The sequence below is a fragment of the Rhinatrema bivittatum genome, chromosome 15, assembly GCF_901001135.1.
Source record: "Rhinatrema bivittatum chromosome 15, aRhiBiv1.1, whole genome shotgun sequence".
Classification (NCBI taxonomy): Eukaryota; Metazoa; Chordata; class Amphibia; order Gymnophiona; family Rhinatrematidae; genus Rhinatrema; species Rhinatrema bivittatum.
In genome coordinates this window covers 20,470,813-20,759,170 of record NC_042629.1, presented here as the reverse complement: position 1 = coordinate 20,759,170, position 288,358 = coordinate 20,470,813, and the positions used below count along the sequence as shown (strand labels likewise).

Here is a 288,358-nt window from a genome sequence, read left to right as displayed (position 1 = left end):
CCCTTTTGCATGCCACTAGCATGCACTTGTGCAGAAAAAAAATTGTGGGTCAGTAAACACTTTTGTACATGCTTTTTTCCCCCCACACACAAAACCCTTATTACTTTCAAAAGGGAAACTTTGATAAAATAAGGAAAATAGAAAAAAACTGAAAGGTGCAGCTACAAAGGTTAAAAGTGTTCAACAGGCTTGGACATTGTTTAAAAATACAATCCTAGAGGCGCAGTCCATATGTATTCCACACATTAAGAAAGGTGGAAAGAAGGAAAAACGATTACCATCATGGTTAAAAGGTGAGGTGAAAGAGGCTATTTTAGCCAAAAAAAATCCTTCAAAAATTGGAAGAAGGATCCATCTGAAGAAAATAGGATAAAACATAAGCATTGTCAAGTTAAGTGTAAAACATTGATAAGACAGGCGAAGAGAGAATTTGAAATGAAGTTGGCCATAGAGATAAAAAACTCATAATAAAACCTTTTTAAAATATATCTGAAGCAAGAAACCTGTGAGGGAGTCGGTTGGACCATTAGATGACCGAGGCTCTTAGGGAAGATAAGGCCATTGCAGAAAGACTAAATTAATTCTTTGCTTCAGTGTTTACTAATGAGGATGTTGAGGAGATACCAGTTCCAGAGATGATTTTCAGGGGTGATGTCCGTGAACGAAATCACTGTGAACCTGGAAGATGTACAAGGCCAGATTGATAAACTAAAGAGCAGCAAAGCACCTGGACCAGATGGTATGCATCCTAGGGTAATGAAGGAACTCAAAAATGAAATTTCTGATCTATTAGTTAAAATTTGTAACCTATCATTAAAATCATCCATTGTACCTGAAGACTGGAGGGTGGGCAATGTAACCCCAATATTTAAAAAAGGCTCCAGGGGTGATTCGGGTAACTATAGACCAGTGAGCCTGACTTCAGAGCCGGGAAAATAGTGGAAACTATTCTCAAGATCAGAATCGTAGAGCATATAGAAAGACATGGTTTAATGGAACACAGTCAACATGGATTTACCCAAGGGAAGTCTTGCCTAACAAATCTGCTTCATTTTTTTGAAAGGGTTAATAAACATGTGGATAAAGGTGAACTGGTAGATGTAGTGTATTTGGATTTTCAGAAGCTGTTTGACAAAAAGTCCCTCATCAGAGGCTTCTACAAAAACTAAAGTCATGGGATAGGAGGCGATGTCCTTTCGTTGATTACAAACTGGTTAAAAGACAGGAAACAGAGAGTAGGATTAAATGGTCAATTTTCTCAGTGGAAAAGGGTAAACAGTGGAGTGCCTCAGGGATCTGTACTTGGACCGGTGCTTTTCAATATATATATAAATGATCTGGAAAGGGATACGACCAGTGAGGATATGAAATTTGCGGATGATACAAAATTATTCAGAGTAGTTAAATCACAAGTGGACTGTGATACATTACAGGAGGACCTTGCAAGACTGGAAGATTGGGCATCCAAATGGCAGATGAAATTTAATGTGGACAAGTGCAAGGTGTTGCATATAGGGAAAAATAACCCTTGCTGTAGTTACACGAGGTTAGGTTCTATATTAGGAGCTACCACCCAGGAAAAAGATCTAGGCATCATAGTGGATACTTTAAAATCATCAGCTCAGTGTGCAGCAGCAGACAAAAAAGCAAACAGAATGTTAGGAATTATTAGGAAGGGAATGGTTAATAAAATAGAAAATGTCATAATGCCTCTATATCGCTCCATGGTGAGACCGCACCTTGAATACTGTGTACAATTCTGGTCAGCGCATCTCAAAAAAGATATAGTTGCGATGGAGAAGGTACAGAGAAGGGCAACCAAAATGATAAAGGGGATGGAACAGCTCCCCTATGAGGAAAGGCTGAAGAGGTTAGGGATGTTCAGCTTGGAGAAGAGACGGCTGAGGGGGGATATGATAGAAGTCTTTAAGATCATGAGAGATCTTGAATGAGTAGATGTGACTCGGTTATTTACACTTTCGAATAATAGAAGGACTAGGGGGCATTCCATGAAGTTAGCAAGTAGCACATTTAAGACTAATCAGAGAAAATTCTTTTTCACTCTACGCACAATAAAGCTCTGGAATTTGTTGCCAGAGGATGTGGTTAGTGCAGTTAGTGTAGCTGGGTTCAAAAAAAGGTTTGGATAAGTTCTTGGAGAAGTCCATTAACTGCTATAAATCAAGTTGACTTAGGTAATAGCCACTACTATTAATTGCATCAGTAGCATGGGATCTTCTTAGTGTTTGGGTAATTGCCAGGTTCTTGAGGCCTGGATTGGCCACTGTTGGAAACAGGATGCTGGGCTTGATGGACCCTTGGTCTGACCCAGCTTGGCAATTTCGTATGTTCTTATGTACATCCCCGTTATAGGGCTTTGCACGGGAAAATATGCGTAGAAACCCATGGCAGCTTCGGTGCACCTTATTATATCAGCCCCATAGAGATGAAACACTTCTTTATATCTATCTTTCTCTCTCACCCCAAAAAAACATTAATCACCCTCTCCAGTGCACCCCTTTCAAACCCCATCCTTACCCTCAATCTCCCATCTAAATGTCTTGTTTCCTTATCTCAGCAAAATAGGTAGACAGATGCGCACACATACAGTGCCTCACTTCCATCTAACAACAAACACCTACCTTAATTCTCAAATGCGCTTATGGGGCTTTGAGCCACTTGCTGACAGAGAGGTTGCCTGGTCACTTTGGAACCAGTCTAAAAACCGATTCGTCGACATGAGACTTTATGACATCAGACTCCTTTGATTACATATTGAAATATTGAAGTTTTCTTATGTACTAGAACAAATTGCAGATTCCTTTTCATCTCAGGGATTTTGCTATTTATGCTAATGAAGTGCTCTGAGTTACAGTTTGTATGAAAGGCAGAATGAATAATCTATACTATGACTTTTTCTTTCCGCCATGTGGAAACTGAAGCAGCTCCAATGGAGACATTTATTATGGAAAAAAAAAGGCATTTAACAGGACTTGCTTAGTGCAAAACTACTTCCCCGTCCTAATGTCCTGCAGGCCTATTGTATGTATCTGATCTTTATCAGATAATTTACAGGGCCATTAGCAGTTTCTGTACAGGTTAACAGTGTGACTATTAAAAATGTCGCCAAACACTTTGGAAATGCATCATTTCCCTTTTGTATGATAGCTTGGATTATTTTAAAAGCAATTTTGTATGTATACATATATAATCAAAGCTTTCCAAAATGAACTGGCCAATAACCACAAACCCAAAATCATGGCTGTGTCAATAAATATATGTTAGCTGTATTGTATTTATTTATTTTATTTTAGAGTTCGCCTTTCGACACTTCAAAGCAGATTCCATTCAGGAACTGTGGGTACATGCTGGAACATATTTAGTTTAGTTTAGTTTGGATTTGACATACTGCCTTTCCATAAAATCAAAGTGGTTTATAATTCAAATAAATATACAATTCAAACACACGGAATTACAATATAAAATATAAAATAAAACAAAAATTGAATAATACATAAAACAATCACAATATTTATTATTCTATTCTTGCAATGCACAAGTAATAAAACAAAAAATAAAAATGCCTTCCTTACTTGCTATTTATATAAATACATAATAGAATATAACTTCCTTTCTACATGCCTATTATCTATTTGTCTTTCTGTATATATGCACACACAGGCAAGCATGTTATGGTTTCATTTTCTGTTCTACATTGTGTTATACAGTGGGTTTTTTTTTTGTTTAACCCTTCTCTCCCCCCCCCCCGCCCCCCCACGATTGATAGTACAATGCTGATTTCCAGTTTTGTATAGATTTGCATAATCACTGAAAGATGTTCAAATATTCAGATGCTGACGATATGAGACTAAATGCCTGAAATTTTCTGATGATTTCACTAAGGAAGAGTTTGCTGGAATTTTCTAGAGAAACTGCACAGAAACACAGTCCCCACAGACTCCGTATGAAATCCTGACGGTGCAGGAAAGGTGCAGCTGCTAGCTATTCATCACCTCAACTTTGCTTTCCCTCCACTGGTGGATCATTTTAATGAGCACAATTCTATCATCAGATGGGGAGCAGCTTGCTTTTACTTGCTGAAACCATTCATTAACCCACCACGCTAAACAGTTGTCATATTTATGCACTTTTATAGCATTTCATTTTTCTTTGTCCGTCAGCCAATTAGTAATGTTTTGCTTTTCCAAACGTGGCTTGATGGAACACATTGGGTACTAAGCATTATCAACGGCTTATAGTATACAGTACATTGTAAAAATGTAAAAGAAGCGGAGCGTTAACATAACAAAGAATAGTAACACACATATTAATGAAAAAGGAACTGCAGTGTCTTTGGTTAAAAGTACTCCATCACAAGGAATCTCTCATGAACAATGTTATTTAAAAATCCCATGTGCCACAGTGCTTGCTGTTAATATTTTTTAACCCACTTGGCAGGTGGAAAGTATGAGGGTTAAATTCATGGAAAGCAGGCAGCAGCAAATGAAATCCTCATGCTCGTTCTTTAGTCCCACTCCATCCTGTCACTCCTGTGCTGCCACTTTTCCCTGCTTAAGACCTGGAGCAATTTTGAAAGGGGCTTTTACCCATGAAGATCCCTTTGAAACTTGCCCCCAACAAAGAGGGTAATCTTAAAAGGAGCGTGCGTACACTCACACATGCTCGTATCAGCCTGCAAGCAAAGATATGTTAAAATTTTAAATTGTGTGTGCACTTGCGCGCATAGGGCTGGATATTAAGAGTTATGCGCGCAACCCGGCGTGCACAAATCTACGCCTGATTTTATAACATGTGTGTGCGCAGCCACGCGCATGTTATAAAATCCAGGGTTGGCGTGTGCAAGGGGGTGCACAATTGTGCAACTTGCTCGCGCCGAGCCGCACAGCCTTCCCCCGTTCCTTTGCGACTCGCGCAAGCCCCAGGACGTGCGTATGCCCCGGGGCTTGAAAAAAGGGGCGGGGGTTCCGGGGGCGGGGCTGTGGCATGGCCGGAGCCTCCAGGCACAGCGGCACTTTGCTGCTGTACCTGGGATCGCAGGCCGGCCTACGCCTGTCTGGAGGCAGGCGCAACTTATAAAATAAAGGTGGGGGGGATTTAGGTAGGGCTGGGGGGTGGGTTAGATAAGGGAAGGGAAGATTGGGGGGGGCCGAAGGAAAGTTCCTTCTGAGGCCGCTCCGATTTTGGAGCAGCCTCGGAGGGAACAGGGGAAAGCCATCGGGGCTCCCCTAGGGCTCGGCGCTCACAAGGTGCACGCCGACCCCGGATTTTATAACATGCACGTGGCTGCGTGTGCATGTTATAAAATCGGGCGTAGATTTGTGTGTGCCGGGTTGCGCGCACAAATCTATGCCCGCGCATACGTCTTACAATCTGGCCCATAATTTGCAGCTTTTTACAATCCATGTTGCTAGCTCATGGCCCACATATATATATGTGGCCATTTTTGCCCAAGCGATGTTTTTAAAATCAACCTCAATATTTAGAAGGAACCCCACGCTCTCCCATAGAGCCCCTTTGGAGGTGTATCAGAAAAATGCAATAAGAAATTATAGTTTTAAAAAAAAAAAAAAGGATAATTCCTGGGCTCTGAATGTAAAAGTCATCAAATATATAACCTATTCTCCAAAGGAAGCCTGTATGGTTTAATTCAAAATTAATTTATTTTGTGATACTAGCAATGTATTATTAACATAAATAGATATTTCAATCTATCAGGTAGGTCAAACCACCTTAGAGGAGTGGCATGCTACTCAGAAGAAAAACAGATAGTAGACAGATACCTCATGAGAGGCTTCTACGAAAACTAAAAAGTCATGGGATAGGAGGCGATGTCCTTTCGTGGATTACAAGCTGGTTAAAAGACAGGAAACAGAGAGTAGGATTAAATGGTTAATTTTCTCAGTGGAAAAGGGTAAACAGTGGAGTGCGTCAGGGATCTGTACTTGGACCGGTGCTTTTCAATATATATATAAATGATCTTGAAAGGAATACGACGGGTGAGGTTATCAAATTTGCAGATGATACAAAATTATTCAAAGTAGTTAAATCACAAGCAGACTGTGATACATTGCAGGAGGACCTTGCAAGACTTGAAGATTGGGCATCCAAATGGCAGATGAAATTTAATGTGGACAACTGCAAGGTGATGCATATAGGGAAAAATAACCGTTGCTGTAGTTACACGATGTTAGGTTCCATATTAGGAGCTACCACCCAGGAAAAAGATCTAGGCATCATAGTGGATAATACTTTAAAATAGTCAGCTCAGTGTGCTGCAGCAGTCAAAAAAGCAAATAGAATGTTAGGAATTATTAGGAAGGGAATGGTTAATAGAACGTAAAATGTCATAATGCCTCTATATCGCACCATGGTGAGACCACACCTTGAATACTGTGTACAATTCTGATCGCCGCATCTCAAAAAAGATATAGTTGTAATGGAGAAGGTACAGAGAAGGGCAACCAAAATGATAAGGGGATGGAACAGCTTCCTATGAGGAAAGGCTGAAGAGATTAGGGCTGTTCAGCTTGGAGAAGAGATGGCTGAGGGGGGATATGATAGAGGTCTTTAAGATCATGAGAGGTCTTGAACGAGTAGATGTGACTCGGTTATTTTCACTTTCGAATAATAGAAGGACTAGGGGGCATTCCATGAAGTTAGCAGGTAGCACATTTAAGACTACCCCTGTTAACATGTATTTTCAAGCCTTTTTGTTCAAATGTAAACCGGTATGATGTCCCCACTAATACCGGTATATAAAAGTTTCTTTAAAAAAAAAAAAAATTAAGACTAATTGGAGAAAATTCTTTCTCACTCAATGCACAATAAAGCTCTGGAATTTGTTGCCAGAGGATGTGGTTAGTGCAGTTAGTGTAGCTAGGTTCAAAAAAGGTTTGGATAAGTTCTTGGAGGAGAAGTCCATTAATGGCTATTAATCAATTTTACTTAGGGAATAGCCACTGCTATTAATTGCATCAGTAGCATGGGATCTTCTTAGTGTTTGGGTAATTGCCAGGTTCTTGTGGCCTGGTTTTGGCCTCTGTTGGAAACAGGATGCTGGGCTTGATGGACCCTTGGTCTGACCCAGCATGGCAATTTCTTATGTTCTTATACCTCCAAATTCTGCTGATCTATTCATCCCTATCACTAACTTTGCTAAATTCAAATCATTTCCGAATCAGTTTTGTGAATCTTTTCAACATCCCCCCTCACCCCCAAGAAGCATCAAGATTTTGCATACTCTTTTGGAATTATTAAAAACTTTGTTTGACCTTCCTTCTCGGAAGGTCAACAGTTGCAATCTGCCTCTCCAAAGTATAATCACACTAAGCACTGCACTGTGATTTACAATGGGAACTCTGCTACACAAAACTGAGCTCATTTTTTTGTTTGTAAACTGCTGCACTTACAACTCAATTCACAGGCTGAAGTGGGATCTAAAGCTGAGATGCAAATGTGGTTTGATACTGGTTCCAGATTCCATATTTTTTTATGCATTTCACTATTTCCGTGGCTACAGGCCTCCAACACAGCGACCATTTGCTGCTATGTCGGAGGATCGCATGCCAGCAGGCTGCCGGCGCGCACCTGCGCCTGCCTCCAAGCAGGTGCAAAAGGTTTGAGAAGAATTTCGGGTGGGGGGGTTAGAGTAGGCCTGGGGGAGGGGGGAAAGGTTAGGGGGAGGGAACGGGGGAAGCCCATGGGCATCAGTGCGTGCAAGGTACACTAGTGTGCACCCCCTTGGAGGTGCTGACCCCCAATTTTATAACTTGCACGTGCCAGCAACAAATTCCTCAGCTTAATTGTACACTGAGTGAAAAATGAATTTAAGCAAGGCAATATCTACATTAAACTTTGAAATAATGTTCACAGTCTATATAAACTAAAAGTTACCTGGGTGTATTATATGTTATAATAGGTTGATCCATGTTGCCGCATTGTGGTGATTTTCTTTACCTCGCTTGCCAACATCTAATCTAGAACCATGTTCTCTTCACCTAGATCAGAATTAGCTTCTTATCTCTCATGTCTAATCCACAAAGCCAACCCATGGAAGTCTTTTAAACTTTTATAACTAGGCTCCTAGGAATTCTGCCTTACAACATATGGCTGCAAAACAGAATGGTGTCAGCCTCAGGGCTAGCCAGTGCCATTTTGAAAAAGTGGACCAGTGGGACAGAAATAACTGGGGATCAGTCCTGCCCCATTTCAACTCCATATGAGAAATGGATGGGGTAAACTGTCTGAGGAGAATCGAGGGATAGTGGAAGGCCTATACAGGAAAGTAGGTGGGAGAGGGAGAAGCTTTTTAACTAGTTGGTGATGGTAGGGGGAAACAGACATTTTGTTTTATTTTTCCAGTTTTGTGTTTGTTTCCATCAAGTAAATAAAACAAACTTTCAACAATAAAAATAATTCTTAAAAAATGAAGATCAGAAAATTAACTATCACAGTTTACCTATTCTCTTCCCTACCTCCTCTTTTGGTTTTGTACTGAGCTGAAGCCCAGTTTTTATACCAGACACATATACACAGAAAATATACTTGAGCTGTCCACAAATGTGCAGTTGTCATCAGGGTGCTTATATCATTTGTAAGCTTAATTTGCCTGTTTACTGATGCTGTGTAATGATGTATATAATGCGATAATATGAGATGCAAATGCATTTACTTTAAAATGGTGGTAGAATGCAGTCATAATGCAGAGTATGTTTTCATGACATCCAAGGTGTGAAATCATAATGTAAGAAAGTGATTTATACAGCTTCTTTCATAAGTGCCACTTGTCAGATACAACTCTAATCATCAGTGAAAGGGGGTGGGGGTGGGAACAAGAGAACAGGAAATTAGAGCAAAACTCCCCCTCCAGAGATATGCTTGCTCTCAGCATCAAATAGCAAGATATAATTTTCTATTATTCAGCCAATGGAAGAAATTTTCCCAGTTTGAATTGCTTGGCTATTCTCATTCCTTTTTCTTCTGCATAGAAATGAGATGTATTTCTTGTTGCTATTAAATAAATAAATGAGCATTAAAAGGCATCATGTCATGTAGTATAAAATAATAGAAGAAACAGCACTTATAGAAAGCTGCAGCACAGTTTTAGAGGGCACAGTGGTATGTCTGAATTCAAAATTCCATCCGTAAGAGATCATTTACCATGCACATCTTATTTATATTAAACTCAGTGGTGGTGGTGTTAGGAGCCAAAACAGTGACAGAACTGAAGTATGTGGATGCAACTTTGTGTGTGGAGGATTCAGGGCCGGTGGAAGCACTAGGCGAACTAGGCGATTGCCTAGGGTGCCACGGGTTTAGGGGTGACCCAGCAACCACCTACTGCTTCCATCGGACCTGCTTAGAATTGTGAAAAAATGTCCCGATTCCCACCACTGGTGGCAGCTGCAAGACCCAGGCAATTGGACCTCCTTCTTTTAGCCCTCGAGAACCAGAAGAGGAAATGTGCTGTGGGCCCGCATGGCCAAGAAGAAGGATGCCCAATCGTCGTAGCTGGAAGGAGTGGCCAGAAGAAAAGACTGAGAGGGTCAATTGCAGCTTTGGCCAGCCGCACGGTAGGAGAGAGGCAGAATCGGTCGGGCTGTGCGGCTGAAGATCGGCAGCATTCAGGCTGGCCCACGCAGCAGGAGAGAGACACCAATCAGCCAGGCTGCATGGCAGGAGAAAGGCAGGATCGGCTGGGCGAGCTGCAGAAAAGAGGCAGCATCTCTGCTGAACGAGGAAGACAGTGGAGGCCTCCTGATGCCTTGGAAGTCCAAGAAGAAAGCTGCTGCTGCTGCCTACACCTAGGATGGAGAGTAAAAAATATATATGCGTGTGAGCATGTGTGAGTGCATGTGTATATGGGGAGAGAGAGCATGTGGGGGGGAAAAAAAGAGTATGTGTTTGTGAGAGAGAGCATGTGAGGAAGAACTAGTGTGTGGGGTGAGAGCCTGTGGGGGGGGAGAGAGAGCATTTGTGTTTGAGAGAGCATGAGGGGGAGAGAGAACGTGTGTGTGTGAGAGAGCATGTAGGGGAGAGAGAGAAAGTGTATGAATATGTTTGAGTAAACGAATATGCCTGTGTTGGAGGGTGTGCATTTGTTTATTTATTTATAGCTTTTTTTATTCCGATGTTCGTTTGCACATCACATCGGTTTACATTGAAACTGGTGGAGAATAAAAATTATATAAATAGCGTAAGAGGGGAAATTACATCATAACAATATTTTAAACATTTCAGGGCAGAAATGTTTCAGTTAAGTTGAGGGAGATGGGCTGAGACTTCAAGGTAGGCAGTGAATAGGAACAACATAACAGTAGACGATCCTGAAGGCGGAAGTGAGGTCAGATGTATCAGTGGTTGGGGCAGGCAGAGAACAGGAGAATCCAGAAACGGACCAGAGGTCAGGGCAGGTGGCTAGCAGAAGAGACGGTGAGCAGGCAAGTGGTCAGGGCATGGTAGACTACGCAGAATCCAGGAATGGGCCGAGTCAAGAACCAGGAGAGCAAGCTGAGAGAACGAGGAGCCGGAACAGGGAAATGAGTGGGAACAGGAACACATGGAACAGGAGCTGGGTCAGGAACATACAGAGGAGGCCTGGATCAGGAACATATGGAGCAACCAGCAGCTCAGAGCAGAGCAAGACCTGTTGCTGAGGCAAGGATGGGGCAGCAGGGGCTGCCTTAAATAGCGTCTAGGGTCGAGGTCAACATCCGGGGCCGCAGGAAGTTTTCCTGCCATGGCCTCTTTAAATCTAATTGAGAGCCACGCGTGCCTAGCAACAACAGAGGCCGGTAGTGCAGCAGCGGCAGGGTTGGCTCCCCGCCGCGTTGGGGGTAGCGACAGCGGTGTCTCGGACCAGCTCGGGGGGTGAGTGTGGCCAGCTGTGAGGTTCCGTGGCTGGCCACCGCAACAAGAGGAGGAGGGAGGATAGGGGAACTTAGTAGTTAGGGGAAGTGCCAACGGATGACAAGGGACATGGCTGGGACCTCTTCCTTGGCAAGAAGACTAGCAAGTAGAATTGATGGACATTAGGTCAAGGTTGGGTCTTGACAAACCTGGCCAGTGGGTCTACAAATAATGAGAGTCATTTTTCAAATCATGTTATGGCATTTTCGCATGCGTTAACACGTTTTTGCATGTGAAAAATGCCTTAACACATGCGATAAGCGCCATAAAAGGGGAGAGACTGGGGAGGAGTCCAGGGCGGGATTTCTGAAAAAGTGGGCTAGCTTGATGGACTCTCTGATGTGTAACATCAAGCTAGCTTGTGAGAACATTGTACAAATCTCATCTTTGTGTGAGTTTTCTCACTCCAAAGGACATCAAATCTTGACAAGAGGGTACTGTTCTGCTCATACATCTCACTCTGCCTTAAAAGTGGCCCCTAACCCCTACACTACTACCTAAACTCACCTCGAGTTACTAGGTGGGCCTTCTATAGAGAGATTAATAGCTTACTACTACAAGGGTCTTGTAGACAGGTTCTCTCATATTTTCTGTAAATGATGTTTATGATGCATGCTTTTTTCTGTATTGAATATATTCTGCGCTCTTGTTTTTATGTCCAAATTTTATGTATTTATTACATATGCTTTATTGGGATCCACCTGGAACTTTGGACAAGAGTGGAATATAAATATTTTAAATAAACATATATTAGATTTCCTTATTAGGGTATCTAATAAATGGCTGCAGCTATTATAGCCAAGTTTGTGTTTCTTATTAGTGGGTGGTACCCTTCTTGGGAGGAAGGCAGCCAAGTGGGTCATGGATGCCCCAGTTACGTTAGCAATGATTTGGAAAGGAATGGAGAATAAACTTAATGCCCCTGTATAAATCTACAGTACGACTGCACCTTGTGTATTGTGCTTAGCTCTGGTCATACCATTTCAAAAACTAGATATAGCTGAACTAGAAAAGGTGCAGGGAAAAGTAACAAAATAATAAAAGGGATGGAATGGCTCCCTTATGAAGAAAGGCTAGAAAAATTAGGGCTTGTCAGCTTAGAGAAGAGATAACTGAGAAAGGATATGATAGAGGGTTATAAAATCATGAGGGGTGGAAAAGATAAATAGGGAATATTTATTTGCTCTTTGAAATAGTACCGGAATATGAAATTGACTGGTGACAGATTATAAACAAATTGGGCAAATTATTTGTGGAATTTGCTGTCAGAGGATGTGGTCAAGGCATCTTGCATATCTGAATTTAAAAGGGATTTAGACAAGTGCCTGGAAGAAAAGTCCATAATCAATTATTAGCCAGCTTTTCTTGGGGGAAAGCTTATCCATGTGAGAGGCAACACGAAATGCGTCTATACTTTAAGATCTAGCAGGTACTTCCGAGAGATTTGGATTGGTCCATGTCAGAGACAGGATGCTGGATATGATGGCCTGACCCAGCATGGCATTTCCTATGTATAAATTGCTATTTGGGTCAATTGAAGGCAAAGTGGCTTGCCAAAGCTGCATTAGTCAGAGAAGTGGGGTTTGAACCCTGGCTTTTCTGGTTCCCAGCCTTCTGCTCTAATCACTATCCCACTCTTTCACTCTTGCTTAGGATACGCACCAAAATGGACCACAGGGGAAGGGCAAGGGAGGGAGGAAACAAAAATTGGAGAAGTGTCTGTGGCAGCACAGTAACAGATACCAATGGACAGACTGGGTGGACCCAAGTGGTCCTTATCCGACAACAATTTTCATGTTTTCAGTATCAATGCATCCAGTACTGTAAACAAGATAACTTGTTTCCTGGGCACTGTCTTAGTAATGGGGGCTGTGAGGGAGTTTCCCCAGAACATTAAGAAAGGTGGAAAGAAGGCAAAACGATTACCGGCATGGTTAAAAGGGGAGGTGAAAGAAGCTATTTTAGCCAAAAGATCTTCATTCAAAAATTGGAAGAAGGATCCAACAGAAGAAAATAGGATAAAGCATAAACATTGGCAAGTTAAATGTAAGACATTGATAAGACAGGCTAAGAGAGAATTTGAAAAGAAGTTGGCTGTAGAGGCAAAAACTCACAGTAAAAACTTTTTTAAATATATCCGAAGCAGAAAGCCTGTGAGGGAGTCAGTTGGACCGTTAGATGATCGAGGGGTTAAAGGGGCACTTAGAGAAGATAAGGCCATCGCGGAAAGATTAAATGATTTCTTTGCTTCGGTGTTTACTGAAGAGGATGTTGGGGAGGTACCCGTAATGGAGAAGGTTTTCATGGGTAATGATTCAGATGGACTGAATCAAATCACGGTGAACCTAGAAGATGTGGTAGGCCTGATTGACAAACTGAAGAGTAGTAAATCACCTGGACCGGATGGTATACACCCCAGAGTTCTAAAGGAACTAAAAAATGAAATTTCAGACCTATTAGTAAAAATTTGTAACTTATCATTAAAATCATCCATTGGATAGCAAATGTAACCCCCAATATTTAAAAAGGGCTCCAGGGGTGATCCGGGAAACTACAGACCGGTTAGCCTGACTTCAGTGCCAGGAAAAATAGTGGAAAGTGTTATAAACATCAAAATCACAGAACATATAGAAAGACATGGTTTAATGGAACAAAGTCAGCATGGCTTTACCCAGGGCAAGTCTTGCCTCACAAATCTGCTTCACTTTTTTGAAGGAGTTAATAAACATGTGGATAAAGGTGAACCGGTAGATATAGTATACTTGGATTTTCAGAAGGCGTTTGACAAAGTTCCTCATGAGAGGCTTCTAGGAAAAATAAAAAGTCATGGGATAGGTGGCGATGTCCTTTCGTGGATTGCAAACTGGCTAAAAGACAGGAAACAGAGAGTAGGATTAAATGGGCAATTTTCTCAGTGGAAGGGAGTGGACAGTGGAGTACCTCAGGGTTCTGTGTTGGGACCCTTACTATTCAATATATTTATAAATGATCTGGAAAGAAATACGACGAGTGAGATAATCAAATTTGCAGATGACACAAAATTGTGCAGAGTAGTTAAATCACAAGCAGATTGTGATAAATTGCAGGAAGACCTTGTGAGACTGGAAAATTGGGCATCCAAATGGCAGATGAAATTTAATGTGGATAAGTGCAAGGTGATGCATATAGGGAAAAATAACCCATGCTATAATTACACGATGTTGGGTTCCATATTAGGTGCTACAACCCAAGAAAGAGATCTAGGTGTCATAGTGGATAACACATTGAAATTGTCGGTTCAGTGTGCTGCGGCAGTCAAAAAAGCAAACAGAATGTTGGGAATTATTAGAAAAGGAATGATGAATAAAACGGAAAATGTCATAATGCCTCTGTATCGCTCCATGGTGAGACCGCACCTTGAATACTGTGTACAATTCTGGTCGCCGCATCTCAAAAAAGATATAATTGCGATGGAGAAGGTACAGAGAAGGGCTACCAAAATGATAAGGGGAATGGAACAACTCCCCTATGAGGAAAGACTAAAGAGGTTAGGACTTTTCAGCTTGGAGAAGAGACGACTGAGGGGGGATATGATAGAGGTGTTTAAAATCATGAGAGGTCTAGAACGGGTAGATGTGAATCGGTTATTTACTCTTTCGGATAGTAGAAGGACTAGGGGACACTCCATGAAGTTAGCATGGGGCACATTTAAAACTAATCGGAGAAAGTTCTTTTTACTCAACGCACAATTAAACTCTGGAATTTGTTGCCAGAGAATGTGGTTCGTGCAGTTAGTATAGCTGTGTTTAAAAAAGGATTGGATAAGTTCTTGGAGGAGAAGTCCATTACCTGCTATTAAGTTCACTTAGAGAATAGTCACTGCCATTAGCAATGGTTACATGGAATAGACTTAGTTTTTGGGTACTTGCCAGGTTCTTATGGCCTGGATTGGCCACTGTTGGAAACAGGATGCTGGGCTTGATGGACCCTTGGTCTGACCCAGTATGGCATTTTCTTATGTTCTTATGTTCTAACACCTTAAAAGACTGGTCCCAACTATCTTGCCTGGGCCTCCTTAAGAAATGGCCTCGCAAAGGATTCTGGTCCAGGGAAGGCTCCTTTGCCCAGGAAATTAAAAGTCAGGATGCAGAACGGTTAGAGGGATTCCAGGATGAGGGCAGAAGATGTGTATGCTAAGACACAGGGGCGGATTGACCTATTGGGGGATCGGGCATCCCCCGGTGGGCCGGTCTACCTGGTCACGTGGTCTCGACCGCGTGGGTCTTCTTCAGCCCAGCCTCAACGCCTTTCAGCCAGCCCTTGCCGGAGGCCAAGCCGGCGGGGGCCGAAGAAATACAAATCGAGGCCGGCGCAGCCCGAAGAAATGAAGATGGGAACCTCCCAGCCAGTCCCCGCCGGAGAAATTAAAATCGAGGCCGGCGGCGGCCGAAGAAAAGAAGATGGGTGCCTCCCAGCCAGCCTCAAGCGGGGGCTGACTGGGCGGCACCCATCTTCTTTTCTTCGGCCTCCGCCGGCTTTGATTTTAATTTCTTCGGCCTCCGCCGGAGACAGCCGGCCCCCGAAGGTCGGCGGGGGCCGAATAAATTAAAATCGAGGCCGGTGGCGGCGGCGGAGGCTGAAGCAAAGAAGATGGGCGCTTCCCAGCCAGCCTCAAGCGGGGGCTGGCTGGGCAGCGCCTATCTTCTTTTCTTAGACCCCCGCCGGCCTCGATTTTAATTTCTTCGGCCCCCGCCGGCCTCGATTTTAATTTCTTCGGCCCCCGCCGGAAACCAAGAGGGCTGAAGAAATTAAAATCGAGGCCGGCGGGGGCCAAAGAAATTAAAATCGAGGCCGGTGGGGGCCGAAGAAGTGAACATCGGCGCTGCTAACCGCCGACCAGCTGTTCAACCTTGGATCGGAAGGGTGCTTCTGTGTATATGTGAGAAAGGAACGGGGTGTGTGTGTATGTGAGAAAGGAATGGAGCTTCTGTGTGTGTGTATACGGTATGTATGTGAGAGAGGAATCTGCCAGTTTAAAAAAAAAATCTTTTGTGCTAGTAGTGCAACTTTTGAAAAGTTGGATGAAAGATTAAATTACTGAATGTTAAGCATCCCTCTTCTAGAAAATAAAATTTAGCAAAGTGGGTAGAGACAAATACTAAAGGAAAAACTATTTAAAATGTTTATCTCAGCAAAATCACAAATTTAAGATACTGATGCCAGGTTTTGTTTTTTTTTAAGCATAATTTAAGCATGAAGACTAGAATAGTTTCAATCTGAAATGGTTTTGCTATTTTTTTTAAGCCTATAGAAAATGTCAACTTCCCATTTAAAAGGGAAGTTGACTAAGGATGTCTTTCGGTTCCATATCTCCCACATGAATAATCATACGACTGATAGTTTGAAGAAAGACACTTGCTTTATTGCCTGGAAGCGTAAAACAAGAGAAGCTGTACTGTGTGGGTGGCTGTCCCTTGGGAGGACAGAACCTGAAGGAAGGGTGTCATTTCGCCTTTTGATAGGAATGTGGTTTTCTTATTTAATGGTTGGGATCATCACTTTCACTGTTAGTAAAAGTGAAAAATGCTGCAAGTCTGAAAGCAAGGTGCTTCTGTGAGTGTAATGTGTATGTGAGACAGGGAGAGTGCTTCTGTGTGTGTGTGCAAGAGAGATGGAGCATGTTTTTGGCTGGCTTGTGGCTGTGAGATAGAACATGTGTGTAATTGAGAGCTTGTGTGTAAGTGAAATAGAGAGAGAGCATGTGTGTGATTGAAAGCCTTTGTGTAAGTAAGAGAGAGCGAGAGCATTGTGTGATTGAGAGAGACTGGCCAGAGAGGTGACATGTGTATGTGTGAGACTGATCAGGGAGATGACTGGTATGTGTGTGTGTGTGTGTGTGTGTGTGTGTGAGAGAGAGAGAGAGAGACTGGTTGGGGAGATGACTGGTGTGTGAGAGACAGAAACTGGTCTTGAGGGTATGACTGGTGTGTGTGAGAGAGAGAGAGAGAGAAGAGTGTGGTTGTGGTCTCTAAGGAAGAGGACCATGAGGACAGCTTCAGCAGCTACTGCTGCTTCTGGCATCGCCTGCAAGGGAAAGGAGTAGGAGAACTGCTGGAGAGGGTAAGTAAAGGTGGCTTTTTAAGTTCATTTTTCTTGATTACCATTTTAATTATTGGGTAGTATGTGATGTGTCTGCTGTTTGAAATATTTTATTGGTGTTTGGTAAAGGTTTCAAAATTTCCTTGAGTCTAATTATTGGATATTCTATTCATCAGCTGTTTTGAAATTATTTTATTAGTATGATTTTATAATTATGATTCATGATTTATATATCTTGATTTTATTGATTGTTTCATGAGGAATGGTGACATTTTTGTTTTTCATTGTTGCACTGTATAGAGTCTGGCATGATACGTTTTACAGTTCAGTTTTTGTCTGCACATTTTTATTTATACTTTATGTGGCTTTATTCTGTATTTGGTGAGAGTTTGTGTTCTGCATGCAAAGACTGAGATGAAGCATTCTTTTGGCATGTGGTTTCTCTTTAGGGATCTGTAGTAGCTTGGCCTGTTCTGTTTTCCTGATAGGAGGTGTATTGATATTTTAGATTCTGGTGTAATATTTGTAGTATTCTTTTTCACAGGTGGGGTTGTTATTCTTTGAGTTTTGGCAAATAGTACTGTATTGATACGGGAGGACCATGCTGAAATATAGGGGTGTGTACATATATATGTAAATTAAATATGTAAATTATTTTGTATTTGTAATTGGGTACCCATGGGCCAGTATGGAGAAAAATCCCCCGGGCCACTATTTTCCCTCAACCCGCCCCTGCTAAGACAACATGTTTTTTGACTGTTGTAAGGACTGATAAGGTAAGCAGTCTTTTTCTTGGGTGATTTCTGTTTGTATGAATAAAAGTTGTGAGAGGAATCAGGCAGAGTTTTGCCTCCTTTTGTCCTCCTGGCTGCTCCCTAGGTCTGGCCACTCCCTAGCTATCACAGGGGCTATATGTGCGGTGTTGGTTTGCAAACCTGAGCAAAGTGGGTGTATCCAGATTCATCTCTCTGATGACCATCGCAAAAGTTTGATTATTAGAGACATCCTTTTTTTATATATATATATTTGTAGTGTTTTTCAAAAATTTTGCTCATTCACAGGTTTAGGAGCCAACAAAGCACAACAGACACTCCATAGTTTAGCTGGAAAATGTGGTTAAACCAACAATGAAAACCACATTAAAGCTCTTGTTATTTTCCATTCTGAGTCACCTTGATCAAGCACATTCCAAACCTGGAGGTGAAAAGAGAGCATTTTATTTAAGAATGCAAACATTTCATATTGTTAACAGGGCAGGATTCAAACATGATTTCTGTTCTCAGCGGAGTGTGTGACTAATGCTCTTGCTAGCAGCACCTGTTATTCTGATCTGCAATTAGTAGCAAACCTTGAGCCATGCTGTTGATTTACTAACTTTTAATGCGGTCTGCTGGGTGACTGGCTGGCACACGTTTCCACAAGAAGTCCGCAGGAGAGGGCTGAAGCCGTTAATCTTAGTTTTGTCAATGGAATCCGTTCAGAAAGAGAGATTTATGTACAGTCGCTCTGCGTTTGTTGTATCCCTGTGTGTGAAACCCTATCAAGCCACGCTTTATATCCTATGTCCAGATTGCTGTTTGCTATGAAAAAAAAAAATCTCAGCTCTTTCCCCCTTTTGCTTGCCTTTTGTTGTGCTTTTTTTTTTTTTTTTTATAATCCTTCACTTGCTTTTATTTATCACCGGCTTACCCAGTTTAGTTTTGTCACACTCCTTTTTTTAGTCATGGAGCATTGCTACATTACAAATGCAATTAAACCTTGGATGATGCCGCGGCGTTTGGCTAACACGCTCCCAGCTTTAGTTGAAAAGCTTCCGATATTACCATTGATATCGGTACTTTCCCCATTTATTGGCGTTGTCCAAACTAATGCATAAGTGTTGCATTAATTACAGGAAGCATCCAGCAATGCTGCTGAGGGCTTTTTTTTTTTTTTTTGCAGGTTTAACAGAGAATGGGAGGCTGATGCCTGCTCATGTTTTAAGGGTCATTCATCACACATGTCATGCTGAAGCAGCCAGCTGTCTGAGGAAAGGTTCATTTGCATTTCATCAATTCCAATTCCCCTCCCTTCTTCTCTCATCTACCACCTCCTCTCACTAAGCCCCCTCCCCTCTTTTTTTAAGTATATACTCTTCAAAAGCAGCTAGAATTAGTATTTCATTAAGACGTGTTATTTAACTACAGCTCTGAGTTTCCAGCCTTATTGATCCAGGGGCAAAATGATATGCGATGTGTGATAAATTATGTTGACTAAATTCAATCCTACAAAACCAGAGACTATTTGTTTTATTAATGACATACTTTCTATATGTTGTAGAAAATGTCGCACCAGCAGGTTTAAGGGACATTGGTATACACACTGTTCTCATTTGCCACATGACTCGATACAGCCAGAAAACCACATGGGAAATATGAGGTAGCCAAGCCACCTAGACCTTCCTTTCTGCATAGGGCTGGTGACTGAGTAGTATCCTGGCATGGATATGCAATTATCAGAGATCGGTTATGTATTTTCTCTGGAGCCAGTGCAGAGAAAACCTCCCAAAATGGTGTACAATCTATACCAAAAGTTCTCTGAAATTAAATTTAAGGACCTAAATATGTATTTCCTAGGAGAGAGAAGACAGGGTGGTTATGACAAGTATCTCAAAGGTATTAAGGTGTCAAAGGTCTCACTAAAATCCAAATCCACCCACATCTAAAGCCTTCTTCTGCTTCAGCTCTCTGGTCACCGAGTCAAAGAAATGGATCAGATTTGTCTCACAAGACCTATCTCTGGTAAAACAATGCTGCCTCGCATCTTGTAATCCATTGGATTCTAGAAACTGCACCGTCCTCTGGTTTTAGCAGTAATTTATTCATCACAGAGTTCCATTTACTTTCATTTTTCTGAAGAGGAACCAGATCCACCTATCTCAAATTCTCCAGAACTACTCGTGACTTGAAAGAAGTATTGAAAAGGTCAACAAGCAGAGCTGCCAGAACTTCTCTAAATTCCCTTAATACCCTCGGATGCATCTCATCCAGCTCCATCACTTTATATACTTTTTTTTTTAACCATCTCCCCATAAATAGCTTTCTGAAACTCTTTTGAGGTTTACCTTGCTTTCAATCCTAATTGTGTCTATTTTCTATGGTCCTACTACTGGACCTTCCTTAGTGAACAGAGAACAGAAATATTTGCTAAGCAATTCTGCTTGCTCCTCATCATCCTCTACAACATATTCCTCTTCTTCACATCTCACAATGCCACTTTTGCACTTCCTCCTATCACTAACCTACACAAAAAAAAGTATCTTATTCCCCGTTTTACCTTATTTGCTGTTTTTTCTTCCATTTGAATCTTCACTCTCCTCACTATTTTCCCAGCTTACATAGTAACATAGAAATGACGACAGAAAAGAACCAAAGTGGTCCATCCAGTCTGCCCAGCAAGCTTCTTATGATAGTATCTGCTGCACCGTGCAGGTTACCTCCATGTTTCTCTTAAGTGAAGCAACTGTTTCTCCATGCAGTTATACCCAAGTCTTATGATAACCCATAAAAATGTAATGCTAGCAGCATTTTTACTGGGTGGTGAGCCTTTTTGAAAATTCAGACAATGCTGCTTGACGTGCTTTTCTTATGAACTTGCCATAGAAGCAGTCCTGTATTTTTTCCCTTGTGTCTGTATACCAGTTTCCCAGACCATAAAAGGTTGCTGTCTGAATCCAGTTTCCCTTTTGCCCCTGCCATTGAAGCAGTGTTGGAGTTGCATCAACGGTATGAAGGCTTATTGGTTAAGGGTAGTAACCACCATTACCTGCAAGTTACCCCCATGCAATCTTTTCCTCATTTCCATCCTCTAGCTTTTAGGGATCCACAGTGTTTATCCCATGCCCGTTTGAATTATTTCCCTGTTTTCGTCTTCACTATCTCCTGTGGAAGGGCATTCCAGGCATCCTCTCTGTGAAAAAATATTTTCTGACATTGGTTCAGACATCCTCCCTGAATTTCATTTCATGAGCCCTAGTTCTACTGATTTCTTTCCAATGGAAAAGGTTTGTGCTTCATTAAAACCTTTCAGGTATCTGAAGGTCTGCATGATCTCCCATGCACCTCCTTTCTTCCAGGGTGTACATATTCATATCCTTCAGTCTCTCCTTATAGGTCTTCCAATAGTGACCCCACATCATTTTGGTCGCTATTCTCTGGACCGCCTCCATCCTGTGTCGGTCTCTTTTGAGATAAGGGCTCCAGAACTGAACACAGTACTCAAAGTGAGTACTGAGTTCAAGGGCATCATAACCTCCTTTTTCTTACTGATTATTCCTCTCTCTATGAAGCCTAGTATTTTTCTGGCTTTAGCTTTCACCTTGTAACATGGCTTCACCAGCTTCAGATCACCAGACACTATTACCCCAAGATCCCTTTCTTGGTCCAATCACATCAGTCTTTCACCCCCCATCATATATAGAGCTCTTTTGGATTACTGCATCTCAGATGCATGACTCTGCACTTCTTGGCATTTAATTCAAGCTGCCAAATCTTTGACTACTCTTTTCATTCTCTCTGCACCTTCAAGTGTGTGGACTCTGTGCAGATCATATTATCATCTCCAAATAGACAAACTTTACCTTCTATTCCTTCTGCAATATCGCTCACAAAGATACTGAACAGAACTGGTCCCAACACCGATCCTTGTGGGACTCCACAACACAGTTCTCTCTTCAGATTCCATTTACCATTACATGCCGTCCCCTATCAGTCAACTGGTTTGTAAACCATGCCACCACCTTGGTGCTCACTCCCAAGCTTCTCATTTTATTCACAAGCCTCCTTTGCGGAACCGTATCAAAAGCTTTGCTGAAATCCAAGTAGATGATATCGAGCACTCTGTCTTGATCCAATTCTCTTGTTACCCAATCAAAAAAAATCATTCAAATTTGTCCGACAGGACCTTCCTTTAGTGAATTCATGCTGCCTCGGGTCCAGCAACAGATTGTAGATAGTTCAATATTCTTTCTTTCTGCAGCATCTCCATTAATTTTCTTACCATTGAGGTGAGGCTAACCAGCCGACGGAGCGCACTGTACTGTATCGCCAAACAAACCAAAACAAAAATACCTTACTCAGTAAGGGGAGGAAAATGCGTGTCCAACCCGCAGCACCTAATAGCACCCTCAACATGCAAATGCATGTTGATGGCCCTATTAGGTATGCCCACGTGATACAGTAAGTAAAATGTGCAGCCAAGCCACACATTTTACTTTCAGAAATTAGTGCCTACCCAAAGGTAGGCGCTAGTTTCTGCCGCCACCGGGAAAGTGCACAGAAAAGCAGTAAAAACTGCTTTTCTGTGCACCCTCCGACTTAATATCATGGCGATATTAAGTTGAAGGTCCCGAAGAGTAAAAAAAGTTAAGAAAAAAAAAAAGAAAAAAAATTTTTTAATGGGCCGGCAGCTGTCAGGCTGAAAACTGGATGCTCAATTTTGCCGGCGTCCGGTTTCCGAGCCCATGGCTGTCAGCGGGCTCGAGAACAGACACCGGCAAAATTGAGCGTCGGCTGTCAAACCCGCTGACAGCCGCCGCTCCAGGCTAAAAGGAGGCGCTATGGACACGCTAGTGTCCCTAGTGCCTCCTTTTGCCTGTTTCTACCGCACCACCTAATTTAAATACTGAATCGCGCACACCGGCAAGTGGCCGGTGCAGGCACCGGGAGAGCAGGCGTTCGTCCGCTCTCCCGCGGACTTTACTGAATCGGCCTGTAACTTAGTGCTTCCCAAAGCTGTCCTGGGGATCTCACAGCCAGTCAGGTTTTCAGGATATCCATAATGAATATACATGAGATAGATTGTATATACTGAGTCTCCATGGTATGCAAAAATTGTCTCATGCATATTCATTGTGGATTTCCTGAAAATCTGACTGTGGGGTGCCCAGGACAGGTTTGTGAAGTCCTGCTTTTACAGTATCAACAGGGGTTAGAGAGATGTGGAGAAAGTTTTGTTTTTTTTTCTTTCTTCAGCAGATAGGAGTGATCAGTGTGTGCTTTTTTTTTTTTTTGCTCTGACTGGAAGTACAGCACTGCAGACTTCTCTTTCTCAGCATGTGTGTGCCATTTGGTGAAAGCACAGTTCATACAGTAGAGCAGACTGTTTTGTTTCACAACAAAAATGACAGTCTGCTATGTGTGTGCCACATTGTAACACTGAAGACCCCCAGCCAGTGCCACTAATCATCTGCATAAAACTGCAGCATGTGTTGCCTGTGGCAAGATTAGGGAAGGAAGGAATGTAAGAGGAAAGCCTGTTTCTGTACAGAGAATAAGTGCAAACACAAGCATCACATATGATACTGGTGATTGTAATGGAAGTCATCCAACTGAGACAGAGAGAGAGAGAGTTTAGCAGAACGAAAGCAGATATTTATTTATTGTATTTATATACCGCTTATCAGTAAATCTAAAACAAACATACTATCAATCACAGAACACATATATAAAATCACAATGTAATACAATTTACATCATTACAAAATATTGGATGAACTACAATTCTAATAAACAGTTGCACTCATCTCTTTATGCATAACCATTATTTTTTAACCTCTCAATACTTACCTACCCACATATTCCTGAAATATTTCATTGATAAACCAAGTTTTTAATGCTTTTCTAAATAATTTATAATCTCCCAGAAGACGCATATTCTCAGGCAATGTATTCCAAATTAATGGTCCGGCTACTGATATGGCCCTAGCACGAGTTGCAGTCAAATGAGCATTTTAATAAAAAGAATCATCAAAAAGCATGTATTTGTCAATCATACACAGCTCTCATTGTAATCTAGCCCTCAACCCAGACTTTACACCCCTGTGAACACATCTGTGCACTAGGCATAAGATTTTAAACTTAATTCTAGCCTCCACAGTCAGCCAATAGAGGTGGCAGAGAACAGTTATAATATGGTCGTATCTTCCTACCCCACATAACACGCTAACAGCCGAATTTTGAAGTAATTGTAGAGGCTTAATAACATTCTTTAAGCAAACCCAAAAGAAATCCACCTTATTTAAAACCAATGTTTGTAAAACGAATCTACAATCCTTACTTTTCAGATATGGTTTCAGGCGATGCAATAGCCACAATCTAAAATACCCTGTTTTTACCAAATTCAAAACATATTCCTTAATCAATAACCCAGTCAATCTGGGCCCCTAGATTGCACACCACTCCAGATATTTTAAAATCAACCCCATCAAACAAAAAAGTCGGAAGTTCACTTATCTTCAGATCTCCTTTAGTTAACACAATTATTTCAGTCTTACTTAAGTTCAGTGATAGACAGTTCTAATTCAACCAATTTTTAATTATCTGGAGATAGGATTTCAGATTGCCTAAGGATTCCTCTAATGATCCCTTTATTGGAAACCAAAATTGAATGTCCTCTGCAAATAACCTAAACTGTATGCCTAAGTCTTGCAGAGCATTACACAGCAGAGCAATATAAATATTAAATAATGCAGCAACCAGGGCCGAACCTTGTGGCACATCCCTCAAGCTATCTATCTATCCAGTTAGCGTGGCAAAGTAAAGTTAAAAGCTTGAAGAACAGCTGTCTGCTCCTATCTCCTCCTGCAAAGTTGTGTCTCGGGGCAGAAGGAAGGCAGAGTTGCTCAAGAGTGAGATTGGCAGTAGGGGGTCAGTGGCACTAGAAGCTAAAAGCAGTACAGCATAGCTGTGCATCTCTGTTTCTTCTGCTTAAGGTCTTTGGAGATTCAAATGTATCATATCTAGGATTTCCAGAGTCAGAGGATATTGAGCAGCTAGTCACTGCGGAGGTTTGGGGAGTCTAGATACTAGTGAACAATCCAACAAGCAACCAGAGGAGACAGCAAGTGATATTTACTGGGGCTAAGGGCAGCCCCTCAGGATGAGTTCATTGAAGATAGCATGACTGATGCCCCCCCAGCCTTTCCTCCTCATCATCCACTGTCAAGCCCAGTCCCAGCACCCAAGAAGTCGGAGAGATCCTACAAGACATCAGAAGTGTAGAAACACTTTACAGTTAGGAATGACCTAACTGTAAAGTGTTTTGCAGAGGAAAGATACTGAACCATCTTACAGACAATGGCATGCAGCATCATTTGAAAAAAGAACACTGGTTAATATTGGTTTCAGGGGAGGCCATCAGTACTAGTCTGCCAAGTCTAGGGTCTCTGTCTTCCACAGTACTGTAGCAGCAGAAAAGGCAGAGAAAAGAGGAAGTCTCTCTCCGAAGCTGACCCCTCTCCCCAGTCCTTTCCTCCAGTGAGATGAGAGGTAAGGGGGCAAGGTTATTAGGCACCGTCACACACACACACACACACACACCTCAGTAAGCCAATGCCCTATAGTTTTTGCCTTCAGCACCTTGCTGTATTGTTTCTAGTTGCCTCTGCTGCCTGGTCCATTACCTGTGCCTGCTTCTCTCCTGGTCCAGCTCCTTGCTGTGCTGTTGTACCACTGTTGCTGCCCTGCCCGTCTCTTGGTTATCCTTTTGTGCTTTGGGAAAACCTTCTCCCTCACTCCTGGTCCAGCTCCTTGCTGTGTTGACCTTCCACTGTTACTGCTTGATCTGCTTCTTCCCCTTTCATTCCGCCTTGGAAAACTCCTGCCACTGATGCTACCACTTTGCCCCTCTCTCGGTGCTTTGTGGTGTTCATGCCATGGTTTCTGCCCTTTTTCCCCCATTCTCGGTGACTTGGTGTTTTAATGCCATTGTTGTTGGTGCCGTTGATCTCTCTTTTGATGCTTTGCAGTTTTGATGCCCACTCTATGCTTTGGGGTGGAAATGACGCCATGCTTGCTGTTACCCATCATCCTATGCTTTGGAGTGTTTACTTATGCTAGTGTCCTTTGTAACTCATGTGGAGCCTTTGGTGGTGGTTGCCACCATGGGTGCTGATTTGCCCATTTCCTGATGCTTCTGCTGCTTTCTCTATTAGTGCTGTAGGGTATTCCTGCCATTGTTGGTGTTGCTTTGCTGATCTTTTGCTGCCTTAAGTATTCATGCCACATGCTCTATGCCCCTCTTTTATGCCACTGTTGTTGGTGCCTGTTCCCCTGCTTCTGGAGACTTAGGATGTTCTTATCACTGTTGATGCTTCTTTGCTTCACTCACAATGCCCTGGGGTTCTTGATGTGCCTCTTTGGGTTTCTTTGTACTGTCGTGGTGCCTTTGGTAATTCATGTTACTCTCTCCTGCACTGCTGCCTGCCTGCAAGTTTCACTAAACTTAGACAGAAATCCCCAGTTTTCGAGCCAAAATAGGATGCATTGACTTAAATGGAAGACAAATGACACACAAAAAAATCCAAATACGTTTTTGAGCCCAACCTGAACAAAACAAATCACTGAGCCAAATGAACTAGTCAAATGAAAAAAAAAATGTTCATGTACATCTCTATATTTACTCTGAGCTCTGGACTGCATCCTCTTCACCTCCCTATTTCTAAGTAAATTAGGGCAGAGATAACTTGTGGATCAGTGATGCATGCACACTGTTCCCCCCCATCCCCCATGCACTATCTGCTATGTAGCAGCATGGGCCAGAAGTGTTTCCAAGAATAATTGGTCTTAGTTTTAAAATAAAGCATGTTTATGCAGTGACTTCTTATAATCTTCAAGCCTTTGAATCTCAATCTAGCTGACATTTCCAGCTGTAGGAAGGAGAGGGGAGGGAGATTAAATTTAGCAGACAAAATATGACATTATACCAGCAGCATACAAACAAACTATTTTCTGTGAATCAGAGCTCACTGGAGGCTACATGAATATCACCTGGTCCCCCGCTGCTTCTTGAAAGAAAAGCGAGGAACTATTTAAAAGATGGCACAAATTGAAACTAATAAATTAGGTTGCTCCTAAAAGAAATCCCAATTATAATGCTAAAAGCATGCCATTCTATGCACTCTAATAAGGTTTAGAAGGCAGGCTGCTAAGTAGCCATCCTCAGCTCCATTCCAATGCCCTTTGTGTTCTTATCTACCCAGGAGCAGCACACAGTCCTCCTTTGCACTAACCTTTGGCACTCCACCACCGAAGGAAAATGTGTGCTTTTCTCTCTTCCCATGGATTTCTTAATTAGCATCACCTGTGGTCTGCTTCATTTGCAATTGAACCATCAACAAAACACACCTGGTTTGGTATCAGCAGGTAGAACAAAGCTCCGAGTCTCTCAAGGCTCATGGGAGTCCATCTGTGTGTGCCCTGCAGCAGTGCTGTAGAGTAGACATGGCTAAATACCCATCCTCATCAGCAAGCATTAGCTGTAGCCTCTAATCCCAATAATTGTTTCCTTGAAAATGAGGGACTAAAATAAATACCAGCATCCCCATCAAATCCACAATGGCTTTATTCTTTCCTTGGTTAAATAATGTATGTATGTATGAAACCATTTTCTAATAAATTACTCTTCAAATACAGTACAGGGATTTTCAGGTGAGAATAAAAACAAAAGAAGGTACAGTTTGGTGATGCAACAAATTATTTTATATGATATTTTGCCAAGTATGGATGGCCAGTGAGATCACATGTGGAAAATATTAGATTTCAGAGTCGTGATTCCCTCCTAGCTGAATGGCTGTGTTAATGGCATTCTAAAGCAAAAATAATTTATTAAAAAAATGTAGGAAATGAAGACGTCATTAAGATGATGATTGCTAGCAGTACAATCTATTGATTAATTAGTGGTTAAATTTGTGCTAATGGACATAACTTGTACCAGCTGCCAGGTGCTAATCTGGTATCTGGTGCAGAAGTGAATGACCAAGATGGAAGCTTCTAGTTATTAGAAAAGAAAAATAGTCTCCAAGTTAAAAAAAAAAAAAAAAATGTACCGGTATACATATATATCCAGAATAAAGCAGACTTGCTTACCTGTAACAGGTGTCACAGGACAGCAGGATGTTAGTCCTCACATTTGGGTGACATCACAGGATGGAGCCCGATCACGGAACACTTTTGTCAAAGTTTCTAGAACTTTGACTGGCACCAACTGGGCATGCCCAGCACGGCACTAACCCTGCATCCAGCAGGGGTCCCCGTCCAGTCTCGTCATATAGTAAAAAGTACGTGTGAAAAATAAAATAAAAAAACATAAGCAAACCCAACTCTGCGGGATGGGGGGCAGGTTTCGTGAGGACTAACATCCTGCTGTCCTGTGACAACACCTGTTACAGGTAAGCAACTCTGCTTTCTCACAGGACAAGCAGGATGGTAGTCCTCATACATGGGTGAGTACCGAGCTGAGAATGCCTGAGGAATACACCAAATGCACCCAAAAGACATGCAACAGACACAATAACAGGGATGGAATTTGGTAAGGGGGGTATCCTGAAACCCTGAACGGGTTGGTGGAAGGATGTTGGGTAGTTAAACTGAAAACAAGTTGCGTAGAACAGATTGGCCGAAGGTAAAATCTTGTCTGCCAGCCTTATCTAAGCAATAATGGACTGTGAAGGTATGGAGATTACTCCAGGTAGCAGCCTTACAAATATCAGCAAGCGGCACTGAACACAGGTGTGCTTCTGATGTCGCCATGGCCCTGATAGAGTGTGCTTGCCTTTCACAGGTTTGCAGCGGAATGCCTGCTTGCTGGTAGCAAAAAGAAATACAGTCCGCTAACCAGGAGGAGAGGGTCTGCTTTTCCACAGGATTTCCCAATTTAATGGTGTCGAAAGAAACAAACAATTGAGTGGATTTCCTATGGGCCGACATGTGGTCTAGATTGAAGGCTAGGGCATGTTTGCAGTCCAAGGAATGCAGAGCCTGTTCTCCTGGGTTTGAATGGGGCCTGGGAAAAAAAGTTAGGTAGGATAAGAACATAAGAAATTGCCATGCTGGGTCAGACCAGGGGTCCATCAAGCCCAGCATCCTGTTTCCAACAGAGGCCAAACCAGGCCACAACCTGGCAATTACCCAAACACTAAGAAGATCCCATGCTACTGATGCAATTAATAGCAGTGGCTATTCCCTAAGTAAACTTGATTAATAATAGTTAATGGACATCTCCTCCAAGAACTTATCCAAACCTTTTTTGAACACAACTACACTAAATGCACTAACCACATCCTCTGGCAACAAATTCCAGAGCTTAACTGTGCGTTGAGTGAAAAAGAATTTTCTCCGATTAGTCTTAAATGTGCTACTTGCTAACTTCATGGAATGCCCCCTAGTCCTTCTATTATCCGAAAGTGCAAATAACCGATTCACATCTACTTGTTCAAGACCTCTCATGATCTTAAAGACCTCTATCATATCTCCCCCTCAGCCGTCTCTTCTCCAAGCTGAACAGCCCTAACCTCTTCAGTCTTTCCTCATAGGGGAGCTGTTCCATCCCCTTTACGATGATGGATGATTAATATGAAATTCCAATACTACCTTTGGTAAAAACTTAAGGTGAGTGTGGAGCACTACCCTGTCATGCAGAATTTTAGTGTAAGGCGGGTAGGTAACTAAAGCCTGCAACTCACTAACTCTGCGAGCGGAGGTGATAGCGAGAAGAAAAACTACTTTCCAGGTGAGATAGCAGAGATCACAAGAGTGGAGAAGCTCAAACGGAGGTTTCATGAGCTGCCCCCAAACCATGTTAAGGTCCCATGCAGGGGCCGGAGGGTGCAGTGGAGGTTTTAAGTGGAGCAAGCCTCTCATGAAGTGTGTAACTAAGGGTTGTGTTGAAGTAGCGACATCCCCCACGCCCTTATGAAACACAGCTACTGCGCTGACATGCACCCTGATGGAAGAAGTTTTCAGGCCTGACTCTGACAGGTGCCAGAGATAGTCCAGAAACTTCACTGTGGAACAAGTGAAGGGGTCTATGGACATGGAAGTGCACCAGACAGTAAACCTCTTCCATTTAGAACGATAAGACCTTCTCAGGGAAGGCTTTCGTGAAGCTACCAGGACTCGGGACACTGACTCTGAAAGGTTAAGAGGTTGGAGTATTAATATTTCAACATCCAGGAAGTCAGAGATATGGCCTAGAGGTTGGGGTGGCACAGGTATCCTGAGTTATCAGAAGCGGATCCTTCCCCAGAGGAATGTGACGGCATATGGATGGGTCCTGGAGGACTGGGAACCACACCTGGTGTGGCCAGTGAGGGGCTATCAGAATCATTATGACCTTGTCCCTCCATAACTTCACAAGAGTCTTCGATATGAGTGGAAGTGGAGGGTACACAGAGGAGACCGCTGGCCCACGAGAGGGCAAAAGCGTCTCTCGGTTGCGAGTGGTGGCTGCGAGTTAGAGAGCAGAGGTTTTCTACTTTGCGGTTGTGGACTGTCACAAAGAGGTCTATGTGAGGGTAACCCCAACATTGGAATATTGTGTCTGCTACTGTGGGGTTGAGAGACCACTTGTGCGGATGAAACGTGCAATTCAACTTGTCCGCCAACACATTGTCCACGCCTGGCAAGTAGGTGGCTGTGAGATACATCGAGTGGGAAAGGGCCCACACCCATATCTGGGCAGCTTCCTGACACAGGAGGTAGGAGCCCGTTCCCCCTTGCTTGTTGATATACCACATCGCCACCTGATTGTTGGTTTGAATCAGGATAGCCTTGTTCGAAAGGCAATCCTGAAAAAACCTGGAGGGCATATCTGATCGCCCGAAGCTCCAGGAAATTTATCTGATGTTTGGCTTCCTCTGGAGACCAGGTTCCCTGAGTCTGTAGGTCACCAACATGAGCACCCCACTCTAGGTTGGAGGCGTCTGTTGTCAAGGCAATTTGAGGTTCTGGAGCCTGAAATGTAAGGCCTTGAAGTAGATTGTTGCATCCACCAGGCGAACGACAGGCGGAGCTGTGTGGTAACTGAACAATGTTGGACATTGGTTGACAAGCTTGAACCCACTGGGATTTTAGGGTCCACTGCATTACTCTCATGGCTAGGCGGGCCATCAGAGTGACATGCACCATGGACACCATGTGATCCAGCAGTATGAGGAAGTGACGAGCAGTTGAGGATACTCAAGTCTGCAGATGACACGCCAGAGAGGCCAGGGTGAAAACCTGATCCTGAGGAAGGAAGGCTTTCGCCTGTATAGTGTTTAGGTCGGCCCCTATAAAGGATAGGGAATGGGATGGAACTATCTTGGATTTGGGATAGTTGATTAGAAACCCTATGGAGATCAGGGTATGGAGATGCAAGGACGCCAATGCGGCTTGTTGAGTCTGAGCCCTTATCAACCAATCGTCGAGATAAGGGTAGACATGGACACCCTGACTCCTGAGGAAGGCTGCGACCATGACGAGGCACTTGGTAAAGACTCGTGGAGCAGACGCTAGGCAGAATGGTAGCACACGGTACTGGAAGTGACGAAGGCCAACCAGGAATCACAGGAATTTGCGATGAGATGGAATAATTGATATGTGTGTGTATGCGTCTTGGAGATCCAGAGAGCACAGCCAATCTCCTCTTTGTAGAAGAGGAAGTAGAGAGCCCAAGGTTACCATCTTGAACTTTTCCCTTTGTAGATACTTGTTTAGGGCGCGAAGGTCCAGAATTGGACGAACGCCACCTGACTTTTTTGGGATGAGGAAATACCGGGAATAGAACCCCTGCCCCTGTTGGGAGAGGGGCACTGGTTCTATTGCCCGGGACTGGAGGAGGGTTGAAACCTCCTGTTCTAGAAGGGGAGAGTGGTCGGACAATCCCCACATCAGCCGAGGTGGGGAGTCCGCCGGTACAGTCAGGAAGTTGAGGTGGCAATCCTGAGAGATTACCGCAAGCACCAACTGATCGGTGGTGACCGTGTGCCAAATGTTGGTGAAGTGGCACAATCGACCGCCGACCGGTACAGATGGAAGAGGAGGTTGGCATATGCTCTCCAGGGAGGAGTCAAAACCCTGACACTGGTCCTGGGTGAGGAGCTGGCTGGGTCTTCTGAGGTCGGGATTGCTTGGACTGACCTTTTTGATAAGGCTTGGAAGGGCGACCTCGGGAAGCCGGAGGATAATACCTTCTTGGTTTGTAGGCCGGCCGCTTAGAGTCTTGCCTAAATGTCCTCTTGGAGGTGGATGAGAAATCAACAGGCACTGAAGAAAGTTGACGCAGTGTTTCATGTTGGTCCTTTAGTTGCGCCACAATCTCCTGGATTTTGTCTCTGAAGAGATTATCACCAGCACAGGGCAGGTCAGCCAACCTGTCCTGTACCTCTGGTCTTAAGCCGGAGGATTTCAACCAGGCCCACCTTCTTGCACTAATCCCCACTGCGGACACCCTAGAGGCAGTGTCAAATATGTCATATGCAGCGCGGACCTCATGTTTGCCCGCATCCAGGCCTTTTTCAGCCAAAGCATTAAGCTCATCCTGGAATTGGTCAGGTAAATATTCAGAGAAATCCTGAATCTTCTTAAAAAGGTTTCTGTTATACTGGGTCATGTATAACTGGTAGGAAGCAATGTGAGATATAAGCATTGAGCCATGAAAGATCCGTCTGCCAAAAACATCTAGGGATTTCTGCTCCTTCCCTGGAGGTATGGAGGAATGAGGTTTGGAACGCCGTGCCTTTTTCTGGGCTAATTCCACAACCACAGAGTGATGATCCAGTTGTGATCTTTGAAACAAAGGAGCTGACTGTACAAGATAGGTGGCATCCATCTTACGGTTGACAAGTGGAACCGAACCTGGGTGCTCCCAATTTCTCTTTAGAAGATCAATTAGGATTTCATGAATAGGAATAGATATGATTTCCTTAGGAGCATCAAGAAACTGGAGTACTTCCAGCATCTTGTGCCTTGAATCCTCTTCTGTCTGAAGCTGAAATGGATTTGTCTCAGACATTTCCTTAATGAAGTTAATGAAGGACAGATCCTTTGGAGGAGAACTCCTTCTCTCTTCAGGAGGAGAGGGCTCTGAAGGGAGATCATCTGTATCCTGGGAAGATTCATCAGTCCAAAGATCATAAGGTTGATCACCAGCTCCCTGAGGATCTTCAGAGGGGAGAAATGGCGTTATTCCTGAAGGGCCAGGCCTTGGCACCTACTGCATCGGAGGCACCGATGGAACCGGCAACATCGATGGATGAGTCTGTGGCAGAATTCCAGACGGCGGTATGGATATCTGTGTTTCTTCGCCTTCCGATGACAAAGGTATCGGCGTTGAAGGAAGAGGACATACCGGTGTCCTTGGTTCTAGCGGTGGAAGGGCACCGATCAACACATCCAGCCTACCCAGTAGCAGTGCGAGCACCATGGGAATCGGATCGGTGACAGGCTCGGGCACCGCTACCGGTGTCGATGGAGGCTGGAAGCTCTGTAGTGCTTTACCGATGGCCTCTTGGATCATCCAATCCAATTCCTCACAGAAGCCTGGGACATGTAACCCCGGCTCCAGAGTAGGATGCAATAGAGGCATAGCCAGAGGGTCCACCGGTAAAAGTGGAGTCACGGCTCGCTGCACCGATGAAGGTGGGGAACGCCTCGGTGACCTGGTCACAGAGGAGGATGGGACCTTCTCTGGATGGGCTTTCTTTGTTGGGGGCTCTGTCGATGCTGATGCCAAGGGCTTGCCTGGATCAGCGGACTGAGCCTTCCGATGCCGGTGTCGACGCTTTTCACGATGTTCTCCTCAGTTCTTCTCCTGAGGCGATGAGGAAGAAGTCAACACCTTTGGAGTAGTCTATGCCGGTAGGGCAGCACCAGTGTCCCGTTGCTGGCGAGAGGTCGATGGCACCGGCTCAGACGAAATCGAAGCGGTCAATGGAGTTGGGGGTTTTGGATGAAAAAGAAACTCCATCTTCTCTAAGCGGGCTTTATGGCACTTCGGCGTCATTTGGGCGCATTTGGTGCAAGTTAGGGTTTTCATGGCTGAACCCCAAGCACAATACACAAACTCTATGCGGGTCTGTGATGGACATTGTCCGAAGACAATCGGGGCACCGACGAAAACCCGACGCCATAGCTTAGACAAAAATTTAGCCACAGTGTGGTCGATGGCTGGTAGGCCCCGAATGGAAAACTCAATGGGAATCGACCGCAAATGAGAGTAAAGCCTTACCTTTTGACCGCGGAGTACGGATATCGATAGCGGGACCCCTATAGGGTAGAATTTTTTGAAAAATTTAAAGAAGTTCCATGAGGAAAATTCCTGTCAGGAATCTCTAGAGAGCTCCTTAACCCGCGTGGCTACTGCTGCGCGGGAAAAAAGAGACTGAAGGGGGACCCCTGCTGGATGCAGGGTTAGTGCCATGCTGGGCATGCCTAGTAGGTGCCAGTCAAAGTTCTAGAAACTTTGACAAAAGTGTTCCGTGATTGGGCTCCATCCTATGATGTCACCCATATGTGAGGACTACCATCCTGCTTGTCCTGTGAGAAAAGAGATTTTGTATGTGAACCCTCCACAAAGTCCATGCATTTGGGGCTATATGGCTACTGCTGCCATCGACGTCCTGGCCAGTGCCTATGACTATATATGAACACATTTCATTCCAGATTGAATCAGGTGGATAAAAAATACAGAATCTGTAGTTTAGGGGTGCCAAACTACTCCCCTCAATGGCCATAAATATACCTGGTTTTCAGTATATCCCCAATGAATACACACGAGAGATTTTGCATGCACACTGCCTTAATTTTATGCATATCTATCTTGTGTATTCATTAGGGGTACCTTGAAAATCAACAGTTTGCAACCCTCACAGACTGCAGTTGGACACTCCTTGCTGTAGGTGGCTATCTTGTCCCGTATTCCACACACACTATTGGCAGGGGGAGGCTTACTTTGGTGAACAGGAGCTACAGACAGGCCTGGATTTCAAGATATGCACAATGACTATGCATGAGAGTTGCATACAATACTGGCAGTGCATGCAAATCTATCTCATGTGTATTCTTTGTAGATATCCTGAAATCCAGGCCTGATTGTGGCTCTCGAGGACTGAAGTTGGCCACCCCTGTAATATGGGATCTGTGGTCCTGGCAAACAAACAGAACATGTGCATTCACTCATAGACTACCACTAGTCCCTCACTTAGTAGAAATAAGAAACACACTTTGCTGTGCCACTGAATAGCTATTACCTACTGCCTGTCCCCTCTCAGCATTACACTGTATACGGTACTCAAATGAACTGTACAGTCATCTCATTCTCCATTCAAAACTTGCAACAAAATGACTGTACTGAATGTAAAAACTGAAGCTTTTGCAAATAGAAATACTTCTCTAGTATCCTCAAAACGTAGAAAAAAGGGGGGGGGGGGAAGCTGCTAATTTAAAAATATAAATATAAAAAAGTAAAGGATGATAGTCTTTCCTGACAAAAAAAAAGAGAGTATTGAGCAATGTTTTCTTGCTGTGAGCTTCTAGAATTTGGCAGACTCATGCTTTCAGCTGGCACAGATGCATTTTGGAAGAATTATTGCATTCGTCAGCATTTTACACCATGGCAGTTCAGAATGAACAATGCCAGAGCTCAACCACATGAGCACGTTCAAAACTTAGGAGAAGAAACCGAAAGGCACAGTATTCTAAATGGAGAATCACACAGAGTAAGAACTGAAAGAATGCTCTAATTCACCAACCTTCACTGGTAAGTAACATATCCAGTTCTGCCAGGTAAAAATGGATGAGATGTGAAATCCAATGGCATCCAAGTAATTAGACTCCTTAACATACTGCATCGTCAGTCACAATGTCCCTTTGCTTATTGCTAATATAGGTTCCATTAACAAATGGGAGTTTCAAGGAGAAATGCAGATGGAGAAAATATAACCCCTTTGGCATGGAGTATCTCAAAACTAAATAGCTCTCATTACGTTATACCCAAATTGAAAGAAAGAAGCTGGATTATCACAAGCATCCCTCTCAAGCGCCAGCTGCCATTAGCAGTGAGATACGAACAGAGAGAGTTTGAAGTGCCAAACTGTGATCTGCCTAAACAGAAATCTTAATCGAACTTTTTACCTGGCACCAGTTGGCCCTGGATATTAGCTAGTGGCATGCATACACAACGGTACAAGGATTATAATGCGACTCCAGTGTTAGCAATTCAGTTTGATCCCCTCATGCCTGTAATTCTACTCACCGGACAAACAGCGAGCCATTTTATACATGGACTACTGGCTTAAATATTCTGTTATTCTTCCTAAAATAGGAAATTACTGCAAACCTTTATACACATATGCATAAAGAATACATGCACATACATAAACTGCTCTATAGTAAATACACTTTCTCAGCTAGCAAACATAAAAAAGGAAAACTATCACATAGTATTTTTTCCCTATACATGTATAACCCGAATTCCAAGTTTAAGGCTGGATAAGGAGAGGGAATCACAGGAGAAAATTAATGAAATAAAATATATGCTAACAACATTTAGGGGTTGATTTTAAAACCTGCACGTGGTTCCTGGCGCGCACATGGACGCAGTTATTTTATAACATGCGTGTGTTGCCGCGCAAGTTATGAAATACATTTCCTGTGCACACATGCGTACCGGATTTTAATATCTACATGCGCATGTGTGGGAGGGTTGCGACTCGCCCACGCAGGATTTTAAAAAACATGTGGCGACGCGAGAAGGCCTACTCCAGTTCCTTATCTAACCCTTTCTCCCTTTTCCCCTCTCCTCCCCAAACACTAAACCTACCCTAACTCCTTTAAATTTTTTTGTTTTAATACTTATGTGCTCTAAGGAGCAGACGTAAGTTGTATGCGCCGGCCGGCTGTCGGCATGGGCTTCCCCAGGACAGGGCCTAATGGTCGCTCTCCTAGTTGGCCCCCGGCCCCCCCTTTCACTAAGTCTGGTACTTCTGTCCGTATCGGGAGATATGCGCATGGCCAGGCTGTTTTTAAAATGCGTTCAGGATGGCCATTCACATATCCCCCGGATTTTACACGCACCGGGCTTCAAAAATTTGGGCGTAATTCTTCAACTTGGGGAAGAATAAACAGATGGAGAGAGTGTCTAATTATTCTTCCCCAGGTTGAAGAACTACGCCCAAATTTTTGAAGCCCAGTGCTTCAGGTTTCTACTTCGCATTTATTCTATCACAGTCTCACTTTATTTTCACCAGGCACACTGGACATCGGTGTATATATATTCAGGAGATATGAGCATACTTAGGACTGGATTTTCCTACAGCGCACAGGTTTTTTAATTCTGCGATAATGGGGGGGCGAAGCAGGGGGCAGGCCTGTGAAAGCCGGCAGCGATCACACCACCAACGAAGTTTCCGCAGCATCCGCCCGACTCCGCCCCTATGAAGCTATCACACGCGAAAAGTCCCTTTTCGCATGCGATGCAATAAGAAAACGACCCCCTTAATTAGTATTGTTGTGCATTAGTCTTGAGTAGAATATTTTTTCTTTTGGTATTCTTGCTATTTTGCTTGTGGGTTAGATTTTCACTAGTACAACGAAAGAAAGCATACAACAGAAAACAGCAACATATTCTTTGTCTCTGATATGGCTCAACAGTTTGCTGATGGGTTTCTTTGTACACTGATAATTTTTCAGTCATGGCTAAAGGCTTAGGCTTCTAAAAGATTCTCCTTTCATTTTTCTACATCAGAAAATGTGCATGTTAGGTGATGCCAGTCCCCAACTGACTTCTACAGCGCTTCATATGCTGTGTAGTACTATAGAAATAAATATTATGTGGGAACAACTTAAGTAGTAATTGTCCATTTTCAGGTATTTGGTTATTTGCATGGATATGCTTTGATGAGGATACATCTGTAACACAGCCTATACGTTTTTTTTTTTTGGTTTTTTTTTTTTTGCAATCTCAGGATAATGCGGGAGTTAACACTGATGGTTATTAGCAGAAACTACAGTTTGCATTCTTTAAAAATAGAAGAAGCAGCAGTAGAAGAAATGTTTCTTGAGGGTTTATTGCCAGGAGCCAAACCCCATCAGCCATGGAAACTGAGTTTGAATAGAGACACTGGTAAAGAGGAAGGCCTAGAGCAGGGGTAGGCAACTCCAGTCCTAGAGTACCAGAAACAGGCCTGGTTTTCAGGATATGCACAGTGATTATGCATGAAATATACTGGCATACAATGGAGGCAGTGCATGCAAATGTACCTAGTTGTTTCAGGTAGGTGAATGACATACTATTACAGAATGCACAACTCCTAGGGCCAGATTTTATAACATTTGCACGGGCGTAGATTTGTGCGTGCAACCCGGCGTGAACAAATCTACACCTGTAAATCCAGGGTCGGCGTGCGCAGGGGGGGTGCACAATTGTGCAACCTGCGTGCACCAAGCCGAGCAGCCTGCCTCCATTCCCTCCAAGGCCGCTCCGAAATCAAAGCAGCCTCTGAGGGAACTTTCCTTCCGCCCCCCCCCCCCCGCCCCTTCCCCTCCCTTTCCCTATCTACCCCCCCCCCCCCCCCCGACTTTTACTGAAGAAGTTACTTGCGCGCGCCAGCTCTCCATCCCCCGGTTCAGTGGCTGTTCCGGAGGCCTCAATCCCGCCCCCCGGAACGGCACCCCGCCCATGGCCCTGCCCCCGGAACGCCCATTTTTGTCAAGCCCCGGGACTTATGCGCGTCCCAGGGCTTGCTTGACGCACGCAGGGGGAGGCAGGGGTAGTTTTTCGGGAGTTGCGTGCATATCTTACGCACGCAACCCTTTGAAAATCTACCCCCTAGTGAGCATCATGGAGGAGAAAGAAATAACTAGAAAATGGAAGGTGGAACTGTTCAACAACTACACAAACTAAAATAATTGAAACAGACTTTTTAAATCCACAGATGAAAAATTCTGAGATTTAGCATATGGTGTATATTCAACATTGGCAAGATGCCACGCAGTCTTGCCATGATATATAGCATATACCTTCAGAGTTCAGGAAAAAAAAACCCTGAAGATTTAGTAGCCAATCAAAGTATCCTTTAATCTTACTGCAGCATTCTGGTGGAACAGAGTGAAGTACTCTCTCTCTGTTGTGAGTGCAATCTGCTGCTCTTAATTTGCAAAGCAAAGATGTCAAAATTTAACATAAAGCTTTTGATTTTTTTTCTCTTTTGTATATCATGTAAAAAGTTCAGGATTCAAAACAGAAAAACCTGCACAAGTTCACTCTATTATCCCTGCTCTTCATGATTCATCTGCCATAATTATTCCTATTTGAGTAGAATTCCAGAGGGATCAACTAAGAATCCATCCTACACTGTTTATGAAATTTCTCTCTTACAGATCAAAAACGCTAAAATATCAAAAGCTTCCCTGCGGTTCCAATTAGGAGGTACTGCAAGTAGGCTACACAAACCTCCTGCTTTGTAAACCACAGCAGATTCATTTTTAGACCAGCAACACATTCTCCCTTTTTTGCATGAATGTCTGCAGCACAATGTAACCTAGTTAAAATTATTCTGAATTTTGACAGACAGATCAATGATATGTTAATAAATCATCAGCTGAGGTTATGGAGCCTTAGAGATAAGTTGTATGTTATTGATGTTGGGCAACCTTTTTAAATCCCTTGAAATTAAATCATAACCTTCATTTTCTAATATGTCACTTGTGCATAGACATATAGCATAAGATAAGCAAAAATAAGTGTGCCCGTACAAAACTAAACATGGAATTAACGATATAAAGGGCACGGATGATTACAGAAAAGCACTAACTTTTTACCTCTGAAGAAGCAAGTCCATCTAGAAAGTCAATGATGTGCATATTTGGGAGGAAAACCGTTTATATGGACAGCAGGTATCATTCCGAAAAATGTGTGTTGGGGGAGGGATATTCAAAGTTCTTACTGAGAGAGAAAAGGAAAAAACTCACTGATATCAAAAGCCGCAGTGAAAAAGATTACTGACCAATAACAAAGGAAACAGTATTCAAACGATTTATGAGCGCCATATTCAAAAGCCATTTAGACAGATACCGTAAAGTTTATCCATCTAAATGGCTTATCTGGCTATACTCTCAGGGGGAGTTCTGGGTGTTATCAGGAGGCTTTCTGAGGAGAGGCAGAGTTAGCTGCATACCTTCTGCGGCAATCTCTGGTCAGGCTATAGGGCTTTCCTAAAGTTAGCTGGTTATACATAGCTGGCTAACTTTAAGATAGCCAGATATGTTCAGTAGCACGTCCGCACCGCTGAATATACCTTGCTGGTCTAAAAATCTTCCCTTTCTCTCTCTCTACTACTCCATCTGGTTAAAATCTGTCTGCCCCAAATCACTGTACGCACAAATTCAGCTAGACAATAGTGGCCAGTTGTATCATGCCTAAGTCAAGGTTTTCTAACTGACAGGGTCATTCATCAAAATGCGTTATGGCGCTAACGCCCACGATAATGCCATAATGCATGTAATAGTTGCGGTAGCACATAGTGCAAATGTACATTTTTCAAAGGGGTGGGATTGGGGAAGGGTTTGCGCAGGATTAATGAAAATGAGGGGCATTGTACATACACTATCGCATGTTTTTAACACTAGAAATAACTACACCTTTTTTTTCTGGCATTAAACTGTGCGATATGCCAAAATGGCCATAATGCAATTTGCGATAAGATTGAAAATTGCATTTTGGACATTTCTGGGCTTGGGGAGAAGAAGAGGAGTGGAGTAGAGAGCGAGAGAGAGAATCTTTTTATAAGGTCTTCACAGAAGTCAACTATTTATAGGAGGGCCAGCTAATAACTCAAGGTGAGGTTTTGGTGGTGGTTTAAGGTTTTGGGGTCAGTTTTACATGCAGAGTGAGATGTAAGAACAGCACAGTACACCTCAGTGAAGATTTGACGTCATTTGGAGTTAGGAAAGTCTCACAAAGATGAGATTTGTACAATGTTCTCTCGCCCTAGCTTGATAGTAGTCCGGTATAGAGTCAAGGTGTGAAAACTTTAACTGTGATACTACCTATGCGAAGCGCTAACATAGTGCACTGTGCAGTAATTCTAAAATTATCATAGACACGCCCCTTTCTCTTATTGCGGATGAATCTAGGGGTGAGTCATTTAGCTCGATATTCAGCCAATTTGACAGAGGGGGTTTTTTTTCACTTGATTCACAATCAAGCTATGGAATTTGTTCCTGGAGGACAAGGCATCTAGCATAGGATACATTCCTGATGAAAAAGTACATAAACAATTATTAGCCAGGTAGATTTGAGAAAGCCATCACTTATCCTTGGGACTAAATAACAAGGAAGTGGATCTATTTTTTGGAATTTGCCTGCGGCTCCCTAGTGATCCAGATAGATCACTGCTGGAGACAGGATGCCGGGCTCCATGGACCTTTGGTCTGGCCCAGCATGATACATGTTATATTCTTATGCTCTTAACCAGCTACATTTCTTCCCCTGAGTATGGCCACATAAATGGCTCCCCTAAATCTAGTGGCACAAGTTCTGTGCAGTCAGATTTAACTGGATATTCAGCCACAATTTAAGCCAGTTAGCTGCAGCTGAATATCCAACCAGTAATTTTAACTAGTACCTTTGCCACTCAGCAGTTCTTTTAATATCTACCCCAAAGTCTTAAGAGACATCTGGGGATTACTCTAAGACTTGTAGTAACAGTAACATCATGTTACAATGGAACTTCACCAAGATGGCTAGACTTTGTTTAGCCATGTTCTTTTATTGGAAAACAAATATTGGTCTGCTCGATGCATCTCATCCTTTGCTTGTAAATTCTTACATCTATGATCTTGTTCACACTGCTGGGATGTTTATTTTACAGACACCATCTTTATTCTTAGAAATTAAAACCATACTGCTTTTATTTAGTTGACCTTAGTTAGACTTTAATAGTCTCACAGTAGATCTCCTATATAAGCATTTCTAGTAATGAAATCCCAAACTGATGTATCCTCTTCCGGGATAGTTGTTTATGGTGTTCATCCTCTTGAAAACAAATGGAAAGCATGATAGATCTATAGTGCAATTATAGAACATCAACATCAATATTTTCCTCTATGAGATCTTTTAAGAGTTATGATGTTTTTGGCAATATCAAAACATACACCAAAATCCACCATTTGTATTTAAACACTTTCAAAAGAAGCCATGAGAGCATTTAAAAAATATGTCACAAAAAAGAAGCTATATCAGAAATGGATGGGGTCAGCATGGACTTAAGCACTTATCTTGTCCACAAATGTACTATAAAGCAATCAGCAACCTTTTTACCAGATCACAGAAAAATACAAAAAAAAAAATTTATTCAGCAAAAGTTGATTTTTGATTACCATACTCTTGACTTGATAGGGATGAGTTTGGCATTCTTCCACACAAACCTTAAAGGAAGACTAGAGTTCATAGTAGCGTGAGTCATCACAATGCTTTTTTTTTTTGTTTGTTTTAAATATATAGGGGTAAATATTCAAAAGCCTTTTAAATGGATAACTGAAAAGTTATCCATCTAAATGGCTTAGCCACAATATTCAGTGACTTATCCGGCTAAATTCTAGCTGGATAACTCTTTATCCAGCTGGAATATAGCCACATATGTCAGGGGCATTCCGGGGAGGAGTGGAGTTAGCTGGTCTGAATATCACAGTTGCATATCCCAAAAAGTTAGCCGGATAGGTGTATCTGGCTAACTTATCTAGCTGCTCAGCAGCTGAATATGGACCCCTTAATATTGTATTCTAAATAGCACATATGAAGCCTCATGGTGTTGCTCACATGAAAACACAACAAAGCACTCTGGTGTGAAAGAGATGTGCCTTCATTCATGCATAGCAGGGATTCTCATGTCTAGCAGACTGGTCCACCAACCAGTATATTTATCTACCTGCTGCATTCTACTTAATTACAAAGGCACAACAGTCTAATTTTTTTCCAGCTATAAAGAATTCCCTGGGCTTTTTTGCTTAATACACCAACCCATTGCTTTGTTTTTATTCCCCCAATTGTTTTTCCTGAGGAGTGATACATTGCAGCATCTTCCCAAGCTGATGCTGAAGCACAGTCATCAATCATCCCAATCACTGGAAGGAAGGGCCTTATGGACTGGGAGTAAATTATGAAGCTAGAGAGTGAGAGCAATTCCTTTTGCCAACACAGCTATTTTATATTATGGTTTTCTCTCTCTCTTTCTCTGTTCCTAGTATCCCTTTCTTTTACCTCAGTTTCTGAACTCAGATTAAATGGAAAGTAGTAAAAGCAGGTTCATTATTCTTATAATCTCATAATGTATATTAAACAAGTGCAATCAATATGAATGCATTTAACAAACCTGCGACCGATTTATCAATTTCTTGGGTCCTAGTTATTCTAGCCAGGCATAGAGAGAGTTATACAGTAAGATCTCCTTTACTTTTTCAATAATGCAATACATTAAAATGCAAATCTACTATGTATATACTATAAAGGCCATTTGAATTAAAATATATTAAATGGATATATCTATTTAAAATTTTAGTTTCATAATCCTTCAATTCCAAGCAAAGGTCCTACACCCTCTTCAGCTAAAACAGAGGCTCCATTTTCTTTAACCAGTGAAAAGAAAGAATAAGAATCAAAATAAAATCTTCCTAGATAATTTTTTGTCAAAAAAGGGGAGGGAGGAAGGGACCAATTAAAGAATACTCTGTGTGTGTAAAAAGATAGACAAAATAAAAGATATGAATCTAATAGAATACAGGTCTTCTGGAAATTTTGCATGCATCATGCTCAGTCATTAAAACATAATAAATGACTACATGTAAAATTATTAATAAAGCTATTTAAAGAATTATGTACTGTATATTTTAAAGTGAGTAAGCCTCTTATTGTATAGAAATTTGCTATACCAGAGGGCAGGGGTAGCTTATCACTTTGAGTGAGTGTATCATAGGGCCTTATCAGCAGCTGGCAGGAGACCTTTTAAGGTCTACAATTACAGTATAGATAGAAGGAAGAATTGGAGGAGGTTGAAATGCATGCAGAGAAAAGGGTTGTTTACAGCAAGGATCTGAGTTATCACTGGGGTTTGTTTGTTTTTTGTTTTTGGTTTTTTTTACCATAGTGCCAGAATGGGAGAAACCTCTTGATAAATTAATACTGCCTACAGCTACGGTTATGGCAAAATCATTTGACAATTTATTTATTTTAACTAAGCTGCAAACTTTTTCCAAGAATTGCTGCTGTAGTGAAGCATAAAAAGTTTGGTAAGGTGTTAATTGCAGCAGGAATTTACTCTAATCAGCTTGTTGGGGGGTCAGTGGGGGAAAGCCGCTTTACCTCTGGTGCACAATCTGCTGGTATCGGATGGAAGGCTGCCATGATTTGATTCATCACAAACGATTTAAATATGGCTGAACTAAAGGAGCCCAGTCTTCTTTCTATCAAATTAATTGCATAAAAATGTTTACACTTTCTGTTCTTGGCCTGTTTTCACAAAGCCAGACAATGACGAAAATAATATTGCATTAATATAATACTTACTAGGCTAATACCTTTATATATGTTGTTGCATAAAACATCAGAATGGTTTGGCAAAGCTAAAATCCTTCTAGTACCTTGGACTGTAACCCACTAGAGCAACAGGTTCTGTGATCTTGCTCTTTATCAGTATGATCCCATTTGAAAACCTGCTTTTGGGTGGTTTGTTGCTTGGCCTCATGGTCTCAAAAGGGCTCTGGATCCTTGTAGGTACAACAGTTTTTCTATGGCTTGTGTGAGAACAGAAAGGCACACCTAAACCGCAAGGCTAATGTTTATGGAAAATCCCAGGTAAATCAATATTGCACCTACAATGAGTGCCTTAAGGATAGCAAGGTCACCATAGTATAGAAAGAGATTGTGCTTATTCATATGCCTTTGAAATCCTGCCCCATCAACAAAATAATCTCTGTTTTAGCTTAGGGGCTATCCTTTTGTTGAAATTAGAAGATTTACACTATCTACAATTATGGATTTTATTTATTTAAAATGATTTATATGCAACACTTTCTTAAAAATCAAGGCATATAAACACATTCATAAAATGGTCAAAAACCATAAAAACATGGGAGGAGTAGCCTAGTGGTTAGAGCAGCAGACTAGGAACCAAGACCAGTGTTCAAGTCCCACTGTTGCTCCTTGTGACCTTGGGCAAGTCACTTTACCCTCCATTGCCTCAGGTATAAACTTGGGGCTAGATTCATCAAACTATTGTATGCCTATTTATCGTAATATGTGCTCTCTTAGCACTTCACATAGATATTACCGCAGAGTGCGATAACTTTTTTTTACTTTGCGGTAATACTACAATTATTGCAGTTCCTACAACCATGGGAGAGAGAGAGAGAACGAACCTAGCTGTAAGGCCCTTCTAGTAGTTAGCTATTTCTATCTCTATAGGAGGCCCACCTAGTAACTGGAGGTGAGGTTTAGGTAGTAGTGTAGGGGTTAGGGGCCACTTTGACATGCAGAGTGAGATGTACGAACAGAACAGTACATTCTTGTCAAGATCTGATGTGCTTTGGAACAAAGATGAGATTTGTACAATGTTCTCTCAACCTAGCTTGATGGACTCTCTACCTGGGTAATATCAAGCTAGGTTGAGAGAACACTGTACAAATCTCATCTTTATGTGAGTTTCCTCACTGAAGGACATCAAATCTTCACAAGAGGGGGGGGGGGCGGAGACAAGATGGCCACCGCTGTAGGACGCTGTTTTACTGCTCTGCATCCTATATTTCCTTGAAAAGTCTTTGCTAATATAATTTTTCCAATAATGCTTCACAAGAGGAAGGGAAAGGTTAGAGTCTATCCTCCTGACCTACCTGGCCTGTCAGGGCAGCAGTACATGACTGACTTTGTGATTCCAGGCACTCTGATGGGGGCTCTAAATGCCGCTGCGGAAACCTCGAGAGGAGTGAGACTTTCGCCTGGCGAGATTACTCTGAGTCCACCTGACCCTCGAGGACCGCTGTGTAGCTCTCCCCTCGGTGCTGTTGGTGGGACTGCGTTTGCTGATCCAAATGTGACTGTGCAGACTCAGCTTGGAGGATCCACCGATATTACAGGAGTTGGGACAAGATTATCGGGACTATCACCCCCGGGCGATGGACGCGAGACTCTGGAGAGGGGAAACCTCGATATGGGAGCCGACTCGCCAGGAACACCAGGCGCGAAACCTCGGCGGAAGGAGGTAGGAACTGATATTTTGGATCCCTGGGAGTTTAAAAAACCAGCGGAAATAACATTGGAGTCCCTTTGGGATCTAATGATGGTAAATGCCCAGACCCTCAGAGAGCAGTCTCAGCAGATGGGCAATTTCGACAAAAGACTGGATACGGTGGATAAAGAACAAAAAGGAAAATTCCATGAATAAGCTATGGTTATTCAGGATATTTCTGCTAATTTAAAATGGGTTCAAGATTTAAATACCTCTCTTATGAAAGATCAAATTACATCTCAAAGAAGACTTGAGTCAATTGAAAATTATTTGCGACATATGAATGTGAGGGTGGTAAATTTTCCAAAAGTAATGGGAGAACCTGCAATAGTGACTTTTAAAGATATATGATTGAGATACTAAAGATTCCTGTAGAATTGTTGCCTTCTTTTAAGAAAGTTTTGTTTTTACCTGCTAGAAGAGATATTCCCCAACTACCTCTTGGGGATAATAGGGTTGACTTAGTAAACTTAACAGAGTAGCTAGAAAATACAAATGTGGAAGTTATAGGAAGGGCAGTTCTTTTTTCCTTTTTCACCGAAACAGAAGGGGCACAGCTGATGAAAGCATATTTTCAAAATATAAAGACTCCCTTTATGGGAGGAACAGTTAGGGTCTACCCAGACCTTTCCAGGGCCACCCAGCAGCGGAGGAAGATGTTCATAACAATGCGCCCCGAGGTTTTGGCCAAAGGGGCAAGTTTCCTTTTCGGTTTCCTTGCAAATGTGTTATAAAGTCAGCTGGTAATACATATATTTTTTTTATGCCCGATCAATTGAGACAGTTTCTGGAGGGGGGAACATAAGCCATGTATAAAGGGGGCATATAGTATGACAGAGGCCTAATACAGCAGCTATGTTATATAATTTCCTTTGTTCTCCTTTGATTTTCTCCTTGTTCCTCCTCCCTTCTTTTCCAATGAAAAGCAGAAAAAAAGATTTCACATAAGTGTATTAGTAAATACATGTGGATGTATGTATAATGTTTCAGAGAATTAAGTTTCTGTATTTCCTTACAAGGTTGCCTTGTTATAATATTTGAAAACTAATAAAATATAAATTAAAAAAAAAAAATCTTCACAAGAGTGCTCTGTTCTGTTCGTACGTCTCACTCTGAATGTCAAAGTGGCCCCTAACCCCTACACTACCACCTAAACCTCACCTCGAGTTACTAGGTGGGCCTCCTAGAGCAGCATAAATAGCTGCTTACTATGGTGCCACCCCCAGATGCGGTCTCTCTCTCTCTCTCCCCCCCCCTCCTCCAATCCTTCCCCAGCCTAAAAATGCCCAAAACACAATTTGCGTTATGGGCATATCACACAGCTTAACGCCAATGAAAAAGGTGTAGTTATTTTCGGTATTAAAACTGTGCGATATGGCTTTGCAAAGTGCGAAGCCAGCCCACTTTTCCAAAAAAAACCCGCCCCCAACTCCTCCCCTTTTAAAAATTTGCATCGCAGCATGCGTTATGGTGCTTTTCACGTGCGTTAAGGCATTTCTTTGCATGCAAAAATGCCTTAACGCATGCAAAAAGGCCAAAGCGTGAGTTGGAAAATAACCCCCTTAGATTGTAAGCCCTCTGGGGATAGGGAAATACCTACAGTTCCTGAATGTAATCTGCTTTGAAGTGCTGAAAAAAAGTGTGAAAAGCGGAACAAAAAAAAAAATCACAGAGATCCTGGCCCTGGATGGAACAACAAAACTATCTTAAAGCCAACCAGCTATCTATACCTTTCCTAACTAAATTGTAACAGATCACTAAGTATTTGTTAGCATGTCAGTAACCATATAATATTGTATGAGCCAAGAAAATTGTATAATTGTACTGTACGATTTCATTTATAAAGAAAATTATAGTAAGTATTTCTGCATTGTTCTAAATAGCCAAGATAAGTTTTATACAATGAAATAATAGACAGTCTTTCTTTATCAATTCTAACAACAAAAAAATCAGAATTCTGCTAAAATTACAGGAAATATCAATTCCATATCCATTATTGCTCACTATTTCAATCTCTCATACATCTCTCTTGATTCTATGCCCTTTTTTTTTTTTGGTTATTGCAACTATTGTTACAAGAGTTTTAAATTCTCCACACTCAATGCTTTCTGATAGGTATGTATTGTACCACTTTGACCTTTGAAATGTTTTGTAATTGTATTGAATGGTCTTTCCATTCCTTTGCCCGGTAACGCTTAGCTGTAAGGAAGTCCATCAAAATACAGAATAAGTTAAAGGTCACCATGGGATACCAGAATAGTGCAGTTTCGCCAAATATAGGCATCAAAATTCTAAAACATCATTCTTCTGACGGAAGGATGGTGACAGGAACAGAAAAGGTGACAAGAAATCAATAACCATATATAACAAAGACCATAATGACTGAGAAGAAGAGAAACATTTAAAACCATTTTCTTTTGGTTCTGAAATATAGGAGAGCTGCTTTATAAATCAGAAAAGTAATTTGGGGATGCCATCCTGAGACATTTTGCAACACCTGTCTCCTTCATTATTTTCTTTACAGTTATTTCTTGCTATCATCTTTTCTTCTAAACTATAGAAAGCAATGTGCTACAACAATACGGAGTCAATTTTAAAAGGACTGCACCGGTTTTATAACATGTGCACGACGGCGCACGGATGTTATAAAATACAGGTCCAGTGTGCACACGTGCGCCGGATTTTCATGTCCAGGCGAATGTGCGAGCGGGTGGGGCCTGGTCTGTGCGTGAGTGGGATAGTAGAAAAATACGCGCAGCGACGCAGTCGGGCCTCCCCCCCCCCAGTTCCCTCCTAATCCTACCCTTCCTCCCTCTTCCCCCTAACCTAACCCTACCTGTCCCTACGTAATCTCTGTGCGCTGGCCGGCTGCCAGCATGTGCTTCCCCGGGACAGTGGCTAATGGCGCTGTCCCGGCCCAACCCCTGCCCAGACCATGCCCCCGGCCCGCCCCTTTTGCAGGGCCCGGCACCTTTTTGCGTAACATGGGTTACGCACATAACTGGGCCTATTCTAAAATGCGCACAGCGTTGCCACACACATAACCCCTGTTTTTTATGCACGTGGCCCTTTTAAAATCGGGCTGAAAATGAGGAAGAGAAGGAAGAAAATAGAAAAACTGGCAAAATCTACACTCCCTTGACTGCTTATCACAAACATGCATGTCACAAAGAGAGAGAAGCTAAGGAATCAGAGTTAATATAGGATCTGTCTACTAGGAAACCCACTTGATACCTCCCTCCTACAGATCAGCAAACAAAGGAAAACTATTGGGGAAAAGCACTAATATAGTGGGAAAAACAGTTATGTGGATCAAAAGTGACAAATGGGAAAGGAGAGGTGGACTTAAACATAAAGATGAGAGGTTGACAATGGCAGCACGGGACAGTGAATGAATTACTGGCAAAATGGCTCATGGTCAGCACAGAAAAGAATGGAGAAACAGATTAATGTAGATTCTATAAAACAGAATCTGAGTGTCACATGATGATATCAGAGGCTTCAACTCAGAAAAACTTGACCCATCCACTGGAAACTGTAAAAAAATAGGGGGTGCCTCTAGAGCTACAAACAGGCCTGGTTTTCAGGATAACCATAATGAATATCCATGAGAAATATTTGCATGCAGTGGAAGCAATGCAAGCAAATATGGCTGGACAACAGCTGTTCAGAATACAGGTTAAATCATGGTTCTCCACTATGTTAACATTAAAACCTTATCTTACCGATAAATACCTTATCTTCTCCTAATCTAGCATGCAGGATAACAGTTTTGGTTTGTAAGTTCTTTAAAATGTTCATTCACTCAAGGCTAACCATTCAGGAAATATAAAAAACAAATAAAAACCAGTACCTTTTAAATATAGATCACCTTCTCATATGAAAATACCACCATAGTGACAGGCTAGTAGATGGTAGTTTTCACTTTTAGATTGCCCCTAAGAGTTGGCATTTGCTTTAAGTAAACTGCTCGTCAGTTAGTTTTATTATGCACACTGTATTATTGTACCCTCCATGGATCTTTTGCCAAAAGTGTCATTGAAATCCATCAGATAATGAAAATGTTTGAAATTGGTCGGTGGCATTTGGACAGAGGTACAGTTTATGTAAAGCTCAGAAGACTGGTCTTCAAAGAGAAACTATATAGAAATGATGAGGATGTGGGAGAGACACCAGACAGATATGATGTTAAGTACTAAGGAAGAAGAACAATGCAAAATAAAAATGTACTGATTTTAGGTATTGGGGGCAGACTGCTAATCAGATTAATTAGTTTGTAACAATGCAAAGGAGAAGTCATTGATAACACAGATGACTCTAAAACATGGCCATTCCACAAGCGAGACATGCTGCAGGCTGCCAAGAGAATTGTAGGAAACAGAGAATGGGCAACCAGAGACTAAGGCAAAGAAGGAAGAGACCTGGTAAATGATACTGAATTAGTGATCATAATCTTCCAAGCACCATCTCAGTCTTGGATGAAAAGGCATTCCAATTTTAAGGAATCACACACACATCTCTAACATGGAATAGTGGGGTAAGAGGGGAATTTCAGAGACATGGAAAGGAGAAGCAGATAAGATTTAAAAACATCATAGTGAAAGAACACAGAGTCTGCATTATGGCACAGTTCAAGAAGTTGGATACCAATTAGTAAAGGGATGAAGTAGATAGAAACCAAACCATGAAGAGTGGAAGAGACAAAGGCAAGGAGTTTAAAGTAAGAGCAAAGGAGAGCCAATGAAGAGAGAGACAAGAACTGAGTTGAAAATGGTTCTAGCTGTGGTGCCAAGATAATAAAACATGAGTTTAAAATGTGTACTAAATTTGAAAGCATGCTTTCTTTCCTCACTTACAGGCCGATACAGTACAGTGCGCTCCGGCGCATTTGGACGCATGTTTTGGACGCGCTAGCTTTACCCCTTATTCAGAAAGGGGTAATAGAGCGTCGAAAACACGTGTCCCCCCGAAACTAATAGCTCCCGCAACATGCAAATGCATGTTGATGGCCCTATTAGTGATTCCCGCGCGATTCACTAAGTAAAATGTGCAGCCAAGCTGCACATTTTACTTTCAGAAATTAGCGCCTACCCAAAGGTAGGCGTTAATTTCTGCCGGCACTGGGAAAGTGTACATAAAAGCAGTAAAAACTGCTTTTCTGTGCACCCTCCGACTTAATATCATGGCGATATTAAGTCGGAGGTCCCAAAGTAAAAAATAATTAAAAAAAATTTTTTTTTAAATCGGCCCGCGGCTCGAAAACCGAACGCTCAATTTTGCTGGTGTCCGGTTTCCGAACCCGTGGCTGTCAGCGGGTTTGAGAACCGATGCCGGCAAAATTGAGCGTCGGCTGTCAAACTCACTGACAGCCGCCGCTCCTGTCAAAAAAGAGGCACTAGGGACGCGCTCGTGTCCCTAGCGCCTGTTTTTACCATAGCTAACCCCTATCCCAACAAAATGGAAAAAGTGCACTAGACAGGTTTGTGTGTGTAAATCGTGTTTCAGTACTAATAGAAATGTGTTAGATGAAATAAGGTGCTCTAAACTGAACACATATTCTTACTCACATGTGCAAACATTTTTGTGATAGTATGCCTTTTTAAACTCCCTATGCATTTCCTTATAACTAGCTCACTGCATTGGGAATTAATTCATTCTTCAGAATCAGGCAGATTCAGTAAAAGTTGCGGGAGAGCGGGGAGTGCCCGCTTTCCCGGCACATGCACAGGCAACGAACAGAACAGAGCTCTCTTGTGAAGATTTTTTTTTTTTAATTTATATTTTATTAGTTTTCAAATATTATAACAAGGCAACCTTGTAAGGAAATACAGAAACTTAATTCTCTGAAACATTATACATACATCCACATGTATTTACTAATACATTTATGTGAAATCTTTTTTTCTGCTTTTCACTGGAAAAGAAGGGAGGAGGAACAAGGAGAAAATCAAAGGAGAACAAAGGAAATTATATAATATAGCTGCTGTATTAGGCCTCTGTCATACTATATGCCCCCTTTATACATGGCTTATGTTCCCCCCTCCAGAAACTGTCTCAATTGATCGGGCATAAAAAAAAATATATGTATTACCAGCTGACTTTATAACACATTTGCAAGGAAACCGAAAAGGAAACTTGCCCCTTTGGCCAAAACCTCGGGGCGCATTGTTATGAACATCTTTCTCCACTGCTGGGTGGCCCTGGAAAGGTCTGGGTAGACCCTAACTGTTCCTCCCATAAAGGGAGTCTTTATATTTTGAAAATATACTTTCATCAGCTGTGCCCCTTCTGTTTCGGTGAAAAAGGAAAAGAGAACTGCCCTTCCTATAACTTCCACATTTGTATTTTCTAGCTACTCTGTTAAGTTTACTAAGTCAACCCTATTATCCCCAAGAGGTAGTTGGGGAATATCTCTTCTAGCAGGTAAAAACAAAACTTTCTTCAAAGAAGGCAACAATTCTACAGGAATCTTTATTATCTCAATCATATATCTTTAAAAGTCACTATTGCAGGTTCTCCCATTACTTTTGGAAAATTTACCACCCTCACATTCATATGTCGCAAATAATTTTCAATTGACTCAAGTCTTCTTTGAGATGTAATTTGATCTTTCATAAGAGAGGTATTTAAATCTTGAACCCATTTTAAATTAGCAGAAATATCCTGAATAACCATAGCTTATTCATGGAATTTTCCTTTTTGTTCTTTATCCACCGTATCCAGTCTTTTGTCGAAATTGCCCATCTGCTGAGACTGCTCTCTGAGGGTCTGGGCATTTACCATCATTAGATCCCAAAGGGACTCCAATGTTATTTCCGCTGGTTTTTTAAACTCCCAGGGATCCAAAATATCAGTTCCTACCTCCTTCCGCCGAGGTTTTGCGCCTGGTGTTCCTGGCGAGTTGGCTCCCATATCGAGGTTTCCCCTCTCCAGAGTCTCGCGTCCATCGCCCGGGGGTGATAGTCCCGATAATCTTGTCCCAACTCCTGTAATATCGGTGGATCCTCCAAGCTGAGTCTGCACAGTCACATTTGGATCAGCAAACGCAGTCCCACCAACAGCACCGAGGGGAGAGCTACACAGCGGTCCTCGAGGGTCAGGTGGACTCAGAGTAATCTCGCCAGGCGAAAATCTCAGTCCTCTCGAGGTTTCCACAGCGGCATTTAGAGCCCCCATCAGAGTGCCTGGAATCACAAAGTCAGTCATGTACTGCTGCCCTGACAGGCCAGGTAGGTCAGGAGGATAGACTCTAACCTTTCCCTTCCTCTTGTGAAGCATTATTGGAAAAATTATATTAGCAAAGACTTTTCAAGGAAATATAGGATGCAGAGCAGTAAAACAGCGTCCTACAGCGGTGGCCATCTTGACTCCCCCCCCCCCCCCACTCTTGTGAAGATTTGATGTCCTTCAGAGTGAGGAAACTCACATAAAGATGAGATTTGTACAGTGTTCTCTCAACCTAGCTTGATATTACCCAGGTAGAGAGTCCATCAAGCTAGGTTGAGAGAACATTGTACAAATCTCATCTTTGTTCCAAAGCACATCAGATCTTGACAAGAATGTACTGTTCTGTTAGTACATCTCACTCTGCATGTGAAAGTGGCCCCTAACCCCTACACTACTACCTAAACCTCACCTCCAGTTACTAGGTGGGCCTCCTATAGAGATAGAAATAGCTAACTACTAGAAGGGCCTTATAGCTAGGTTCGTTCTCTCTCTCTCTCCCATGGTTGTAGGAACTGCAATAATTGTAGTATTACCGCAAAGTAAAAAAATGTTATCGCACTCTGCGGTAATATCTATGTGAAGTGCTAAGAGAGCACATATTACGATAAATAGGCATACAATAGTTTGATGAATCTAGCCCCAAGTTTATACCTGAGGCAATGGAGGGTAAAGTGACTTGCCCAAGGTCACAAGGAGCAACAGTGAGACTTGAACACTCCCCGCTCTCCCGCAACTTTTACTGAATCTGCCTGATTCTGAAGAATGAATTAATTCCCAATGCAGTGAACTAGTTATAGGGAAATGCATAGGGAGTTTAAAAAGGCATACTATCACAAAAATGTTTGCACATGTGAGTAAGAATATGTGTTCAGTTTAGAGCACCTTATTTCATCTAACACATTTCTATTAGTACTGAAACACGATTTACACACACAAACCTGTCTAGTGCACTTTTTCCATTTTGTTGGGATAGGGGTTAGCTATGTGGTTGGGAGTTCTTAGTAGCTGATGGATGAGTAAGCCGAGTTTCCCAAAGAAGGGACCTAGGACAGAACTCTCTGGATCAGTGATCCTGGATTGGGGTACCCTAATACTTAGCTCACAATTTTTTTAGGCTTGTACTTCTGAGTCAGAGATAAATACAGTTTAAATTATATTTCTAGGAGTCATATTAGTCTATGGTTCTGTTCATGCATGGTCCAGAACCTCGAGTTGCTGGATACAGTGATTTCCCCCTGAAGCTGGGGCAGACCTGAGTGTATGATCCCCTCAACTAGGTACTCCATATTCATAACCATGCTGGCAGAGCACCATACACTAACGTTAGCCACCAGAAATGTGAATTAATTTTACTCTAACTCTGATCCAGGAGTTAAGTTTCCAGAACTAAAAAAGCATGATTTAAGCCTTCAGGACTTGAATGTACCACCCTGCCTTTGTTTACATACAGGTCAATACAGTAAAGTGCGGCCGCGGTTACCCCGCTCCTAACCCGCTTTCTACTCACTTTCCAGCCGCGTTAGCCCTTCCTGCGATACACAATCCCCTTTAACTGATTCTTACCGCCTCTTTAAATCACCGGGTAACCCTTCCGCCCGCGGCATGTATATTAGATGTAAACGATCAAATTAGCTATTCCCTCCCATACAGTAACGCGCGCCCCGACTATCGCTTTTTTACCTTGACGTTTTGCCGCGCGCTTAACCTGCTAACTTACCGCCTACCCTTACCCCCTGCGTTAGAGGCAGGGGTAAGGGTAGGCGGCAAACTTTCCCCCAGCCCCCGCTCACCTGCCCTGGCCGCGTCAATGGGTGCTGGTCTCCGGGGCAGCCGCAGTCCTCTACCCCTCCTCCCGAAGCAACAAAAGCGGAAAAAATCTAAAAAAGCGAAAAAGCAAAAAAAAAAAAAAAGGAGCAACGAAGTGGATGGTTCTCCTACGCTCGGGATTGCCAGTCCTCTCTCCCCTCCTCCCGAAGCAAGGCTGCTTTTCGCGCAATCTCGAGCGTAGGAGAACCGTCCACTTCCTGGTACCTGTCATTTCAAATGTCATTTGAAATGACATTTGAAATGACAGATACCAGCGTGTCCGTGAAGCGTTAGGCCAGTGCACCCAGGATACTGTATAGCGCTCTATACAGTAAAATGGGTTGCTTGGGCCTAACGCTTCACGGACGCTTCTTGGACGCAGCTTGCATTTGCAAGCAATTTAAATACAGTATCGTGCGGTAGGTGAGCCAGACTGTGCGTGCGGCAACCGCGGGTGCGCCCAGCACTAACACAGCTCTTCCTACCGCTCCTTACTGTATCGGCCTGATAGTATTTACATAGAGGTGCGCTAATTTGCACGTATATATTTTTGTATACTATAATCCTTATTAAATTGTGAGTAACGTTACATGCACAAAAATGTGCACACATTGATTATGTAGACTCAGTCTAGCTCAATTTTATTATATTGGCCTCTGTGGTATTAAAAAGCTGGAGAAAGATGTATTAGAGTGAGGTAAGAATGGGAAGGTGAACACTGCAATAATTAAGGCACAAGAATAAAAGCATAGGCAAGAAGCAAAGCTGATAAGAGAAGAAAACTGACACAAAGAATAATGCAAAGACTTTATTCATTAACATCCACCATGAACATGGTCCCTTTTCTCACCTAATAGAATAATACTCCTAATCCCTTACATAAGAATGGCATTTCAGGCATGAAAAGCACTTATTTTTGGCCACTTAGAACATGAAGACACACTCTCCTTGACCACTAGCAAACACTACAAAATGAATGCATCTCAGGCAGACTCATTTTGCTGTAGAATGAAACCAGCAAATGCATCACAGCTCCTATATAAAACAAAAGTCCACTGGAAAATCGCAAACCGTCTGCACAATTTATTGGTTATTGCCTAGAGCACCAAGTCCAAGCAGAAAATACATTCCTTTGACATAGAATTATAGTGTTTAAAAACAAAACTCTACACCTGCAAGAAAAACTGATGAATGGAGAAACAGATCCAGTGAATACTTTATCAACCACCTGCCACTTTCTGCATTGCAACCAATAAAATCTCTCTCATTCTGACAAGTGGCGCATCATTAAAATATATACCCTTGCTGCAGCAACCAAACATGGTCAGCTAATAGCATCATATATCAGAAAGTGACCTAGCAAAAAGACACTTTAAGAATGTTTCTGGAATCCTAAACTACAAACCAATGAAACAAGATTTTGTAATAGTAAAATCTATATATTAGAATGAAACCTTCTTAAATAGCTTAACAAGTTCAAGCTTTTGATTATCATGCTGAACATGCATACATGTGCATTGTGGGGGCAATAATTTAAGTGCTTGCATTGGTACAAACACCATGTGTATTTTTTTTTTTTTTTTTTAGTGGTGGAGTTTGCATCAGTAATCCAAGCTAAAATATGAGGGTAATTTTACTTTGACTGTTGCCTCTGGAAAAATTACCTGCAGAGGTTTGCGCCTGCCTTCTGTGCAAGCAATGTTTCCACTGGAAACTACATGTAGTGTTGTGTAGCTTGCCCTTCCTGCCCACCACATCTCCTGTTCTTGCAGAACAACATGGGTAAATTTTGCCCATATTGAGAGTGGGGAATTTTAAAATAATTTTGAAAAATTCCCTCTATATAAAGGTGCTGAAGGGTGTTCTCAAGCTAAATATGCTTCATGCTATATACCATGTATGCATTTTGATGAAGCAAGTTTGGTTTTGATCCTATTGTCTGAGAAAATTGTACTTGCATTTTTTGAAAATTCCATTGTGGAAGCATATCCCAAAATAAGCAGATTCCAAAATAAAATGTATGCATTATGTATGAAGTTCTGCCATGCATGCGTCAAATGAAATCCTGACCAGGCCTTCAGTTAGACCTTTGTTGTTGGATAGACAGAGTAATCCATTCAGTGTTTCTAGGAAGGCCAGAAGGGGCAGGTTAGCTGTTTTTCTGTAACTGAATGAGCAAGAAGTCTGCTGCCTGTGTAAAAAATCTATATGATTCACCTTCAAAACGGGGACACATCAGCTACCACTTTGTTTATAATTTCTTATACAGAGAATATGTCAATGCAAGCATCTGAAACTCAGCTCTCACTCCCACATGCATGCCGATGCAATGCAGTGGGCTCAGCTGAGCGCACTGTTTAACCAGTGGTTGGACGCGGGTTTTGAACGTGTGTCCACAACCCCTTATTTTATAAGGGGATTAGCACGTCCAAAATGCTCGTACAACTACCCCTCTCCCCCCCCCGTGACACTAATAGCGCTCATCACATGCAAGTGCATGTGATGAGCGCTATTAGTGATTCTTCCCCAATTCAAAAAAGTGTCTGATGCGCACATATTTATCCTCAGAAAGTAACGCCTGCCCAGAGCAGATGTTAATTTCTGAACAGCCAAAAAGTGTACAGAAAAGCAGAAAATACTGCTTTTCTGTATTTCCTCTGACTTAATATCGTGGCAATAATAAGTCGAAGGAACAAAAAGAGGACATTCTTTAAAAAAAATTTTTTTAAATTGCCAGTGGTCAGGTTAGGAAAAGGGATGCTTAATGAGCGTCCATTTTCCTAACTTGTGGCTGAGCACTCTCCTGGGCACCCACTGCCGAGGAGGCACTAGGGGTGCACAATTACCCCATATTAAATTGGGCGCCCCGGAGTGCTCAATCGGCGCGCATTGGGAGTGCGGGCGCTCAATCATGAGCGCCCGTTTTCTCCGAATCAATATTGCATTGGCCTGATGGAGACTTTTGACAATTAATTCAAATGTTATAAATACTGAGTTTAGGAGAGATGGGATTATGAAAAGCAAACGGAAATTAGGTACAGATGAGTAAATCTGCATTACATTCAATCCCCAATCTCAAATCACAGGTGTCCAAAGAAATCTCCAAGTTACCACTTCTAACACGAAAGTTAAATTCATGCCTGATAACTCCAATATGGGAAGATATAAGTGAAATCCAATTCAGTTCTAATTTTCATCTCTGGCTTGATTCAATTAAATGGGATGACAGAAGTTGCTTGTTTTCCAGGTACAGTAATTGCCAAGAGTTACCAACCTTCCATACTAAGCACAAGAAAGCAAACAAGTATTTTCTAACAAATAAACCAGGTCATTCATTAGAAATGTGTATTGTACCAGCAATCGTTTCCGGTTTCGTTTTTGTAGAACCACAGGAAATTGTTTCCCGTGGTTCTGACCGGTGTTTTTTTTTTGGCTGTCCCGATCTGAAAAACAAAACAAAACAAAACAAAAACACCCCACTCCTTCAGATTTAATTATTTACAATCCCCCCCCCCCCCAACCCCCCCCCCCCCAAAATTGCCTAAAGTACCCGGTAGTCCAGCGGGGGTCCCGGGAGCGATCTCCCGCTCTCGGGCCGTCGGCTGCCAGTAAACAAAATGGCACCAGTGGCCCTTTGCCCTTACCATGTGACAGGGGCTATCGGTGCCATTGGCCGGCCCCTGTCACATGGTAGGAGCAATGGATGGCCGGCGCCATCTTAAAAAATGGCATGGGCCATCCATTGCTCCTACTATGTGACAGGGGCCAGCCAATGGCACCAATAGCCCTTGTCACATGGTAGGGGCAAAGAGCCATCAGCGCCATTTTGATTAGTGGCAGCTGACGGCCTGACAGGGGGACATCACTCCCGGGACCCCTGCTGGACCACCAGGGACTTTAGGCAAGTTTTGGGGGGGGGGGGGGGGGAGGGTGGGGGATTGTAAATAATTAGAGCTGGAGTGGGTTTGGGCATTTTCTTTTCTGTGTGCCCTTTCTCCCCCCCCCCCCCCCCCCCAAAACCACACGAAATTTCGTGGGGTTTTCCTATCATTTTCTGGGACCTCCGATACATGACAAATTATGAAATATCGTACGATATTTTAATTCATCATAAAAACGATGCACATCCCTATCATTCATCAAATGGTGCTAGGGACCGAAATTGCATTAAATGATGTCTAAATTGCGTTGGGCACACGGTAAATAGTGTACCACAAGCTAGCATGCAAATTTTAAATTTAGTAAGCATGTGGGAGGAGTTAATGCAAATGAGGTTGTCCTACTACTTTCCACGATAGAATAATGCAGACAAATGTGGAATTTAATATCAGAAATAACTAGACCTTTTTTTTTGGGGGGGTACCAGGGGAAAGAACTTTTTATCGTGCGTCTGTGGCTGTTATCGCAGATCACGGCTATTACTGTGTGCAATAAAAAGAGGTATTCTATCAAATTCACCTACCAGGCCCTCCTGGGCCAATAAAAACACCTGTTCTTACCTGAACTGTCTTCCTAAACCCACAAACAATGTATATGGCAAGTTTACTTGCTGGGGGATACTGTATGCTTCAGGACGCTCGCCATAGACAACAACAAGAGTTAAAACCACAAGAACAGGCAAGGGAATTTCCAAACCCTCCTAGGGAAGTCCCTGCACTGGAGGCCGTGCCACTGGCCCCGCAGGGAGAGAGTCATGGGCCAAAGCAGCATTTGTCATGCAGGCTGGTCGGCAGAGAAGATACAGGGAGTGCATCTTTCTTCCATGCGCCTCATTGCTGGGCATGACAGAGGACTATGTGGTTTGCAGGTATCGGCTCAGCTATCAGGCTATCCTGGATTTATATGGATTACCTCATGGATCTGTACTTGGACCAGTGCTTTTTAATATATTTATAAATTATCTGGAAAGGGGTACGATGAGTGAGGTAATCAGATTTGCGGATGACACAAAATTATGCAGAGTAGTTAAATCTCAAGAGAATTGTGATAAATTGTAGGAGGTCCTTGTGAGACTGGAAGATTGGTCTTCCAAATGGCAGATGAAATTTAATGTGGACAAGTGCAAAGTGATGCATATAGGGAAAAATAACCCTTGCTGTAGTTTCACAATGTTAGGTTCTCTTAGGAGTTACCACCCAGGAAAGAGATCTAGGCGTCATAGTGGATAATACATTGAAATTGTTGGCTCGATGTGCTGTGGTGATCAAAAAAGCAAACAGAATATTAGGAATTATTAGGAAGGGAATGGTGAATAAAAAGGAAAATGTCATAATGCCTCTATATTGCTCCATAGTGAGACCACACCTTGAATACTGTGTGCAATTCTGGTCACTGCATCTTAAAAAGGATATAGCTGCGCTGGAGAAAGCGCAGAGAAGGGCGACCAAAATGATAAGGGGCATGAAACAGCTGCCCTAAGAGGAAAGGCTAAAGAAGTTAGGGCTGTTCAGTTTGGAGATGGCTGAGGTGGGATATGATAGAGGTCTACAAAATCATGAAAGGACTTGAACAAGTTAATGTAAATCAGTTATTTACTCTGTCAGGTAATAGAAGGACCAGAGGGTACTCCATGAAGTTAGCAAGTAGCTCATTTAAAACAAATCGAAGAAATTATTTTTCACTCAGTGCATAGTTAAGCTCTGGAATTCATTGCCAGAGGATGTGGTTACAGAAGTTAGTGTAACTGGGTTTAAAAAAGGTTTCGTTAAGTTACTAAAGGATAAATCCATAAACTGCTATTAACTGTGATCTATCTAATGTTTGGGTACTTGCCAGATATTTGTAACTTGGATTGGCCACTATTGGAAACAGGATACTGGACTTGATGGACCCTTGGACTGACCCAGTATGGCATATCATGTTCTAAATCAGAGGGGATCTGGATCCAGTCACATAAAGCTCCCATGCTGTGCATTACCATATTATTGGCCACCCTGCATTTCATGGCAAGAGGCTCATTCCAAACGACTGTAGGGGTCGTGGGGGGAATGTAACAAGTTATTTTTTCCCCTGCTGTCTGGACTAGGTCATAGCAGCTGTATCTGACCGCATGAATCGCTACATAGCATTCTCTCAGGACAGGCAGGAATTGATGGAATTGAAGAGAGATTTTTATGCCATTACTAACTTTCCAATGTTCTGGGGGTTATTGACTGCACTCATGTAGCCATCATACAGGGAGGAGATGTACCGCAACAGAAAGCACTTCCATTCCATCAACGTGCAAGTGGTCTTTGAAACTCAAATGTGCATTTTGGACGTAGTGGCCAGGTACCCTGGAGCCGCACACAATCAGGCCTCTATGAAAGTTTTGAGGATGGTCTCTACGGTGATGTTTGGATCATAGGTAAGAGAGATGCTTCTTTCTCTATTCCCTCTCTGGCTATGTGTTTGCAGTAAATGGCATGGACATTGGGGGGTGGGGGCTGTGGGGGATGTAACAGCATCGCTGACATGACAAGTGGCTTGTACAGTTAGGTCTGCATGCCATTGCGCTAAGGCCTGGCTTTCTCTTCCCATGCTCCAGAGGCCTGTTAATTTTGTGAAGCCATAAAGCTTGGGGGGCGAGCAGCCACTACATACTTTCTACTGGTTCACTGGTTCCAATTCTCCCATTTGGACCAGTAGAACTCTTGCAGGTGAATCACAACCTTTAAGTGTCCACACTGCTGGTACTTGCAAATCAGGTATGACCTGTTAGTGATAGGTCAGCCAGGAAGTCAGGCACAGTTTGTCTTGCCCATCATACAGGTAAACCAGAAGCAGCAGTCGCTGCATTTTTGGGCTAGCATGTTCCATGTGTCAGGGCTGAAAAATTTGTATCTGTCGAGGACATACTGCAGAGTAGCCAAGAGCTTGCACATTCAGACCACGAGGTAGAAGATTTTCTGCTAGGACAGGTATGGTAGCTCTCGACATATTGGCCACATGATTGCCGAACAGCATGGCATAGGGGCAGATTTTCAAAGGGGTATACGCGTAAGATATGCACGTACCCCCCGAAAACCTGCCCCAACCTCCCCCTGCACGCGCCGAGCCTATGTTGAATAGGCTCAGTGGCGCGCAAAAGCCCTGGGGCTTTGCTAGGGGGGGTGTGGTGCCGGCCCGGGGGCGTGGCCACGGCCTCCGGACCAGCCCCCAGACCGGAACATGGCGCGCCGCAGCAGGCCCGGTGCGCACAAGTTACGCTTGCCTTGGGCAGGTGTAACTTTTCCAAAAAAGGTAGGGAGGGGAAGGGGCGGGGGGGTGGAAGGAAAGTTCCTTCTGAGGCCACTTCGATTTTGGAGCGGCCTCGGAGGGAACGGAGGCAGGCTGCGTGTCTCGGCGCTTGCAGGCTGCCGATTTTGCGCAGCCTTGTGCACGCCAACCCCGGATTTTAAAAGATATCCGCGGTTACGCGAGTATCTATTAAAATCCGGCGTACTTTTGTTTGTGCCGGTCTCGCGAACAAAAGTACACACGGGCGTAGTTTTTAAAAATCTACCCCATAATGTTCCAGGAATCCATTGATGATAATCACGTCTTCCAGGCTGAACTTCACCCTGAGACAAACGAATCCTGCTGCCTGGCTGCCTGAAGGGTGTGCCACTTCTGCTACTGGAGAGGTGTCCTCCCTTTCCTCACTCTTGCTCCCAACTCCTCTCCCCCCTGCACCTGCCCTACCAACTCCCCTCCCCTCTACCCTCGCTGTCTATCTCTAGTCTGTTGTCTTCCTCCCACCGGACTCACATTCCTTCCCCCTTCTGCCTCCTCCTATCCCTTGCCTCCTCCCTGTCCCTACTTCAACTCCTCCTCCTTCCCCTAGCATTCCTGTCTTCGTCCTTACTCCTCTCCTTATGCCTCCCCCTCTGTCTCTCATGCTCCATCCTCTCCACTCCTCAGCACCACGCTTCACCACTCCTCCTCATCTTCACATCGCGCCTCATCACTCTTTCTCCTCACCTTACCTCACCACCATGCCTCACCACTACTCCTCCTCCTGACAAATACAGACAAATAGGACAAACTGATAAACATTTTCACTCAAAGAAGACAAAAGACCAAGGTAAAGGGAAACATGAGAACAGATGACAACGCACTCAGGAAATCATAATGCATATAAACTCTTACTCCCAGTAATCCACTTACCAACTTTCCTTTCTTCTCTCCAACGCCTGACACCCTCAGAGGCAGCTGCAGGAAGCTGGTATATATAAACTAAAAAAAAAAAAAGTGCCACGCACAAATCAGTGCACGACACGTAAAATGGTGCGTGACAAGCCATCACTGCGCACGATGTACTGACACAACGTGATAATTTCCTCTGCAATGCGATACACTGGAAATTAGCCTAACCACTCTCACTTCCTGGGGGGGGGGGGGTGCTGTTTCTGCTATAATTATAACAATTTGATGAATCTAGGTCAAAATTTGGATTACACAGTATCAAGAGAACACATTTTTTAATTTTTGGAATCCTTGAATCTACAAAAGGAAAAAGGCAATGAAGGAGCAGCTGGTGGGGAGGTTGTTAGGCCCTGCCAGTGGGATAAAAAGACCAAGCAGAAGATCATTTTTGTGCGGGTAAAAACCAAACACAATCCCCAGGCAATTTTCAAAAGCCCATTTGCATATGTAAAACTGTTTGAAAATTAGGCCCAAAATGTGTAAACATGTATGATATAAATTTGCAGTGTTTGATTTTCTTGTTAATATTCTTTTTGATATATGTATGGCACATTTCTAGTCAGGAGATTTTCTTGCCTCAGTTGTAGATACTCAATAAATATTAATAATAAAATGCTATAAGTAATACATATGGTCCCTGACACTAAAGATTTTGCAATACAAATAAGACTAGAGAAAACCATGGTAACCAGAGTATATCATTTGATCGTAGGACTGCTATGTTTAGCAGATGGAAAAACTAGAAACAATCAACAGGGGAAATTTGTCATTTTCTGCCCCTTTTTGTTTCTAATGTGTATATTTCTGTATGTCTTGAATTTTATCCATGGGAAGACACTGTTTTAAGTTTAGCTTTAACAGAATATGAGGGGGAAAGATGGAAAATACAAAAAAACAATATAGAATGACTCCCTAAAGATAGAAGGAAAAGATTAAGGTATACAAATTTACAATCAACATTAATCAAGAGCCAAAAATTGCAAGTTTGAAGGAAAGGGGAAAATTATTTCAGAAAAATCTCTGTTCAAAATAAAATGTAACAATTCAGAAAGTACTTAATCACATTTACCTTTCTCCCTGCCTTGCAAGTACATAAGCACATGAAGACTCAGCAGTTGAGAAAAGAAAAGCAGGAAACTGTATTGGTTTTTGTAGGCCCACATGGAGTAGGTAGCAGGAAAGCAGGTGGCTAGAAAAGGTCCACCACATTGACTCTGTAAGGGAATGTCTTGGGCTCTAAATAGAATTTAAACATCTCAAGAAGGGATCTGTGTGGTCTTGAACTTGGTTTATTCATAAGCATTTGATATTATGTCTTTTCCCAAAAAGTAGGCTCAAGGCAGATTACATAACGTAACAAGGCATCACTGCTGGATAATTTTTTTTTGTTGGCCCTATACAAGGTTCCCTGCCTGCAAAAAAAAAAAAAAATCTGCTTCTTCAGGACCAATTCATCTCTTAGATCATTGCAATTCTGTGATAGAACTGTGAGGGTTTTCTGGAGCTCTCTAAAGCATGAAGACAGTTGACAAGTCAAAAGCCATCCAGCATTTCACAGCTTGATATGGGAAATATGATTTTTTGATGACACCACTCATGTCTACCAGTACCCCCAAAAAAATATGTCAGAATAATAAAATATTGCTGTTCGAATAGCTTAGATGTTATCCACACTTTTTATATTTATTCAGAGTCTTACTTAAATATATATTGTAAAGCTGAATGCTTATTAGTGTTCCAGGGGTAGAGCAGCATTAGCATAAACAAAAGTACAGTGTCATGAACATATGACAGCAATATTACAGTAGGTTAAAAGTATTGTACAAAAGATAATAGTGCATATAACAGTAAAGTCCAGTGGTTACCCTGTCCAATATTTTGTGACAGGAAGAATACAAACGGCTTTATTTAGTATTATCTTGTAGGGATGTGAATCGTGTCCTCGATCGTCTTAACGATCGATTTCGGCTGGGAGGGGGAGGGAATCGTATTGTTGCCGTTTGGGGGGGTAAAATATCGTGAAAAATCGTTAAAAATCGTTAAAAATCGAAAAATCGAAAAACCGGCACATTAAAACCCCCTAAAACCCCCCCCCGACCCTTTAAATTAAATCCCCCCCCCTCCCGAACCCCCCCCCCCCCAATAACTTAAATAACCTGCGGGTCCAGCGGCGGTCCGGAACGGCAGCGGTCCGGAACGGGCTCCTGCTCCTGAATCTTGTCGTCTTCAGCCGGCGCCATTTTCCAAAATGGCGCCGAAAAATGGCGGCGGCCATAGACGAAAAAGATTGGACGGCAGGAGGTCCTTCCGGACCCCCGCTGGACTTTTGGCAAGTCTCGTGGGGGTCAGGAGGCCCCCCACAAGCTGGCCAAAAGTTCCTGGAGGTCCAGCGGGGGTCAGGGAGCGATTTCCCGCCGCGAATCGTTTTCGTACGGAAAATGGCGCCGGCAGGAGATCGACTGCAGGAGGTCGTTCAGCGAGGGTTCCGGCGCCTCGCTGAACGACCTCCTGCAGTCGATCTCCTGCCGGCGCCATTTTCCGTACGAAAACGATTCGCGGCGGGAAATCGCTCCCTGACCCCCGCTGGACCTCCAGGAACTTTTGGCCAGCTTGTGGGGGGCCTCCTGACCCCCACGAGACTTGCCAAAAGTCCAGCGGGGGGCCGGAAGGACCTCCTGCCGTCCAATCTTTTTCGTCTATGGCCGCCGCCATTTTTCGGCGCCATTTTGGAAAATGGCGCCGGCTGAAGACGACAAGATTCAGGAGCAGGAGCCCGTTCCGGACCGCTGCCGTTCCGGACCGCCGCTGGACCCGCATGTTATTTAAGTTATTGGGGGGGGGGGGTTCGGGAGGGTGGGGGATTTAATTTAAAGGGTCGGGGGTGGGTTTTAGGGGGTTTTAGTGTGCCGGCTCACGATTCTAACGATTTATAACGATAAATCGTTAGAATCTGTATTGTATTGTGTTCCATAACGGTTTAAGACGATATTAAAATTATCGGACGATAATTTTAATCGTCCTAAAACGATTCACATCCCTATTATCTTGTGATGTGTGCAAAAGCTGCCCCAAACCTTGGCTATTCATTGCCTTGCTGCGCCACTATGTTTGATGTCAACTTTCTAAATACCATCAAGTTAATAGTGCTTGCTGTAGCCTGAATTTTTGTAAACAGTGAGACCTCATAAAATGTGGCGGGCTCACCGTGTGAGCGCCCGAAACGCCACTTTCAAGGTAGTGCGGTGATAATTTTTTGATGCTAAGGTGAAAATCCACCATTGTTCGCGTGCATTCAAAATTTGATTGATATCGCCTCCCCGAATGTTGGGTACAATGTGCTCAAGGATAGTCCAACGGAGTTGGTCAAAAGTATGTCCGGATGAAGTGCAGTGGGTCACCATGGGTGCCTCCATGTTTAGAGTGTTCAGACGGCTCCGATGTTCAAAAAGCCGAGTTTTGATTTTTCTGCTAGTTCTGCCAACATACACGAGTTTGCAGGGGCACTGTATTAGATATACCACGAAGGTAGAATTGCAGGTTGTAACTGATCGTTTGTAAAATATGTAGCCCGTCTTGGGATGTTGCCAAAACGGTCCCTCCATAGTGATGGACACATGTTACAGTTGCCACAGGCGGTATGTTTTCCTTGGAAGCTGGTAGTATTATATGGAGTGACAGCCGCGTGCACTACAAAATCTCTTAAGTTTTTACTCCGCTGGTAAGCAAACATCGGGAGTTCAGTGAATATATGATGTAGCTGAAGGATATGCCATTTATCTGTGTGTGTGAGTAGCATCAACATTCCCTAATGGCCTTAACGATTCTGTTGAATGGACATCGCTCCTCTAGTTATTCCATCTGTTTCAACTTAATTACTTTGACGTCATAATTAATTGTATCCGCCTATTGCGGTAGGTATATAATTAATGTGTAAAATGGCGGATCCGGCTGCCCGAGAAAAGCTGCAGCCTAGTAGCAGAGCCAAGCGGCAGTGTCTGGGAATCGTAGGTATTAAACATTGTGTGATTTCATTTAAAATGCAGTTTTGCAAGGAATTGATTACCTTGTTTTTCATTTTCCAGTAGTGGCATTGTGCGGCCCCTGAGGAAGCTTTTGACAGAAACACGAGCCATGTCGGGCCAGTGCCAACGCTCCATATCCCTACTGCATACTCCGCTTCAATACGCTACGATAAGTGACACGCTATGATACTGAATTTTCACTGCCTTACCTTGTAGCAAACTGACACAAGTTGCCATTACCCCATTGTAAATCTTAAACAGAGAGACCGATGATTTGAATTTCTTTGACGGTGCATTCGAAAAATTATCACCGCACTACCTTGAAAGTGGCGTTTCGGGCGCTCACACGGTGAGCCCGCCACATTTTATGAGGTCTCACTGTTTACAAAAATTCAGGCTACAGCAAGCACTATTAACTTGATGGTATTTAGAAAGTTGACATTATAAGATTCCATCATTTGTTTTGTACAGATTTTGTTTTCTACTATGTTTGATGGCATATTCCACCTATGCCTAAAAAAGAGGAGGAGCAAGTAGAGAGAGACTCATGAAGAGAGTAAATACTCATCCATTCAGGTGCTAGCTTCTTCTATTATAAATTTGGGCCTGCGTGATATGGTACTTGGGTATACAAAATTAGTACTGCAACATCAAGTTGAATAATGCATTTAGCCATGATGTGGCTATGACAGACAATGGAGCATGTGTATCCTTTTTAGGGGTATGCTTGCAAAAACATGTTTCATTTCTATTTCATTTCCTTTTAAAATGCTGTATTTGTTTTTATTTTGTGTTTTTATTTTTGGCAAATATAGCACGCTTAAAATAAAAAACAAATATGGTTCTTTTTTTTTTTCTGTCATTTCAAAATGTCACAAAACAGAAATTGTCAACATTTCCTATGTCATCTCTAACAACAGCGCATACCAGATTATTTTCACGGCGTAACGTTTGACTAATAAGCAATGATGTTAAAACTAAGAACAGGCCTAAAATCAAGGAACTCACATTTTGAGAGCTTTCTTACCTCCCAGCGCATGGGCATACGGGATTTTTCCCAGAGTAATTAGAAGCACAGAGCCTCACCACTTTCTGTACCCACGTTCCACAGCAGAAATTGGAAACGTCTGCCTTATATTTGCATTTTTTTTTCATTATCTAGAACCTGAAAGAAAATTACTGATGTGCACTTATTTACATTTTACAGCATAAAGCATAGTAACCGAATATAAATCAGGTTTTAGATTTCACAAAAACTGTGCTTTTTCATGTAGATAATTAAATTCCTGTGTCTCTGGAAAAAAAGGTCATCCTCTTGGGGTAACATTTAGTAATTTCTCTAGGGCATTTCTTCTTATTAACCGCAAATTACCGTTTCATAAGCTTTTGAGCATGGCCTTCACTATCTACCCTAAGATACTGTGTGGAAGATTTTGAAAATCATAATCAGACATTGGAATCCATTTTAATAAAGTTTGCTTTATCACCAATTAGCCCTATTTGGTGCCTTTGCACGAACAACTTAGCTCAGCAAAACACAATACTGTTACTCTAACAGATGTACGTTATCACAGATATTCATATGTGGGCAGGATTGAGGGGAAGCAATAACTTCTGCAGAAGGCTCTCTATGCACTGGTGCTTCTCCTTGGGGTTAAAATGGAATATCTCCTTGTTAAATCTATATGTTAGAAAAGTAAACAAAAGTAAGAGAAATAACTGATCTGGTTCTCCAAGGAGGTGGCTGATAGAATTAAAGCAAAAAGAACAGTGTTCAAGAAATATAAAGGATCCCAAAATGAGGAACACGGGGAAGAGTATCTGGTGAAACTGAGGGAAATGAAGAAAGAGATCAAGAAAGCTAGAAGTCAGGCGGAAGTAAGGATTGCCAAAGAAGTGAAGAGAGGTGACAAAATATTTTTCAGGAGAAAGGTCTGAAGTGGTATAGTGAAATTGAGACAAAGATCAATGGTGGAGAGAGACAAAGAAATGGCCGAAATAAACAATACTTCATTTCGGTGTTCACTAAAGAAGACTGTGAAAAAGGCCCGTCACTAGTTAAAAAGATTGTGGATGGGGTGGAGTAGACGAAACTCCATTTACAGAAGAGAATGTTTGGGAAAAGCTAGGAAGACTGAAAGTGGGCAATGCAATGGGGCCGGATGAGGTTCATCCAGGATACTGGCAGTTCCGCTGAAGGACCTGTTCAATAGATCCCTGGAAACGGGAGCAGTGCCGTAAGATTGGAGAAGAGTGGTGGTGGTCCCGCTTCACATGAGTGGGAGCAGAGGCTGGAAACTACAGGCTGGTTAGTCTAACTCAGGGTGCTGGCGCGGTGCTTCGAGGCAGGAGCAAAAGGAAAAATAAGAAAATTTGGGATAGTTAGAATAGGGGGAGGGGGAGGGCAGGATAGGGAATTGGAGTGGACTGGGAGGGCTGGGGAAGGCCACAATGAGTCGCCGCACGTATTTGCTTAAGTTGACCCCCCCATCTCGTGAGCGCCGACCTGGCATTTTATAACATGTGTGCGCCAGCACGTGCATGTTATAAAATTGTGCGTGCTGGGTAGTGCGCGCACGTTTTGAAAATCTACCCCTAAGCCTGATACTTTTGATGCAACTCCAACGTTGCTCTCTGCTTCCATGGCAATGGTTAAGGGAAATTGGATTCAAATAGTATCTGAGGGCCCTGAATTTTACAGTCTGATAAACTGATAAGCATGGGGGTAACCTGCACAGTGCAGCAGATACTGGCATAAGCTTGCTGGGCAGACTGGGTGGATCATTTGGTCCTTTTCTGCCGTCATTTCTATGTTTATGTTTCTATGTTTAAAAGAGAAGGGTTAAGGATGAGTTTCTGGGGCTGCCCTCCCAACCTATTTCCTGCTTTTCATATATATAGATTGGTATTGGGGTACAGATTTAACTCCTTGCAGATTTACTCAGTTAGGCATGGTGATCCCTATCTTCAAGTAAATTCCACAGCTTTAAATCTTGTGCCTTGCCTCAAACAAGAACTCTTTTTTGTATCTGTATAGCACTGTGTACACCTTGTAGCAGTCTATAAATGTTTAGTCATATTAATATTGAAGAAATCATCTTCTATAGATAGCCATTCGTCCTATAGGGAAGCAGCAGTTTTCTAGAGCTATTTAATTGTATAAGCCTATATCATGATTCATTTTGTTGCATTGTTGTAATGCCATTACCACAAATAACAACAGAGTCCTTGTGCCTCATGGCACCTGAAACGATGAGAGATAAAGTGATTTTTCCAAAGTCACAATAAGTGGCAGCCATCCATTGTCTTCTATAATCAGTATGCATTAGGATATATCATTAAATATAGAGACATGTTCTGCACAAGGTCTGTCAACCACCTTCAATACATTTTTACTCAAACATTTGAGCTGAGTGACACATACAAAGGGGCGTGGGCAGGACCTAAGATCAAAGGTTTAGGACTTGATAAATTGGTGATGATCTCGCTGTGGCAGGTTTTTTTTTTTTTGTTTTAAAGACATTTCACAAGGGAGATAGAATTAAGCCAAATTCTTTTAGCGATGGTATTACTGTGAATCTTTTGTGCAGATCAGCAGAGTTGTTATTTAACAGCATGAATATAGTCTTGTTTATGTCATGTTTGTGATTTGTCTCTTACTTTTATGGCTAATTATGAATGTTGTATTGTTATCTGCCTTGAATCATAAAGAAGTGCAGGTCATAAGTAAAATAAAATAAAATAAATCAAACTAAACACATTTAAAAAAGAAATGAGCAAAAAATATTATTTGGTGGTATGAAATATGTAGCCTGGTATTGACCTTCAAAAGGAACTTGTTAATCCACTTAGATAGTAAAGCTATGTTATTAATAAGCTAGCATGAACTGCTGCTGTAGGACCTATGAGCTTTTCCTCTCATATGTGTGACTAATTAATGAAAATTTCCTCTGGCCACATTTAAAAATCAATGACCAAGTGAGAGCATTGTCGGTTTGTATTTCCTGCAGAAGAAAATGTACGTGTTCTACACCCCTATATGGCTATCACAAACAAGAATTACACTTGTATAAATTCACATATTAAATGAGACACAGACGGGCATCTGAAGCATGCTTGTCTTAATTTCAGATAGGATATAGCATATTTAATAACTAGTTTATCGCTCTTACACATATCCTGCTACCTAAATATCTTCTTTTAGCCCTTGATAGCAGAAAAGATTTTCATAGAGTCTAACTGTATTTGTGGTCACTTCTCATGATCTTTGGGAAAATAGTATATCAATATGGAAAACTTTAGTCTTGGCCTCATGAGCAGTAATAGCAAAACGCAATTGCTGAAAAGCGAAATGTTTATCATATTGAGCACCTGTTTACTGCAGACCTCATGTGGATGATGACTTCTCTCTCTCAATCTCTCTTCTTCTGCTGCTTGACATGTAAAGGATTCAGCACTGCTGCTAGAACGTTTGCTAGGAATTTTTCCCACCCTGCTGTGGTGCTGTAGCTATAGCAACAATTTGACATGGTATTTTTGAAACAAGAAATGGAGTTCTTAGATGTTAGGAGAGACACCATCAATCCACCTTACACCCAAAAAAACTCAGAGCAGCTGTCTTAAAGCATGATGACTGGAGGGATTATGCTGTCGAACAGCGAGATGAAAACAGTTTGTTTTCAATGGCAAGCATAAAGAAAGGAGAAACCACAATGTGCATCATTGTGTTGTACCATGGAGAAATAGCTTTTATTTTGTAATAATATCGGTTCACATGCATGGAACATCGGTCATCCAAACAGCATCTCAGAGCCTTCTTTCTAGTGGCAGTACTTCAGAAACATACCTGCACCCACCTCACAGGGGCACATTTGGTACCCAGATTGCATGAAAGCTTTCAAAGGAGAGAGAGAAAAGGTTAAAGGTTGAGGGGTATTATTATTAGCCAAGTGCAGAGGAGCAAATCTGGATGCAGGGAGATAACAGTCACAGAGAGTGTCAATGGCAGAACTAGGATTGTGAATGACTGCACAGGGAGACAGAGGTAGTTGGTCAAGGTCACCGTCAGCCAGTGAAAGAGCAGGACTTTAACAAACGCCCCCAAGAATCTGTATGCTGTTTATTCCATACAGTTCCTAGTTTATGATATTTAATATTTTACCATGCAATTAAATATACATGTAGTCTCACATGTGTTGTTCTGGTGGCTTCCATAGCATCTATAATACATAGGCTGTACACACTATGGGCCAAGTTGAAGGTCGAGGCTCCTCTGTCATGACAGACTTTGCTAATGATCTAATGTAAAAATTTCATTCCAACTCTTATCAGTATGGATATGAAGTCAATACTTTACATGTATTAAACTGGAAAGGCCCAAACATTACCACTTCAAATGCACCTTCACGTATTCTAATCTAGAGTACTATGGCAGTAACATATCATTATTATATTAAAGTTGTGCAATAGTACAGCAGTGTTCAGTTCATGTAGTAAAGGATACTACATTTTCCCAAGAGAATGGGATCTTGACAGTTAATTATTAGGAAAAAAGCCTGTCCCTGTACTTTGCTACTCTGTAATTTAGACAGCTTAAATAAGCATGTTTGATACCAGAGCACAATTAAACAAGTTGCGCTTTTGCTGGAATATTAATGCAGTGCTGGGCACAGGGTGAAGCATATTGTCAAAAGTGATCTAGAGGCTCATTGTTCTACAAGAAACTGGAAGCAATGAATCCATTATCATAACAGTAAAATGTTCTGACACATTATGCATAGCTTTTAACCAAATGACAAAATAAAGTTTGAACAATTAAAGGGACACTGTCAATTCATTCTCTCCCCCCCCCATTACAGTTAAGTACGCCCAACTGTAGTTCTAAAATATGCTTTCAAGTACATTTCATATTCTTCAAGATGCAGATGCTGGATGCATTGTTTTTCTAAAACATATTTTCCACTTTACTGCTATATTCATTCTCATCTGTGTGTTCACAACTATGGCCAGCATGGATCAGAGAAGGATCAAGTCAAACACTGTGATTCCTGAACCTTACTGGCTAATGATCTATGATCCTACCCAGAGATTTTAGAAAACACAATTAGGGAATCATTGTTATAATCAAATATGGTTGTGGATCCTGGATCGTAATGAGAGCTGACTCCACCCACAGGGAGGAGCCCTGTGGGGACTCACTACAATGGGCATGGCCTCAACAGAGACGGACACAGATGAGAGAGACTTCATTATACTGGAATCGTGGGAAATACCCACAGCATGGAGAGAAGACACAGTCCAGAGTAGTAAGGCAGCTCGCTGTAGATATTCCTGGTAGTGGCCCGCAGAGCGGGGTATGCCAGGAACTCCTCTCACGATGGTACCCCTCAGGATGGATCCGATAGTGGCCCGCAGGGCGGGGAATGCTGTGTGTGGTAGTTCAGAGAGGTGTAGAAGGTCAGCAGAGCGAAGTAGATAATGGTACTTACTCCGGCGTGTAGAAGGATAGATGGGATGAGCACGGTAGTGGCCCGAGGCATGGGGTACACAGGTGGTTCCGTCAGCTAGATGGTCGAAGCGATATAAATACTCACAAAGCTGAACTAGCTGTGTCATGGATAGGATGACAGGAATCAGGCAGGAAGGCCCTCTTAGGAGCAGATAGCCAGAATGTAACAAGGCCCCCGAGGAGCGGGTACCTAAAGCGTTCAAGTTCAGGAAGCAGTTCACGTAGTGAAGCGAAGCATCTCCGAATGGAGTGGAATAAGCAGGAAGGAAGTCCTTGCTAACTCGTAGGTAGCTTGGTCTGGATGGGTTAAATACTTCTGGCGGGTGATGTCATGAGGAGGGGACGCCCCCAAGGTTCCCCCCCATGACGTTGATAAGAGAGGGCCTGGCGTGCGCGCGCGCGTGCCCTAAGTAATCCCCAACTCAAGATGGCGGACGGGATCACCCACGCCGTCCCGGGGATGCCGAGGAAGGCGGCGTTTGCAGGCTGAGGCCGCCACGGCCTTGAGAATCGCTGTAGCAGGGAAAAGAGAGGTGAGCAGCAAAGGTCGCAGCCGTCTGTGATCGACAGGCGCAACAATCATTTTGGTGAGATTAATACAGTAGATAAGCAAGCCTCAACTAGAGGCTTGCTTATCTACTGAGTGGTTCTCAACCCTGTCCTGGGGACCCCACTGCCAGTCGGGTTTTCAGGATATCCACAATGAATATGCATGAGAGAAAATTTGCATGTTATAGAGGCGGTGTATGCAAATTTTCTCTCATGCATATTCATTGTGGATATCCTGAAAACCCGACTGGTTTGGGGGGGGGGGGTCCTCAGGACAGGGTTGAGAACCACTGCTCTATTTAAAGCAGATATATAAAAACCTGATGTTTTGAACCTTGGAAATCTGGAAGTGATTCTTATTAGGATATCATTCTGACCTTTTTTCAAGTGGTGTTTTGATTATTCAGGAGTAGGAAATGAAATTTCTAATCCCCCCATCCCCTCATGGACTGACAGTTTTAGAGATCCCACCTGGTGATTCATGAATCAATATCCAAAGAAGGTTCTAGTTAATGCCAAGTGACTTTCCTCATTTCTAGCAAAAATGTCCATCTAGAATTAAGCTAAGCTTTAATTCCCTTTTCATTGATCAGTGGGAGAGCTGCTGCTATTTCAGTCTGCCCACAAATATGGCAGTTATTGTTTCGCTTGAAATAGCAAATACTTACATTCATTTTTGCTAGTAACTGACAGTTGAAATGAGCAATTCATATTTCACTCGAGCAATTGTAGCTATTTAAAGATTTTGAAAACTCTTCTGACTCAACTACTGTCAGGTTTGGTGTATGGGAGGGTAAGAGTATAGTGATAGGAGTATACTACCATCCACCTGGCCAAAATGATGAGACGAATAATGAAATGCTAAGAGAATTCAGGGAAGCTAACCAAATTTGACAGTGCAGAAATAATGAGATTTCAATTACCAAGGAGAGTCCAAAAGTTACCCAAGAAAGCGAGCAACCAAACCAAAAACAATGGGAACTGTAGAATTATATCTCATTAGTCACTTTCAGATACTTGAAAGGTTTTAATGATCCAAAAACAACGACAAACCTCTTCCGTAGGAAAATAATCAGCAGAACCAGGGGTCACGATTTGAGGCTCCAGGGAGGAAGATTCAGAACCAATGTCAGGAAGTATTTCTTCACGGAGAGGGTGGTGGATGCCTGGAATGCCCTTCCGGAGGAAGTGGTGAAGACCAGAACTGTGAAAGACTTCAAAGGGGCGTGGGATAAACACTGCGGATCCATAAAGTCAAGAGGCCACCAATGAAGAGTGGGTGACTCGCCAGAATGATGGCTATTGACACAATACCCTTACTAAATAAACATACACATGCTTACTGTGACTCCTACATCGCTCTAAGCTTCAACAGCAAGAGGTAATGGAAAAAAGGATTTGCACTCATAAAGAGGGGAGTAGCTGGCTTGTTACGGCGGTTACTACCCCAAACCAAATATGCCTGATACTTCACTTTCAATGCATATACAGCATAGCTCTCTGCTTCAATGACAGGGGAGAAGAATAACTGATACTTCACACATCCAGCAGAGCTCTCTGCTACAACGGCAAAGGAGAAGAAAAAGGGTTCGCACTCAAAACGCGGGGAGTAGCTGGCTTGTTACGGCAGTTACTACCCCAAACCAAATGTGCCTGATACTTCACTTTCCATGCATATCCAGCATGGTTCTCTCCTGCATCGGCATGGGAGAAAGACTGATACATCACGCATTTCCAGCATAGCTCTCTGCTTCAAGGGCAGGGGGAAAAAAAAAACAAAAAAAAAAAAACCTGATGCTTCACGCATATCCTGCATAGCTTCAACGACAGGGGTGAAGAAAAAAAAGGATTCGCAATCACAAAGCGAGGAGTAGCTGGCTTGTTACGGCGGTTACTACCCCAACCAAATGTGCCTGATACTTCACTTTCAATGCATATCCAGCATGGCTCTCTGCTTCTACAGCAGGGGAGAAGAAAAAAAAAAAAAACCAACAAGAGCTGTACAACATAGTCTAGGTAAAACAAATAAGCATGGGTGTAGCTTGCTTATCGCGGCGGTTACTGCCCCTACTACCCCTAACTAATCAAGCTAGATATTTCACTTGCATGCAGCTCCATCACTGCTCTCTACATTAATGGTGGGGGTGGAAGGGGAATAGAACAAGGAGCTAAGAGTAACAGATAAGAATGAGAGAAAAAATGTGTGAGGCTTGCTGGGCAGACTGGATGGGCCATTCGGTCTTCTTCTGCCGTCATTTCTATGTTTCTATGTTTCTATAGTCAAGAAAGCCTAAATGAAGGTGTCAGCAAGCCAGACGTTGCATGTTTAAAAAAAAACAACTGGTCTTCTCAATCATTCACCTTCATTAAAAAATTGCTTTATTTCAATCTTCAAAAATTTTTTTATAAAAAAAATGAATGTCTTTTTTTAAAATTATTTTTTACTTTTTTATATATATATTTTTCATTTTTAATGTATCTCCAGTCCATAGAGAATGTTCAACAGCAATCCTTTATATAATCACTGTAGAAAACAGCCCAACATGGCCGATGTTTCGCAACAACAGTGCTTCTTCAGGGGTATATAAAGCATCATTACACAAGAAGGAATATTTGCCTGGAATTATAATATCAAAAGTCCTTTACAAAAGGTGCAATACCAACAATAAGAAGCAAAAATACTTATCTTGTAGATGGCTACCATTTTAATCCGGACTCAGCAACTCAACCATCTCTTCACAGGACGAAGGAACCGAAGCCTGCGTAAACATCTCTTTAAAAACGTAACAGACGTGGGACGTAAGCCACTGACGTCACTAAGATGCAAATGAAAAGTGATAAGAAATCATCGTATAATACTTCAATTTAAAAAGGATTGTTGATGTTAATTCAAACAAGTGCTGATATGAGAAACCATAAAAAAGTACTCTTATTAACCCAAAACCACATGTAAGTTTAGATCAGCATTTAGACCATTAGGAATTACAGTCTTAAATCTATAGATCCAATGTAGTTCTAACTGTAGCAATTGCAATTCTCGATTTCCCCCTCGCCAATGTTCCAGGACTTGATCAATGGCACAAAAAAACAAATCTTCAAACTGTTGTCCAGCTTGAATGCAATGAGAAACCAAGGGTTCATCCGCCCGAACATGCTTAATATTGAAGCGGTGCTCAATCATGTGGGTTTTTAATATTCATTTGGTTTTCCTGATGGATTCGGTAAGGAAGCGACCACTGGTTCACATCAGCCCTGTCTGTTTGGTGTCTATGTCAGTTATAAGTTTTTTGAATTGAAATCTGGTTTCAAGATTTATCTGAAACACTACTACTTGTCTGTCAACTATGGTCATTTATTTGAAAAAAATGTCCTTGTGACTTGTTGTACATCGGGAAAACCACCCATCTGGTTTGATAGCCTGTACACCTCCCAGTTATCCAAGACCCTTTAAACCCCTCCAAAATGGCTCATTATTTGGGGTTTTTTTAAAATTACATGCCATCCTTAGCATGTAAGGTTACACGGCAGGGGGGCTCAGCATGCACCATATCGCTAAGTATTTACATGAAAATTTCTGGTGCAAGTCCTGAAACGTCCATGTACCACCTAGTCCACGCCCATGTACCACCTAGTCTACTCCCCTTTTTGAGTTCTGAGATGTGCACATAGTGGCACTTTTAACATCCGCTCAACGCATGCAAGTCTGACATTCACACATCTTCTAATTTTGGCGTGCATTAGAACATAAGAAACATAAGAACATAAGAAATTGTGCCATGCTGGGTCAGACCAAGGGTCCATGAAGCCCAACATCCTGTTTCAACAGAGGCCAAACCAGGCCACAAGAACCTGGCAATTACCCAAACACCAAGAAGATCCCATGCTACTGATGCAATTAATAGCAGTGGCTATTCCCTAAATAAACAATTAATAGCAGTTAATGGACTTCTCCACGAACTTATCCAAACCTTTTTTGAACCCAGCTACACTAACTGCACTAACCACATCCTCTGGCAGCAAATTCCAGAGCTTAATTGTGCGTTGAGTGAAAAAGAATTTTCTCCGATTAGTCTTAAATGTGCTTCTTGCTAACTTTATGGAATGCCCCCTAGTCCTTCTATTATCTGAAAGTGTAAATAACCAATTCACATCTACCCGTTCAAGACCTCTCATGATCTTAAAGTCTTCTTTCATATCCCCCCTCAACCGTCTGTTCTCCAAGCTGAACAGCCCTAACCTCTTCAGCCTTTCCTCATAGGGGAGCTGTTCCATCCCCTTTATCATTTTGGTTGCCCTTCTCTGTACCTTCTCCATCGTAACTATATCTTTTTTGAGATGCGGCGACCAGAATTGTACACAGTATTCAAGGTGCGGTCTCACCATGGAGCGGTACAGAGGCATTATGACATTTTCCGTTTTATTAACCATTCCCTTCCTAATAATTCCTAACATTCTGTTTGCTTTTTTGACTGCTGCAGCACACTGAGCCGATGATTTTAAAATATTATCCACTATAATACTTGGATCTTTTTCCTGGGTGGTAGTTCCTAATATGGAGCCTAACATCGTGTAACTACAGCAAGGGTTATTTTTCCCTATGTGCAACACGCATTGGATATTTAAAATTCACCTTTCAGGGAATAGCTACTGCTTATTACTGGAATTAGTAGCATGGGCTCTATTTAATGTTTAGCTACTTGCCAGGTACTTATAACCTGGATTGACCACTGTTGGAAACAGGGTGCTAGACTTGATGGATCCTCGATCTGACCCAATATGACAACTTATGTTCTTTTGTACTGTGCTGATCTTGTTGCGAATACTATGTACCAGTCTCACTTATACATATAAAGCCATCATGAAGAACAGGAGCATGGACTAGGAGAAGGAGATTGTAGAAGAACAAATGGCCAGGCAGCTGGTTCTATGCAAGAGCATGCTGAAGACCTATGTTGATTACCAAGATGGGCCGGGGCTGGGGATGCTACAGGGGAGGGTGGCAAGAAGGATTCTCAGTCATTGCTTAAAGGCAACATAGGAAGACTGGACATACCATCCATTTTTCATGCTCAACTTTCTAGTCCCTTCACCTCCTTCAGAAATAACCTGTGCTGATCCCTTGTTTGTTTTTTTTAATTCTGATATGGTCCTCGTCTTCACAGGGAGGCTGTTTATGCATCTACCACCCTTTCTGTAAAGAAATAATTCCTTAGATTGCTCCTTAGTCTATCCTGTTTTACTGTCACATGGACTTCCTCTGTCATATTTTAGGTTTCTATGTACCCCCTACCGCTACAAAATGAAAGTTCTCTTTTTTGAGACCACACAAAATATTCTTTACTATGAGAAAGAAATTAATGTATATAGTGCATGTTTTGTAACGTTTTCTAATAGCCATAATAACCTCCAGGTCAGGCATTTTCTGTTAGTTAATGATGGGCTTAGCTAGGACCCCTAGTTTTTCACCTTGGATCCTCAGCTCTTCCAGTCATTAATTAACAGCCAAGAAGGGCTCTCCTGCCTGCGATTATTCTTCAATTATCTTTTCCACCCTCCTAGCTTTTCAATTGTAGTATATAGTAGATTTCTATTTATGAATAATAAACTCCACTCCTCATTTTATTAGCGTTGTTGCCATCTTCCAATGCACACATTTATTTTTTAATTGTTACATTTTCCTAATGTCTTATGGCAGTGGGGCACTCTCAATTACATCTAGTCTGAGTTGTAGCTTCAAGCTATATGTTTTTGCGTTTTATTTTTTAAAGATTGTACAAGAAAAAATGATCATCTCTTCTACTCATTGACCATATTTCTCCTGTTTATTTTATTTCTTTATTTTAAAAATTTGTATGCCACATTGTCCTAAGGTCTAAGCAGCTTACAATTAAAAACATACATCGTCGCATGCAAAAATTCACTCAGACAATACACAAATCAAAAAATATAAACTTTAAAAATTATATAAGCAATCCTAAATTAAAGGGAGGATATTTTAGACATATTCTAAATGTTGCGTCGAAGGTGGACCCTTGGGCTGAGGTGGGGATGACGCAACCCATAGGCAGGTGGAGTGGGTTGAAGCTAGAGGCTGTTGGAGCTTCACCTATACCAGCCCTCGTTCCCCTCAGGTTGAGCCTTTGGGTGCCGGGGCCGGCAGGACTTAGGTGGGCCTTGAGGTTAGCTAGAGATGGAAGGTGATTCAGCCCAGAGACAGCAGCTGGAAAATGGCGTAGTCCTATCCTGGACAGGATTCGGTACTGGAACTCAGGCGCCAAAGGAACAATAAGTAACTTGAGGTGATCAAGCAAAAGAAGGACTAAGCCTTGTAAGTCCACATGCAGAGGATAGGCGAGGGGAGGCGTCACTGACAGGCGAGGATTAGAGCTGGCGGCAAGTGGAAGTTGTGGCAAGCAACATAGAACTCTGGACACAGGAAAGTCTGTAGCATAGTTGTTCAAAGCAAGAGTCAGGACATGGAGAAAGCAGGTGTAGTCAAATCAAGGCAATGGTCAGAGCACGAAGAAGGCAGACGTGGTCAGGCGTAGCGAAGGTCCGGGGCTGGAGAGAAGCTGAAGAGTAGTCGGGCATAGCGGAGGTCCGGGGCTGGAAAGAAGCTGAAGAGTAGTCAGGCGTAGCAGAGGTTAAATCCAAAGAGTCAGTCCTACACATAGACGAAACCGGAACAAGGAGAACAGGAACCAGGAACCACAGGAAACAGGAACACAATGAAGAGACGATTCTCAGATCAGCAATGAGTACTCTGAGTACAAGGAGACCTGTTGCAAAGGCAACGCTATGGAGAGAGGCCTGAGCTTTTATACACTGAAGAGTCTGACGTCAGCATCCGGGTCCACGGTCAGGTTACCGCCACGGGCCCTTTAAAAGAACAAGTGATGTGCGCACGCGCGCCTAGGAAGGGGCGCGGTGCTCATGGCGGCGTCTCTCCGCGGGCCATGCAGATAGGCCCGATGAGCAGGGACATCTTGGCTGGCAACACTGGGTAGCGTGGCAGGGCCGGAGGCACTGGAGGGAACCAGAGGTCAGAGCTGGCGGCCCACTGCCGCCAGTGATGAGGAGCCAGGAGCTGGAGTCCATCTGAAAAGGTGAGAGGGCCGCACCGCAGGGCTGCAGTGGGTGGCACACATAACACTAAACTCATCCCAAAACTTTCAATTTCCATTTAAGGCTCTTGCATATATTCATGTCTTAAAAAAAAATGGCATGTACTATGCACATAATTTATTTTATGTCTGTTTCCTGTAAATATACCTAGCCTGCCATTATTGCCATGCAATGCTGCTAATAAGCCCTCCTGAAATAAATGGGGAATTCAGTGACTAGGGCAGTTTCATTTCTTTCTATGATATCAATGCATATCTATTTACTTATAGCTAATCTCAGAACCAGACCCTATTGGGCTACAGCGTTATCTGCCTTCATCTGGGCTTTCCCCCACCTCCTATTTCATAGTTTCTTCTTTCCCTCCCAACTCAGCTCAGACATTGCAGTGACAATCCTTAACCAGAGACCACAGAGTACAGCTCCCTTCTGTGCGAGTGCACCTCGGATCTTGTCAGTAGGGGTCAGTGTAGCATGACGACTGGGACTCCTTCACCTGCAAAGGACTGTGAATGTTGACTCTACTAGCATCACACAAAAAAGCTGAATAGTGAGAGGGCAATCTCCTCCAGTACTCAAGAGTGTGATCCTTTCTTTATCACTCTCAGCTGGTGGTATCAGTCTGCCATAATGGTGGGACTGAGTGGCAATGTCAACAGCAGACTGATAAATTCAGCCTGTGCAAAGAGAGCCAGGCAGTCTAACTGGTGCATGCGGAAGGCATTTTTTATGCATGCCGCAGGAAGCTCACAGACCCAACTAGATCTCTGGCATACTGCCATGCTGGTAATACTGAAAATTCAAGGCAGAGGCTATTATAAAAAGGCTCAGAATGCAACATACGTTTTTTTTTTTCTTCCTGAGCTTCCACAAACTGTGCTGCCTTCCCACAAGGGAGATACAACACTTTTTTTTTTCCCTTTAAACCTTTTCAGCAAAATCAAATGGCACTCAAGGACTGATGAAAGAAATGTCCTGGCTCAGAGTGACACTATCAGTGGCTGTTTCAAGGGGACAGAGAAAAAAGCAGATGTTTTCCATCAACAGCTAATACTGAAGTGCTACCATTACTCCCTCCCTAACCACAAGCTGCAGGCAGTAATCATCTACTCCCTTCTTTTGCTTTCATAGGCACTGCACCATATAATAATTCAAATTCCATCCATTGACACAGCTTGCCTCAGCTGTTGGCATGACAAGTTGTCTCGTCTCTGAAGCCCGAGCAAAGTTACATCAGACATTTTCCAAGCAACTGAAAAGGAAATCGGAGTTTCCTGATGGGCTTGTATTTTCTTGCAGTTGTCTCCATTTTAACATTTAAAAACCAGGCTATCAAGAAATGGCTACTGAAGTCAAACAGGGCCGGCACCTTCTAATTTCACATTGAGTAAATAATCTCATCATAGAAGTTCATGGACATCCTGCCTTGTACAGGGCTCCCCTGCACACACACATCTGCTGGAACAGAAGGTGTCTCATTTTAGCATTTTTTCTTCTTTTTTTGATGTCCTGCCAGATCCACCAATTTGATTTTTTTTTTACTGGGAATAACTGTGTACTTAAAAAGATGCAGTGTTGTAATGCTGAAATTATTTTAAAAATACCTCCCCTGTTGATTTTAGCCAGAGCCTGTTATTTGTTCTATCAGATTGTAAGCTTCAAGGAGCAGGGACTCTCTCTTTCTTTTATCTCTTTGTACAACATTGTGCATATCTGGTAGAGCTATTTCAAGAATCTATAGACGCACAGTCTCTCAGATCGGAAGGAAAATGCCTGCTCAAGATTCCTTCTGTTAAAATAGTGAGACTTGATTTAATAAGAGACAGAGCCTTTCCCTTAGCAGGTCCAACCTTCTGGAATTCTCTACCTGACATCAGAACAATTTGTAGTATAAGCCAGATTAAGAAGGCCTTAAAGATTTACCTATTTAATCAGGCTTATGACCTAGATGAGGTGCCCTTAACTGGCCAGAACTTGGGGAAAATATAGGGAAGAGTTGTGTATCTTCCCCTGCAGGTATTCACTAAGATATACTATGAATACCCTAACTTTCCTTCCCTTCCCCTTGACATTCCAGCTGGAAGTCGGAAGAACACAAGGAGGCAGACTGCTGGACTGCAGGGGTAAGAGCAAAACCCCCAGCAAATAACTCACTGACGATTCCAGTAGGGAGTTACCCACTGAGATAGGGCCCTCAGCCTGCTTGGAACAGCTGAAACTGAGAGCGAATCCCCCAGGGAAGAAATCCAGAAACACTCCACGAGACAGGAAGCCGGGGTGCCACAAGTGTAGACTCTTGTTGAACAGGATTTCTTCACTGGCTTGGAAACCCTAAGGTACCAGGGCAGGGTCAGTGTGATCTAAGAACAGACTGCCACGATCCTGGCTTAGGTAATAATACTTCAGCCATGATAACATATACTTTCCCCAAGGAAGCACATGATCCAGTAAATGGAACAATCGTTGCATGAACCAGGACCCCTCTGTCCGCAGACAGTTATCTCTAAAATGGGGAAGCATAGCTTGCAAACCACTACAACCAAAGAGCAGCACCTCTGTTGTGAGGTCCCTTGTCCCCCAACTCCCTCAGCGATGGATATGGCGATAGGTTGAAAGGCATGCTCACCAATTAGATGGTCAAACCTCTCTCACTGAGGTAGGATCCCCTGAGGCAAGAATGACTGGCTATAGTGATCCTCATCAAAAAATGCCTATTGAGCTCAGCAGGTATAAAAAGTGACTCCTGGATGGGAGAAAACTCTAATCTTCACTGGGGATCTACTCTAGAATGGCTCCCTCACAAAATAGACATGCTGTGCCTTAGGACAACCTAAGGAGAGCGCTACCACTCGACCGGCTCTTGGAGTCGGTCGAGGAACTGAGCGCAACCACTTTAGAAGCAGTGATATCTCTTCTCTGGGAAAAGGAGAATGAGGGACACCCCTTGTAGGGTTGGACATCTGGGCATCCAGAGGGAAACTCATAAGAGTTGCCTTGGAACCCAGTCGAATCTCCACTTCTTGAAGGGACAGGAAAGCAATGGGAATCGGGGCCTCCCAATCCTGAAAATCCTTTCAACTCTCCAGCTGAGTTACAATCACTGGTCATTGAGGGTCAGAAGTGACCGATCTGCCACTGGCAGCTACCCTCAGATGGGGTAGGCCAGAAAGGTAATCAATGGAGGGATCCCAACAAAAATGGTCCAGTGACTGCCTCTGCATGTCCGCCGGTCCTGGCCTACAAGAGAGTCACCGATTCAGACTTGAGGCTCCAGTTCTGTGATAATCTGCAAGGGACAGAGCCCCAGGGGCTTCCCCACAAAGGAGATTTTTGACACGGGAGGGGTCGAAAGACATATTCCTCTTCTGAGGAAGGAGAAAGACGTATTCCTCTTCTTAGGATGGAGAAGACTCCAGACACTACTCTCCTGGTGTCTACTCCCCTAAGTTTCGACCAGGAATGCAGTCCTATGTCAGTCCTGTGGCTGCGGCGCATGACCTGTTGTGCTCACCATGAGGGAAACAGACACACATGCACTCCCATACAGTAGAGGGCAACTGGAAAAATAGAGCCCTCCACTGTAAAAGCAAACTGACTAGTACTCATACAGTAATATCCTATCCTATGGATAGTGGCCCTCCTATGAGCCCATTTGCCATACTTGTGGGTAGAATCCCACGGCACAGCAAGGACTGAGCACCAACTGTTAGTCATTGGCTGCATGCTGCCAAAAAGCAATCACAAAGTGTGTGATGAAGCCTTCCTCGCCAGTGCTCCTCGGCACTTTGTGGTGCAGAACTGACACAACGATGGCAGAACTCTGGCATGGCTGAGTACTGCACAGAAAGGAAGAATGCCACCTGCCATCAGCCAAGATGCTTGGAGCAGATGCCCTGCCACTGCCATACCAGACTGCTCATGATGCGCTCCACTGTGTCACTAACTCTCAGAGGAGTAAATAGGAACATTGTGATGGCACCATCCCCAGTACCACTGGAGCTCTGGTTATGGCATGATGGTTGGTGGCATTCTATGGTGTCACCCCTTCAGTACATGATAATGCTCCAAGAGGCTGGACCCAGCCCTTGAAATTGCATCAGGAATGGCTCACTGCTGTTTCCCCTTATGGAATGACAGCAGTGGTCCATGGTGACCGATGGTGCCCATGGTGCTCTGTGGTCATGTCCTGTAGCATCCGATCACGTCCACTTTTTCCCACTGTGGTGATGAGGCCTGTAGGGCTAATAGTGCTCTTGTGCTCACCAACCATGGATCACATCTGCACTCAAGGTTTCAACGGCGCTTGACCACGTCTTGATCAGTTTGACAGTATATAGCACCATAGGCTCCCGCGGACATCAACAGACCAGCGGCACAGATAGAGACCCCCAGTGCGATGGACCGGTGGCAAATGAGGATGCAAGGGGTGCTTGCAGGCAGAGGCTCTGCGGCACCAACACATTTAATTGATGCACAAAGGAACTGATAACTGCCAGCACCATTAACGGTTCCCCTCAGCTCACCTATCCATTTGAGGGCATCAGTGCTGTGAGCTTGATGGCATCCCTTGCCAGTGGCTATGGCTGACAATAGCCTTGCTAGCACTCATTAGTAGAGATGTGAATCGGTACTGGATAAGGATGTGAATCGTTTTTTGACGATTTAAAATATTGTCCGATATATTTTAAATCGTCAAAAATCGTTAGAGCCGCGATACAATAACAATTCCCCCGATTTATCGTCAAAAAATCGTAAATCGGGGGAAGGGGGAGGGCGGGAAAACCGGCACACTAAAACAACCCTAAAACCCACCCCGACCCTTTAAAATAAATCCCCCACCCTCCCGAACCCCCCCAAAATGCCTTAAATTACCTGGGGTCCAGAGGAAGGGTCCCGGTGTGATCTTTTACTCTCGGACCTCCGCTGCGTTGTAGAAATGGCGCCGGCGCTACCTTTGCCTTATCATATGACAGGTCAAAGGTAGCGCCGGCGCCATTTTGTTTTTTGTCCCCCGACGTCAGGAGCGTAGGAGATCACTCCCGGACCTCCGCTGGACCCCCAGGGACTTTTGGCCAGCTTGGGGGGGCCTCCTGACCCCCACAAGACTTGCCAAAAGTCCAGCGGGGGTCCGGGAACGACTTCCTGCACGCGAATCGTTTTTCCGTACGGAAAAACGATTCGCGGTAGGAGATCGCCGGCGCCATTTTGCGCAAAATGGCGCCGGCCGTACGGCAACACAATTCGACTGCAGGAGGTCGTTCTGGACCCCCGCTGGACTTTTGGCAAGTCTTGTGGGGGTCAGGAGGCCCCCCAAGCTGGCCATAAGTCCCTGGGGGTCCAGCAGGGGTCCGGGAGCGATCTCCTACGCTCCTGACGTCGGGGGACAAAAAACAAAATGGCGCCGGCGCTACCTTTGACCTGTCATATGACAAGGCAAAGGTAGCACCGGCACCATTTCTACAATGCAGCGGAGGTCCGAGAGTAAAAGATCACACCGGGACCCTTCCTCTGGACCCCAGGTAATTTAAGGCATTTTGGGGGGGTTCGGGAGGGTGGGGGATTTATTTTAAAGGGTCGGGGTGGGTTTTAGGGTTGTTTTAGTGTGCCGGTTTTCCCGCCCTCCCCCTTCCCCTCCCCCCCACTGGACCCCAGGTAATTTAAGGCATTTTGGGGGGGTTCAGGAGGGTGGGGGAAGTATTTTAAAGGGTCGGGGTGGGTTTTAGGGATGTTTTAGTGTGCCGGTTTTCGATTTACACGATTTACACGATATTTAAAAAACCCAAACTGTGATGATCCGATTCCCTCCCCCTCCCAGCTGAAATCGATCGTTAAGACGATCGATCACACGATTCACATCTCTAGTTCCGGACTCGTTTCCGGTATCGGGTTCATAGTAAAACCGCGGGAAATCTTCATTCGCGGTTTTGAACGCTTTTTTTTTTCGGCTGTACGGAGCCGAAAAAAACCCCACCCCAACCCTTTAAATCTCATTATTTAGAATTCCCCACCCTCCCGACCCCCCAAAACTTTTCTAAAGTACTTGGTGGTCCAGCAGGGGTCCTGGGAACGATCTCCCGCTCTCAGGCTGTCAGCTGCCACTAATCAAAATGGTGCCAATGGCCCTTACCATGTGACAGGGCCTATTGGGTACCATTGGGCGGCCCCTGTCACATGGTAAGAGCAAGATGGCGCTGGCCGTCCATTGCTCCTGCCATGTGACAGGGGCCGGCCAATGGCACCGATAGCCCCGTCACATGGTAAGGGCCATTGGCGCCATTTTGATTAGTGGCAGCCAACGGCCCAAGAGTGGGAGATCACTCCCGGGACCCCCGCTGGACCACCAGGTACTTTAGAAACATTTTGGGGGGGTTGGGAGGGTGGGGGATTCTAAATATTGAGATTTAAAGGGTCGGGGTGGGTTTGGGGGTTGATTTTGTGTGTCCTTTCTTCCTGGCCCCCCAAAACGATAAGAGAACCCCACGAAAATTTCGTGGGATTTTCCTATCACTTTCGGGGACCCCCCCGATTCATGATGGATGAGAAAATATCATATGATATTTTCATCCTTCAGAAAAACGATTCACATCCCTACTCATTAGCACCGATGGTGCAGGAATCCAAGCAGGGCCTCCAAAGCCCACCAAGATTGACAGTATCCATAGTGCCCAATAGCTGTAAGCCAGTGATGGAACAGCAGAATGCTCCTCGGTGCCCTGTCAGGACACTGCAAGGAGCATGGAGGGCACCAGACAACTGTTCCTGGATGCCTCAGCATCCCAGAGAGCCTTGAGTGGATGGCAACCTCGGCGCTTGATCTGTCCAAGGCCAAAACACCTGTTGCCCGAGGGCTTCATTGGCATATGAGGGCTCTCAAGAGCCCTGTCGGTCAATGGCCTCGAGGATGACCAGGGGACTCAACGGTGATTCCAGTGCCTCATTAATGGTGCTCGACATCGTTAAGAGTGGCAATGAATGACATTGGTGGCCAAACCACCCGATGGCCTCCATGGTGTCCCTGTACATCAATGGCATCAATGGTATCGAGGGAGCTCTGTACCATAATGGCATTGAGGTGAAGGCATCGAGGCCACGCACCTCAGTAGCATTGAGGGCTGCAGCAGCAGCATCAACGCCACATACCTCAATGGCATTGAGAGTGGCCACGCATTTAACTTTATGGGATCAAGAGCACTGATGGGATCAAGAAAGTCGATGGCCTCAATTGCATCGATGGCAATGATGGTGGCTCTGATGGCATTGAGGGGGACCATGGTGCTCGAAGCAATCCTGATCCCCAACAGTAGAGGTCACTGCCACTATTCCGCCACATTGAGGCCCAAGGCGCTCGATGACTTCAGTGCATAGAGACAATGCCTACGGCACAGAAGGCCCTTATGGCATCAAGGGAGGTAACACACCTTGATGGCATTGAGGGCGCCCCGGCACCTCGACGGCATCCAGGGTGACCATGGAGTTCAATGGCAGTCCTGGACTCCAATGCGGTCCTGACATTAACTTGTCAGATCAACGGTGCGCTAGTCACAGATGTGCACAGGCAACCGTTACTGGGCTTGGCACCGAAGGTGCGGAAGCTAGTTGCTTACCCAGACTCTCTCTCAAGGAGATTGCACTGTTATCACAAGCAAGCAGGAGGGGAGGCTACGTCGTCCAGGGCTACTGCCCATGGAGACTAGTTTCTTTGAACAAGGGGAGGATGCGCTCTCCCTCCACCCCCCCACAGGAATGGTGTGGTCCTCAATCTCTTCACTGTCTGAACCTCCATCGATGCCTATCGATCAGTAAAATGACATGGAACTCCTGCCTGGGCAGAACTCAGGTGAGTCCCCAGGCTCAGCGGCCTACACGGATCACCCACAGACTGCATTCAGTCAGTCCTGTCAGCACCTGACAAAGGTACAAAAATAGACAGAGCAAGGAGAGGACACATACTAAACTGCAGATACAGTATTTAATAAAGGATAGCAATAGACTCTGCCAGACTGCACAGCGCTTAAGGTCCGTCATGTGGCTGGCAGACAATGGAAAGAAGAGGAAAAAGGAAACAAAAAGAACTACATTAAAGGAAAGGAAAGAAAAACAGCTGCAGCTCTAGAGAAAAACACAAAAACTGTGAGGAGAGAGCAAAGCTGAATACCATGATGCACACGGCTCCTGTCTGTGACTACACGGCTCTGCAGAAAAAAAGAGACTGAGGGACTCTGCCTAGGGGGCAGGGTGATGACTACAGCTGCACATACTCAGTAGGGCATATTTGAAAGTTCTAGAATCTTTGAGATCAACGTTCCAGACCGAGACTCCAACCAATGATGTCACCCATGTGTGAGGACTGCCATCCTGCTTGACCTTGGAGAAGGTCTTTTTCTGCTTTCACGTTTCTATGTTCTATGAGCACTTTGTGACAAAGTCACAGATTGTTGTAGGTTTTGATCTAGATCCTAAGGTTTACTGTGGAATGTACAAAGTTCATGTATGAACAAGTCTGGATTTTTTTTCTAAAAGAATATTACAAATAATACCCACCCGATATATATATATCTTACATAATTACTATAATTACATACTGTATTAAGAACTTAAGCAATGAGATAGATATCACTCATTGTAATAAAAAGATATAGTTTATTATTTACAAAGATTATGTATGGATTCTTGAATCACATAAATTAAAAACCACATTATAGGCTGTGCCTGAAGGTTAGATATGAAAAAAAGTCCAAGCCAAAGTATGTGAAGCTGAATAATGAATAAATAAGATACAGTCTAAAACAGGAAGTAGCAAAATAGGTAAGAGATATCCAGCAAATATGATTTTTAACGTAGTTTCAGTACAAAATTAGGAAATGGAATTTAGTCATATAATGCCTCTGTGCTAGTCATTGGTGATAATATTGTGTTCAGTTATGGAGGCCATACCTCAAAGGATATACACAGAGGGCCGGATTTTAAAAGCCCTACGTGCGTAAATCCAGCTGGATTTACACGTGCTAGGCACTCGTGCGCTGGCTCACCTATTTTGCATAGGCACCCGGCACGCGCACAGCCCCGGGACGCACGTAAGTCCCGGGGCTTCGTAAAAGGGGCGGGGAGGGGGTGTGTCCGGGGTCAGGGGGTGGTTCGAGGCGGGACCGGAGGCATGGCGCCGGCCCGGGGGCATGGTCAAGTCCTCCGGACCAGCTCCCGGGTCAGGTGATGGCGCGCCAGCAGCCCGCTGGCGTGTGCAGATTTACGCCTGCTTTTGGCAGGCGTAAATCTGCCAACAAAGGTGGGGGGGGGAAGGTGCGGGGGGATGGAAAGAAAGTTCCCTCCGAGGCCGCTCCGATTTTGGAGCGGCCTCGGAGGGAACAGGCAGTGCGCGCAAGTTGCACAAATGTGCACCCCCTTACGTGCGCTGACCCCGGATTTTATAAGATATGCACGGCTACGCGCGTATCTTATAAAATCCAGCGTATTTTTGTTCGCGCCTGGTGCGCTCGCGTAAATTTATAAAATCTACCTAACAGTAGAAGTAACCCAGAGAAGAGCTAACAAAATGGTGCAGTCTGTGCACCATAACCTCTATGAAATGAAAGTTAAGGATCTAAATATGTATGCCTTAGAAGAGGTGGGGTGGGTATGATACAGACATTAAAAAATCTCAAATGTATAAATAATCCGCAAGAAGCAATCATTTTCAGAAGAAAGTTCTAGAGCACGGGTGGCCTACTCTGGTCCCCGAGAGCCACAAACAGGCCAGATTTTCAGGATATCCACAATGAATATGCAAGAGATAGATTTGCATGCACTCCCTCCATTTGTATGCAGATCTATCTTATGCATATTCATTGTGGATATCTTGAAAATCTGGCCTATTTGTGGCTCTTGAGGACCAGAGTCAACTACCCCTGTTCTAGAGTAAGGGCCAGATTTTCGAACCTATGCACGGGCGTAGATTTGTGTGCACAACCCAGCGCGCACAAATCTATGCCTGATTTTATAACATGTGCACACAGCCGCGCACATGTTACAAAATCCAGGGTCGGCACGCGCAAGAGGGTGCACCGAGCCCTAGGGGAGCCCCGATGGCTTTCTCTGAGGGAACTTTCCTTTCGCCCCCCGCCCATCTTCCCCTCCCTTCCCCTATCTAACCCATCCCCCAGCCCTACCTAAATCCAGCCCTACCTTTATTTAAGTTGCGCCTGCCTCTGGGCAGGCGTAGGTTGCGCGTGCCAGCCAAGTGCCAGTGCGCGATCCCCCAGCCTAGCAGGCCTTCAGAGGCCTCTGGCCACGCCCCCGCCCCTTTTTTTAAGCCCCGGGACATACGCACGTCCTGGGGCTTGCGCGCGTCACCGAGCCTATGCAATATAGGCTCGGCAGGTGCTGGAGTGGTTTAAAAGGGTTACGCGCGCATGTTATAAAATAGGGCGTAGATTTGTGCGCACCGGGATGCGCACATAAATCTTCGCCTGCGCATAGATACGAAAATCTGGCCCTTTGAGTAGAAAAGATTGAGCTTCAAACTTGGTATGAGAGAAGAATGCTCAGCTGGATTTCAGGTTTGTGAATTGTCCCTGGGACATCAACAAACTCACCTATTGGTATAAGACTATGGTTGATTAATGAGCATTATCTGTTCAGTGGGCATTTTTATCCCACTCAAAGTGGGAAAACCATGTTGGGTTATTTTTAGAGCTCGTGTTTTTTGGTTGTTTTATTTATTTTTGGCATATCATTTTTAGTATTGTTATTATATACACAGTTTTGGGGGTTTTTTTTACATTTTATAATTTATTTCTTGGAATTAAATAAACTGTTTGTAACTGATTTTCCCTGGGCATAAGAAATGCAATATGAGACTTTTCAAGCCACTCTTTTCAAAACTTTAGTAAACCATAGCTGAGAACAACAAAAGTTTTATCAGGGCATCTGACACACCTGGTGTTTCTTATTAATGCTCTGCTGTACAATCTCTGTGGTTGAAGCTGACTTTTCTAATCAAATTGATACAAGCCCTAAATACATAGATCTCAAACTCTTTCCATAGTGTTCACCTTGATAGCTGCAAGACATTTATGATCATCTCACAGAAACTGAAAAAGTGATTCTGACATCAAAGCTCAACTGTCAAATATCAAGTGTTGAATCTCGGATGTTTGATTGTTAAAGAGTTTTGGTGCCCGAGACAGTTTTTGTCTTTGATGGGACCTGGGGTCTTTCTTTTTGCAATGTTCCCAACATCTTACAGAAATGCCTTAGGCTGCCACAAATGCACTGAGGTCAATGATGTCAAGCCTGGGATATTGGGGATCACTGGCCACTGTAAGTGGATAGTGTTTTACCATCCCATCCATTTTTTTTTCAGATTAGCTTTCTTTCTATCAGAGGAGGTCAACATAATTGAACTTGGGATTCTGAAGATTTATAGCTGCTGAAAGTGTCTGGTATTCTACCATCATAACCATCATCATATCCAGCTGTACCTCTAATCAATGGTGTTTATTTTGAATTCTGTTTTATAAATTACCTTGCTTGCTTTAGAAGTTTAAGTAAAAGATTCAATGCTGGGTTATATATATATATCTATATATATATATATATATATATATATATATATATATATATATATATAGATATATATATATATAGGCATTCAATAATCTAGAAATGTATAACTGCACCTGGTGTTCCCAACAGTAAATTTTTGTAATTAAATTTATGTGGAAGTTCAGCTTTAAAAAAAAAAATGTTTTGCAAGTGTTTTTCTCCTATGATGATATAATATGAAATTATTTACAGATGTGAAAATTAATTTCAGGGTGACAGGCAAAGCTGTAATACTACTGAAGAATACAAGAAAAATCCATCTTGAAACTTTAATTAAAAATTAATATGGCAGTTACAAATTACCAAGGGGTGAATGTGTCATTCAAAGCCTTTGCACTTAATTTCAAAGAAAACATCTCAAAACACAAGAGACTAACATATCTACCTGTTCATAATTAACAGCCAATGATATACAGCAATTTTCAGAACTTTTCCCTGTTAGAAGATTAAACTGAAATCATTTCACACTGAAAGGCAGATTGTTATGTCGGTCATTATGTTTCTTTGTTAAATAAAATGTTCAAACGTCCCAAGCTTATGTAGGAAAATGAGGAATAGCTCGACAAGTTTGACACACGGCAGCTGCGATGGAAGAAGGGGCGGCCTGGTTTAAAGTTTACCAGCTAAAGATCTCTCTGCAGCAATTTCCCATTTACACACATAGGGAGTGATTTTCAAAAAGATCTTGCTGCATACCTTCGGGGGTTAGAGGGCTCTACCCGATATTGGAAAGCATTTCCCCCAGCAGAGTGGCTCAATAGAAACAAAGTAGACAATAGCAGTGAAAGATCGATTGACCTTTTCATTCTGCTCATAATTTCTTCTCCACACTGCCAAGCATGTATCTCAAAAGCCATCCATAGAGCATGATTGCCTGTATTTGTCAGTTTCCTCCAGTGTATTCAACTCTTCTAGGTAGCTGAGCAAGCAAGATCCACTTTCTAGTTCACAGCCAGTGCTCCTCCCCTCCCATCTCCAACTACAAAGTCCCATAATGAAGCAAACAGCTACCATGAGCAGCAAATCTCCTACTTGAAATATTAGGGATGAATTTTAAAGCGCGAGTGTTCATGTGTGTGCGGTTCCTGGCACACGCACATGAATGTGTCTATTTTATAACGTGTGTGTTGCAACCGTCCCTTCCTGATGGCTTCACTCCGCTTACCTTTCTTTCTTTGCACCTCCTCTCGCTATGGATGGACGCCTGGCTGCCGCGGTGTCTGCCTGCCGTCCTCTCTGGCGTCCCCGGACCGGCTTGGGCGCTGCTTCCCGCCATGCTCCGCTGGTACCTTAGGGCGCGCGCACCGCACGGCCCTCACTCTTATTTCCTACTTGGTGCGAACCTCAGGGGCATCCCCCTGTGATGAGGTCATGCTGCCCGGATATTTAAAGCCTACGATGTTTGCTAGCCTTTGAGTTAGCAAGGGGAATCTTACAGATGGGATTCACCGTACCCAGCTGCTCTGCCTCTCCAATCTTCCATTGGACTCTTAACGCTGATGGGGTACCCGCTCCTCGGGGGCCTCACTTGCTTTTCAGGTCGCTATCAGGAAAACGGTACTTGCTCCTCAAGGGCCTATGTTCCCTGACTCGCTGCCTGCTCCTACCTTCTCTTCTGCCTGGAAGGATTTGCTATCTTCAACACCAGTGAGTACTACCATCTTCACCTCAGAGCTGTTCCCTGGAACCAGGTACTCGCTCCTCGAGGGCCTGCCTCCGTTCCAGCCCTAGTGCCCTCTCCTACATGGAACCACTGTGTGAGTACATCACCTTCAAGCCTCTCAGCTCTCAGGGATCAGGTACTCGCTCCTCGAGGGCCTGCCTCCGTTCCAGCCCCAGTGCCATCTTCTACGTGGAACTGCTGTGTGAGTACATCACCTTCAAGCCTCTCAGCTCTCAGGGATCAGGTACTCGCTCCTCGAGGGCCTGCTCTCCCTATCCTGGGGTTCTCCATACTAGGGCTTTGTGCTTATTCCACTGTACTCATTATTCTCAGTTCTTTCCACTACAGCACTGCTACCGGAGGAGTCGCTGTTCCAGCGCCTGAGGGTTACTAGCTCAGCCGGGCTACTTCTGCTGCTCACCACTGCCACCTCTGGTGGCTTCACCACATTGTCAAATAAAAGATCAATCTCTGTGTTTGTGTGTCCTAAGCTGAGCCTGACCTATGGCCCCTCACAGGACTTCCCCCCGTGGGCGTGGTCAGCTGCCACAGTGTCCAAGAGTCCACCCAAACCTCACTAATTATAACAGCGTGCATGTTATAAAATAGGATTCCCGCGTGCACATGCGCACCGGATTTTAATATCCACGCGCATGTGCGGGTGGGTGGACTCCTCTGTGAGCAGTGGGGGTTGATATTTTAAATTACGAGCAGCTACGCGAGTAGAGCTTCTCCAGTTCTCTCCCAGTCTGCTCCAATAAAGGAGCAGACTGGGAGGGAACTTCCCTACCCCTAACTTTCCTCCCTGACCCCTAAACTAACCCTACTTATCCCCAATTTTTTTATTTTAATATTTACTTCTCCTCTGGAGCAGAAGTAAACTCTGCGCGCTGGCAGCTGGCCAGCGCACGCTTCCCCAGGACAACATCTAATGGCGCTGGCCTGGCCCACTCTCCGGCCCGCCCCTTTCTTCTGGCCCAGCACTTCTGTACATACTAGGGGTTATGTGCTTGGCTGGGGCCCAATGCGGTCAGCACATAGGGCCTGGACACACGTGTAACCCCCGGTTTTTACGCACGTAGGGGTTTTAAAATCCGGGCTTTAGTCTCCTAGATCTCTGTAGCCTTTCTGGATGGTGCACCAACACTACCAATATAATATACCAACTCAGTCAACACAAGGTATGCAGCCTAGCCTGATAGACTGACCCAGCTGATTTTAGAAAGCATTTACATGGTTAAAATTGGGTTTTAACATGTAAAGGCAATTTACCCATATAAGTGGGCTTTTGAAAATTGTAACAATATATGCTATTGAATTGTCCATAGAATATTCACATGTAAGTGCACTTTACACAGAAAAATGGCTTTTTAAATTGCTACGATAGTACAGGGGCAGATTGGCCTGTCGGGGGATCGGACTTCCCCTGGTGGGCAGGTCGCTGCCATTACGTGATTTTTTTTTTTTTTTAAACTTCCCGGCTGAAGGGGAAATTCAAAGCATTGTGCAGGAAAGCTACGTGCTGGGCAGGGGCAATTTTGACAAGAATGGCCTCATTGTGCAATCCTGCTGATGCAGCCAGCTCGAGTTTCCAGTAACAATGTTATCACTCCCCTAAGGGATTAGTAATCACGAGCCTCTTTGCAAACACACCTGGTTAAATTCAGAGAGCAGCCTGGGCAAAGTCAGAAGCAGATCCTGCAACGTAGACGTATGTTCGGGAGTTCCCGCAGTTGACCGCTCCTGATGGCAGCCCCTGCTTCTCGGCTTGAGGAAATCGGACGGTAAGGTCTTGAACAAGTACTGCTGGTGTATAGACTATTACATTGCTTTATATTACGATGATTGTGTGTGGATGTCGATTCAATCCTTTATAAACATAAGGTCCTGAAACAAGTACTGCTGGTAAAGCATCTGGTCTATTACATTGCTTTGTGATATAATGATTGTGTGTGTGTATGTCAATTCAATCCTTTATAAATAAATTCTTCTTTTATATATCCTGACTGCAATCTTTTTGGGACCTCGTAGATAAGTGGTCCCAGACAAGGAGTATTCCATATTCCTTACACCGGCCAAAGACAAGAAGAGGGTCTACTGGCACTGTGGCCCAAAGAGAAACCTGTGGGCAGGGCCGGTGGAAGCACTAGGCCTGGGGCGCCGCGAGCAGTGGTATCCTGAGGGGATCCAATGCCCCTGGGCGCAGGGAGGCTCATACGGCGCTGCAACAGGCAGATTGGCAGGACCGTGGTGAGGCTCACGTCACCACGGCCCGAAGAAAAAGATTGCGTTTAAACACGCTGATGCTCCTCCTCCTTCCTGCCTGTGCAATCCCGGAAGTAAATGTTGCCGGAGCCGCATGGGCAGGAAGGAGGAGGAGCATCAGCGCGTGGAGAAGAGGAGCAGCGCTTACAGGCCACCGCGAATCCCAAGTCGCAAAGGCCAGAGAAGAGGAAGAGGCCTGGTAGCAGGGCTGCCGCGTCCTGAGAAGATCAGGGCCACTGCAGAGCCCATCCTGCGGTGACCCGCGAAGAGGAGGCCCAGAGGTAAGAGAGAGGCTGAGCGTTTGTAGAGTGTGTGTGTGTGTGTGTGTGTATGAGATGAGTTGAGAGATTGTGTGTGAGAGTGAGGACCTGAATGTTTGCAGAGACAGCATGCGAGAGCCTCTGTGTGTGTGAGAGAGACAGCATGTGACAGTGAGAGCCTGTGTGTATAAATGATTGTATGAAAGAGCGCATGTGACAGAGAGAGCCTGTGCTTGAGCAAGACAGCATGTGGGAGTGAGAGAGAGCCTGTGTGTGTGAGAGTCAGACAGCATGTGCCAGTGAGAGACTGTGTGTATGAATGATTGTATGAGAGAGAGCATGTGAGAGTGAGAGCCTGTGTGTGTGTTTGAGGGAAGAAGATGGAGAGAAAAGAAACAGAAAAAAAGACAATATAAAAGGAATTGGCAAAAAAAATAAGAAAGGGAAGGTGGAAATTAAAAGCCTGTGACCAACCAATTAGAAAACTAAGATCAGACAGCAAATGTAAAAAAATAAATTACTTTTTAGTGATTGGCACATGTAATCTTTGGGAATGTGCAAGAGTAGCACTTTCTCTATGCGGATCTCACAATGTATGAGATCAGCATGGAGAAAGTGGAAGCCCACAGGGCCTGCACAGAGGAGGCAGCAGAATGCGCTTCAGTGTTAGTAGCAGCTATTGGCACCTCCCCAATAGCCATGTGGTAGCAGTGACAGTGGCAGCAGAGGAATGAGAGAGGTTCAGAGGTTGCTGGCAAAAGAGAGGAGGGGTCTGCCTTTAGTGTGTGCATGTTTGTGAATGGGACTCTGCCTGGGGTCTGTGTGTGTGAGAATGAATGTGTGCATGCTTGGGGGATGGGGAGGGAGTGGTGTGAAAATGAATGGGAGCCTGCTTGGGGGTTTGTGTGTGTGTGTGTGTGTGTGTGAGAATGACTGGGAGCTTGCCTGGGTGTGTGTGTATGTGAGGGAGCCAGTGAGTATGAGAGCATGAGTGTGTATGAGAAAATTCAAGGGAGTAAGAGTTTGTGTGTGGAAGGGGAGAGAGTGTCTTAGAGCCTGAGAATGTGTCAGTGTCAGTGAGAGCGAGAGATTATGGTGGATATAAGAGCATGAATGTGTATGTATGTGACAGTGTATGCGTGAGAAGAATGGACTTGTATGTGTGAGAGAGAGAGAGGATAACCTCCTAAACCTCGACAATATCAGGGTGACTAGAAATCAAGAGCTCCCACAGAAGGGGACAGCAGGGGCTTTTTAAAATCCTTATTAGTTTTAATTATTGAATATTATTTAATGTCTGCTCTTTTTGAAATATTTTATTGGTGTTATATACAAATTTTTGAAAATTTCCCTGAGTTAAATTACTGCAGGTTCTATTCATCAGCAGTTTTGAAATATATATTTTTAGTATGATTTTCCTATTGTGGTTTTATAGTTCTTGATTTTATTGTTTGATGTTTTATGAGGAATGATGGTATTTTCTGTTTTCCATTGCTGCATTACATACAGTCTAACTTGCTGTGACTTCCAGTTCAGTTTGTGCATTTCTGTGTATATTTTATGGTCCCTTTATTCTGTAATTTGGTGACTCACCAAACTGTATGTGTAATTGGGTACCCATGGGCCAGTATGGAGAAAAATCCCCCGGGCCACTATTTTCCCACAATCCGCTCCTGCGATAGTATACTACATTTAGATGTGTAACTCCTTTGAAAATTACCTTCTAAGATGATAACTTTAAAACAAGTGCCCGGGTGCCCATATATACATGTATATGGATGCGTGGCCAGATGCGCTGAAATTTTATATCCTGAACACACTTATGCACACATTATAAAGTAGGCCTGGCGAGTGTATGCGTGCTCCTAATTTTAAGCATGTACACGCACAACAGAAAAAGCAAATGTTGCTTACCTTAACAGGTGTTCTCACAGGACAGCAGGATGTTAGTCCTCACATATGGGTGACATCACAGGATGGACCCCAATCACAGAACACTTTTGTCAAAGTTTCTAGAACTTTGACTGGCACCTACTGGGCATGCCCAGCATGGCACTAAACCTGCAGCCAGCAGGGGTCTCTCTTCAGTCTTGTTTAAAGCTACAGGAAGTGCCGAAAAAATAAAATAAGAAAACGTAACGAACTCAACACACCATGGGGCGGCGGGCGAGTTTCATGAGTTCTAACATCCTGCTGTCCTGTGAGAACACCTGCTACAGGTAAGCAACATTTGCTTTCTCACAGGACAAGCAGGATGGTAGTCCTCGCATATGGGTGAGTACCGAGCTGAGGATGTCCGAGAAATGCACCAAATGTACCCAAGATATGCAATAGGCACAAGTATTGAACGGGAAGGCGGAAGGGTGATGGTACGTCAAGTTGTAAACAGGTTTCGCAAGACATACTGGCCAAAGATGGAATCTTGTCTTCCGGCCTTGTCTAAGCAATAATGGGCTGTAAAAGTATGGAGAGAACTCCAGGTGGCAGCCCTGCAAATGTCAGGAAGTGGCACCGATCGTAGGTGTGCTACTGAAGTCGCCATGGCCGTCACAGAGTGTGCCTTAACACGGTCTTGAAGTGGAATGCCTGCTTGCTGATAGCAAAAGGATATGCAGTCCGCTAACCAGGAGGAGAGAGTCTGCTTACCCACAGGCTGCCCTAATTTGGTGGAATGGAAAGAGACAAACAATTGGCTTAACACTGCACTTCGCGTACATGTCCCACAAAGAAACCTGAGATCTGCAAATAAGGCTCTACTAACTGTCCCCTCGGTCAAATCAGCATGTCTCACGCAAGTAAGGGAAAGAGCAATGTCACTGGCTGGTCCCGTACTATGGAACACCATGCTACTTGAAATAAGGCTGCAGAGAAATTTGAAAATATTCAAAACTAATCTGAAAACCTGGCTTTTTAAACAAGCTTTTTATAAAGATAAAGAGAAGGAGAAAAACAGTTGATGGATATGGTCGCACCCAGATAGAAGTTATTATTTTTAACTTACAAAAGCAAATTAATGTTAAAATCAAACCGCCTAATATGTTCCTAACAAACAGGCTTAACTTACACACTTAGTTTATTATTTTAAATTGTTACCGTACTATGATGGCACATGATTAATTTGTTAGTTATACCACCCATACTTTTCATTATCGTGCCCTTTCTGTAAACCGTTGTGATGGCTATTTAACTTGACGGTATAGAAAAGTTTTTAAATAAATAAATAAATAGAGTGCTTTTCCTGTGGGCAGCTGTACGGTCTAGATAGAAGGCTAGAGCCCGTTGGCAGCCAAGGGTATGCAGAGCCTGTTCTCCTGGACTGGAGTGAGGCCTGGGAAAGAAGGTAGGTAGTAAAATGGATTGATTAATGTGAAAATCCGATACTACGTTAGGCAAGAACTTAGGGTGAGTGTGGAGTACTGCCCGGTCCTGCAGAAATTTAGTGTAAGGCGGATAGGTAACTAGGGCCTGTAACTCACTAACTCTGTGAGCAGATGTGATTGCCAAAAGAAAAATCACTTTCCATGTGAGACAGCGAAGATCGCAGGATTGGAGAGGCTCGAATGGTGGCTTCATGAGCCAACCCAAAACCAGATTGAGGTCCCAAGAAAGGGCCGGAGGGCCTTTCAGAAAATGTGTTAGGAGGGGTTGTACCGAAATAGGAATGTCCCCGACACCTTTATGGAAGGCGGCCACTGCACTGACATGCATTCTGATGGAGGAAGTTTTTAGACCTGATTCTGACAAGTGCCAGAGATAGTCTAGAAACTTCATGATGGAACAAGTAAAGGGATCAAGGGATTGAGAAGAACACCATGACATAAACCTGTTCCATTTGTAGAGGTAAGACTTTCTCGTGGAAGGGTTCCGTGAAGCAATCAGGACACGGGAAACTGGCTCCGAAACAAATTGTCCACTCCCGGCAAATAGCTGGCCCTGAGGTACATCGAGTTGGAGAGGGCCTCCGCCTATATCTGTGCAGCTTCCTGACACAGTAGGATGGAGCCCGTCCCTCCCTGCTTGTTGATGTACCACATGGCCACCTGGTTGTCTTTCTGAATCAGGATGACCTGATTGGAAAGGCGATCCTGAAATACCCTGAGAGCATATCTGATTGCTCGAAGCTCCAGGAAATTGACTTGGTGTTTGGCATCCTCTGGAGACCAAGTTCCTTGTGTTTGCAAATCGGCCACATGGGCTCTCCAGCCGAGGTTGGAAGCATCGGTGGTGAGAATTATTTGAGGGTCTGGAGCCTGGAAGGGCAGGCCTCGGAGGAGATTGATCTGATTTTGCTACCAGGCTAGAGACTGACGGAGTGAGTCAGTGATGTGGACAGTGGTCGACAGAGGTTAGACGGACTGAGTCCATTGTGACCTTAGAGTCCACTGCATGACTCTCATGGCCAAGCGGGCCATTGGGGTAACCTGTACTGAGGACGCCATGTGTCCCAGTAGGATGAGGAAGTGGCGTGCAGTCATGCGGCGCTGAGACTGTAGCTGGTGTGCGAGGGAGATGAGAGTGAGAGCTCGCTGTCAAGGCAGAAATGCCTTTGCCTGTAAGGTGTCCAAGTCTGCCCCTATGAATGATAAAGTTTGAGATGGGACTAAACAGGATTTTGCATAGTTGACGAGAAATCCTAGAGAAATCAGATCGTGTAAAGTAAGATGTAGGGAAGACAGAGCAGCTTGCTGAGTGGGAGCCCTGATCAACCAATCATCTAGATAGAGGTAGACATGAACCCCTTGAGTCCTAGGAAAGGCTGCTGCTACTGCGAGGCACTTGGTGAAGACTCGTGATGCAGATGCCAGGTCAAATGGGAGCACTCTGTATTGATAGTGCTTGGGGCCTACTAGAAATATCAGTGGATTGGCCACTGTTGGAAACAGGATGCTGGGCTTGATGGACCCTTGGTCTGACCCAGTATGGCATGTTCTTATGTTCTTATGAAATCTCAGGAACCTGCGATGAGATGGATTTATCGCAATGTGAGTGTACGCATCTTGGAGATCAAGAGAGCAGAGCCAGTCTCCTCTTTACAGAAGAGGAAGGAGGGAACCCAAGGTTACCATCTTGAACCTTTCTCGTTGGAGGTACTTGTTGAAGGCACGAAGGTCCAGAATTGGACGAAAGTCTCCCTGTTTTTTGGGGATTAGAAAGTACCGGCAATAGAATCCTAGGCCTTGTTGAGAGTAAGGTACTGGTTCTATTGCTCTGGACTGGAGGAGGAGGGAGACCTCCTGCTCCAGGAGTAGTGAGTGTTCGGATGTTCCCCACACCGGTAGAGGTGGGGAGTCTGGAGAGAAAGTTCAGGCGATAGCCTTGAGAGATTATGGTAAGGACCCACTGGTCTGAGGTGATTGTGTGCCACCTGTTGTTGAAATGGCACAATCGACCTCCCCCTGATATTTGAGGCAGTGGAAACTGGCTGCTGCTCTCTATGCAGGAGTCAAAAACCGGAAGCAGGGCCCAGCTGAGGAGCTGCTTGCGGCTTTTGTTTACGAGGTTGACGAGACTAGGCCTTTTGGAAAGGTCTCGTGGAAAGAGTCCTAGACTCTTGTGGATAGGACTTCTTTGGATGGAAGAATGAATTTTTAGTATCCTTCCTGAAAGGCTGTTTAGAAGAATACTCAGAGGGTATCAGAGAGAGCTGGCGAAGGGTCTCATGATGGTCCTTGAGTTCCATCACCGCCGCTGAATCTGTTCCCCTGGGGCTTCACTAGGGGGGGCGTGTTGGGAGTGTGTCGGGGCCGACACGATATTCGGGGTGTTCTGGGGGAGTGTTGGGGCGTGGTGCCGGCCCAGGGACGTTTCGGGGGCGTGGCCGAGGCCTCCGAAACGGGTCCCGGGCCGGGGAATCGCGCGCCAGCAGCCTGATGGCAGGCGTAACTTTTAAAACACAGGTGGGGGGGTTAGATAGGGCCAGGGGGGGTGGGTTAGGTAGGGGAAGGGAGGGGAAGGTGTGGGGAGGTGGAAGGTAAGTTCCTTCCGAGGGAACGGGCAGCGCGCACAGGGCTCGGCGTGCACAAGGTGCACAAATGTGCACCCCTTGCGCCCGCTGACCCCGGATTTTATAAGATATCCGTACTTTTGTTTGCGCCTGGTGCGCGAACAAAAGTACGCACGCGCATAGATTTATAAAATCTACCCCCCTGGGTTTAATGTATACTCTGTATTTTTTTTCTTTACTTTGCTATCTTTTGTTTTAGTGTTTTTCTTTAAGTTTTTCTTTTTATTTACTTATGTTTAATTGATTTTATCTCCTATTTTTATTTCTTGAATAACCTTTGTAAACCATTTTGGTCAACTTTTTGTTTGTGAAAAACGGTATAGAAATGTTTCTAAATAAATAAATTTAATTTGACCTCTCTAATTGTTTGACCACATTTTACAAGAAAAGATTCAAACCATTTAAATACACAGACTGATATCCCTATACCCTGCTCCTCATCTCTCAACATCTCCCTATTAAACCCTTTCTTGCTAATGATCCTGCCTACAAAACACTCCACTCCACTCACAGCACTGCGCCAGAAACCTTAGGGTTCAGATTGACCAGCAGTTGAACCTAAAAAAACACATCAACTCAAGGAGGGTTTCTTCAAACTCAATGTTATGAAAAAATTGAAGCCTCTGCTTCATGCCAATGACTTCCATACAGTCATTCAGGCCACACTCTCATCCAAAATGGATTATTGTAACTCCCTCTTCCTTGGCTTACCTCATTCCTCCATAAAACCCCTCCAAATGCTGCAGAATGCAGTAGCCAGAACTATCTCCAATGCACATGAATACAACCACATCACCCCCATCTTGAAAGACCTCCATTGGTTTACCGTCCCAGCCCGTATCCTCTACAAAACCCTCACTACTATCCACAAAGCCATATACACACACAATTCGAATTGGCTTGATGACCCCTTCCGCCTTATATGCCCTAATCGGCCCACCAGAACCTCCAAAGCAGCGACCCTCCATGTTCCCTCGCTAAAAAAGGCACACTTCACATTCACGAGAGAGCGGGCCCTCTCCATTGCTGGACCTACGCATTGGAACTGACCAACCTCAGGCTAGAGTCTTGCACTGCTAAATTCAGATCCCTATTAAAGACGTGGATGTTCAAACAAGCCTTCCTCCAAAACCCTTAGCAGTCCCTGCCTAATCACCACCTTCTACTCCTTCAGCAATTTCCCTATCCTGTACACAATTATGCTAGCACTGTACATAGTTATGTTAGTTATGTTAGCACTGCACTTGCACGTGCTTTGCCCATTGCGATTTTGCCCCTTTCTTTGCTTTTCTTTGGTTTAATATATCCCCTCCCCACTACCTGTTTTTTGTAATTTCCATTCTATAGTTTTGCTGTAAACCGATATGATGTCTCTGCGAATATCGGTATAAAAGACTCTTTAAATAAATAAATAAATAAATAAATAAATAAATAAATAAATAAATAAATTCGTTTTCAATGGTTTAGTGTGTCAAACATGGCCAAGATGTCCACTAAGATTAAAATATACTTAGTGGACATGTCAAAGCTGTGCCTGGACACATCCAGAGTTATTAAAAGAAAAGTTTTTGCATTGTGATTTGGACAGAATCCAGATTAATAAGTATCAAGTATCATGGTCATCTAGAAAGTGTTGTAGGTGTTTTAAAACTGATTTTTCAATGATCTTGGAAAGAAAAGAAAATGATGAGATTGGTGTTTCTACTGCTTTTTTCAAAAGTTTGGGTAGGGAACCTTCAGTCAAGGAGGAATTAACCAGTGTGGAAACAAAATCAATAGAATCATTACATATCTTCTTTAAGATATTTATATTGCAAGGGTTCAGTGCACATGAGGAATTTTTAAAAGTCCGGTCCGGTTTATAAATATGTTCCAAATCTTTCTGATAGATAGGAGTAGCAACACGGAAAATTGTGAACATCAGCAGAAAAGGTAGTACATATAGTCTGATGTCTCATAACTGATAGATGCCACTTTGGCTCAATCTAAATAACTTTTTGTGAGACACTGAATTGTATTAAATACAGGACTTGCTATTTACCAGCTGCTTGCACCTTCTTATTATAATGTTTTCTTTGTAATTTCAGTACAGTATCCAATGGCAGAACTCCTAATGCACTTGGTGACCTTCTCTTCATTCCCATGGCAAAACTTAAGGGCATCTTTATTTTGGAACAAGAAAAACATTTAGCTTGAAGTAGCTTTTAATTGGGCCATTTGTAAGGCCAATGGCTACCAACGGCTGAGGTCATACTTGTCCATTTTCTACCTGAGCTAAATTCAAATCTCCATGTTATAAATCTTGTGGTTTTGCAATGAAACTACAACTGACCTTTCTACATTGCAGCATCAAAAACACAGTGCCATTATAAATTAGCAATGCTCTCACAATAAAAGGTCAGAACATTGCATTAGTATCCACACTGAAGTAATCCAATTGAGTTTTAATGTTTCTTAGAGAAGATTACAGTATATTTGCTGTGTCATCTCAAACTATATATATGACTATCACTGGCTTGTGGCTACTTTTACTGTAATGAAATTCTTAAATCATTCTGATAATGGTGCGTCCCTTCGTCCCCTGTGTACAAGACTCTTAGAGTGTGCAGCAAAAACCTGAGAAGACTTCTGTAAACAAGTCTTCATAAAAAATATAGAAAACAGAGGCATTTTTGCATGTAGGCTGGGTGGGGAGGACAAATCTCAAAGCCATTAGTGCAGGTACAAAGATTTCCCTGCCTAAATTGGCTGTCTGAAAACAGCCCTGCCTTAATATGGCTAAAAATAAATGCATTATTAATTAGCTTATGATTGTTCAATCTGGCATAAAATTTGTAGAATCCCTTCTTGAACACAGTTTTACTGTTTGCATCCATGATATCCTGTGACAATGAATTCCATTGATTAATTATATGCATTCTTTCTTTAAAATTGTAAAACGAAAAGTTGTAGGACTCGATTCACTCACATTCATGACTTTCAAATCTTATGTTAATAAACACAACTCAGAAGCCCTGAATATTTCACTAACACTAAAAACTCCAACTACACATGTTTTTAAGATGAGTAGACCCCTGCTTATTTCAGTATGCATGAGTCTCACACTATCGGGTTGATTTGAAAAACTCCCGTGCATAAAATCCTGGGATTATGCATGCGGTTGGGCCTTGCGCGCTCTGTGCACATTTTAGAAGGGGCCCAGCTGTGCATGTTACCCCTGTTACGCGCACAAGAGCCAGGCCTCTTCCAAGGGGCAGGCCTGGGGGTGTGTTGGAGCAGGGAGGGGAGGAGTGGGGCTGGGGGCAGGTTGGGACAGCGCCATTGTTCGCTCTGCTGGTGCGCGCAACTCACTTCAGCTCGAGAGCTCAAGTAAGTTGCTCAACAAAGGTAAATTAAAAATAATTGGATTTAGGGGATGGGGAGCAGAGGGGAAGGTAAGGGAGGTTAGGGTAGGGGAGTAAGAAAGTTCCCTCCCAGTCTGCTCCTTAATTAGAGTGGCCTTCCCCAGTTCCCTCCCAGTCCGCGATGCGTTTCCACACGAAAGTTGCTGAAATCTACCCCCCTTGCGCGCAAGGATTACAAAATCCAGCGCACATCTGCGTGCGGCCTAACAATTTTATAAGATGCGCGTGCCGGCGCACTCATGTTATAAAAATCGGCACATCCACGTGTGCACACTGGGAAGCGCGCACACACTTATTAAAATCTAGGGATGTGTTTCGTTTAACGATATCGGGTTGGGCTTCGGATTGGCCGCTCTGCGAAAAATGTTGTTTTGTTTGGCAATTTTCGGCGAAGTGCGTTAGTGTGCACTAATGCGCATTAACAACCAGTTAGTGCACACTATCTCAGCATTAGTACGCAGTACACTGGCCAAGATAGTGCACACTAGCTAGATGTTAATGCGCATTAAGGCTCGATAGTGCTCGCTAATAGGTTAGTTAGTGCGCACTAGCAGGTTAGTTAGTGCACCCTAATAGAACTTACAGTGCACTAAGTATGTGTTAGTGCACTGTAACTAATGTTAGTGCGCACTAAAAAAAATGCAACTGAAAAAGTAAAAAGTATCAATTCAGAGGAGTTCATTAGCTAGAAAACAGTGCGCACTAATTGGTATTACTGCGCACTAAATATGTTAGTGCGCAGTAACTCCGTTAGTGCGCATTATCACAAAATATGAAATTTCAGCACATCTGATCCATTATGATTTAGACAATATCATTGACATTGTCTAATTTGTAAAAAAACCGAATGCACATCCTAATCTACCCCTATTTCTTTACAGCAGTGGTAATGATTCCCAGCCTTTAAGGGCTGCCAGCAGGTAAGGTTTTCAGGATATCCCTCATGAACATGCATGGGGTAGATTTCAATGCACCTGCTTCCATGGTATGCAAATCTATCTCACGTATATTCATGAGGGATATTCTGAAAACCTGACCTCGAGGGCTGGGAGTGAATACCATTCCCTGGTATTAACTGAAGGAAATGCTTTGGTCATATTCAGTCCATGCCATCAGTTCAAACAAAAAATAAGATGCTAAAAACACTTGCCCGTGCACTACCTCATTTAGATATGCTAAAATATGTTCAGAAGCCCAACTTTATTGAAATAATGAGGAAACAAGTATAAATAAAATAAAAATATAAATCTTTATCATTTAATGCTCAAAAATCCATTTGAAGGTATATCACAAAGAATGCAACACAGGAGTTGGGGGAAATGCCTTATGTATGTTGAAGTCAAATTAAAATAAAACAAAGTGGGTCTTTGTATAAAATTGGCAATATTATAATATTGGTATAATATTGGCAAATATTATAGAAAGCCTGCAGTGCAGTTTGTTCAGAAAAAGTGGATTTTCAGAAGGCCAAATATACACACAACTGCCTTGACAGACAATAGGTACTATTGTAATGTTGCATTTATAGAAGTAGGCCATTGGATAATCTGAGTGTAAAAGGTGAACTCCGGCAAGTGTAGACCTTAGTAGAGAATGTCAATGAATTATCTGCGGAAAACTCAAGTTTAAATACAAATAGTCCAGATCAGTGAATACAAAAATTAATTTCACACAATCATTTTCTGCTCTAATCAATATCCAAAATGTAATCTTGTAAAAAAAAATAAAATAAAAAGCAAATGTTGCTTACCTGTAACAGGTGTTCTCACAGGACAGCAGGATGTTAGTCCTCGCATATGGGTGACATCACAGGATGGAGCCTAATCACGGAACACTTTTGTCAAAGTTTCCAGAACTTTGACTGGCCCCTACTGGGCATGCCCAGCATTGCACTAACCTTGCAGCCAGCAGGGGTCCCCCTTCAGTCTTGTTTAAAAGCTACATGCAGTGCTGAAAAATAAAATAAGAAAACGTTACGAACCCAACCCCGCGGGGCGGCGAGCGGGTTTCGTGAGGACTAACATCCTGCTGTCCTGTGAGAACACCTGTTACAGGTAAGCAACATTTGCTTTCTCACAGGACAAGCAGGATGGTAGTCCTCACATATGGGCGAGTACCGAGCTGAGGATGTCCGAGAAATGCACCAAATGTACCCAAGATGTGCAATAGGCATGAGGACTGGGGTGAAATTTGGTCGAAGGCATCCTGAACACTAATGCGCAGGCGGAAAGGTGTTGGTATGTCACGTTGTAAACAGGTTATGAAGGACAGAGTGGCCAAAGATGGAATCTTGTCTTCCGGCTTTGTCCAAGCAATAGTGGGCTGCAAAGTAGTGGGCAAAATAGTGGGCTGCAAAATAGTGGGCCACAAAACTCTCAACCACTAATCATGCCTTTTGTACATAGCATTTAATTTATTTATACCGTTTAACCGTTTATTCTTTCCTATCTCTTCCTTCTTCTCCAAGTTCTGCTACCCTTGTTATTTGTAACTGCTCCTTCGGTCACCACAGTTCGAATTGATGTATTTAATGCACTCCCGTTCCATGTAAACCAGCAAGATATGTTTTCATGATTGCCGGTATATAAAAACCTTAAATAAATAAAAAATAAATAAAAAAAGGTGTGGAGAGAAGTCCAAGTGGCAGCTCTGTAAATGTCAGGAAGCTGCACCAATTGTAGGTGTGCTACTGTAGTCGCCATGGCCCTCACAGAGTGTGCTTGAACACGGTCTTGAAATGGAATGCCTGCTTGCTGATAGCAAAAGGATATGCAGTCCGCCAACCAGGAGGAGAGAGTCTGCTTACCCACAGGCTTTCCTAACTTGTTAGGATGGAAAGAGACAAACAATTGAGTGCTTTCCCTGTGGGCAGCTCTACGGTCTAGGTAGAACGCTAGAGCCCGTTTACAGTCAAGGGTATGCAGAGCCTGTTCTCCTGGATTAGAATGGGGCCTGGGAAAAAAGGTAGGTAGTATGATGGATTGATTTAGATGAAAATCTGAAACTACCTTGGGTAAGAATTTAGGGTGAGTGTGGAGTACTGCCCGGTCCTGCAGAAGTTTAGTGTAAGGCAGATAGGTAACTAAGGCCTGTAACTCACTAACTCTACGAGCTGAAGTGATTGCCAAAAGGAAAATCACTTTCCATGTGAGATATCGAAGGTCACAGGAGTGAAGAGGCTCAAATGGTGGTTTCATGAGCCAACCCAAAACCAGTTTAAGGTCCCAAGAAGGGGCTGGAGGACGGAGTGGAGTCTTGAGGTGAAGCAAGCCTTTCAGAAAACGTGCTAAAAGGGATTGTACTGATATAGGAACATCCCCGACACATTTATGGAAGGTGGCTACCACACTGACATGCATTCTGATGGAAGACGTTTTTAGACCTGACTGATAAGTGCCAGAGATAGTCCAAAAACTTTGTGATTGGACAGGTAAAGGGGTCAAGGGACTGAGAAGAGTACCAAGACGTAAACCTGTTCCATTTGTAAGAGTAAGATTTTCTCTTGGAAGTCTTCCGTGAAGCAATCAAGACACAGGAAACTGGTTCAGAAAGGTTAAGTGGTTGAAGGAATAACCTTTCAACATCCATGCCGTCAGGGACAAGGCTTGAAGATTGGGGTGGCGGAGGCACCCGTCATTTTGAGTGATCAGAAGTGGGTCTTTTCCCAAGGGAATGTGCCTGCGAAGAGAGATCCTGAAGTATTGGAAACCACACGGCGTGGCCAGTGAGGTGCTATCAGGATCATGGTTCCCTTGCCCTGACGTAAATTCGAGAGAAGAGGAAGTGGAGGGAATGCATAAAGTAGACTGCTTGCCCACGAGAGGGAGAATGCGTCTCCTGGCTGATAGTGTTGGCTGCAAGTGAGAGAGCAAAAGTTCTCTACTTTGCGGTTTTGAGGAGACGCAAAGAGGTCTATTTGAGGATATCCCCATTGTTGGAAGATGAAGTTCGCTACTGAGGGGTTGAGAGATCACTCGTGCGGTTGAAAGATGCGACTCAGCTTGTCTGCCAACACATTGTCCACTCCCGGCAACCAGGTGGCCCTGAGATACATCAAATGGGAGAGGGCTTCCGCCCATATCTATGTAGCTTCCTGACACAGAAGGAAGGAGCCAGTGCCTCCCTGTTTGTTGATGTACCACATGGCCACCTGGCTGTCCGTCTGGATCAGGATAACTTGATTTGAGAGGCGATCCTGAAATGCCCTGAGAGCATATCTGATTGCTCGAAGCTCCAAGAAATTTATTTGGTATTTGGCTTCCTCTGGAGACCAAGATCCTTGTGTCTGCAGTTTGGCCAGATGGGGTCCCCAGCCGAGGTAGGAAGCATCAGTGGTGAGAGTTAATTGAGGGTCTCAAGCCTGAAAGGGCAAGCCTTGGAGGAGATTGTTCTGATTTCTCCACCAGGCAAGAGACTGATGGAGTGAGTCAGTTACATGGACAATGGTCGACAGGGGCTGAATGCTTTGAGTCCAATGTGACCGTAGAGTCCACTGCATGACACTCATGGCCAAACGGGCCATTGGTGTAACTTGCACTGAGGACGCCATGTGTCCCAGGAGAATGAGAAAGTGGCGTGTAGTCACGGAGTGCTGAGACTGCAGCTGGTGCACAAGAGATATGAGAGTGAGAGCTCGCTGTCGAGGTAGAAAAGCCTTTGCCTGCAAGGTGTCCAAGTCTGCCCCAATGAACGACAAGGTTTGAGATGGGACTAAAGAGGATTTGTCATAATTGACGAGAAATCCTAATGAAAATAGAGTGTGTAAGGTTAGATTGAGGGACCACAGAGCAGCTTGCTGAGTGGCAGCCCTGATTAACCAATCATCTAGATAGGGGTAGACGTGAACATCCTAAGTCCTTAGGAAGTCTGCAACCACCACGAGGCATTTCGTGAAGACTCGTGGCGCAGACGCAAGGCCGAATGGAAGCACTCGGTACTGGTAGTACTTGGGGCCTACTAGAAACCTCGGGTATTTGTGATGAGATGGAGGTATCGCAATATGAGTGTATGCGTCCTGGAGGTCGAGAGAACAGAGCCAGTCACCTCTTTGTAGAAGAGGAAGAAGCAAACCTAAGATTACCATCTTGAACTTCTCTCGCTGGAGGTACTTATTGAGGGCCCGTAAGTCCAGAATAGGACGAACGCCTCCCGATTTTTTGTGGATTAGAAAGTACCGGAAATAGAATCCTTGGACGTGCTGAGAGTAGGGTACGGGTTCTATTGCCTTGGACTGGAGAAGGAGGGAGACCTCCTGATCCAGAAGGATGGAGTGATTGGATGTTCTCCACGTTGGTAGAGGTGGGGAGTCCGGTGGCACGGAGAGAAAGTTCAGATGGTAACCTTGAGCAATTATCGCCAGTACCCATTGGTCTGAGGTGATTGAGTGCCATATATTGTTGAAGTGGCACAATCGACCTCCCACTGGTATGTGAGGCAATGGAAGCTGGCTGTTGTTCTCTAGGTAGAAGTCAAAAACCTGAAGCAGGACCTGATTGAGGAGCTGCTTGCGGTTTTTGTTTCCGTGTCTGACGAGACTGGGCTTTTTGAAAAGGTCTCGTGGAACGGGATCTGGCTGGTGGCAGGTAGGACTTCTTCGGGTGGAAGAATGACCTTTTAGAGTCCTTTCAGAAGGGCTGTTTTGAAGAGTAGTCAGAAGGTATCAGAGACTCATGATGGTCCTTAAGTTCCGCCACCGTCCATTGAATCTGTTCTCCAGACAGATTATCTCATACACAGGGTAGGTCAGATAACCTGTCTTGTACCTCAGGGCGAAGGACGGAAGACTTGAGCCAGGCCCATCTCTTTGCCGAAATAGGTGCTGCAGATACTCTAGTAGCAGTATCAAAGATATCATAGGATGATCTGATCTCATGCTTGCCTGCCCCAAACCCTTTGTTTACTAGGGTTTGGAGTTGCTCTTTAAATTGGTGAGGCAGGGAGTCTGTTAAATCTTATATCTGCTTAAAAATGACCCTATTATATTGGGTCATATAGAGCTGATAAGCGGCAATTCGGGAGATGAGCATTGATCCTTGGAAGACACGGCAACCAATGGCATCTAGAAATGTCTGTTCCTTACCAGGAGGTAAAGAAGTGTGAGGCTTTGATCTTTTTGCTCTTATCTGTGCAGATTCTACCACTACAGATTGGTGATCCAGTTGAGGTTTTTGAAAACCTGGAGCTGAATGCACCAAGTAGGTAGTGTCAGCTTTTCTGTGGACTAGAGCAATGGAGCCAGGATGTTCCCAGGTCTTCTTAAGGAGATCCAGAAGAACCTGGTGGATAGGGATGGAGGTTATTTCCTTGGGAGCATCCAGGAATTGAAGCAACTCCATCATCTGATGTATATCATTCTATTCAGTCTGTAATTGGAAGAGAATCAATTCAGATATTTCCTTCACAGAATTTATAAAGGAAAGGTCCTCTGGAGGAGAACATTTTCTACTTTCAGTGGGTGAAGTTGGTGAAGGCAAATCATCGATGTCTGGGGAGGAATCATCAGTACAGGTATCATAGGGATCAGCACCTGTCCCTCTAGGAGCTAGAGGGGGATGAGGTGGTGGGATACCCGAGGGTCCTGGTCTAGGCTCTGAAGGAATCTAAGGAATAATTGGAGGCACCGATGAAGGCATTGAAGGCACCGGTGCAGGCATCGAGGGCATCGATGGATGGCTCAGTAGTGCCGATGGGTGTATCAGTAATGATGGTTGGATCGGTGGCGAGGGACGTATCGGCATCGATGGCTGAGGCAGAACTCCTGATGGAGGGATGCGGAACTGTGTTTCTCCTTCCGATGATAAAGTAAGCGGGGAGGGCATCAGAGCCATCGGTGACCCAGGGTCCATCGGTGGAAAAGTGGCAATGAGTGCTTCAATCCTGGAGAGCAGCGGTGCCAACGCTGCCGGGATCGGGTCGGTGGTTGGTTCCACAATCGGTACTGGTGTCGGTGCCGGAGGAACCTGGAGTCATTGCATCGCCTTGTCGATGACCTCCTGAACCATCCGGTCCAGTTCTTCTCAGAGACCTGGAGCAAGCAGCCCTGGCTCCGGAACAGAAGAAGGAGGCAGAGGCATAGCCGGAGGGACCACCGTTAAAGGCAGAGTCGAGGCTCCCGATACCCTGTCTGGTGAGGGTTGCCTTAGTGACCCGGTCGCCGAAAAGTTTGGTGCCTTTACTGGACGGGGTTTCTTCAACGGCGGCTCGGACAATGGCGAGGTCGATTATTTCACTCCCTCGATGGTCCGAGACTTTAGATGGCAATGGCGATGTTTATCTCTACGATCCCCTCGGTCCTGAGGGGGAGTAGAGGGTGTTGAAGGCCGAGATGACGTCGACGCCGGACGGTCACCGGGCGGTGGTCGATGCTGGCGCGAAGTCGATGGAGCCGGTTCTGATGATGTCAACGCAATGGACGGAGTCGGGGTTTGAGCACGGAAGAGAAGTTCCATCTTCTCCATTCTGGCCTTGTGACTTTTTAGTGTCATTAGGGCACATTTATTGCAGGTCAAGACATCGTGCTCTCATCCAAGACACATTACACAGACTTTATGGAGGTCTGTGATGGACATGGTGCGATTACAATCCGGGCACCGACGGAACCCAGATGCCATGGCCATGGAAAAAATTGAGCCGTGGTATGGTCGACAGCCAGTAGGCTGCAAGGGCCAAACTCAACGGTAATCAACAAAAAACGGGTAAAAACTTACCGGAGTACCACGGCTTGAAAAAGTTAAAGGAGGGACACCATGGGGCAAATTAACTTTTAGTAATTCCGTGAGGAAAATTCCTGCTACTGCTACTGCTTCGCGGAAAAAAGAAGACTAAAGTGGGACCCCTGCTGGCTGCAGGGTTAGTGCCTTGCTGGGCATGCCCAGTAAGGGCCAGTTAAAGTACTAGAAACTTTGACAAAAGTGTTCTGTGATTGGGCTCCATCCTGTGATGTCACCCATATGTGAGGACTACCATCCTGCTTGACCTGTGAGAAAAACCCCACCAGATATATTGTATTTTTAAATTTTACTAAAGCAAGAGAGAATCACATAGGGTTCTTGGAATTAAAGCATTAATTAATTTGGACCAGCAAAAATGTGATGAAAGGGGTTACAAGGATATCATCCGCTTCTCACTCCCTTATAATCTTTCAGCCACTGATGCTTTTGGCATTTGTCCTTAGTTCATTTTTTCTGGTTTTTCTCTATATGCATTTAAAATCAAACACTAAGAGGTAGATTTTAAAAGGGTTGTGCATGGCAAAACCTGGAGATGTGTGTGTGACTCGCATGTGCAGATTTTAAAAGGCCCGCGGCCATGCATGTATCTCACAGTATGCTGATAAAAAAGGTTTGCCAAAAAACGGGTAGGACCTGGGCATGGTCTGTGTGGGGCATGGGTTTGTTGGGGCTGCACCATGCAGTCAGTTACGCACTAGTGTGCGCCAGGATCCCACAACTGTGTAACTTGCTTCTGCTATGGGCTGCGTGTAAGTAGATAAATTTTAAAAAAAGGGTAGTTAGCGGGGTTTTAAGAGTTGGGGTTAGTAGGGAAAAAGGGAAGCTAGTTAGGTAGGGGCTTTAGAAAGTCTCTTTTGCTGGGGCGAACTGGGAGGGAACTGGGAAATAGGCCTAATGCATCGCTGCGCGCATCAACTAAAATCCCCCCACTTATGTGCTCGAGATGGTATTCGCTTGCACATGTGTGTGTCAATATTAAATTGTGCGTGCAAGTTTGTGTGGGTAGCTGATTTTATAACAAGCGCACTTTGGTGCATCCATGTGCGCACGCGCGTCACTTTGAAAGTTACCGCTTTAAAGTACTTATCTTTATTTATGCTGAGCTTGTTGAAGAATAATTGCCAAGAAACAGAGTACTTGTTAATAAACCATTCATCCCAATACAAGCCGCATTTAAGAACATAAGAACATGCCATACTGAGTCAGACCAAGGGTCCATCAAGCACAGCATCCTGTTTCCAACAGTAGTAAAGCAAATGTTGCTTACCTGATGTAACAGGTGTTCTCACAGGACAGCAGGATGTTAGTCCTCACAAATGGGTGACATCGAGGATGGAGCCCACCACGGAAAACTTCTGTCAAAGTTTAAACAGAACTTTGACTGGCCCCTACTGGGCATGCCCAGCAAGGCACTGACCCTGCAGCCAGCAGGGGTCTCCCTTCAGTCTGGTTTTCAAAGCTACAGGCAGTGCCTAAAAAGTAAAAACAAAACGAACCCAACACCGCGGGGTGGCGGGCGGGTTTCGTGAGGACTAACATCCTGCTGTCCTGTGAGAACACCTGTTACATCAGGTAAGCAACATTTGCTTTCTCACAGGACAAGCAGGATGGTTGTCCTCACAAATGGGTGAGTACCGAGCTGAGGATGTCCTGGCTTGCACCAAATGCACCCAACGACGTGCAACAGGCACAACAACTGGGGTGGAATTTGGGAAAGGGCATCCGCACCCTACTGGGAAGGTGGAAGGGTGTTGGTACATCATGTTGGAAAAAGGTTACGCAAGACAGATTGGCCGAAGATGGAGTCCTGTCTTCCAGCCTTGTCCAAACAATAGTGGGCTGCAAAGGTATGGAGAGAACTCCAGGTTGCAGCCCTGCAGATGTCAGGAAGCAGCATCGATCGAAGGTGTGCTACTGAAGTCGCCATGGCCCTCACAGAGTGTGCTTTGACACGGTCTTGGAAAGGAATGCCAGCTTGCTGATAACAGAAGGAAATGCAGTCCGCCAACCAGGAGGAAAGAGCCTGCTTACCCACAGGGTGTCCTAACTTGTTAGGATGGAAGGAGACAAACAATTGAGTGCTCTTTCTGTGAGCAACTGTACGGTCTAGATAAAACGCTAGAGCTCGTTTACAGTCTAGGGTATGCAGAGTCTGTTCCCCAGAGTTGGAATGGGGCCTGGGAAAAAAGATAGGTAGTATGATGGATTGATTGATATGAAATTCAGAAACTACCTTGGGTAAAAATTTAGGGTGAGTGCGGAGTACCGCCCTGTCCTGCAGGAGTTTAGTGTAAGGCGGATAGGTGACTAAGGCCTGTAACTCACTAACCCTGCGAGCTGAAGTAATAGCCAACAGGAATAATACTTTCCATGTGAGATACTTCAATTCACAGGAGTGCAGAGGTTCGAAAGGTGGTTTCATAAGACGACCAAGAACCAGATTAAGGTCCCAAGATGGGGCCGGAGGACGTAAGGGTGGCTTCAGATGGAGTAAGCCCTTAAGAAAGCGTGTTACTAGGGGTTGTACTGAAATAGGAGTACCCCCAATACCTTTATGGAAGGCGGCTACCGCACTGACATGCATTCTGATAGAAGAGGTTTTAAGACCTGATTCAGAGAGATGCCATAAATAGTCCAAGAATTTGGAGATTGGACAGGAAAGAGGATCAAGGGACTGAGAAGTGCACCATGATGTGTACCTTTTCCATTTGTATGAGTAAGACTTTCTTGTGGAAGGCTTTCGTGAAGCTATCAGGACTCGAGAAACGGAATCTGAAAGGTTAAATGGTTGAAGGACTAACCTTTCAACATCCATGCCGTCAGGGACAAGGCTTGGATGTTGGGATGGAGGAGGCATCCGTCGTTTTGAGTGAGCAGATGCGGGTCCTTTCCCAGAGGAATGTGCCTGCGGATGGAGAGATCCTGGAGTATTGGAAACCATACTTGGCGTGGCCAGTAAGGTGCTATCAGGATCATGGTTCCTCCGCCCTGGCGTAGCTTCACGAGAGTCTTTGACACAAGAGGAAGTGGAGGGAATGCATAGAGTAGACCGGTTGTCCACTTGAGGGAGAATGCATCCCTCGGCCGAGAGTGCTGGCTCCGAATGAGAGAGCAGTAATCGTCCACTTTGTGGTTCTGAGGGGACGCAAAGAGGTCTATGCGGGGAGAACCCCACTTGTGAAACAGAGAGGTCGCTACCAGAGGATCGAGTGACCACTCGTGTGGTTGGAAGACACGGCTCAGCTGGTCTGCCAATACATTGTCTACTCCCGGCAGGTAAGTGGCCCTGAGGTACATGGAGTGGGAGAGGGCTTCCGCCCAGATCTGCGCAGCTTCCTGACACAGAAGGAAGGAGCCTGTGCCTCCCTGCTTGTTTATGTACCACATGGCCACTTGGTTGTCCGTCTGGATTAAGATTATCTGATGGAAAAGATGATCTTTGAAAGTTCGGAGCGCATAGCGGATTGCTCGAAGTTCCAGGAAATTGATCTGGTGTTCGGCCTCCTCTTTGGACCATAACCCTTGGGTTTGGAAGTCGTCCACATGGGCTCCCCAACCGATGTGAGAAGCGTCGGTGGTTAGGATTACTTGCGGATCCGGTGGAAGAAAGGGTAAGCCCTGAAGGAGGTTGACCCGAGTCGTCCACCAGGTTAAGGATAGGCGTAGCGCCTGTGTGACTGTGATAATGGAGGCTGAAAAGCTTGAATCCATTGGTGTCGTAGAGTCCATTGCGTTACTCTCATGGCTAGTCGGGTCATGGGAGTGACTTGAACCGAGGATGCCATGTGTCCTAGGAGAATGAGGAACTGGCGAGCCGTGGCAGTGTGTTGCGACTGGAGCTGGCGAGCTAAGGACATGAGAGTGTGGACTCGTTGAATTGGAAGGAAGGCTTTTGCCTGTAAGGTGTCCAAGTCTGCCCCAATGAAGGATAAGGTCTGAGATGGGACCAAGCAAGATTTCTCGTAATTGACAAGAAACCCTAAGGAAAGGAGTGTGTGAATTGTCAATTTTAGGGAGGATTGAGCAAACTGAGGGGTAGAGGCCCTGATGAGCCAATCGTCCAGATAGGGGTAGACGTGGACACCTTCCTTCCTGAGAAATGCTGCTAGTACTACGAGACACTTGGTAAAGACTCGTGGAGCAGATGCCAGACCGAAAGGTAGTACCCGGTATTGATAATGGTCGTGGCCTATCAGAAAACGCAGATACTTGCGATGAGATTGCGTTATCGCAATGTGGGTATAAGCGTCCTTGAGGTCGAGAGAGCACAGCCAATCCCCCTTTTGCAACAGAGGGAGCAAGGCGCCCAGGGTTACCATCTTGAACTTTTCTTTTTGCAGATACTTGTTGAGGGCTCGAAGGTCCAGAATTGGACGAAGTCCCCCTGATTTCTTTGGTATTAGGAAGTATCTGGAATAGAATCCTTTCCCTTGTTGACAAGGAGGGACGGGTTCTATAGCATTTGATTGTAGAAGAAGGAATACTTCTTGTTGTAATTGAGTCAAATGGCTGGTTAGAGTCCATGCCTGAAGGGGCGGGGAGTCTGGCGGAAGTGTAATAAAGTTGAGGTGGTAACCTTGTGCGATAATTGCTAGCACCCACTGATCTGAGGTGATCTGTTTCCAACGGTGTAAGAAGTGGTACAGACGACCTCCCACAGGGATATGTGGAAGAGGGAGTTGGCTTGTGCTCAATACAGGGAAGTCAAAGGCCCGCTGCAGGCCCAGGAGGTGGGGCTACAGTAGGCCTTTGCTTTCGCGGCTGACGAGGCTGAGGCCTGTTAGAGGACCGTACAGGACGAGCCCTAGTTGACGGAGGGTAGTAGCGACGTGGTCGAAAGAACGACTTTTTAGAGTCCTTCTTTTGCGGTTGCTTGGAGGTCACCTCAGGTGGGATAGACGAGAGTTGTTTCAACGTCTCATGGTGGTCTTTTAACTCTGCCACAATCTGTTGAATTTGTTCTCCAAACAAATTGTCGCCTAAGCAGGGCAAATCAGCAAGATGATCCTGGACCTCTGGGCGAAGGTTGGATGACTTTAGCCAAGCCCAACGTCTGGCTGAGATGGCTGTGGCTGAAACCTTCGTGGAAGCATCGAATATATCGTAGGCGGTCCTAATCTCGTGCTTCCCTGCCTCAAATCCCTTGTGAAGAAGGGCTTGAAGTTGCAGTTGGTACTGGTCCGGTAACGTGTCAGCGTAGTCTTGCATCTGCTTAAGGATAGCTCTGTTGTATTGAGTCATATAGAGCTGATATGAAGCTATGCGTGAAATCAACATAGCTCCATGGTACACTTTTCGTCCCACACTATCCAGGAACTTGTTGTCCCTGGTAGGTGGGGTAGAAGAGTGTGGCTTAAGATGCTTGGCCTTCTTCTGCGCAGACTCAACTACAACAGAGCGATGATCCAGTTGAGGCTTTTGGAAACCTGGTGCTGACTGGACAAGGTATGTGGAGTCAGCTTTCTTATTAACTGGAGACACCGATGAAGGAGATTCCCAGTTTTTCTTGAGCAGATCCAAAAACACCTGGTGTATAGGGATGGAAGCGATGATTTTTGGAGCATCCAGAAATTGAAGTAGTTCCATCATCTGGTGTCTATCATCAGCTTCAGATTGTAACTGAAAAGGTACAACTTCTGACATCTCTTTTACAAAATTAATGAAAGAGAGATCCTCAGGAGGAGATCTTTTTCTACTCTCTGTAGGAGATGGCGGCGAAGGCAAATCTGTGTCAGAAGATGTATCATCATCATCACCCCAGGTATCATAGGGATCATGTGGGGCTTGTAGCCCCGATGGACCTGGCTGAGGTTCTGAAGGCATCGATGGAAACCGAGGTGGAATCGGTGCCGTAGGTGGAATCAGAAATGGCATCGATGGCTTCGGTGCTGCCGATGGAATCGGTGCCTGGCGCGGAATCGATGGAGCCGAAGGATATATCGGTGGAGATATGCCAGGAGGCACCGATGGAACCACCCCGGAAGGGGGAATCCGAAACGGTGTTTCTCCTGCCGATGAGAATCCAGTCGGAGACGGTGGTGTTGTCGATGGCACTGGAATCACCGATGGAAGGGCCGTCATGAGCGCCTCCATACGGCTGAGTAGTGGTGCTAACGCTTGTACCAACGGCTCGGTGGTCGGTTCCCTCCTCGGTGGCGAAGCCGGTGCCGGTGTCGGTGCTGGGGGCGGCACTGGAACCGGTGCCGGAGACGGTGCCGATGGAGGTTGTAATTTCTTCATCGCTTTCTCGATGGCCTCCTGGACCAGCCGGTCCAGTTCTGCCCGGAGACCAGGGGTAACTATACCCGGCTCAACGGGAGAGGGAGGCTGAGGCAGGGCCGGAAGTACCACCGTAACCGGTGGGATCACGGCCCCCGCACCCCGGGAGGGTGAGGGTTTCCTCGATGCCGGCGAACGAGACGTGGAGGGTGTCCGGTCTGTTCGCGGCTTCTTTGTCGGTGGCTCGGCTTGAACAGAGGTCGATGGCTGTGGATCCTCGACAGGCCGAGACTTGTGCCGTCGATGGCGATGCTTTTCTTTCCGATCCCCTCGCCCATCCGGGGAAGGGACGGGAGTCGACGGCCGAGAAGCGATCGATGGCGGACGGTCACCGGAGGGTTGGCGATGATGGTACAACTTCGACGGTGCCGGTTCCGATGACGTCGATGCTATCGATGGCGTTGGGGTGGGTGCATGGAAGAGGAGCCCCATCTTCTCCATCCTGGCTTTGCGACCCTTGGGTGTCATTAAGGCACATTTGGTGCAAGTCAGGACATCATGCTCACTACCCAAACACATTACACAAACCCTGTGGGGGTCTGTGATGGACATAGTCCGGGTACAATCCGGACAACGGCGGAACCCCGTTGCCATGGCTGGAAGCCAAAATTTAGGCTGGGGATCGGTAAGTGCCAACAGGCCTCAAGGGCCAAAATCGACGGCAGTCGATGGAAGAAGGCAAAAAACTTACCGGGTTCCGAAAGATGACTAAAAAATTTGTCGAAGGGAGACCCCTGAGGGGCAAATTTTCTTAGGAAATTAATTTCCAGATTCCTGTCAGGAACGTGGTTAGAGAGCTCCTTTCACCGCGTGGCAACTGCTGCGCGGAAAAAAGAAGACTGAAGGGAGACCCCTGCTGGCTGCAGGGTCAGTGCCTTGCTGGGCATGCCCAGTAGGGGCCAGTCAAAGTTCTGTTTAAACTTTGACAGAAGTTTTCCGTGGTGGGCTCCATCCTCGATGTCACCCATTTGTGAGGACAACCATCCTGCTTGTCCTGTGAGAAAGCAAGGTTACATTTCGGAATGAATTATTTGCTATACCACAACCTTACTTCAATGAGCGTATAATTCTGGTCCTTGAGGGAATCAAACAAGACTGAGTTTCAGAGTAACTAAAATAGGCATTTTTGTCTGGTTCTTAAACTGAAGACATGCAAATATATCTCATGAATATTCATTGTGGGTAGCCTGAAAACCACACCTGTTTAAGGTCCTTGAAGAGTAGGAGCACATCTTACTTGATCCCCAGCTTCATTTATTTATTTTATTCCCCAGTACAAAGAATCTTTTTTCCTTATCCTATAATCCCCTGAATGGCAATTGTGTTTATACTATCACCTCTTGCACTGGGAAGTTATTGCGTGCATCCACCGTGTTTTTATGTGAAGAAACCATTCTCTGTTTTACTCCCCTTTCACCCTCAGACCATGAGCACTTGTTTTAAAACTTCTCTTCCTTGAAAAATGCTTGCCTATTATTCAATGAATGAACTGATAAAAGGAATAACTCTTATAAAGCTAACATCAGGATCACCACATGACTGTAGCAATAATACTAACTGCACTGAGGTCACCCATCTGCCTGTAACCATTGTCACAGTAGCTCATGTTGTGTCATTTTATCAATGCCCTGCGTGTCCTAGTTGTCCTGTTATCTGTGTGTCATTTTCTACCCTTCCTACAGTTTTTGTGTTTTTGGCTATCAGAACGCCAAGAGCAGCTATGGCAGAGTCTGTGAAAGACAATGGCATATTCTACTTCCTTCAGCTTTCCAGTCTTTTGTAATGAGATTGACTGGTCCCCCTTGCTTTACATGTTTGCCAACTCCATACAGTATGACAGAAATAAAACTCTTAGTCAAAGTTGGATATATTGATTAAAATAGTACAGCACAACTGTCTTTCATAAATTACATTATTTGGAATTGACATTTTATCAGAATGGTCGCTAAAGATTTGAGCCAGAACAGAAACAAAAAATTATGTATACAATGTTATTTTCCATCATTTATTAGGGTGCTATAACTTCCATATCATTGCGAAGAGCAAACTATTCATAGACGTTTTCATCTGAGTCCAAATCAAAACAAAAAATTTAACATTTGACTATAAAATTAAAGATGAATTTTAAAAGCTTGGCACACGCCAAATTTTAAAGTCATCCAGATGCGCGCTTATCTCCCATTACACATACATCCCAATTTCAAAAAGGGGCATGGTGTGGGGGGGTGTAGTCTGAGTTGGGCATGGTCAAGAGATGTGCATGTAAATACTTACGCACCCCGGCGTGCCCAGGTCGACTGCTGTGTGAGCTTCTGCTATGGAGGAGGTATAAGTTAAAAAAAAAAACCAACACAGTCATTTCTGAGGGGTTTAGAGGGTCTGGGGTAACTAAGGGGAGTAGAGATGTGCTTCGTTTAAAGATATTGGTTCGGCTTTGGATTGGGCACTCTGTGGAAATTTTTGTTTTCCCATGGTTCGTTTTTTTTTTTTTTGGCAATTTTCACCGAAGTGCGTTAGTGCGCACTAATGGGCCTTACTGCGCACTAACAACCAGTTAGTGCACACTATTTCAGCATTAGTGCGCAGTACACCGAATAAGATAGTGCACACTAGCTAGATGTTAATGCGCATTAAGGCCCGTTAGTGCGCAGTAACAGGTTAGTTAGTGCGTACTAATAGAACTTACAACGCGCTAAGTATGTAGTAGTGCAATGTAACTAATGTTAGTGCGCACTAAAAAAATGCAACTTTAATTTAAAAGTATCAGTTCAGAGGAGGTCATTAACTAGAAAAACAGTGCGCACTAATTGGTATTACTGCGCGCTAAGAGATATGCAGTGCGCAGTATCTCCGTTAGTGCATACTAACACGAATATGAATTTTGCCAAAATTTCGGCAAAAATCACTTCATATATCGGCACTACCAAACCATGACGAATTAGACAATATCGTTGACATTGTCTAATTCGTGAAAAATGAATGCACATCCCTAAAGGGGAGTGCAGACTCTTAAACCAGGGGGGTTTGGAAGACCTAGTTCTACACTGTGTAAGTGCACCCGTTATAAAATACCTTGACTTACATGGTAGAATCAGGATTTACACACCTAGATACGTCCCATTTAAAATTGGGTGCACATGTATGCTCATCCAGTGTATTTTATAACATGCACAATATAGCCTGGATTTTAAACGCCCTGAGCATGTAAAAGCTGGGCTTTACATGCGTGGCTGGGCCTCGCGCGTGCTGAGCCAATTTTCGAAGGCGCCCGACAACATGCATAAAGCCCGATATGCGCACAAGTGCAGGGCTTCTTCAAAGAGGTGGGCCGGGGGATGTGTTGGGGGCAGGCAGTGGGCTGGGACAGCACCATTGTTCGCTGTCCTGGAGGCTTGCACACCAGCAGCCGGCTAGCGTGCAACTTACTTCAGCTCAGCTGAAGTAAGTTGCAAAACAAAAATATCAAAATAAGGTAGGGTTTAGAGGTAGGGTTTAGAGGGTGGGGAGGAGAGGGGGTGAGTATGGAAGTTCTCGCCCAGTCCGCTCCTTAGTTGGAGTGGACTGGGAGGGAACTGGGGAAGGCCGGAATGCGTCGCTGCACGGAATTGCAGAAATACCCCCCTTGCGCGTGTTGCGTGGATTATAAAATCTGAGTGTCCATGTGTGCGCTCGCACTTTATTAAATCTACCCCTATGTGCGCACATTATAAAATCGCCACATTCCTGGGTGTACGCAGCACACGCCACCATGAAAATACATTCCCCGGCAAGATTCCTCCAATCAGCAAATCAGAATATTCTAGACATCCTCTCCCCTAAAATCGCGCGTCTGGGCGAAACTAGGGAAAACAGCACGTTCAATAGTAGGTCCAACCTTTTGGAATTGGTTACCAAATGAACTGAGAAACCTAAAAGATCCTAGGTTTTTTAAGAAAACTGTAAAGACATTTTTTATTTAAACTCACTTTTAATGTCTAAATCCAGGTGTATGATTGTTTGACTACTTGCAGTTATGCAATTTTTATTTTATTTGACTTTGTTGCCATGTTTTAAAAAATCTGTGAATATGATATTATAACCCGCCCTCAATGTAGGAAGGGCAGGCTATAAATGTTTTAAATAAATTAAATAAACACGCATCAATGTGTGCCCACACACTCGTTTGAAAGTTACCATCCTATTGACTATCCTAAAATAGTCTGTTTAATGTTAATACAGGCTGTATCTGTAAAAATGCAAAATATTTTTCCATTGACATTTTCTATTCCATAGTATGGATTGAAGATTAGCTCCACTGACTGTCATTCTAAAATGTTTCACCAAAGTGAAAACAGTGACATGCATATGAGACTTTGATTGGCTTCTATCCTATCTTTATTTTGAGAGTTAGTCTATGAAAGCGTGTATAAAACGGAATCCAGGAAGTCCTTAAGGGATCAGCAACAGGTATCTGCTCTGGTCCCATTAACGTACACCCCAGAGTAGAATTTTGGTCCCTGGACATTTTCCTAAGCAGGAGGAGAACAAGGTAGACCCAGGAGGGAGCAGAAGGGCCCCAGGGAGGAGAAGGAAGCTGAGCATATGCCAAAACTGCTTATGCTTCATTGCTGCAACTTTATTCTCGAGTGCTGAGGTAAGCAGCACGTTTTCTGCCTCTTTTCTACAAATAAAAAAAAGTTTTGGTGAAGAAACAGCTAGAATCCAGATTCTTCTGTCCTCCGGCACATTGGCCCAAGGTACAAAATTCCTACTGCTTTACACACTCCTTCCCTTAACAAGTTACAGGTTATTGTTGTGGCAGAACCTTGGGTTATACATGTGCTGCAGCAGACCTTCAGAAACAAGAGAACATGAGAAAAACATGTCCTTCTCCTCCCCAAATGCAATGGAATGTGACTTATTTGAGGGGAGGTAGTCATTAAACAGTCTTGGGAAACAAATAAGCATGGGGGTAACTTGCTGATGCAGCGGTTACTATCCTTAACTAATAAGCCTGATACTTTGATGCAGCTCCAACATGGCTCTCTGATTCAACGGCAAGAGGTAATGGGGAACTGGACTCATACAGCAACCAACAAGGTCTGATAACCATGGGGGTTACCTGCACGGCACAACAGATACTATCAAAAGGTTGCTGGGCAGACTGGATGGGCCATTTGGTCCTTTTTTGCTGACATTTCTGTTTCTATGTTTCTAATAGGGTGCTTTTCAAAGGACACATTAAAATACTATTATAGCAATTTTAAAAGCCCATTTACCCCATGTTAAGGGTAATTGCTATAATATATACCATTGAATTGTCAAAAAATTTGGCCAGCATTAAAAGGAGAATTTGAAAAATCCTGATGAACACCAAAATCAGGAGATGCACGTACATGCAGGGCTTACACTTGCCCGCCGTATTTTAAAAGCTGCCTACATGCATGCATATCTCCTGCTGCGTGCATATCTCACTCAGAGCCAAAATGGGTGGGTCTGGGTATAGCATGGGCATTTTGGGAAATGGCCAAGAAATGTGTGTGCAAATACTTATGTTCCCTGTGATCGCCCAGGTCCTCTGCCACCTAACTTTACCTCTGCTATGGAAGAGGTATAACTGTAAAAACAAAACAAAAAAACCCCCAGACATTTCAGAGGGGTTTAAAGGGTCTGGGGTAACTGGGGGAAGTTCAGGCTATTAAACCAGAGGGGTATGGAGGAACTAGCTCAACATTGGGAGAACTGGTGGAAGAACTGGTGAGACTGGTCATGGCATGGACATGCACTGGTTTTAAAATACTCTGACTTAACATGGTAGAAACCCGGTTTATGTGCCTGGGCACATGCGCACTTAAAATTGTGCACCAGTCTTTTATAACATGCGCGCATATGTGAAAGGACAGTTAAGATGTTTACCTGCCTAGTGTAATGATGGCTTAGGAAAATATTCATGTAAAAGTTCTCTCAAATACTGGGGCTTGTCTCCTGTAACAGCTCTGAAAACAAATACCAGAACCTTTAAAGGTTATCCTGTATACAACAGGAAGCCAATGTAGTTGATATAAGATAAGCAACACATGATCCCTAACAGCACAGAGAACGAGGTATGCTATCGGTATTCTGCAATATCAGTAATGATACAGGAAGCCCCTCATATAATGGATTGCAATAATCAATTGTGGAAATAACAAAAGCTTGAACTAGTGAACACAAATCCTTTACAACAGTGGTAAAGTTTTTTCCTTTAATAATGGAATTGGTTTTATCTTGAGTTAGATTTGCTCTATCAATAAATTCTTCTAAATTATGATGGAACTATGCACAGAGTGATTACACAGAAGGAAGCAGAATTGCTTTAGTAAATATATTACATATTTCACAGCTTCCTAGCAAGGATCCAAAGATAGAAATCTATGAAAGAGTTCATTCACTACACAATGGTATGTACAGAAGAAAGTATAGATCGATTTAAATAAAGGGCATGAAGGTATATAGTAAAAGATTATGCTGAATTTCCTTGTAAGTGGCAGATTCTTCTCTTGTGATATGAAAGTATTTTTAATTATTTGCCTATATTTTGACATACAGCAGCAGCATTAGTCCTGATTAAGGATACAGAGAATAGGGATGTGCAGAGGGATGCCATACATTGTATTCGGGATTCGTCGGGGGGCAGATATGTTGCATTTGGCCGTATGGCGCCCCGATACGTTAATTTCTATTTGTTTCCCCGCTAAAATTAAATTAACTACAACCCCCCACCCTCCTGACCCTCCCAAGACTTACCAAAACTCCCTGCTGGTCCAGCGGGGGGTCCGGGAGCCATCTCCTGCACTCACACCCTCGGCTGCCGGTTTCAAAATGGTGCCGATAGCCTTTGACCTACTATGGTCACAGGGGCTACCGGTGCCATTGGCCAGCCCCTGTCACATGGCCATCGGTGCCATCTTGTGCTCCTACCATGTGACAGGGGCTGACCAATGGCACCAGTAGGTCAAAGGCTATCGGCACCATTTTGAAACCAGCAGCCCAGGGTGTGAGTGCAGGGGATGGCTCCTGGACCCCCCGCTGGACCACCAGGGAGTTTTGGTAAGTCTTGGGGGAGTCAGGAGGGTGGGGAGTTTGTTTAAATTGGCTTCTTTAGGCAGCCGAATGATTCGGCAAAGATTTGCGTATTCGTGGGGAATCGCGATACGTTTCGCTTCCCCACGAATACAACAAATATGGCCACATCCGTTGCGGATTACCAATACGTAGGGACCGAATGCACACCCCTAACAGAGAATGACAATGGGATATTTCAAGGCTGAGCAAAAGAATCAGAAGAACCTTTTCATAGGTATCAACTGACAAAATGTGTTGTACCCAAAAGCAGAAAATATTTTGTCCCTTATTTAGGAAAAAATGGTATCTCCATGCTTCTTCAATGAGAAAACCCATCCAAAAATACAGCCTCACTAATATATGCCCTATGAGTCTTTCCTTCTTTGCATAAATGAACCCCTTTCATTTGGAAGTATTTTACCACCTGAATTATGAGCATCATCTCCTTTTATTTATTAATTATAAACATTTTATAATATAACTAGCGGTACCTGGCCACGCGTTGCAGTGGCAGAGTCAGGTTCTTTACCCTCCCTCCCCCTTCCCCTTGCTCATTTACCTCAGTCACTCATCCTCCTCCCCCTTGGTCACTCACCCCCCTTTCCCTCCCCTGTCCCCACTCCAACTCTCTCCCCTCACACTCACCTCTCCCCTCATTCTCCCTCCCCTGACACTCACCTCCCCCCTTATTCTCCCTCCCCTCACTATCACCTTCCCCTGCCTACTGCCTACCCTTCAGATCAGAAAACCTGTGTCTTTCTATTTCTGTGGGAACCCCCCCCCACCCCCCAAAAAAACCCCCAATCCCAACCCTTTAAATCAAATAATAACCTCCCACCCTCCTGCCCCCTCCCAAGACCTGGGAAATTAAAATTGTTGGTGCTACATGTGGTCTGTCCCTGGGCGACTGTGCGCGTTATGTAGCCAAATAGGGGAGTGCCTAACCAAATTTGCACTTCCAAATTTGTTTTGTGGTCTGGGGAGGGCTATTTTGATGCGTTCCCGAGATCGTGCAAGTTTAGTGTATGTATTTGTGTGTGAACCTCCCCCTTCCCCCAAAAAACAACCCTATGAGAAAAGTTCTCTTAAACTAACCACCCCACACTCTCCTGCCCCCCCTCCCCCAGCCCTGCGAAAAACAGTAGCCCACCCTCCTGCCCCCCCAGAGTTGCTGAATGAATGAAACCTGCCTCCCCCTCGTGACCCCTCCCCAAGATGTTCGCAATAAATTAATTACCACCCCCCACCCTCCAGACCCCCCCGAAACCTGATAAAAATGTCAGTTGGTAGAGCAGGCATTCAGGAGCAGTCCGGGAGCGATGTATTGGCGTTGGTCCGTCGGCTGCGAGAACTGAAACGGGTTCCGACGGCCCTTTGCCCTTACTATGTCAGTGGGGTGGAGCAATGGCAGTGGTAGGTCCTCTGACATAGTAAGGGCAAAGGTCCGCCGGCTGCCAGTCCTGAAAATGGCGCCGAGGGGTCCTCGCCCTTACTATGTCACATGGGCTACTGCCGCCATTGGTGTCCCTGAATGGCATAGTAAGGGAAAGGGCCATCGGTGCCATGTTGATTGCTGGCAGCCGATGGCCGTAGTGCAAGAGATGTGTCCCGGACCGGTCCTGGCCTCCCGCTGGAGCCACCCGGACTTCTGTCAGGTTTTGTGTGTGTTGTGAGGGCCTGGGAAGTAAATAAATTTGGCATGTGTGTGGGGGGTGTGAGGAGGGTGGTTTTGTGTGTGTTGGGAGGCTGTGGGAAGTAAATCAATTTGGCATATGTGTGGGGGGTGTGAGGAGGGTGGTGGGTGTATTTTATCTGTAAAGGAAATAGTTATCTTCCGGCGAAAAAAGTGTGCAAATGTGTTAAAATGGAAGTGAAACGTGGACCTGGACTGGCGAAATGATTAGTGTAGCGTGTGTTAATGTAAGGTGTAACAGATGGCGCTTACGTCCAGCAGATGTCGCTGTTTTCTCGAAAAATTTTTAAACATATTTTACCAGTCACAGGTGTGACATATCTGTAATGTAAGTACAGAAGAACCTTCCTGTATGCGAAATGAAGGTTGTGTCCAAATTTGAAAGCAATCGGTTCAGTGGTTTCTGAGATTAGCAATTTTGTCCAAACTATTTAACATTTTTATTTATATAGATTTGCATTGCTTTTGCAAGCAGGTTTCACTGTAAAAAAAACCAAAACAAAAAAACATCATGGAGCTGAGTGCTAGATGTATATACAATGCCAACTAAACTGTTGGAATCCCATGGCAATGTAGGGATGTACCATTCCCAGTTCAATAACAAGGGCAGCCGAGATCAAACATTACATAACACAAATAACTAGGGATGTGAATCGTTTTAGGACGATTAAAATTATCGTCCGATAATTTTAATATCGTCTTAAACCGTTATGGAACACAATACAATACAGATTCTAACGATTTATCGTTATAAATCGTTAGAATCGTGAGCCGGCACACTAAAACCCCCTAAAACCCACCCCCGACCCTTTAAATTAAATCCCCCACCCTCCCGAACCCCCCCCAAATAACTTAAATAACCTGCGGGTCCAGCGGCGGTCCGGAACGGCAGCGGTCCGGAACGGGCTCCTGCTCCTGCATCTTGTCGTCTTCGGCCGGCGCCATTTTCCTGGAGGTCCAGCGGGGGTCAGGGAGCGATTTCCCGCCGCGAATCGTTTTTGTACGGAAAATGGCGCCGGCAGGAGATCGACTGCAGGAGGTCGTTCAGCGAGGGTTCCGGCGCCTCGCTGAATGACCTCCTGCAGTCGATCTCCTGCCGGCGCCATTTTCCGTACGAAAACGATTCGCGGCGGGAAATCGCTCCCTGACCCCCGCTGGACCTCCAGGAACTTTTGGCCAGCTTGTGGGGGGCCTCCTGACCCCCACGAGACTTGCCAAAAGTCCAGCGGGGGTCCGGAAGGACCTCCTGCCGTCCAATCTTTTTCGTCTATGGCCGCCGCCATTTTTCGGCGCCATTTTGGAAAATGGCGCCGGCCGAAGACGACAAGATGCCAGAATGTGGTTAGTACAGTTAGTATAGCTGTGTTTAAAAAAGGATTAGATAAGTTCTTGGAGAAGTCCATTACCGGCTATTAATTAAGTTGACTTGGAAAATAGCCACTGCTATTACTAGCAACAGTAACATGGAATAGACTTAGTTTTTGGGTACTTGTCAGGTTCTTATGGCCTGGATTGGCCACTGTTGGAAACAGGATGCTGGGGTTGATGGAATCTTGGTTTGACCCAGTATGGCATGTTCTTATGATAATGGTGAATAATCTCCAACCAGCATACACATGTGCCAATCCAACTTTTGGCAAGATGACCAAGATCATCCTTGATGCCATTCAACAAGGCCAGTCCAGCTCTTCTTTCTGAGTTCATTACCTTCCAGATGAACAATAATAAGGTCTGGTAGCAAACTTCTTTCAGTTAGAGACCATAGCAAAGGCAGTAATTGACTCCACTGGATGCCCCCCTGTTGTCCTGTGAGAAAACCATGTATTTTGTCACGGCCTTCACTGGGCATGTTATCAGGTCAGGCACCGATGCTAGGGTAACACTATGACCCCTCACTGAATGGTCAGTCTTTGATTGCCTTCTGACGTCATCTGCCAACAGGATACTGAAGTCCTGCACAAGCTGACAGATGTACTAAAATGTCTTGTGAAATCATCTGTATGTCCTTTTCCAACTAACAAAAATTCATCCAAATAGTGCACTATAAATTGAAATTTGGGAGCCTCTTCCATTGCCCACTGTAAAAAGATGCTAAATGCCTCGAAATATGCACAAACACTGAGCCATCCCATTGACAGCCACTTTTCGTAGCAGTAAGATCCCTTGAATTTAAAATCCAACAGCGCAAAACTATCTGGATGGACAGGAGGCAGTTGAAAGGCAGACTCTTATGTCAGCTTTCGCCTTTAGGGCTCCCTGCCCAGCCCTCCTCAGTATTTTTAATGTACTTTCTAAAGAGGCATATTGTACTGAGCAGCAATCAACTGGAATATTGTCATTTACTGAGGCACCTTTAGGGAAGGACAAGTTATGTATGCTTGTTTTTACCCAGTTCTTTCTTGGGAACTGCTGACAAAGGGGAATACACTCAAAGCCCTATGCGCACTGGGCCTATTTTATAAAGGCCCGGCGATGAGCGTAAAGCCCTGGGATGCATCTAAGTCCCAGGGCTTCGAAAAAGGGGCAGGGAGGGGGCAGGGTGGGGTGATCCTGGGGGAGGCAGCGCCAGAGGCCTCCGGCACAGCGGCCATTTTCTGCTGTGTCAGAGGATTGTGTGCCAGCAGGCTACCGGCGTGCACAACATGCGCCTGCCCGGAGGGGGCACTTCATGTGGCACATTTAAAACTAATCGGAGAAAGTTCTTTTTCACTCAGCGCACAATTAAACTCTGGAATTTGTTGCCAGAGGATGTGGTTAGTGCAGTTAGTGTAGCTGTGTTTAAAAAAGGATTGGATAAGTTCTTAGAGGAGAAGTCCATTACCTGCTATTAATTAAGTTGACTTAGAAAATAGCCACTGCTATTACTAGCATCAGTGGCATGGGATAGACAGTTTTTGGGTACTTGCCAGGTTCTTATGGCCTGGATTGGCCACTGTTGGAAACAGGATGCTGGGCTTGATGGACCCTTGGTCTGACCCAGTATGGCATGTTCTTATGTTATGTTCTCTCCAGCCCTGGACCTCCACTACGCCTGACTACTCTTCAGCTTCTCTTCAGCTTCTCTCCAGCCCCAGACCTCCGCTAAGCCTGACCACGCCTGCCTTCTCCGTGCCCTGACCCTTGCTTTGAACGACTACGCTACAGATTTTCCTGTGTCCAGATTTCCACGTTGCTTGCCATAACTTCCACTCACTGCCAGCTCTGATCCTAGCCTGTCAGTGACACCTCCTCTCGCCTATCCTCTGGACATGGACTTTCAAGTCATAGGCCTTCCTTTGCTTGAGCTCCTCCAGTTCCTCATTGTTCCTTTGGCGTCCGAGTTCCAGTACCGAATCCAGTCCAGGATAGGACTACGCCATCTACCGACTGCAGTCTCTGGGCTGAATCACCTTTCATCTCTAGCAAACCTCGAGGCCCACCTAAGTCCTGCCGGCCCCGGCACCCAACGGCTCAACCTGAGGGGAACGAGGGCTGGTGTAGGTGAAGCTCCAGCAGCCTCTAGCTTTAGCCCACTCCTCCTGCTGATGGTGGGGACCCGTATGTCCTCACCTACGGGTTGCGTCAACCCTACCTCAGCCCAAGGTTCCACCTCCAAAGCAACATAACCATGGTACAAGAGTAACCGGAAACTGTAAAACCCAATCAGGCAAGACCAGGGGGCAATCAGTGGTGGCAGCCTGGCAGCACTCCAATCACCTGCCTTTTTTGAGGGCTTAGTTGACTCTCCTTCTGTGCCTCTCCCACAGCTGTGCGGCACTTGTTTCTACTTCACTCTGTCCTCCTGGGAGTCGCAGAGGAAGAGGAGAGTCTAACTGAGTCCCAAAGACAGGCAGGAAGAATCTGCCTAGGAAAAATCTATGCTTGATTTAAAAGGGAAAGGGGGGGGATGTGGGTGTGTCCAGCCCCCCCCCCCCTCCCGAAGTGTACGGTCCTGCTGAATGGAAAAGTTGGCAACTCTATGGGTCAGACTAAGGGTCCATCATGCACAGCATCCTGTTTCCAACAGTGTCCAATCCAGAATACAAGTACCTGGCAAGTACCCAAACAGTAAGTAGATCCTATGCTACTGATGCCAGTAATAGCAGTGGCTATTCTCTAAGTCAACTTGATTAATGACAGTTAAAGAACTTATCCAAGCCTTTTTTAAACCCAGCTACACTAACTGCACTAACCACATCCTCTGACAACAAATTCCAGAGCTTATGACATTTTCCATGTTATTCACCATTCCCTTCCTAATAATTCCTAATATTCTGCTTGCTTTTCTGACTGCCACAGAACACTTAAGCCGATGATTTCAATGTATTATCCACTATGATGCCTAAATCTCTTTCCTGGGTGGTAGCTCCTAATATGGAACCTAACATCGTGGGTTATTTTTCCCTATATGCATCACCTTGCATGTCCACCTGAAATTTCATCTGCCATTTGGCCGCCCCATCTTCCAGTCTCGCAAGGTCCTCCTGCAATTTATCCACTTGTGGATTTAACTACTATGAATAGTTTTGTATCATCTGCAAATATGATTACCTCTCTCATGATATTCTTCCAGATCATTTATAAATATTGTGATGTAGCGCAGCCCGGCCGCAGGCAGGAGCTGACAAGCTACCATAAGAGCAACAGGAATACCAGAGCCAGAAAGCAGGGGGCGCAGGGGAAGAGGAGAAGAGGAGAAGAACTACGAATCCCAGGTTCCCTGAAACACCACCAGACCTGGGAGAGCCTGAAGGCGAACAGGTGGCAGGCATAGAGGTTAATGAGGTAGACACCGATGAGTCCATGGAAGTGGAGGAAGAGGGCGTGCCCCCTTGGTGGAACTGGCCACAAACGCCCAGCTCTTCGGAGTTAGGGGAGGAAGAGATGGAGGTAGGTTCAAGGGGAGAGGAGTCCTCCAATTCATATATGGATACTGAGTAATCTACGTGTAGTGAAGTATACTCTTTATCCTAAAGGGGAAGCCCGGGAGGAGGGCTCTAAAGGGGCCTGTTGTGTTGGGTCTTGTAATAGCGCTGAGCAGAGGGGGTAAAAGGTTACTCTGGAATAGCACTGCTTGTAAGAGTACTGGAGGGCTGGAGGGGGAGGGGGCAACCCTCATGTAATGTATCCAGTTGTTACTTTATAAACTGCTTGGAAGGAACTAGCTCTCTCCCTGTGTTCTTTGGGGATTGGGGGGGCTGCTTACCCCCAACCCTGCTCTAAGGGAACTTAGGAGCCCAGCAAATCCAGGGCCAGCAGAGGCACAGACCCAGGGAGTTACGTGAGCCTGACGAACTCCAGGGACCTTGGTAGCGGCTCAGAACTGAAGACCGAAGAGCGGCACCCGAGGCCTCACAGACGGTGAGCCATGACAATATATTGAAAAGCACCGGTCCAAGTACAGATCCCTGAGGCACTCCACTGTTTACCCTTTTTCACTGAGAAAATTGACAATTTAATCCTACTCTCTGTTTTCGAACTTTTAACCAGTTTGTAATCCACGAAAGGACATCACCTCATATCCCATGGCTTTTCAGAAGCCTCTCATGAGGGACTTTGTCAAACACCTTCTGAAAATTAAAATACATTACATCTACTATTTCACCTTTAAGAAAAAATGAAGCAGATTTGTGAGGCAAGACTTGCCTTGGGTAAATCCATGCTGGCTGTATTCCATTAAACCATGTCTTTCTATATGCTCTGTGATTTAAGAACATAAAATTGCCATGCTGGGTCAGATCAAGGGTCCATCAATCCCAGCTTTCTGTTTCCAACAGAGGCCAAACCAGGCCACAAGAACCTGGCAATTACCCAAACACCAAGAAGATCCCATGCTACTGATGCAATTAACAGCAGTGGCTATTCCCTAAGTAAACTTGATTAATAGCAGTTAATGGACTTCTCCTCCAAGAACTTATCCAAACCTTTTTTTGAACCCAGCTACACTAACTGCACTAACCACATCCTCTGACAACAAATTCCAGAGCTTAATTGTGCATTGAGTGAAAAAGAATTTTCTCCGATTAGTCTTAAGTGTGCTACTTGCTAACTTCATGGAATGCCCCCTAGTCCTTCTATAAACCAAAAGTGTAAATAACCGATTCACATCTACTCGTTCAAGACCTCTCATGATCTTAAAGACTTCTATCATATCCCCCCTCAGCCATCTCTTCTTCAAGCTGAACAGGCCTAACCTCTTCAGCCTTTCCTTGGTTGCCCTTCTCTGTACCTTCTCCATTGCAACTATATCTTTTTTGAGATGCGGCGACCAGAATTATAAACAGTATTCAAGGTGTGGTCTCACCATGGAGCGATACAGAGGCATTATGACATTTTCCGTTTTATTGACCATTCCCTTCCTAATAATTCCTAACATTCTATTTGCTTTTTTGACTGCTGCAGCACACTGAGCCGAAGATTTTAAAGTATTATCCACTATGATGCCTAGATCTTTTTCCTGGTTGATAGTTCCTAATATGGAGCCTAACATCATGTAACTACAGCAAGGGTTCTTTTTCCCTATATGCAACACACATTCTCATTAGCAAAGAATTCATGTAGTCTTTCTGCAATGGCTTTATCTTTCCTAAGAGCCCCTTTAACCCCTTGGTCATCTAACAGTCCCACTGATTCCCTCGAGGGTTTCTTGCTTTGGATATATATAAAAAAGTTTTTATTATGAGTTTTTGCCTCTATGGCCATTTCAAATTCTCTCTTAGCCTGCCTTATCAATGTTTTACCCTTAACTTGACAATGCTTATGCTTTCCTGTTTTTTTCAGATGGATCCTTTTTCCAATTTTTGAAGGTTGTTCTTTTGGCTAAAATAGCCTCTTTCACCTCACTTTTTAACCATGCTGGTAATCGTTTTGCCTGCCTTCCACCTTTCTTAATGCGTGGAATACGTGTGGACTAAGATTTTATTTTTAAACAATGTCCACATCTATTGTACATTTTTAACCTTTGCATCTGCACCTTTCATTTTTTTTTCTATTTTCCTCATTTTTTCAACATTTCCCTTTTAAAAATTTAGTGTTAGAGCTGTATATTTATATAATGTCCCGTTCCAGTCATTAGTTCAAATTTGATCATGTTATGATCAATATTGCGAAGTGGCCCCACCACTGTTACTTCTCTCACGAAATCCTATGTTTCACTAAGAATTAAATCTAAAGGGGGCAAACCTGTGGTGAAGGAGGTTGGGTGTTCGAAGCCGGCCGAGGACCTTTTCCTGCAGCTTGAGGTCCACTGAGATCGGACTGAGAATATCCGGTGAGGAGGAGGGGCGCGACGTCACTTCCGCCCCCACCGTGTTTCTGCCCATAAAATCCGGCGCATAGCGGAAAGAGACGGGGCAAACCTGTGGTGAAGGAGGTCGGGTGTTTGAAGCCGGCCGAGGACCTTTTCCTGCCGCTTGAGGTCCACTGAGATCGGACTGAGAATATCCGGTGAGGAGGAGGGGCGTGACGTCACTTCCGCCCCCACCGTGTTTCTGCCCATAAAATCCGGCGCATAGCGGCGCGCGGCTTGGAAGAGAAATTGATCCAACGCTGGGTTTATTTTTATTTTTCTTTCCCCTGGACAAAGACAAGAGCCTCCTCGAAAGCAGCTGCCCTCATTGAGAGCCCATTGGAATAATTAGAAAGTTTGTCGGTAAGCGGACCCTTATTTTCTTTGTTTGAGACTGTTTCCCCTTTAATATTTATGCCGCATACGAAGAGAAAGGGGAAGGTGAGGGAGGGTACCTCGACTCCATCTTTACCTTCTCCTGTTCAAACAAAGATTAAAGAATTCTTTGCCACGGTAGGGGATTCCCCTGGACAGTCGGCTGGGACTTTGGTTTTGGAGCAAAGCCTTAATCCCCTCGACGAAATATCTTTGAGTCCTGGGGCTCCTGAGACTCCCTCACCACCTGTCCACAAAAATTCAGCTGATTCTACATCTCCCATTTGACCTGAGATGTCATCAATGGGAGAAGTGTTCGAGGCAGAAATAGTTGATGGGAAAAATGGACTGAGTCAGGGCGAGAAAGTTTTGATCGCCTTGAAGGAGAAGAACATTGGGATATTAAGTGGGACTGGCAAAAGAAAGCCAACTACCACAGAGGGAGAAGGCACATTGGAAAAGGGTTGGGTGGGAGATATTTCCTTAGGATCAAAGTTCAAAATACCTGAGATTAAATTGTCTGAGAAACCAGAAGTAGTAACTTTAGATGCTATATGGAGTGTTGTATCGGCAATAGAAAAAACAATGATTTCCTTGACTCAAGCCTTTCAAGGCTTTCAAGAACAAAATGCAATTGTTAACCTGGTAGTATTGTCCAATTCCAAAAAACTACAAAATCTGGATTCTCAAGTAGCCCAGATAAGTGAAGTTCAGTCAAATTTGATTCAGGGAGAATCTAGAATAGATAAGAAGATAGTCTATAGAATTTATGCTATATCCTTATTAGATTATCCTTATCTAACAATCCTTATCTAACAATCTAAGAATAATAAATTTCCCCAAGTGCAAATTTGTTTCCTCTAAGGAACAATTAAATAATTATTTTCGAGAATTGCTAACTCTCTCCTCAATTAATATGCCCAATATAATTAAAGCATATTTTGTGCCAGATAATTCTAAGAAATATGTGGGGGAAGATATTCCTAAAAATGATCCATCAGTAGTATCCTCGTTAGATGATCTTACGGGATTTTTAGAAACTTCCCAGGAAAAACAGATAGCGAGAAGGGGTATATTATTAGTTACTTTTGCCTCTTCTGTCGAGAGAGATAACATATTAAGAATTTTCCTTAGAAATAGGAATAAACAGTACTTGGGTGAAAAGATCTGGATATACCCTGATGTAGTTAGGACAACGCAATTGCGTCGTAAAAAGTTTTTGAATATGTGTCCAAGAGTTCGTGCCTTGGGCGCGCAGATATTGATTAAATTTCCTTGTAAATGTGTTATGTCAATAGATAAAGAACGTTATGTATTTTTTGAACCAGATCTGTTAGAAAAATTTTTGGTTTCAAGAGAACAGCAACCTAATTCTGAAGTGAACTCAGTAGGTAAATAAGTATACCCTATCACTTTCTAAATATCGAAACAGAAAAGTTGAATTTATTGAAGTTATGTATGCTCTATTTTCTTACAATGGTCTCTCAATATTTCATGGTAATAAGGATATAGCATAAATGAAAAATGTTATGTATAATAAATGTTAAAATAACATAATATAATATGAATGCTATTCCTTATGATAAGGTATGTAAATCCTTATTTATGTTTATTTGGAAAATTAATAAAGAATAAATATTAAAAAAAAAAAAAAAAGAATTAAATCTAAAATAGCAACTTTGCTCATTGGTTCCTGAACCAATTGCTCCATGAAGCAGTCATTTAACCATCCAGGAATTTTATGTCCTGATGTAAAATTTACCCAGTCAATGCTGGAGTAATTGAAATCTCCCATTATTACTGCACTGTCAAATTGGTTAGCTTCCTTCCCTGATTCCTCTTAGCATTTCATCATCTGTCTGATCATTTTGGCCAGGTGGATGGTAATATACACCTGTCACTATACTCTTACCCAACACAAATGGGATTTCTACCCATATAGATTCTACTGAGCATTTAGTCTCTTATATGATCTTTATCCTGTTGGACTCTATAACCTCCCAGACATAAAGTGCTGCACCCTCACCAAGTTGATCCTCCCTATCATTGTGATATAATTTGTACCCTGATATAGCACTATCCCTTTGATTATCTTCCTTTCACCAGGTTTCTGAGAGGCCAATTATGCATATTTCTTCATTCTCTGCTATACATTCTAACTCTCCCATCTTACTTCTTTGACTTCTGCATTGGCATACAGACATTTCAAAGTGTGTTTTTTATTTGTTTTAACAACCTGCTTTTCAGTTGATATGGATACATTGGAATTCCTTAGTCAGGTGATTCTTTACTTATAGGCACATGGACTACTTTTGCTTTTACTGGAACCTCTCTGTTGGGATGCCGTAACTCTCATTAGTAACCTTCAAAGATACATTCCTCCGAACCATGCACTGCTGAGTGGCTGTTGGCTTTCCTCCTTGTTTAAGTTTAAATCTGCTCTATCTCCTTTTTAAAAGTTAGCGTCAGCAGCCTGGTTCCACTCTGGGTAAGGTGGAGCCTGTCCTTTCAGAAAAGTCTCCCCCCTTCCCCAAAAGATTGCCCAGTTCCTTACAAAACTGAATCCCTCTTCCCTGCACCATCATCTCATCCACCCATTGAGACTCCAGAGCTCTGCCTGCCTCTGGGGATCTGCACATGGAACAGGGAGCATTTCAGAGAATGCCACCCTGGAGGTTCTGGATTTCAGCTTTCTACCTAAAATCCTAAATTTGGCTTCCAGAACCTCCCTCCCACATTTTCCTATGTCGTTGCTGCCCACATGTACCACAACAGCTGGCTCCTCCCCAGGACTGTCTATAATCCTATCTAGGTGATGTGTGAGGTCCGACAGCTTCACAGCACGCAGACAAGTTACTAGGCGTTCCTCACATTCACTACCCACCCAGCTATCTACATTTCTAATAATTGAATCACCAACTATGATGGCCGACCTAACCCTTCCCTCCTGGGCAGTAGCCCTGGGAGACTTGTCCTCAGTGCGAGAGAACAACGCATCACCTGGAGAGGAGGTCCTTGGTTACAGGATCACTTCTTGTTACACCAGGGTGATGCTCTCCAACCGGGAGAACTTTCTGATCCAAGGCAGCACAGGGGCTGCCAGACTGGATTTGGGACTTGGCTACTATGTCCTTGATGTATCTCTCTGTCTGCATCTCTCTGTCTGCCTCAGCTCCTCCAGGTCTGCCACTGTAGCCTCCAGAGATCAGACACTTGAGGTCCTTTCGGGTATATTTATTAGCAAAATGTGGGGCTGCACATTTGTTGCATAGGTGGCTATATTGCCATCCTGTTGTGGTGCATAACCCCCTATTAAATCTCCATCAGACATAAGTGGAAATGTTGGCTCACTTAATACTCCCACTCCCTCCTGAATTCCAAAAGGATCTTGAATTTGCTTTTGTGTCATATGCCCGGGCTGTGATCTTGATTAGCCACAGTCCTACATCATATGTACCCCAAGTTACAGAACTCTTGCCCGCTATCTTTTCCTGAAATGCCTCATTGTAGTTAAGACACGTGAACCTGCTGTACTCCTTGTAGGAGCCCAAGATAGAATCCAAATAACCCAACAAGGGTTGTATCAAGGTGAGGTCCACACAGGTAACCACTGAGGCCATTCAGGCAAAGGCTCATACCCAGTTAACAATTTCCCTCATGGAGGCCTGCTTGCTTCCACTTCACGCTTCCTTTCCCTCCGCGTTTGACCCTTTTTTCTATACCTTTTCATCAGCCTAAAGATATCAATATAGTTTTGATGCTTAATGCACTGACAGATCGATCTAGGAATGAATTCCCACAACTCGTGTTTGACTCCTGAGCTTCCAGAGGGTCTCCATGTTAAGGAGCTGTCGATCACTGTGACCACCAAGGAAGATCAAGAAACGGCCATCTTTAAATACGGTGGCGGCCATCTTTAAAGATGGCGCCGGCCAGCCAGTGCTCCTACCATGTGACAGGGGCCGGCCAATGGCACAGATACCCTGTCATATGGTAAGAGCAAAGGGCCATCGGCGCCATCTTTATGAGTGGCAGCCGATGGCTTGAGAACGGGAGATCGCTCCTGGGACCACTACTAGACCACCAGGTAATTTTAAAATGTTTTTGGGGGATCGGGAGGGTGGGGGAAGCTAAGGGGTCATTTTTAAAGGGTCGGGTGGGTTTTTTTTTTTTATCGGGCCATCGGCGCCATTTTTGAGTGGCAGCCAAAATGGCGCCGATGGACCGAGAGCGGGAGATCGGTCCCCACGCCCCCACTGGACCACCAGGTACTCGTAAAAAGTTTTGGGGGGGTTCGGGAGGGTGGGGGAAGGTAAGGGATTCATTTTATAGGGTCGGGGTGGGTTTAGGGGTTGTTTTGGTGTGCCAGTTTTCCCCGCCCTCCCCCTCCCCCGATTTACAATTTTTCACGATAAATCGGGGAAATTTCTATTGTATCGCGACTCTTAACGATTTTTGACGATTTAAAAAATATCTGACGATTTTTTTAAATCGTCAAAAAATGATTCACATCCCTAGTCTGTACTAAACAGAAGGTGAGTACAGATAGCACAAATACATTTACTAGGTCTATACAAAAGTCCCACCACTTTCTAGAAAATTAGATTTTTTTTTCAACTTCACTTCACTCTCGTAATCATGAGGCTTCTGACCACTGCTTCAGAAGCAAAAATGTGTATCAGAGTGACAACTCTTGTATCATGCAATGCAACTGGCTTTCTACAGTTCTTGCCTGACCCACCCCCACTCCCTCGCTGTTTCAGGCTTCTCATTGCTTTGAGAATCAAAACTATAACATTTGAAAATAACCACTTTGTCTTATAAATATCCTGGTGGGTCAAAAGGTTTAGCTTCGGCTTGAACCCTCGTGGATTACTACTGTTTACACTAATTATAATGTATATTGGGCTGATATAATCACTAATTTCAATAATGCATTTAATCAAGGGTTCTAGAAAATATCAGAAATGGGGTGAATGCATGCTTTTAATAGTTCATTCACTAAGGCAGTGTGAACTTGCGTACCAAGGGAAAATCTGCTGCAAAGACAAGTGGGTTGGCTATTTTTTAGTCAGAGAGTAATCTGGTTCTCATCAGAACATATGAGTTGTCCATGATGATATCATTCTTATAGAAGTATTCTGTCTAAAGAATAAAAGTGTGTTATAACACAGCATTTCAGACCCTGATGGAATAGAGATAGCAGCAGCCAGAGGCTGATCCACAGTTGAGTTTTTTTGGGTAGGCCTTTTCTTTTTTTCTGTGCCAATAAGCAGGTTGTCATTGATTGCTTATGCAAGCATTTGAATACTGATTTTGCTTCACAGTGTTGCAGAATTTTGAGGCGAGCAGGGGAACATAGATGATTTATTATCCTTACCACTGTAAATTCACCCTTAATGTCTGGTCTCCTCTAGATCATCAACTGATAATTCATTCCCCAATGGAAATTTGCCCAGGCAGATTTTCCTGAAGATTGAAATCTGATCGATTCAGTGAATGACTGACAGAAGGATGAGCTAGAATAATGATGCTCCTCAGTTTGACTATGGCTTAGCACAGATAGTAAGGCAAGTTCAAAAACATAAGTCGTGCTTTCCATAACCATCTCTGCACTGACATTTCCCCCAATAGCACCCACATGATTCATCTATATGAAAATGAGGACATAAACACTGACGAGAAGGGATGTGCCTAAGATAATATTCTTTGAATATTCCTTGGCAAATCCTGATTCTTCTCTCCTTTCTCTTGGGGATGGGATCTCATCATTGACTGAATTCTCTCACAGCATGCAAATAAAATTGTCGTGCAGGTGAGAGGAATTAGTTTGTCTTTATTTGCTGTCAGCAGTTTTGTAGATTCGGGTAGTTACATGCCATGTTCCGGATGAATGAAGCTGAGAGGGATTAATAGCAGCAGCAGGCTGCCACATCCATTCTTCTCCTGCTCTAGGACAAGAAATATATATTGGTGTTGCTCCATCCTTTTTATGTTTTTTTCCAATTATGCAGCCAGTTTCTTCCAAGTATCTGAGTAAAACGTGCAGATTTCTTCCAACACAGGTCACATCCAAAGGAGGGACCAGTGTGGCCTATGAGAACTTTCAAGGCAATGACATATATGTTATTATCTTAGATTATTCATACGCTGGTCCAATAAGGTTATCACACAGGTACAGGTTCACTCATCTTTAGGCTGTTCTTCTTTTTAACAATCATGTCTTATATTTATTTTTCAGTGGGAGCTGAGAGAATCATGCATTCTAACGGGTAAAGGACACCCCCCTTGGATATGGCCTTTAAGTGAACAGGTCACTCAGCAAACTCTCAGATTAGAAAGCTGAAAAATAACAATGCAGTGTTTTAAAGCTGCATCTGACAAGTCTGCTATCATTTCTATAAGATTTCCTTTGTGGCTTTTTGGAGTGCTAAAAATATATATATAAATTTTGTTGCATGTCATGAAGTTATTGGTTTTTAGGCCCAGTAGAATTCAACAAATTAACACTTTCTCTCACCTCCTAGACACATTCTTTCCCTGTTTAGCTCCCAAGAGAAGTGTTCACAAACCAAAATAATTTCTACTTGACACCAAATTGTACTTAAAATGTTAGTTCATAACCTGCAATAAAAGCAGGATTCTTGCTAGCTGAATATTAGGTCATAATAAAATATTTATCTGCTCAAACAAAAACATACAAAGGAAAGAACCTAAATAGCAGTGGTAGCAGTCAAAAATTCAATAGCCTTTGGGACCAGAAAATGTAGTTACAAATCACCATTATGGAAGGAAACCAGACAAGATAAGCTAACAAAAAATGCATAGGAAGTATACTACAAAATAACATACTGTGAAACAAAAAAGAAAGAAGTATTCTCAAAGAAAATGCTATTGGAAAAACTATTTGTTATACATAGCATCACATTGTTTTTGTAGATACAGTGATGACTAAGTAAAGCCATGTAAAGAAAAGTTTGTCTGTTTAGCTTATCAATGCTATATAAAAACACTGGAAAATTTCTAGATGAGACTGAACTGTAGCTATTAAATTCAAGGCTTTGTGGTTAGGGAGCTAAAGAAAGCAGCTCCAAGACACAGTAGCAAATTTCAAAAATCAACAACTACAAATTTTACATTTCATTATAGATATTCTTTGCAATATCCGGGACCATGCTAACTAGGGGTGTGAATCGTGTGATCGATCGTCTTAACGATAGATTTTGGCGGGGGGAGGGGGGGGGGAGGGAAATCTGATTGTCGTGTTTTGTTTTGTTTTTTTAATTGTTAAAAATCGTAAATCGGGGGAGGGCAGGAAAACCAGCACACCAAAAAAAACCCTAAAACCCACCCCGAACCTTTAAAACAAATCCTCCCCCAAATGTTTTAAATTACCTGGGGTCCAGTGGCGGGTCCCGGCGCGATCTCCCGCTCTCTGGCCTCGGCTGCGTTAAGAGAAATGGCGCCGGTATGTCATAGAGGCCGAAGGCCCCTGTGACATTGTGAGGGCAAAGGTAGTGCTGGCGCCATTTTGAATACTGGCAATGCGGCCCGAGTGCAGGAGGTCGCTCCCGGACCCCCGCTGGACTTTTGGCAAGTCTTGTGGGGGTCAGGAGGCCCCCCCAAGCTGGCCAAAAGTCCCTGGGGGTCCAGCGGGGGTCCGGGAATGATCTCCTGCACTCGGGCCGTATTGCCAATATTCAAAATGGCGCCGGTGCTACCTTTGCCCTGTCACATGGTAAGGGCAAAGGGCCATGGGCGCTATTTTTTTTAGCGCAGCTGATGGCCTGGAAACGGGAGATCGCTGCCCGCGGCCCCCCTGGACCACAGGTATGTGTAAAAAGTTTTTTGGGGGTTCGGGAGAGTGGGGGAGGCTAAGGAGGTAATTTTAAAGGGTCGGGTGGGGTTTTTTTTTTTATCGGCGCGGGCCTCGATAAAAAAAATTAGTGATGTGAATTGGAATCGGAACCGATCCCAATTCACATCTCTAACGATCAGATTTCCCCCCCCCCCCTCCCAGCCGAACCCGATCGTTAAAATGATCGGGCACACGACTCACATCCCTAGTGTTTGTATCAATCTAAGTGGTTTAAAAACATCTCGTTGTGGCGACAGTACATCGATGATGTTCTTTGTATTTGGACAGCTTCCAAAGAAGATCTGATTGACTTTTTACAGTGGTTGAATGAGAAAAATTCGCATCTTCAGTTTACAGCTCAGTACCATCAGCGCACTCTGGCATTTTTGGATATTTTGATTCAACGAGAAGGTTGTAAGATTACAACTATGTTGTTTAGAAAAGAAACAGATCGTAATCATTTTCTTCGGTATTCAGGTTATCCTAAAAAGTTGAAAGATGGACTTCTTATCTCCCAATTTTTGAGGTTGAGAAGGATATGTTCGAGCAAAGAGGAAATTCAGAAACAAGCAGTGGAGCTATGTGAACATTTTTCTCAAAAAGGGTACCCTAAATCTGTGATAAAAAAATCATTTAAACGTGCCTTATTGGCGAATAGGGATTTATTACTGCAATAATAAGAAACCCTATACTCAAATTTTGACGTGTGTTAAGATATTCTGCTCACAGTAATGAGGTGGTCAATATTGCGAAATCTCACTGGCAGGTGTTAACTCTGCATAGAGTATTTCAGATTGTTCCCAGATTTGCATTCTCACGGGCACAAAATATCAGAGATCTGGTGGTTAGATCTGCATTCGACTCCATACGAGATAATTTGAAGACAGGAGGTCACCAAATATGTGGGAAATGTGAGATGTGCGCACGGGCCCTAACGGGCAATCAATGGCAATCTCCCAATTCAGACACTGTGGTTGATCTGGTGGCATTAACTACCTGTGAGTCTAAATGTGTGGTATATGTGATACAATGCCCCTGTGATATGATCTATGTGGGGCGTACTAAGAGAAAAATTCACACCAGATTGATTGAGCACAGAAGTTGCATCAAGACCTCCAAACTTACAGCTCCCCTTGTTCAGCATTATTTGCAGGCTAAACACACTTATTCTGATTTGCAATGGTCCATCTTAGAGAAATTACAGAAGGGCACCCATGGAGGGGATATCCAAGCTCGTCTTAACAGACGTGAACATTTTTGGATTTTCAAACTCCATTCCGTGTGTCCTCAAAGTTTGAATGAAAAAATAAACTGGTATTCGTTGATTTAGAATTCATACATTTTTTTGAATTAAGCTGCGATTCCCCCTTTTTTGGTGAAAAGAAGATATAGTTGAGAACCACTTCATGAAATAAGGAAGTAGCATCTCACGCCATGGTGTAGTGAAACGGACCTAGTTGTAACCTGCCTTTTGTATTCATAAAGTTTCTTGAGATTATGAATGATTTAAAGAAGATCTTTCTCTTCCTTCTACATCGCATATATAAGGTATGCATTGTGCAATATATTCTTATTTGAGTAGCAATGAATGAGTTTTTTGGTGTTGTGATCATGACCTGGTTGGTGACTGGATGTGACGTATGCACTTCCAGTTTTAGGATAAAAGGCCCTGAAGGTTCACCATGTTTTTATGAAGTTGCGGAACTGAATTCAGACCGCGAGAAGAAGATGCCAATTTAGCCATGGAATGGAATTTATGCTGATAGAACGGTGAAAATTTGAGTCACTTTAAGAAATGGAGTATAGCTTTTGAAGAGTGTTTCCCCTGAAGCAGGACCGGGTGGTCCGAAACACGATCGTGTCGGGACTGTTTTTGAAGAAGTTCAGATGAGTATTGCTCCGTTGGGTTACTGACTCTTTTGTGATAATTTTCACTATGATCTGCAATGGTAAGCTCGTTTTGTGATTAATATCAGCTTTTTATGAAGACTTTAAGATAGATATCAGAAAATATAAAAAAACATAAAAAAATTTAAAGTTAATAAAAATAAAGCAAAGGGACCTATGACCAAATCATGAGTTTGATTGATAGACAAACTCATTGAGTGTGGGTCCTACAAACAATATGTGTGGGTCCTACAAACAATGTGTGTGGGTGATCTCACAAATGGCTATACCATAAAAGAGAAAATTTGACCAGTGAAACCTATTTTGATTTGTGAGAGTGTTTGCACTTTTAAGGGTTTCTGGAATACATTGTGTATATTGGGCTAGTTTTTTGTGATGTAGATATCGCAGCTACAGGGGGTGGCAGGCTAGGTGCTACTGGCACCTCCACAGGGACTTCTGGGGGCTCAGTACCCGGCACCAATATCGGTGGGGATCACCTTGGTTTTTTGGGTGGAGAGGGTGTTAGAGGCACCTCTACCTGTGTCTTCTTTGCAAGCAGCTGATGCGGGGTCAGTGCCAGCACCGGGAGTCGACTTGCGTTGGTGCCGGTGTCTGTGCTTCCCTCGGTGCTCGGTCCGGTCTTTCCCCAGCACTGAGGTAGATGGTGTGGATGCCTTAGATGGTGATGGACGGTCACCGCTGCCCTGGTGCTCCCCAGTGAGGTTTGATGACTAATTTCTTCTATTGTCCTACCGGTGACGATTGGGTGGATGTCGAAGTCAACTTGATTTTCAACAGAGTCTACATCTTGTTGAGGCGAGCCTGCCTACCCTTCGGAGTCATCTGGGCACAACTTGGGCAGCGAGACACGTCATGTGATGAGCCGAGGCACAACACACAGACATCATGTGGGTCGGTAATTGGCATGGTTTGGGGGCACTCTGCACATTTTTGGAAACCTGTTGCCAAATTGGCAGTGGTTGAGGCCCAAAAACAGTCAATGGCCTGTGGACACCAAAAAAGGTGGGAGCGGGAACCGACTGAGAATAGTGAACTTACTCACCGAACGATGGAAAAACGGTATCACAATGGGAGACCCCTATGAGGGAATCTTTTTTGAAGAAAATATTAACTTTTTCCGAGAGGAAAATTATATGAGAAATTCTCACAGAGCTCCTAACTGCGAGGCAAACTGCAGCACGGAAAAAAAAGAGACTGAAGGGAGACCCCTGTGGCTGCAGGGATCTTGGCATGCTGGGCATGCTCAGTGTGCCAGTCAAAGGTTCTAGAAACTTTGACATAAAGGTTTTCCGTGATAGGGCTCCGTGCGGTGTCATCACCCATATGTGAGGACTACCATCCTGCTTGTCCTGGGAGAACATTGGCAGCATCACTCCCAGACTCAGCATGGGAAGATAAACTTTATGTCCCATCAGGGTCCACAACAGCAGGAATTGGCAATGTATCATTCTGATCTGGGTGAAAGAGGAAACAGCTTCCCACTGGGCCAGAAGGAAGAGGAGAGTAGCCTCCTATCAGGCCCAATAAAAGAGAAGTCAACCAACTCGACACACCTGTTGAGAACCACTGCACTAGAGACTAGATTATAGGCATGTACAAATCATCCTTCCATTCAGTTGCAGCAATGAGAATATTAACTTTAGCTAGCCCCAATTCTGTGCAAGCTATGATGCCACCTTGTGAACACTGGATGAAATAACTACTTGGACAACAACCGGTCATTCGCAGGGGCAACTCCTCCTAGAAGAGAAAAGAAATCTGATGCACAAGAGCGACTATTGCTGTAGACCAGTGGTTCTCAACCCAGTCCTGGGGACCCCCCCAGCCAGTCGGGTTTTCATGATATCCACAATGAATATGCATGAGAGAAAATTTGCATGTTATGGAGGCAGTGTATGCAAATTTTCTCTCATACATATTCATTGTGGATATCATGAAAACCCGACTGGCTGGGGGGGTCCCCAGGACAGGGTTGAGAACCACTGCTGTAGACCGTCACAAATTAACCTTTTAAGGATGCTCTGGTATTGGAAAATGCTGACATGCAAATGCTGGAGTGCAGAAGACATCAGGAGTGAGCATCCCTTATACCCAGCTACTCAGATCATCGAACCAATATGACGCAAGTGTGCTGAGCAAGGTATCAGACTGCAAATGCATGACTAGCCAAACCAAGAAGATGACAGAGGATTTATAATCCTGCATTTAACTTATCAAAGTGGCAATATTACCTGCCATACCTCTGACCATGGCCCCAGATCCTTAAAAGGGGGGCCCACCTGCTGATGATGAGGAATTAGAACCTTTGCTGGGTGGCCATTCTTCTGACCCATTGTTGTGTCCGTCGCTGTCCGACATCTCTGCTCCGCCCACCTTACCTCGTTGGCGACTCCCTTCGGGGTTGATGGAAGGCTAGCTGCTGCAGCGTCTCCAGGCCGTCCTCCTCCGGCGTTCCTGGACCGGCTCAACGCTGCAAGCCGCCATGTTGACCAGATGCCTAAGGGCGCGCGCGCTGCCCGACTGATGTAACAGTGTTGGCGCGTACCTCAGGGGCGTCCCCTGAGATGACGTCACCAGCTCCAGGTATTTAAGGTCTCAGTTTTCGCTAACAAGACGAGTTAGCAAGGGATTGGTTACCTAGCTTCCTCCTGGTCGCTGCGGATGGGATTCGCTCTCCGCAACCCTAGCTACTCTGCCTCCTCGGACTTCTCTAGAGGTACCCGTTCCTCAGGGGCCTCGCTTTCTCTTTTTCTTTGCAGGTCACAGTCCAGAACCGGTACTTGCTCCTCGAGGGCCCACGTCCCGGACTTGCTCCTGAATACCACTTCTGCTAAGAAGTCATCACTGCTTACAACATTGTGCATTTCCATCTATCAGAGCTTTCCCTGGGTCCAGGTACTCGTTCCTCGAGGGCCTAATGTATACCATCTCCTGGGCTGCCTTAAGAGACTATTATGTGAGTGTTACCATTAAGGACTTGTTCCAGAACTCTGCATATACTGTCTAATCACTTAGTTTCTCTACAGCTCAGCCACCCTGGGATCGCTGTTCCAATACCTGAGGGACTACAGCCCAGCCGGGCGTTTCCAGCTCACTACTGCCACCTCTGGTGGTTTACCATATTGTCTAATAAAAGAACTAGTGTGTGTCAGTCTCCTACACTAAGCCTGACCAGTGGTCCCTCTTGGGATTTCCCCCGAGGGCGTGGTCACCCGCCACTGGTCCAAGGATCCACCCACAGCTACTCTAAATAACTACAGATTGGTAATACCAGCCTTAACTACAGAGCTTTGACAACAGATTGCTATCTCCTCACGGAGATCATAGCAGATTCACATCAGATTGCTAACTCCGCACGGAGAACACATCACCCATCCCGCGAGATTAATTGAAGAAACCTGTTGAACAAATCACTGGAAGCTAATGATAGCCCTTTGTGTATTGAGTCCTGGATACATGCCATGACCTCTCCATGAAACTGAAAAAAACAAAATAATAACAGAAGTCAAGCAGCATGGGATCAACATCGAAGATCTGGTCACAGTGAAGCGTATTTAAGAAGACGTTAACAAAAAGCCGATAATCCGGAGGAAAATGGACTAAAATGATGACAATAAGCAAGAACATCCATACTGACAGCTTAGATGTGTAAATATCTTGCTCAACGCCAAGAACCTGCCATGTGCTCTCTCAAAGGCAATGCGAAAGGAGCCCACTACCAAAAGAAAGCCAAGATAGAGAAACAGTGTCTGGGTGCTATAAGAGACTAGGAGAACAAGGTAACTGGACAGCTTTAACAATATGGCCCAATTGCACTGTCAAAAGCGGCTAAGCCACAGCTGTGCCCACTGTAGTAATGTTTTCTTGCACATCTCCTGTAGGCTCAAGGTAATTCTAAGGGGACATGATTAAGAAGTATTGTCAAGCACAGAATGTAATCATTATATCATCAGTACTCCAAAGGAATATTAACAAGGATATTGGCTAGCAGGAAAAAGCTGCCATCAACTGGATGCTCATGCCACCCCCCAGCATGGTAACCTGCAAGACTGTAGGACAAGCAAAATCCTTAAACGAAGCATGTTCAAGAAGCCTAGTCTAACTTAAAGAAGGCTGCTCACCCTGAAAATGTTGCTAGCCGTCATTTTTTGTTATGGGTTCTGCAGCAGCTCAGTTTTGAATGTAATTCTTATTACCTTTAACCTAAGGCTTGGAAGGTAACCTGCACAAGGTGGAAGTTGATACCCTTCACAGAAGCATGAGTGTAACCTGCACAGAGCGGCAGTTACTACCATAAGAAATTGATGGGCAGACTGGATGGACCATCCAGTCCCTCTTGACTGTTATTACTATCCCAACCTCACTATCCATGGCAGCAGACACCATAATGACAAGCAAATACTATGACTGCTTCCTGGGCTGACCCCTTCACTATAGTGCTCCTGGCTGAATAGTCCTTTGCCCCAGTGCAGAAATGTGACTGAGGTCATACTTTTTCCCCAACGATCACATACACCGAAACAAAAAGGCATCCCAACCATGTGGTAGCACCCAAACCTGGCAGCCATGCACATCCGACAAATCTTTTGAATTGCATCACGGTGTGGGATGGGAGCTGTGTCTGTCAGAGTGGGAGTGTTGTGGTGAGCTGATATGGTAATGAGCTGAAAATATGCCGCTTCAAAGAACCATCTTAAAAATCATACACTCTACTCAGATTAGTTAAAACACAAGAAGATTGTGACAAATTGCAGGAGCACCCCTTGAGACTGGAAGACTGGGCATTCAGATGGCAGATAAAATTCAGTCTGCACAAGTGCTAGGTAAAGCACATAGAGAAGACAACATATGCTGCAGTCACACAATGTCAGGCTCCACACTAGGAGACAACCCCCAAAAAAGATCCAGGAGACATAGTGGAGCAAATATCTAAATAGTCAGCTTGTTGTGTCACAGTGATCAAAAGCAAATGGAATGGTGAACAAAATGGAGAACATCACAATGCATCTGCATGCTGAGATAGGCACCCAGAGTAAAGAGGCTAGTGCTGCTCAGCATGGATATGCTGGGGTATGTGTGGCATGTGAATTTTGAATAATGCAAGGACTAGCGTACCCTCCCTGAAGGTAGTAAGTAATACAGTCGAAACACCAAACTTAACTCTATACTACTAACTTCAGGTTGTAATAGGCAGCACTGAAGAGCAGACAAATGTAACAGAAAATAAATTTTCTTATCTTCACCCTTTTGCACTACTGGAGGGCACATGTGATGCCCGAAGATATCATGCAGTGTGGGTAAACAGCACTGATATTTTGATGAGAATGTCACATAGCCTAAAGAAATATTTTGTAGTCTATTTCTTCTTTGCCATTCCCTGCACTCCTGACTGCCACTGGCCTACATAATCCAAAGGTGTAGCCTGCTGCACACCCCTAGGATTCTAGATGAGGTCAAAACATTAACAGGAGTGCTTAAAACATAAGAAGTCGCCATATGGATCAGAGAGAGGGTCCTCCAAGCCCTGCCCCCAACAATGCCACCCTGCCCCTACAATGGCCGATCCAGGCCACAAGCACCTGGCAAGCACCCAAACCTCAAATTAATCCCATACAGCCAATGTCAGCAATAGCAGAATTTTTTTTGTTTATTATTTAAACTTACCTCCCTGTGCGTGCAAAATCCTGTGCATGGCGATGACTACTACTATTTGTCAATAAGACTGCTAACCGGGGGCGGGTATGCTGTATGTGGTTTGTTTTTTGGGGTTAATTTGCATTCATGGTCCGCAAAGTGGCCCATGCCCATGTGCCCCTTTCTTGTTGCTGGAGATGCCATGTGGCTTGGAATTGTAAATGCTCTCCCCAAAAACCTACGCCCCAGAGCACTCCATGCATAGCTGTCAGCAAAGAGGAGCTGCCCGAGCCAACCCACAAAATGCTAGCCAATCACCCTGCTGTGACTGCGGGCCCTCTGCTTGAAGAGGCTGCGGGAGGGGGCAAGGTTAACCCTCCATATGACTGCTCCAATCATTGAGTGTGCAATGCCTGAATAAAAAAAAAAATACTCACAACCAGCAGACGAATCCCCTCCACAGCTATTTGTACTCTGCTCGGGACCCAATTTATCTCTGGCAGTGCTATCCCAGGGAAAACCAAATGCTCTCTAGGAAATCACAGCCAGGCCTATATGTTCCTTTGGTCAGCCTGGAAACCGAAGGCACATGTAACACTGCAATAGGGTCTTACAGCCTTGCCCCAATGACTAAGCATGAAAAAGGCCGATGGTTGATAAACAATCCTACACATGGGAGTTCCATCCCATGAAAGGAGCCCTGGGCTGCAGCTAACCCCTCATCTCGCTTTGATTTATTTAATTTTTTTTCTTTTAATTTACTTATAGCAGAGTCTCAGCAGACCTGCAACAATGTGGCCCCTACTTCCGCAGGGTCCCCCTTGGCACTGACTGGTTTTGCAAACTCCAGTAACCGGCACATGATAGCTGCCCTACTAATCTGCAGGCATAGAAACATAGAAATGACGGCAGAAGAAGACCAAACGGCCCATCCAGTCTGCCCAGCAAGCTACGCACAACACTGCCAGCTCAGTTGAGGCCCAATCAGAACTCCACACCCATCCATGTCCTGCTTCGCATAAAGGTGCTGGCACTGGCGAGGGAAGGTGTGCTGCCTCGCACATGCCAGCCATCTCCAGGCTTGTAGGGATGCCTTTTCTCTCTAGCACAGCAAAGAGTTTGCACCAACAGCAGAAAAGAGGAAAACCAGCAGCGGTAGGCAGCGCATAAGCCAGAGCCCAAGGCAGGCCACAAAGATGGGAAGCAGAGGAAGCATGACCCCACCCCCAAAACCGATTGACTGCTGATGAGGAGGGAGCAAAATTGCTCAAACCACTGGCCAAGGTCGGCTGCACCAACCGCATGAGCCCCCAAGTCCCCAGCTGAAGCACTGCCAACCATACCCTGCTAGTTTGCGGCGGGAGCATTTATTTTTAATTATTTTAAATGTACTGCTGAAGCCTTACCCTCTGAATCCTCAAACCACCAAAAGGACATAGCTGCATAATCCTCAAACCACCAAAAGGACATAGCTGCATAATCACCACAGCTGACACAACAGCGGCAAAACTACTCTGTTCCCGCCAGCAAAAGAAAATGCTGCAAGTCATTACCTGAAAAACCACCGAAAGAAGAGGCTGGGGGACGAGCCAGCCCATTTTTAAATTCTGTTTGCTGGGCCAACCCCCCCAGCCTCTGCCCCCCTCCCTTGCCCCAGAGGCGAAGCTGGTTGTGGCCTCCCCCTCCTTAGTTGAGGGCGGGTCAGCTCCTCAACCTTCACATGGGTCTCCAAAGTATTAACACGATTTACCACTGGATTAATTCTAGCGGAAATGTTAATGTTTAGAGTCTGGATTGCTTCCCAAATCACTTCTAGAGTAAATTCAAGCAGTATTACATTCTCAGAAGTCGGTATCTCTAATAAAGGAGCAAGAGTATCTCCAGTATGCTGCTGGGCCTCACTTCCAGCATTTCCCCCTGCTGCACCGAGATGGTCTGTCGGTATTGGGGCGATTCCATCAGGCGCCGCGGTCTCAGAATAAGGACTGACACACCCAGTATCATCAGCTGGCATCTTGCCTTGACACAGTTCAAGTGACCTCTCCTCCGCAGGGTTAACTGGGGCCATCCATTTCTCCAGAGACAGAGATGTAAATGGCTCTGGGAGAAGGTCAAGTTCTTCTTCTATCTGGCCCAACTCCAACAAGCTTTCTTTTGGAGTAATGATCCTCTGCAACAAGTGAGCATCCATCGGACCGACCACTGGGGTTAAAGGAGAATCAGCTGAAACACCCTGCACTCTAGCCCACTGTTTGCAGTCGGAATGAGGCATTTTAAGATTATAGAAATGAGCAAGGTAAGATTAAGCTCAAGCATGCATTGTCAGTGCAGCCATCTTGGATCCCAAGCACTAATGTGGATACAATTTTAAAAGGAATTTCTATGGTAGTAACACTTAAAATGCAACTTGAAACCTGAGACAAGGTCTCCTATCATTTGTTATAGAAAAAGAGTCAATGCCAATTTATCCTGACATAGATTCTTTTTTAAATGTAAATAGAGGAAGCTCAATAGCATATGTGTTTGGAATGTCAAATGGGTCTTTTCTATAAGAATGTTGAAAAGAATGCAGCTATTACATTGGTCTGGCAGACAAGGTGCTTTGGATAGTGCATTTTGGGTATTTATGTTTCATTTCATTTCGTATCTAGGAAGAGTTTGGCAACTGCATTTGGAACTCAGATAAAAATACTCACAAGGTCAGACTAAGGAGGGACTTGTAATTTTAAAATGCTTTACAGCATCCTTGATCTGCCTGATTGTATAGATGTTCTGCCCTTTCATTTCAGACTATCTAATGGCTGACACAAGTCAAGAGTTGCAATGTTGTAGTTGTATTTCCAAGTATAGGAATGCCTGATAAATACGGACACTTAGTTAATTTATGGGTGGATAAGCTAGCAAAAGACCTTGATATAGCTGATACATGCATGACCAAGGTCAAAAATCATAACAGACTTTTGCATTTGGAGCTTAAATAATAACTCATAATCAGTACAGATAGGGAAGAAAATTGAGGTCAAACGCTTAGCAAGGTATGCGTAATAAGTGAGGGTATTAATTCAAACTGACAAGTAAATATTTCAGTGAATAACAAAGTCTGAATGTAATCTTTAGTTCTATTATATGAATACATGTAAAAAAAAACAAACATTAGCATGAACTATGGATGCTATATCTGCAGAAAGAATGCTCATCTGAATTGCAGAAAGTGATGTAATATAATCCTTTTGCCTGCATGTTAATCTAGCCTTATAACTATTGTAGCTTCACTCCCTCTCCCACCCAAAAAAAAATATATTTTCTAATGCTAAAACAAACAAAAGAAATCCTGTAATGCTTCTTGGTGAAATTTTTCTTAAGGAGAGGTAGTGTAACAAATTGACTCAATTCACATACAGTATCATTTATGTTAGTGATACAGTAAAGAATAAGATTCATTTTGGGCCCTGTTACTTCTAAGGAATCCCCCACTGATGTACAGTAGGAGAAACCCACATTGAAATCATACACGCTTATCCAGCATTAGATTAAAAAAGAATGTATACAAGCTTTACTTTCGCTTATTTTTTTTCCAAGTAGCTTGAACTTACAATAAAAGAAAGAGAGAAATTTAAACCTGGCCTTTTCTTCTGTGAGCAGAATGCAGAATTTTCTGGAATTTGCTCATCTTCTAGGCTCATTGTTTAGAACTAGTTTTCAGTTTTACATGGGAGAAAATAGTCTCTGACAAACTGAAATCAAAACCTCAGCAGAAAGCACACTCTGTTTTGTGCTTAAAAGAGAGTTTAAAAAGAAGTAATGCCCCCTTTGAGAAATTTTGCTGTGGCATTTACTGCATGTGTAATTGTGGTATATTGTACTTCCGGGATTTTTAACAGGATAATGTGAAGTAAATTGTGTAATATCATGTAATACCCATGTGAATAGTCTGTGTGTATAATATAAGTTTGGAAGTGCTTGATTTTTTTAATGTAATCTGAACTTTTATTATCATGGAAAGTATTAAAAGATCTTTAATTGCAATCATTAAGTCTTTTACAACCAGAATTCCATTTACTGTACTATTATTTTATTTGTTTGTTTTTGCCTGGAGCTATTTGCTAATAGCTTATGGGACTTGATATTATTAAGTCACTGAAGTGATTTAGACTTGAGCATTTTACATCAATGATCACAGCCTATCAAGGCTACACAGCACAATACTATCAGTATTATTACCTCAGAGATTCTAATGGGTCCAGTGCACAACTCCCTTGATTTGGGGATTCAGCTGCATGAAATGTATTTTCATGTTAATTATGTTCAGTCTAGTAATAAAAAATTAGTGATGAATATAACAGCACTGACTAGTGCCCTGACTTTGGGAAACTAAGTAAGGGGCGACTTGTATGGCTTGGCAGATGCTACTATTATGGGGGAGACCTGTATGGCACAGCTGATGCTACCAAAAGCTTGCTGGGAAGAATGTATGGGTTTGGTCCTTTTCTGCCATCATTTTCTATGTTTCTATACACAAAGTTCAGAGATGTACACTCCTATCTGTCTTTGAGCACTATAGAAAGCATGAACCCTGGGGGGGGGGGGGGGGGGGCAAGATGGCTGCCGCATAGAGACACACAGGCTACTCAGCTCCGAGGAGCCTTGTGAAAATAAAGCTTTGCTTAAGCGAATTTTCCTTGGATTTTTTTTTTTTTTTTGCTTTGTGAATTACAAAATGCCACATACAAAACGTAAAGCAAAGCTAAGAGAAAATATTACCTCAATGCGCTCGGGCTCGACGAGGCAGCCAAGGATTGAGGAAGCCTTCGGAAGACCCTTTACACCTTGAACTGGAAACGGGAGCCGCAGGCGAGTCCAGCAGAGAGCAGCTGCTGGCGACTATGGCTGAGGAAACATCCCTGAGTCCCGGAGCACCAACTAAGCCAACGCCACCGAGGGGACCCCTAGAAGGAGAAGGGGAAACCCAAATTAGCCTGCTGATGGAACAACATCCCCCGAGGACACGGTGTGAATTCGAATGCTTCGGCGAGCCAATTACAACATGGCTCCAGGGACCGACATGAGGAGGAAAAGCAAGGGGATGGCGTGAGGAGACCTCTCGAGGTAGGAGATAAGGAGCCAGAAATACAGGTTCAGCTTCCTTCTTCATTGGAAATGCCAGTTAAGATAACATTAGAGGAAGTTTGGAAAGTTTTAATAACGCTGAATAAAGCTGCAATGGATTTGACTGCACTAGTGAAAGGAAACCAAAGTAAAGCACAATGTCAAGAGAAAATTATTACTGAGTTAGATCTTAAAGTTAAAATGACTGAGTTAGAGGTGAAAGAAGTCAAAGAGGTTCAATGTAACCTGATAAAATCAGATATGGTATTGTCAAAGAAGATTGACTATTTTGAGAATGAACTGAGGAAAACAAATTTAAGAATTCTCAATTTTCCTCGGACAAGATGGTTGCCAGCTAAAGATCTTTTCAAGAGTTACCTAATAAATATATTAGGTTACTTAGAAACATCTTTACCTTTGATCTCAAAAATAATCTATCTTCCCTCTAAACAAAAAAAAAAAAGATCAGGAGGAAAAGTCGTCTGATAATTTGTCGGACATAATAGAGAAATCTTTTGAAACTATGATTGAGGATCGTGCTACGCTCTTAGTAACATTTGTGCAGCAAGTAGAAAGAGATAAAATCCTTCAACTATACTTTCATAAACAACAACTGTTTTATGGAAAACAAATTAGGATGTTTCCTGATATTACAAGAAAGACACAGGAAAAAAGGAAAGCTTTCCTCCTGATGAAAAATGAAGTAATAGCTAGAGGGGCTAAGTTTTATCATAGATTCCCTAGCAGATGTATAATTGTATATCAAAATAATAGATATATTTTCATGGAAGAGGAACAGCTGAGACAGTATCTGGACTCCCACTCCTGAATAATCCCGAGATGGAGTTGGTCATATAAAATAAAGGGTGTAATAACTATTTATTTATTTATTTATTTAAAACTTTTATATACCGGTTTACATTGTAACTGAAAGATTGAAAATACAATTAACAGGGAGGGGGAAAGGAGGGAGTAAATACATAGTGCAGTAAGATGAAGGAAAGGGAACATCAACTTTGAGAGGTAGACAGGAAAATTAATTACAAAGGGCTATATACAGTATTTACAGGAGGCTATTAACAGAGTACAATTTGAGAGTCGCTTATGTGACATAAGGAAAAACTGCAGTTTTTCCTTATGTAAGATATGTATAATCTGCTTAATGTTTGCCCCCCGAGATTTCCTATAATATTCAGATAGAATATTTTTCTTTGATTGTAGATTTGGCATTTTAAAGCATTGCGAAATATGTAAATTTTCTTTTCTGATTTTTCCATATGCATTGGTTCAATGTAATATTTTTTGAAATCAATAAAAATAAAATTTGAAAAAAAAGAAAGCATGAACCCTGTCCCAACCACAGAGAACAATTAACCATCACCAAACTTTCTTACTGGGCATCACTGGATCTATGCTGGGAGGTTGTATAATCCATGGTGATTTTGGATTCCAGAGCATCTTCATCAAACTATTCTACTACATAACTCTTTGATGTATAATATATTATTAACACAATAGCACACACATTCCAGGACTATGTAAGGCTTTTTGTACCATGGGGATTTTACAATGGTTCAAATACAATACAGGGACAGGTGAATCTGTTCCAATCTAGTTCAAATCTCATTTGAGATAGTCCATTATTTATGTTTATGTTTATTAGGATTTATGTACCGCTTACACACAGGAAACTAGGTGATGTACATTACACTCATTATAAAATACATACTAACATAAATAATTCAAATGTACTCAAAATCAGCATGAGCTTTGACCCCTAGTTAAAGCTGAATTGCAATATTTTGTTCTCAAAATTTACAATATACTTGGATCAGAAGATTTATGTGAAAATGTACAGATTTAAACTTTTAGTGAATCACCAAATATATAAAGCAGAAGTATGAATCTCTGATGTCCACATCTGCATTAGGTAAACAAAAAAAGATACAAACTGGGTGGGTATAGCAATTTAAGTTGAGGATTAATCCTAATTGAGATGTGAATGGGTCAGATTTATACCAACATATTCATGGCCTGCCCTGGTTTGACTCCAGTGATTTTCTTGTTCTTCTTCTTTTATGGGGACCAGATTTTACTGGAACAATTTCACACATTGGCACAATGGAGATAACAGTAATTTATTTGTTCTTTCAATCCCATAGGGTCACCAAGATAGTATACCACCACAAAAATACAATAATCAGGTTTCATAGGATTTAAAAACATACAAATAGTATAATGCAGACAAAAACAACTCCTCCTCCCCCCCCCCCCCCCCCCCCCCAATAAACCCAAACTCTTCCTGGACAATCTAAAGTTGTTCCACTAAATTAGCTTTGCTCTAAGAGGTGGATCAAACTACCACAAAGAAAATAGTCACATAACTATATAACATAAACACCAGCCCAGCATACATATTAACTAGCCAGAAGCATCCATTTTATATGTTTCTAGTGAAAAGTCAAATAATTAGTCTCCAATAAATTTGAATCCAATTGGGAGCCTATTCTGCCATGGGTCTTAATGGTAAGAGCACGGAGAAATCGTGTCCTGACCCTTATATCCACTGTTCAATATTTGATTGTTAGCAAGTTATTTAAACTTGCCACATAGAAGCTTATGGCCGAATTTTAAGAGGCCCATGCACACAAATACCGGCGGTTATGGGTGTGACTGAGCCCTGCTCACGCTGCGCACATTTTCTAAAGGACGCAGCCATGACTATAACCAGCAATAAGCACAGAAATGCCAGGCCTAAAAATAGGGGTGGTCTGGGGGATGCGATCTGGAGTGGTGGGGCTGGGCCAAGTCAGCGCCATTAGCTGCTGTCCCGGGGAAACACATGGCCAGCGTGCAGGGTTTACTTCTGCTCCCAAGGAGCAGTAAGTATACAAATAAAAACATTGGGGATAGGTAGCGTTAGTGTAGGGGTCGGGGAGGAGAGGGGAAGAGGGGAGAAGGATAGGGGTAGGGAAGACCCTGTTGCATCAGCGCACGTTTCTTTCTAATATTCCCCCCCCCCCCGTTGCACACGTTAGAGGAAACCCACCCACACATGCGCATGGGAATTGTATTTTATAATATGCACGTGCCGACGCGCACATTATAAAATAGCTGCATCCATGTGCACTCGCCGGGAACAGCTTGCACATGGACACACGCGCAGACTTTTTAAAATCAACCCCCTAAAGCCTAAGGAGCTCTAAAATCATGACAGTTATTTTGAATAGCAAACCAACCAATGTAATGCAAATTTCTAATTAACATCTCTTTCTTCCTTGTGGTAATATGTATATTTCTAAATTTCTTTTACAAAATCCCCAGTAAATTTGGTGTTTTTTCTCATCTATGACATACATAGTTGATTTGTTGCAATGTTATAGTAAAGAAACATCTAAAAATTGATTTGTTATGATCCAGGAGTGAGGGTGAGGCACCAATTCACATCTCTATCACCTAGAATGAATTACTGCAATTCATTATTTAGACATTCTGCCCATGCAGTATTTCACTTCCAATGGCGCAGAATGCTGACATGCCTGAGAATTATTGTAGAATGTTATTTACTAGACAAATTAAATTGGTGGTTACCCATCATGTGTCATCGAAGGTGCTACAGTTGAACTTTAAGTGCTTTCATGGCTTTAGTAACCCAAATCTGTGAATCTCAACTTTCCAATGCCATACCCCCTTATATTTCATTTCACTTTCTTCTTTCCTTTATTATCACACCTCTAAATTCATATTTTTCTGGAGCAAACTACCTGTAGTTTTGTTTGAAATGGTCTTTGTCCTGAAAGGGCTTATCAAAAACTGCTAGGGTCTAATTTGCATTACAGTGCTACAATGAACTCCCATTGTGCAATGTTTATTGCCACTGGCCTATAACATAACTGGTTAGTCGTATTGTAGAGTGACAATATTTATTTCCTCGCAAACTGTTTTTTCTTCAACGAAAAATAAAGGCATTTAATAACAATCTAAAGTAGAAGATGAAAGCTTTGTCATTATGAACACAGCCACTTATTAACACTAAATGATGCTGGCGTACAGAAAACACAGATCTTTCTAATAGTGTATTTTAAAATCCCCAGAATCAGCTGTCCTTATTTGCAGGCCCATTTCTATTACATAGGCAAAATTCAAAATTAAACTTTTACATGGGTATATATTGTGCCCAGGTGGTAGTAAATACAAGAAATGCTATTATAAAGTACTCAGATTCTGTAAATAAATCTTTGGGGCACAAATTAAATTCAGTCTGTACCGTACAGTCTTGCAGCTACTGCTTTGCTGTGCACCCAGATTTAATTATTTCTCCCAGAGATACATAAAATGCTGGAAAGCAATCTTACTCAACCTACTTTGGGCTAAATCTGTAAATCAGGAATTTTTTGTAAAGGAAAGGTGTAATTACACTGAAATAGTAGTTCAGAGTGGCTAACAGTTTCTTACATGTTCTTGACAAATAGCGAGAAAAATAATTGTCTAAAGATAGTGTATGGAATTGATTTAGGTGACATTCTCACAGCAATACAGTGTTTGATGCTAAAATCTACATTCTTAATCCCCCACAACTCACTCCCCCCCCAACTAACTAAGGAAAAATTATCGAATTGTCTCATTGTTGAACCATATACTGTGTGCCTCATAAAAATGAAATAGTTTTATATGTACCTGTCCCTATGTTTTTGTAGGACAACAAAATGACAAATTAGTAGAATAAGGGAATTAAAAAATCATGATTTTAATTCCTGATCCAAACTTCCATTCATGATCCTGCTATTCACCAACGGCTAGAGTATGCTGGAAAGATATGCAAAGGTGAAAGTTGATGTGCCCAGGGACTTTAAGTTATTTATGCTTTCCTTAAACTGAATTGTATGATAGCAGCTAGGTAAGAGTGCATCAAACTAGGCCAAGAGTACATTGTACAAATCTCATCTTTGTGTACCTTTCCTCACTCCGAATCATGTCACATCTTCACTGATGTCTACTGTGCTGTTCGTACCTCTGACTGTGCATGTAAAACTGCCCCCCAAAACCTAGGCCACCACCAAAACCTCACCCCGAGTTAGTGGTTGCCCCTTCTACAGTGGTATAAACAGTTGACTAATAGGTGTGCCTCCCTAGAGGTTCTCTCTCTCTCTCTCTCTCTCCCCCCCCCACCTCCCTGAAATGGGATTTGTGCTAAAAATTGCAAATCCTATCCTGGGCATAATGTCAGGAGAAAAGGTGTAGTTATTTCTGGCATTAAATCCTGTGGCAATGCGTGTCATGCAATGCTGAGCGCCCTTCATTTTAATGGACTCCTCCCATTTGGGAAAAATTTGCATATGCATCTCGCGATGCGTTATTTATCATGGGCGTTATGGCATTATCACAGGTGTTAGGGCCCTAACGCCCACAATAAAGCTCTAATGAGATTTGATAAATGACCCTGTTAAATTGTGCGCGCTCTGGGGGCAGGGAAAATACTGTACTTGGATATAACTTGCTTTGAGCTACAATGAAAAGGCATGAGCTAAATACAGTAAGTTATTATCCTTCCAGCAGCTTATAACATACAGCATGACAATTAAAGATTTGTGCGCGCTCGGGGGGCAGGGAAAATACTGTACCTGGATATAACTCGCTTTGAGCTACAATGAAAAGGCATGAGCTAAATACAGTAAGTTATTATCCTTCCAGCAGCTTATAACATACAGCATGACAATTAAAGATTTGTTCATTAATCTTAGCAACCCCTCCCCCAATCTCCTCTTCTCTTACCCTAAAGAAAACCCTTAAATATCTGGACCATATACGAATGCTGAGCTTTAAATTGCTATAGCAATACCTACTGCTATGCATTTTTCCTGTTGAAGCCTAGACTAGCATTCTCCAGGGAGAGGAACTCAAAAAAAACATTTTAATTTTTCTCTGCATGCTATAGCAAGTGCCAAGTAGACAAATCCCTGACTTAACATTTAGAAAAGGAGTACTAACATTAAAAATAAAATAATGACTATAATTTATTATGTGCGACATTTAAGCAAGTTAAGAATTTGCATATTCAAAGGATTCACAGCTCAAACCCAGCTTCCCTGAAGCTAATATCTTAGAAAATGGAGGGATGGGGATGGGACAGGGCTGCAGAGAGGTCACCAAAAGTCCTAATACTGAAGTCCATCTTAACTGATTACAATAAGCTAATCCATGCAAATATATTCGGTCCCTCCAGTAATGAGAGAATAAAAATAAACAATATGCTTAACTGCAAAAAAGGTAATGAAACTGTAAAGCTACAGACATATTAGTGGCTGTTACGTGGATGTGATGGAATTGTGATAACTTCTTACACTGCCTCTTTTATTACCCTACTTAATAATTTGCTACGTTTTATGTATACCGTGGTGCAATAAATCAACAGTGAGTTTACAGCATTATCCCAATAAATAATGGGAATAACCATTAACTGGGCCAATAAAATTAAGGAATTCATAAATAATGGTAAATAAAGGTTGCAGTGGAGCCAGCCACAGACATAAAACCAAGAAATGCTTTCTAAAATCACAACAGGAATTCCCAAGAAAAGCAGAAAAACCTAAATAATGCAATCAATTCTGATCCAGTAGAGTTTTGTCTTCTAGATACTGAATATACATTTAGTTAACAAAAGTTTTAATATCCAGGAAAGAATCTTTTTTCCAAATGCTATATAATTCTCTTACATAACATCCTAGTTACTTTTCAAGAACATATAGTGAGTTTATCAATTATGTGTCATGTTATTCTGAACTTGCTTTCCAGAGTATGGTTTTCCAGCTTCACATGAGCTGGTTTCAGAGTTTCTTGACTATTATGTACTTTTTTTCTGATGGGGGGAGCTGGAGCTGCTTGCACTTTCCCCCTCCTTTTGCCACACAGTGTCTTGCAGCCCTCCTACCAACCTCTGTACAATTAGTTGTATTATTTGTATGTTAAAATTCAGTGGCGTGTGGTGACATTTATAGTAGGGGATTCAGTCCTGCTCTCTCAGCCCCTTTTCCACTTCCAACTCCACCCCCCCCCCCAACAATCACCAACAGTCTTGCTCCCTGCGTTCCCTCTACCCAACTACACCCCCTGCCCAACCTTTCTGCATTTTTGCTCTATCTGTGCCCTTTCCCCAACATACAAAAGATAGCTGGAACCAATATGACATTAGACTTTGTAATATGCATTGGGTGTGGACTTGACCCTCAGAAAACCATGAATAAACAATTACAATATAGTAAACCTCCCACACCAAAACAGCACAAACTGCCAGCACTCAAACAGTAAAAAAACATTTATAAAAAGACAACAATGCAAATATTACATCAGGCCCTAAAACACCAATACACCACCTATTGGGTAAACAGAACAAGCCAGTCTGCCTAAAAATACCTGCATATAAATACATTTACCTAAAAATTTTGTACAAGAACTTTAAAAACTACATAGGCCCCTTCAAATGCCAGATCAGAGATATTCACATCTAAAGACGGGTCCTATATTGTCTCAATAGTTCACATACAGTATTTTGGGATAATACTTACATAGTTCCAATAAAAGCTATCACAGCCTGCCAGGAATACAACTTACCCCAAGAGACAAATCTGCCATATCAAAATAACACTAACTCCCAGGACGCAAACAGCAAAAACCCTACCCAGGAAAGAGCAGCACTGCAAATATTTCATCAATAAAACATCAAATAACTTCCAATAACTAAAATTAATAGCAAGAAAAAAAAATCCTCTGCTCTCCATACCTGGGAGCTTTTGATTTCCAATCAGCTTGAGATTGTCCTGGATTAGTTGGGGGAGGAAGAGTGTACAAACTTTATCTTCTTTCTGGCCTCCATACATATACTAACTCTCACACACATACTCAGTGGCTCTTTCTTCTTCAGATACCCACATACAAAGGCACTATCACTCTCAGTGGTTCTCTCCCTCACACATACAAAGTGACTCTCTCACACTCAGCGGCTCTCTCTTCCCCCTCACACATAACACATTCACATTCAGCGGTTCCTCACACACACACACACCCAAGCCACTCTCTTACATTCAGTGGCTCTCTCCACACAAAACACACACATACTTAGGCACTTTCTCACATTCAGTGGCTCTCTCCCTCACACATACACACATAGGCATTCTCTCACATTCTGTGGCTCTCTGCACAGATACAAACACAGACACAGGTACTCTCACATTCAGTGGCTCTCTCTCCTTCACACACAAAAAGGCACTCTCTTACACTTTGACAGTAACTTTCAAACTGATGCACATGTGCACGTGTTTGCTGGTGTGCACACATGTGCCAGTTTTAAAACATACGCACATTTGTGTGTGCATGTTATAAAATCAGCTACCCAGGTGGAGCACATAAGAGGGGGTATTTTAGTCAGTACTCAAGATGACACATTAGACCTATTTCCCAGGTCTCTCCCAGTTCGCCCCAGTAACAGAGTGGACTTCCTAAACCCCCTTAACTAATTTACCTCCCTTTTACCCTACTAGCCCCGCTTACTACCCTCTTTTTTTTTTTATTGCACTACTTACAGGCAGTCCATAGCAGAAGCAAGTTACATGGTTGTGGGATCCTTGCACGCACTTGTGCATGTAATTGACTTGGTGCAGTCCCGGCCTGCCCCTGCCCCACCCAGACCACGCCCACATCCCACCCCTTTCTCCCAAAACATTTTTAATGCGTGTACCGGGAGATATGCACGTGGCCCACGAACTTCCGAGTCACATTCGTATCTCCCGACTTGCCCATGTGTAGGGTTTTAAAAATCTACCTTTCTGGTTTTTACACACAAATGCACTCACACAAAAAAGGCACTCTCTCATACTCAGTGGTTCTCTCTCCCTCAAACATACACACATTCTGCTCAGTCTCTCTCTCCCTCACACACACACACACAGGCAATCTCTCATATTCAGTGCTCTCTGAACACACATACACAGGCACTGGCACTCTCACATTTAGTGGCTACACATGCACTCTCTCACGTTCAGTGGCTTGCTCGATATCAGACATACTCAAGCTCTCTTTCACTGACTCACCCACACAGGTTCAGGGTCTCTCCCTTTCTTTGCCATGCCACTGGATCACAGGTTCTCTCTTATTTAGCACCCCTGGCAGTGGCCTGCCAGGACTTAACTTTAGCCATCAACGGGATGACCTCCGCTGGCAGCTGCCGGGTTGTAGGCTTTCCTGTCTTCTTCGTCTGCCAGATAGGCTCCCTGACAGCCTGCCAGACTACCATAGTAATCATGCTGATTCAACGAGATCTCCAGCTGCCATGGGGCCAATCTTGCAATAAACTGCGAGATCGGCCCCACGGCAGCAGGAGATGATGATCACTTATACAAGACTCCTGCTGCCGGCTGTGAGAGTAAGGAAGTGGCAGATGAGTGCAGAATTGACTTGAGCAGGAGCTTGATTTATCCCTGCCCCTGGGGCAGCTCAAGACAATCTGCTGTCTGAGGCGAGGGATAGCAAATGTTGCTTACCTGTAACAGGTGTTCTCACAGAACAGCAGGATATTAGTCCTCACATGGGTGACATCATCAGGATGGAGCCCAATCACGGAAAACTTATATCAAAGTTTCCAGAACTGGAAACTTTGACTGGAAACTTTGACTGGCCCCTACTGGGCATGCCCAGCATGGCACTAACTCTGCAGCCACCAGGGGTCCCCCTTCAGTCTTATTTGATAGCTACAGGCAGTGCCGAAAAAATAAAACAGCAAAACGTTACGAACCAAACACCGCGGGGCGGCGGGCGGGTTTCGTGAGGACTAACATCCTGCTGTCCTGTGAGAACACCTGTTACAGGTAAGCAACATTTGCTTTCTCACAGGACAAGCAGGATGGTAGTCCTCACATATGGGTGAGTACCGAGCTGAGGATGTCTGAACATGCACCAATTGTACCCAACGGCATGCGACAGGCACAATAACTGGGGTGGAATTTGGTAGAGGGCATCCTGAACCCCACCGGGCAGGCAGAAGGGTGTAGGTACGTCACGTTGTACGCAGGACAGATGAGCCGAAGATGGAATCTTGTCTTCCGGCTTTGTCCAAGCAATAGTGGGCTGCGAAAGTATGGAGAGAACTCCAGGTGGCAGCCCTGCAAATGTCAGGAAGCGGCACCGATCGTAGGTGTGCTACTGAAGTCGCCATGGCCCTCACAGAGTGTGCTTTAACATGGTCTTGAAAAGGAATGCCTGCTTGCTGATAGCAAAAACATATGCAGTCCGCCAACCAGGAGGAGAGAGTTTGCTTACCCACAGGTTGCCCTAATTTGTTGGGATGGAAAGAGAAGAACAACTGAATGCTCTTCCTGTGGGCAACTGTATGGTCTAGATAGAAAGCTAGAGCCCGTTTACAGTCAAGGGTATGCAGAGCCTGTTCCCCTGGATTGGAATGGGGCCTGGGAAAGAAGGTAGGTAGTATGATGGATTGGTTAATGTGAAACTCCGAAACTACCTTAGGTAAAAAAAAGGGTGAGTGCCGAATACCGCCCGGTCCTGCAGGAGTTTAGTGAACGGCGGATAGGTAACTAGGGTCTGTAACTCACTAACCCTGCGAGCTGAAGTGATAGCCAAAAGGAAAATCACTTTCCAGGTGAGATAACGTAGATCACAGGAATGGAGAGGCTCGAATGGTGGTTTTATGAGCCAACCGAGAACCAGATTAAGGACCCATGAAGGGGTCGGAGGACGTAAAGGTGGCTTGATATGGAGCAAGCCCATCAAAAAGCGTATTACGAGGGGTTGTACCGATATAGGAACATCCCCGACACCTTTATGGAAGGCGGCTACCGCACTGACATGCATTCTGATGGAAAAGGTCTTTAGATCTGATTCTGACAAATGCCAGAGATAGTCCAAAAACCTTGGGACTGGACAGGAAAAGGGATCAAAGGACTGCGAGGTGCACCATGATGTGTACCTTTTCCATTTATAGGAATACGATTTTCTTGTGGAAGGCTTCCGTGAAGCAATCAGGACTCAAGAAACCGAATCTGAAAGGTTAAGAGGTTGAAGGATTAACCTTTCAACATCCATGCCGTCAGAGACAAGGCTTGAAGATTGGGATGGCGTATGCATCCGTTGTTTTGAGTGATCAGATGCAGGTACATTCCCAAGGGAATGTGCCTGCGGATGGAGAGATCCTGAAGTATGGGAAACCACACTTGGCGTGGCCGGTGAGGTGCTATCAGGATCATGGTTCCCTTGTCTTGACGTAGCTTCACGAGAGTCTTCGAGAGAAGAGGAAGTGGAGGGAATGCATAGAGCAGACCGGTTGCCCACGAGAGGGAGAATGCATCTCTGGGCTGAGAGCGCTCACTCCGAATGAGGGAGCAGAAATTGTCGACTTTGTGGTTCTGAGGGGACGCAAAGAGGTCTGTCTGGGGGTATCCCCATTGTCGGAAGATTGAGGTCGCTACCGAGGTGTTGAGAGACCACTCCGTGTGGTTGGAAGACGCGACTCAGTTTGTCTGCCAAGACATTGTCCACTCCCGGCAAGTAGGTGGCCCTGAGGTACATCGAGTAGGAGAGCGCTTCCCCCAAATCTGCGCAGCTTCCTGACACAGAAGGAAGGAGCCTGTGCCTCCCTGCTTGTTGATGTACCACATGGCCGTCCATCTGAATCAGGATGACGTGATTTGACAGGCCTTCCTGAAAAGCCCTGAGAGCATATCGCATTGCTCGAAGTTCTAGGAAGTTTATTTGATGTTTGGCTTCCCCTGGAGACCAAGACCCTTGTGTCTGTAGATTGTCCACGTGGGCTCCCCACCCGAGGTTGGAAGCGTCGGTGGTGAGAATGAGTTGAGGATCTGGCACTTGAAAGGGCAGTCCCTGGAGGAGATTGTTCTGATCTTTCCTCCAGGCGAGAGACAGACTGAGTGAGTCGGTGATGTGGACAATGGTCGACAGAGGCTGAACAGCTTGGATCCACTGTGACCTCAGAGTTGAATGCATGAGTCTCATGGCCAAGCGGGCTATTGGTGTGACATGGACTGAGGACGCCATGTGTCCCAGAAGGACAAGGAATTGGCAAGCTGTTGCTGTATGTCGAGACACGAGCAAGAGACACGAGTGTTAGCGCTCGTTGTTCAGGTAGAAAGGCTTTTGTCTGCAAGGAGTCCAAGTCTGCTCCAATGAACGACAAGGTTTGAGATGGGATTAAATAGGATTTTCCGTAATTGACGAGAAATCCTAGCGAAATTAGAGTGTGTAGGGTGAAATCGAGGGACGACCGAGCGGCTTGCTGGGTTGGAGCCCTGATTAACGAGCCGTCCACATAGGGGTAGACGTAAACACCTTCTTTCCTGAGGAATGCTGCGACAACTACGAGGCATTTGGTGAAGACTCATCGTGCAGACGCTAGGCCGAAGGGAAGCACTCGGTATCGATAGTGCTTGGGGCCTACTGAAAACCTGAGGTATTTGCGATGAGTTGGAGTTATCGCAATGTGTGTGTGTATGCGTCCTGGAGGTCCAGAGATCAGAGCCAGTCTCCTCTTTCTAGAAGAGGTAGAAGCGACCCCAAGGTTACCATCTTGAACTTTTCCCACTGGAGGTACTTGTTGAGAGCACGTAGGTCCAGAATTGGACGAACTCCCCTGGATTTTTTGGGGATCAGAAAGTACCGGGAATAGAACCCTAGGCCTTACTGCGAGAGTGGGACCGGTTCTATTGCTTTTAATTGGAGAAGGAGGGAAACCTCCTGATCCAGAAGGATAGAGTGGTTGGATGTCCCTCACGTCCACAGAGGTGGTGAGTCTGGTGGTAACCCTGAGCAATGATTGCTAGCACCCATTGGTCAGTTGTGATTGATTGCCACATGTTGTGAAAGTGGCATAATCGACAGCCCACTGGTATTTTTGGCAGAGGAATAAGGCTGCTGCTCTCCAAGTGGAAGTCAAAAACGTGAAGCAGGCCCTGTATGGGGAGCTGCTTGTGGTTTTTGCTTTCGGGCTTGGCGAGGGTGAGGCTTTTGATAAGGTCTCATAGATCGGAACCTTGCTGGTCGCTCCCTTACCTTCCCAGCTCCCCCCTTCTCCCTCACCATTCTAGCTCCCTCCCCCTCCCCAGCTCCCTCCCCCCCTGCTCCCTCCCCCCACCCTTCCCCAGCACCTTGCTGCCTCTCCCCTACCCCTCCCCTCTTTTCCTACAAACAGCCTTTCCTTGAAAGTGCCACTGCCTTAACGTTCTCCTATACCCCTACCCCCTCCTCTCCTTTCCCCCCCTCGCTCCCCCTCTCCCCTTCTCCCTGCCCCTGCATTTAATTTTAATTTTGTAAATAAGTTCATATGTTAATTTCTTAAGTGTAAATGCATCCTTAACATCCTGATGCATACCTACTCTTAACATGGATAATCTTCATCCAGTTCGTTTTTCAAAGTTGTATCCCTGCTCGTTGACTCTCTCTATCCTGGTTCCTAGTTCATTGTAATATCGTTGACTCTCTCTATCCTCGTTCATTGTAATTTCCTTTCTCAGTTAATTGTGAACCGACATGATGTGTCCTACGAATGCCGGTATATAAAAATTGTTAAATAAATAAATAAATAAATAAATAATAGAGGATAAGCCTTCCTCGGACGGTAGAACAACTTCTTAGAGTCCTTCCTGAAGGGCTGTCTTAAGGAGAAGTCGGAAGGTATCGATGAAAGCTGTTTAAGGGTCTCATGATGGTCCTTTAATTCAGCCACCATTCGCTGGTTCTGTTCATCGAACAGATTGTCTCCTACACATGGTAGGTCAGATAGCCTGTCTTGTACTTCTGGGCGAAGGTCAGAAGATTTGAGCCAGGCCCATCATCTTGCCGAAATAGCAGCTGCAGACACTCTAGTAGAGGTGTCGAAGATATCATAAGATGTCCTAATCTCATGTTTTCCTGCCTCAAAACCCTTGTTTACAAGGTTTTGAATCTGGTCCTGAAATTGTTCAGGCAGGGTTTCAGAGAAGTCCTGTATCTGCATGAAGATGACCCTATTATATTGGGTCATATAAAGTTGGTAAGCCGCAATTCTGGAGATGAGCATGGCGCCTTGGAACACTCATTGACCAATATTGTCTAGGAACTTCTGTTCCTTAACAGGTGGGGTAGATGAGTGAGGCTTCGTCCTTTTTGCCTTCTTTTGAGCCGACTCTACCACAACTGAGTGGTGGTCGAGCTGAGATTTTTGAAAGCCAGGGGCTGACTGTACTAAATAGGTAGTGTCAGCCTTTCCGTGTACTGGAGCAATGGATCCAGGGTTCTCCCAGTTCTTTTTGAGGAGGTCAAGAAGAACTTGATGAATGGGAATAGAAGTGATCATTTTGGGGGCATCCAGGAATTGGAGCAACTTCCTCATCTGATGCCTATCATCCTGTTCCGTCTGAAGTTGAAAAGGGACCAACTCAGACATTTCCTTCACAAAATTAATGAAAGGAAGGTCCTCTGGAGGAGAACGCTTTCTACTTTCAGTAGGAGAGGGAGGTGAAGATAAGTCATCGGTGTCTGTGGACATATCATCACCCCAGGTGTCATAAGGATCAGCAGACTGACCTGTAGGACGAGAAGGGGGTTGGATACCTGAAGGCCCAGGTCGAGGCTCCAAGAAAATCAGAGGAATCACCGGGGGCACCGAAGATGGCGCGGAAGGTATCGGTGCCGGCATCGACAGCATCGATGGCGCCGATGGTCGTATCGGCACTGATGGATGAATCGGTGGCGAGGGATGAATTGGCATCGATGACTGAGGCAGAACTCCCGATGGAGGAATGCGGAACGGTGTTTCTCCTCCCGATGAAGTTGTCAATGGGGAGGGCACCAGAGCCATCGGTGGAAGGGCAGACATGAGCGCCTCCATCCGGGATAGCAGCGATGCCAGCGCTGCTGCAATCGGGTCGGTAACCGGTTCCACCCTCGGTGCCGGTGTCAGTGCCGGAGGAACCTGGAGCAGTTGCATCGCCTTGTCGATGGCCTCCTGAACCAGCCGGTCCAGCTCTTCTTGGAGACCTGGAGCAAGCAGCCCCGGCTCCGGAACAGAAGAGCGAGGCAGAGGCACAGTCGGAGGGACCACCTTTACAGGCAGAATCGCGACTTCCAAACCCCGATCGGGTGAGGGTGGCCTTGGTGACCCGGTCGCAGGAATGGTCGGTGCCTTTCCTGGGCAGGGCTTCTTCGACGGTGGCTTAGACGGTGGCTCGGTCCATGATTTCGCTCCCTCGATGGTCCGAGTCCTACGATGACGATGGCAATGTTTCTCCCAGCGATCCCGCTACTCTCCCTCGATCCTGAGGGGGAGTAGCGGGCATCGATGGCCGTGAAGACGTCAATGGCGGACAGTCACCGGATGGTGGACGATGCAGGCACGACATCGACGGTGCCGGTTCCGATGATGTCTATGCAATGGATGGCATCGGGGTCTGAGCACGAAGGAGGAGTTCTATCTTCTCCATTCTGGCTTTGCGACCTTTTGGTGTCATGAGGGCACATTTGGTGCAATTCAGGACATCATGCTCACGGCCTAAACACATTACACAGACTCCATGGGGGTCTGTGATAGACATGGTGTGAGTACAATCCGGGCACCGATGGAACCCGACGCCATGGCCACAGAAAAAAATCGAGCCGCGGTACGGTCGACAGCCAGTAGGCCGCGAGGGCCAAACCCGACAGTAATTGACGGAAGACTGTCAAAAAACTTACTGGAGTACCGCGGCCTGAGAAAAGTTAGAGGAGGGACCCCTGTGGGGCAATTTAAGTTTAAATAATTCCGTGAGGAAAATTCCAGTCAGGAATCTCTTCAGAGCTCCTAAACCGTGAGGCTACTGCTGCGCGGAAAAAAGAAGACTGAAGGGGGACCCCTGCTGGCTGCAGGGTTAGTGCCATGCTGGGCATGCCCAGTAGGGGCCAGTCAAAGTTCTGGAAACTTTGATAGAAGTTTTCCGTGATTGGGCTCCATCCTGATGCTGTTACCCATGTGTGAGGACTACCATCCTGCTTGTCCTGTGAGAAAAGATGAAGCCCCCACCCCCTGGTGCAACATAAGTCAAATTACTGAAGGGGCTGGGATTTCACTTTCAGTGATTAGAAATGCTGGGGAAGGGGACAAAGGAAATACAAAACATCAGCCAAACCAATAAAAAGAATAAATATGTCAAATCAGCTGTGGAAAAGAACAATATTCAATAAATTAAAAATGCATACAAAAAATTTAAAACGTTTACCAAACATCAATAAAATATTTCAAAACAGCAGACACAGCAAATAAATATCCAATTATTTAAAACCAATAGGGATAATACAAAAATCCTCCACTCTCCATACCTGGGAACTTTTCATTTCCAGCCACCCTTAGATTGTCCTGGATTAGTGGGGGAGAAGGAGCATGCATAAACGTTTTCCTCTCTTTCTCATACACACACTAACACATGTTCAGTCTCTCTCTCATACACGTTTATTCTAATGTACAGTCGCTCACTCACAAACACACATGTTCATTCAATGACTCTCTCCCTGTCATACACACACACACAAGCTCTCACACACTCAGTGGCTCTGTCCCCACAAACATACACACAGGCACTGTCTCACACTCAGTGGCTCTGGTCCTTCACTCTACCGGCTCGATTCCCCAAGGCATAGGCCTCGTTTCCATTCTTATTATTATTAAAGTTACTCATTTTAATATTATGTTATATCTACTACATTATATGATAGTGTACTCCCTTATGTTGCTAAAGTTTTCACATTTCTGTTTATTGTCCCCACACGTTCATGGTTCCTATGTTTCATTGTATACGCCATTCGGCGACAGTTTCAGTTCCATGTAAACCGGTGCGATATGTATCCTATACAGGAGCATCGGTATAGAAAAGTTAAAAATAAATAAATAAATGCAATCACACCTAGTGAGGGGCTCCAAGATGATGATGGCATTTGGCCAACCTACACCTACAGGCTGGGATGGCCTAGGGGTGACAGATGGGCTATGGGGCAAAATAGTAGGTTTTCTTTCATTGGTTTGGCTCAAATGCTGTCACACACTTGTTATAGAAAGCCTTGACCTTTGATCTCCTGCCTTCTGAGTTTTATTCATAGCGTGATTTAATGAGCACAAAAGAGAATGGGTGTAAGTACAAGAGAGATAGTATAGGGAGCCCTTGCTATTTGTTCTTAATGGAAAACCATGCAAGGGGGACAAAACTTTGCTCCTTAGCAATATTAAAAGGAGTTTTTCAAAAGAGGATTTTATGAATAAATAAATATATTTGCATAAAAATGAAAATGAACTTACATCAGTTTTGTTTAGTTCTATGTTAACATATTGTCTGCATCATTTAGTCATATCATACTGGATTTATTAAAAGTTTTCTCACATTTTGCATTTACACCATAAAACTTCCCTTTTGATAAATGTGCTTGTAATCAGTCATTCTTAGTTGGGAATTGGCAGCACAAAACCGGATTCTGGTGTACGACCTCCGAAATCTCTAAAATAAGCTGAAAAATCTTATTTAACAAACAAACAAACAAAAAAAAAACCACCTTGCTACAAAAGTGAACAGATTATTTCCGATATGTAAAAGCTCCAAGGAGTTTAGCTTTACAGTTTTTCTGCCTTGATATTATAACGTTTCTGCCACTATCTGCCTCTTGCTCTAAAGCTTTTTGTTCCAAATATCCTAGACAGTATTCTCCTTGGTAACCCCAGCTAATCTCAGCTACTGCATAGTTCTTATCTGCATATCTATTAAATACAGATCCATGCAAAGCAGAGCCACTGGGACAGTGTCAAATGTCACTGTCACTGTCCAAGTGCACCCCTGCCCTTCCCCACCCAGACCGCACCCCCCGACCCGCCCAGCACTTCGGCACGTAACGGGGTAATGCGCGTGGCCAGGCCCTTCTGAAAATGCGCACAGCGTACGAGGCCTGGCCACGCGCATAACCAATATCCATTAACATTTTACTGAATATATTCGACGAGAGCTAGAGCACAAGTGACGAACCATCATTGGAGGGAGGGCCAAAGCCATTCCCATAGGTAAATCAGCTCTTTGCCCAGAAATGGGTTTTTGAAAATTGCCCGCCTGATATGCACTCACTTTGATTCACACTGTGATGAGCTGTTCCTGGTGTGGGGTGGGGGAGGGGTTTGCACGTGTATGCACACTTTCAATTTTTCAAGGAAGAACAACAGTGCTTTACTAAGATGATACCCTGAACTCGTGGTCCTGAAACTAGTAGTTGGAGATCTCCCTACCAGTCTGATTTTCTGTTTACCCACAATACATATACATGAGACATATTTGCATGTGCTGCCTGCATTGTATGCAAATAGATCTCATGCATATTAATTACTGATATCTTGAAAACCAGACTGGTTGGAAGGCTCTCCAAGGACTGATTTGAGGATCACTGCCCTAGACAACACTGGGCACCCAATTAAAATGTATACTGACTGTAGAAAGGTCCAGAGCAAGCAGCTCCGTAGAAAGTGCTCAGAATTAGAGCTGCCAACATGATGAAGTGATTGACTGCATTCAAGAGCGCCAAATATTCATCACTGCTCATTCACTACTTTACTGTCATGGGAGCACTTGTACCAAATCACAGAAAGCTAATGGAATAGAGATGTTATAGGGGCTCTGGTATCACAGTATTACAAACTGTACCAAAAGTGGGCCATAAATTACACAGCAATCAATGTGCACAGCTCTACCCCTATCTTGCAGAGGCCAAAATTGCAATAACAAGGTGAAAATACTACATAAGAGACACTAGCTTCAGCAACATTACTTCTGAGAACAAGAAAGTGAAACACATTTGACTGTGACCTTCAGAAACTCAGTGTAGAGAAAAACAGATGAGCAAAATTCATTCCACACAGCATGTCATGCTGTCATAAAAGAGGGATCAGAATGTCTGGAAATTGCAGACCATATCATTTCATGCATACTGTGTAGTATGTTGTTAAGTCCTTGCTGCTTATCAGTCTACATCTTATCAACAAAAAAGCAGAACTGAAGATAGTTTTAAACAAATGGCATTTAAAAGATGTACTGTGTGTGAACCTAAGATCAGTTGTTCATGTTGTGACTATTAATGAGATAAGTGTCTCTTTTAAACAGCCATTCATCCTGCTTTTTGTAACAACCAGAAAACTTACAAAATCTTTCATGCATGAACAAGGTTGAGGATATCAGATATGGATTTCCAATTGTGTAACCAAATGGACTGTAATCCAGAATCTGTGCTATAACTAACAGCTGCTATAAAAAATTAAACACAGCAACAGATTAGATTTAAATTAGAAATGATGTTTACCAATATTGCATTATCTTTACCATTTCTCACTGATAGGTTGATGAAAACTAATTCATTCAAGGAAGAGTATACAGAATAAATATGAAAAAATAAAGTAAATTATGCACATAGAAAAATGTCCCACAGAATTATGTAAACATAGTCAACTGCTATATGTATCACATCATAGTTAATGTTTCAAATGATGGAGTTGATATGGGAGCTGATAATGCTTTATACTGTTTTAATTATATGGCTCTTTTCAGCCTGCAGAAAATCTGCTGGAACCTACCAATAGCTAAATCAATTATGACATTGTTAAAATATATATATATATATATATATATATATATATATATAATAAAAAGGAGAAAACAGTTAACATCTCCTCCTTATTTAAGAGATATTTATTGTAATGTGTTTTATATTATTTATTGATATGGAAATTAAGGTAGATAAAAATATTTTCTTGTTAGAAACATTTTGTATTAGTTTGAATTTTTGCTAAGTTTAGGATTTAAAATAAAATCATTGGAATTTCTGAATATATCTTGTACCATTCATTTGTTGTTCTAGCAGATAAAGACAACATGGTCCATCCAGTCTGCCCAGCAAGTGGGCAGATACAGTAAGGTGCGGTAGAAAGAGGTGCGTTAGGGCCGGGCACATCTGCGTTTGCCGCACGCACAGTTCGGATCACCTACCGCTCGATACTCTATTTAAATGGCATGCAAATGCAAGCCGCATCCAACGCGCGTCCATGAAGCGCAATCCATTTTACTGTATAAACACTATACAGCGCCTATACAGTATCCTGGGTGCGCTGGTACCTGTCATTTCAAATGACAGGTACCAGGAAGTGGATCCCAACTTTATCCAAAAGAAAAACTAAAAACCTAAAATCCCCTCCTCCCGAAACAAGGCGCAGGGCGAAAAGCGACTCGACATGTAAAGTATTGTGAATAAGTGTAACCAAAGTTAACTTACTTTTTCTCTCTTTCAGCCCTCTCTGCCCTCCTCCGGAGGCGCGCACCACGGCTCCCCTGCCTCCCGGGGGCAGCCGGCGGCAAAAGCGGCTTCCAGTGGCCCCCGCCGGCGAAGATAGATGAATGCACGCCCATAGTGCACGGGCGCTCAAGCCAGCGAAAGCACATGAACGGGCGTGCATGACGTCATGGCGTACGTTCATACGCTTCACTGGCTTGAGCGCCGAAATTGACGGGCCCCCAAGTAGCAAGAGTGTATGAACGTACGCCGTGACGTCATGCGCTTCGCTGGCTTGAGCGCCCAAATTGACGGGCCCCCAAGTCAGCGAAAGCATATCATTCATACGCTTTCGCTGACTTGGGGGCCCGTCAATTTCGGCGCTCAAGCCAGCGAAGCGTATGAACGTACGCCATGACATCACGCACGCCCGTTCATGTGCTTTCGCTGGCTTGAGCGCCCGTGCAGTACGGGCGTGCGTTCATCCATCTTCGCCGGCGGGGGCCGCTGGAAGCCGCTTTCGCCGCCGGCTGCCCCCGGGAGGCAGGGGAGCCGTGGTGCGTGCCTCCGGAGGAGGGCAGAGAGGGCTGAAAGAAAAAAAAAGTAAGTTAACTTTGGTTACACTTATTCACAATACTTTACATGTCGAGTCGCTTTTCACCCTGCGCCTTGCTTCGGAAGGAGGGGATTTTAGGTTTTTAGGTTTTCTTTTGGTTAAAGTTGCTTCGGGAGGAGGGGAGGGAGGACTGGGGCTGCCCCGGAGACCAGCACCCATGGACGCGGCCACCAACACAGCTGCAATGGCCGCTCTGTCGGAGGCCTCTGGCCCTGCCCCCGGACCGCCCCTTTTGTAAATCCCCGGGACTTACACACATCCCGGGGCTTTACGCGCATCGCCGGGCCTTTTTAAAATAGGCCCCATCAAAGCTATGAAAGCAGCTTCCTTCTGTTATTTTGACCTCTCAAATCTGTAGCACAAGAAATGGACACTAGTGTAATATCTAAACAGAGTTACCCCATTAGCTTGGCCATGCAGAAAACAAAATGAAAGCAGCCTTGGGACACTCAACTTTACTGTGAGAGTACAACAGCTCAGTTTTCATAGTTGTACTGCATATCGCCCACCCTGCTTTGTGTTATATGATGTCACATTATAAATTAATCTTAAAAGGATAAATAGCTGCACTTTGCCCAGCCTAACAACTGAAGAGACACCTTCAGGCATAATTAGAAAAGAAAAAAATATATATTTCTTGAAATTTATCGGTTCTTCTTAAGGAAAGATATATAACCCTCCATCACCACCACCACCTTTGAGCAATGTCTAATGTGGTGACAGGGAACAAAAATCATACAATCTGTCCTTTAAGAGAATTTGTGAAAGCCAACTAATTACTAGAATGAGTTACATAAACAAACAGAATGCATTTTATTTTTATATTTACTAGGTAGAATGTATTCAAATAGAAAATGACAGATTTATATTCCTACTTCCTCTATTTTATTTTATTTCTTTTCCCAGTGGAATTGTTAAGCCTTAGTTCTAGGCATGTCAACTTTATCACGTTCATTTCCACTCAATGACAGGAATGCAAATGCTTTATTTTACAACGTGAGCATATTTCAGGACAATCGCTAATTCTTTTCCCCTTCAAAATCAGACCATGCACCCTTTAATAAATAACCAGTTATTATTAATCTTATTTTTATGATGCACTAGTTGCGTACGCAGCACTGTCAAAGGTGAGCAAAAAACAGAGATGTAATGTTTACTGTAAGTGCAATATTTAAGAAAACAGTTAATCCAAGTGAGCAAAAAGTGATTTGCAGAAGAAAATGAGGATGGAGTGGTTGCCCTTGTGGTAAAGTGGTAGACCAAAATTGGAATAACAGATAAAAGAAGATAAAACGTACAATTCAAACAAGGAAAGTCTTAAAACACAGGAAATGCCTCCCTGAAGAAAGCTGGTATTTAAAGCTTAAACAATTTCCAAAATGTGATTTTCCAAAAGTTAGGGACAAGATCTAGTAGGTGCATATACCCCAGATGACTGTGGAATACAGAAAAAGAAGCATTTCCTAAGACAGGACATGGGAAGTAGGGATGTGCTTTCATTTCAAATGAAACAGCAAATTTTAACAAAATGACACTGAATTTTCATTTTGCTTTTCTTATCCAGCACCCACCAGTCTTGGCCTGGGCCCACCATGATCCTTGCCCCAAGGCAAAAATTTAAAAAAATTCAACACCCTCTGGGCCTGAGCCTCCCTTTAACCCAAGTTACCTCTTGCCCCATTGTTGGTTCAAAATTCAAATGGTATAGTAGTGATCCTGAGTCACTCCTGCCCTATCAAATCAGTATTTTAAAGTGGCATCAACTTGTCCCTTAGATCAGTGCCATTTTGTTGCTGTTATTCTGAAATACTGACCGAGTGGGGCAGGCACAAATGGGGATTGCTCCTTTCTCATTTGGACGCAAATACCAATGATGGGATATTTATTTATTAGATTTATATACAGCTATTCTGTTGGACAATTATAACGGTTTACAATTGCAAACAATTAAAAACTAATCATTTTTGTAACAAGTAAAATAATAAAGATAGTCTGAAATAAGTTAGTATAGAAAAATACAATTATATAATAATAAATATGAGTTAAAACAAATAAAAGTATAAGAACCAAATAAAAGTAAAATACAATAAAATAAAAATAAGACTAGTATAAGCCTAACCTTTTATTTGCATTCATGTAGGCAAAATAAAAAAAACCTTTAAATAAATAAATAAATAAATAAATAAATAAATATTGAACTCTCATGATTGCTTAAATAAACATGTTTTAAGAACTTTTTTAAAAGCTGTGAAATCTCTTTGTAGTCTTAGCTCAATTGGCAACGTGTTCCGTAATTTTGGGCCTGCTCAGATAATGCTCTAAAAACATAAGATAAGAATATAAGAACATGCCATATTGGGTGAGACCAAGAGTCCATCAAGCCCAGCATCCTGTTTCCAACAGTGGCCAATTCAGGCTATAAGTACCTGGCAAGTACCCAAAAACTAAGTCTATCTCATGCTACTGATGTTAGTAATAGCAATGGCTATTTTCTAAGTCAACTTGATTAATAGCAGGTAATGGACTTCTCCAAGAACTTATCCAAACTTTTTTTAAAATCCAGCTACACTAAGGGCCGAATTTTAAAAAGGTTACTCGCGCTTGGCCTCTTTTAAAAAGGCCTGGCGATGCGCATAAAGCCCCGGGATGCGTGTAAGTCCTGAGGCTTGCAAAAAGGAGCGGGAAAAGGGTGGGGCTAGAGACTCCAGGCACAGCGGCTATTTGCCGCTGTGCTTGGGATTGTGTGCCAGCAGTCAGCCATGCGTGCAACTTACTTCAGCCCCAGGGCTGAAGTTTTGAAATAGAAAAAAGAAAAGAAAAAAGGTAGAGGGGAAAGGGCGGGGGAGGTAGGGGAAGGGAAGGTGAGGTGGGGGGGTAGGAAATGGGGGAAGGCAGCACGGCTCAGTGCGGGCTCGGTGCTCTCAAGTGCACAATTGTGCACCCCCTTGCATGCGCCGACCCCTGATTTTATAACTTGTGTGTACGTGTGTGCGCGCCGGGTAGCGCTCCTTTTAAAATCTACCCCTAACTGCACTAACCAGATCCCCTAGCAAGAAATTCCAGAGTTTAATTGTGCGTTGAGTGAAAAAGAACTTTCTCTATCTTTCACTCAAATGTGCCGATTTAATTTATGGAACATTTAATAAACCTTTGTTTGATCTCAAATTTTGCTGTGGAATATAAAGATGAAGGGATGCATTTAACTATTCAGCATTGTCCTTATTAATAGATTTATGTAACAAACATAGAATTTTAAAATGAATCCAAAATTTAATGGGTAGCTGTTGTGGAGATGGACGAGAAGGTGGACCCCTTGACCGAGGTGGAGTAGACGCAACCTGAGAGGGCAAACCCCCGCAGGTCCCCACCATCAGTAGCGGAGGCCGGGCTGGTGCAGGGGCCAGCTGGAGCTTAGTCAATACCAACCCCGATCCCGCACATTGAGCCTTTGGGTGCGGGGGCTGGCTGGTCTTAGGTGGGCCCCTGTGAAGATGGTTGGGTAACAGCCGGAAGAATCGTCCAAAGTCGGTCCAAGATCAGAAGCCAGAGGGTCGTCGATAACCAGTCCAGAGTCAGAAGACAGAGGGTCGCCGATAGCCAGTCCGAGGTCAAGAGCCAAAGAGTTGCCGATAGCCAGTCCGAGGTCAGAAGACAGAGAAAGCAGGTGTTGCTTACCTGTAACAGGTGTTCTCACAGGACAGCAGGATGTTAGTCCTCACATATAGGTGACATCATCAGGATGGAGCCCAATCACGAAAAACCTATCAAAGTTTCCAGAACTTTGACTGGCCCCCTACTGGGCATGCCCAGCATGGCACTAACCCTGCAGCCAACAGGGGTCCCCCTTCAGTCTTATTTGATAGCTACAGTCAGTGCCGAAAAAATAAAACAACAAAACGTTACGAACCCAACACCGCAGGGCGGCGGGTAGGTTTCATGAGGACTAACATCCTGCTGTCCTGTGAAAACACCTGTTACAGGTAAGCAACACCTGCTTTCTCACAGGACAAGCAGGATGGTAGTCCTCACATATGGGTGAGTACCGAGCTGAGGATGTCCGAACATGCACCAAATGTACCAACGGCATGCAACAGGCACAAAACTGAGGAGGAATTTGGTAGAGGGCATCCTGAACCCCACCGGGCAGGCGGAAGGGTGTTGGTACGTCACGTTGGAAATAGGTTACGCAGGACAGACTGGCTGAAGATGGAATCTTGTCTTCCGGCTTTGTCCAAGAAATAGTGGGCTGCGAAGGTATGGAGAGAGCTCCAGGTGGCAGCCCTGCAAATGTCAGGATGCGGCACTGATCTTAGGTGTGCCATTGAAGTCGCCATGACCCTCAGAGAGTGTGCTTTAACACGGTCTTGAAAAGGAATGCCCGCGTGCTGATAGCAAAAGGATATGCAGTTCGCCAACCAGGAGGCGAGAGTCTGCTTACCCACAGGTTGCCCTAATTTGTTGGGATGGAAAGAGACGAATAACTGAGTGCTCTTCCTGTGGGCAAGTATACGGTCTAGATAGAAAGCTAGAGCCCGTTTACAGTCAAGGGTATGCAGAGCCTGTTCCCCTGGATTGGAATGGGGACTGGGAAAAAAGGTAGGTAGTATGATGGATTGATTAATGTGAAACTCCGAAACTACCTTGGGTAAAAACTTAGGGTGAGTGCGGAGTACCACCCGGTCCTGCAGGAATTTAGTGTAAGGCGGATAGGTAACTAGGGCCTGTAACTCACTAACCCTGCGAGCTGAAGTGATAGCTAAAAGGAAAATCACTTTCCATGTAAGATTAGTTCACAGGAGTGAAGAGGCTCGAATGGTGGTTTCAAGAGCCGACCAAGAACCAGGTTAAGGTCCCAAGAAGGGGCCAGAGGACGTAAAGGTGGCTTGATATGGAGCAAGCCCTTTAAAAATCGTGTTACGAGGGGTTGTACTGATATAGGGACATCCCCGACACCTTTATGGAAGGCGGCTATCGCACTGACATGCATTCTGATGGAAGAGGTTTTTAGACCTGATTCTGACAAATGCCAGAGATAGTCCAAAAACCTTGGGATTGGACAGGAAAAGGGATCAAGGGACTGCGAGGTGCACCATGATGTGTACCTTTTCCATTTATAGGAATAAGACTTTCTTGTGGAAGGCTTCCGTGAAGCAATCAGGACACGAGAAACCGAATCTCAAAGGCTAAGTGGTTGAAAAATTAACCTTTCAACATCCATGCTGTCAGGGACAAGGCCTGAAGATTGGGATGGAGTAGGCATCCGTTGTTTTGAGTGATCAGATGCGGGTCCGTTCCCAAGGGAATGTGCCTGCGGATAGAGAGATCCTGGAGTATGGAAAACCGCACTTGGCGTGGCCAGTGAGGTGCTATCAGGATCATGGTTCCTTTGTCCTGACGTAGCTTCACAAGAGTCTTCGAAAGAAGAGGAAGTGGAGGGAATGCATAGAGCAGACCGGTTGCCCATGAGAAGGAGAATACATCTCTGGGCTAAGAGTGCTCGCTCCGAATGAGGGAGCAGTAATTGTCCACTTTGTGGTTCTGAGGGGACGCAAAGAGGTCTGTCTAGGGGTATCCCCATTGGCGAAAGATTGAGGTCGCTACCGAGGGGTTGAGAGACCACTCGTGTGGCTGGAAGACGCGACTCAGTCTAACAAGACATTGTCCTCCTGGCAAGTAGGTGGCCCTGAGGAACATCGAGTGGGAGAGCGCTTCCGCCCAAATCTGCGCAGCTTCCTGACACAGAAGGAAGGAGCCTGTGCCTCCCTGCTTGTTGATGTACCACATGGTCACCTGGTTGTCCATCTGAATCAGAATGACGTGATTTGATAGGCGTTCCTGAAAAGCCCTGAGAGCATATCACATTGCTTGAAGTTCTAGGAAGTTTATTTGATGTTTAGCTTCCTCTGGAGACCAAGATCCTTGTGTCTGTAGAATGTCCACATGGGCTCCCCACCCGAGGTTGGAAGTGTCAGTGGTGAGAATGACTTGAGAATCTGGCACTTGAAAAGGCAGTCCCTGGAGGAGATTGGTCTGATCTTTCCACCAGGTGAGAGATAGATGGAGTAAATAGGTGATGTGGACAATGGTCGACAGAGGCTGAACAGCTTGAATCCATTGTGACCTCAGAGTCCAATGCATGAGTCTCATGGCCAGGCGGGCCATTGGAGTAATATGGACGGAGGACGCCATGTGTCCTAGCAGGACGAAGAATTGGCGAGCTGTTGCTGTATGTTGAGACTGCAACTGGTGAGCAAGGGCCACGAGTGTTAGCACTCATTGTCGAGGTAGAAAGGCTTTTGCCTGTAAAGTGTCCAAGTCTGCCCCAATGAACGACAAGTTTTGAGATGGGGTTAAATAGGATTTTCCGTAATTGACAAGAAGTCCTAGAGAAATTAAAGTGTGTAGAGTGAAATCGAGGGACGACCGAGTGGCTTGCTGGGTTGGAGCCCTGATTAACCAGTCGTCCAGATTGGGGTAGACGTGCACACCTTCTTTCCTGAGGAAAGCTGCTACAACTACGAGACATTTGGTGAAGACTAGTAGTGCAGATGCTAGGCTGAAAGGAAGCACTCGATATTGATAGTGCTTTGGGCCTACTAAAAACCTGAGGTACTTGCGATGAGTTGGAGTGATCGCAATGTGTGTGTATGCATCCTAGAGGTCCAGAGAGCAGAGCCAGTCTCCTCTTTGTAGAAGAAGTAGAAGAGAGCCCAAGGTTACCATCTTGAACTTTTCCCACTGGAGGTACTTGTTGAGAGCACGTAGGTCCAGAATTGGACGAAGCCCCCCGGATTTTTTGGGGATCAAAAAGTACTGGGAATAAAACCCTAGACTTTGCTGCGAGAGTGGGATGGGTTCTATTGCTCTTAACTGGAGAAGAAGGGAAACCTCTTGCTCCAGAAGGACAGAGTGGTCAGATACTCTCCATGCCTGCAGAAGTGGTGAGTCCAGTGGAAGAGTAAGAAAGTTTAGGTGGTAACCCTGAGCAATGATTGCTAGCACCCATTGGTCAGTTGTGATTGATTGCCACATGTTGTGAAAGTGGCACAATCGACCTCCCATTGGTATGCTTGGCAGAGGAATCAGACTGCTGCTCTCCAAGTGAAAGTCAAAAACTGGAAGCAGGCCCCGGCTGGGGAGCTGCTTGTGGCTTTTGCTTTCGGGCCTGGTGAGGCTGAGGCTTTTCATAAGGTCTCATAGTTCGGGACCTTGCTGGTGGAGGATAGTACTTCCTTGGACAGAGGAATGACTTCTTAGAGTCCTTCCTGAAGGGCTGTCTTAAGGGGAAGTTGGAAGGAATCAATGAGAGCTGTTTAAGGGTCTCATGATGGTCCTTTAATTCAGCCACCATTTGCTGGATCTGCTCACCGAACAGATTGTCTCCTACACATGGTAGGTCAGATAGCCTGTCTTGTACTTCTGGGCGAAGGTCAGAAGATTTGAGCCAGGCCCATCATCTTGCCGAAATAGCAGCTGCAGACACTGTAGTAGAGGTGTCGAAGATATCGTAAGCTGTTCTTATCCCATGCTTTCCTGCTTCAAACCCCTTGTTGATAAGAATTTGAAGCTGGTCTTGGAATTGTTCAGGCAGAGTTTCAGAGAAGTCCTGTATCTGTTTGAAGATGACCCTATTGTATTGGGTCATATACAGCTGGTAAGCAGCAATTCTGGAGATGAGCATGGCCCCATGGAACACTCGTTGACCAATATTGTCTAGGAACTTGTGTTCCTTAACAGGAGGGGTAGATGAGTGAGGCTTCGTCCTTTTTGCTTTCTTTTGAGCCGATTCTACCACAACTGAGTGGTGGTCGAGCTGAGATTTTTGAAAGCTGGGGGCTGACTGCACTAAATAGGTAGTGTCAGCTTTTCTATGGACTGGGGCAATGGATCCAGGGTTTTCCCAGTTCTTTTTGAGGAGGTCAAGAAGAACTTGATGAATAGGAATGGAAGTGATCACTTTAGGGGCATCCAGGAACTGGAGCAACTCCATCATCTGGTGCCTATCATCCTGCTCCGTCTGAAGCTGAAAAGGGACCAACAGACATTTCCTTCAGAAAATTAATGAAAGGAAGGTCCTCTGGAGGAGAACGCTTTCTACTTTCAGTAGGAGAGGGAGGTGAAGGTAAGAAGCATCATCAACCCAGGTGTCATAAGGATTAGCAGACTGACCTGTTGGACAAGAAGGGGATTGGATACCCGAAGGCCCCGGCCGAGGCTCTGAGAAAATCGAAAGAATCGCCGGGGGCACCATGGATGGCCTGGAGGGCATCGGTGCCAGTATCGAAGGCATCAATGGCGCCAACGACGTATCGCCCCCGATGAATGAATCGGTGGCGAGGGACAAATTGGCATCGATGGCTGATCAAAACTCCCGAAGGAGGAATGCGGAATGGTGTTTCTCCTTCCGATGAAGCTGTCAACGGGGAGGGCACCGGAGCCATCGGAGACCCGGGAATCACTGGTGGAAGGGCAGTTATGAGCGCCTCCATCCGAGATAGCAGCGGAGCCAGCGCTGCTGGAATCGGGTCGGTAACTGGTTCCACAATCGGTGCCAGTGTCGGTGCCGAAGGGACCTGGAGTCGTTGCATCGCCTTGTCGATGGCCTCCTAGACCAGCCAGTCCAGTTCTCGGAGACCTGGAGCAAGCAGCTCCGGCTCCGGAACAGAAGAGGAAGGCAGAGGCATAGCCGGAGGGACCACCTTTACAGGCGGAATCGCGGCTCCCAAACCCCGATCGGGTGAGGGTGGCCTCGATGACCCGGTCGCAGGAATGGTCGGTGCCTTTCCTGGACAGGGCTTCTTCGACAGTGACGAGGTCAATGATTTCGCTCCCTCGATGGTCCGAGTCATGATGCTGATGGCGCTGTTTCTCCCTACGATCCCCTTGATCCTGAGGGGGAATAACGGGCGCCGATGGCTGTGAAGACGTCGATGGTGGATGGTCACCGGATGGTAGTCGATGCTGGTGCTACGTCGACGGTGCCGGTTCCGATGACGTCGATGTAATGGACAGCGTCGGGGTGTGAGCACGGAAGAGGAGTCCCATCTTCTCCATCCTTGCCTTGTGACCTTTGGGTGTCATGAGGGCACATTTGGTGCAAGTCAGGATATCATGCTCCCGGCCTAAACACATTACACAGACGCCATGAGGGTCTGTGATAGACAGACCCTCATGGCGAGTACAGTCCAGGCACCGGCGGAACCCCGACGCCATGGCCATAGAAAGAATCGAGCCGCGGGATGGACGACAGCCAGTAGGCCGCAAAGGCCAAACTCGATGGTAATCGACGGAAAACTGTCAAAAAAACTTACCGGAGTACCGTGGCTAGAGAGAAGTTAGAGGATGGACCCCTGTGGGGCAATTTAATGTTAGTTAATTCCGTGAGGAAAATTCCTGTCAGGAATCTCCACAGAGCTCCTAAACCGCGAGGCTACTGCAGCACGGAAAAAAGAAGTCTGAAGGGGGACCCCTGCTGGCTGCAGGGTTAGTGCGATGGCATGCCCAGTAGGGGCCAGTCAAAAGTTCTGGAAACTTTGATAGTTTTCCGTGATTGGGCTCCATCCTGATGATGTCACCCCCATATGTGAGGACTACCATCCTGCTTGTCCTGTGAGAATCGTTGATAGCCGGTCCGAGGTCAAAAGCCAGGTGGTCAATCCGAAGGAACCAAGGATGGGAGCAGGAGCTAGAACAGGACTCGGAAGGCAGGAACAGGACTCAGAAGGCACCAATGCAGTGCAGAAGACTCCACCAAGTGAAGCAGACTTGTTGCCAAGTCACTGGGAGGCCATCCAGGCAGGGTTTTTAAAGGGCAGAGCCCTGACATCAGGGGGGAAGGGCCGGCGGCACTTCCTGCCACAGGCCCTTTAAATCTGGTCTAATAGAGTTTAAAGGTAACCCAAAAAGTAATGCTTTATAATAGTCCAAACTAGAAAAGATCATAGTTTGAAGAACATTATGAAAATCATCATGCATAGGGAAAGGCTTTAAAAGTTTAAGGATATGAAGCTTGTTGTAACCCTCTCTGATTTTGGTACTGATATGCTACTTCATATTCAGTTCTCCATCAATAATAACTCCCAGGTCACGGGCATGGGCAATCAACTCAATATTCATATTGTCAGTCTTTAAATAAATAGGCATGCTGACAAGTAATTTGCGATTCATTAGTATAATTTCAGTTTTTTTATTATTCAGTATTAATTTCATTGGCTTTAAACATTTCTGAATTGTGCAGAGATAGAGATTAACAAGCTTCAAATCTTTTTTGATAGAATCTTCAATGGGTACTATAAACTGTATGTCATCTGTGTACATTTAATAGTTGATGCCTAGCCCGGCTAGTAATTTACACAAAGCCAACAAGTATATATTAAAAAGGGTAGTTGATAAGGCCAACCCCTGTGGAATGCCTAATTCCATATTTATTTTGTCTGAGATGGAACCGCCACCATAGGAGGTGTCGCTATTGGGAGCTAAATAGGATGCGAAAAGGGCCTTACCTTTTCGTTGTCCACGGCGTCGGTGCAGAGTCGGCCCCGATGGCGCCCCGACTCCGACCCCATCTTGGTATCGCGTGCGAGCCGCTTAGAAAATGAGGCCCAAAGAGTCTAAAGGATGAGTAGCTGGATTCATTTTCTTTAAGACAGATTTGATTTCTAAAGACAATGGATTATCAAAATGTGTCCATGGAGATACTTCCAGTGATTCCATGACTATACTTTGTAGAGAAAGAATTATATAACTTTTGAATTTTATCTTTGGAAAAAAAAATGCTAACTTATTACGTGTTTCATTAGAGTTATCCAGACATAGAACGATAGCTTTTTTACCATAGTAAAAAGTGCCTTGAGATTAAACTTCAAATTGTGAATTTTTTTTAAAATTATATTTGTGTTTTGTATTATTTATCAAGTTTCTATGGGGTAGATTTTAAAAGAGTTACGCGCATAAGTTATGCACGTAACCCTTTAAAACCACCCCTGCACACGCCGAGCCTATTTTGCATGGGCTCAGCGGCGCGCGTAAGTCCCGGGGCTTTATGGGGGGGCGTGTCAGGGGGGGCATGTCGGGGCTGACGCGACATTCGGGGCGTTCCGGGGACCTCCAAAACGGGTCCCAGGCCGGGGAATCACGCGCCAGCAGCCCTCTGGCAGGCGTAACTTTAGAAAACACAGGTGGGGGGGGTTAGATAGGGCCAGGGGGTGGGTTAGGTAAGGGAAGGGAGGGGAGGGGAGGGGAGGAAAATGTGCCGGGGGGGGGGGGGTGGAAGGAAAGTTCCCTCTGAGGCCGCTCCGATTTCAGAGCGGCCTGAGAGGAAACGGGCAGCACGCACAGGGCTCGGTGCATGCAAGTTGCACAAATGTGCACCCCCTTGCGAGTGCCAACCCCGGATTTTATAAGATACGCGTGGCTACGCATGTATCTTATAAAATCCGGCGTACTTTTGTTTGCGCCTGGTGCATGAACAAAAGTACGTGCGGGCGCACTTTTAGATAATCTACCCCTATATTTGTGCAACAAAGTTCTATAAATTCCTACATTATTATCAGATAAAGGGCATCAGGAGAGGGGAGGCAGGGACAAGCCTGGGGAGCTTTGAATTTTTTAATTTTTCGGGTGCTAGATATTTCTGGTGGGGAGGCTGTGGCTCATTTTTTTCCCTTTTCTATTGTTGCTTATTTTGTTTCAAATGAACATAATGAAAAGAAATAAATCACAAATAAAACAAACAAAACATACACAATGAAAAATGAAACAAAAAAATGTAAGGGCTAAAAAGCAAGAGAAGCACAGAGTACAGGGTCTTGAAAGTAATTACAAGTATGCTGAATTAGTGCAGAACGAGATGCATAGTCAATGGAGAAATGCAAGGGCGGGATGGGGGAGGAGGACAACTTTGTTTTCTGAACATATACTCCCTTCTGTTTGCTTGCTAAAATCAAAGTCAACTCTTCATAGTAAAACCAGCCACACAGAAATAAACACGATTTCAGCTATTCACCACAAGGCCCACATCTAGTCTCTCCATTTTCCCTTTCTTGTGTAAAACTAGTGCAGATCTCACGCTTCACCTTCACTCTCCCGAGTGCTTTAAATGTTGGAACTATTACAATATTTCACATCAGAACTGTAAAAATAAAGCATCTATTTAAAAATTTTAAGATAATATATTTCAATTTTCCAGAAGAATGTTTCTACCTTCCATTTTTAAATGGGATATATCCTAGCTTTTGACTTATTTTTTTGGGGTGGGCATTTCTTAAATGGGCTATTGTCTACTCATAGCACTCTCTCTCACTCTCTCTCTCCTTCCCTAAACTAATATCACTTGCAAATTCCCTCCACCCAACCTGACACACACACCTTACATTTTTCTTTTTTAGCGATTAGGTCCTCTTTTCTTTCCCTGTAAATTTTCTGCTTGATTAAGAAGTAATCATGAAAATCCTAATGGCTGTTTCAGGCAATTAATATTTTGCTGTACTTCAGGCAGAGTCATTCAGATTTAAAGGTTTCTTAATTGCTCCTCTGCCTCTGTTGGTTTTTTTTTTGTTTTTTTTTAATCTCTCAGGCCCTTGAGTCTAGACTTCCAGTGGAGTCAGTAATTTTAGAAGACCCGAAAGCCTTATGTTTTGCATGAAGCCAAACTCTTAATGCCTCCAAAGGAAAAATTACTGTAACCACCACTGAAGGAAAATATCCTATTGACTTTATCATATTCCTTTACCAACATATCATAATTTCCAACTTTGGTTCTATGTAAACCGACATGATATGTACTAGTACAGGAACATCGGTATATAAAAGCCTTAAATAAAATAAATAATAAATAAATATCATTGCCTAATGCCTATGCCTTTTTTTCTAACTCTCACTAAAGATCTATTAATGCCTAACGCTTAAATGTTGATAATCTTGACTGCTGTCTATATTCAGGAATCCTAAGAATGCAGTAATTGTATTTTTACATCTGAGAATGGATTATCATTCTGTAACAGAATAATGAATAATGTATACACGATAATAATATTTTTTCTTGTTAAAATTATAGTTTATGATGCATGGTTTTTGTATGAACCAAATATTTTTACCACCAGGAAAGGTGGAAGTTTGTTATGCTATTTCTTTCATTACAAAAAGTGATGACTGATGATTTATCCTGCATGCACTCTTGGAAATTACTCCATTCAGGTTATGTACTATTACCATTAGGTCAATAAGAAAAATATTATATGTCATATTTGGCAATTAGTTTCTGGTTGCTTACAAATAGCTGGAGTGCTGAGTCAGAGAATCTGATTGTTTGGTTTGTCTGTCTATTTAAGCAGAGAGATGTTTGCTCGTGGAGCTGAGAGTGTAATCCAAGACTCTAGGATACTCAGATGAGATGTGGGTTTACAGATGGAGACTGTAGTGTATTTGTCTGTTTTCCTCAATTTTCAGCCTTGCATAAGTTTAATTAAATTTAGAAGTATATTTTTTTTATTTCTGAATCATGTCCTTTAGAACAGGTGACGTACATGCCCCATAAATGTGATAGCTTATACATGTGCCCATCTAAAATATATTTGCACTGTAAAGTATGTAGAAATGCTAGAAAAGTCCACACACTGGTGTACATTAATGCAGAAATATTTGCTTTAATGGTAACATTCAAGTGGCTGGTCCAGGATTGCATGTTAAGTGTTCATCTAATGATAAGGCTTACATCTTGAAGTGTAGATTACAGGAAAAGCAATTTACCCTTCGCCAAAGATGAAGCCAAAGTTCAAGCTTTATGAACAGCCCTTGCTCAGAGGGACTTCTTAATACCTGAAGATGCTGTTTTACATTCTAGATATGCAAGTTACCTCCAAAGCAATAGCCTCAAGTTCTTAAGACTCGCTATTATCGATATTCACTGGGGTGTTGACTTACATGTTACATTTAAAAAAAATATCATCCATACAAAGCACCTATTACCTTATCTAAACTAGCAAAGAATAAACCAATTTATAATAGTGCATTAAATACAAAATCATTTCTCTCTAAATAATGCATAATCTATTGGTAATCACAGGAAAACTGGTTTTAATTTTTCACTTCTGTTATACTTAACATAAATATGTAAAACTCTTCTCTTCTCCCCTATAGTCAAGCTCTAATGCAAAATGACTATGAGCTTTCTTCTTCAATAAAAGCCCATTTGGCACTGCAGATCTCAGCATGCTAGCCGGGTAATGGTAAAAGATATTATTCATCTTCCCACCGGGTAAGCCCCTGTATTGCACCACGCATGGCAGTAATGAAGACAGATTAATGCTATTTATTTACTGACACTGACAAGGGAAGCCTCTCTTTGATTCTGTATTTTATCATTAGTCCTGCTTTTTGCTGCAATGTAGCCCCAAGATAGAGTCCTGCAATAAATGCAAAAGAAAACCAGAGCTCAGTAATAGTAGTAGTGGCTCAGGGGGCAGGAAGCCCATCACCCCACACCAGTACAAGAACACTACAATCCATCTTCTAGTCATTGAAATATTCTGTTACCATGTCTGAAGATAATTCCCTTTCTCAGTATGCATGATTTACAATAAGATAGTATAGTGTAATTCAATAAGCTGCACACTCAATTAACCATCATAATTTAATTAATATAATAAAAGCAAAGCAACTTAGCATACAAGCAAAATAGTGTACTATGCACTAAGGCCCTTGCTTGCGCTTTAAACTAGCCCAAAAAGATATCAGCGTGTATACATAGTATGCTCTGGTCCACACACTATTTAGCACATGAATGAAAACTCTAAACTTTAACACCTGCTAGACCAGATGTTAACTTTTTAGAGTGCATACTATCTCAGCATCTCAGCTAAAAGACATATTGCTAGTTACTGATGGAAAAGATGAGGCTATTAGAGTAGGAGATGTGGGAGGGCACAGAAAAGATAAAGGAGAGGGATAAAGCAAGAGGTGGAAGCTAGAGAGGAGAGATACCAACATGTATTTGAATATTTGCAAAAAAATCTCAGTTATTTTGAAAACAAAAATATTATGGATGATAACTATTTTTCAAACACTGCTCTATGCTGCATAGTGTATAAGGCCCGATTTTGTAACAACTGCAAATGAAAGCCTATCCTCTAAGTGTCAATCAAACACTATGATCATGCAGGACACAGAACACATGCAGTGAACATTTTTGCACAGTTTTAGATGGTACGAACACAGTCTGCAAGATGGGTGTTTGACTGGCGACAAGGCTCCAGCAGTTGAACCAAAAGTCCCTCACAGAAGGTACAGAGTAGGAATTTGAAGGGATGCCCATAAGGCAGTCTCTTCCCACCCAAGTATGGATACCCTTCTCCAGCCTTCCCATCTCTAAACTGACTACTCTTGCATGAGGTGGATGGAATGGGCACCAGGAAATAGGAAAGGGCTGGGACAGAGTATTGTAAATTGTCGGAACTTGCTTTGCTGGCACTGGCAAAGATCATTGCTATCATTGCAATGGTTAATCTATCCAAAGGCTAAAATCTGTGGGAGGGTATCCAGAATCACCTTTCACTGCATGCAGACTTTAGGAGGTTCTGATTTTAACATAAACGTTTTTGCTTGTCTGTATCAAACACTGAACCTGTTGAGATGCAGGAATCATTTGAATCCTTTGCATTATTTGTGTTTGCCACATATGATGCCACATATACCCTGTCAGCACATTGCAAAAAAAAAAAAATCAGTTTTAAAAAAAACTAAATAAAATTAGTGAGAACACTTTTAACGTTAGAGCTCCAGCACATCATGTATAAGCAGACAGGTGTGAAAGATCAACAGCAGCTGCAAGAACAGGGGGACTGCTATAATAATAACCCCCGCCTGCATGCTAAATGTTATTGCGGCAGCTATGTAGTGATCTTTTTCCATTTAACTACCATATATTTTCTTTGAAATGTGTATTCCTGTGTAAACAATCGAAGTAATTAAAGATATTATGTCTCTTGTAGGCACGGCACACACAAGTAATAAAGCTGCAGAGAAATAACATGGCCCAGACAGATCTGTAATTCTGCTATACAAGATGAAACATTACTGAACAAAGATTGGAAGGTAGTAAATTCCTGCAAGTGCACAGGATATTGCAGTAGCACTTAGTTTTAATGTAATGCAAAGGGTGACACTATATAAAAGGGTTTTGGACAGGATGAGCTTACTTTTATACTGCACACACTACAACTTCCAGAAGCTGGCCATGCCAGGCTGGCAATGGATCAGGACAGGAAGACTGGTATGACATACAGTAGTATATAATCAGGCTTTATTAGGAGCATGTGTGGGTTCAGGCACAGAACTCAGATTGGAAACACAGTAAAGCAGCACTACATTAGAAAATAAAGTCCTACCAGTACAATGTTCAGAGCCACAGATGATAAATACTAAAATCAGTGTAGGGTGCTATGGTTTATTAAGATCTGACTAAACCATCAAAAGAAAGAACAAAGAGCCACAAGAACGTTTTTAGTTACTCAAACGGGTTTTGTAAAGATTTTGCAGTACATTATAAAATCTTTGTTGATTTTCTACAAAATAGGTCTCTTGTATTAAACATGTTTCTTCAACTATATCAACATGACTTATTTTGCTGATTATTAAGATATTAAAATAATGCAGAGCTGCAGTGATACATAAATATGAAAGTTCTGGAGATTAAAATATAACTTTTTGGAGATCTGGCTCACAACTTTCTTGGTGAGCACTGTAGAGTTATATTAATGTAGATGGGTAAAGCACACAATGTAATTCTGTATCTGGGGCGCAGGATTATAATGCAGAACAACATCTGCAACAGGAAGAACAGACTCTGAATTTAATGATTGCAGAAAGTTGGTTCAGTACTCTAGGATGACTTAAGGTCAGAAGGTACCCTGGTTGTTCACAATTTTTACCAATACAAGGATGTTGGAATGGATGCTCTGGATTTCAAGAGATGGAGGGAGAAAGGTGTAGGGCAATTAAAGCATGTTATGGGAGGAGATGATAAGATTCTCTCTTTTTTTAGTTGAAGCAACAATATAATTTCACTGATGCCAGTAAATTTTCTTATATTCAATTGCGGCTCTGTGCTTTCCTTACCAGAGGGAGACTTGAATTCTGGTCTATTAGATGATATTGAGGATCTTTTAAGCCAGAATTTACATGGAGGATGACAATGTCCAGAATCCATAAAGGTCTCCAGAAATGGCTGTCCTGAAAATAGTTTTGAAATTCTGAAGCCTCGATAGGTTATGAATGGAGGGATTGCCCTCACTGAAAGCAGTGGGGTAGATTTTCAAAGGGTTGAGCGCATAAGATACGTGCGCAAGCCCCGAAAAACTACCCCTGCCTCCCCCTCCGCGCGCCGAGCCTATCTTGCATAGGCTTGGCGGCGCACGCAAGCCCCGGGACGCGCGTAAGTCACGGGGCTTGAAAAAATGGGCGTTCCGGGGGCGGGACAGAGGCCTCCGGAACAGCCACCGGGCCGGGGGATGGAGAGCCGGCAGGCGTAACTTCTTCAATAAAGGTCGGGGGGGTTTAGTTAGGGCTGGGGGGCAGGTTAAATAGGGGAAGGGAGGGGAAGGTGCGGGGGGGGGGGGGTGGAAGGAAAGTTCCTTCCAAGGCCGCTCCGATTTCAGAGGGAACGGAGGCAGGCTGCTCAGCCTGGCATGCGCAGGTTGTACAATTGTGCACCCCCTGTGCGCACCGACCCTGGATTTTATAACATGTGCGTGGCAGTACGTGCATGTTATAAAATCGGGCGTAGATTTGTTCGTGCCGGTTTGCGTGAACAAATCTACGCCCGCACGTGTTATAAAATCTGGCCCAGTGTGAAGGCATGTTTTGGACAGGTTAAAACCCTTTCTCCCAATATGTATATTAGGGAAATTCAAGATAAATGTTTGAGGAGAACGTATGTTTCACAAGGTCAGGCGTACAAAGCAGGCATTATTGATAATGCAGCGTGTAGTCGCTATGGTCAGGCACCAGGTACAATTTCACATGCTTTTTGGTTTTGTCCAATAGTCCAGACGCTTTTGTTGAAGATAGTGAAATATGTTTCAGGGGTCTTTGGACTTAGGATCCAGGTTACACCAGAAGTTCTCCTTTTTGAGCAATTTTCCTCTTTTCTCTTTAAATCTCAGGGACAGAAAATCTTTGTTTGAAAGGCATGTGTTTTGGCTAAGAGGATTCTTCTTTTGAATTGGGACTCTATGCCTTCCTTTTGGCAATGGCAAAACTTACTACATGTTATGATGCAGAAGGAAAACATGACCTCCACCAGTATATTTAAGTGCAGGTGTTATTTATTTATTTGTGTGTTTGTTTGGTTTTATATTCCGGTGTTCTGAATCTAGCTATTTGGGAGAAATACATACAAACTTTGTTGCCTAAGATCAGAAGTATCATTCTTAACAAGGGCAGATTATTATTGGTAGATGAGACCATCATGGTCATGTTATCGAACTGTGAAGCTTGGGTTTGGGGAAAATGAATCTTTTTTGCAGGGAACTAGATTGCATAATAGGGAGTAGATAGATGGCTTAAAACTATGTCTGCTTCAGTAGATGTAAAGGCTTCTTCTAATAGGGGATCCATCTATAGGTTTCTTCAGGTGTACTTGATGGATATGTCTAATAATGTTATATATATATATATATACACACACACACCTTTAAACGGAAGGGGGTAGGAGGGAGGGGGCGGGGATAATATTGATATTACACTGTTCTTGTTCTGGTAAATGTCTTTGGGGTACATTTAGTCTGCTCTTTTTTTTTTTTTTTAGTTTTAATAGTTTTTATTAGCAAAATATATCAAATACAACAAATCATCAGGATACAGGGTTTCTTTGGGGTAAAAGAAACCCTGTATCCTGATGATTTGTTGTATTTGATATATTTTGCTAATAAAAACTATTAAAACTAAAAAAAAAAAAAGAGCAGACTAAATGTACTCATGGGCACCTCTCTTTTTCTTATTGAAATTCAAACCAAAAGACCAGAACCAGCTGTAAGGTCCTGGTAGGGAGTTCTTGCCTCCCACCAGGAGGGGCACCTGTGAGCTTTGGGGATTTCCTGTTCAGTTCTCCAAGCTCTTTGACCAACACTTACTTCTGGTAGCCATCTTGTTTCCTCTCTAGACATATATAGTTTCCAGGCGTCCAGTCAACAGGGTGCCAAAGCTTGGTTCTCATTCTCTAGACCTCTCAAAGTCCTACTCCTAGAGTTTGTCTTGTTGCATTGACTTCAGCATATCCCTCTAGATCTACTGATTCATTTTGTTTGGTCTTTCTGTTTCCAATGTTTACTTGTGCTTCTTGCTGTGTTCCTGCTTAGTCCAGGTTAGGTGCCTACTGCCTAAGCACTGCATGTCATCAAGCACCCAAGGGCTTAACCAAAAAGGAAGGTGGCCATCATAGGCATAAGATGCCCTGCCTCTGCTCTAGTTGGACCTGTTTGTTTCACCTTGCCAATGTACCAGCCACTCTGGCCTTGAGGTCACACCTCTGGCAAACTATGCCTTCACACCAGCTCAGTGAATCTTATGAAGAGATATGGTAAATAGTGTAAGCCCCTCTGAAGCCATACATATGAAACAGTCCCCACTAGGGAGGATATATAGAGTTGAAACTTTGAGCTGTTTAGAAAAACTGATCACGTTTAATACTTATCAGTCAAATATTGACAGAATTTAGTCCTACGGGAAAGGAGAGATGTGCCAGCAACAATTGACATAGCACTAAAGATAAAAGATAGGCCAGGGACACAGTCAACATTCTAATTACAAAAGGCCAACATTTTGATCATCAAATCTTCGCTTTCATCAACATGCATGTCAATTGAAGCACATATTTATTTATTTATTTTATTGTACACAATTAAAACCCTCTATTTTGGTCTTGTGTCAGATGCATTCCTGGTCCCCCACGGATATACTTTCTCCATATGTGTTATCTGCATGTCTTTGACAAAGATGGATCAACTATATACAACACCATCTCACTTTTAACAAGAGCACTGGCTAATGATTTAGGGATTTTAAAAATAATTCTCACATCTCAGTGTATGTGGGAGCTGAGATATCATATGCCTGTTCAGACATGTTCCTCAAGACAACTCAAGGTGTCTTGGCACACACTGTTGCTTAACATTCCTGTGCCTTCCTGCATGGAATAAGCTTAGGTGGCAGAGACAGAGGGTACATGGTTAATAGAATGACACAAAAATTAAAGGTTTAAGAATTTTACATCATTAAAGGAGGAAACTTCCATAACACACTGATGAGGCTTGTTCTTACCCACTGCTTTGAAATACTTCACCAAACAATTTATTTTCTGAGCTTTGCTTTCTTTGAATATGATTCCAAGTTTCTTTGAAGTTCTTTTACCCTGTTTTTAAAGCTCTCAGGTGTGATACGCAAGCTTTAATGAAAGATTTGATATCACTGAGAGCCCTACAATTACTTCACGGTAGTGGCTGCCAGTTAGTTGTTAAAGAACTTACTGGGTCATTTATCATATCACGTTAGGACCTTATCACGCATGATAATGCCGAAATATGTGCGATAAATAACACAACACAAAATGCATATGCAAATTAAACATTGCGTATTTGAGTGGGAGGAGTTTGGGAGGAGTAAATGGAAATGAAGGTCTGCTAGCGCAGAGTGCGATAGAGTAAGGCACACTATTGCAGGATTTAACACCAGAAATAACTACGCCTTTTTTTTGCGGTACAGTAAAAAAAAAAAAAAAAAAAAGTATCGTGCTCCCGCAGCCAATATCACGGATCGCAGGTATTATCACAGCGATTATTGTGCGTGATAAAAAGAGGAATTATAAGGACACACCTACCAGGCATTTCTGCCCCAATAAAAACACCTGTTCTTACCCGCTTAGCTTCCTAAAGCCATAAAGTTTGTGGCAAGTTTAATTGTTGGGGGATTCTGGATGCTTTGGGAGACTCGCTACAGACAACAACATCCTCAAGACAGGCAAGGGAAGTTCCAAGCCCTCCTAGGGAAGTCTGCACCGGAGGCAAAGGTACAGGCCCTGCAGGGTTGGGGCCCAGGGCAGCGCCTGGCACATAGGTGGCCACGATGGAGGAAATATAAGGAGCGCATCTTTCCTCCACGAACATCCTTGATGGGCTTGACAGAGGACTATGTGGTTTGCAGGTATCGCCTCAACTCTCGGGCTATCCTGGAATTATATGAAGAAATCCAAGGGGATCTGGATTTGGTCACAGAAAGGTCCTCCCTGTGCATGGCCTCACCAAACTGTTGGCTACCCTGCATTTCATGGCAACAGGCTCCTTCCTGTCATGAAGGGAATGTCCCAAAACACTTTTTCATGCTGTCTGGATCAGGTCATCACATCTCTGACCACATTAATCGCTACATAGCATTTCCTCGGGACAGGAAGGACTTTGCAAACTTTCCCAATATTCTGGGAGCTATCAACTGCTCTCACGAGGCCATCATTCTACCCTGTGACATGGAGGAGATGTACCACAACAGAAAGCTCCTCCACTCCATCAACGTGCAAGTGGTCTGTGATGCTCAAATGCACATTCTTGACGTGGTGGCCAGGTAATACTTAGGCAATTGGGCCTGTGTGAAAATTTTGAGGGCAGCCTGTACAGTGACGGTTGGCTCATAGGTAAGAGAGATGCTTCTTTCTATATTCCATCTCTGGCTATGTGTTTGTGGCAAATGACATGGAAATGGGGGGTGGCTGGGAGGGAGGAGAAGCATCACTGCCATGACAAGGGGCTTGTATAGTTACGTCTGCAGGCCATTGCCCCAGGGCCTGGCTTGTTCTCCCCATACTGCAGAGGCCTGCTAATCTTGTGATGGCAAACAATGCATCAGCCCTCAAGCTTGGTGTATGAGCAGGCACTGTGCACTTTTTACATGTTAAATTTAAAAATGGCCCTGTTCCTATCCTCCCCCATTGGGAGCTATTTAAATCTCACTGATTAATGACAAGCTTGAAGTCACACTGCTGGTACTGCACGATCACGTGAGACTTAGTGAAGCATCATCCAGAGGGTCGGCCACAGTTTGCCTTGAGCCTCACACACCTCAACCAGAAGCAGTGTCCTGTGCATGTTGGTGGTCTGGCATATTCCCTGTGTCGGACCTCACAAATTGGTTTATATGGAAGGCATAATGCAGAGCCAGCAGGGACATTCGCAATCATACCATGAGGTACCATTTTTCAGCTAACACAAATGTGGCAGCTCAAGGTATTGCTTCAAGACTGGAAGCGTGCTACACACCAGTAGCCTTAACTCATTGTGAGGACATGGCATGCAATTGTTGGAATACCCAGATGCGATTTAGTAGTAAGGAAGAGCAGAGCTACTTTTGGCTACTGGTATCCTGCACATATACTGGCCCAGAACAATGTGACATGCACTTAGGCTAGGCAAATCAGCCTTTAAGGCTAAGGAATAGGCTACCTTATACAGTCATATAGGATGATGTAGTTTGCAAGCCAGATCTGCAAGTGACAATGCTATGACTGATGGCTTAAATCTGTCTTTGCCGCAGGAGATTAAGAACATAAGAAAATGCCATACTGGGTCAGACCTAGGGTCCATCAAACCCAGCATCCTGTTTCCAACAGTGGCCAATCCAGGCCATAAGAACCTGGCAAGTACCCAAAAACTAAGTCTAGTCCATGTTACCATTGCTAATGGCAGTGGCTATTCTCTAAGTGAACTTAATAGCAGATAATGGACTTCTCCTCCAAGAACTTATCCAATCCTTTTTTAAACACAGCTATACTAACTGCACTAACCACATCCTCTGGCAACAAATTCCAGAGTTTAATTGTGTGTTGAGTAAAAAAGAACTTTCTCCGATTAGTTTTAAATGTGCCCCATGCTAACTTCATGGAGTGCCCCCTAGTCTTTCTACTATCCGAAAGAGTAAATAACCGATTCACATCTACCCGTTCTAGACCTCTCAGGATTTTAAACACCTCTATCATATCCCCCCCTCAGTCGTCTCTTCTCCAAGCTGAAAAGTCCTAACCTCTTTAGTCTTTCCTCATAGGGGAGCTATTCCATTCCCCTTATCATTTTGGTAGCCCTTCTCTGTACCTTCTCCATCGCAATTATATCTTTTTTGAGATGCGGTGACCAGAATTATACACAGTATTCAAGGTGCGGTCTCACCATGGAGCGATACAGAGGCATTATGACATTTTCCGTTTTATTCACCATTCCCTTTCTAATAATTCCCAACATTCTGTTTGCTTTTTTGACTGCCACAGCACACTGAACTGACGATTTCAATGTGTTATCCACTATGACACCTAGATCTCTTTCTTGGGTTGTAGCACCTAATATGGAACCCAACATTGTGTAATTATAGCATAGGTTATTTTTCCCTATATGCATCACCTTGCACTTATCCACATTAAATTTCATCTGCCATTTGGATGCCCAATTTTCCAGTCTCACAAGGTCTTCCTGCAATTTATCACAATCTGCTTGTGATTTAACTACTCTGAACAATTTTGTGTCATCTGCAAATTTGATTATCTCACTTGTCGTATTTCTTTCCAGATCATTTATAAATATATTGAAAAGTAAGGGTCCCAATACAGATCCCTGAGGCACTCCACTGTCCACTCCCTTCCACTGAGAAAATTGTCCATTTAATCCTACTCTCTGTTTCCTGTCTTTTAGCCAGTTTGCAATCCACGAAAGGACATCGCACCTATCCCATGACTTTTTACTTTTCCTAGAAGCCTCTCATGAGGAACTTTGTCAAACGCCTTCTGAAAATCCAAGTATACTATATCTACCGGTTCACCTTTATCCACATGTCTATTAACTCCTTCAAAAAAGTGAAGCAGATTTGTGAGACAAGACTTTCCTTGGGTAAAGCCATGCTGACTTTGTTCCATGAAACCATGTCTTTCTATATGTTCTGTGATTTTGATGTTTAGAACACTTTCCACTATTTTTCCTGGCACTGAAGTAAGGCTAACCGGTCTGTAGTTTCCCGGATCGCCCCTGGAGCCCTTTTTAAATATTGGGGTTACATTTGCTATCCTCCAGTCTTCAGGTACAATGGATGATTTTAATGATAAGTTACAAATTTTTACTAATAGGTCTGAAATTTAATTTTTTAGTTCCTTCAGAACTCTGGGATGTATACCATCTGGTTCGGGTGATTTACTACTCTTCAGTTTGTCAATCAGGCCTACCACATCTTCTAAGTTCACCGTGATTTGATTCAGTCCATCTGAATCATTACCCATGAAAACCCTCTCCATTACGGGTTCCTCCCCAACATCCTCTTCAGTAAACATCGAAGCAAAGAAATAATTTAATCTTTCCGCGATGGCTTTATCTTCTAGGTACGGTTGCAGGACCTGGCTTCTCATCCCCGTTGCCATTCCCAACACGCCAACAGACTAGATACAACAAGGCCTTATGTGCTACCTGCTGTGTCATCGAACGCACTTTCGGAGTTCTCAAGTCAATTTCGCTGTTTGGACAAGACAGGTGGAGCTTTAATGTATGCCCCACCCAAAGTTAGCGATATAGTACTGCTCTGCTGTGTCTTCCTTAATCTCATTCTATGTCATGGACTCGAATGGATATAGTTCCTGATCCCCCCCCCAGATCCCCCGTGTCCCTGCACGAGCTGAGGACACCACGCTGAGTGGCAGCCAGCTTCGCCAAAATTTTGTACAACACTCGAAACATTTCAAATAAAAAATCAAATCCATGGTACAACAAACAGCTCAAAGAAGCTAAACTTAGTTTAAGGAAAAAGGAAAATGCATGGAGAAAATGTTGTCAAACTTTAACAAATTATCGAATACACCTCACATTTTATAAAAATTTGATAAACAGAACCAAAAAAGTATATTATAGTAAAAAAATTAAAAAATTTTCACACAACCCTAAAACATTTTTCAACATAGTAAAAAAATTGACTTGCAAGACTGGCTCAACAAATATTAGCCAAGACCATGGCAGTATTTTTTTTTAAATTGCTAAACTCTTAGAAAACTTAGATATTATGCCAACACAAGATATATCCTTGACCATAAAAGGGGGGCTTAATTGGTCCAACTTTGAGGACATCTCCATTAATAAAATAGAAGATCTAATAAAAAACTTAAACCCTGCAAATCATCCCTTAGATGCCATACCAATAACTGCATTTAAACAACTTGCCCAGGTAATTGCGCCCACCATTACTTCCCATCATTAATAAATCACTAGATGAAGGCCTATTACCCGATTCTCTAAAACAAGCAATAATTAAGCCAATAATAATAATAAAAAAAAAAAGAATCTAGATCCCCACAGTTCTAAGTAACTACTGTCCAATTTCAAATTTATCATTCTTTGCTAAGTTAATCGAAAAGATGCTGTTAAAACAACTCACTGAACACCTGGAAACTAACATCATTTACCCCACGCAGTTTGGTTTTAAAAATAATTTTTGCACAGAAACCTCTCCTCTCACTGTCAGACACAGTTATGAGAGGATTTGATAATGGACACAGATACCTCCTCATACTACTGGATCTCTCTGCAGCATTTGACACTGTCAACCACAAAAGACTTATCCGAACACTCATTGAAATCGGGCTCAATGGCAAAACATTGTAATGGTTCACTTCCTATCTGAGCAATAGATCATTTCAGGTAAACATGAACAATTTTACATCCGATACAATAATGTTAGACACAGGAATACCACAAGGCTCCTCCCTTTCAGCTACCCTCTAACATATATATGCTCCCACTCTGCCACCTTCTGTCTGGACTGGGTTTAACCTACTATATTTATGCTGACGACATTCAGAATATCATACCGGTTAATGACACATTAGAACAGGCCTATAAAATAACTGCTATATACCTTGATATCATTAAACAATTATTAACTCAAATGAAACTTAGCTTAAACTTTGACAAAACTGAAATCATTCTCCTTGAAAGGAAAATTTCCACATCCAATCAAAATCGCACAATGTCATATGAAAATTTATCAATTAAGCTAGGAAACAAAGTTCGAGATCTCAGTATCTGGATTGACCCCGAGCTCAACTTAAAAAAAAAGCATATCAATTAAAATTAGAGGGATACGGTAAACAATTAATGCTAAGATGTCTGAAACCACTTTTAAATCCTAATGACTTTAGAACAGTTCTACAGTCATTAATCTTTACAGGCATAGATTACTGCAATTCTCTTCTGCTCGGCCTGCCACAATCCACGATTTGGCCTCTGCAGATCCTTCAGAACTCAGCTGCCAGAATATTAACAGGTTGCAAAAAGAAGGCGCACATCACCCCAATACTAAAATTGCTGCATTGGCTTCCAATCAAAAAACATAATCAATACAAAATACTTTGTATTTTACACAAAGCAATCTATGGGGAACAAGTAGAATGGTTAAATGCGCTTACAAAGGAACACTGCATGCCCAACAAGTAAAATCATCACTGAGCAAAAGAGCGCTATCCTTAGCAGGCCCCCACCAGTGGAACATGCTCCCCCCAAATCTAAGACTTGAACCCAATCATCAAGAGTTCAAAAAAAGACTAAAGACTCTTCTTTTCCAACAAGCCTTCCCAGTCTCTCAATCCTACCAAGACGGAAAGCCTTCCCAAATAAGAAGCATCCCCTAATTTAGGTTCACCGTACCAAGTCATACCTTCAGGTCTCTGCAACTGGACTACAATCTTTGAGTTCTAAAAATTCGTCTTATTTTATTATTTATATTTTCCTCTGCAACTGGACTACAATATCTAAGTTCAAAAATTCAAAAACTAATTTTATCTTATTATTTACATCTGGCATGGTTAATATGTCACTATATCCAAGTTAAATAGTTAAATTATACAGATTATATTACACAATTTTATTAATTACAATGTTAATCTATAATATTTATTATCATTATGTTATATTGTCATCCAGTTATATTGTTACATATGTGCCACTGTTCTATGTAAAGCCCCTTATCTCTGTTGGGCAGTTTATTGTTATATGTAAACCGGAGTGATTTGTAGTCTCTATAAGAACCTCGGTATATAAAAAATAAAAAAATAAAAAAATAAATGCAGTCGTCCGGCTTCATACCTCTCAGCGGAACCTTAGATCAGCCAACAAAGGTTTATTGCCAATACCATCAGTCTCTTCAGCTAGACTTACCACAGTTAGAGAGAGAGCCATATCACTAGCAGGTCCCAGATTATGGAACACCCTACCAGTCGATCTGAGGTTACAGGCCGATCTTAAGTTGTTCAGAAAAAATCTTAAAAACTGGTTATTCGAACAGGCATACAAAGAAGGCATTGGTTAAATTATCCCTATCTTTACTTTGTACAATCTGTTTTTAATTTCTTTTATGGATTGTTGTTAGACCATGTCTATTTTATAGTACTTAAGTTTAAGTTATTCACTTGAATTATTATTTGTTTAATCATTAGCTGAAAATTTTGTTTTAATTTTCATTATTAGTAATTTATTAGTTTTATTAATTGTTGAAGACCTGTATTTGCGTCCGTCAGACGGCTTCGACCTCTGTGCCTCATCTTTCTTCCTTCTCTCTCCTCAAGCCTTGGGAAGATGGCTGCTGTCGCATCTTCATGCCGCTCTCTCCGGCGTCCCCGGAACGGCAACAGCGATGATGTTCACCATAGATTTCCTGAGAGCCTCCTAGGGTGCGAGCGCGCACGCCACCCACATCTTTATCCATGTCATGGCAGGAACCTCGGGGGCATCCCCTCTGAGTGACATCACGACATCCGGGTATTTAGCCTGCCCTTCGTTTGCTAACAAACTGAGTTAGCAAGGATTGGACTGCCTCTGGTTTAAGCTGCTCCGCTGCTTCTTAGCTGCCGCAGGAAGCTTTCTCTCTGCCCTTCGGGGTAATTCATCGCTAACCTGGGTACCCGCTCCTTGGGGGCCCTTATGCTCTCTTACAGGTACCTATCTGGGATATCGGGTACTCGCTCCTGGAGGGCCTGCTCTTCCTACTCTGGTGCCTTACTGATCTACTTCTACCTGCCAGGATCTTCATCAATACAGTTATCTACTTCAGTGAGTAACTAACCTTATCAGTCTGTCTCACCTCTAGCGCTCAGAGTCTGCATCCAGGACTTTCCTCTACTACCCTGCTCTGCCTACCATCTACTCGAGTGTGGGACTGGTTTCCTCTGCTGAGGACTCCTGAACTACTTCTACTAAGTTACCTCAATGCTGCCCCTCCTGGGCAGTACCATCGAGCTGTATAATAAATACCATTCTCTGTGTTTGCGTGTATAGAGTCTAGCCTAGTACTGCGGTTCCCCATGGGGCTCCTCCCCGTTGGCGTATCCATCATCGCAGTACCCATGAATCCACTCCAACACCTCAAAACCATAACAGATTGCTAACTCCATGGATTCAGCTCAGCTCACCGCTTTGCAGGCCATTTCGGGCCTGGCCCAGCGAATCTCCGAACAGAATTCGTTGAACAACTTGACTGTTGCCTTTAATCCTTTACACACACAGATGAATACACCGACTACCGCAGGTAAAGAGGTTACACCGCCAGAAGTGACGGTCAAGACTACTGTGCCTCTATCTGCTCCAACAAGCTTCGCGGGTGAAGTGTGGAAATGTAGAGGATTTATCAACCAATGTTGCATGCACTTTTCTCTGCAACCTAACCATTTTCCTATAGGGTATGCCAAGACCACCTATATCCTTTTGTATCTGGATGGAAGAGCGCTGGCTTGGGCCTCACCGCTGTAGGAGCGCAATGACCCTATCCTGAATGATCTTGCCAGGTTTCTTGAACTGTTCAGATCAGTATTCAATGACCCTGCCCGGTACTCGACAGCAGGATCAACTTTGGTTCATCTAAAACAAGGTAATAAACCTTTACCAGACTTCGCCACTGAATTCAAGACGTTGGCTTTTGAATTACATTGGGACCCTAGGTGCCTGAAGACCCTCTTCTTTGAAGGCCTGAACTCCCGATTGAAAGATGAACTGGTGGCTCATGAGATGCCTGAGACCTTAGCAGAACTGATGAAGTTGGCAGCAAAGATTGATCGCCGACTTTGCGACAAGGTTCAAGAGGTCAAGAGTCCCAGAAGACCACTCCAGGGAGAGCCTCGAGTCAAGTTAGCAGGACCCATATTATGGAACTCCATGCCATTGGAATTAAGACTACAAAGAGAAAACAAAACTTTCAGAAAAATTCTTAAAACTTGGCTATTCAAACAAGCCTTTCAAAAAGAGAAGGGAGAATAGAATCCAGGGAAATGCAAGGTTTAAACCAGGTAAGTGCAAGGGACAAAACACCCATGCAAACAGAAATCACTAAGGGTGTATGTTTTTGTTTTTAATAGAATTCATCAGTAAAGGATAAGTTACTTATAGAATGAGTCCTTGACTCAAAACAGCTATAGAATCAAACGGGACATGATAGCGTTCACTCTCATTTAACAACTAACATTGATTAAAACTGTTACCGAACATTATGGCACCTGTGTAAACTGATAGAGGTTAATAGCATTTCTTTTGTACCTTGCTGTAAACCGTTGTGATGGTACCCACCTTAACGACGGTATAGAAAAAGTTTTAAATAAATAAATAAATAAATAAGTTGGTCCCCGGCCTACACCCCCTGGCTGCTATGAAGAACCAATGTGATTGGACCGCAGTCATTTGACTTCTAAAGATAGTCGAACTCGAAGGAGATTGGGCCTATGCATGTATTGTGGACAAACTGGTCATGCTGTTCAAACAGACTTAGCGAAATAGGTATCAAAGAATCTGCACTGAAATGGTTTGATTCGTACTTAAATAATAGATCCTTCAAAGTAAAATTTTTTTATAAAGAATCTGAGCCTATTAAACTTCAATATGTCTGCTTTATGTCTGCTGATTTTGTACTTTGCACTATCATGTATATAGTTATAATTATTATTCTATTCCATAGCATCTACTCATTGATGCTTGTTATATCTTAGGGCTCCTCCCAAAGACTATTTATATGTTGCCGAGTTCAATATGTTATCTGTTATATGTAAGGGCAATGCCCAAAGTTTTGTTTCACTGTGAACCGATACGATGTGCGAACGGATATCGGTATATAAGAAATGTTAAATAAATAAATAAATAAATAAATAAATAAATATGGAGTACCGCAAGGATCCTCCCTCTCCTCTACCCTTTTTAATATCTATATGCTTCCGTTATGCAGAATTCTATCCGGTTTAACTTTTTTTTTTTTCGCTGACGATGTTCAAATTCTAATTCAAATCGAAAAATCTATAGACCTAATTCTTAAACTCTGGGATATTTATCAATCTGCCATTGAAAAAGTACAAGCCCAAATGAATCTCTCCCTTAATACAAAAAAAACAGAAATTCTATACATCTCACCTAAAATAAGCAAAGCAAAAGAACTTGAAATCTAAGAAGCCACCAAAAATTACCCCATCTCCCTTGAAGTTCATAAGAACATGCCATACTGGGTCAGGCCAAGGGTCCATCAAGCCCAGCATCCTGTTTCCAACAGTGGCCAATCCAGGCCATAAGAACCTGGCAAGTACCCAAAAACTAAGTCTATTCCATGTTACCATTGCTAGTAATGGCAGTGGCTATTTTTTAAGTCAACTTAATTAATAGCAGGTAATGGACTTCTCCTCCAAGAACTTATCCAATCCTTTTTTAAACACAGCTATACTAACTGCACTAACCACATCCTCTGGCAACAAATTCCAGAGTTTGTGAGTTGAGTGAAAAAGAACTTTCTCCAATCAGTTTTAAATGTGCTACATGCTAACTTCATTGAGTGTCCCCTAGTCCTTCTATTATCCGAAAGAGTAAATAACCAATTCACATCTACCTGTTCTAGACCTCTCATGATTTTAAACACCTCTATCATATCCCCCCTCAGCCGTCTCTTCTCCAAGCTGAAAAATCCTAACCTCTTTAGTCTTTCCTCATAGGGGAGCTGTTCCATTCCCCTTATCATTTTGGTCACCCTTCTCTGTACCTTCTCCATTGCAATTATATCTTTTTTGAGATGCGGTGACCAGAATTGTACGCGGTATTCAAGGTGCGGTCTCACCATGGAGCGATACAGAGGCATTATGACATTTTCCGTTTTATTTACCATTCCTTTTCTAATTCCCAACATTCTGTTTGCTTTTTTGACTGCCGCAGAACACTGAACCGACGATTTCAATGTGTTATCCACTATGACGCCTAGATCTCTTTCTTGGGTTGTAGCTCCTAATATGCAACCTAACATTGTGTAACTGTAGCATGGATTATTTTTCCCTATATGCAGCACCTTGCACTTATCCACATTAAATTTCATCTGCCATTTCGATGCCCAATTTTCCAGTCTCACAAGGTCATGGCTTTAGGTAGTATTGTAGTGTACCTACTATACATAGCAACAATTATGCCTCCAAGCATATTTCATTATGAGTAATACCATAGATTGTACTATAAGAATCACAGATTCATTTATTCAGGACTTTATTAATAGTTGTTTCCAAGTGTTGCTAAAGTTTCTGCTCCTGGAAATTGAGATATCCCAATATAAGAGAAAGCTCTCTCTGCCCTTCACTTATTTCTTCTTACTTCTCCTTCCCTTTCTGCCTTACCCTTGATTGGGACACTGGGAAAATCAAATCACTTTATATTTCTGGCCAGTTTGCATGCTTTAACCTTGATATTACTCTCTGGATAAATGACATGGTATTACTCCTACTTATACTACTTCTGGCCCATGTTTGTATTGAAAACAGCAGTTATCTTAAATAGAAGGCACAATGAGCATTATCTTCTGCCCACATTTTCTTTGCCAGTTAAATAAGATGATCTAAACAGGTGGAGAAGAAAATACACCAGCAGGGCTTCCCCATTACACAGAAGAAACCGACATTGAGTTAACCTAAGATTTATGTGAAAATTCAATGACTTGGAAAAATGAGACAATATCACTTTTCTCATTTCCCCATCTTGAAGACTTTTTTTTTTTTTCAAATATCTGACTTCAAAAAATGTCTTTTGTTTCCCTATAGAAAAACATTTTGTTTTTTTTCATTGCAGTGAATAGAACCATTCAGCTCTCATAGACTGACACTTGTTCTCAATGCCCAAGAGTAACTGCCCTCCATGTGAGCAGTTTATCTTGGTTGTGGGCCAAATAAAACACTCTTGGTTTTAAGTGCTGGATCAGTACACTTCCCCAGTTATTTAAGAAAAATAGACACTCAGCAGTCTCGCTCTATACTATAGGTATATTGTTGATTTGGCATTTGGAGGAAGTCTCTATAAGCCACAAAATGTATATTCAGGTCTTTTTGGAAAAAAATATATAGTAAGGAATTACCAAGGGAGTATACAGCATTTAAGGGACAATAACAAGTAACTGCAATATTATATTTGGAAGAAAAATGGTTTGGGTTTGTATAGTTCCCAAGGTTTGCTAAAATCTACCATGCAGAACTAGTTAAATGTTTACAGTTGCCTGGGATGTCCCTGACTTTACATTTAATATTTTTCCCTCTATCTCAGAAAGTAATAAAAAGTCCTTGCTACTAACAGGTAAAAAAAAGGTCAGATCTTGAAAAATTGTTTATAGCATGTCATTTTAAAATGCTTCTATTGCTTAGACCAGATGTGCATTCTTCTTTCCTCCATAGGAGAGCTACGATTCTCCCAAAAGTTCTCTCTCTCCTCTCTTCCCAATTTCCACGAAACCGACTGGCACAAGATTGCACACTTTCAGCTGCTTTGCATACACAAAATCTGAAACAAGATACCACTACCCCTTCGCCTTGAATGGTACTACCTCACTTTCCAGAAAAAAGCAAATGCATGGCTGTTCAACCAGGCCTTCCCCCCAGCCTGTTTGTTACTAAAGTGCCAACGTCCACTATATATAGACATTGATTCAATGATGACTGCTCATGACCCTACAACTAATGTTATTGCAAATGTACCTGTTAGTCTACTCTATTTCAATTGTAATCCTCTAAGAGGCCATTCTTGAAAAAGAAAAAAAAGCAGAATATCAAATGTTTGTAAATAAATAAATTGACCATTTAAATTTGATCACTTTTGAGTCTGTGTCCTTCCTTTTTAGAGCTTGCCTCTTTATGTAGTATTTTTTTCTCTGTTATGGAATGATTTCCCTGGTTTCATTGAAGGACAACTTAGAAGCATGGCTACTATGTCATGGCATAGCACATTTGCAATTTTCTCCTTTACATTGCAAAAAACAGAAAAGAATGCTGTAACACCATTCTATTTTCTGCACAACAGCTCACAGGGATGCATAGCGCAGGGTGAGATGTTCCTGCACTAGGGCACTGCACCAGTACAGTATAGCGCAGAGGACAAAAATGTGCTACATACATTAAAAGAATCTCAATCACTTTTTGGAAGCTGACTCTCGAGCATGGCCAGTGGTCACCATCCATCCTTTCAAAACATTTTCCTTTTCCATAAATTCCAGAGGGTGATGATGCAGACAAAAAAGAAGTGGTTGCACTTTGACCTTTGATGTATTGATTCATTCCTATTTGGAAGTTCTTCCACATACTGACATGATGAAAGAAAAGAGCCAAACAAGGAGATATATTTATATAATATATACTTGTATAGTGTCCTTATTTCTATTCGTCACAGACAAACCAAACAGTTGTTATTCCAATACGATTTCCGTCCATTAAATCTATTTCAGAAAAACTAAAGGCTAAGCTAAGCATGCTGGGATTTGAACGTGAGAATATTGGGGTAGTACAAGTGTTACTTAAAACCCAGAACTCTTTTGGGCCACCATATGGAAAATGTTGAAAGGACTGCTGTTTGGGGGGGGGGGGGGGGGGGCAAGGAGTGCTTCTTAAATGGTTCTTTAACATCTCACTGTAATAAAAATAAATATTCCCATGTAATTAGCCCAAACTCTAGAAGCTAGCATAAGGATAAATTAGTAATAACACGCATAAATAAAGAGTGGGTGGATATTCGCCAGCAAAGCATGTACAGATGTTTTTAAGCCTATAGGGAAATAAGAAAGAGAGAGAGAGAAAGTGATCAAATGTTAAAGCTCACTCTAAGTCCCCCAACAATTCTCACGCGTAGTGGATACCCAGCACAGTCACTCTACACTTAACATGCATCACCTCTGCCCTGCAAGAGGAAGCTAACCTGACTTATTTAGGGGTTACTAATCTTTAGTGCACCAAAGCCAGGTTAAGCTATGCTAACTTTTCACCAGAGGATGCACATACTGGTAGGTCTGATTTCCTAGTCCAAAGCTCTCTGCAAGATAAATCATCCCACGTATGATGCTTTCCCTGTCTTAAGATCTTCAGCTCAGAACCTGCTTAACATGGTGTCGATGCATATGCTGAGACTGGCTGAACATGGGTCAGGTTATTTGCAGTGGCTGGTGCCACTATGTGGAATTGCATCTGTTTTACTTCACCTTTTCTACTGTGCTTTGCATTTCTTCTATGTGGCTGTGAAACTTGGGGATGCTTTGGAAATAAGTCATTATCATATCCTGGTGTCTGGCATCATCAATGAAAAGATGAGCACTGATAATTTGTATCATGGACAAGGTGGTTTTCATACATTCAGACTCTGATGTCATCAGACACGCTTCAGTTTTGTTCCCCTTTTAGAAAATGGTGCTTTGATGAGAAGTTTTGTTAGATTTTTTTTCATAACACTAATCACCTTTTTATAATAATTTTCAAAGCAAACTCACTCGTCAGTTTGAAACTTATTCTGACAAAACTACCTGCGCACCTTTACACTGGCTATTTAATGCTTGTAGTTTCGCAGTAAAAATTCTATGCATTTGTTTTTAAAATCAAAAAGCACGGGTGAAAATAAAAAATGCAGGAAGACCCCCATCCCTAATAACACCCCCTCCTGAATGTGGGTAAAATATATGCATTGAAGATATATGTTTGCACTTTTACCTATAGATCAAGTGAGCAGTTTTATAACGCCATTTTCACAAGTAAGCACTATTTTACTGGCACAAATGCCTTTTAAAATGGCCTTCTATACGGGGAAAGGGAGTGTAGTCAAACACAGGGATGCAAATACAGGCCAGTTTGCATATCATATCATACTGTGGTACTGTGCTTTTGTCTGTATTAGGGTTATACTGATGCACTTTCAAGGATTTGATCCAGTAAGTTAATGTCAGTCAGCAAACAAACTAAAGAGGTAACTTCTCTAGATATTTCTGTCATAATCAAACTTTATTATAGAATTTAAATAATATGCTGTCCTTTGTACAGAGGTTATGAGTTTAACAGGGCCAGCCCTGGATGTGCTCAGGGTAGCAAATTCTTTTAGAGCACCAAATATTCAGACCATAGAGAAGCCTGCTTCCACTTCTTTATTTATATTCTACTTTTCAGCACTTCAAAGCAGATTATATTCAGGTATTGTAGTTATTTGTCTGTGCCTAGAGGGCTCACAAGCTAACAGGCCGATACAGTAAAAATCACGGGAGAGCTCTCCTGTGCGCGCGATTCAGTAAAAAAAAAAAATTCAAATTAGGGCCCGCAGTAAAAAGAGGTACTAGGGACACTAGCGGCAGCTGTCAGCGAGTTTGACAGCCAATGCTCAATTTTGCCGGCGTCGGTTCTCAAACCCGCTGACAGCCACGGGTTCAGAAATCGGACGCCGGCAAAATTGAGCGTCCGATTTTCAACCCGCGAACTGCGGGCTAATTTTTAATTTATTTTTTTTTAAATTTTTAATTATTTTTAAATTTTGGGACCTCCGACTTAATATCGCTATGATATTAAGTCGGAGGGTGCACAGAAAAGCAGTTTTTACTGCTTTTCTGTGCACTTTCCCGGTGCCGGCAGAAAGTAACGCCTACCTTTGGGGAGGCACTAATTTCTGAAAGTAAAATGTGTGGCTTGGCTGCACATTTTACTTACTGAATCGCGCGGGAATAACTAATAGGGCCATCAACATGCAGAAAAATCCACAGAAAGGGTAAATGCTTGTGGTGTGACTGGTGGTATGGTGTGAGAGGGGATAAATGCTGGGAGAGGTGAGGAAGGGTTGAATGCTAGGGGAGGTGGTTAAGTGGGCATTAATATTGGAGAAGGGGAGGATGGAGTGACAAAAAGTGGGAGAATACTGGGGATGCGAGGAAGAGGATGAAGGGAGCATATGAAGAACTACATGCTTGGGGGAGGGGGGTGTCAGGAGAAGGGGACATGGATGTTGTTTCCTCTCCTCCTCCCCCTGAAGTCAGCAGTGCAAACTTGATGATACCGCTGTAAAGCTAAGCTATTGACTGCAGCCATGGAGGATTTTTTGAGACATGATGAAAGTAGCAATAGCAAAGGAGGGAAAATGGTGATTCATTGGTGATTTATGTAGAAATAAGTCAAACAAACAAGTTGTAGGTGAGACTTTTTTATTGGAGTAAATAAGTCTGAGACTGGTTTTTTTCATTGATCTGATGAAGGGAGCACAGCCCTCAAAAACTAGCTCAGTAATCCTCCATGCCCCCGGGCAGCAGTTTTGCAGTGTTTGGTGTCATCATTTCCATTAACTCTACTGAATTGATGAAGAAAGCACAAGTCAGGAAAACTAACCACAGGGTATTAAATAAATAATGAGGCAGTCCACTCAAAAAGTTTTGAACACAATGCATTGCTCAATTTAAATTTTGAAACAAAGAACAGAGACAGTGAGATTAACACAGGTGTTCAGGTGAGGGATGGAGAATGTGCTTTTACCATCAGTAGTGAGGGAGTAGAGATGAGGACTAGCGTGATGAGGGCAGGGAGGTGTGCAAGGAGTCACCCCATAGCAGAGGTAAAACTCACAGCCTCTCTGTTCAGTTACTTGCTGAATCATTTCATTAGACAAGTTGTTTCCACGGAGTACAAAAGTTTACCAGTGGAGTCAGGAAGAGAGGAATAAAAGCCTGAAGAGCAGGCGGCTTATTAGCTGACAGGTAGTGCACTGAGCTAGAGCCTTTCTTTATGGGACTTAGAGCTGTGGGTTCAAATCCTCTCTTTGCACTATCATCTCTTTTTATTTTATAGCAGACTCAAGGACAGAGAAATATAAAGGAGAGTTCTGACGGTGGATTAGTAAGATTAGATGCTGCTTTGTACTGTGGGTTTAAAGCTTTACTTGTGGAGGGGGGGATGCACTGAGTGGTGGTTCAAGGAGGTAAAGTCTTGCTTTATAATGCAGCGACTGAGGGGTCAAATCCTCTACTAGTCAGGAAACTGCAAGTTATTTTACAGCAGAGTCAGGGAAAGAGAGATTTAATGGGTAAAAGCGCAGGTCACCTCTTAGCAGCTGAGTGGTACCTCAGTGGGATAAGTCCCTGCCTTAGAAGGCAGGGGCTGTGGGTTGAATCCTTTCCTACTGAAAAATTTCCAATTAGTTTTAAAGCAGAATTGGGGAAAGAAAAGGATAAGGTTTAGAAACCAGGAGCACCTGTAACCAGCTGACTGGTGGCTCAGTTAGAGGGCTTTGATCAAATGTAGGAGGTAGTGGGTTCTAGTCTAGCTTAGCCAGAAGCCAGGTGGGGCCAGAGCAGGTAAGTGGGGGGGGGGGGGGGGGGGGAGGAGGAGGGTCAGTTAGACCTGTGTTCCAAGTATATTTGGTGAAAAACAATTAACTGTGAAGAGCCACCACCAGCTGGGAGTTTTACTACTTTTTACTGTGAAAAATGGTCAGATGTTCACTATGTACTCCTCTTATTTCACCTGGAAGGGTAACACCCTCTACTGCCAACTAAGGCAGTCCAGGCCATCACTCTCTTCAGGGGGGGGGGGGGGGGCTGTTGAACCAACAGCCTCAGGATTACCAACCCAGCTCCCAACAGTTGGGCCACCAAGGTTTTCACAGCAAGAGTGCTTCAGAACTTATAATTGTCCTTTTTGGGTGTAGCATCCTGCAGGAGAAAGGCAAGAATATTTGCAAAGCAACTTACTGTTATCCGCTGCTGGTGGCTCAGGGCTATGCGAACCTTAACACCATATATAAGACTGGTGGTGCAAGCCTAACTGCTCCTTTATTTTTATAATTGTTTGTTGTGATTTTTATAAGTCTTGTTCCAACTTTTAAATGTCATCTCTTGATGTCAGTTTTATGTATTCACTTGTTGTTGCTGCTCCTGGTGCTGTTCTGAAGCTATTGCCAAGTCCTTCTCTATTCTAAAATGTGTCCCTCTCAATACATAAGGGGTTATTTGATCAGAAGTACTTGGTTTGCTTGCTCTAGTCTGAAGGGAGGCTTGCAGTATGTATTTGTCTTAGTCCTCTACAACCAAACACCCTCCGCCCCCAGCATGAGTTTGCTCATGCTGGGGGCGGACCCAATTGGGACATTTGCAATTGGGTCAGAAAGGGTAAGTGGACCCAATTTGCAAGGGTAAGTGACATTTGCAAGGGTAAGTGACCCTTTCTGACCCAATTACAAATGTGAGCTAGCATCAAAATGTTGATAACTGTCAGGAAATAATATCATTTCTATGGGATGACTAACTGCAGAGACACAGGCACCAGCTCTGTGGGTGCTTGCGCTCCCCTAACTTTGACTCCTACACTCCTATGGATCAGAAATTGGCAGCTCCATGCTGCAGGATCCCACCTCCTTCTGCAGCCAACTGGCTGGGGGTGGAATGTCCAGCAACTGGGCAGCAGCAGCTGAAGAGAGGAAGGAAGACTACAGTGATAGGGGTATACTACCGTCCACCTGGTCAAGATGGTGAGATGGACAGTGAAATGCTAAGAGAAATTAGGGAAGCTAACCAAATTGGTAGTGCAGTAATAATGGGAGACTTCAATTACCCCAATATAGACTGGGTAAATGTATCATCGGGTCACACTAGAGAGATAACGTTCCTGGATGGAATAAATGATAGCTTTATGGAGCAATTGGTTCAGGAACAGACGAGAGAGGGAGCAATTTTAGATCTAATTCTCAGTGGAGCACAGGACTTGGTGAGAGAGGTAACGGTGGTGGGGCCGCTTGGCAATAGTGATCATAATATGATCAAATTTGATTTAATGACTGGAAGAGGAACATTGTGCAAATCCAAGGCTCTCGTGCTAAACTTTCAAAAGGGAAACTTTGATAAAATGAGAAAAATTGTTAGAAAAAAACTGAAAGGAGCAGCTACAAAAGTAAAAAATGTCCAAGAGGCGTGGTCATTGTTAAAAAATACCATTCTAGAAGCACAGTCCAGATGTATTCCACACATTAAGAAAGGTGGAAAGAAGGCAAAACGATTACCGGCATGGTTAAAAGGGGAGGTGAAAGAAGCTATTTTAGCCAAAAGATCTTCATTCAAAAATTGGAAGAAGGATCCAACAGAAGAAAATAGGATAAAGCATAAACATTGGCAAGTTAAATGTAAGACATTGATAAGACAGGCTAAGAGAGAATTTGAAAAGAAGTTGGCTGTAGAGGCAAAAACTCACAGTAAAAACTTTTTAAAATATATCCGAAGCAGAAAGCCCGTGAGGGAGTCAGTTGGACCGTTACATGATCGAGGGGTTAAAGGGGCACTTAGAGAAGATAAGGCCATCGTGGAAAGATTAAATGATTTCTTTGCTTCGGTGTTTACTGAAGAGGATGTTGGGGAGGTACCCGTAATGCAGAAGGTTTTCATGGGTAATGATTCAGATGGACTGAATCAAATCACGGTGAATCTAGAAGATGTGGTAGGCCTGATTGACAAACTGAAGAGTAGTAAATCACCTGGACCGGATGGTATACACCCCAGAGTTCTGAAGGAACTAAAAAATGCAATTTCAGACCTATTAGTAAAAATTTGTAACTTATCATTAAAATCATCCATTGTACCTGAAGACTGGAGGATAGCAAATGTAACCCCAATATTTAAAAAGGGCTCCAGGGGCGATCCGGGAAACTACAGACCGGTTAGCCTGACTTCAGTGCCAGGAAAAATAGTGGAAAGTGTTCTAAACATCAAAATCACAGAACATATAGAAAGACATGGTTTAATGGAACAAAGTCAGCATGGCTTTACCCAGGGCAAGTCTTGCCTCACAAATCTGCTTCACTTTTTTGAAGGAGTTAATAAACATGTGGATAAAGGTGAACCGGTAGATATAGTATACTTAGATTTTCAGAAGGCGTTTGACAAAGTTCCTCATGAGAGGCTTCTAGGAAAAGTAAAAAGTCATGGGATAGGTGGCGATGTCCTTTCGTGGATTGCAAACTGGCTAAAAGACAGGAAACAGAGAGTAGGATTGAATGGGCAATTTTCTCAGTGGAAGGGAGTGGACAGTGGAGTGCCTCAGGGATCTATACTGGGACCCTTACTGTTCAATATATTTATAAATGATCTGGAAAGAAATACGATGAGTGAGATAATCAAATTTGCAGATGACACAAAATTGTTCAGAGTAGTTAAATCACAAGCAGATTGTGATAAATTGCAGGAAGACCTTGTGAGACTGGAAAATTGGGCATCCAAATGGCAGATGAAATTTAATGTGGATAAGTGCAAGGTGATGCATATAGGGAAAAATAACCCATGCTATAATTACACAATGTTGGGTTCCATATTAGGTGCTACAACCCAAGAAAGAGATCTAGGTGTCATAGTGGATAACACATTGAAATCGTCGGTGCAGTGTGCTGCGGCAGTCAAAAAAGCAAACAGAATGTTGGGAATTATTAGAAAAGGAATGATGAATAAAACGGAAAATGTCATAATGCCTCTGTATCGCTCCATGGTGAGACCGCACCTTGAATACTGTATACAATTCTGGTCGCCGCATCTCAAAAAAGATATAATTGCGATGGAGAAGGTACAGAGAAGGGCTACCAAATGATAAGGGGAATGGAACAACTCCCCTATGAGGAAAGACTAAAGAGGTTAGGACTTTTCAGCTTGGAGAAGAGACGACTGAGGGGGGATATGATAGAGGTGTTTAAAATCATGAGAGGTCTAGAACGGGTAGATGTGAATCGGTTATTTACTCTTTCGGATAGTAGAAAGACTAGGGGGCACTCCATGAAGTTAGCATGGGGCACATTTAAAACTAATCGGAGAAAGTTCTTTTTTACTCAACGCACAATTAAACTCTGGAATTTGTTGCCAGAGAATGTGGTTCGTGCAGTTAGTATAGCTGTGTTTAAAAAAGGATTGGATAAGTTCTTGGAGGAGAAGTCCATTACCTGCTATTAAGTTCACTTAGAGAATAGCTACTGCCATTAGCAATGGTTACATGGAATAGACTTAGTTTTTGGGTACTTGCCAGGTTCTTATGGCCTGGATTGGCCACTGTTGGAAACAGGATGCTGGGCTTGATGGACCCTTGGTCTGACCCAGTATGGCATTTTCTTATGTTCTTATGTTCACCTCTTCCTGGAGCCAAAACATGTGTTGCCTGGACAGGCTTCCCGAGAGGCAGTGGGGAATCTGCCAAAAGAAGGATTGTGAAAGAGAAAGAGGAGCAATAAGGGGGTGGTGGGGAGGGACAGAGGAATTATGAGGGAAGGGGAGGGGGGTGAGAGAGGAACTGAGAAAACTGCTGGGAGAGAAGGAGGGGGAAAGATTGTAAACGGGGATATTGGGTGAGGGAGAGAAGACTGCTGTGAGGGTCTGGAAAAGGAAATGAAAGGAGGAATCCTTGGTGGAAGAAGAGGCAGCAGGTGGAGACTGGGAAAGGAGCTGACAGAGGCTGAGAGAGTGAAAGGGACTGATAGTGAAACGGGCAGAGGAAAAAGAGGACACAGGCTCTGACTGAGAGAGGAGACTGGGGCTCTCAGAAGGGGGAATGACCCAAGGTAAGGGAGAAGGAGGTAAAAGCTGAGGGAGAGGACATGGGCTGTGATGAAAAGAGGGGTGAGGGGTTAGGAGTAGGCAAAGGGAACTTAAGAGGAAAAGAGAGAGATGAAGAGGACTGAGGAAGGAGGAAGAGCACTGATGGGGAGGTAAACCAAGAGAAGAGGTGTGAGGGAATACGTTGCAAGGAAGAAACATGAAGGACTGAGGAAAGGGATAGAAGTGGCAGGACAGGATGAGACTAAGAGGTGTGACCTGGTATTGAGCTATGGATAAAAAAAAAAGATATACACATGGAGGAAAGTAGCAGAAATGAGAAGACCAGAACATAAGGTTTTAAAGAAAAAGAATGAGGAGGCAAAGAAGAAGCTAACAGAAAGCAGAGACAGAGCACAGATTCACGCTTCAGACACAAAGATTAAAAAATAGTTTATTTTAAATTCGATGAAGATGTTTGTGCTAGCTGGGATGCAGCAAGGGCAGGTGGCATCTGTCCTTTTTACCTAGCCCGACGGTAATAGGGGTAAATAAGGTTTTTTACTGTAAGGATGGGAAGGGGGGAGGAGGTCATGGTGACATATAATGCCATAAGCTGAAAATCTCTCTAAACTTGCTCTTGCTTGGCAGGACCAATATTGAGAGGGACTGTGGTCCTGCTGCTTGAATTGAAGAAGAATAAAAATAACATGCCCCTGGGGTTTTCAAGCTGAGGTCAGGAAGCCCTCCTTGCAGCTGTGGCCCTGAACCGGGGAGATGAAGACTGCTGAGCTACCAGGGTTCAGGGTATGCAGGTGGAAGAGGGTCTTATGTGGACTCTGCAAGCTTGGGTCTGGCTCTGCTATGGAATCTGTGAGTGCCGGGAGAAGTGCTGCAGGGGGTGGAGAGGCAGGAGATGTTCCAGAAAAATGATGAGCCTGGGCTCAGGAGGGCAGAGCTGAGCCTATGGAGGAGGAGGATTCTCAAATTGAGAGGTGAGCCGAGCCAGTGAAGGCAACTGTAATGTAGTGAGGAGGGGTGAGGGGTGGGGATGAGTGAACCAAGCCTACAGAGGAAGGGAGCTGGCTGAGGAGGAACCTGCTGGGGAATGCAGGGATGGAAGAGGAGCTGTGAAGGGAAGACAGGACAGCCAAGGGAAAATGTGGAAAAAGAGATTAAAAGAATAATAAGAGAGAAAAGGGAAAGTGAAGTGTGGTGAGACAGGTGAGGGTGGTGGGAAAGCCTGTGGTGTGGATGGGCTGCAGGGGTAGGAGGGAGGAGATAAGCTGGGGAGAAGTGTATCTGGTGGGACCTGTAGTGCTACCCCAGCTTCTGTTTTGGCCATGTGAGTCTTCCCATGTCCACATTACATGAGCCCTGGACATGTAAATAGGGGCTGCTCAGTCACACTCGTCCCCCACTGTGCTTTTTTTTTTTTTTTATGGGGACACTGTAACTGACTGAGCTGAGTGCAACACAGCCCTGGTCTAATGTGTATTTATTCTCTCTGTTCTTATGAACATGAGGTTCTTTTGGACCTTTTTTTTCCCCCAGTTGTATTGCTAACCATGGGCACACACAGGGCTCTTGCCCCAAATGCACACAGGGCTCTTGCCCCAAATGATCTGTTTGTGCCTTCATCCCCTTCCCTGCAGGGGACAGGAAGGGAAGAGCTTGAAAAGGGAGCAGAGCAATTTTCCTCTCTGTACTCTCTGCTCCATAATCACCGGAGCAGCCTCTGTAGGCAGCATGGGGAGAGAAAAGGAAGGGGAGGGGCTGGACAAGAGAGCAGAGCAATTGTTTTCTGCTCTGCTGTGTCCCTTCTATCCTATCCCCTTGTTTCAAGTGGGGGTAGGGACTTGACCAGATAACCACAACCACAGCTTTTGATCCCAGGAGTCTGGACTCAGCTGAAGGTGGAGAGGAAGAAGGCGCCCTAGAGCATAATCAAGGAGGATTAAATGATTGATGGGGAGGAGAGGAGGTAAATGCTAAAATGGGGTAGGGTGGTGTGAGAGGGAATAAATATTGAGGAAGGCAAGGAGAGGTGAATGCTTGGGGTGGTCGTTTGAGAGTTGGTTAAGGGAGAGGGAAATAGGGGGTGAATATTGGGGAGATGAGGAGGGGGTTGAATACTGCCACCAAATATAAAAGTTAAAGTATGCACATACAGGAGAGAGAGAACATTTTTTAAAAGTGCAGAGCATAGTAAGAAGAGAAAGGGTAAGTGGAAAAGAAATTAGTAGCATGAGGAGGAGCTGGAGAAGGTGAGGTGAATGTGGTTTCTTCTCAACTCCCTGTTAGCAACAATGCAAACTTAGGCTGAGAGAGTGAGAATGGTGTTTGAGAGCCATAGGGGGATCATTAAGATAGAGAGCCAGAGAGGATATTGTGGGCAGAGGAGAGAATAAAGAGGATGATTGGAGGAGAGGGTGAATAAAAGCAAGGGTGAGGGAGTCAGTGTGGGAATGATGATGTAGGAAGATAAACTGGAGGGAATGAAAGAATGTGAGAGGCGGGGAGTGGAATGAAATGGTTGATAGGGTAAGTTGGGGAGTAGGGTTGGATGCTGGGAAAGAAATGATCCAAATAGGAGATTGATTGGGAAGAATAATCCATGGAGAATGAGAGAAGATATGAAGGGAGACCTGGGTAAGTGAAGTGTTGGGACAGGGAGAAGTGAAGGCTAGAAGAGGAGCGAGGGGAAAAGGAAGGATGAGATCCAGACTGCATGTTAATGGGAACATAAAATAGGGGGAAAATACCCAGAGAGCTGTGAATGAAGATTCACAGCTGGATTCGACAGCTGGACACCTACAGGAAGAAGAGGAGGAAACTGATAGATTAAAAAAAGAAAAAAAGCAGAAAAATCTCATTTTTTTTAAGAGGCAGGTGACTGTTACCCACATGAGATAAAATTTGCATGCTATGGAGGCAGTGCATGCAGATTTATGTCATGCATATTCATTGTAGGTATCCTGAAATCTTGACTGGCTGGGGGTCCTCCAGGACATGTTTGGGAACCTCTGCTCCGGATCTTAAGTGAATTAATTTAAATGTAACATCCCTTAATTGTATAGTATCTCCATTATGTAGATATATATTTTCTTGCATTAAGTAGAGCATGTTGTCAGAGTTTGGATATAATAGGAACAAGGGATATGGATAACTTGTGGTGATGCAAGGGAGATGGTCAAGGATTTTTCCTAGAGGTAACCCGATGATTGGCTAAAGAAACACATGCAAACACATGGGAGTAATACGAAGAGTTTCCAGTGAAGTGAAGAAATTCAATCAGAGGGTATATGGAAGTCAGAAATCCAAAAGTTGAGGCAAGCAATCTTTGGAGATTATAGTGAAAGAAGGAAAATTATCTAGAAATAAAATGATGAAAATAGCCCAAATGTGCAATCATCATAGCATGAACTGGGAGCTAAAATAGAGGATATAAAAAGAAATGATACTGGAAACTATTTACTATGAGGCCAGTTTTCAAAGTGATTTATGTGGATACAAAGTTTTTTTACTCATTAACATTGGCCGTCTAAAACTTGCCCACCCTCATTGCAATGAAAAGTGAGCATGTTGTACTTTTGACTGCATGACAGGAGGCATTCCCGGGGGTATGTTTAGGTCAGGGGAGTGAAAAGCACATCCACAGATTACATTTTCAAAGCTTGCAACTCCTTTTTCAGCAAAATTCTACCTTCAAATAAAGCAAGTGCAAGTGACTGCTTGGCTTGGCAGTTGGGATTCAAGCCAAAAAGTGTTAAGTTAATCATTTGGGGTGCAGAAATCCAAAGAAACTGTATGCAATGATGAGCACAGACTGGGGGAGAGAGATCTCAGTATCTGATTATCATGAAGCAGAGTGACAAGGTGGTGACTAGGTCTAGAGGGATGCTGGGCTGCATAGGGAGAGGCACAACCAGGAGGAAAACAGAGGTGAGAATGCCCCTGTACAGGTCACTGGTGAAGCCTCACCTGGAGTAATGTGTTCAGTTCTGGAGACCATATCTTAATAAGCATAGGGAGAGGATAAAAGCAATCCAAAGGGAACCAAGATGGTGCAGAGTCTACATCAGAAGACTTATCAGAGGAAACTTGTGGACCTAAATATGTATACCCTAAAGGAGAGGAGAAACATGGGAGTATGTGATACAGACTTAAATATCTGAAAGGTATTTAAAATGCACAAGAGACAACCCTTTTTTAATGGAAAAGAAGTAGAATTAGGGATCATGACCTGAAACTCCAGACTCAAGAACAACATCAGGAAATATTTTTTACATGGAAAAAGTGATAGATGCTTGGAATGCCCCCCCTGAAGAAGGAGGTGGTGGTGGTGAAGACAAGAACAATAATGGAATTAAAAGAGTATGGAATAGGCACATAAGAGCCCTAGTAGCAAAAGGATAGAAATTAAGCACTGGGATAACATGGTAACTTGTTTTGAATGTGGGTAACCTGCACAGAGCAATGGTTACAACCCTGAACATCTTGCTGGGCAGATAGGATGGACCATTTGGTTTTTATCTGCCATCATTTACTATGTTATGTGACACTGTCCCTATGACAATTTTCAAAATGAAAGTATGCTTGTACTTTCAGAACTGGTGCAAAGCCAGCGGTAAACAGTTCCCACGGTTTTTGTCCCAATGCTGACAGTTTGAAAATTGGCCCTTATTTAAAACAGTATAACATTGGAAAGATGTGAAGGAATAAAGATGACACCTAGGTCATGGGCATGTAGTGTTAGGAGGTGTGCCAATAGGAAAGGGGCATTAATAGGTGGAACTGAAGGAAGGCTATTCTGCTTTACCAATGCTGAGCTTTAAGAAATAGATGTCCATTAAAGAGAGTATAAAAATAAAAGAGGAAGATCTTAAAAACATAAGAAATGTCATGTTGCATTAGACCAAAAGGTCCATCAAAAATAAGCACATTTAAATAAATAAATAAAACGAACATTCTCTCTCCAACAGTGGCCGAAAGAGCAGATCCATTTCTTGTTGCTCACTCCTCAGGATAATCTAACAGGAAACTGTCCAAACTCCCTTTAAATTATACTAGAGGCCTCAAAGTCAGAGAGGGACAGAGAAAAAAAATTGAAATTATATTTCCGTGTTGTCAACGAATGTGTAATCCGCAACAAACAGGGACCTATTTGTTGTATTCGTGGGTCTGCGAAACGAATAGCAATCCCCACAAATGAAACATATCATTAGTTTCATCCGGGGGGGGGGGGGGGGGAGAAAAGAGAGAGAGAGAGAGAGAGAGAGAGAGAGAGAGAGAGAGAGAGAGAGAGAGACTAGCCATAATGCCCTCATACTAGGTAGGTATTTATACTCGAGGTAAGGTGTAGGTATTAGCGTAGGGGTTAGGGGCCACTTTGACATGCAGAGTGATGTACGAACCGAACAGTGCGCACTTGTGAAGATTTGATGACCTTCAGATTGAGGAAACTCACACAAAGATTAGATTTGTGCAATGTTCTCTCAACCTGGCTTGATGTTACCCAGGTAGAGAGTCCATGAGTAGCCTAGTGGTTAGAGCAGTGGGCTATAAACCAGGAAACCAGGATTTGAGTCCTGATGTTGCTCTTTGTGACCTTGGGCAAGTCACTTTACCCTCCATTGCCTCAGGTACAAACTTATAGGCCGATACAGTACAGTGCACTCCGACGGAGCTCACTGTTTACCTGCCATTGGACGCGCATTTTCCCTTACCCCTTATTCAGTAAGGACTGTCAAACCCGCTGACAGCCGCCACGCCTGTCACAAAGCCTGTTTCTACCGCCAGGCCTCATTTAAATACTGTATTGCGTGCACAGGCGAGTGGCCTGTGCGCGCGCCGGGAGAGCGGGCGTTCGCCCGCTCTCCCGCGGACTTTACTGAATTGGCCTGTAAGATTGTAAGCCCTCTGGAGATAGGGAAATACCTACAGTACCTGAATGTAATCCACTTTGAAGTGCTGAAAAAAGTGTGAAAAGTGGAATATTAATATAAATAAAATAAAAAAATATATATATTGTAAAGGAACTGGTGGAGGAGGTGAAATTGTTGTTTCTGGTAGGCTAGGCACATTTTATAAATTTTTGGTGAGTGCACTAGGAAATTATTGGTGTTTCTGGTAATTACAGACATTATACAACCATTTTTTATTATAGAAACAAGCCGTTAAGGGGGAGGCAAGATGGCCGCCGCCCACTAGACAAGCGAGAACGCCGAAGAAGGGCTGCCTATTTCTTTGATAATATTTCCTGTAATTATGCCCCACATGAAGAGGAAGGGGAGGTTGAGGGGGGTGAATGACAGCTTACCCCCCAGGAGTCCTCTCAGCCCCGAATAGACGGCTTCTTTGCTGGAGCGCTAGCCTCAACGCCGGTGAGACTGGTCGCTGGGGGAGAGATACTGGAGCGAGCGTCCTCCCCCCTGACACCTCTTTGAGCCCCGGCTTGCCGAAGCGGCCCGCGCCTTCAATTGACATTGATACGGAGCCGTGCAGATCTGCCATAGTGGAAACTTCCCAGGCGGAGTACCTGGGTGAAGCGAACACTACGACACGAGAAGGAGAGTTTATCGGAGTGAGAAAGGCGACAGCACACTTGGGAAGAACTTTAGTGGAGGCTGCCCTAAGCTCGACAGAACTAAAACAACAGGGAGAGATAATCTCCACTCTGCAAGGTACTGTGCGGCGCGAGCAAGGCAACATGGAGGAGGGAGAAAATCGCTTGAGGGCTATGTCAGCTGGGATTGGGATTAATTCTGCAACAACGAATACATTAGATGGGATCTGGACTGCTTTAAAATCTATAGAACAATCTATTAAATCCCTTTCCCAAATAACACTGGATACCAGAGAGCAAACTATAGCGAATAATAAATTAATAACGACATTCGATACAAAGATGGATGGGCTGGAAAAAAGAGTGGACTTAATAGAGAAAGTTCAACAAAAGTTAATAATATCTGAAAAAATAACGGGTAAAAGACTGGAGGGAATAGAGAATTCATTGAGAGCTCACAAATTGAGAGTACTGAATTTTCCGGTACAACAATTAACCTCCCCCTTGGACATGTTCAAGATTTACATGAACCGGGTTTTGAAGATCCCAGAAGCTGCACCTCCAGTAATTGTAAAGGCTTACTATCTACATCAAAAAGATTTAAGACCAGAGCAAGCCACAGTTGGGCCTCAAGTGGAGAATTTGGACTTAACTAATTTTCTGGAAACCTCACTGGACTCAGAGATTAATTTAAGGAAGCCTATGCTTATTTCATTTGCTTTTCTTTCAGAGAGAAACTCTATCTTAAAATTATTTCTTAGAAACAGACAGGTATCCTTTTTTGGGCATCCCATTTGGATCTACCCTGATGTTATAAAAGTAACCCAGATGAGACGTAAGGAATTCCTCTCTATGAGACCTGAGGTCATCCAGCTAGGTGCTAGCTTTATATTAAAATACCCAGCAAAATGTTGTATAAGATATAGAAATTTACAATATGTGTATACAGAACCAGACCAGCTCAGAGCCTTCTTACGAGCACCCCCTCAGGAAGTTCCTGTTGCCCCTTTAGCAGTGTAATATGGCCTTAGCACTAGTGGGCAGCGATTTTTTCAAGTAATTTAATTTTCTTAATTTGACGCTCTTTTCTGCCTCCCCCCCAGTTGTTCTTATAATTTAGTTGTTGGATACATTGAAGTTAAATGTATTAATAATTTTCTTTTTCTTGTTTATTATTATTCTTTGAAGACAACTTATTTTCTGTGCAAGTGTGTTCTTGGGTAAATTTCAAAAACTGAAAATAAAGAATTAAAAAAAAAAGAAACAAGCCGTTAAGCCCGTTAAAACAGGCGAGGTGTGCCGGCCAGAGCTGTCTATTCCGCGCAGTCACAGCTGCTCATGGGCTCGTTAAAATGGGCGCGATGTTCGCGGCACATCAGTCAGAGCTCTGGATGTTCACGGCATGTCGGTCAGAGCTCTCTTCCGTGCAGTCAGAGCTGCTCCCTTCTGTGCATTCACGGCGCAGGCACAGCATGTCTGTGAGAGCTGACTCATCCACGCAAGTGCGGCACGTGGGTGAGAGCTGCTCGCTACTGTGCATTCGTGGCACATCTGTCACCGCTCAATTATATAGCTGAGGGTTAGGTAAGGGGTGCTTATGGGAGGTTTGGAACACATTATGAGTATTTCCATTATTTCCTATGGAAAAAATAGTCTTGACTTACAACCAACTTGAGTTACAACCAGCCCTCTGGAATCGAGTTTGTAAGTCAAGGGTCCACTGTATTTCTACCTTAAGCAAGCATAGCACACAGTGCGCTTTCTTCTTGGGTTCTGTCTGAGAAGGTTGTTTGCTAGACTACCTCAGCTCTGCCAGCCTGTCTTGCCCCTATCAAAACCACAGGAACCAGACTACCTCCACTCTGCCATCCTACCTTGCTCCTATCAACTTTCTGCCACTCCGCCTTGTTGCCATATACCAGACGACTCACTCTACTTCTTGTGGTGTTCTTGCCACTATCATGGTTCCTCAGTGTGTTGATGCTAGTCTTTCTGCTGCTTTGTCCCTTTATCGGCACCTTGTGGTTTTTTCTGACACCCTTTCTGCTTGCTATGTTCCCCCTTCATTGTGCTGTAGGATGTTGATGCCACTTTTTGCCACTTTGCCTGTCATGCTGCCTTCGAGGTTTCATGCAACTGTTATCGGTGCTCTCTTTTGAAGCTGTGGTGTGTTTTTGACACTCTCGCTGCTGCTTTGCACCTCTGTTAAAGCACTCTTGCCACTCCTGGTACCCCTTTCCCCCTTTACAGTGCCTTAGGCTATTCATGCCACTTTGGTGCCACTTTGTCACAGTCTAAGTACCTTGGAGCTCTTTTCTCGTTCTGATGATTGCTCCCCATAAGTTTCATCAGAATGGATAAGAAAACCCCAATTCTGCAGCCAAAAATAGGCTGCAAATACTTTCCCCATTGACTTTAATGTCAAAACTAAAAATGAAAAACGAATAAACGAATTGGTTTTCCCCCCCTGTGAAACTAATGAAACGAATTTGGGTCCCAGCGAAACAAAAAACGAAACAAATGTTTTCCTTCTGCACATCCCTAAATTACATCTTGCTTTTAAAAGCAATAAAGAATTGGATGTCTGAAAAAATTAGATCTGAATCTCCAGAAAATCAAGATGATAATCTCCAAAATTCTGTTCTTTTTGCCTCCAAGGTTAAAAATCTGAATGTTCTCCTTGACCTAAACTTGTCTTTCCAATCACATATAAAAGCTATAGTTAAGGATATCTTTTTCAAGTTGCATTTATTGCTTAAATTAAACCCTTACTTGACCCTGTCCTGCAAGCCTCCTTTTGCCTAGCTTGGGCTATGCAATTCCCTGCTTATTGGATTGCCAAAATCCTGTCTAAGTCCTTTATGGATGGTACAGAGCTCAGCAGCTCATCCCTTGACCAACAGTGGATGAAAAGAACACATTTCATTTTAACTCCACTGGTAACTTTACAAATTATGTACAGCGAATAAAATTTAGAGTACTAATGCTGATTTATAAGGCTTTAAGTCATGATGCTTCATTTTGTATCAGTAAGTTATTAAAAATCTATCGACCCTCTCGATCTCTCAGGTACCTGAGCCACAATTTATTAGATATCCCTTCACCAAGATTGTATTATCTTGATGAAATCCAGGAACGAGCATTCTCAATTGCTGGACTAATAATGTAGAATTTCTTCCCAGTTTACAAAATAAGCCCCCTTTTCATACTTTTAAGAAGAAATCGAAGACCTTTTTTTGTTAAAACAGGCTTATGACTAATCTTTAATATAACTCATGGTTTGGTATGACAAGCAGCAGCTTGATGTGGTAGGTGCTGATTTTATTTTGTTAGTAAGAAGAAGTTTATGTCTTGTACCTCACCCAGTGCTTATGGATGGAGCAAGGAAATATTTTTAAATAAATAATTACTACTTCCTGCTTTTTCCTGGTGTATGGATCCCTTAGCAAGTGCAATACTAATAAGGAGTTCACTGTAGTGGACATTGTAATGGATGCATGCTTTATAGATCAGGAGTTGCATCATTTCTTACAGTTACATTGCACAGCAAAACCTAACGTGCACTATACTGATTCTGCCATACCGAAGGCAGATGAAACGACACAGATTTATATAAAGATCTATCCTCACACACCCTCCAATCTGTTGTAGAAAACCATATAATAAAAGCTATATTCAGCATGATCTGTTGATTCATAAAGTGTTAGATGGCTTTACAAATTATGTCAGTGTAGTAAAACAAGGGCAAAGATTGAGGAATATAAAATATGATAAAGCACAAAAATGACTTCTATTCAAGTGATATCAAATATTTTTTATTCTGTCGAGATAAGAATGGCCAGTCATGCAGACAAAATTGAGCTATTAAAGAAAAAAAAAAAAGACTCAAACTATAGATGTTTCTCTGGATAAGCGACGGTATACTTTTAGCAGGGCAGCCCCCAGAAGACATGATCATTATCTTGACAAAAATGTTTTATCTTCTCTACAGGAATCTGCATGAAAGATTGCCTGGCTGAGTTATTAATTGATTCTTTATAGTGCTAATCTCACCAACATAGCTTTCTCAGCCAGTAAGTATCCCTCACGGTTTCTAATTTCTCATCATTGGATCCATTACTTTCACCTCAGAAATACCTAAATATATTCTCTGCACAACAATAATTCAGGTGCAATTCTACCCAACAGGAATATTTCTGTACTGTTGGAGTTTCACAGTACACTACGGGAGAGTCATAACTCATGCCAGGATTGCTGGCCCCTGTAGAGGACAAAGAGGAAAGCAAAGGGCCTTGTCGAACAAAATCAACTTGTTTTTAATGGACTTGAACAATTCCTGCTATTTCAAAAATTTGACTCTAAAACCCAAAACTGAAAAAACATGCTAGTTCTCAATACTTGCCTATCTCTATATATTTTATAGGTTTTGTTTTTTTTTAATCTCCTGTGTTGCACACAGACAGAATGATAATTGCATTTGATGTGGATTCTATCATTGAAAAATTATCTGATGCCATTATGTTTGAGCAGCAATATGGGTCTCCCAACTTCCCTGTTGCCTAATGAATATGTTGTTTTAAAGCTTGGCCCTATTATTATCATATTTATTTTCCTATTGTTAACATATGAGGCCTGAGATAATGAGAACAAAGAGTTGACAGGACTTTTTGGTACAGTATATCTTCTGTGTATAGTTAGTATAATTGCTATGAATTTGGCCAGGTGTAGCTAAATGATGCCTCAAACTAAGAACTAATAGCAAAGCATTTTGGACAGTAATTTCCTGGGTAAGGTTCAACAAAATGAAAACTCATCAGAATCCCTGCTGGGATTCCATCAGCAACCATTTATTTGCAGCCACTGGTACACCTGCTTACACAGTAATAACACACCAGTGAGTTAAGACCCTATGCCAATGCAAATCAGTTTTACTTTCCATCCAAATCTAAATTTCAACCAACATGATAGCTACAAAAGATGGGGTTAGATGCTAGATAGATATAAGTAATGGAAAAGAAAATGGTGCACAGTATTTCTATTATTTTGCGGCACTGGCATTGTGGTATTTTGTGAACATATGCCGTGCCACCTGCAGAATCAGTTCTTCTAAGATATTCTCTTTTATCTGTTTCAAACCAGGAGAAGCTTTGATGTGTTTTCTAGTGCTGCTTGTGCGTCATATAGAAACATAGAAATGACGGCAGAAGAAGACCAAACGGCCCATCCAGTCTGCCCAGCAAGCTATGCAGTTTTTTTTTGTTTTTTTTTTTTATTTCTCTCATACTTCTGTTACTCTTGGCTCTTAGTAATCTTTTGGTTCTATTTCCCTTCAACCCCCACCATTAATGTAGAGAGCAGTGTTGGAACTGCATCCAAATGAATATCTACCATAGTTAGGGGTAGTAACCGCCGCAATAAGCAAGCTACACCTATGCCTTTGTTTATCCAGACTATGTAACTTAGTCCTTGTTGGTTATTGTCTGTATATAGATCCACCTTTCTACGTTCCCCCTGCCGTAGAAGCAGAGAGCTCTGTTGGATATGCGTGAAGTATCAGACTTCCTCCCCTGCCAGAATATAGATTCTGTCTTCTGGTATGTATACTGTGGTATAGAACCAGCCGTGGGTACTCTGAGCCGGGGTCCTTCTTTGCATCACTTTTCCACTCTTCTGCTGCTAGATTGTACCAGCTTTATTATCAGCCAGATTTGTGTGTTATGGATAACAAATCTGGCTACAGGCCTGATCCTTGTGTTTGGATTAGAAAAAACCTAGGGAGGGTAATCTTCAAACTGCCCACATAGGAAAATTTGTGGGTTGTCCTGGTATGGGCACGGATATTCACATAGATAGTTACACCTTACATGAATACTTTCAAAAATCAAAAGGTATATGCATAAATGATTTCCCAGCTCTGACTCCAACTCTCAGAACGCTTCTTGTAAGTGGAGACATAAGTACATGCGAAATCGGGTTTTGCGCGTACTTTTACTCACACAGCCTCCTATTTGATTTTCAAAGCATGGTTTACAGAGATAACGCTCTAGATGAATTGCTTGTAAAACTTATGCCATGTTATAATGCATGCCATGGTAACAGGTTAAAAATGAACAATAGGAATAGAAGAATAATATTAGAGAGCCTGAAACCCCCCATGACCTTGACCCAGCCCTATGGATTGGCAGTAGTGCCATGTACTGTGGTGCATAATCGCCTCATTTTTGGATAGATGGTCGAGTCAATTCTTTGGAATCTAGAGAAAAGGTTAAGGAGATTAGGGAAAGTGATTGATGCAGTCTGGGTGACTCCCACTAATCTAACAGTGGCATAGATGTTTATGTATTTCAACAATTTGTATTCAGTCAGCCTCAAAAAAAAGACTTCCGGCCTCAGTACCTTTCACTTTATATGGCTGAAGGAGATGTTGCTATCTTAAACAACTACAGGAAGAGGGGTTGGGGGGTGAATGTGCTAAAAAAAAAGGCCTTTGTCTTCCCTCTCCCTCCAAATAAATCAAAATAAGTCCATGTGCATTAGGGAGAATTAAGTCTAGTTCTGTTGAGACACCATTAACAATGGAATAAACAGAAAAGCTAAGGGTAAGCTGTACTGCACAGCTCTCAAGGGACTGAGCCAACAAGGTCCTGCCACCCTATTGCATAGGTTTTGGATCTTTCTCCAATACACAAAAAGGCCTTACTAGTGAGAGCGAGAGGAGAGGGAGAAGTCAGACCTGTGAGAGCATGGTACATGAGTACAAGAATAGGTACACTAAGGGGTAGATTTTAAAAGAAGTGTGAGCAGTTCCCGGCGCGCACGCATGGATTTTATATAACATGCGCGTGTTGACATGCACGTTGTAAAATGTGATATGTGCACACAGGATTTTAACATCTGCGTGCGCATGTGCAGACGGCATGTGACTCGCAAGCAAGAGGGGGGGGGGAATGTTATAAAGTACACCGAGCAACGCAATCGGGCCTTTGCCCAGTTCCCTCCCAGGCTGCTCCAATTAAGGAGTGGTGGAGGGAACTTTCCTACCCCTAACCCTATCCTAATTAGCAACAGTAACATAGAATACAGTTAGTTTTTGGGGTACTTGCCAGGTTTCTTATGGCCTGGATTGGCCACTGTTGGAAACAGGATGCTGGGCTTGATGGACCCTTGGTCTGACCCAGTATGGCATGTTCTTATGTTCTTCCTCCCTCTTCCCAATCCCAAAACTAACCCTAACCCCGATTTGTTTTATTTTTATACTTACTGCTCCTCGGGAGCAGAAGTAAACTCTGCATGCTGGCCGGCTGCCGGCGCATGCTTCCCCGGGACAGCGGCTAATAGCGCTCTGCCCTGCCCCACCCAGACCACACCCCTTCCTGGCCCACCCCTTTTGCAGGGCTCGGAACTTCTGCGTGTAATTGGGGTTTTGCGCATGGCCGGGCCCATTCTAAAATGTGTGCGGCGTGTGCAAGGTCCAGCCACGTGTGTAACTCCCGGTTTTTACATGCACGTCCTTTTAAAATTGGGCCTTGAGTGGTCTTAATCTGAGACTTCAGCTATTACTAAGAGACTTTTTAAACTTTTCCTGACATAGACGTGAAGCTTCATTATATTTATTCATTCTGAAAGTGCTTTTTTGTGAAGAACTCAAATGTAGTGCAGAGTTCTAGTAGCCATATTGATTTGAGTGAAAACTGAAGTCTCTGCAGGCTATGACCCTTCTTTATTGTACAAAAAAAAAAAAAAAAAAAGAGCTTTTCAACCTAAAAAGGTCCTTCCTTCAGATGAAATCTGAAGAAGGAAACGTTTTGGGGGGGTGGGGAGGGGGAAGATCTTATAAGTTCATGTACTATATTAGTCTTTTAAAAAAAGGTTTTACAAACTACTCAGAACCAGAGAACAAAACAAAAGACAAAGACAACTCACAAAAATAGAGTTCTGGAGACCATATCTCAAAAAAGAGACAGAATGGAGGCAGTCCAGAGAAGGTCAACCAGAATGTTGTGGGTTTGGATCAGAAGACATGATGAGAGGCTGAAGGATCTGAATATTAGGGATGTGAATCGTTTATCTGACGATTGAAAATATCGGACGATATTTTAAAGATGGCGCCGGCTGTCCATTGCTCCTTCCATGTGACAGGGGCCAGCCAATGGTACGGATACCCTGTCACATACTAAGGGCAAAGGGCCATTGGCGCCATTTTGTTTACTGGCAGCCGACGGCCCGAGAGCAGGAGAACGCTCCCGGGACCCCCACTGGACCACCAGGTACTTAAAAAAAAATTTTTTTGGGGGGGGGGGGGGGGGGATACTAAAGAACTAATTTTAAAGGGTCGGACTATGTTTTTGGGTTATCGGCTCTGCGCAGCCGATAAAAAAAAACAAAACAGCGATTGGACCACGGGAAAAATAATTTCCTGATAGTCCACGAATCCGAAACCGGAACAGATTCTGGTTCCGATTCACATCTCTATTGAATATGTATACCTAGCAAGAGAGGAGATATAGGGAAGATATGATGCAGACCTTCAGATACCTAAATGGTTTTAATGATGCACGTTCCTTGTACCTTTTCCATTGGAAAATAAACAGTAGAACTAGGGATCACAATATGAAACTGCAGGAGGGACGACAGAACCAACATCAGGAAATATTTCTTCATGGAGAGGGTGGTGGATGCCTGAAATGCGCTTCTAGAAGAAGTGGTGAACAGTAAACAAATTCAAAAAGGCATGGGATAAACACTGTAAATCCTTAAAAGCTAGAGGTGGAAATTAAGAAAGGGGTCCATGGGGGTAACCAGCATGGAGCAGTAGCTATTACCCCTAACAGAAGGCAATTAGCTTACATAATTTTGACGCAACTACAGCATCAACTGCAGCATCGAGTTCTGCTTTGATGGCAGGGGGCTGTTAGGTAAGGGGAATTGAATTCAGATGACAGCCAAAGCTTGGCCCTGAATTTTACGGTCCAGGCTACTAATTTGCAGATGTGACTGTGGTGAAAATGAAATATAAATTAATGTATTTACCTGTCCTGGAAGATGGCCCAATTTATTTTTTTTTGTTTTCGGGACCCAAGGGTTTTTGAGGCTTCTGGGGATGGTGCAGAGGCATGCCTGCAGTGTTTTGGGTTTTTTTGTTTTGTCCAGGGTGATAGGGTAGGCTGGGCTGCTTTGGTGGCATCGGCTGCAAGTGTTTCAGAGGTGGCGCGCGAGTGTAGAATGGCAGGAGCGGTCAGCCTAATCAGCTGATTACTGCTGTTCTGGTTTTCCCTGATGCCGGGCCTGCCTCGGGAGGGGCCATGTGAGTGTCACGGGATCCTGGGGAACTCCCAGTGGCACTAGAAAGTGTGGCCATGTGCTTGGGGAATCCCCAAGCAGGCCGTAGGAGCCGCAATCTAAAAAATAGCAAATGTTGCTTACCTGTAACAGGTGTTCTCACAGGTCAGCAGGATGTTAGTCCTCACATATGGGTGACATCACAGGATGGAGCCCAATCATGGAAACACTAGTTTCTAGAATTTTGACTGGCACCTACTGGGCATGCACAGATTGGCACTAAACCTGCAGCCAGCAGGGGTTCCCTCTTCAGTCTTGTTTAAAGCTACAGGAAGTGCCAAAAAATAAAAGAAGAAAATGTAATGAACTCAACAGTGCAGGGTGGTGGGAGGGTTTCGTGAGGACTAACATCCTGCTGTCCTGTGAGAATACCTGTTAAATTTCCTTTCTCACAGGATAAGCATGATGGTAGTTCTCACATATGGGTGAGTACCGAGCTGAGGATGTCCGAGAAATGCACCAAATGTACCCAAGATGTGCAATAGGCACAAGGACTGGGGTGAAATTTGGTAGAGGGCATCCTGAACCCTAATGGGCAGGTGGAAGGGTGTTGGTACGTCAAGTTGCGAAAGGGTTGCACAAGACAGACTGGTCGAAGATGGAATCTTGTCTTCCGGCCTTGTCTAAGCAATAATGGGCTGTAAAGGTATGGAGAGAACTCCAGGGGGCAGCCCTGCAAATATCGGGAAGCGGCACCGAGTGTAGGTGTGCTACTGAAGTCGCCATGGCCCTCACAGAGTGTGCTTTAATACTGTCTTGAAGTGGAATGCCTGCTTGCTGATAGCAAAAAGATATGCAGTCCGCTAAACAGGAGGAGAGAGTCTGCTTACCCACAGGCTGCCACAATTTGATGGAATGGAAAGACAAACAATTGAGTGCTTTTCCTTTGGGCAGCTGTACGGTCTAGATAGAAGGCTAGAGCACGTTAACAGTCAAGGGTATGCAAAGTCTGTTCTCCTGGATTGGAGTGGGGCCTGGGAAAGAAGGTAGGTAGTATAATGGATTGATTAATGTGAAACTCCGATACTACCTTAGGTAAGAACTTAGGGTGAGTTCGGAGTACTGCCCGGTCCTGCAGAAGTTTAGTGTAAGGCGGATAGGTAACTAGGGCTGTAACTTACTAACTCTGCGAGCAGATGTTATTGCCAAAAGAAAAATCACTTTCCATGTGAGAAAGCAAAGATCACAGGATTGGAGAGGCTCGAATGGGGGTTTCATGAGCTGACCCAAAACCAGATTGAGGTCCCAAGAAGGGGCTGGAGGACACAGTGAAGGCTTGAGGTGAAGCAAGCCTTTCAGAAAATGTGTTACGAGGGGTTGTACCGAAATAGGAACATCCCCGACACCTTTATGGAAGGCGGCCACCGCACTGACATGCATTCTGATGGAGGAAGTTTTTAGACCTGCTTCTGACAAGTGCCAGAGATAGTCTAGAAACTTCATGGTAGAACAAGTAAAGGGGTCAAGGGATTGAGAAGAACACCATGACTTAAACCTGTTCCATTTGTAGAGGTAAGACTTTCTCGTGGAAGGCTTCCGTGAAGCAATCAGGACATGGGAAACTGGCTCTGAAAGGTTAAGTGGCTGAAGAATTAACCTTTCAACATCCAGGCCATTAGGGACAAAGCTTGAAGATTGGGGTGGCGTAGGTACCCGTCATTCTGAGTGATCAGAAGTGGGTCCTTTCCCAAGGGAATGTGCCTGCGAATGGAGAGATTCTGAAGTATTGGAAACCATACTTGGCAAGGCCAGTGAGGTGCTATCAGGATCATGCATCCCTTGTCCTGATGTAACTCCACGACAGCGGAAGTGGAGGGAATGCATATAGAAGACTGGTTGCCCATGAGAGGGAGAATGCATCTCTTGGCTGAGAGTGTTGGCTGCAAGTGAGAGAGCAAAAGTTCTCTACTTTGTGGTTTTGAGGTGACATAAAGAGGTCTATGGGAGGATAACCCCAACGTTGGAATATTGAGTCCACTACTGTGGGTTTGAGGGACCACTCGTGTAGATGGAAAGAGCGACTTAGCTTGTCTGCCAACACATTGTCCACTCCCAGCAAGTAGGTGGCCTTGAGGTACATCGAATGGGAGAGGGCCTCCACCCATATCTGTGCAACTTCCTGACACAGTAGGTAGGAGCCCGTCCCTCCCTGTTTGTTGATGTACCACATGGCCATCTGGTTGTCCATCTGAATCAGGATGACCTGATTGGAAAGATGATCCTGAAACACCCTGAGAGCAGATGTTTAAAATTATGAGAGGTCTAGAACGGGTAGATGTGAATCGGTTATTTACTCTTTTGGATAATAGAAAGACTAGGGGGCACTCCATGAAGTTAGCATGGGGCACATTTAAAACTAATCGGAGAAAGTTCTTTTTTACTCAACGCACAATTAAACTCTGGAATTTGTTGCCAGGGGATGTGGTTAGTGCAGTTAGTATAGCTGTGTTTAAAAAAGGATTGGATAAGTTCTTGGAAGAGAAGTCCATTACCTGCTATTAAGTTCACTTAGAGAATAGCCACTGCCATTAGCAATGGTAACATGGAATAGACTTAGCTTTTGGGTACTTGCCAGGTTCTTGTGGCCTGGATTGGCCAATGTTGGAAGCAGGATGCTGGGCTTGATGGACCCTTGGTCTGACCCAGTATGGCATTTTCTTATGTTCTTATATCTGATTGCTCGCAGCTCCAGGAAATTGATTTGGTGTTTGGCTTCCTCTGGAGACCAAGATCCTTGTGTCTGCAGATTGGCCAGATGGGCTCCCCAGCCGAGGTTGGAAGCATCGGTGGTAAGAATTATTTGAGAGTCTGGAGCCTGGAAAGGCAGGCCTTGGAGGAGATTGATCTGATTTTGCCACCAGGCTAGAGACTGACGAAGTGAGTCGGTGATGTGGATAGTAGTCGATAGAGGTTGGACGGACTGAGTCCATTGTGACCTTAGAGTCCACTGCATGACTCTCATGGCCAAGCGGGCCACTGGGGTAACCTGTACCGAGGACGCCATGTGTCCCAGCAGGATGAGGAAGTGGCGTGCAGACATGCGGTGCTGAGACTGTAGCTGGTGTGCGAGAGAGATGAGAGTGAGAGCTTGCTGGCAAGGCAGAAATGCCTTTGCTTGCAAGGTATCCAAGTCTGCCCCTATAAATGATAAAGTTTGAGATGGGACTAAGCAGGATTTCGCGTAGTTGACGAGAAATCCTAGCGAAATCAGTGTGTAAAGTAAGACGTAGGGTGCAGCTTGCTGAGCGGGAGCCCTGATCAACCAATCATCTAGATAGGGGTAGAGGTGAATACCTTGAGTCCTGAGGAAGGCTGCTACTACTACGAGGCACTTGGTGAAGACTCATGATGCAGATGCCAGGCCGAATAATAGCACTCGTTACTGATAGTGCTTGGGGCCTACCTGAAATCTCAGGAACCTGCGATGAGATGGAGTTATTGCAATGTGTACGCATCTTGGAGATCAAGAGAGCAGAGCCAGTCTCCTTTTTGCAGAAGAGGAAGCAGGGAACCCAAGGTTACCATCTTGAACTTTTCTCGGTGGAGGTACTTGTTGAGGGCACATAGGCCCAGAATTGGATGAATGCCACCTGATTTTTTGGGGATTAGAAAGTATCGGGAATAGAATCCTAGGCCTTGTTGGGAGTAGGTCCAAAAAAGCAAACCGGAAACTGATCCAATAAAGCAGTTGCGACCAAGGCAAGAGGATCAGTGAACACCAGGAGTTCTTTATTTCGCACAAAACATCATAAAAAGCCCGATTCAGGCCGAGTTTCGCCCCTGAAGCAGCTGAAAGAGCGAAACTCGTCCTGAGTCTGGCTTTTTATGATGTTTTGTGTGAAATAAAGAACTCCTGGTGTTCACTGATCCTCTTGTTGGGAGTAGGGCACTGGCTATATTGCTCTGGAGTGGAGGAGGAGGGAGACCTCCTGTTCCAGGAATAGTGAGTGGTTGGATGTTCTCCACGTCGGTAGAGGTGGGGAGTCCAGTGGGATGAAGAGAAAGTTCAGGTGATAAGCTTGAGAGATTATGGCAAGGACCCACTGGTCTGCGGTGATTGTGTGCCACCTGTTGTTGAAATGGCACAATCGACCTCCCACTGGTATCTGAGGCAGTGGAAACTGGCTGCTGTTCTCTATGCAGGAGTCAAAAGCCGGAAGCAGGGCCCGGCTTTTGGGGAGCTGCTTGTGGCTCTTGTTTACGAGGTTGACGAGACTGGGCCTTTTGGAAAAGTTTCCTGGAACGAGTTCTAGACGGTGGTGGATAAGACTTCTTTGGACAGAAGAATGACTTTTTAGTATCCTTCCTGAATGGTTGTTTGGAGGAATACTCAGAGGGCATCAGAGAGAGCTGGTGAAGGGTCTCATGATGCTCCTTGAGTTCCGCCAAATGCATTGAATCTGTTCGCCAAACAGATTGTCTCCTATGCAGGGCAGATCAGATTATCTGTCTTGTACCTCAGAGTGCAAGTCCGAAGACTTAAGCCAGGCCCATCTTCTTGCCGAAATAGCAGTTGCAGATACCCTGGAAGCGGTGTTTAAGATATCATGAGGATCTTATTTCATGCTTCCCTGCCTCAAAACCCTTGTATACCAGGGTTTGAAGCTGTTCCTGGAATTGCTGAGGCAGGGACTCTGCAAAGTCCTGTATCTGCTTGAATAAGACTCTGTTGTACTGGGTCATATACAGCTGGTAAGAGACAATCCGAGAGATGAGCATTGATCCCTGGAAGACACGCCGGCCAATGGCATCCAGGAATTTCTGTTCCTTACCTGGGGGAAAGGAAGAGTGGGGTTTTGATCTTTTTGCCCTCTTTTGGGCAGTTTCTACAACCACAGATTGGTGATCCAGCTGAGGTTTCTGGAATCCTGGGGCTGACTGGACCAAATAAGTGGTATCAGATTTTCTGTTGACTGGAGCAACAGAACCAGGCTGTTCCCAGTTCTTTTTGAGGAGATCCAAAAGAACCTGGTGAATAGGGATGGAGTTAATTTCCTTGGGAGCATCCAGGAATTGTAACAGCTCCATCATTTGATGCCTGTCATCTTGTTCAGTCTGCAATTGGAAGGGAACCAATTCAGACATTTCCTTCACAAAATGTATGAAGGATAGGTCCTCTGGAGGAGAATGCTTCCTGCTTTCAGTAGGAGAAGGTGGTGATGGCAAGTCATCAGTGTCTGGAGATGAGTCATCAGTCCAGGTATCATAGGGATCAGCACCTGTCCCCCTAGGAACCTGAGAAGGACGGGATGATGGAATTCCTGAAGGTCCTGTCTAGGCTCTGAAGGCATCGAGGGAAAACTGGAGGCGTTGATGAAGGCATGATGCCTTCATCAATGCCTCCAGTGCCACCGGTGCAGGCATCGAGGGCATCAATGGATGGATCGTTGGCGTCGTTGGATGCATCGGCAAAACTCCTGATGGAGGAATGTGGAACGGTGTTTCTCCACCCGATGATAGGGTAAGCAGGGAAGGCACCGGAGTTATCGGTGACCCAGGATCCAGCAGTGGAAAAGCTGCTATAAGTGTGTCCATCTTCGAGAGCAGTGGTGCCAATGCTGCCGGAATGGGATCGATGGTCAGTTCCGCGATCGGCACCGATATCGGTGCCAGGGTAACTTGGAGTCTGTGCATCGCATTATCGATGGCCTCCTGGACCATCCGGTCCAGTTCTTCACGGAGACCTGGAGCAAGCAGCCCCGGCTCTGGAAGAGAAGAAGGAGGTAGAGGCTTAGCAGGAGGGACCACTGTTAAAGGCGGAGTCGCGGCTCCCGATACCCGTCCGGGTGAGGGTTGCCTCGGTGACCTGGTCACAGAAAGGGTTGATGCCTTTCCTGGCGGCTCGGACGATGGTGAGGTCAATGATTTTCCTTCCTCGATGGGATGTCGATGCCGATGTTTATGATCCCCTCGGTCCTGAAAGGGGGTAGAGGTAGTCGAAGGCAGAGAAGTCGTCAACGCTGGGCGGTCACCGGCAGGTGGCCGATACTGGCACGAAGTGGACGGTGCCGGTTCAGACGATGACGATGCAATTGACGGCGTCGGGTTTGAGAACGGAAGAGAAGTTCCATTTTCTCCATTCTGGCCTTGCGACCTTTTGGTGTCATTAAGGCACATTTGGTGCAGGTCAAGACATCATGCTCGCACCCAAGACACATTACACAGACTTTATGAGGGTCTGTTATGGACATGGTGCGAGTACAGTCCGGGCACCGACGGAACCCCGACGCCATGGCCTTTGAAAAAAGTGAGCCGCGGTATGGTCGACGGCCAGGAGGCCGCGAGGGCCAAACTCAACGGGAATCGACCAAAGACAGGTAAAAAAAAAACTTACCAGAGTACCGCGGAGTCAAAAATTCGAAGGAGGGACCCCTGTGGGGTATGAAAGTTTTTAGTAATTCTGAGAGGAAAATTCCTGTCAGGAATCTCTGGAGCTCCTTAACCTGCATGGCTACTGCTGCACGGAAGAAAGAAGACTGAAGGGGGACCCCTGCTGGCTGAAGGTTTAGTGCCATGCTGGGCATGCCCAGTAGGTGCCAGTCAAAGTTCTAGAAACTTTGACAAAAGTGTTCCGTGATTGGGCTCCATCCTGTGATGTCACCCATATGTGAGGACTACCATCCTGCTTGTCTTGTGAGAAAAATAAATATGCCACAAGCACATGGATGCTGCCGCCGCAGTGAAATGGAGAGGGGGTGGGAGGAACTGAATGTGGCATTGGGAGCCCTGAAGAAGCTTCTAGTACACCGTTTGGGTGAGGGACCTGCAGATGTCATCAGTCAATCAATTTATAAATCCCTCTGTATATTTAGTAATTTGAGTGCTTTCAATTTTTGGTATCAGTGAATCAGTGACATCAGCGGGTATCTTACAGAGTGCATGTAGCCTGTTTTTGTAATAAAAACAGTAGTTTTGGGCAAGTATATTATTTAAAAAGATGGCGATTTTTGTTGTCAGCCAGAGGAGAGGCTGCCATATTAATTTGAGCAACTGGGAAGCACATTGGCAAACCCAGCTCCTATATAACCATTTAACATTCTTTAAAATAATAAACCTTAATTTTGTCAGGGGTGGTCACCAGGAAAAGGTTCATTTATAAATTCAAAACTGAAATTTGAACTCTATAGTTGCTATTTTTCAAGTTATTTCTCCTGTTATGAAGAGACCCATAGGGACTGAAAGACTTAATAAAACCTATCACAGCTTGGTTTTGGTGGGTCTGATCACCAGAGAAGGGAATACAAAATTACCAGGTGTCTTTATTTTGAATAAAAATGTTCCACGTTTTGACTTAGTAACATAAATAGATCGGAGGAAGGCTGTAGTGAATTTTTTCAGCTGAATTTGACACAATTATTTTTGTGAGGGGTGAGGAGGCTGTTAAAAAGATTTTAAACTTTAAGATATTTTATTTGGGGATTTTATAAGTAGTAATATGTGTCCATTAATTTCAATGGGCTTTTCTTTTCCATTGAATTTAATAAGACAAACTAGGTCCGTTTTTAGAAAAAAATTGATCCAAGTTAGAATTCCGGAGCCGTTTCCATAACAACTCCATGGTTACACAAGCTTCACCTGTTACATTAGGTGAACAAGGAATTTTATACAAATTACCAAATTGTTTTTCCAAATTATTCCTATAAAAAGAAATGTATTGATTTCAAAAATTCCCTTTTAACTATCTTACTTGGATTAATTTACACACCTAGCTTATTATTTTACATTGTTACCGTACTATGATGGCACACGAGTGATTTGTAATCTATACCACCCATATTTCTCTTTATCGTGCCCTTCTGTAAACCGTTGTGATGGTATTTAACTTAACAACGGTATAGAAAAAATTTTAAATAAATAAAAGTATATTTATATTAGTCAAGTCAAGTTCTGGAAACTTTGACAGAAGTTTTCTGTGATTGGGCTCCATCCTGATGATGTCACCCATATGTGAGGACTACCATCCTGCTTGTCCTGTGAGAAAGCATGTGCCTTTCAATCATTTACCACTTATGACTATTAACTGTAACCAACTTTTACAAAATAACATATGAATATTATTGGATGTAAAGCAATACTCACCTGTGCTTACATGCATAGAACTAAATCACTGTAGCTGCATTCATTCCTGACATCGCAGTGTTTCGATAGCCCACTGCCTGCTTCAGAGGACAACTGTGGGAAAAAAAACCCCACAAAATTATCACTTTACTAGTTATTAAAAAAATAACACAATCCTATCTTACTATCTTATAACAGAATGCTACTTCATCGTGTGCTTCAACATGGCTGCAAATGCTGAAGCTTTTTAAATAGCCCCACTGGGGAAGCAAGCATATTCACAACCAATCACAATCCTACATGTAAAAATAACAATCCTTCAAAAATATATTAATATTTACAAAATCACAAACCAATCCACTTCCTTATTGAAACCAAATGGATGCATAGTTCCTAATTTATAGATCCAGTACTGTTCAGACTGAAGGAAAACTAAATCGAAATCTTTGCTAAGTGTTATTTTATCCAAAATGGAAAATGTCAAATCTTCAAAAGTGTCCAAAAGGGAAACAAAGGGGGCCTCCAATTTGCTGCTATTTAAGCAACTGAAGTGTTTGATTATTTGCTGTTTAATAACCAGACACATTTTCATAATATATCACCTTATTGTGGCACCTAATCAAATATACCATCCCTTGAGTAAGGATGTACGTAAACAAAACTTATACTGAAACAAACTAGGTAACGGAAACACATCCACATTAAACGACTGGGCAGACAAAACACTCACCACAAGGGTAATATCGCACAGGACCTGAATTTACCAGCTGAGACTCTTCTCGCATACCAAATGCATATAAGTGAATTTTCAGAGGAGATACATGTGAAAATGTAACATACTAATGTAGCAATTTTCAAGTCATTTACGCACTAAGGGCCGGATTTTAAAAGGTTTACGCGCGTGTAAGTCCCAGGGTTAGTGAAAGGGGATGTCCGGGGGTAGGGTGGGGCTAGAGGCGCCCGGCAGAGTGCTGGCGCATGCAACCTGCTCAGAAGCAGGCGCAAAAGGTAGGACAAGGAATTGGTAGGACAAGCAGACTGGGAAGGAAATGGGGAAGGCCCCGATGCTTCGCCACGTGTAACTGCATATGTCTTCCCCCCCTTGCATGCGCTGATCTGGAATTTTATAACATGCGCGCAGCCATGAGTGCACGTGTGCAATGTTTTAAAATCTATACTTAAAAGTGCACTTAAGTGGGTAAATCCCATGGACAATTCAATGGCATATATTGTAGCTATTTTCAAAAGCCCACTTACATGAGCAAAGTGCATTTACATGCGTAAAACCCTGATTTACGTGTGTAAATGCTTTTGAAAATTAGGCCTTAAGTGTGCAATCTGATCACGTAAATTCCTACCCTTTTAAGTGCAAAAATAAGGGGGCCTGAAAAACCGAGTGACTCTTCAACAGACGCCAGTACTGTCAGATACTACATTGAATGAGGTAAGCATGAGGTGGATAAGGGAGTATACAAACCAGATGATGGTTATGAATGAGCTAACTAGTCTCCTCCGAGTCCATCTAGCTGTAGTATGCACACTTTTCACAATATGCTTATGATAACCCTTCTCAAGGAATCTATTCTTCATATACTTCGCTTGCTCCTTAAATTCAGATGTAGATGAGTATAGCCTGCACAAGTACAAAAGTTGTCCAACAGGTAGATTCAACCAAAATCTCCGAGGTAGACAAGTGGAATATTGCAATTTGTTATGGACTATCTCCTTAAGGTAAATCAAAAAGTCAAACGTTATTATTCAAACTAATCAAGATTTCCAAAAACAAGATGACACTTGTGCTCACTGTATAAATAAAGTGAAAAAGCAGAGTTGCTTACCTGTAACAGGTGTTCTCACAGGACAGCAGGATGTTAGTCCTCACATATGGGTGACATCATCAGGAAGGAGCCCAATCATGGAACACTTTTGTCAAAGTTTCTAGAACTTTGACTGGCACCGACTGGGCATGCCTAACATGGCACCAACCCTACATCCAGCAGGGGCCCCCCTTTAGTCTTGTGTATAGCAAAAAGTACGTGCGAAAAATAAAATAAATCGCAAGCGAACCCAACTCCGCAGGGTGGCGGCCGGGTTTCGTGAGGACTAACATCCTGCTGTCCTGTGAGAACACCCGTTACAGGTAAGCAACTCTGCTTTCTCACAGGACAAGCAGGATGGTAGTCCTCACATATGGGTGAGTAGCGAGCTGAGGATGCCCAAGCAATGCACCAAATGCACCCAAAGACGTGCAACTTTGGGTAGTTAAGCTGAGAATAAGTTGCGTAGAACAGACTGGCCAAAAATGGAATCTTGCCTGCCAGCCTTATCTAAGCAATAATGGGCTGCGAAGGTATGGAGAGAGCTCCAGGTCGCAACCTTACAAATATCAACAAGTGGCACAGCCAAAGGTGTGCCACAGAGGTTGCCATGGCCCTCACAGAGTGTGCTTTCACACGGTCTTGTAACGGAATGCCTGCTTGCTGGTAGCAAAAGGAGATACAGTCCACCAACCAGGAGGAAAGGGTCTGTTTTCCCACTGGATTTCCCAATTTGATGTTATCGAAAGAAACAAATAATTGAGTGGACTTTCTGTGGGCTGACGTCCGCTTCAGATAAAAGGCTAGGGACGCTTGCAGTCCAGGGAATGTAGAGCCTTTTCTCCTGGGTTTCAACGGGGCCTTGGGAAGAAAGTAGGTAAGATGATGGATTCATTAAGATGAAATTCCGACACTACCTTTGGTAAAAACTTAGGGTGTGTACGGAGGACCACTCTGTCATGTACAATTTTAATATAAGGCGGGTAGGTGACTAATGCCTGTAACTCACTAACTCTACGAGCGGATGTTATAGCGAGAAGAAACATTCTTTCCAGGTGAAATAGCGGAGCTCACAGGAGTGGAGAGGCTCAAACAGAGGTTTCATGAGCCGTCCTAAGACCACGTTAAGGTCCCAAGTGGGAGATGGAGGGTGCAATGGAGGTTTCAGCTGGAGCAAACCTCTCATGAAGCGTGTGACTAAGGGCTTTGTTGAAATAGAGACATCTCCTATTCCATTGTGGAAGGCGGCTACCGCACTGACATGCACTCTTATAGAGGAAGTTTTCAGACCTGATTCTGACAGATGCCAGAGATTGTCCAGAAACTTCACACAAGTGAAGGGGTCTATGGACATAGACGTGCACCAGACTGTAAACCTTTTCCACTTGGAACGATAAGAGCGTCTCGTGGAAGGCTTTTGTGAACTACCAGGACTCAGGATACTGACTCCGAAAGGTTAAGGGGTTGAAATATTAACCTTTCACCATCCAGGCCATCAGCGACAAGGCCTGGAGATTGGGATGGCGCAGGCACCAGTTGCTCTGAGTTATCAGAAGTGGATCCTTCCCTAGAGGGATTCGCTGGCGAACTGATAGATCCTCGGGAACCAGACTTGGCATGGCCAGTGAGGGGCTATCAGAATCATTAAGCCCCTGTCCCTTCGTAACTTCACATAAGTGGAAGTGGGGGGTACGCATAGAGGAGACCGCTGGACCACGAGAGGGCAAAAGCATCCCTCGGCTGTGAGTGGCGGCTGCGAGTGGGCGAGCAGTTCTCTACTTTGTGGTTGTGGAAGAACACAAAGAGGTCTATGTGTGAATACCTCCAACACTGGAAGATTGTGTCCACTACCGCAGGGTTGAGAGACCATTCGTGCGGATGGAAGGTCCGGCTCAACCTGTCTGCCAGAACATTGTCCACGCCCACCAAGTAGGTCGCTCTGAGGTACATCGAGTGGGAAAGAGCCCACACCCATATCTGTGCAGCTTCCTGACACAGAAGGCAGGTGCCCATTCCCCCTTGCTTGTTGATGTTCCACATCACCACCTGGTTGTTGGTTTGAATCAGGATAGTCTTGTTTGAGAGGCAATCCTGAAAGACTCTGAGGGCATATCTGATTGCTCGAAGTTCCAAGAAATGTATCTGATGTGTGGCTTCCTCTGGAGACAGGGACCCTGAGTCTGTAGGTCATTGACATGAGCACCCCAACCTAGATTGAAGGCATCTGTCATTAGGACAATTTGAGGCTCTGGAACCTGAAAGGGAAGGCCTTGAAGGAGATTGGAGAGCTGCATCCACCAGGCCAGTGACAGGTGGAGCTGCTTGGTAACGTGGACAATGCTGGACATTGGCTGGTAAGCCTGAGTCCACAGGGACTTTAGAGTCTACTGCATGACTCTCATGGCGAGGCGTGTCACTGGAGTGACATGTACAGAGGATGCCTGTGACCCAGCAACATGAGAAAATGATGAGCTGTCGAATAATGCCGATTCTGGAGGCATTGTGCAAGGGAGATGAGAGTACGAGGTTGGTCCTGAGGGAGGAATGCTCTTGCCTGCATGGTGTCCTGGTCGGCTCCTATGTAGGATAGGGTTTAAGATGGAACTAGGCTGGACTTGGGGTAGTTGATCAGGAACCCGAGAGACAGCAACATATGGATAGTGAGACTTAAAGAGGCTAATGCAGAGCCCTTATCAGCCAATCGTCGAGATAAGGGTAGACATGGATGCCCTGACATCTCAAGTAGGCTGCTACATTCTCAAAATGTTATTTACATCTTACAATGCACCTGTCTGCAAATTTATGTAGGTCAGACATCAAGACCTGTCAAAGTTCACCTTCACGAGCATCGTAGTAGATTGAACATGAGCAATCTGGATGCATTTTTTTATTATTGACATTTGCGCAACTACTTTGAACCATAATTGATGGAGTCACTCCTTCAGATTGAGGAGGTGACATCAAAACTTTATTAAATTATAAAGAATAGTGCTGGATATTCCAGCTCTTGTCTAGTTTTCCCCGAGGTATGAATGACAATATTGAATGGATGTCCCTCCTCTAAGCCAAGTAGTTCATCGATTGACTGACTCCAAATTACATAGCCTTTGATTGGTCATTTTTTATTTGAACAGGGGCTTTAAATAGACACAATAAAATGATGGCTCTCAGGAATGACGCCGAAAGTAGCATTTCTTTGAGCTTACACGTGTATTTTGGACATGTATGTCATTAAGGTTTAATTTTTACCCCATCTAACTCAAGTCTGTTTGTTTAACAGAAATTATTTTTTAACAAATGTCATTAAAGTTTAGGGCTATGCATGTTTAATCGCTACCATTCTGTCGTAGTGTATGAGACTTGCCAACGATGCGCCCCTGAAGAAGAAGATCCTCTTCGAAAGACGAGCAGTGTCAGGCAAATGCAGGACATCATAAAATAAATGTCTAGAGTGGTACAGTGAATGAATCCGGGTCCTCAGTACAACCAAGATAAGTGTCATTTTTGTCTTTTAGAATTAGAAATATATGAAAGTATTTCCTAAAGACAATGGTCTAAAAAGAAAAAGAAAATATCCATTATTGGAAAGAGAAAAAGTTAAAAAAATATATTTTTATTAAAAGACCTATGATTAGAAAGCATTACGGGTATATGATTCACTTGCAGTGACGTTAGTCAAGTGTTTGAAGAATCACAAATAAGTGATTTCTATTACCTGAAACCCTATGAGGTTTTGAAAATGACAATAAAGTATATCCTGTCATATGGCTATTTAGTTATTATCAAAGCCTTACCCAAACATACATTAATCTCTTTTTTAATACTAATAGTAGGATCTGATGACAACGAAAGATAAAAATTGGTATCAGCTGTCTATTAATTTCAGCAACATATGCAGAATAGTCCATTACCACAACTGCGCCCTTGTCAGCAGGCTTGTAACAAATTGAACACAGCTCTTTCAACAAAACTCTTTCCATGCAGGAAATATTTTCTAACATTTGCCCAGATTGTGTAATCACAGCAAGCATAATCCTTCTTCACTATTTCACAAAACATAACTAGGTCTATATTCAAACACAGTCTGGATAGCAAAGTTAGCCAAATAAACTTATCTGGCTAACTTTGGATGCATATTCAGTAGTGCAGCCACACAATTGAATATAGCCGGCTATCTTAAGTAATCTGGCTAACTATATCCAGCTAACTTTAGGAGAACTCTTTTGACCCGACCAGACATAGCTTGCTAAGTCATCCGGCTAACTCTGAATATCGGAGTTAGACAGTTAACTTAGCCAGCTAATTCAAGTCCTCCCAGTTACGTCCCCAGGATGCCTCCAATTTATCAGACTAAATTCTAGCCACCTAACTTATTAGCTGGCAAGAATTTAGCCGCATAAAGGCTGAATATAGCTGGGTAATCCATTTAGATGGATAACTTTTATCCATCTAAATGACTTTTGAATATCAATCTCATAGATGATAGGGTCCACGAGGCCTGGAGGCACCCAATGGCATGTTATAATAGAATTATCTAAACTGCTATTTTACTCACACTGGCCAAAAAACTGTTGTAAGTGGAGTGTCCTAATAAATTTATAGAGACTAATAATATCCATTTGCAAAGAGTCAAAGCAATTGGTAGGCACAAAAGAAAGTCCCTTCTCCAACATACTTAATTGTGTATTAGTCAGGGTCTTGAAAGATTTATAACTGAAGATTCTTGTTGTGCTGAGACCTGGTGACATGCCATTGTCTGCTGGAACGTATCAAAGGAGGGTCCTTGAAACTGTTGTTCATGTCCAGGGTTGTCCCGCAATCAAATCTAGATTTTATACCAGAGCTACCTATACGCCAATCTCCAATTTCTTTACTAGGATGGTGATCGATAGCATTTTGTATTTCTATTTACTCTGAACTAAAACTCTACCATGCAGTGTTTTTGCAAGTGTCCTGTTGCTGAACTTGATAATATGTGAGTACTAGCAGCACAAAAATCAGATTGCTTTCTTCCAGGATGAGTTTGCCCTTGACTGGTTGCCATGACAATCCATTTTCTCTTCTCTCTTTTTTGTGAGCTTATCTCTTTACCAAGCGTTTGCTTAGGTAATAACACTATAGTTTGTTATCATGTATTTCAAGGATTTTAAAATGTTGTTTTTTTAAATGAAATGCTGAAACCATAGCCTTAGGATTCTAGGGTCTTCTATTTTTAGCCTATCAGATTGAAACAGCTTATGCATGTTTTAGACTTTCTTGTGAAACAACTGTAATAAAGAATCAAGGGGTTTCTTTAATTGAAGGTTCAGCTGATTTGATGTATTACAAAACAGTTGGTACTTGATATGCTCAAATAGTACTGCAATACTGAACAACACTAGTTTGATTAAAGTTCGGACTGCATAAGAAATGGCTGAGAAGATACTGATTTTTCTTAAAGTAGATTTATAGAAAACTAACAGAACTCCCTCTTGTTCTTGATCAAAACATTGCAGGTCTGGAGATTCTCTGGCTACAGATGTTGATCATCTGACTGGCCAGCAGTTGACCAAGATTAAGTGAGGAGGAGTGAACTAGGTTTAGAGCACTGGACAATGGTACAGGAGATGTCTTCTAGTAAGGACTCTAGGGTCAGTGGCTGTGTGAAAACATTTATTTTATACACATCTGTATTTGGGAGGATACATTAATCCTCATGGCTGAATTAACATAAATGTAAAAGTTTAGGTTTGTAATAGTTGCATCAGCAAGTTACCGCAATACTTATTTGTTTTCAATGTCCTTGTTGGTTGCTGTCCAAATGAATTCCCCTTTTCCCTCTGCCATTTTGTAAGCTTATTTATTTAGATTTATATTCCGCTTTTTCCACTTTTTTTTCAGCACTTCAAAGTGGATTACATTCATGTACTATAGGTATTTTCCTATCCCCAGAGGGTTTACAATCCAAGTTTGTACCTGAGGCAATGGAGGGTAAAGTGACTTGCCCAAGGTCACAAGGAGTGACAACAGCAGGACTCAAACCCTGGTCTCCTGGTTTGTAGCCCGCTGCTCTAACCACTAGGCTACTCCTCCACATTAAAGCAGAGAGCAATGAGTTGCATCAACAGTATGAAGGCTTATTGGTTAAGGGTAGTAACTGCCATACCAGCACGTTATGTGCTCTTTTCCTCATTTCCATACTCTATCCTTTAGGAATCCACAGTGTTTATCCCATACCCTTTTGAAATCTTCCACCATTTTTGTTTTCACCACTTCCTCTGGAATGTAAAATATTAAATGGTTAACTGATTAAGGATAGTGGAATTTGTTCTTGAACCTTGTTACTTAACTATTTTATATGTTAGCTTTCTTACAACTATAGGATTGGGCCCCTTAGTCCATGGAAGTGTGCAAGCTTCTCTACCTAACGCTGCTTTACAGTTGCTACTCTGCTATGATTGTCTTCTGCCTCTGCTCTGGCACCATACCCGCCTGTCTCCTGTTCTGCATTTGCAGAGCCAGATTTAGGCAGGGCAACACCCCCCTGGGAGGGTTGTTCAGAGATCCATGCTTTTTGCTGGCTCTGAGGTGAGGGCAAAGATTGCTGCTCAGTTTCTGGAAGAGGAGGCATTACAGAGCATGTACAGAGGGTGCCCCCTGTGACTGACAGCAGTGGGTTGCCAAGCCATTGCCTTCCCTGTGGGATGGTGGGATCCTCATGCTCTCTGTGTCCCCCCCCCCCCCCCCTTCTCCACTACAATTTGGGCAGCAAGGGGGAAGCAGCAGGCTGGCTGGTGGCATTGCAAGCCTAGCAGCACATTTCTGGCTTTGATTCTTCTCGTGTGTTTCCCTGTGGTTGTAGCATAAGGGTTGGAGGCGGTGGTGCTGGTTAATGCTTAAACCATTAACCATTAAAATTTTAATTATTTAAACAGAATATTTTAAATTATATTTACATCCCTAGTTTCAAGTCATGTGTTGTTTTCTGGCACTTAATCTTGGCCCTAAATAAAACCAGATGCAAATGGCCATGGGTATTTTTTTTTTTTTTTACCTGTAGCAATTTTCCCTTTAAAATTTGATACAAAGTCCATGGTGGGCTGTGCACACATGATAGGCAGTTTGTTGACTTTCTAAGTCAACAAATAAAGAGACTGATGTACTACTGTTTTTTTTCCCAGTCTATGTCTATGAGGAAAAATGCTTGTCACTTTTGTCCTTTTGTTATCATTATTAGCAGTAACAGTTGTTTTAACACTTGTCACTGTTCTGATATTTCCTATTATTATCTGTTTCATCAGTGACATTCATATACTCATGCTCCAGTCCTTTAGCTACACAACGTCGTACGAGTCTATACATTCAGGTACTAAACTGTCAACCCTAAGATCCTATTTTTTTTCCCAGCAAAATCAATATAGAAATAATAGATCAGTAGTACTGGACTGGCTTCTTGGGAGATCCTGGGAACCCTTTTTAAAATTTATTTTACGACAGTCAAAAGTGTCTCACCAAGTGAAGCAGAGCTGACTGAGTCCCTTTATAAATTCATAGCATTTAGAGCCCCTTGATAAGATATTGGTAGCACATCACCCTAACAAATAGGGATGTTGGTGTATCAATTTGTTCCCTGTTTGCTGTTTTTTCCGACTACAAAGCTAAAATAACTTGGTTTTATTTGAAAAGACAGTATCTTAGACCAAAAGAAGAGTTAGCTGAACAGAATAACAATTACCTTTAACTGTGGTGCTTTGTAGCACTAGTCTCTCATTGCAGAGTTATAAAAAATGCACTCTTGGGTTCATGACAGCACATAATTAGTAACATGGGGTTGTTCTATGCAAGCGTTTCATTTTAAACTAAAGCATAGTTTTTAACCAAGTGAATGTTTTTCATACAGACGAACAACAAAAGAGTGGTGAAAAACTGTACCATTCAGAGACTGAGTAGAAGACATGCCAAAAATAAATAGCACAGCGAATACGATAGAATAAATCAATGATTTCAGAGCCCTGATGGGCTATGTCATTTGTTAACACATGATATTTTGTTGTCATAAAATTAGTAATTAAAAAACAAGTTTCCTAGATAGGTACATTGTTAGACAATATGAACTGGGTCTTATAAAGCAAGCCTTTAAAATTATTTGTATGTATTGTACTCCCCACTAGACATATCGCTTTGATGTCTGATTTATTTACAGTGAGTGAATCTACTAACATTAAATTACACATTTTTATTTTTGGGGAGTAATAGGGGTCTGATATTTTATTTTGTTTTGATGATTTGCTAAAAGCATGCCCCTGCTTCTGAGGAATCATCTAAAGTCTTAACAATCCTGAGAAATTTCAGAGACTGGGATTTGTCGAGCATTCTGTGAAAGAGTCGAGCAGTGAGTCGCCTCTGGCATTTCCAGTTTATCCCATCCTAAGCTTTGTTTGTCTTATGCCTCCCTGGTCCTCCTTTATTTTGTGTTCATTTACTTAGAAGACATTGTGTACATGAATTTTTACTATGGCTTAGACTCTTGAATTTAAAACTCCATTGCCCCATGGTATCTCTTCATTTGATGTTACTGTTACTGTGTTTGTAAGCATGTTTTAGGTCCAGCTTATATGTACAAAGAGCTCTAGGGAGTATCTACCTAGTTATATCATCTATATCTGGATTCCATGGAAGTTGTGATAATCCCCTAAATTGGTATAAAAAGTATCAATAGATGTTATGCATTGAGGGGGCCAAGGATGCCCCCTTCTTTAGGGGGGAAGATTTTCCACATTCATTGTTCTTGTTGATAGGAATGTGGGCATGTACACACCTGTGGATCATGGAACCCAAATCTCAAAGGGAAACAATGCAGATGCATCTCCCTTTTCAAAATTGCCTACAAGGTATGTGAACACAATAATAACCAAGTGCTTTGTACCTCCTAGTTTTTGCATGCAGTTGAAAGGGGGCCAAACACCATGCCTACATTTGAAAAGCCAAACCCGGAAAATATTTATTTATTTATAGTTTTTATATACCGACAACCGTTTGCACATCGTATCAGTTCACATATAACTCGGAACTATGATAGCAAGTCTATCAACTAGGCATAGCCTGTACAATGAAATATCTCTTTTTAATCCAGTTAGAAATATGCACATTGTGAACGGCCCACTGAAAGCAATACACTGAGATTGAAGCAAGAAGTTGGACTGGAAATATTGTTTCTGTGTGTCAGAAGTGAAACATAGCCCTCAAATTATAGCAAAATGTTTATTTTGTGAATTTATAAGGCAATCAGCAGCAAATATTTATGAGAATTCTATTTACAGTGAAAAGGGAGTGAGTTAATTTTCAGTGCATAAAGGTTCACTTAAGGGATAAAGTCATGTCATTCTAACAACCTTTCAAAAATAATATGATATTTTAATGTCACTAATAGAGAGTGATCAAAAGGCATATTTTGTTAGATGTTTTTCGTATGTAAACTTATGATCTATGAGGTTTTCTGGAGACTGAGGCTAACTTATGTTATGTGATGTACAGACTGAGACAAAATGGATAATTTCATTAAAGGACAGCATTGGTATTGGATACAGTTCTGCATCCCGTTGAAGCAATTTGCATTTGACCATTTTTTTATGATTCTAAATTGACAAGCCCTGAAAATGGAGAGAAAATATTGCATGTTGATATTTTATTCAATACATTTTCCACTTGCAGCTAAAATTCATTATTTATTTAATACAGCATGGCTAAAACATCCAAACGACCTATTTCTCAAGGTGATACATTTTTGTTTAAAGGAACAGAAGAGGGAAAATTCATTAGATGGATATCCCATTTGAAATACCTTCATGGTGCCAGGAATCAAGAAACCATTTAGAAGAGAGAGAGAGAGAGAGAGAGAGTGCACTCAGATTTGCTGCACCAATGACCTTGCTGTGCATTATGTTTAAAAACAAGTGCTTGGTCATCTGAACCACCACCATCATCACGTTTTATTTATTGCAATCCATATACATTCCAATGTAATTTACACAACACAAAATAAAAATCCAATAAAAATCACCTATAATAACAAAATCAATTATCAATAAAAAAAAATGCTATTCAATAAATAAAACATCATCTCTACCTATTACATACCCTTTTACCACCTATATATAATCAAGAGGTTAAAGAATCCAGATTAGATTACTAGCTTTAAGAAAACTACTAAAATTATGCTGGGAATGCTTCCGGAAGTGGAACAGATTTTATGCAGAACGCACTTCAGCTGGAAGCGTATTCTAAAATTGGGGTGCAATCATAGGAAAACATCCTAAATCTATTCTTTTCATACACAATCTCTTGTTCTCTTGGCATCTAAAGGAGATCCTTTTGAGAAGAATGTAAAGAGTCCCATGGCCCATAAAGGGAATGGTGAATAAAACAGAAACATAAGAACATAAGAAAATGCCATACTGGGTCAGACCAAGGGTCCATCAAGCCCAGCATCCTGTTTCCAACAGTGGCCAATCCAGGCCATAAGAACCTGGCAAGTACCCAAAAACTAAGTCTATTCCATGTAACCATTGCTAATGGCAGTGGTTATTCTCTAAGTGAACTTAATAGCAGGTAATGGACTTCTCCTCCAAGAACTTATCCAAACCTTTTTTAAACACAGCTATACTAACTGCACTAACCACATTCGCTGGCAACAAATTCCAGAGTTTAATTGTGCGTTGAGTAAAAAAGAACTTTCTCCGATTAGTTTTAAATGTGCCCCATGCTAACTTCATGGAGTGCCCTCTAGTCTTTCTACTATCCGAAAGAATAAATAACCAATTCACATCTACCTGTTCTACACCTCTCATGATTTTAAACACCTCTATCATATCCCCCCACTCAGTCGTCTCTTCTCCAAGCTGAAAAGTCCTAACCTCTTTAGTCTTTCCTCATAGGGGAGTTGTTCCATTCCCCTTATTTTGGTAGCCCTTCTCTGTACCTTCTCCATCGCAATTATATTTTTTTGAGATGCGGCGACCAGAATTGTACACAATATTCAAGGTGCGGTCTCACCATGAAGCGATACAGAGGCATTATGACATTTTCCGTTTTATTCACCATTCCTTTTCTAATAATTCCCAACATTCTGTTTGCTTTTTTGACTGCTGCAGCACACTGCACCGACGATTTCAGTGTGTTATCCACTATGACACCTAGATCTCTTTCTTGGGTTGTAGCACCTAATATGGAACCCAACATTGTGTAATTATAGCACGGGTTATTTTTCCCTATATGCATCACCTTGCACTTATCCACATTAAATTTCATCTGCCATTTGGATGCCCAATTTTCCAGTCTCACAAGGTCTTCCTGCAATTTATCACAATCTGCTTGTGATTTAACTACTCTGAACAATTTTGTGTCATCTGCAAATTTGATTATCTCACTCGTCGTATTTCTTTCCAAATCATTTATAAATATATTGAACAGTAAGGGTCCCAATACAGATCCCTGAGGCACTCCACTATCCACTCCCTTCCACTGAGAAAATTGCCCATTTAATCCTACTCTCTGTTTCCTGTCTTTTAGCCAGTTTGCAATCCACGAAAGGACATCGCCACCTATCCCATGACTTTTTACTTTTCCTAGAAGCCTCTCATGAGGAACTTTGTCAAACGCCTTCTGAAAATCCAAGTATACTATATCTACCGGTTCACCCTTATCCACATGTTTATTAACTCCTTCAAAAAAGTGAAGCAGATTTGTGAGGCAAGACTTGCCCTGGGTAAAGCCATGCTGACTTTGTTCCATTAAACCATGTCTTTCTATATGTTCTGTGATTTTGATGTTTAGAACACTTTCCACTATTTTTCCTGGCACTGAAGTCAGGCTAACCGGTCTGTAGTTTCCCGGGTCACCCCTTGAGCCCTTTTTAAATATTGGGGTTACATTTGCTATCCTCCAGTCTTCAGGTGATTTACTACTCTTCAGTTTGTCAATCAGGCCTACCACATCTTCTAGGTTCACCGTGATTTGATTCAGTCCATCTGAATCATTACCCATGAAAACCTTCTCCATTACGGGTACCTCTCCAACATCCTCTTCAGTAAACACCGAAGCAAAGAAATCATTTAATCTTTCCGCGATGGCCTTATCTTCTCTAAGTGCCCCTTTAACCCCTCGATCATCTAACGATCCAACTGACTCCCTCACAGGCTTTCTGCTTCGGATATATTTTAAAAAGTTTTTACTGTGAGGTTTTGCCTCTACAGCCAACTTCTTTTCAAATTCTCTCTTAGCCTGTCTTATCAATGTCTTACATTTAACTTGGCAATGTTTATGCTTTATCCTATTTTCTTCTGTTGGATCCTTCTTCCAATTTTTGAATGAAGATCTTTTAGCTAAAATAGCTTCTTTCACCTCCCCTTTTAACCATGCCGGTAATCGTTTTGCCATAATGCCTCTGTATCGCTCCATGGTGAGACCGCACCTTGAATACTGTGTACAATTCTGGTCGCCGCATCTCAAAAAAGATATAATTGCGATGGAGAAGGTACAGAGAAGGTACAGAAGGTACAGAGAAGGGCTACCAAAATGATAAGGGGAATGGAACAACTCCCCTATGAGGAAAGACTAAAGAGGTTAGGACTTTTCAGCTTGGAGAAGAGACGACTGAGGGGGGATATGATAGAGGTGTTTAAAATCATGAGAGGATGTGGTTAGTGCAGTTAGTATAGCTGTGTTTAAAAAAGGATTGAATAAGTTCTTGGAGGAGAAGTCCATTACCTGCTATTAAGTTCACCTAGAGAATAGCCACTGCCATTAGCAATGGTAACATGGAATAGACTTAGTTTTTGGGTACTTGCCAGGTTCTTGTGGCCTGGATTGGCCACTGTTGGAAGCAGGATGCTGGGCTTGATGGACCCTTGGTCTGACCCAGTATGGCATTTTCTTATGTTCTTATGTTCTTAATGCACAATCTTTTCTGACAAATAACTGGGATCCAAATTATTAAGGACCTTAAAGACTAGAACCTTGACTTGGACCCTAAATTTAATTGAGAGCCATGCAGCTCATGGCGCAATGGTATCACATGCTGGAACAACTTCAGCCTTCCAATAAATCTGGCAGCAGTGTTAATGACCACTGTCCTCAGGCTCTGGGGGAAAAGAAAAGTATAAATCTGACGCACAACCTATAACTGAAAATAAGCAATCTTAACCACAGCTGCAACATAAGTCTGAATAGAGAAATCTAGGTGTAACCATTCTCACAGATCTTGAACATCTTCATATTAATTTCTGATCAAGTAGATTAATAGAAAAATCTGCCTCTGCAACCACCCAACCCACGCAGTCATACACCATGAGGCAAATTTTTGCTGACAATCTTCAGTGTTCTCTTGCTCTAGCTTGATAGAACCCTGGTAGAGAGTCCATCAAGTTAGGGTGAGAAAACATTGTACAAATCTCATCTTTGTGTGACTTTACTCACTCCAAATGATGTCAAATCTTCACTGAGGTCTTCTGTGCTGTTCGTACGTCTCACTCTGCATGTAAAACTGGCCCCCAAAACTCTACACTACCACCAAAACCTCACCTCAAGTTACTAGCTAGCCCTGCTACAGCAGTATAAATAGGTGACTACTATGTGTGCCACCGCAAAGGCGCTCTCTCTCTCTCCAAAATTGGGCATTTCGCACAGCTTTTCGCCAGGGAAAAAAGGTGTTATTTCTGGCATTAAAAGCGTGCGATAATGCGCATTTTAATTAATACCGCCCAAACCCCTACCCCAATCCTGCCCCTTTGAAAAATTTGCATTTGCGTCACTCGTTACCATTAATGCATGCGTTATGGCATTAACGCCATAATGCATTTTGATGAATGATCCTGTTAGCTGGTTAGATCTATTTGAAAACTGACCTCAAGGTAAGTTTAATACAATCTTTAATTTCAACAAATCTATAGGGTCAGAATTAACTTGAACTTCAGACTAAAAAAAAAAAATGGAGAACATTTTTTATAAGTATTTTAAGTAGTATTAAAAGTACAAATCATATACAGAGGAAATGCATTGCATTTTAGCTTTTTAAAAAAACATAAAAACCCCGCTCAACTTTTTTTTCTAACATGACGTTGCCCATGACCTTGATTTCTTGATAGGTTTGAATGGACCGTAATTATCATAGTGTTTTCCCATAGACATAAAGGATTTTCCTCTCAATTCAATTCAGGCCCTGTATATCCCTAATGCAGGATTTCTGTTTTGGAATGTTATCAACTATGTAGTGTTTATGCTTTAGGTTTTCCAAAACTGAGCTCCGCAACAAATTGCTTTATTTTAAGCCCAAGAGATCAGTTAACCAGAAGGCTTCTTTCTAAGTATGTGGTGTGTAGACGGATGACTGCTATTGGGATTTCTATCCAATGAGGCAGAAATCTTCAAGAACTGCCCTGTTTTCTGCTATCTACTGAAACCTTTGATCAGTACTGGATTTCTCAGCAACAGTTTTTCTAATGTAAAAAAAAAAAAAAAAAAAGGTTGGATAAAATTATTATAGTTTCCAGGTTTCATTGGACATGTGTACTATTTAAACACTGTATCATCACCGGGTGCATGTGAGTATTTTTCTCATAGAAATTAGTTATAAATAAAAGTGTTTCTGTTTAGCTAACTTGGTAAATGCATTATTTCAGAAGGAAAAACAATCCATTTGGAACAGTTGCTTGGGTGCTGGTTCACAGGCATACTTTTTCATTTTGACATAGTATTTCTTTAATTACCAAAGCTCATTTTTATTTCTCAGTTCTGTAAGGTTAACCACTATAGCTTATAAAAAATGGGGCCATTATCTACCTACTTCATACATCACTGCAAACACACAGATAGTAGAGAAATACCTAGGGCCCCTGGAGGGAATTAGATCAGAATGCTAATTTTTAGAACTCTATTACCTATGCATGTGATTTCAATGTCTTGAAGCTGAAACAGACAACACATGATGAAGAAACACTTGTTTGTGTCCTCGGCAAAATAAAATAAATTAATTCAAGCTAATGACTTGAGAAAGAGAAGTTCGCTTTGCCTTGTGAGTGAGTCAGCTAATGAAGCAATACTTCTTTTATATCTTTCAGAAACATTTTAGGTCAAATGCATACAAATTAGCATAATATTCATATTAACAACAGAATCATATGCAGAAGAAGTTACGATGCTGAGGACTGTTTAATCACAGATGGCTAATTTTCAAAGGGTTTCGGGGTGCTTATAAGCATGATGGATGATAGTGCTGGAAGTATCAGTGTGTTCTTCCTTTCTACCTGGTTGTCTGTTGTACCTCTTATTTCTCTACCGTGAATTACATTTCCTAGATCTCAAAATTTATTTTACGAAGAGATCAAACACAAAGTTTTCATGAAAATGCAGGCCTGTGCAGATAAAATGTGGAGGCACAGCATTCAACAAGAATAATTATGATTTATAAATATAAAGTGCAGGGAGACCCCCCTCATAATGAGAAAATGGGATAGGCTCTGCTTTGATCCCTACCACTGAATTATGGCACCCGAAGAAAAGACCGGGCAATTCTGCTTCCAAAAGAGGGCAACATAGGTGCACAACTCGGTTGATGGTATGAGCACTTATCTTGATCATGTGGATGGTTTTTTTTCCTGCTGGTTCTGCAATTTTATTTATACATATTCAAGTTCAGAAACTGCAACTTAGCAAAAGAACAGAACAATAAAAGTATCCAAAATCCTACTACCAAGAAAGCATTATTTGCTTGCTAATCTAATCTTACAGAACTATATTTACTACTATAAATTTATCATTAACAAATGCATAATACAACCATATACCATAACTATATTTCCAACACAATATGTTATGCAAATACATAGTAAATTTACTATGTTAGAAGACTACTAACACAATGACTAAAGTATATAACAAATGAATCATATATTTACATTCAGTGTTGCTAATACACAGACAACAGCTAACCATGAAACATCTGCATTACAACTTAATAGAAAAGCTAAAGGCTGAAGTGATCTCAAATAGGAATCACAAGTTAATTAGATAGTAATAGACTCATAATACCTAAGTATGTATATTGTGATAGCTTGCCCCATTGAATGCTTAATAGAAGTACCTTGGGCCTGGTAGATCAAGTAGTTTATCCCCCCCCCCCCACTCAGAGAGAGAAAGCAAATGTTGCTTACCTGTAACAGGTGTTTTCACAGGACAGCAGGATGTTAGTCCTCACATTTGGGTGACATCATCAGGATAGAGCCCAATCACGGAAAACTTCTGTCAAAGTTTACAGAACTTTGACTGGCCCCTGCTGGGCATGCCCAGCATGGCACTAACCCTGCAGCCAGCAGGGGTCCCCCTTCAGTCTTATTTGAAAGCTACATGCAGAGCCGAAAAATAAAACAACAAAATGTTACGAACCCAACACCGCAGGGCGGCAGGCGAGTTTCGTGAGGACTAACATCCTGCTGTCCTGTGAGAACACCTGTTACAGATAAGCAAAATTTGCTTTCTCACAAGACAAGCAGGATGGTAGTCCTCACATATGGATGAGTACCGAGCTGAGGATGTCCGAACATGCACCAAATGTACCCAAAGGCGTGCAACAGGCACAACAACTGGGTTGGAATTTGGGAGAGGGCATCCTGAACCCCACCGGGCAGGCGGAAGGGTGTAGGTACGTCACGTTGTAAATAAGTTACGAAGGACAGACTGGCCGAAGATGGAATCCTGTCTTCAGGCTTTGTCCAAGCAATAGTGGGCTGCAAAGGTGTGGAGAGAACTCCAGGTGGCAGCCCTGTAAATGTCAGGAAGCGGCACCGATCGCAGGTGTGCTACTGAAGTCGCTATGGCCCTCACAGAGAGTGCTTTAACACGGTCTTGAAATGGAATGCCCACTTGCTGATAGCAAAAGGATATGCAGTCCGCCAACCAGGAGGAGAGAGTCTGCTTACCCACAGGCTTTCCCAACTTGTTAGGGTGGAAAGAGACAAACAACTGAGTGCATTCCCTGTGGGCCGCTGCATGGTCTAGGTAAAACGCTAGAGCCCATTTACAGTCAAGGGTATACAAAGCCTGTTCTCCTGGGTTGGCATGGGGTCTGGGAAAAAAGGTAGGTAGTATAATGGATTGATTAAGATGAAAATCCGAAACTACCTTAGGTAAGAATTTTGGGTAAGTGCGGAGTACTGCCCAGTCCTGCAGAAGTCTAGTGTAAGGCGGATAGGTAATTAGGGCCTGTAATTCACTAACTCTGCGAGCTGAAGTGATTGCCAAAAGGAAAATCACTTTCCACGTGAGATATCGAAGTTCACAAGAGTGAAGAGGCTCGAAAGGCGGTTTCATGAGCCGACTGAGAACCAGATTAAGGTCCCAAGAAGGGGCCGGAGGACATAATGGAGGCTTGATGTGGAGCAAGTCTTTTAAAAATGTGTTACAAGGGGTTGAACTGATATAGGGACAACCCTGATACCTTTATGGAAGGCGGCCACCGCACTGACATGCATTCTGATGGAAGAGGTCTTTAGACCTGATTCCGACAAATGCCAAAGATAGTCCAGAAACTTCATGATTGGACAGGAAAAGGGGTCAAGGGACTGAGAAGAGCACCATGACGTGAACCTTTTCCATTTGTAAGAATAAGATTTTCTCATGGAAGGCTTCCGTGAAGCAATCAGGACTCGGGAAACTGATTCAGAAAGGTTAAGTGGCTGAAGGATTAACCTTTCAACATCCATGCCATCAGGGACCAAGCTTGAAGATTGGGATGGCGCAGGCACTCGTCATTTTGCGTAATCAGAAGTGGGTCCTTTCCCAAGGGAATGTGTCTGCGAATGGAGAGAACCTGAAGTATTGGAAACCACACTTGGCGTGGCCAGTGAGGTGCTATCAGGATCATGGTTCCCTTGTCCTGATGTAACTACACGAGAGTCTTTGAGAGAAGTGGAAGTGGAGGGAATGAATATAGGAGACTGATTGCCCAAGAGAGGGAGAACACATCTCTTGGCTGATAGTGTTGGCTGCGAGTGAGAGAGCAGAAGTTCTCTACTTTGCGGTTTTGAGGTGATGCAAAGAGGTCTGAGGGTAACCCCATTGTTGGAAGATCAAGTCCGCTATTGAGGGTTTGAGAGACCACTCGTGCGGTTGAAAGGTGCGACTTAGCTTGTCTGCCAACACATTGTCCACTCCCGGCAAGTAGGTGGCCCTGAGGTACATAGAGTGGGAGAGGGCCTCCCCCCATATCTGCGCAGCTTCCTGACACAGGAGGTAGGAGCCCGTGCCTCCCTGTTTGTTGATGTACCACATGGCCTCCTGGTTGTCCGTCTGTATTAGGATGACCTGATTTGACAGGCGATCCTGAAAGGTCCTGAGAGCATATCTTATTGCTCGAAGCTCCAGGAAATGTATTTGGTGTTTGGCTTCATCTGGAGACCAAGAGCCTTGTGTCTGCAGATCGGCTACGTGGACTCCCCACCCGAGGTTGGAAGCGTCAGGGTGAGAATGATTTGAGGATTCGGAACCTGGAAGGGCAATCCCTGGAGGAGAATGGTCTGAGTTTTCCACCTGGCGAGGGACAGATGGAGTGAGTCGGTGACATGGACAATGGTTGACAAAGGCTGAATAGCTTGAGTCCATTGAGACCTCAGAGTCCAGTGCATGAACCTCATGGCCAAGCGGGCCATTGGTGTGACATGGACTGAGGACGCCATGTGTCCCAGGAGGACGAGAAATTGGCGTGCAGTCGCTACTTGTTGAGACTGAAGTTGGTGAGCAAGAGACACGAGAGTCAGTGCTTGTTGTCGAGGCAGGAAAGCCTTTGCCTGTAAGGTGTCCAAGTCTGCCCCAATGAATGATAAGGTTTGAGATGGGACTAAGTAGGAATTGTCGTAATTGACGAGAAACCCTAACGAAATTAAAGTGTGGAAGGTTAGACTGAGGGACGACAGAGCAGCTTGCTGAGTGGAAGCCCTGATTAACCAGTCGTCCAGATAGGGGAAGACATGAACACCTTGTGTCCTGAGGAATGCTGCGATGACTACGAGGCATTTTTTAAAGAAACATAGAAACATAGAAACATAGAAATGACGGCAGAAGAAGACCAAATGGCCCATCCAGTCTGCCCAGCAAGCTTCCCTCTTTTCTTCTCCCATACTTATCTGTTTCTCTTAGCTCTTGGTTCTAATTCCCTTCCACCCCCGCCATTAATGTAGAGAGCGGTGGAGGAGCTGCATCCAAGTGAAATATCTAGCTTGATTAGTTAGAGGTAGTAGGAGTAGTAACCGCCGCAATAAGCAAGCTACACCCATGCTTATTTGTTTTTACCCAGATTATGTTATACAGCCCTTATTGGTTGTTTATCTTCTCCCCTGCCGTTGAAGCAGGGAGCTATGCTGGATATGCGTGAGGTATCAGTTTTTTTCTTCTCCCCTGCCGTTGAAGCAGAGAGCTATGCTGGATATGCATCGAAAGTGAAGTATCAGACACATTTGGTTTGGGGTAGTAACCGCCGTGACAAGCCAGCTACTCCCCGCTTTGTGGGTGTGAATCCTTTTTTCTTCTCCCCTGCCATTGAAGTTATGCTGGATATGCGTGAAGTATCAGTTTTTCTTTTCCCCTGCCGTTGAAGCAGAGAGCTATGCTGGAAATTCGTGATGTATCAGTCTTTCTCCCATGCCGTTGAAGTAGAGAGCCATGCTGGATATGCGTCGAGAGTGAAGTATCAGGTACATTTGGTTTGGGGTAGTAACCGCCGTAACAAGCCAGCTACTCCCCGCTTTGTGAGTGCGAACCCTTTTTTCTTCTCCCCTGCCGTTTAAGCAGAGAGCTCTGCTGGATGTGTGAAGTAACAGTTTTTCTTTTCCCCTGCTGTTGAAGCAGAGAACTATGCTGGATATGCATTGAAAGTGAAGTATAAGAATGGAGTGATCAAGCTAGTTGAAAGGCATCAGGAATAGAGGAAGGTGGAGGTAGTAATTTGGATATTTGGATCCTAGGCTGAATGGATCCTAGGCCGAATGGAAGCACTCGGTATTGATAGTGCTTGAGGCCTACTAGGAATCACAGGTATTTGCGATGAGCTGGACATCACAAGAACATAAGAACATAAGAAAATGCCATACTGGGTCAGACCAAGGGTCCATCAAGCCCAGCATCCTGTTTCCAACAGTGGCCAATCCAGGCCATAAGAACCTGGCAAGTACCCAAAAACTAAGTCTATTCCATGTAACCATTGCTAATGGCAGTGGCTATTCTCTAAGTGAACTTAATAGCAGGTAATGGACTTCTCCTCCAAGAACTTATCCAATCCTTTTTTAAACACAGCTATACTAACTGCACTAACCACATCCTCTCATGATTTTAAACACCTCTATCATATCCATATGATTAACCCACACAGATGATGTGTGGGTGTGTGTAACAGAGAGAAAGTGATAATGGGAATGAGAAGCCTTTGCATGTGAAGAGAGTGAGCATGGGAGTGAGAAACCTGGGTGTGTATGAGACATAGCATGGGAGTGAGAAGCCTGTATATCTGAAAGAGAACATGGGAGTGGGAAGCCTGTGTGTGTGTGTGTATGTATGTGAGAGGTCAGGTGACTGGTGTGTGTTTGTGTGTGTGAGAGAGACAGAGAAAGTGATTATGAGAGTGAGAAGCCCACATATGTAAGTAGAACAAGGGAGTGGGAAGCCTGTGTGTGTGTGTATGGCATGAGAGAAACTGTTCAGGAAGGTGACTGGTGTGTGTGTGTGTGTGTGTCAAAGACTGGGAGATGATTGGTGTGACTGGTCATGGGGGCATGACTGGTATGGTGTGTGTGTGAGAGACATGGGCACTAAGGAAGAGGACCATGAGTATAGAGCTTATCTTCTACTGTTGCTTCTGGTGTGTGCCAGGCCTGCATGGAAGGGGAGTAGGAGAGCTGCTGGAGGGGGTAAGTAAAGGTGGCTTTTTATTTTTCTTGATTGACTGCCATTTTAATTATTTAATATTATGTGACGTCTGCTTTTTTGAAATATTTTATTGGTGTTTGATAATGTTTAATAGTTTTTATGAGCTTTTAATTGTTGGATGTTATTCTGTTCATAGCTGTTTTGAAACATTTATTCTGCTTATTAGTATCGTTTTACAATTATTTCTGTGTGGGGATCTATAGCTGCTTGCTAGTTCTGTTTTCCTAATAAGAGGTGTATTGGTTTTTAGGGCCTGATTTAATATTTGTAGTGTTGCCTTTTCATAGATAGGTTTGCTCCTGTTTGAGTGTATTCCACAATATAGGTGTAACTGTGTGCGGATTAGTTTATGTGCATTACTACAGATCCTGGGAGTATGTTAGGTCAGTTCTGTGTCTGTTATCGAGGTGAGATATTTTACTAGCATGTAAGCGTTTATATCAGTCTTATTGATTGTGTTTTCTCAAGAGACATGCATTGGTGGTAAACTGCTGTCTTTTCATAAGTAGGGCTATTGAGCCTGGAAGTAGAAGGAGTTTGAATTGCTGTTACTGAGATGACACCAGAACCAGAATATATTTTTTGTAGGGTGAGTTGTATGGGGAATGTCTTAATTCTGCTTTACATCCATTATTGTGGGTCAGGGGGGTTCCTGTGGATGTAAATTGTACTTTTACATCTAGCCCCATGACGATCATGGGTCAGTGTGTCATGCATGTGAGAACCATCTGTCAGGTGTATCCCAACAGAAAAAAGGTTGAGAACCACTGCTGTAGAGTACCAAGGTTTTTTGTTGGTGTGGGCAGGGTTAATGGTTTTTGAGGCGGGGGGGGGGGGGCATAGCTGGTCAGCGATGTTAAGGGTGACATTGAACCAGGAGGATATGGCATTTTCAGCAGAGGAGAGATCAATTTTATTAGTGATATTAGAGCAAGCAGGTATAAAGTCATCTCTTGACCAGGTTTTCCGGTACTTGAAAGTGTGTTTGTGGTGGGGGTGTGTGTGGATTGTTTTAGGGATAGGGTGGTCTTTATGATGGAGTGGTCAGACCAAGGCACAGGAGAGCATGTAGGGGGTTCATTGTGTGGAAGTGAAAATGAGATCAAGAATGTGGCCTGCTTTGTGGGTGGGTGAGTGTATGATTTGTGTAAAGCCCATAGCTTCGAGAGATGAAATGAAGGCCTCACAGGCTGTGGATTGTGGATGTGCATCAACGTGGAGATTAAAGTCCCCAAGGGGAATGGTAGGGAGGTCAGGGGCTATAGAATCAGCAAAAAATACAATTAGAGGAGAGGAGTCGCTTTCTAGGAGACCTGGGGGAGTGTAAATAAGGCAGAGTTAGAGGGCTGTAGATTTGAAGAAACTGACTTCATATTTGGGGGGGGGGGGGGGGGTGTTGACCTTATGGGAAATCAAGTTAAGATTTTTTTTGCAGTGAGGAGAATGCAGCCTCCTTTTTTTTTAATCCTAGGTATAGAGAAAATGTCATAGGAGTCTATAGACATTTGGTTGAGGAGGGAGATATTGGAGTGTTTTAACCAGGTTTTTGTGATGGCACAAATGTCAGGTTTGGAGTCATGGAGAAAGTCGTTAAGTATGTGAGTTTTTTTCACTAGCGATTGGGCATTGAAAAGTATTAGAGAGATCAAGGAGAGGCCCAGGAATTGGGTGAGAGGGGATGCTATGGTAGGGATCAGCCTTCTTGGAAAGTATGTAACGGGGCTTGGGTAGGTTAGGTTAAGAGTACGAGAGTGGTACTTGAGAGTGGGGATGGGACGAGGGAGCAATGTGGATGACATTTAGGGGGTTTAGGGAAGGGGGTGACGGGTGGAGTTAGGAGGAGACTGTGGTGGTGGTTGAGTTGGTGGAGGGGTTTGGGTATAATACAAGAAGCAGATTTTTTAGGTGTAGAGTTAGGGGAGCACACTTGAGAGATGGAGCAAGGCCTTGGAGAGGAGAGGAGTGTGGAGAGGGTTGTTTAGGGTCAGAGGAGGAACGGTGGGTGTTTGGGAAGAGAGAGTGTAGAGGGAGATCAGGGATAGAGTGCAGTGGTGGGGAAGAGCAGGGGAAGCTGAAGGGGAAGCGCTAAGGGGCAGGCCCCTTGGTCGCACTCCTTCGGTGCGTGACGCCGTGGGTTGGCGCTTGCTTTTATGGTCCTTCATCAGTCGCGGCCCTGACATCAGCGGGGGGCGGGAACGATGATCGCGTGGAGCAGGGCCATAAAAGGTGGTCCTTTGACCAGGGGACAGCGTTGGGTGGGTCAGGGACCCCGATGGGTCGAGGGCACCGGCAGCACTGAGCTGGTGGAGCAGGAGGCGAACTTGGAGGTAAGATGAGATCTGAGGCGGCGATTTGGCAGGGAAGTCCCAGATAGCCCATGTGTAATTGATCCCAGGGCCCTCGACCCCGGTGTTGCTAACCCGGCTTGGGAAGCAGCGGCAGTCGGGCTCCTTCCTCCCGCAGTGCTGCTGCTTTTCGGGGAGTGTCACTGGGTCCTGATCCTTTTCTCTGTCTTTCCTTTGTGGCCTTTGCTAGATCCCGATGCTGGGGGCTTCCCTCGGCCTCTGTCTCCATCCAAAGCAGTAATCCCAGAAAGTGAGAAGTAGTTGCTGTTTTTTGTAGCTGCTGCTGGTAACCATCTTTAATTATAAATGTATGTTGATAGTTTTCATGGGATAATTTTCAAAGGGAACTTTTATATATATATATATATATATATATATATATTCCCTTTGAAAATTCATGTAAAGTCCACAGGTAACTGACTTTAAATTTATACAGACTTTTACAAAATTGTCTCTAAAGAGGATAATTTATTAACAGGAGCCACATAAATTTGACATATATGCATATTACATTAATTTTAAAGGGGACATTGTTGAGAACGGGGGTGTTTAGTGTGCCCTTGGGTATCAGCCCGGGCCCAGACTTCAGGGCCAAGCCGAGGGTTGACGGTGGCGCCGCATGGCTGAACACGGTCTTACCCTCTGCCAGGCCTGCAAGCTCCCAGAGCCAACAACATGTGATGTTGGTAGGGGAACGGTCCTCTGACTGTTCCGAGCCCTTTCAGACCTGCCGCTTGATCGGCATTGGAGCAGCAGGCCTGGCCTGAGGTTGAGGGCAGACGGAGGCCTTGACACGTAGACAGGACTATGACTGATACGACAGCATCTCGGACAAGACTGGGCTGATGCGACGGCACCACAAGCATGACGAAGACACTTGGCTGGCACGACGGCACCACTGTCGAAGACACTTGGCTGGCGTGACGGCACCACTGGTGAAGACACTGGGTTGGTGCTTGACAACAACTGGGAGGAAGGACATTTGCACTGTGTCTCAGGGCACCCTACTCAGCCCACCTTCACGGGCAGACCCAATGGGCTTGTCGCGGACCACCCTGTCCCACTGCGCGCCCTATGCAGCCCTTGGAGGCTGGTCACAGACCACGAGGAGAGCGGGACAAGCGCGGGGTAGGTCCAGGCAAAGAGGAACTCCAATGACAAAGCCCGTGTCATCCGAAGCTGTGGAGATGTGGGTTTTTCTCTCTTTGGTTGGCAAGCCACAAAGAAGCTGAATCTACATAAACACTTCTCAGTATTTACTTATTTGAACAGACACTAGCCTGCTTGTGTCTACATTCCTCAAGCTTTTGCCTTGTACATACAGACCTTGCTCTTAGCACAAACAACCTTTGCCCTAGCACAGAATGCCTGCTTTCTCTCACGAAGATAGTAACATGAGTTAACCATAATAATTAGTAGCTATGTCTCTGATAATATTGTTGTCATCAAGGATGTGATTGTATACACAAATAATATGTAACGCAGCACAATAAAAGAGCTGCCTGAAGTGATTTCAGGATGGCTTCCTGGCTTCATTAGAATCCTGTCTGACATCTCTTCTTTCCATGCGTCTCCAGTGTTGCAACATCTGGTGACCCCGAGGCGTGAAGCCCCCTGCTCATTCGGGCTGGAATAGCCCAGGTGCACCGCCTCAGCAAACTCGCTCCTGCAGATGTAAGTATATTTCAGCGAGTTTTGCTCCCTCATTCATGAGTATGGGGGGGGGGGAGGGGGGTGAACTGTCAGCTTAGCAGACGTGTCATGCACAAAAGCTGCAGAAAATAGTAAGAAATCATTTCTTGATTACCAAAGGAGAGGCTATTAATGTCAGACTAGGAGATATAAAACATATGTTGAAAGAAATAGCAAGCCAGTGCCCGTGGTATCCAGAGGCTGGTACTTTGGATATCCAGGACTGGATCAAGCTAGGGAATGCCTTGCACACATCCCCGCGTGCCTCAATACAACATCCCTTGCTTTGGCAAAAATGCACAGAAGCGATAGAATATCTAGGGCCACACACTCACAAGGCACCGTCCCCTCCTGAGGCTCTGGTGGCATCCTCTGAGTCTGCCTCAGGGGAAGAATCCCAGGATACCAAAGAGCCTGAAATCCAAGAGCCTAAAATCCAAGAAACTAACTTCCCTCCGCCTTCCCCTCCAACCCCCTCACCCCCCCCACCACCTCCCTGTACCCCCAGATGCCATTGCCTGTGACAGTCGTTGATTCTGCATCACCGATTTGTCCAGATAAATTACCATCTCAAAACACCGCTCCCAGTAGCGATTTATGTGGTGCGGTCCGCATGGGGTTTCACCAAGAACAGGTGAAAGGCAATCTCACAGGGGAGGAATTATTGGAGGGGCTTCAAGCATTTCCCATCACGGAGGTACCTAATGCCCAAGGTGAGATTCAGTATCAGTGGTCAGCACTACCTTATACTATTTTAACAGAAACAGACATTCATTCCACCTACACTCATGGGCTGTTAGAGGGAATTGCGAATGGCTATAAATTAATTCCCCAGGATTGGAAAGATCTGGCATGTATGCTCCTTACCCCTGCTCAGTATGTGGTTTGGGACTCAGAATATCAAAGGGAAGCCCTCAGAGCTGGGAATGCCCCAGGAAGGGCAGCATACAAAGCAACCGATTCTTGCATGCACAGGGACGCTGGGTGAGCAAGCTTACCCTGCCCCTAGGAATGCCATTATATCAGTAGTAGAAGAAGAAAAAAACTAGAAGCAGAATGTATTACAGAGCAGACTTTGATACATCACCGTTAGATGCTCTAAGGAACTTCCAGAAAACCTATCTTTCCTGAAATTCTTCTTCTGACTTTTCCTTTGCTTTACTATAATAAAGAGTATTATTGAGAAGTATAAAGACTGCGAGTGTTTTCTATAGTAAATTAAGGTTAACTGCCGGCCTTCTTTGAATTCTCTGTGAGCGTGGGGTCCACAGATAATGATTTGAACTCCCTGCAAAAAGCAGGTAATGATACCTTTGAAATCTCAGAGTATTGCAACGCTCTGATAATGAACATAATATCCTTATTCCTTTTGCCTGATTTTCTCTTTGTATCTGTGTTTTGTTATGCCTTACCCAGATGCAGTTTTTCTTGATTGTACGTACCTTTACATGTGATAATTGATTGTCATATATACCGAGTCAATATGCCTTTTTGCAGATGCCATTGTTTGGATTTTCAAGTTGATGATGCAGTTTTATTAGTCCCTACATTCCAAGTGTTTTGCAGCAATTTAAAGCTAGTTTGATAATGTTTAACATCCCAAGAATGGAATCTAGATCACTGGAGACCTATCCCAGCCCCATGTTAATATTCTCCAACCTAGAGAGAGAAAACACAATGCATGCAGTATTTCAAGATCCATAAGCAAAAGAAAAATCTAATTGAGATGGATAACTCTGTCAACAGTGGCACTACCGCAAAAAGAAATAGTGAAGTGAATAACAAATCTCAACAAATATCTCACAAGGAGTCCAGGAAATGCAATAACCGTAAAGAGAGTACCTGGAAGGCTATGACCACAAATGCTCATAGTTTGGGAAATAAAATCCCAGATCTGCAGGCCCTAATGGCTGACGCAGAATTGGACATTGTTGCTATCACAGAAACATGGTTCACAGAATCTCATGAATGGGATACAACAATACCAGGCTACAACTTGTTAAGGAAGGACAGAGAGGATAGAAAAGGGGGCGGTGTGGCTCTTTATGTCAGAAACAACATCCAAGCAACTGAGCTACAAGGAAGTTGGGGTATTGAAGAAGCTCTATGGGTCGACCTAAAAAAAGATGACGGAGCGTCCATTTATATTGGAGTGGTTTACAGGCCTCCAAACCAAAAGGAAGAGCTGGACAGAGATCTGGTTGAAGACATCCATAAGATAGGTAAGAAGGGAGAAGTGGTGATCGTGGGTGACTTTAATATGCCAGATGTAGACTGGAAAATCCCATCTGCAGAAACTAAAAATAGTAGAGCGATAGTGGATGCCATGCAAGTATCTTTGTTCAAACAAATGGTGTTGGAACCCACGAGAGAAGGAGCTATACTCGACTTAGTGCTCACTAATGCAGAAAATGTCTCAGATGTCCAGGTGGGCGCCCACCTCAGCAGCAGTGATCATCAAACGGTATGGTTTAATATCACTAAAAGAATAGGGAAAAGAACCTCAAAGACCCGAGTTTTACAGTTCAAAAACACAGACTTTGAGGAAATGGGGAACTACCTGGAGGAAGAACTTAAAGGATGGGAGAACGAGAGAGATGTGGATCAGCAGTGGACCAATCTAAAAGGAGCAATCACCAAGGCAACTGCTCTAAATGTTAGAAATGTAAAGAAAAGCAAAAGAAAACTGAAACCTATCTGGTTCTCAAAGGAGGTGGCTGACAAAATTAAAGCTAAAAGAACAGCATTCAAGAAATATAAAGGATCCCAAAGGGAGGAGCACAAAGAAGAATATTTGTATCAACTGAGGGAGACAAAGAAATTAATCAAGTTGGCAAAGAGTCAAGCAGAAGAGAGGATTGCCAAGGAGATAAAAAATGGTGACAAAACATTTTTCAGATACATCAGCAAAGAGAAAGGTCCAAAGTGGTATAGTGAAATTGAAAGGTGGTAATGATCAATGTGTGGAGAGAGACGAAGAAATGGCAGAAATATTAAACGAATACTTCAGCTCTGTGTTCACTAAAGAAGACCCTGGAGAAGGACCATCTCTAAACAACAAGAAACTGGAGGGAAGGGGAATAGATGAAAATCCTTTTACAGTAGAAAATGTGTGGGAAGAACTAAAGAACCTGAAAGTGGACAAAGCCATGGGGCCTGATGGGATTCATCCAAGGATTCTGAGGGAGCTCAGAGATGTTCTGGCGGGTCCGCTGTGTGACCTGTTCAATAGATCCCTAGAAACGGGAGTGGTGCCGAGTGATTGGAGAAGAGCGGTGGTGGTCCCGCTTCACAAGAGTGGGAACAGGGAAGAGGCAGGCAACTACAGACCGGTTAGCCTCACTTCGGTGGTGGGAAAAGTAATGGAGTCACTGCTGAAAGAGAGAATAGTGAACTATCTACAGTCCGGAGAATTGATGGACCAGAGGCAGCATGGATTCACCAGGGGAAGATCCTGTCAGACAAATTTGATTGACTTTTTTGACTGGGTAACCAAGGAATTGGATCAAGGAAGAGCACTAGATGTCATCTACTTGGATTTCAGCAAAGCTTTTGATACGGTTCCGCACAGGAGACTGGTGAATAAAACGAGAAGCTTGGGAGTGAGTGCCGAGGTGGTGACCTGGATTGCAAATTGGTTGACGGACAGAAGACAATGTGTGATAGTAAATGGAGCCTTCTCTGAAGAGAGAGCGGTTTTAAGTGGTGTACCGCAAGGATCGGTGTTGGGACCGGTCCTGTTCAATATCTTTGTGAGCGACATTGCAGACGGGATAGAAGGTAAGGTTTGTCTTTTTGCAGATGACACTAAGATCTGCAACAGAGTGGACACGCCAGAAGGAGTGGAGAGAATGAGACGGGATCTAAGGAAACTGGAAGAGTGGTCGAAGATATGGCAGCTGAGATTCAATGCCAAGAAGTGCAAAGTCATGCATATGGGGAGTGGAAATCCGAATGAACTGTACTCGATGGGGGGGGGAAGGCTGATGTGTACGGAGCAGGAGAGGGACCTTGGGGTGATAGTGTCTAATGATGTGAAGACAGCGAAACAATGCGACAAGGCGATAGCAAAAGCCAGAAGAATGCTGGGCTGCATAGAGAGAGGAATATCGAGTAAGAAAAGGGAAGTGATTATTCCCTTGTACAGGTCCTTGGTGAGGCCTCACCTGGAGTACTGTGTTCAGTTCTGGAGACCGTATCTACAAAAAGACAAAGACAAGATGGAAGCGGTACAGAGAAGGGCGACCAGGAAGGTGGAGGATCTTCATCGGATGACGTACGAGGAGAGATTGAAGAATCTAAATATGTACACCCTGGAGGAAAGGAGGAGCAGAGGTGATATGATACAGACTTTCAGATACTTGAAAGGTTTTAATGATCCAAAAACAACGACAAACCTCTTCCGTAGGAAAATAATCAGCAGAACCAGGGGTCACGATTTGAGGCTCCAGGGAGGAAGATTCAGAACCAATGTCAGGAAGTATTTCTTCACGGAGAGGGTGGTGGATGCCTGGAATGCCCTTCCGGAGGAAGTGGTGAAGACCAGAACTGTGAAAGACTTCAAAGGGGCGTGGGATAAACACTGCGGATCCATAAAGTCAAGAGGCCGCCAATGAAGAGTGGGTGACTCACCAGAATGATGGCTATTGACACAATACCCTTATTAAATAAACATACACATGCTTACTGTGACTCCTACATCGCTCTAAGCTTCAACAGCAAGAGGTAATGGAAAAAAGGATTTGCACTCACAAAGAGGGGAGTAGCTGGCTTGTTACGGCGGTTACTACCCCAAACCAAATATGCCTGATACTTCACTTTCAATGCATATACAGCATAGCTCTCTGCTTCAATGACAGGGGAGAAGAATAACTGATACTTCACACATCCAGCAGAGCTCTCTGCTACAACGGCAAGGGAGAAGAAAAAGGGTTCGCACTCAAAAAGCGGGGAGTAGCTGGCTTGTTACGGCGGTTACTACCCCAAACCAAATGTGCCTGATACTTCACTTTCCATGCATATCCAGCATGGTTCTCTGCTTCATCGGCATGGGAGAAAGACTGATACATCACACATTTCCAGCATAGCTCTCTGCTTCAACGGCAGGGGAAAAAAAAAAAAAACAAAAACAAAAAACTGATGCTTCACGCATATCCTGCATAGCTTCAACGACAGGGGTGAAGAAAAAAAGGATTCGCAATCACAAAGCGAGGAGTAGCTGGCTTGTTACGGCGGTTACTACCCCAAACCAAATGTGCCTGATATTTCACTTTCAATGCATATCCAGCATGGCTCTCTGCTTCAACGGCAGGGGAGAAGAAAAAAAACCAAAAAAAAAAACCAACAAGGGCTGTACAACATAGTCTAGGTAAAACAAATAAGCATGGGTGTAGCTTGCTTATCGCGGCGGTTACTGCCCCTACTACCCCTAACTAATCAAGCTAGATATTTCACTTGGATGCAGCTCCATCACTGCTCTCTACATTAATGGTGGGGGTGGAAGGGGAATAGAACAAGGAGCTAAGAGAAACAGATAAGAATGAGAGAAAAAATGTGTGAGGCTTGCTGGGCAGACTGGATGGGCCATTCGGTCTTCTTCTGCCGTCATTTCTATGTTTCTATATTTCTATATGTTTCTAGTGATTGCCCAAGAGACAAGCCTTAGTGATATAAGCTCAGTACTAGAAGTGAGTGCCTTCATATTAATTTGTGAAGTATTTCTACATGAATGAATTGTGTGGGCAGAGCAGAATGTGTTTAAAAGCTGGTATGAGAACGGAAGTTTTTTTCAGCTTCAGTTCTACAACAATCGCAGCAGTTTATTAAGCATAAAAAGACAGGAAAATCTCCAACATAATATTTGCACTATTTTATAATAACACACGAAAGCATGAGATGAGTACAGGATCAGATTCCCAAGCGGCAGTATCAGTCCTACGCTCCCATCCTCCTTAGGGGAGTCAAGAATCAGAATTTAACCCTTGGATAAGCTATAGCACAAGGAAGCCTGTCTCTTATAGCAGTAAAAGATTTTCGTTTTCAAATTGTCCAGCATACTTAATGAATGTTTATTCAGAAGTGATACTAGTTTGTTTGCCATGTTTAGATTTAATTTCTGAGTGTCTTTCTTTTTGAATGGAGTGGATATTTGGCAGAGTTCTGAAATGAGATAATTTCTTTTTACTTTTTCTACTTTCTTCCTATTTTGTTATTAGTGTTCCCGTTTTGCTTTCTGCCCTGCACTATGGAATTGTAAGAACAATTAGATTTAATTTCAGGCATTGTTTGATATTGACAAAGTACTTACTAGTGTTAATAGTTTAGAACTTGAAAATGCTAAATCAGTTAAGGGTTAACAGCAGAAGATCAGTAGCAAGAGAGAAGGAGGGGTCGAGCCAGTATGGGTAAATGCTAAGAAGTGCTTTCTCTAGTGAGCTGAAAGAAAAAAAAAATTAAGTTTCGTTTGGTTTAAACAGAGCAGGCAGTTTATGTAGAGTTAAAGCATGAAGCAAACATAACGCTTGCATTAATGACACAATTCAACAATTGAGATACTTATTTTATATGCATGTGTAATCTGTCCTTTATTATTTTTTTTCATTTGCGTTTCGCAGAATTCTCGTTTCATTACTGGCTGTTAACTTTAAGTTGGTACATTGTTTTTCATAAAGCATTCTACATTTAAATTTATTATATCACAGATACAGGAAAGTTATAAGCAGTACTAAGTATCAGGTTTTTATTTTTCTTTTCAAAAGTTCTCCCTTCCCCGGAATGCAGAACAGCGTTTTTCAAATAAACAGAGGAGAGAACTCCATTCAATGAATTAATCCTTTAAGTTTAGAAACTGATTTCTGAAGAATTTAAAGATATTAAGAATAATGATAGCCATTGCCATAGTTTAGCAAGAAAGTTTGGTTTCGTTTGCCGTGAATAAAGGTTTTGTGTCTTGCCAGTGCAGGAAGTGCGGAATTGAAGGGTTTTTTTTTTAGACAAAGAATTGAGATTGTTTTGAAAGTACAGGGAGACATTAAAGAAGTTATGATTCCTATTCTTTGACAAACAATTACTGATAGAGGTTGATACATCTAAATCAACTCCTCCCAAGCCTTTTTCTTGCAAATCCAATTTGATTTTATTAATTTGTATAGTAGAATGGATTCTCCAAGGTTAACAAGTAAGAATTTCACTTTAATCATTACCTTAATATTTTGCTGTGTGCCAGATTTTAATATTTTCCAGATTGACAGCCTTCCCGCCATGAGAGATGTGAAGATGACACCATTGATTTTCAGAAATCATCCCATCAAGCCTTTTCCATGCCTTTGCCACAGAAGTCATGTCTTTGCCACAGAGGACATCCTGCAGACATCGTTAGGAACTGAACTGTTGCTACTTTTTGTCTAATTTTCTCTTTGCGTTTGTTTTGCTCTAGATGTGTTTCCCTTGCTTAGATGAGAACCTGTTATCCCTCTTTCTGACACTACAATCAGCCCTCCAAGGTCGCACACACCAACCTTACATTGCCCACATTAAGAGCCACTTACATGCTAATGAAATCTGGCAAATGGATGCTACTCAATATCCTTCTTTTGCCCCCTGCAAATTTTTACATGTAACCATTGACACCTTCTTGCATTTTCTATGGGCCACCCCCCAAAAAGGGGAAGCTACCAAGCATGTTATCAATCACTATATAAGAACCTTTTCAGTCATGGGGTTGCCTTCTGTTTTAAAAACTGATAATGGCTCCACTTACAGCAGCCATTCCTTTGCTGACTTTTGTCAACAATGGAAAATCAACCTCACTCTTAAGACAACTCTTGATAAACACAAACAAAAAGCAGGAAATGCCCCTGGACTCCCCTCCAAACAGGAATGGCTGAACAAAGTACTGTTTACCTTAAATCATTTAAATATATCACATTCCAATCAGGCCACAGCGGTGGACAATCATTTTGGGAACAGGATTAGCAATCCACAACCATCAGTTTTGTATAGAATGTTACCTAACCCTGTTTGGCATGGCCCTGTCCCCTTGTTATCATGGGGAATGAGGATATGCTGCTGTGCTTGCTCCCTCAGGACCAGTCTGGGTTCCGAGTCATTGTGTTAAGCCATGGAGAGATGGCGTGGCACCAAGGCCTGCAGAATACGATTCCAAACTTCTCCCTGAGTCTTCACAGGCTCCTCGCCAGCACCATCAGATGACTTGGGGACATATTAAGGCACTATCCAGCCAATCCACACAGCTCCTGGAACAGCAGGGACTTGAAAAAACTCCAGAGAACTTTTTGCTTGCTGCATTTTCTTGCTTGAACGCCAATTCATTGACAATTGTGATGTGCATCTTCTTATTCTGCATTCTCCCTCCTGCCATGGCAATCTCTGAACAAGGATGATGGCAATCCAATATGTATATTACCAATGCACAGACTTTATCACAACTATTGAACCGAACAGATTGCTGGGTGTGCATGCACATGCCAACCCATTCCAGAGGAGGACTAGTAATGCATGCAGTTCCTTTCAACCTATCAGGATGGACTACATACCCATGGGTCAATGGGGTCTTTATAAATTCACCAGTCAATTACACAGTAATGCATTTGGGTAGTAGGGTACAAGAGAACGCTGCTTTTTGTTGGGAATATAATGACACAGTAGCAGAGGGCTCAGGGTAGGGAAATACCCATATTGCAATCAAACATTCATCCTGCACCACAACATGTCTAGAAAAAACTCCTTCCTTAATGTAACCATCACTGAACACCTGCACAATTTCACATCATCTCCTGGCTCCCTGACTTGGCCGGTCTCAGAAAGACAATTCTCATTGTATTACTTTGTATTGTTATTTTAATATGTTGCTGTTGCTGTATTCAATGCTTGCCCAATCTTGCTAACATACTTTTACCTAATTCGCAACGTAAAAATTTACTTTTAAATTTTAAAGGAAAGGATGAGATGTGGAGATGTGGGTTTTTTCTCTTTGGTTGGCAAGCCACAAAGAAGCTGAATCTACATAAACACTTCTCAGTATTTACTTATTTGAACAGACACTAGCCTGCTTGTGTCTACATTCCTCAAGCTTTTGCCTTGTACATACAGACCTTGCTCTTAGCACAAACAACCTTTGCCCTAGCACAGAATGCCTGCTTTCTCTCACGAAGACAGTAACATGAGTTAACCATAATAATTAGTAGCTATGTCTCTGAGAATATTGTTGTCATCAAGGATGTGATTGTATACACAAATAATATGTAACGCAGCTCAATAAAAGAGCTGCCTGAAGTGATTTCAGGATGGCTTCCTGGCTTCATTAGAATCCTGTCTGACATCTCTTCTTTCCATGCGTCTCCCTCATCACAACAGAAGCTTCCCCCATGGCTGGCGGGAAGAGAGGCTCAGGAGCACAGGGACCGGAGTCCACTGCCGGCATCTCCAAGACGAAGCCTCGTCACCGGGAGATCCACAGCCGGCAGTTCGGAAGGCTCAAGAGCACCGGACAAAGACGCAGGGAAGAACATCCTGGCAGGCGAACACATCAGGGATATGGAAGATCATGGCGGAACATCCGGACATGGTCAGGGACCTCAGGCAGACATCAAGACACAAAGACGTGATACGAAGGCAGATGAGATGAGGAGCTTCACTAAGAACGGAAGACCTTACAAAGCTCTGGCAGGCAGGAACCTCCAGAGGGAAATCATAATGATGCAAGGCGAGGAACAGACTGACGAAGTAGCCCTTGATAGGGCTGGTACAGAAAATTAGTCCCAAGGTGGGGCCAGTACTCTTCCTGTGTCTGGCCCTTTAAATGTGGAAGAGAGGCGCGTGCCAGCACCTAAGGAAAGAGCAGGAAGCTGTGCAGGACCGCGGACAGGGGCCTGCACAGACGTCAACACGCAGAGACGCAGCCAGAGCCTGAGGAGCAGGCCCTGACATCAGCAGAGGGTCCAGCCTCTCCGGGAGGCCCCGGGGGCGGCTCCAGCCGCCACTCGAGCCCGGGGATGCGGCCTTAGCACCGTGAAGATGGTGAAAGCATCGGGGGCGGTCCCAGCCCCAAAGGAAGGCCACAACTCCGACCACGGAGCAGAAGAGGATCCAGCGTGGCCTCCCAGCCATGTGGGCAGCGACAGTCCGCGGCTCCAGCCGCATGGGGGAGGCACGACGGCTGCATCCATGCCGCCTCGGGGGAACAGCAGCGTGGTAAGTGAGTCTGCTCGCAGGGAAGACCATGGGCAGCAGGGTTCATAACAGTACCCCCTCCTCAAACCTATCAACAGTTCAAGGATAAGGGTAATAGTCCATACCAGATGGAGGAATTTGAGGGTCCAAAAAAAAAAATGGAAGCTGGTAACTCCGGGGACAAGCAACGGGAAACCACAAAAACACAGGAGATGCGACGAGAGACCAAGAGCACGAGACTGAGGGAACACGGGACCAAGCGAACACGAGACTGAGGGAACGGCGACCAAGCGAGCGGTGACCGTGCGAGCAGCGTCTGAGCGAGCGGTGACCACGCGAGCAGCGACTGAGCGAACGGGGACCGCGCGAGCAGCGACTGAGCGAACGGGGACCGCGCGACCGACAAAACAAAAAACACAAAAGAGGGAGCAAGGGAACGGAGAGCGAAGGAGCGGAGAGCAAGGGAATAGAGAGCGAAGGAGCAGAGAGCAAGGGAATGGAGAGCAAGAGAGCTCAAAGGGCGAAAGAGCCAAGAGCGAGAGAGCGGAAAGCGAAGGAGCGAAGGGCGGAAAGCGAAGGAGCGAAGGGCGGAAAGCGAAGGGTGGAAAGCGAAGGAGCGAAGGGCGAAAGAGCGAAGAGCGAGGGAAGGGAAAGTGAGGAAACGGAACGCGGGAACGAGGAGGATGGGAAACACACAAGCAGAAAACAACAAGCAGGAATCAAAACAAACGACGAACAAAGAACAAAACAAACAAGCAACCAACAAAGAACAAGACACAACAAGCAACAAACAAGACCCAAACAAGAAGCACCACGAAACACCAAGAAGACCTGGGGGAGGGAACCCAGGGTGAGCAAAAAAGAAAACCAGCAATACCAGAAGGGGAGCAGACGCCTCCTGCAGGTCGAAAACCCCAAACTGGCCAACAAGATAAAAAGTCTGGATGCAGGTGCCTCCTCCTGCAGGTCATTTGCAAAAAAGGAAATCCAGACAGCTGGTGCCTCCAGCAGGTCGTAACATAGGCAAAACTGGTACCTCACCGGGTCACAAACAAAGTCCTGAAAAAATTTTTCCGATCCCATAAACAGTCCAGGAACACAAAGACTCAAAAACAAGGCGGATCCATCGGCGGGGCACCACCGTCGGGCACATGGCCTTGCATTCTGTTGAGAATGGGGGTGTTTAGTGTGCCCTTGTGCCTCAGCCCAGGTCCAGACCTTCAGGGCCGAGCCGAGAGTTGACGGTGGCTCCGCATGGCTGAACACGGTCTTACCCTCTGCCAGGTCTGCAAGCTCCTAGAGCCAACAACATGTGATGTTGGTAGGGGAACGGTCCTCTGACTGTTCTGAGCCCTTTCGGACCTGCTGCTTGATCGGCATTGGAGCAGCAGGCCTGGCCTGAGGTTGAGGGCAGACGGAGGCCTTGACACGTAGACAGGACTATGACTGATGTGACAGCATCTTGGACAAGACTGGGCTGATGCGATGGCATCACAAGCATGACGAAGACACTTGGCTGGCGCGACGGCACCACTGACGAAGACACTTGGCTGGCGCGACGGCACCACTGGTGAAGACACTGGGTTGGTGCTTGACAACAACTGGGAGGAAGGACATTTGCACTGTCTCTCAGGGCGCCCTACTCAGCCCACCTTCTCGGGTGGACCCAATGGGCTGGTCGCGGACCACCCTGTCCCACTGCGCGCCCTACGCAGCCCTTGGAGGCTGGTCATGGATCATGAGGAGAGCGGGACAAGCGCGGGGCAGGTCCAGGCAAAGAGGAACTCCAATGACGAAGCCGGTGTCATCCGAAGCTTCCCCCATGGCTGGCGGGAAGAGAGGCTCAGGAGCACAGGGACCGGAGTCCACTGTCGGCATTCTCCAAGACGAAGCCATGTCACTGGGAGATCCACGGCCGGCAGTACTGAAGAGCTCAAGAGCACTGGAAGAAGACGCAGGGAAGAACATTCTGGCAGGTGGACACATCAGGGATATGGAAGATCATGGCGGAACATTCGGACATGGTCAGGGACCTCAGACAGACACGAAGACGTGATACGAAGGCAGATGAGACTAGGAGCTCCACAAAGAACGGAAGACCTTACTAAGCTCTGGCAGGCAGGAACCTCCAGAGGGAAGTCACGATGATGCAAGGCGAGGAACAGACTGACGAAGTAGCCCTTTATAGGGCTGGTACAGGAAATTAGTCCCAAGGTGGGGCCAGCACTCTTCCTGTGTCTGGCCCTATAAATGTGGAAGAGAGGCGAGCGCCGGCGCCTAAGGAAAGAGCAGGAAGCTGTGCAGGACCGCGGACAGCGGCCTGCACTGACGTCAACACGCAGAGACGCAGGCAGAGCCTGAGGAGCAGGCCCTGATGTTGGCAGCGGCTCCAGATGCTGCGGGAGACCCCGGGGGCGGCTCCAGCTGCCACTCGAGCCTGGGAATGCGGCCTTAGCACCGCGATGGTGAAAGCGTCGGGGGCAGTCCCAGCCCCGAAGGAAGGCCACAGCTCCAACCGCGGAGCAGAAGAGGATCCAGCGCGGCCTCCCGGTCACGTGGGCAGCGACAGTCCACGGCTCCAGCGGCGTGGGGGAGGCCAGACGGCAGCGTCCATGCCACGTCGGGGGAACAGCAGCATGGTAAGTGAGTCTGCTCGCGGGCAGCAGGGTTCATAACAGACATACTGTTTTACCCACAGAAATGGCTTTCAAAATTACTATTTTAATGAGTAAACAAGGCATAAAATCTTCACTTTTTTAGTTTCTAATTTATGCTATTTATAAATGAGTCTGTTTAGTTAGTTATTTATGTTTAAATTGCTTTTGATTTTTTTTTTAGTAGTTGTATTTATTTTTTTTATATGTTGCTGTTATTAGTTGTTTTACTACCTAATTGTGGGTTTTTAAATGTTTTGTTCCTCATTTTGGACATACATTTTTTAAAAAGCAGGTAACAAGTCACAAACAAACAAAATAAATGGGGGAAAACACATGTAGCTGCAAACAAAGGCTTACAAAATCTAAAAAAGGCCAGTTCCAATAGAGCTGGAAAGCTAGAGAAGGAGTAAACTTCTATGCGCAAAAAGAAAAAACTAAGCAAATAACATCCCCCCCCCCCCCTTCTCCCCCAAATAATAACAAACCAAAGCATGGTACAGAATTTTAATCCTCACAGCTATTTCAAGATTAAGTTCTTGTATGTATGAGGCTGATCCAGCACAGGATGCTCAGGCCCAGGTCAGACCTATGTGTAACCAATACAGAGATATTTTCACTATAGGAATTTGCTGATTAAATTGGCAAATTCTGTATTTTCTGGTGCATGAATCTTCTCTATCCAGATAAAAAGCAATTAAATAAAAGTTTTGAATCTGATCTTATGAAATGTTCTGGTACATTAAGTCGTATCGTAAACAAGGATCTTAGGGCCTGATTCATTAAAGGTTTTACCCTTAAGCACAAGTAGGCCAGACATTTTATAAAGCAAATATTCAGTGTACTATATCACTGTCTAACTTGTGATAATTGCAAAAAATTTCCTTAGATTTTTAAGTGATCTCTTTTTTAGCATTTCCAGGGCATTATAGATTCATGAGCATTAAACAAAAGATTGCCAGGACAATTTTCACATTGGGGGGTTCAGTTATTAATAAACGTAACACTTCTTTTTAATTACAGCAATTAAGATCATCCTTATTGTCATGCAGACTACAGCCTGAAAAGTCTGGGCTTTGCCTGCTAAGATTCTACTGCATTTACAATACAACCCAATGTCTCATCATTAAGATAATGTTAGGTAAGTTCAGTAGCAAATGAAGATTTGGTATATATGACATTGGTGCAACACTTCTTTAAATGCAACTTTATTAGCACTGAAAAAAAATACCCTCATAAATATATAATGCAACATAGTATATGTCAGCTAAAAGGGGCCATTTGGCCCATCCAATCTGTTTGATTTCCTCTGCCTGCACTAATCTAGCTGATGGTTATGTCCCATCTGTCAGTCATAAAAGCTTGACCACCTACAGGATCTCTCTCCTTCTCCCTAGCTGGAAAATGTAACCAAGTCAGTTCGTACTACATGCTAGGGAACTTGCCATGATCTCTCCCCACCCAACCCCCATATTTAAGAATGTTACAAAGCCATGCTGTTGCTTCATGTGAGTTCATCTTGCCTGCTCTTAGGAACTTAGTTCAGCCATATTGCCATTCTTAACAAGTTGGGTTTGGCTTTTCTCCTTTTTGGCTCTCTACTGTTCCAGATGATTAGCATTGACTTATTTATAGAAACTCATGGGGTGAACTTTCAAAACAACATGCACATAAAAATTAGCACATAAGTAGCCTCTACTCACATATTCCATGTTTTATAAAAGATGAAAATATGCATGTATTTTTACTTTCACATGCACTGTAAAAGCACGTAAAAAAAAAAAGGGGCTGTCTAGGGGTGTCTGGAGCAGGGCCAATATTTACACATACAACTTACTATTTTAAAAGACACGTGTATATTTGCCAACTTAGTTGTTTATTTTTATACTTGATAATTATCTGGCATAAATGATATTGAATGTGGTTAGGGGTGAATTTTAAAAGGGTTACGCGGTATATTACACACGTAACCGCGAATACCCGCTCCTGCGTGCGCCAAGCCTATGTCCAGGACTTGAAAAAAAGGGGCAGGGCATGGGCGGTCTGGGGCGGGGGCATAGCCAGAGGCCTCCCTAGGGCCTCTAGGCCGGGGGATCGCGCACCAGCTCTTGCCCGATGCGCGCAACCTACGCCTGCCCGGAGGCAGGCGCAACTTCTTTAACAAAGGTGTGGGGGGGTTTAGGTAGGGCTGGGGGGGAGGGCGGAAGGAAAGTTCCCTCTGAGGCCGCTCCAATTTCTGAGCAGCCTCGGAGAGAACGGGCTAAGCCATCGGGGCTCCCCTAGGGCTCAGTGCGCGCAAGGTGCACAAGTGTGCACCCCCTTGCGCGTGCCAACCCTGGATTTTATAACATGCACGCGACTGCGTGCACATGTTATATAATATGGTGTAGATTTGTTTGCTCCGGGTTGCGCGCACAACTCTTAAAATCCAGCCTTTAATGTGCAGTACTCATTGGTGGGGAGGTCTGGGTGAACTGGGGGGAGTTCATGCTGAAGAACCGGGAACATAATGATGACATAGTGAAAGTCTGGGTTATCTGGTAGACTAATTGGTAAACTGGTTAATTTAATTTATGTGCGCATACTTTAAAATTTGTTTACTTAAGCGATTAAGTTTTACTTTACTTTTGAGCGTAAACTATATGAGGTGAATTTCAATAACCGCATGCGTTTGCCAGCATGCCCACATGGGCATGCCAATTTTATAACATTTATTTATTTAGCATTTTTATATACCGACTTTCCAATAACAGAATTACTGATCAATTCGGTTTACATTTTAACAGAAAAATAACATTGACAAGTAAATGTCTTACAAAGAACAGGTCGATATAACTTGGATAAGTATATATGGTGTTAACCAGAAAGATACATCGCCTAATGTAGGCATAAGTAAAGATACAGTGCCTAATGTAGGTTAAATAAACAGTTACTAATTATAAGACTAGGTTATGATCTTCGACTGCCATAGTTTACGTGAGTTCTATAGATGATCTAAATAGCTCTCAGGTGGGTAACCACCGAAAGGATCATTGGCAGGGATGTTCCGTAGGATGCTGTTATGGGAAAGCTTGGTTGAATAACCAAGTCTTGAGTCTTTTTTTAAATGTAGATGAGCATTGCACTGATCTGAGTTCTGGTGGGAGAGTGTTCCAGATTTTGGGTCCCGCTGTAGAGAAGGCTCTTTTGCTTAATGCTGACTTCATCGGTATTGTATGCAGGTTGTTTTTATAGGCTTGTCTTACTGGTCTGGTGGAAGTGTGGAATTGGAGAGGGATTTTGAGCTCGAGTGGTGCCAAGTTGTGTAGTGCCTTGTGGGTTATTGAGAGCACTTTGAAAAGTATTCTGAATTTAACGGGAAGCCAGTGTAGGCTTTTTAAAATAGGTGATATGTGGTCTCTTTTGTTGGACTTGGTTAAGATCCTTGCTGCTGCGTTTTGCAGCATCTGTAGGGGTTTTATGGCGTTAGCAGGGAGGCCTAGTAGAAGTGAGTTGCAATAATCTATTTTTGTGAGAATGATTGCTTGTAGCACTAAACGGAAATCTTGGAAGTGGAGGAGAGGTCTCAGCCTTTTCAAAACTTGTAATTTGAAGAATCCATCCTTTACGATATTATTTATGAGAGATCTGTAATTCATTTGATTATCAAGGATAACCCCTAGATTTCTGACTTGTGTGGACAATGTTAATTGAGTAGACAAGATAGTACTGGGAAGTGTGTAGGTTCCGTCTTGGGAGATAAGGAGGTATTCTGTTTTGCTTTGATTTAGAATCAGATTGAGGCTAGTGAGCAAGTTGTTGATGGCTTGTTGGCAAGAGTTCCAGAAGTCCAGAGTTTTTTGGAGAGATTCAGTAATAGGAATCATTATCTGCACATCGTCTGCGTATAAGTAGTGTATGAGATTTAGGTTAGTGAGGAGCTGGCAGAGTGGTAGAAGGTATGTATTGAATAAGGTTGGAGAGAGTGACGAACCTTGTGGGACTCCTAAGGTGCAGGTGACTGGTTGAGATACTTCCTTGTTGACCTTGACCTTGTACTGTCTGTTCTGTAAGAATGATTTGAACCATTTGAGGGCCTCATCTCTGATGCCTCATCTCTGATGCCAATAACATGCTTTTATTTATGCGCACATCATAAAATGGCCATGTGAGCGTGAATGCTGTATTGTGTGCGTAAATGGGGGAATTTTAGCTGCTACACACATGGCGACACAGGCCTATTTCCCTGTTCCCTCCCAGTTCAACCCAGTAAAGGAGCGGACTCCCTAAACCCCCTAAGAACATAGAACATGCCATAGTGGGTCAGACCAAGGGTCCATCAAGCCCAGCATCCTGTTTCCAACAGTAGCCAAACCAGGCCACAAGAACCTGGC

General features: G+C 43.6%; 1 long non-coding RNA gene across 1 annotated transcript; it reads right to left on the bottom strand.

Moving 5' to 3' along the window:
- Positions 1-76,920: 76,920 nt before the first annotated feature.
- Positions 76,921-244,459, bottom strand: LOC115077057. The gene is made up of 3 exons (XR_003852946.1): positions 244,362-244,459; positions 157,270-157,454; positions 76,921-77,175 (listed from the first exon to the last, which is right to left on the bottom strand). It is a non-coding gene; the product is annotated as an uncharacterized LOC115077057 (long non-coding RNA).
- Positions 244,460-288,358: the final 43,899 nt, after the last annotated feature.